Source organism: Drosophila navojoa, chromosome 3 (genome assembly GCF_054131105.1).
Source record: "Drosophila navojoa isolate 15081-1374.11 chromosome 3, UAZ_NAV_1.0, whole genome shotgun sequence".
Classification (NCBI taxonomy): Eukaryota; Metazoa; Arthropoda; class Insecta; order Diptera; family Drosophilidae; genus Drosophila; species Drosophila navojoa.
In genome coordinates, this window is record NC_142891.1 from 19,283,851 (window position 1) to 19,572,208 (window position 288,358).

Genomic DNA, 288,358 nt, shown 5'->3' on the forward strand with positions numbered 1-288,358 from the left:
AATCGTAACGTGTTCGCTGATAAGGTTCAGGGCTGCATTGATTGATCGCTGGCATCGGCGTGTAACTGTCAACTTTTGTTAAATGAAGCTCACAGCAGTTGTCTGAATAAAAGAAGAAGAGGAAGGAGAAAAAAAAAACACAAAAGGTTAAATGAATATCTTAAAAAAGGCGTGGGCTTTGCCATTGTGTCTTATGTCAATGACTAGAGCTCCAAGAGTTTGCATATTAAGTAGATGATTTCAAAAAGAACTTTAGAGTTCCATAGAAAACTCTTCACAATTTATGATAAAACAGGAACAAAACGTGTAATCAATACATCAAGCAGTAAAAAAAGTAAACCATTCTATAGAATGGGTTTAAGAAGCTAAGATGATTTTATGATCAAATATTTAGTGGAAAGTTTCTCGAATCTCATAAACAACAAAAACTTTTCAGTCAACCACTTTAAGTTCTGATAGGAAAACATAACGAAACTCATTTCCATAGTTTTTTTTTTTTTTCTTCAAACGGGCGACTTTAAATTGTTTCAGCATAATTACAATTTTCGGGTGTGCGTGCGAGTGTGTGTGTGTGTGGCACATAATTTATGAGTTTTTTAATGCCGGCTAAACAAAGTCAAATGTCCGTCAGTTGTCAAGCTTAGGGCCCGGAGACGACCATACGCAAATTTAAAGGATTATCAAATGCAAAAGAGCCAAACAAAAGCCGGGGTCGAGGCTGTGCACCACTGCTGCTGTGAGGGTTTCTCGCTCTCTCTCTCTCTCTCTCTCTCTCTCTCTCTCTCTCTCTCTCTCTCTCTCTCTATGTAACCCATAAATCATGGAATCAAAATGCCACTTTGGACTAAGCGTTAAGCTCTCTGGATGAGGCATAACACGTACTAAATATGCAAGGGGCCAAGGGGGGGAGGGGGCGAGCAGCAGTACTGCAAACGTGGCTAGGGCGTTGTCCCAAAAGCACCCAAAGCATAAGACGATGTGCGAACGTATCGCAGACATATGCTAAGACAAGACATTTAACTTCAAACAATTTTCATAAGAAATAAAAGAGAGAAAAAAAAAAAAAAAAAAAACAATTTTGTTGAAGGACATGAATTTGAGTACACTTAAGAAGTGGACAAATTAAAACTTTTTTAGAATAAAATTTTATCAGCACATTTAATCAAATGATTGTTAAGTCTGCATACTTTAAATATTGAAAATAAATTTATTTTTAACAGAGTTAATTAAAAAAAAAAAAAAAGAATTTTTATAAATAGTTGTAAAATTATTTATATTAAACATATTTGAAAAATTTAATAATAAATTTATATTTTAAATTATATAATTATATTTAAATTTAAAAAATATATATAATTGTAAAAATAAATAAAATATGTATTATACTAAAAATAATATTAAAAATTATTTCAAATTAAATTTTAAAAATTTCAATTAGCATAAATTCACTAAAGATCATGAAAAATTCCGAAAAATAAGTTTCCTGCCTTTACTTTACTAGCTTAACAAAAGACCAAGTTTTAAATGACTAATTATGCCTGGGCTTTGTTGCCTGTTTTTTAGTAAACTATTTTTTTGCACTCTGCCAATTTGCGTTTATTCTTATCCTTAAGTAAACCCCGAGGAAAAAAGAACGAGTAAAAGATAATGAATGAACTGTTATTTATTCAGTTGGCTCATTTATCTGCAATACTTTTCAACTCTCGATTTGCGTACGGTGGCAACCAAGCGTTGGCTTAAGATTTAAACCTGACTAACGTTCGGGGATTTACATATTTCTTATGCCATGTCACGTTCGCACTGCAGCAGTCCTTGCCCCGAGCCCAACTCAAGCAGCCCCAAGTCACTCACGCCGCTCTCTAACTAACCCAGCGCTCAGCGTTGAGCAAACTTTGCGCTTTGTTCGCTTAAATTTCTTTTCGTTTTTTTTTTTTATTTTTGCTGTTTTATTTATTTATTTTTTGTTGTGACTTATTTTTAGTAAATAATAGTTAGTTAGTTGGGGCTTTATTTATTTTTATTTGGCATCGTTTGTTGCCGTTGTGGTTGTACTTGTTGGCAGTTTGCTCTGCCGTCCATCTCCCTCTCCCTCCACCTCTCACTCTTGCTCGCTCGTGTTTTCCTTCATAATTATTATTCCTGTTGGCCGTGGTGGCAAATGGCAGCTGCTGCCTGGCAGCCAACGCGCAGCTAATGCTGCCCGCAACAAGGACGCGCCAAAGTCTATTGGTGGGCGGGACGATGCGCGGTAGGGGCGGTAGGTTTGGTCTTTTCTTTGCTTTCGCCATTTTGTTTGGCCTGGATTAGCATAATGCTATTTATTGTTGTGCTTTCGTTGTCATTCCCATTTCTACTGCTGCTGCTGCTGCTGTTGGTTTTCAGTTAATGTTGTTCCCAGCTACTTGTATTTCTTCTTTCTTCTGCGGTTATGTAAATAAATTTTCAACTTCCGCATTGCAACTGCGCCAGTGCCAACTGCTGCTCTGTCTTCTTCCACTTCGACTTCACTTTACGCTGTGCATTTGCTTGTTAGGCTTTTTCTGCACTCGCAACCTTCCTCGCCCATGTTATGATGGCAAAGTTTGTTGCTGATTCTCAATTCATTAATAATTCCGCAGCGCAACTTACAAAAGCTCAAATTTCCAATTTACACTTTATGAACATGTAAATTGAAGACCAAGCCACAGACGCCAGCAACTGTTTCCCCTCGACAAAAAAAAATGTAAAACGGGAAAAAAAGCGAATTGTATGTGGCTGAAGAAGTTCCTCAAGCATCCACTTGTACTTAGAGTTTCATGCAGCAAAAAACCAACTCGCCTTGGCTGCTGACTACAGCATAACCGAAATTGGATAGAAGTACTTCAGCTAAGTGGTCGAGAATCTGCTGCAAATGGCTACAACGCTGCTCGCCCAGCAGCCAACAGCCAGCAGCCAGATACTGGAAATGGTTTTGCAATTGCTTTTCCCGCACAATGCAAATCTGTTTACCCCACTCGCTGCATCTTGGTTTGCTTTAGTTTTAAATTTGTGCGAAAACAAACCGAACTAGCATGTGTTTGCATTGGCTGTTTGACTAGTTGATACCCTGTAAATTGAATTGCCTTTGTTTGCATATGCTGCAGACATGTGAAGCTGAACTTGCGAAATGCATGGCATATTGAATGCATTTTAGGGATATATTTTCTTTCAATATTTTTCTAAAAAAATAAAATAAATAAATGAATAAAGTAAAAATATTTATCAATGCACTTAAATTAAAATTAAATTTAAATTTATTAAGTATATTTTCAACATATTATTTCCATTTCCTAACTGCCACGCAATAGACGATTAAAAGCATATTTTGTCATATAGGGGAAAAAAAAAACAAAATAAAGTTGACTTTCTTTGGTACATAAATTCCAATTAAGGTTTGCAGTTCATATAAAATGTTTTGATAAAACCGCATAACTCATTGTTAACCCTTAGGCAGCCGACCGAAACGGGACCCACACACACACACGCACACATACATACGTATGTGTGCACAGGTTACATGTTAAATTGTCATAAGCCTTAAAAATTCCATTATGATTATTTACTCAAGTACCAGAGCCCGTTCACGAGCTAGCTTCCAGCTTCGCCTAAAATGAGACATAAAACACAAACAAAGACACGAGCATAGATAAGGAAACAAAGTTTTCTAAACGAATAAATCTGTTTGTTCGGGTGCCAGGAAAACGCACACACACACACGTACACACTCACACATATGTGCTTATAAAAATTGCAAAATATTTTTACACACACACAAATGAACGAACGAAAGCTAATAAATGAGAAGTTTACGCGACGGCCCAGGCAACAAATCCCATTTACAAGGATATATATATTTCTATATATGTATGTACATGAAAGTCGCTCTTCGTCGACGTTGAGTGCTGCAGCCAAAACAAAGCACAACAAGAAAATACGGGAAAAAAATGGAATCGCTGCAGGATATGCAGACAAGACAAACAAGTCACGAAACACTGAGAAACGAGAACTAAATACAAAAATAAAAATAACGTCGAGCCGCAAAGATTTGCAACATAAATATTTTCGTTTTGCCGACAGACACTGAACAAACGTTATAAACAGACAACATTATATACATATATACATACACACATATGTATATACATATACATATGTGTCTGTGCACATGTATGGAAATGCGGCATTTATTTGTGTATTAAGAGCTGATTTCTGCAGTGAGCTCTCGAAATAGCCGTAACGGTTGTGCGGCCATTTTGCCAGCTGCAACAAAATGGCGGCCGCAATATAAATGGCGCCGTTGATGAGTGTTAACAGTGGGCGGCCATGTGTGTGTGTGTGCGTATGTGTATGCTGTGGCTCCAAAAGAATAAAAAAAAAAACAAAAAGAAAGAAATGAATAACCTAAAATCACAAACTGCCGTCAGCAACGTTTGCTGCTCTTTTTCATTATTTTTGAGTAATATGCGCAATGCATCAGGCTCAGACTGAGGTCTGAGGACACACAATGAGCCTCAGTCGGGCTCGGTTGGAACGTTGTTTGTTGTGGTTGCCGTTGTTGTTGTTGTTGTTTGGCATTACCGCACTTGACATATTCCTGCTGCATTTATTTTGGGTTACCATTTGCTGAACTGGCCCTAAGTTCACACACACACACACACACACACACACACGTTAACCAAATTGCAACGAGTGCAGCCCAAAAATGCAATTGTCCATGTGGAGTGGGTGTGGAGGGGGGAGGATGCAGTGCAGCATCGTTGTTGCAGTGCAGCGGCACTCTATCCGGTTTGGTTGTTTGTTTGCAGTTGCATTTTAAATGCCTGGCTCTCGCCATTTTTAATGTCGTCTCCGAATTGTTTGCCAAAGTGTTATTTTTCCAGCTGAGAGGCAGAGACAGAGAGGGATTTTTTTTTTTGCCAGCTTTGCTGAAACTGGCAATGTGCAAACAAGTGCATGTGTTGCTTCACATAAAGGGTAAGGGGAGTAAAAAAAAAAATAAAAATAATATTCATATATGTATATGTAAAAAATGCTTTTAATTAATAACAATTTTAAGCAAAAGTGTTATGGGCCATAAGAGCCAAGCTATTTATTACAAAAAATTACTCATATTTTTTATAGTTCAGTTGAAATATTCGTTTTTATTATTGCTGTTAATAAATGTTAAGCAATATTGAAGAGGAGAAAAAAAAAAATGAAAATATATTTCTTTAATGTCAAGCATTTTTTTATGGAAAATTTTAGCAAACTATTTTTGTTATAGTATATATTTCAGCACACTTCTAATTATTCGTTAGTCTATACATTAAGTTAATTAATGTTGCCTGTGGTTTGGCTCTTGATTATATTTTAATTAATTTTATTGCATTTCACATTTCGCGTTTCCTTCTCATGTGCTTGGCATAATATTTATGCTCGATTGAAGTAGGAGACCATTCTCAAATCGGCTTATTGTGCAATCATGTATGTGCACACCCACAAAAGCACACACATGCACACACACACACACACAGCCTCACATAGAGTGAGAATGCCTAGAAATGTCTGCCATGCAGATAAGTTGTCGACCTTCGCCCACAAATGGGGGCTCGACCTGCCTGCTGTAATAAAAAACAAGAGAGAAAGAAAACTGTGAAAGAGAGACAAAAAGATAAAGAGAAAGAGAAAGAGAGAGAGAGAGAGAGAGAGAGAGAGAGAGAGAGAGAGAGAGAGAGAGGTAGACAGCATAATGTCTAAAAAGAACGCGCACAAAGCGAGCGAATGAGGCAAGTGAGAACAAATTGTAAGCCAAAAAGAAAAAATAAAAAAAGAACGGCAAAAAGAAAAACTTGCGAAAAAAAGGTGCCAAGTAGCGTGCACAGTTAATGAGTTTTTCAACATTCGCCCGCAACCAGCGAATTAAAATGTAGCACGAAATGTGGAAATGTGGCACATGAGCGACTGAAAGGGGTGCTGCGAATTGTGGGATGTCTAAGGCGTCGGAACAGTTGGGGCGAAATGGACAAGGGGAAATGGGGCGGACGAGGCGGTGTCATAAATCTGAGTAGGACGGTGCAAAAGTGCAGCGCAATTTGTTTTTAAGTCAACTGTGAGAATGCGTGTGTGCGTGTGTGCATGAGTGTGTGTGCGCTCTAATTATGATGTCAACAATGCGAGTGTGTGTGTGTGTGTGTAGGTTTGCCTGGTGCAAGTCAGAGGTTGGGGGTCTAGCAAGTGGGGCGCAAGTGTTAAAGTCGAGTGTCCACTTGGAGCAGCACTTGCCACATTCAGCTGCTGTTGCTTTGGCCGATTGTTAGTTTTGCACAAAGTGCCTGAAAGTAGGCATGCCAAATTTAACAGAATAATGGCAAAGGCTAAGCTGGAGTAAATTATATTTTCATTTTTTTAAGCACTGTAAGAGAGCTAAAGCATCAAGAGTTACGTAAAAATATAAAAAAAAAATCATTTATTGTGTCTGCAATTTTAATATTTGCAGCTTATAAAAACTATTAAATGTTTCTCTTTTAATCTACATTTTTTATTGCAAATTTATGCACAATTAATTCAAATAATTAGTTTACATTATTATTTCATTCATAATTTATGTATACAAAATATATATATATATATATAAATGTTATATAAATCAAAGCTTGCAAACAACAGTCGACTCTTTGATTTTGTACTTTTATATAAAGCACAATATTTATATTACTTATACATACGTAAAATTCATTTATAAATAAATACACATAATTTCATGCATATTTTAATTCAATTTATTTCTATTTATCTCATTACAGAATGACTACAGAACTCTACAACTAGTTGTTCCGATTAAAAAAAATAAATAAATACAAAATAAAATCGTAAATAAAATAAATATACAAAATTAAAACGCTCAGTTTTTATTAACTTTGTTGAGAAATTTGTTAAAATAAAGTGCAGAGCAAAATAAAAAAAAAAAATAAAAAAATACAAAATTATATTTGCCATATATATAGCATAGCATTTAAATAGTAAGTAAATCAGAATCAGTAAATGAAATCAATTTAATATAAAATCTATGAACACGCACTCAACTCAGTAAATAAAATAAATTTCATACAAATTCAACTAAAACGCACACACACTCTCTCACACACACCGTCGTGCTGACCGCAACAAATAAAATATTTACAGCAAGGAAAATTAAGTAAATTTATGCAAAATACAAAATACAAAATGTTAAATTTCCACAACTCGGTTAATAAAACAATGCAGCAAAACAATAACAAAAGCCACAAAATGCATCTGCAAAGTGCAAAAACACTAGCCCCAAACTCTGGATGGATGCAAGTCTTCCTACTACTGACACTCTTCGTGATTGGTAATCAAAGTGCCTGGCAGGAGAATATACGACCAAAACTATATGTGGAACTAGGTAAGTGATGAAAATGAATTAATATATATATGTATGTATGGATGTATGCATGTGACTTTTATTTACACTGGAAATTGAGAATTTGACAGTGACAACTATTGGGAAAATGTGGAGGAAAGTAAGTCAATATTGAGTAGAGAAAAGTTGATGAGCTCTCGCTTCTCTCTCTCCTCTCTCTTTCTTCTCTTTGGGCATTCGCATAAGCTAATAGAAATGTCAATTTAAATTATGAGCATGTAGTTGCAAGGGATGGGTCATGCTAGTCTGAATCAACTCATATCAAATTCAACTGCCAAAAACTTTAATAGCTATTTTTTTATGAGCTCCGAAATGTAATTTGACTGCGAGACAAACTATAAGCACAGAGACACACTTACATGCATATGTATGTATATATATTATCATAGATATATGTATATATGTACATGCATAGGGAAACTAACCTTAGATAGTTGAACTTGTGCTATCGCCTCTCACTGCTGCTACAGCGCCCAGCTGGCTAAGGTGAAAAACTTGGCTGAGGCAATGAAGCTATAACTTGTTAGGAAGTGCAACGCACACACACAAACACAGAGACACATACATATGTATGTATATGCAGCTACATACATAGCTACTAATGCACACTTTTAGATATGAGGCATCCACACGTTTGGTATCTTAACTATAAATAACAAAAATTCCTGGAAGACATTATTTGCATAAAAGTGGCGTAGCTTTTTATACACACACACACATATATACACTCAGAAGTGGTAGGGAATATTGCAGACAGAGTTAGTGACTGGGAGACGGGCAGTCAGACAGTCGCAGGACTAGAGCCAGCAGCTACTTCTAGTGCCATCCAGTTGGTAATTCCTGCCGCTTCAGGCTACGTCATCATCGTCAGTTGCATATGCAAATTTGGCTAAAAAGTTGTGCGACATCCTCACGTCGAGGCGACACACTCACACAGCCATATATATACACATGCATATATGTCACGTATACATGTATAAGTGAGACTTTGTTTGTAGCCTGCAAGATGAAGCAGAAAGTTGAAAGCTGAAGAAAGAAACTAAATTCCAAAAATATCTTCTGCACGCTTCAGAAATTACGTTATTAAATGTGCATTTGGCACACACTAAATGTGAACAGTGCCACGCCCATAGCAAGACAGCGCCCACTGCACTGCACTGCACTGTGCTGACTCCGGGGATAATGGCAACTGAGCCTTTCTAGACATATCACATCAGGCGCACATGTGCTGCTTATAAATGAGCAAACGAAATGGCTTCAAGCTTCTATTTATATATGAGGAAGTTTTCTTTTTTTTTTTTTGGGCATCTGGGTGGACCAGTTTGAGGGTGGCACTCATTGCTGGCAGGAAGTAATTCAAATGAATGTGTCACTGCTCAAGAAATGAACATAAAGAATATGCAAAAGATACTGGAAATGAATGAGTGCATAGCAGGACAACAAATGGCCAAAAAAACGGCACAAGAAAATGCATTTCAGCTGCAGTTAGCTGCCTTGCGATGCACGTGTGTGTTTGTGTGTGTGTATGTGTGCCAGGCTCTAGTTTTTAGATAAGAAAATGTTTGCCACACAATGGAAAACATTTTGTGTACGGGCATTGAGAAAGCTATTGTGGTGAAAGTATTTGTTCGGCCATGCAAATTGTGAGAGATGACAAGGCATGATGTACTCATAGATGCGCTGTAATAGGAAAAGTGAGTAGAATTAACTGAAGACATATATAAGATTTTAATATAAGCGGAATCAGATAAGAAATAATATATAAATAAATAAATAAAATTAACCTTTTTTCTCTGATATTTATGATTAATATATCTGGGCTTAACTTGTTTTCTTCGAGATTCTAGGGTATTTATTCATTATGATTTAACGCTTAGCCATTTATATCCAACTTTCATTGTTCTCAGCATGCCGTATTTAGTATATTCGTCTACTTAAGAGCAAAGTGCTGTTTGAGTAAGAGAAATGTGTTTCCTGTATACACATATTTTCTCACACAAATTGTTGTCTCTGAAATAGCTTTTAAGCCATTTTAGTTTAACTCTTCTCCATTTGAGTTTGGTTTAAAGTTTGCTACAAATTGATCGCAGTAATTTATTTTAGTTTTTAGTGCTTGGCAAGAAATTCATAAGTCTGTGCGCCCCTGCATCAGAACTGCTGGCGCAATATCTCATTAGAGTGCCCCAGAATTTACAAGTTTGCAAAGGAACTTTGCTGATTAGCCTCATTTGCTTAGTGGAAACATGCTGCTGTTGCTGTTTTTCTTTATCAGTGCCAACTGAAGGTAATCTCTGTGAGTACTGCCCTAGTCAAAACCAATTACTTAGCCAACGCCCATGTTTTGGGGCAGCGGCAGGAGTCGGTCGGGCGCATGGCATGTGTTAAAGTTCATTTAAAATCCATCAGAGGCGAGTCGTAAAACCCATCTCGGGCTGGTGACAATTTTTTCGCACTCATGCATAACTGGAAAATAAGGTTAATGTGGAAATTATGAATGCGACGAGTGGCAGCAGGAGAATGAGAATAGTTGAGAGCGTGTCGCCACAACCTCCAGCGCTGCCAAATGAGCAGAAGCAGCAGTCGTCAGGGCCATGGAAAAGCCAAAGACGACGACGACGACGACGACGACGAGGACATTTGTGACCAAGTAAAATGAAAGTGCTGGCTGGGAGGCTGGGTAAAGGACTGCGTGTGTGTGCGAGTGTGTGTGTGTGTGTGTGTGTGCACTGGTAATGCATTCATATGCCATTGTTGGGGCGAAAACAAAAAGCTTGCAGCTGCAGCGAGCAACATCCTCCTGCTCCGGCAACCGCACACGCATAAAATATTACAGCGCTGCGTGGCACGCCCCAGAGTTGCATTTGACAGCCGCAAGTGGTTGTCATTAGGCGAAGCTTTCCTGCCAGCCAACAACAAAACGAACATTTAAATGCACAGCACTTGGCCAGCAGAGTCGGACGGGTTTGGGTTGGCTGTGAAACGTGGGGCTTACTTACTTACTTGTCCCCAAAATTACGTCTATCAAGTGGGCGGTTAGCGTTGATCGTTTTGTGGCACTTTGGCGATGCATTTACTTCGCTTAACACACACACACACACACACACACAGAGAGATAGAGAGAAACCACCCACAGAATGCAGTCCAATCTCTTTGGGCTACTTCATTTTGAAGACATTTTGTTAAGAGCTTTTTATGCTGATTTTTTTTTTCCTCTTTGGTACGTGCCAAAAATGCAAACAATTTCGATTAGGGCAACACTGCGACAGTGTTGCATAACGCGCAAAGTTTAAATACGAAGACAACGATGAGCCAAGGCAGTTGAGTTGAGGCTTGAGTTGAGTCTAAGCTATAAAGATGAACTGTTGATATAATAAATTTCAAGATTACGAGATGATGATGATTAGATACAATTATGAAATAATTAGGTCTGTTTTGTAAATAAAAAAAAAAGAAATGAACAGTTAATATAAGGTTTTGGATATGAAAAGCTTGAAGATATAGAGAAAATATGAGAAAGTAGAGCATATGTAAATATGATATTTGACTGTATCCTTGGTTATCTTGAAAAGTTATCCTTGAGGAAAGTTAAATGTTAAATGTTGCTAAGGCTTACATAATATTAATTTCCCTTATGGTTATCTTTTTTGGCTCACTCTAAGCACTCATTTCCTTCCTTCGCCCAATTCCCTACGGTTTTCCAAAGTATGTGGAAATGAGCAGCAATAATAATTTTTAGATTAAAGGCATAGTCGAAATAATGAATGCTCACCAAGAAGCTATATATATATATATTCATTATATACACTTTTGACATGCCATCAGGCATTCAGGACATGTAAGCACTATAAATACCATATATGGAGTGGGCTCCTCCTCCCACTGCCCCCACTATCTCCACTGCCCCCACTCTTCAGTTGGCTTACAAATCCCAAAGTAGTTGAAGGCACAGCGCTTAAGAAATTATGAATTCTGACTTTTGTCAAGATTCCATGCCATAACTGTCGACTGTGTGCCTACTTAATATAATTTGAATAAAAGTAATATGCAAATAGCAAGAGGGAATGACAGAGGCCTGAAGAGGAACGAAGAGAAGAGAGGGGGAGAGAAGAGGGGAATGAAATGCTGAGTAGAGGAAATAAACAGCAAAAGAACCGATGTCAGACGTAATATTTTTAGTTGTCGCATTTCCGACAGCAACGACGACGGCGACGTTGACGTCGGCAGCGTTACGACTACCCAAAAATGCATATGCAAATCTTTTGAGAGGCTATGAGGGGTAGAGAGTGGGGCAAGTGCTTATAAGTAACTAAAATTGTATGTGTGCCACATAATACGAGACTCGCTGTCTGTGTATGGTGTGTGTGTGTGTGTGTGTGTGTGTGGAAATTATGTGAGGCGCGTGTCAAGTGTCGACAACACACAAAACTTCGGCTCGGTCTTCTTTCTCGCTTCTGCTCAGCTGCAATTACATTGTGAATTAAATTGTAATGAGGCGCATGCGGCGAAAAATGAAAATGAGTAGCAGAAGGAAACATGTATGTGCACACATACATACACATACATACATATTCAACTATATATATGTATGTATGTTTGGGCATTTTGTTGTACTTGTGCTGAAATGGCAATTAACAGTTATGTTTGCTGTTCCGACACGTTGCAGACAGTCTTAACGACGCCAAAATATTTTTAGACGTCTTTCGTATGAATTTCTAGAATAAAGCAAATACAAATAGAGAAAAGAAAACGGCCCGTCGAGGCCATGGCCAACATCTAGGCGGCAGCAGGAAGCGACTGACATTGGCTGTGTGTTGGTGGTGTTGGCCCACGTTTTTGCTCGCCTAATTGGCTGCAGCGGAAGTTCACGTAATTTGCAGTCAATGCGAACCACTGTGCAGCACAAATTCAAAGTTAAATTGCTCGAAAGATCATCGATAGCAGCGCAGCCAGCGCCAATGTCGCAGCTTGGGCAAATACATTTACATATTGAGTCTAGTTAGGGAGTTGGACGTGAAATAGGTGATATGAGTGCGAAATAAATGGACTGGATAATATTTAGTGGGGCGAGAGCTGAGCCGTTGGAGGAGAGAAGCTTCAGACTCTGACTGAGAATGAGCTGGGGTATAAATGTTTTCTTTCATAGTAGCAAATAGTAAATGAGAATAAGAAAGTAGTAAATAAGTATAAGAAAGTATAATATATGGAATTAAGGAAAGCCTTCGTAATACTATGGATGAAATCTTGCATCGATCAATTTAATAGATCTTTTCCTTATAGCAAAGACTTCTTTTCTACTTTTAAATACATATATTATACAGTCAAAATATAAGTCTAAATCATTAGGTTTGACTTTATACTAATGAGACACAAAAATTTATTTGAATCATGATCGATTAAATAAAATATACATATTTCCAGAAGTCGATAAGTAATTTCAGTAATTTCATGAATAATCAATGTTTCATAATGAAGAGTGTCGTAAATTAATTTTAAGTACACTCACTAATTCGATAAATCAACATCGAAGAAGGCTTATCGATCTATGGCAGAAATTAATTTCTATCGATTGTATACGTAGCGCCATTAATGGTTTGTATGACTCTACCCTGAACCTATTGGAACTGCGATCTCATATATAACAAAATCATATAAATCATTCGAATATTACAGCTTCGCAGGTTTCAGGGTATCTGCCAATCGGTGTGTGCCTCTACAAGAGCACCGTCACTTACCACTCTCACCTTATCACAAGTTACGCCTTTGCAATTTAAAAGAGATATTTCCAAGTTTACTCCTGGTTGACTGCTTTGGTTCACAAGAAAGACTCCGCATCAAATTGTATTTAAAAGATTTAAATAATTTGAGGCATTTCGTATATAATTGGTGTTGGGAATTTGAAATCACAGGCATGTGCTTTAAATAAATCGAAAGGCAGACTCGGCCCTATCAATTACGACTACACACCGACAGATAGAGAGGGAGCGAGGGCGAGAGAGACAAAGAGCGAGCGCTGCAGCTATAGAGCTAAAGGGAGACAAGAATCGTAGAGGCTTTGGGCATTCTGCACTCGTGTGCAATTGAAGCAGCTTCATGGATTAAACGGCTTTCTTAATTGAGTGCTCATTTTCCGGTTAGGAAGTTTTTATGCCGAGAAAATAAATTACACACATGAGTGCAATTTGGTCCTCGTCGCAGCCAAAGGACACTCAAAGTTGGCTGTGTAAGCAGCAGCAGCAGCAGCAGGAGCAGCAGCAGCAGGAGGCAGATGGCCAGTGAGGCAGTCAGGCAGGCACTGGAGCATTAACCTGGGTCAACTGAACAATCAGCTCATAATAGCGTTAATCAAAAAGTTGCTCACAGCTGCACAACTGCAACTGTTGTTGGTCCGAGTGCAATGTTGCTGATGCAGCAGCAGCAGCAGTAGCCTGCCGCCTGCAGCCCGGTAGATTGAACGTTTAACGATGATGCCAAAGATGCTGCTGCCTGACGTGGAGTTCAATGGCTCTGCATTGGGCTGCTGCTGCTATCTCCTGCTGCTGCTGCTGCTGCTGCTGCTGTCTCTGGCCAACGGCTCGTGGCCATGGCCACCAGGGAAATTAGTAATACGACAAGTGCAGCGACTGCCCGCCGTGCTGGGCTCTGCTAGCCAGTCAGCCAGCCAGCCTCTTACTCCTTTCTGGACAAATGAGTTGCATGTTGCCATCGATGTCGTTCGACGCAGACACACACACACACACACATACACAGACACACAGGTTTTGCCATTTTACTTATTCTCTTTGTTCTGGCCACGCCGTCTTCCAGCCCAGCCCAACCGAACCCAGTCCCGCTTCTCTTTGTCTCCATAAATTTCGCCTGGTGATCGTCCTGGCTTGGCGCCTGGCCGGTAATTGAAATGGCGTAACGACAAAAATTGAAGCGAATTTTCTACAGTTTTTTACACTTTTCAGCCACGCGCTCAAGCTCTAATGAAAAAGTTAAAGAGCCAGCTTACAAAATACGCACACACACACAGCTTATATAAAAAAAGTTGTGTGTGCACTAGAAAACTTTTTTTTTTATCGCGCGCACAAGTAAAAAGTTAATATTGATAAATTGATTAAAAGTTTAATAATTGTACATTTTGTTTTTGGCCTTTTACGTGCGCCGCACTCTGTGCCTGATTAGTTTTACTTTTTTCGTCGTTTTTTTTTGTTTTTTTGTTTTTTTTTTTTTTTGTGTGTTTTCTTTTACAGCATCTGAAGTTATTGTCTCGCCACGCAAAAGTTAGTTTAGCTGGCTAATTTGAAAAATTAATTGCCAGACTGTTAGTTATGCCTCTTGTTGTTGTTGCGTGCGGCTTTCAGCTTCGTGTTTGCCAATTGGCCAAATTAGATACTGCCTGGGTTGAGCTATGTATATAGAGATGTATATAGAGATATATAAGCATAAATACATATTAATTAACGTGATTGAGCATGATATTGACAGAGGTTAAATCAGCAAACTTTTTGTCAAATTGATTAAAATTGTTATGTTATTTGATTAAAATCTAAGCAAATTTGGATTTAGTAGAAGTACTCGATTTTTATTAGCCACCTCTCTTCTTCTTATAAATATTTTTACTGGGATCCTTAAGATATATTCTAGCTAAAATATGTTTTTTATTATGCTGTTCTCTGTTAAACCGAAAGAGATTCTGAGCAGATAAAAGTTTTTTTTGTGTATTATTCAAAGGATTTTGTCTGTCAAATTACTTATCAAAAATTAAGAAATTATCTAGCTAAATAAATTTCAACTTAGAGATATCTGAGTCCTATCTTTATTTCTCTGAATTCCAAGAGATACAAATTATAATTTAGATTATAATTATTAGAACTTATAATTATTATATTCCGCAATCCCTTCGATTAACGTCTAATATTTTTCTTAGATTAAAAGACTCCTACTATACGATAATATTTTCTTCACTTCTCTTCCGTAGATTTGTTTACTTACTTCCTAATTCTCACATAATTAATCACCGCCTTTAGTACTTTCCAAGTCAAATAACTATCTCTCGAGTTTCCCTACCATTTGTACGGTAAATTTAAAGTGTTAAAGTGCGTGGTTCAACGCTCCGGTGTGCAGCACTCGAGAGCTATTAACCATTGAGATGTAATTATGCATGTCATTCGTACATCAACTTACGAATTCCGCAGCGCTTTATTGCTTACACTGCGGCAGCATTGCATAGGCGCTCATTAAAAATGAAGTCACGCCCGAGGCATGCTCGGTGCCAATGCCACGTGTAGAGCGGATTCCAAACTTCGATGTGGTGGCTGCTGGGCAGGAGCGCGCCATTGTGATGGAAGGAAAAGCTCACACAAATCACACACAATACAAAAGATGTTTTGGGGGTAAAAGTTTGCAAACAGTGGAGCAGGCAGGGAAACAGAGCTATATGAGAAGACATGTTGGCAAATAGTTTTGCGGGGAGTGGGCCAACAAAATAGCGCGAAAAATCAGCATGACAATTATAATGATAATGAGAGTGGTACCAGAATGATGGCTTTGTGAGCGAGTCTGTGTGTGTGTGGGTAGGAGATCTTGATGAAAACGTCATTAAATGACAGCATGGAATGCAGCAGCAGCAGCAGAGCACTCACAGTTCGCCTTTTCACTCAGCTCCAAGTTGGCAACGTCATCATCGTGCCCAACTATCTCGCTCGCGTAAAAGTTCTGCTGCTCAACGATGGCAGCTACATTGAATGCAATTAAAAAAGTTTGACTCGCTCGTTGTTATACACTGAACATAGGGTATTCTAATTACGCTGCGGAATATGTTACGCGTTGTAAAGGCAACTTTAAGGAGTGCATAACGTGTGGCTTGCAGCGGGATTGGCTTATGGTTGGAGTTGGTATAAGAATTTATGAGAATTCATTAAATGAATTTAAATATATATGTATGTATATGGCAAACCTTGTAATATGTATTGGCGAGGGTATTTGATGTTTGTCAACTAGCTAACATATCATGTTGTTCTTATATACATACATACATACTTTCTGTTGAATGAATATTTTATTTTGGCCGTGGGTTAAGTGGTTTCTCTTTGCGCAACATATTTCATTTTTTCATACCAACATATATATGTATGTATATTCTGTGATGTGGGGTAAAATGTTCTAATTAAATTAATTAACAGGAAAATGAGTTGCTCAACAGTTGTCGTAATTAATGTTATTGTTGATGCTGCAGGTGCAGATTTGCATGTATCTGTGTGAGTGTGTGTGTGTGTGTGTGTGTGTGTGTGCGCTCTGCTCAACTATCTGGCATCAACTGCCAACTTAATGAATGTAAGTTTGTCGCACAGCCAATTTATAATATGATGTAAACTACCCATAAATTCTGATTCTGGTTTCGCCAGCAGGCAAAATTTTGCTCTGCTCAGCTCTGGCAAGTTGCTTTGTCTATAAGCGCATCTATAAGTAATTGGTCTGAAAATTATAAACATGCAATTAGCAATACGATATAATTGCATTCAACAATGTTGAAGTTAATCGGATTATGTAGATGCATGTAAAATTTTATATATATATATACATATATGTATATGCCATTATATTCCAGTTAAGTATTACTAGAGCATTATTGAATTCTATAGAATTTAGCGCTTACATGATCTGCCCTTATTAGTTCCATCTATTGAAATCACCTTAAATTCTTAATCAACATTCTATGCCAGACTGCTTTAGCTTCTATCCAACTAATACGAACTGTTTTGGGTCATTTGTAATGGTCGAACAAATTGAAGCGCATAAATTCCACAGAAATGCAGTTATATTATACACACATTTGGTCATCTATTTTATTGGGCAGTCAATTGAGCCCATTAATATCGCCGCGTTGCGACTATCCGATGTCATATAGTAGGCAGAGCGACGGAATCGCTTTCAATTGCTGCAGTCAAGCGCTTGTGTTTTGGGCCCACGCTGCTCTCTGCGCTTTATGGCCCAAACGCGTGTATCTCGTTGGCCGTGTCTCATTTGGCCTAGTTAAGAGCCAAGAGCTGGCTAGTTAATGGATCTGCGGTGCTGGCTTGGCTCGAGGCGTTTACAGTGCTCACATTAAAATAATAAACACTTGGCGACAGCTCTAACTTTTCGTTTTTCGTTGCGTTTCGTTTTATGTTGGGCATAAAACATAAATCAGCCCGTGTCTTGGCCAAAGGCAACAAGAGTTTTCACTCAAGCCACTACTTTTGGCCACTTTTGCTACCAACTGCCAGCTGCCATGTGTCAGGAGGCAAAGCCTTAAGCTATGCCCACCTTCTCTGATGCCTGTCTGGCTTGCCATCGGCTCAGTTGCTCGCTGCTAATGATCCGCACCAATGGCGCCCACGTCTTGGGCGCTTCCTCTTACAGGCTGCTTGATTTGTGTACAGTTGGGCATTGAGCAAAATCTTTTGCTGATTATCTGAGGCTTATTGCAATTCTCCGTTGTGGCTGCCAGTGGTGTGCTTCAAGTGTGGCTACAAAGCTGTAAACAAAACTGAAGATCAGGAGAAACATGTTTAAAAGGGGTTTGTTGAACGAAATTATAGGTCGAGAAGAGCTTGAACTTTTAAGTAACGAATTGAGTTGCATAGAAGTCTCCATTGAGGGAATATCTTGGTTTATTATTTTATATATGTATATACATATATAGAATTTAAATTTATATTTAATAGAATGTTTGAAAATATTATGAAAAATATGACATTGAACTTCATGAAATTTAACTTTGTCCTAATGCTCATTCCAAAATTCCAAATAAAATTCCAAAAATCTGGTTTTTTATTAGACATTTATTTAGACAAATGGGTTTAAAACTCTGATTTATTTAAAATATTTTATTTAAAATAATCTTTATTACATAGATATATTTTTATAAATATTTCATGTTTTAAAAACTCTTATATATTTAAAATATTTTATTTATTTTATTTAAAATATTCTTTATTATATAGACATATTTATATAAATATTTCTTGCTTTTAGTTTCTTTTCCCACGTCATATTTTCATATTTCCACCCTATTAAACCTCCCCTTTATATTAATACTCTTAGATGCCATAATTGATACATCAGCTGTGGCATCATTCATCATTCATTCGGCCCCACTACATCGTAACCCATTACAATGAAGACTTTGTTTCAATAACTGTTGGGCCAACCCTCGATGTCAAAGTCGTCATTTTCAGCGCAACCATCAGCCGCAGCAGCGTCTGACAGCAGCCCACGCATGCCATGCCGTTCACTTTGTACAAATCAGCGCCAAACCATCTTCTCATCGGCTTGCTCCCCCAGCCTAAACGAAGTGCTATACCACAACATATCGCTAGCTCGGCTTGAAACAAATGTCTTCCGTCTTGCCAACTTCCGTCGCGGCGAGCCCCCTTCCTCTGTCCGTTCTAACCGGGCCGTTGCCTAGATGGTACCTTGTGTTTTCTTCACTTCTTTATTTTGCTTGGCGCAAATCCGTCGCTCAGTTTTCTGTAGTCTTCCTTTTTCAGTTCAGTTTTTTCTGCTCTGAGCCTTTTATTTCTTCAGTATACCCTATAAATGTAAATTGTACGGCGTTAAGTTTGATTAGATGAAACAATATCTGATTTGCCAGAGGAAGAAACTTAGAGAGTAAGTTATACTGGAGGAAAGAATTTGAGAAATGGAAGGATAAAGGATATACAATAATTCCACAAAAATTTATATTACTCTTAAATATATCTACTATAACTACTTAGCTCGAGTAAGTGCTCAGATTCCCTAGCACAACATGATTAGATATCACCAACATATTACAGAGTATCTCTCAACTAAACATTCCCAGCAACTAGTTTAGGTTCGTGATTTTGGATGTGCGTGTGTATGTATTTTTGTATTTTTTTTTTTTTTCTGCTGCCCAGATTTATCGCCTTTTATTCATCATTGTCAGTTAGGCGTTGTTTTTGCGGCGACGACGTGCAACCGCGCCAAAAGCCCAGCCACTGTCAACGGGGGCCACGGATAAGGCGTGGCCGCGCTGGCAACGCAATTTGCCGCCACGTCGAAGGCCTTCAAATGTGTCCCGGAACATGGTAACGTTAACGCGTTGCGAAATCTTTCACTTGAGCCCAGAAGGCGCCTTCTGTTTTGATGAATTATTGGTACGCATGTCGCACTGACAATCGGCAAATCAGCTAAGCTTTTCAATATGGCCGCCCCAACTGTCTCTCTCTCTCTTTTTCACTATGTGTGTGATTGTGTGTGTGTGTGTGACTGATGACTTCTGAAAGGGACTTCAGTTGATGCCGTAAACAGTTGTGAAATGCTATGACTATCTACCGCCCGGTAGAATCTCACTTTAAAGCAGATTAGATTTAAAAGTCATTTACGAGTTTTGACCTAAGCCGCTTAGAATGTTGTACGGTCCAAGTGTTTGTCAGCTAAGTATGTATGTATTACGAAGACTATGCTTTGTGTGTTTGTCTGTGTGTGTGTTTGTGTGTATGGGTGGGTGGGTGTTTGGGCGCCGTATGGATGTGTCATTACATTAATTTGCGGGCTTATGTCCTGGACCGCTGTTAATGAAATGCTCTTAGTCCCTGGGCAAGCACTTCATGAATACGTTTTACAATTTGCTCGTCGGAAATGAGAGAGGATGCCATTTGCACTGCTTAAAGCTTAGTGGGTGGCATTATAAAAGAATAGTTGTTCTAGTAATTGAGTTTGTTTGTTTGCGGCCAGAAGTGGGTCGACAGCGAGCCACTATAAAGCCACATTGATGCAACACAACATTCTCGAATCAACTCAACTCCACTCAACTCAACTCATTTGACCAGTTGCAATTCAATTTAAATTGTTTTCTATTGTTATTATATTAAGTGGTTTAAGCTCAAATTACTCATAGTAAATTAAATTTGCAATACATAAAATATATTTTGTCTGTGCCTAACGTTAATGTTTATAAAATCCATATGCGGCTTGGAGTTTTGCTCATAAATATTTTAATAGATTGTATAATTTTCCATAAAAAATTTCAATTTATTTAAAGTCAAATCTAGAGAATATTTTAATATTGTTTTTTCTTAATTTTTATTTTTATTTTTAAATTTAATTTTGTATTTTTTTTTTTAATTTAATTTTCATTTTTTTTTATAAATATGTATTTCAAAATAATTTAGTTAATGAGTAAAAAATTCGTTTTTATCTTGATCAATATTTAAATTTCAGTGTTAAAACGAAAACCAAGAAAAAAAAAATATAATTAATTATTTAATTATGAGATTTATTCACCTTTATAAAACTGAAATTCCCTAATACATTTTTCCAATTAGAATTATTTGTAGAAAAAAAAGAAACAAAGTAAAAATGACTTTAGAACATTATTAAACATTATTATCAAATAAATATACATTTAGCTCAATCAATTTTGTAGTTTTAATTTTATTATTATTATTTTTTTTATTGGTTTACCTAATTGATTTCTACTCAGAAAATTAAATTTTATTTCACAGTTTTTGCTCGTGCTTTTTTTCAGTTCATTCATTATGTGAATTATATGAGCTGCACAATCGGTTTAATTTAAAAATAAAACACGAAAAAAAAATGCGCCATTAGTTTTGTTTTTTTTTTGGTATAGCTACGAAAATAAAGTCGTTTGTTCACTTTTAGCTGGAGCCGTTAGCAGCTGAACAAAAAAGCGTTAAGAGCTTCGACGGCAAATGAAATGAAGGAATTGCTTTGCTTGTACTGGAGGCAACGAGTGCTTTCATAATTTACAGCTCGTTAAGTTTTATGGATGAATGCTTTTCATATATTTGACAGCCAGCGCTGATGACATCTTTTCACTTTTCACCTCTTTGGGGGCGGTCAAGGCTGCTCTCGCTATTGTTGTTGTTGTTGTTTCTTTGACGATGCAGCTGCACAGAAATGCTGTCGCCTGGTCGGGGCCAAAACTGAAAGCATGGCCAAACCCTATTATCGTGGGCATCGTTATGGCCTTCGGCCACTTTGAAGTTGCCCATCGTTGTCTCAATGGCCAAAAAAGCGCTGACATTTTGTCTGTCTGTGCCGTATGGACCCTACCGTTTATGGTGCGGTAGGCAGGCAAAGGCATTTTAGAATTTTAATGTGCCGCCTTCTGCCTTTTATAGCAGCACAATTGACAACAACGGCAGCAACGGCAGCAGCAGCACTGGCAGCTGCCAACTGTCCAAGCTCAGCCAGACTTGACCATGGCGAACCACAACGGCAACGGCAACGGCAACGGCAATGGCAACGGTTCACATCCAAAAGATACTTTGCTGTGGCCAAGGACCATCCATGTGCTACTGTTAACATGCACATGACGTTTGTCTTTGGACGTTAATCTCATTAAATAAGCAATGTGGTGCAGAACGAAGCGCCTCCATGTATGTGAGTGTGCGTGTGAGTCTGCACAATTTCAGATTCTTGCCAGTACAGTGGGCCAGAGAAGCACAAATGTAAGCATATTAAATATAATAAATATAGAAAAGGCGGATATATTATAAGAAGACCTTATAGTAGTTACTACTTTATATAAGCTCTGGTTTATATTAATGTTTCTTTTTCTTCCAAACCCTAAGCATTTTTGACCGTGGGTTTTGTATAAAAAACTCATTGAATAAATATTATATTCATTCAAAGAATATATAAATTAAATAATTTAATTATTTCTTCAGCAATCAAAATATGTGAGAATACTTTTTTTAAATTTTGTTTTTATAAACCACAAATTAATTGATTTAAACAAATGAGAATATTTGTTTCTTATTTTTATTCAGCAAAGAGTTTTCATTTTAAATATTAAATAGTTATGCTATACATAAATATTTGGTAAATTGATATATTGTAATAATAAAACATAATTTTTTTTTAAATAAATATATAAATAAAAATATAAATAAAAAATATAAAATTATTATGTATAATTATACTAATTTTATCAAATATATACGATTTATTTCATATTGTCTTATTTATTGCAATACAACTTGCATTGCTTTCGCTTGTATTCAATAATTCTCAATTATTGCCCATTGTACATCATTTTAGGCCTTACACTCTAGGTTGTGGTTCCGCTTTTAATGCAAATGCAAATGCAAAAGCGCATTAAGAGCGGCACAAACGAACACAGGCCAGGCCGCAAAGTAAGCTGCCGTCTACTGTCGGCTGTCGGCTGTCGGCTGTCTGCCGTCCGCTGTCCGCTGTCTGCAGCCTGTCCAGAGAGCAGAGCGTGGAAGTTGTAGCAGCAGCAAACGTAGCTAAAGGCGTTGCCAGTTAGTTAGAGCACAGCACACACACCATGAGCAGCAATGTGCATCATTTATGACATGCGTGCATGCAGTATGTTGTATGCAAAATGCAGCATGCAGCATGCAGTATACAGTATGTAGTTAGCAGTTGATATCGTTGGGCTTTGCTCGCTTTGTGTCTGGGTAAATGTTGAGCCATCGATTAGTTTGCTGCTAAATTGCCAAAGCCGCACATTTGCACAGTTGCAGCTGCCGGCAGATGCTTGACGTGGCTCGAGCAGCTAAAACAGCAGCTAAAAGCCTCATCTGACCTCGAAAGCACATACATAAATAGACGTACATCATACGTCTATGCTGCAGCCGCATGGCACATTTGGTAATACTATAAAGGCTGAGTTTAATTGATGAATTATTGTTGCATTTTGGGTTTTGGCCGTACGTGTGCAGTGGCTGCCACTAAAATGTATCTGCAAGATACAACTGTCTGTGCTGCTGTGTATCTGTATCTGCTGCTGACATACCAGCGACTTTTGCGGTCTCGCTTCAGCCCGACTGTATGCACATAATGCCACTCTGCCGGGATAATACGGCAACAGCTGACGGCGCAGTCAGCCGTGTGCACCTGAATCATCACATTTCAATTATACAACATAAGCTGTCAAATTGTAGCTCTCTCTCTCTCTCTCTCTCTCTCGCTCTCTCTTTCACTCTTTGCATGAGCTTGTTGACTCGTTTTACAGCTATTATTAAGCAAATATCGGTTAAGCCCAAATGAGGAATTGTTGGTTACCACTGAAATACATTTTGTTCATTACGAGGCGTACTCAGGCAGCTGCATAATGAAGATGAAATATCGAAAGCATGAATGATGATTGAATGCTCATATTAATATGCTAGGCTACTTTAATTATTTATTGATTTATTTTTGCGAATTTAACGTACGAATATAATAGAAGCTAGTAGGAATTAATAGCTCAGGAATATGAATGAACTGTAAATAAATATTTACGAATTAAATTCTTACTGAGACTGAGATTGCCTTTGAAGCTATCTAGATGAATGAGCATTTAATATATGAAAAATGCCTTTTGGAGGATATGTTTAATCTCTGTCAATGTGTCTTAAATATATACATACATATAAATATAAATCAAGTTAATCTCAGACTGTATGTGATTTTCGAATGAAATGCGTATTAATATTCACGAGCAAAATAACCAAGTCAGACTATTAAAATTGAATATATATAGTACATAAATATAATAATAATACTTAAAATAAGCTACAAGTTCTTAATATATAATCGACGGATTAAAATGCAAAGTTGAATACGAAATTTAAGTTTTGTTTTTCTCATTTTTGTATTAAAATCCCATTATCTATCTATACAAATGTATTTTTCTAAATTTCTGTGGAGTATCCCACAGTCTACTGTCCACATTCTTTATCATTCTCAGTTGTTAAACATGTGTATAGAATTAGTTATTGTTAGCAAGTTTGGCTCCAGTCCGTCTCTAACCCAATCAGCCATCAGCTGAAGTGTGAGGGGTTCGCGCAACTAAATCGCACACGTCATCGCCAGCGGACAGCGTGCAGCAGCCCAGACACAATCATACCAGAGCAGAGTGGAGCAGAGCTGCAGCCCAGACACAGACCCACAGACCAATTCGCAAACGTCCGCTATGTGTTCTTTCTCGACACCCGCGCAGCCAACTCTTCTCCTGGGGCAAGACGCCACAGAGGCCATCGACAATGAAATACACATACAGTTGCATTTGCTATCCGTCTTCACTGTTGACTTATTTGCTTAGAGATAAACGCCAAGTTGATTTATACAACCCACCGACAATTCATTCAGCCATTTGCACCAACAGCCAGTCATTCACACGCACACACCCATTCACACATACAAACAGACAAACAAACGAACGAACATTCACTCATTCATTCATTCGCTCGTTCGCTCGCTCGCTCGCTCGCTCGTTCATTCGTTCATTCATGCAAACATGCAGTCAAGCGTACAAAATTCTTGTTTGTTTGTTTGTTTCTTTATGCATTGAGGCAGCAGACGCTGGCAGGGCTGGCTGGACGACGGACTGACGTTTGGCGATGCGCGAGGTCCAGACCTTCAGTGGCAGCTCCTACGGTAGCTGCAGATACTTATCGCTCAGCCAACTAACAAACTAACAAACAATTGAAGCCAAGCCGGGCGAGAAACTGGCCGTATGGTCTGGGCCAGGCCCAGTCCAGTCAGTCAGTCGAGTCAGGCAGTCCGTCAGTCTGTAATCAATCCGCATCGATAAAGAGCGAGTCGGGAATTATTCAGGCGTTGCCTCAAGTTGCATTTGAATGTGGCCTTTTGATATCTCGAGTCTCGAATGCAGGCCAACCGCCCTGGCCCAGGCCAAACACTCTGAAGATGGCGCCGACAGACAACTTGTCGACGGCGCCGGTTGCTCCCCACCAAAACTATCGACGACTGGAGGTCAGAGGGCTCAAATTAGACCCTGATAATAGGGTGGTCGCTGTCTACTACAGCTACTTCGACTTCGATCCACAGACGACCAAACGCCCCAACAAGTCATCGCTGCTCGATATTCAATTCAAGCAATTTGATTTCTGATTAAAACGCTGACGAAATGAGCTCACTTATTTTTCCAATGTACGCCAACTGATTTATACCCAACTAGCACATATCTGATTATTTTGTTGTTTCCCTTTCGGCTTTGCCAGCTGTTTGATTTTTTTTTTTTTTTTTTTTGGTTCATTTGTATTACCTTTGTGTGTCGATTCCTGATTGATCGATTATGATAAATGTGTGTGATACAGCAACTGACAGCTTATTATACATATATGAAATGCTATTGTCTAATACGCATATACATATATAAGTGGGCAACACCACAGGCTACGGCTACCCTTATTAACTGCCTTTTATCCAGAGATCTAGTGGACTTATATTTAGTAGCTGAATTTCTCTTATGACTTCAACGAGCACGATTGCTAATTGGACGCACTTTATGTAAATAACATGCTCTTGCTATACTATAACATGTATTCAATTGAATTCAATAGTTATACACGCGTAAGTAGAACTAGTAAGAGCATTGTAGTTGGGCGTTACCGACTGTAGAATACTCATTCGGTATCAGAAAGATACAGATACAAAGATACAGAATAATTGAACAGATAACATTTTAAATATAAATAGAGTCAATTTTGTATATTTGCTTTCAAATTTGTGTAAAATTTTTGGAGATGAACAATGGACAAATTCATATAAACTTTAGACAATACTTAGAAAGCAGCTGGGTAAAGGTAGAGGTAAAATTCTTCGCTTTCGCTGATATTACAGGATATTCTCCAGTAGAAGAAAGACAAAACTTCGGTTCAGTTTACGGAACGACTGACGAATATCGAGCTTATATACCCATTTCACACGTGTGAATGCGTATGAGAATGTATATCTATAAATTTCATTTCTGTATATCGTATATACATATGTATGCTTCAGTGTATTTTACATACGCATGTTTATGTAACGCAACGTGTGGGACAACGGGACAGTGGCTGAATAATGTCGGCTTGGCTTGTGTGCTTAATGGCAATTAATCAGCGGAACTGTCCGCGCCCGAACATGCGTAAACATTAACAGACACACACACGCACACTAGCACGCACAGCACACACATCTGTACACACACACACACACACACGCACAGCCATAAAGTGGTAGAGACGGACCCTTGAAAACAACAGGCTTTTCAGTTGCACACAGCTGCATGCTGCTCGACCCTAAAAATGTTTTGCTGTAATTAACTTAGATAAACATAGAGCCGGCCATGGGACATTAGCCTTTGTCGCGCATAAGGCAAAGGCAAAGGCAAAGGCAGAGGCAGAGGCAGAGGCCAGGCCTCTTTTGGCCGAAAGACGTGCGCCAAGCGTGCGCTTGAACCACCCACAGAACGTACGAGTGGAAATGGTGAGTGGAGAAATGTTTTCCCATTTCCCATTTTCCATTTCCCAGCTGCCTGCTGGCTACACTTGCCAGATGCAGTTCAGAAAAAGCTTGCGCAAATAAATCATAATTAGGCATGTAAACATGCAGCAAGTGTGATAGTGTGTGTGTGTTTGTGTATAAATGTGTAAAGGCTTACGCGTGTGAGTAAAGGCGATTACATTAATCGTGCGTTCAGTTCGCTTATGACAGATTATTAGAGAGATACGGCTACACTATATCCGCTTATTAATAATTTTCTGAAGCTAAAGAGCATTAAAAAGCATAGGATATTTATTATTAAAAAATTAAACTAGTAAGTTTTATCAGTTTTATCAGCATATTAATAAAATAAAATTATATTTTGTGTTATTTATTTTTATTTATTAAACAAATAATTCTACTGAATTTATATGATATATATATAGTTTTATAAAATTATCTTATTTATTATTATTTTATTTATTATTATTATTATTTTTTTTTTTTTTTGTAATTTTATGCTATTTATTTTTATTCATTAAATAAATATTCCTTTAAAATGTATTTTTTTTTTTTTTTTTAGTTTAAATTATTTATATTAAATTTTTGTTGTTTATGTCCGAGTCCTTGATGTAGATTTTTATTACCTGCTGTATTTATTTTCTGCACAATTCCTTTGCATTTTCACGCCAGATAAACTAAATATTTTATTTCCCTTTTAAAGACCTTTTCGATTAGTTTTATAGCACACACTGGCTGTCTGGTCATTATTCCCTGAATACGATTCCATTGACTCTGTCTAAATTGCTGACATTCTGTTATTGGAATAGCTCTAATTACAGTAGCCATGATTTGCACGCTGCCAGAGCGGGTATAATAACTTAGGCAGAAATAATGTGACGAACGGAAATGAAAGAGATCTTAGATATGAGAAACATCGAGTTTGCAAAAGAATAGAGAATTAGTGTCCATAAAAATATATCAATCATTATATAATAATATTTGTTTTCCCTTTGAGCCATATACCATATTGCTCAATTTGGCAAGGGTATTCAAATTTCGGCATACCCTATTATATTTTCAGCTTTCTTTTACTGTTGCCATTATTGTTTTATTATTGGTCGTATTGCTGTGGCAAGCGTGTGTGTGCTCCTCTTTTAATTTGTCTTGCTTAATGATGCGTAAATTGCTAGACAGCTCAGCGTTCTAGGCGTAGGCGTTGCTATATGCGTTATAGGGTCATTCCCTAGCTGCAAGGGTCGAGGTCAACGTTGCGCCGTCTCATTGCGGTCGGCCGTTGACTGTTCAGAGTTGTTTTGTTTTTCTCCTTCCGTTCCCTCAAGCATTCAATTTATGCAAACAGGCCGTTCAGTCAATGTGCATAATTGATTTCGTCTTACCTCTTTCTGAAGTATGCTTACTTACCCGTAATTACGGCTCACAATTGATGTTAGCATTTACCTAGCCGGGCGACTGTTGTGGCTCTTTTTATTGTGCGTCCCCCGTTGTGTGTGGAAAATTATAGGGTTTACGCACCGGCCCCGGGTAGAGCTCAATCTCGGCGAGTGTCGGTAAAAGGGGGCGTGCGACTTGACGCTCGGAATCTTTTAATTGGCCTATCGCAGTGATTCTCTATACCAGGGTTTTTTTTGACAGCCTTTAATGATGTTTCTGATTCTATGCAGTGCTTGTTTAATTGTATATTAAGTGTGCTTTGACCTTTTCTAATGCGTTATTTTTATGTTCTATTTGCAGGTATGTACAAGAGTGACTGAAGAAGTTTCAACAGACTAAGTATGATTAAGGATAGGCAAGATATTTTGTTGTTTGTTTAATAAGCATTGAGTTTCTATAATGCAAATGTGATATCGTAAGTATCTACTAGCGATATCAATCGATTAGTCGATTAATCTTTAGATATCATTTCACATTTATTCATCTGATAAGCTATATATCTATACTTAGACTTAAGTCTGACACCTGGCATCATTATAAATAAGATCAGAAATGCTTGCTCTGTCAGTAAAGTTGCAGCTGTTGAGTTTTGGTTGTTGGCTCGCATGCCATAGACGAGATGTTAAATCCCCTAAATCGCAACGGTCCATTGCAGCGCGTCGCGAGTCAGGTGCAAGAAACTTCCACCTCCTGCTGCAATTTATTTCAAGAGCTTATCAAGTTAAAGTTTGGCGGGATCTTTCATTTCAGTGCACGTAGCGCACGAGCTTTTTTTGCGGCAGCTTAACCTTTTTGGACGTCATGAAAAGTTGACTGCAGCAGCAGTGGCAGCGCTTAGTGCGAGAGGGCGAGTGCTTTTTTGCAGTGACTGTTGTCGCCATTTGCGTTAAATGTGGCAACAACAGCGATGCGTAATAGAGTCGGTTAGTTGAGCTGGGGTGCTTGGACATTTTTGTTGTTGTTGTTGTATCTTCTTTTTTGTATCTTTCCTCTTTTTTGTTTTTTTGGAAAGGGTTCGGGCTACTTTACCAGCGCCCACAATTGGCTGTGGCCCACATTGTGTGTGTGTGAGTGTGTGTGTGTGAGTGTGTGTGTGTGTGTATGCTAGCGCTGAATTAAGTCTTTCAAGCAGCCAGCAGTAACAATGCTCTGCCCTGCCCTGCCCTGCCCTGCCCTGCCCTGCCCTCTGCTATCGCCGGCCGCACAATGTTAGAGTTGCACTTAACTTCAGACACAGGAAAGCCGAGCTGTGTGCATCGTGCCACAATAAGTACAAGGACAACGACAATGACAGCGGCAACAACAGCAACAATAGCAACAGCAGCAGCGAGAGCAACGACAACGGTTAAGCATTGGCAATGGTGTGTGGCTGACAAAAACAAAAGTTGCATGCAACTAGCATGAAATAGCTGCTGCAATTGTTGTTGTTGTTGTCGTTGCCGTTGCCATTGCCGTTGTTGTTGTTGTTGCCAGCAAAGTCAAGTACCAGGCGATTTTTCTTACACAATAATACACTTTTCCTATTTCGTTGACAGGTTTTCGTTCTTCTTCTTTGGCTTTTTCCTCCTCCTCTTCTTCGGTTTTTCTCTGTACTGCATCGCCCATTTTCTTTTTTTTAGTCACTCGCTCCATTTCGTTGCCGCATGCCGCATGACGTCACTTAGCGCAGACAACTGTGATAATGATTAAATTAGATTATGGATGCTTTCCATTTTTCACACCAACTTCACATCACAAATACACTAAAGTCCCAGACCCAGCCCCCAGCTCCACTAACCAGCCCCCAGTCTCAGTTTCAGAGAGCCGAGCAACGCCAGTCCGTCACAGTGTATTTCAATTTATGGCGCATCCCATGTGGGAATTCTATGCGGGTGTCTCTGTGTGTCTGGGCTGTATAAATAATTACCAGCAAAGTTTTATGTTGCGCATATGCATTGTGGGTGCATTTTGATAGAAGCTTCCATATATGTAGGTATATGTATATGTGGTCGTATCTTGTAGCTAACCAAGTCGGGCACAAGTGCAATGAAGCGTAAATTAAAGTTTATTGACAGTTTTCTTAAGCGCATTTGTTGTCTTTGGCATTGCCATTTGACTTCTGAGCTGCATTGTGCGAACGCATCTGATAGATACGACAACGGCAACGGCAATGGTCTTCCTTCAGCCTTTGTCTTTGCTCAGTGCGCCGCTTGACAGCGTCTTGTGACAGTTTCAACTTCTAACATATGTGACGATTATAGAAATCATCTGCCAGTGCGAAAAAAGAAAATGCATATTGATGTGCGCATTGAATGCAATTCCAATTGAAGGGAAGTAACAAATTGCCACTGGCAAAGCCAAGGACTGACGGAGTGTGCCTTATAGAGAGTGTGTGAGCATAAAGTATATACGTATGTAGTGTAAATGCTGTTAGCAGGTGCGAGAGCATGTGAGAAATGTCATATTACAGATGTAGGTTATAATATACTTATATACATACATTTGCCTGCAAGCAAAGAGAGCAGGAATATTTGATAGAGTATATAAATTTATATAGATAACTTTTATTTTCATAAGAAATATGCCTTTGCTTTCCCTTATCCATTGATTCGTATATAGTTTAGTTATGTATATAATACATGTTACTAGCCGATCAAGCGAGATTATCTGAAAAGTTTCATAAGACAAATGTTGGTTATATTGTAAATATAGTTGCATTAAAGTAAAGAGAAAGCTGCAGAATATTTTATTTAATAAAATTGTTCATAATATATATTGTTTATAATATATTGTATACATAAAAACATTTTTATGAAGACATTTTTTTTCTACAACACAGTTATCAGTCTTGTATACCCTATTTAATATTTATCAGTCATGTCTAGCTGCCCATCTGAATAAATGCAATGATTTGTCAAACCATTAGCACTATAAATGGTCTATAAATCTTACACAATATATTCCCATATACCTTAATTAATAAAAATTATCTGTTACTCATTCATATTATAAAATTATTTGATTGAATTAAATAAAATTGGAGTCTTTAAATTAAATATATATTTGAGCGTAGACCTCTTTTCTCTGTAACTCGACAAATATGAAGGCTACGTGAGGTAATTGAATTCAATTAGAGTCGCATTTGTAGTCACAAGTGCTCTAGATAAATATTTCAGAGTAAACGTATATTTAAATGAGTGTGAATTTCGAGTAAAATGTGAAATGGATACTCGGAAAAAGCAATAACACAAGTCAAAGTCAGTCCAGCATCAAATGGAGATATTCGTGAGCGATATGGACTTTAATTGGTTTATGGGATGTGTAATTCGATTAACCCAACTAACTTGAGTTTGATGTTTGTTTTATTGCCCTTCGGGACTGGCTCACTGATAGATAAATAATTTAGGTTGAATCTGAAACCATGTAGAAGTTTTAATTAGATTCATGTCGAATGCGCTTGAATTTTTCTCAAACCATTTAAATAAGTGAGTGAGTGTGTGGCTAGCGCAAAGGATTTACAAGCTATACGGAGCTATAAAAAAGTGTATCTAACACGCCATATAAAAGACTAATTACACTTTACTAAAAACTTTAACGATGAGTGCCCGCAATCTTGATGCGTGATGCATGAGGGCGGTAGAGGCGGCAAGCTGGAAGCTGGAAGCGAGAGCAACCGCATTGCTATGAAACGAGATGTTTGAGTGTAAACATGCTCGTGCACAGTGCTGCCTGGCTGGCTGACTGAGCCGGTTGAGCTGGTGTGCAGCGGGAGGCGCCAGCAAAGTGTTTTGGGGCGTTGCATGGCACACACACACACACACACACGCACACAAACATTTGTATATGCATTTGTATCCGGTGGCAGCAGCTAGCTGGTGCAGTACATCTGTTCTTTGGGGCTGGGCACATGTAAATGCGACTGTCGCACACCGCCCAAATGGTAGATCCCAGCCTCAGCCTCAGCTGGGCCCATTTAAAAGAGATACAAAGCGTTGTGCGTGCACTAAGACGTTGCAAATGCAACCGACGTCTGTCTGCGTGGTAGTGACAAAATCGCGCTACGTACATGTGTACGTGTGCCGGCTTTTGTCAGCCCAGATAGCAGAGCTCCTTTAGCTTGTGCCCCCAACAGCAACAACAACAACAACAACAATTGCTACATATGTTCGGAAATTCGCCAGTCAGCCCCGGCTTCACAGCTTGGCAGGCAGACAGACTATTTGTCATAGCATTCCTTCAACACTGGGATTAAGTTCTCACTTGGCTCCTGGAGGCAACCAAAATATTCTGCTGCACTGCGTCTCTGATTTACAATTGCAAAATGAAAGCAACAAAGCAATGGCTTGCCAAAAATGAGAAAAAATAAGACAAAAAAAGTCTATGTATTTATATATATTCAGGTATTGCTAGTACCGACTGCTGGATACTCTATTCTGAGCATGGAAAGACACAAAGATTAAAAATGGCTTGGAGACATTTTGATGGTGCCTCGTTTAGTTTTTGGCAAAACTTAAGCTGATTTTCTCTTTAACTAATTGCATTAAATATAGGAAGTAAATCGAATGATGGGAAATCGAATATTTATCACTTGCATCTATTCTTTTATACCCTGAACCCATTGAATATGGAAAATCGTAGTTCGGCTTTTCTATTGCAACAAAAATTGAACACAGCACCTGAGAGAGATTTCCTCACTTATATGGCAGAATATGTACCTCACAAAAACTCTTCAGCTATACATATACATACATTTAATAAATTCCTGATTTTTAATAATTTTTTAAAATTTACATTATCACAGAATAATTTATCGAATTCTCGAAAACATACTTAAGTTAAAGCTTCAATTGTAAAAAATAATGTTGGGACAAACAATATAAATAATTTTTAATTTAATGTGAATAAATAAGTTAAAGCAAAAATAATAAATAAATATAGAATTATAAAAACATATGTATATACTTCAGCTAATCTTTTTGTTGAGAGTGAGACTATATTTGTAAAGTGATTTAAGGCATTTTGTTATCTCTATATTTTTCTGACGAGAGAGCTTGAGGTGAGAGTGCCCTCTGAGCATGATCAAGACGATGCTTCGTGATTTCGAGCTGCGTAAGAAACTAATCAGCATTTGATTACAGCAGATGCTCGCGCCTCGAGAGCTCTTCGAATTTCTCAACATTGACTATATGACATATACATATGTATGTATATGTATTTATACAATCAATATTTTTCGTACCATACTTGCTTAAAATTTCAACTTAACTTCAAGCTTTTCCTAAGCTCTCCAGCCCATATTAAATATGCGCTGATTCCGCTTAAGCATTTCCACGCTGTTTGCTTTATTTACTGCGCAAACATTTCTATTATTTTCATCATTTTCATCTGCTAGTTTATTTTGTCTTTTTATTTATTTTTTCTTTGCTGCAGTTTGTTTTAATTTGTAGACAAGACACAGATATGGTAAGGAAAACAAGGAAGTTGAATTGGTATGAAACTAGTTTACATGAATAGTACACAGCGGAGCGAGCTCTCGCAATGTTGACGTTTGATATGTGGAGCACGCCCCTCGCCCCACGCCCACGCGCCTCGCCTACCGCCAGCAAAATTGGGGAGGAGGAGATGCGAGAAACATGTGTCTAAATTCGCATTGGCAAAGGCAACTTCAGCTCTTGAGCAACTCGCGTACATTAAAAATCTACGCTTCCTTCCTACCAAGCTTTTGTATGCCACACATTCAGCTTCAATTCCAGCTCCGCCTGGCATAGAGTAGAAGTATTTTTGGAATGGGGCAAATGCATTTGGAGTGTTTGCGGCAATGCCAAAATGAAATACATAATACTTAGCAACAAAAAGTTGTATTTTGTTGCTGAGTTGCATTTTTCTTGTTTTTATTTTTTTTTTCTGTGTGTGTGTGTGAGTGGTTGGGGGCGTGGGGTGTGGTATAGAGTACACTTTTCATATAAACATGATTTCGCTCTCGCTCTCCACATGCTTAGCCCACATGGTTTGGCTTGATTTGCTTGGGGGGGTGGCTTTCGCTTTATTTTTTAATTCAATATTGCTGGGAGGTATTTTTATGTTTTTTAGAAACGACAGGCCCGACGGGCAATCGCATAGGGACGCTCACTCCAAAAGCACACACACACATACACAGGCACATATAGAAAATGTTTTGTAATCCGCTTTTAAAATAATGAAAAAAAAAAAGAAAGAGAAATAAATGCATTTAGACTTATGTGGGTGAATCGCCAAAATAAAAATATTTCTGTCTGTCATTTCTCTGTATGGGAAAATTTCGCAAATTATGCATGAATGCCTCAGAGCCGATTTAATAATCAATCGGAGTGCGTTTCCATACTCTGCCAACTATTCCAATTTACGTGCTTTATAACTCGCTAGCTCTTTCACTTCCACTCTCTCTCACTCGCTCTCCCCCTCTCTTTCTGGCTGAAGTTTAAGCCACGCCAAAAGTTGAAGCGAAAAACTTTTCACTTACTTCTGCTTCTGGCCGCCTCAATTCTTAACTAAAGCAAACTGCTCATGTTGCGTGCTCTGGCTGAAACAATAAATTTTCCACAGTGAGTCAATAAAATTGCTAATTTCACGCTCCAATTAACCGATTATTGTGCCCGCAAGCAAAATGTGAAATTGTTAAAGCGTTTCCAGAAGGAAAATCAAACTGAAATTTTTATTTATTTCTATATATTTCTGTGTATAGAGAAAGGAACAGATTTACTTTATATCAATTAATATACGTGCAGATTTATACCTTTATTTTATATTTATTTAAATATATAAATACTTTTGCTTACATCTTCTTGCATAAATAAATTGTATTATTATACTTATATAAATAATTTATAATTTATATAACTTCTTGTCAGTTTCAATTATTCATATAAAAAATAAATATATAGTTTTTTTTTTTTTTTCAATAAAAATAAAATTGAATCGCTTTGCTTTGAAATAATTGGATTTATTGAAAGCCTCCACTTAATAGCAAAATTTATTTTTAATTTATTTAATGCACTCAAATTTCAAATGCCATGCAGACAAAGCTCAATGCGCTTAGCTTTAATTGTCTATAAATAATTGATATGATTATCAAAGGCCTAAACTAACATGATATTCTGTTGAAATAAATATTCTAAATTTGCTAGAGAACTCCTCTACGTTTCCACCTATGCAACGAAGCTGAAGCATCCCTTGAATTGTTCTCCCTTAAGTATTTTAATGCAATTGAAATCTTAAATTTTGCATTTGTTCCATGGTTGCATTTAGTGCATTGCAAACGCTTTGCGGCAATTGTAATGGGAAGTTTGTAGCTGATTTGTTGCATGCAGCTGGCAATAATTCAATGCCCTATGAAGCCACTGTCCCAGTGGTGGTTGGGTGGTGCAGTGCGGCGCGGTGCGGTAAGGGCGCCGTCCATACAGCACATTACTGAAAATCCAAACACCTTCAACGTCGCCGTTGTCAGTTGCTGTTTGCCTAGCAAATGGGGAGACGGCGTGTTCGCTGTGTCGATGTTGCGCCTGGCGCCGGGGCTGACTGCAACTGCAATCTGCTGTCTGCAGTCTGGCCGTTTCTGTCCAGGGTGCGGTGCGGCGCGGTGCGGTACGGGCACGTATGGCATTTGCGCCCGGTTGACGCCTTGAGTGCAATCGCTTGCACCTTTGAAGCGTGTCCGTGTCGCACCACCAACAGCGTCGCTTTTGTTCGGGCACAAGGCCCATTGGATATGGTTGATGGAACCAACACACAGTTGCCTTTTCCCTATATACATACATATGTATGCATTCTCATCTGTAGATGTTGCTGTATCTCTGTGTATTTATACTGCATAAGCCGAAAGGCAAATGATCTAACCCATACTCGCTCTATATATTTATATTTGTTTGCCTTTGCATGTGCACAATCGCTGAATACCCTGTAGGTGAAGTTGGTACAAATGGTGGATCAAGGTAGATGAAAAATGAAATGATATAGAATTTAATCTGAGATATAGATGATAGATAGATTACCATTCTACCAAAAACCATTTCAGTTAACATAAGTGCTTAACATACAAATGTTAGAGCCCCAACATTAATGTTATAATACAAATGCTCAAGTACGTTCATGCTAGTTCATTTGACTTCATTTGTACAGGGTATCCCTTCAGTTATTTCGCCCTTTTCTCTTCCCAATTTGTGTGGATTTTCGCAAACACATGCGCGCATTTTCAATGCAACATGCAATTTGTCTGAGTTGCAGCCATTCCCACTGGGGGCACTCCCCAAGACCCCGTTGATGGCCACGCTCCTCTAGATGCCCTCGGGCAGCATCTGCAACTCTTCATCTTCACCTTGTGTGTGTTGCCTTTGCTTTTTGTCATTGCCATTATAATTGATAGCGTATAATTTCGTTGCTTTCCACCAATTCCATTTCCCAATTCGGTTTGTTTCCCTCTATCCGTATCTTGCTCTCTCTCTTTCTCTTGGCAGCTGTCTCGCTCGTCAGCGTTTACTTTTATGCAAATTTTCGTGCAAATTGCTTTTAATGCATTTTGAATGCAATTTGTGTTTTATACGTTGGAATTGAAGTGGTACAAAAACTCGTAATTGAAACTGAAAGATTTTAATTTAATTTGAGTTTCTGTTTCTCTTATCTCCTGCTGTATCTCAGTCTGTCTACCACGTTTCTCTCCATCTCTCCCTCTCGCTCGCTCTCTCTCTCTCTCTCTCTCTCTTCGCGCTCTGTCTGCTGATGTTTGCTTTTGAGGGGAGTTTGTGTATATTTTTAGCTTCTGGGACTGCTGGGTGTTTGACTGCACATGCGGGATGGATTTTGTAGCGCCTGCATTTCGGTGTAGGCCATGGGCATTCATTAAATTGATTTAGATAAAATCGTGTTTTTGTTGACAATAATTACAAGCGAAATGCTGGCCATTGTCGCATACGAATGCAGCTTAATTATGACAAAACGGTTCAAATTGCCGGCTTTCAACCTGTAAATCGTATGTTAAAAATCGCTGATAAATCAAGGGCGGCGTAAATCATTAAAATGGAATGCGCAATGCGATAACAAAGAGATTGTGGCTAATTAGATTAGCGCCGAGTGCTAAGAGTAGATCTGTGTTGCAATTTGCTGGCATTTGAAGCAAGGAAAATATTATAAAAATACACATTTTATTTTATACACTTAACTTTATGCTTCAGTATATATTTGTTAACTCGGAAAAATGAAAAAAAAAAAATAAATAAAAAATAAATAAATAAAATTGTTTAATTCATAATATAGTCTGAACTGTTTAATTGAACTATTTTTTACAGTTTTTATATGTTGTTTATAGATTATTTAATTTAAGATTTAATCATGATATAATTTTTTAAAGATTTGTTCACGTTTTGACTCTCAAATAACCAGAACTGCGATCAAAAAATATGCTATATATATAAAATAAAATCAACTTCATCTAGATATAAATTAACTATTATAAATTAACTATTCTCTTAAGCATCTCCGACTGCACAATTAACTGCTCAATAGCTCCAAGTGGAATACACATTTGTTATAGCTTATCAAATACACTCAAAAAAAAACCGCAAACTACTTAACGCATCTCTTTAATAAACCCTATTTAAAGCACATTTCACCAAACCGCACTGCTTCAATAAATATTGGACTAGTGAGGCCTGCTTTCTCTCTCTCTCTTTCTCTCGCTCTCCCCCTTATTTGATATTTGCAAACCTTATCAAAGAATGCTAAAATGTGGCACTAAAATAAATTGTTACCGAAATTGTGTGGGGGCGAAAATATAAAATAATGCTAGGCCTCTCAAAGCACGATCCCAGCGGCAAATGCATATTTGGCTAATTTTGATTATTTTACTGCCGCTTTTGGGGATTTTTGTTAATTACCTCAAACATGGCCAGCACACACACACACACACACACACACGCACACCCACACTCTCTTTGTGTGCGTGTGTATTGTGCACTCTATTAAAATGGTATGTGAGTGTTTTGGGTCCCCGGGCTGCTGGCACTGCTGTGCTCTGATAGAATTTAGGGCTCACTTTATGCTTTTTACGGGCTTGCCATGAATGTGACATTAATGAGCTCTTAGCTTATCCCACAGGCGCAGACTGGATACGCCACATGGCTGGGATGGGGCTAGCATAAAGTTGATGCCATAATTTGTCCTTGAATTTGACTGGCGTATTGTCGACACACACACAAACACACACACACACACACGCACACACACAGACACACTGTGAATATTCATAATTAAATTGTTATTTCGAGTGAATGCCAAACTGCGTGCTCATTTAAAGGTTATGAAAGGTCGCCTTCGTATTCTTGTTCCATTACGATACGTTGGCCAGCAAAAGGTCCATGGCATGCCCTCAAATACCCTTGTCAAACCAAAGTCTGTTGTTTTGGATTAAAAAATTACTTTATGCGCCAATGAAATGCCTCTTTTGCATATATGTATGTGTGAGTATGTGACTATTTCGTAACATTTTTAGTGGCTAACGTGAAGTGGCTTCTTCTCAAAGGAGTGCATAAAAAACCGTAAAGTCCCGGCTCTCAAGTCGCATTTGCCTGAGGGGCAATAAAAGTTGCGATTCTCCAACAAAAGTTAAACATAATCCGCAAGGTAAGTCAGCTGCTCAAAAGTTGACTATAACTTGGCATTAATTTCATTAACATCATTTCTCGGACTGTGTGGGAGAGAAGAGTAAGAAGAAGAGAGCGAGAGATACACATAGACAGAGACAGAGAGGGACAAAGGCAAGTGCACATTTAATTTGATTGTTTATTGTTTCGTGGAATAAACTTTGAGATGAGGCAAGGTAGATGTCATAACACTCCACAGCTGCTGGTCATTATAGCGAGGGCTGCTCCAAAACTTAAAGTACATTAAAAAGTTAGACAAATTATATGAAATCAAGTTAGCTAAAGTTTGTGTTGCAAATTTTAATGGATTAGGATTTTGTATTTATTTTCTACTTTTCTTTTTGCATATATAAGTAGATGGATTTGATTAGCGTAGCCTGAGTGATACGAGAATAGAATAGAATCTATTAGATATATATTTATATGAATGCAATAGACCCTTTTCAACTTATCTAGTCCCTTGAATCATTTCATTGGACAGCTAACCACGCTGCTGATCTCATTAAATGAACATATTTATTAAATGAGAATCATAATTTTTGGCAGTCCGCTCGTAAAGTAGGCTTCAAATATGCTTCTTGTATTTTTTGATAGACACTCATAACTTTTTAACCTAAAATAACCCATTTCAGGTCCAGTTGAACACTTCAGCCACTGCGAGCCAAAGGACGAAATTGCTTTTGGTTCACAAAAAAAGAAGAAGGAGAAGAAGCAGAAGAGTAGAAGGAAGCAGAACGCAAGCAGTTGCCTGGTAAAATGAAAAGGTGCCAGACGCTGCTGCTGCTGCTGCTGCTGCTGCTGCTCCTGCTGCTCCTGCTGCTCCTGCTGCTCCTGCTGCTGTTGGTCTCTTAATACCTCAGTGTAGTTGTTGTTGCTTTGTCCATTGCATTGCTGGCTGCTGAACGTCAAGCGTTGTACTCCAGTGCCTGAATTTATGTTTACCGTCGCTCTAATTAAATTTAATATGCATATTGCCAAGCATTTGAAGTGGCCAGCTGTTCAGCTGTCCAGTCTGTCCAGCTGTCCAGCTTGGCCGTTGGCAATAGCGGACTGAGCATGTCCGTCCGTCCGTCTGGCTCTAGAGCGGTACAGCTCTGGCTGTACGGGTTTAGCTTGCCCAGCAGGAGAAATTGCGCTTGTGGTCGCTTGCCAAGTGTGTGTGTGTGTGAGAGAGTGTGCTCAAGTGTGTGTGTGTGTGTGGGTAATAAATTTGATTAGTAGGATTTACGGGGCATACGGCAACGTAAACGTCAAATGTTCGTGGTGCAGTAAATTTTATGCTAAACAGGGACAGGCAAGGGCCAAGCGAGGGGTTTGAGTTGGGGTTAGGGTTTTTTCTTTTTGTATGAGTGGCTTTATGCCTTGACTGCCTGTCGGCGTGTTCTTTTTTGCTCAGTTTACTGCTGGCTGGCCCATACTTCACATCTCTTGCCCCCTTTCGTTTCGTTGCGTTTCTTTTGCTTTGTTTTGTTACGTTTAACGAGTTGTTACAATAAAATGTTATTGCATACTTTATAGCGCTATATACACAGTCAGTGTGTGTGTGTGTGTGTGCTAGTGTGCGGAAGTGCACAGAACAGACAACGCGGCAATGGGGAATAAGGCAAGAGCAGCGGCATATGCAGGACACAGAGCGTCTGCTGCGTCAACGTCAAAGCTGCCGCAAAACGCTTTCGCGTGCGCCATTGTATTTCTAAATACAAAATGGCGACGGGACGCCATTTAAAAACGACTGGGCGCGGTAGTCAAAAGGAGACAGTGAGAGTGCTAGTGAGAGAGAGAGAGAGAGAGAGAGAGAGACAGTTAGCATGGAGTGCGCCAGTAAAGTGCTTTTGTCTGGATGCCTTTGGCAGCATTTCCGCATCCTTTTGACTGAGGCGAAGGCCGCATTTAAAACATTTCGGCACAGCCGTAATTAGTGCAACCGAAAATTGCTTACAAAATACGCGCTGGCCGGCTAAAAAGCACGGCCTTTGACGTTGACCAACACATAAACAATTGCAGCGCAAATTGCTTGCACCATCAAAGTCAGTTGCTGCCGCTGCTGCTGCTGCCGCTGCTGCTGCTGCTGCATCAGCATCAGCACGCTCATCATTAACATCATCATCAGGCCATAAAAAATGGGCAGCAGTTGCCAGGGCGCTGTCGAGATTACGCGATAAAGCACAACGTGAAATGCAGCAAAGGAATGGATAAGCGACGTGGCTTAAATAAAATTTATGCTTTGCTTCATGGTGTTCCACTCTCAACACCTCTCACACTCGCCCTCTCTCTCTCTCTCTTTCTCTCTCGCTCGCTCTCTTCTTCTGTCTTGGTTTTTTCGCCGATTTCCCTCTGAATTTCTGACATTTTGGCACATTTCTGGCCTGGCAGCGCCTGCTGTGCCGCCGCCATTTTGTTTGCAGCCACCTCCTCTTATTTTCCTTCTTTTTTTCTCTTTCTGGCCGTTGTTGCTGTTGGCCCTATCCTAATACGAAATGCAATCCTGAAACTACAGTTCCTGACTGTTCGTTTCCCCTCTGCCTTGCATCCGCACTGAAATTATGCGCATTGGGCTTCTTTTGCTATTGAAATTTTAGGATTTTCGTTGTTGGCTTTTGCAATTGCTGAAATAGATGGCTAGAGCCAAGCTCAGTTCACTTGTTCCTTTTGTTGTTGTTGTTGTTGTTGTTGGCAAGCCTTTTGCGGTCCTGTTTGTGGCAAACTGAAAAGAAAATTTGGTTGTTTATGTTGGTCAATTGAAATGCATTTGCTGCTTCATGCTGTGGAGACATAAGTCTGCATTTTCAGCTTGGCTTCATGTGAGTGCAGGATTTGAGGAATTTTGAAATGAAAGCTGGAAATAAATAGATATGAGTTGTCAAATATGTAGGAGACACGGTGAAGGGGTGATGCATTCAATAAGATATCAATATCTGTTTAATATATTTCGAAAATTCTTTGTATTTGTTTTCCTACTGTGCTCAGTAATAGAAGTGCAGATATGTAATGTATTACACAGTCTTTCTCAATTTAAACTTTTATTATTATTTTTTTTTTTAATGTCAAAGAATTGTTATGTAAATATTTCCCTTTTTTTTATTTTTTTTTATATAACGCGTAGGCATTGCCATTTGCAATTTTAAATAATAATCTAGCTAAATAAATAAACAAAAGCTTGGGAGCTTCCAACAATCTATTTATGTATTATATATTATTTATTTAAGTCGAAAAAAATATATAAACTAAAATTCGTGTATTTCTTTTATTTCAGGTAAATATCTCTTACATTACGAAATTCAATGGGAGGAACAATATTCAAGGCTTCTATTAAAGGTTTTAAGTATATATATAGTTGAAAATTTACTATTTAATCAATATGGTAATTCAATGAGTGGCGGCTAGGTTTCTAGACAAAATTGTTTGCAAATCCAAAAACTAGTTTATGTCGACGTGGAACAAGACTATAAAATGTTTATAGCCAGAGAGCTGTCTCGTTAAGCAATTGATGACAATTTTATAATACTCGACTTGTGGCATTAAATTGAAGTGAATATTTGCATTAATTTTTATCATATTGGTTTCTGGCTTATGATGCCGCAACATTTTGCAAAGCAATGGGAAATTGCGTTTGCCCCGGCACTTGATGTTATTATACATTTTTAATCAGAGAATGGATGCGTCGTCGCCGCAAAAAGAAAAAAAAAAACAAATTAAGATTTATGTGCACTTAAATAAGTTTCGTTTCAGCGGGCAAATTGTCAAGCCGGCAATAATGAAATTATAATTTCATTTATATAATTAATATTATTTAAACGGAATATTTAAAACATATAGTATTAATTACGCACATCTCAGCGAGGCGCCCTGTATGTGTGGGTGTTGGACCACTGCACTGTCGGTACGCGAGACATTAAAAAAGGCTAATAAATCAGCTGAAATTAATTATATATAAGAAGGCGGGAAGGCGGGGCAGTCGAGAGTTCCATAAATGACAGCAACACTTACGGAAACGTGCTTTACACGTGCCCGGGCAGGTGGGTGGTGGGGGTTGACTGCGTATTGACATTACAGTTATGTGCATAATAAGTGCGCATTATGCTGCTTAATCCAGACAATAAAACACAATTACAACAGCCGCCAGCAACTATGTGGCAAGAGCCGCAGGCTGTTTGATATGAAATTATTGGCACTGAGTGTAAAATGCAGCGACAAATCAATGCGGGAATATTGCGAGAGGGGGGGGGGGGGGGGGGGGGGGGGGGTGGGGAAGGGGGCAGCATTACGGGTCGGCCATGAAAATATGTTGGTGGCATTAAGCAGCGTATATTGCGAATATTGTCTTGTCAATAATGCCCTGACACTGCATTTCCAATTAAACTTGTTCATATTAATTTCATGGCGGAGAGCTTAATGCATTTGTAAAGAGCGCAGCTTTGCACTTTAATATATATATATGTGTGTGTGTGTGTTTATGAATGGAAATGCCTTGAAATGTCAATTTCCATTTCGTATTGTGAATTTATTCGAATGACTTTTTTATTGGGGTCAAATGTTGTAGAAAAACGGAAAAGATTAAATTGAAAATGAAAAAAAAAAAAACGGTAAAATGCTGAATAACCTGTATAACTACTTAATACCCCTTTCTCATATAAGTAGGGAGAATATTTGAATACAAAATTTATAAAAAGGACTTGAAAGATGAATGAAAAAACGTCTTAGATTGTCAAAGAAGAAAATATTTGAATTTCCTAGCAGTTAAAGACCTAGAAATGAATGAAATTCCATGGATTACATCATAGAACTGGTATACCCTATTCGAAGTGTAAAAGAGTATATAAAAAAGAAAAAAAATAAATAAATAGAAATTGTTATCAGTTGACATGAGTCAAAGTAAAGCACATCGAGTATATTCGAATGCATTCTGATCTATTTTAAGTAATTATATTTATTTGATTTGCTATATATCAAATATTTATTGTTCATATTTATTGTTGTTAATGCGCATATAGTTGACTGTAATCCATATAAACGAGATATTCCAGTTAAAGTTCGAACAGTTTCTCATTTGCCACCGCGCACATTGCAGACTCGGCAATCACCATTGATGATCACATTGCCAGGATTAAGAGGCGTGGCTGTTGAATATAAAATTGATTAGTTTTTCTCTTGCAGTTAATTTTGTAGTACTTGTAGTACTTACCACTAGCCAGAGCCAGCAGACCGAGCAGAAAGGCAACTGATAGGAATTTCATTTTGTTTAGTTAGTTAATTAGCTTGCTGCTTGTGGAAGTGAAGCTGAACTGATGCTGTTTAGCCCAGTGCCGTGAGCTTTTATACGCAGATCATCGGAAGCGCATTTGCTGCTACGGCAACAGTGGGGGAAAACGCAGCGATTATCAGACGGGATTACCCCCTCTTTCAGTTGACGGTGTCCAGAACGTGAATTCCCCAGTTCATTTGAGACGTTGGGCAAATACGGCGATAAGCTCATTTGTCTAGTAACAGCGTGTTAAAATCATATTATATGGAAGCCGAGTCTCGAAGTGTTGTTATTGTTGTTGTTGTTACTGATTGAAAACTGGCTTTTACGTACTCGGCGCATAAGGCAATAAACTTTGATTCGCCGGCTTTTCTTTAGAAATACAGAATGCAAAAAAAAAAAAACTCGCTTTATGACATTTTCAATTAACTAACCGGCGCACGTTGCAGCGTAATTGACATTTGCATAAGTTCCAACTAAGTTTGTTGTTATCAAATTAGCATTGCAAATTGCGAATTGTAACGAGGAATTCAATAAATGCGTTTCAATTCATATTGATTGTAATCAATCTTCAGCTATGCTATGCTTAGCTATTTATCACCTTGTCTAGAGTTGGTTAATCAATTACAATTCTCTGAATGTTGTGGTAAAATAAGTAGTTGAATGTTTTGATTTATTTAATCGTGGAAAGCCCTAAAAAACATTTAAAAATAAAAAAAAAAAAAATTCTATTGAATTCACATGTCGTTAGTTCATACCATTTTCACGCCCATTTGATTGCATGTAAATAGTCGTAGCATGCCACTGCGTGCATATGGAGCTTATGCGGCACAATTGCCACTAATGAAAAACCTTATATGCACTGTGAGGAATGGCGTCCATATTTGAATAAACCCAACATGAATTTGAAATAAAAAGTTTCGTGCAGATATCTCATTTGTATGCACATAAATTGCATTACGAATTGACGCTTTATGGACGAAAAAAAGACAAAAAAAAAAAAAGTGTTGGGGAAAAGCAGTGGAAAACCTGACTGAGGAGAGCGAACAAGACACAGCGGAAAGTAAAATAAATTAAAAACTCTCCAAGAATGCTTCGCTGCTGCTGGCAAAGAAGACACAATGGAATTGCAGCAGCAGCAGCAGCGGCAGCAGCGCGAATGTAAAAAATTGCTGAGCTACGCGTGTCCTTGCCGCGGCTCCTGTCGCACCAAATAATAACAAAAGGTGCAAAGCAAAGCAGTGAAAACGAAGACAAAAAAAAAGAAAAACGAAAGAAAATGAAATACAACAAAAAATTAAACAAAAATGCACTGGCAGAGTGCAGGCAGACCACGCCCACATTCGCGGCAGTGGAACTCTTGCTGATTCTGAAGTTGGTAAATTTTTGTGCATTTATCATTCGGCCACCTGCCATGGCAGCGCCTCTGTCCTCTGTTCACCTGCATCCATTCCGCTGTACTCTATATTTTCTTCATTTTTTTGCTGTTGTACATTTCCCGCTTGATTTTCACGAATTACGTTTATTGCTGCATAGTCAGGAGAAGAGAGCGAAAGGGAGGAGAGTTCGCAAAATTGAAAAATGCTCCAAGTTCACTTGGCATTCGCTTTGCAAACAACAGAACAAGGAATTGTCGATACGTTTTGGAAATAAAATGAAAGAGGGAGAGAGAAAGAGAGAGAGAGAAAGCGAGAGAGAGAGAGAGAGAGAGAGGAAAAAAAAACACAAAACTTCGAATTGATGATGAATTGATTTATGTTTGCGTATTCACCTCTTGTGCATTCCCAAAACACTCTTTCCCATTTCCATTTTCATTTTGATTTCTATTTCGTTTTGTTTAGCATTACATAGCCTTAAAGAGCGCTGCACTGATTGTGTTTGGCATTGCTCAGAGAATTATTTGAAATCGGATGCTTTCGATAAGCTAAATTCGTTTACGCTTGAACTGCATAGAGCAGGATGTGGCGCCTGCCGGAAAGATGTTGATAGGGGAAGTCAGGAAAACCTAAAACGAATATGTTTACTAATGATGATATTTTGTTAATGTCCAACAATGTGCAGAGAGAAAGAGAGAGAGAGAGAGAAACAGAGAGTATTAAAAGTAGATTCTAGATTGTGCAAGGTGACATTTGGGGTGCGTCGAGCAGACATATATGTATCTGATCAGCCCAAAAAATCTAGCCTTAACACATGTATGTATGCAGTCCATATATATGTGAGTAGTTCATTAGTTATATAGTCTTATCATATTTATATTCAATGTCAACGTTAAAGACAAGTCTTAAAGCTGAAAGTTACTTCTATTCAAGGAAATTCATGTCAGCTCAGAGAAAAAGCAAGTTGGAATGATTTAAGTAATTGCTAAACAAAAATTTCACGTTAAATTTCAGTATGAAACTTGTTTATGTTTTAGAGAATTCTATTTTGCAGCTTCTTGTCTTAGACTCGACATATATATATTGTATATTATCAACTTAATATTTAATTTACTAATAATTCTTTGCCCATATGCATTCCTTAAACAGTTTTGAAGCACACACAATAATCTGTAAGAAATAAAAACTTAGCCTGTACTTAAATCTTATATTAATATGCATAAATAACTCAATGAACTTATCTTGGATATTTTGCCATCCATTAGCTTAAGACGATTGGATAATAAATCTGAGATTTGATTTGAGAAATTGTGAGAAGTGAACGATGATAAATGCTTCTATCGGATTGATGGTGAAATTTATGAAATGCTGTTAGCCCTTTGATCAAATTATGCTGTGAACCAATCCAATATCCTGCCAGTGTAGGCGGACAATGAAGTAAATTAATTTACTTGCTGTGAGACGGTTAAATGTGTTTGGTTTTGCAGTAAATTAAATTCAAGAAACGTTGCAAGCTCTGACAATATGCAGTTAATAACACTCACACACACACACACACAGCAGCAGGAGATTGTTGAAATAACTGCTCATCAATTTCTGCACAACTTGATATGCAAATCACGTTTGTAGACCGTAACACAAGTCGATTATAAAATATTAATAAATTAATTGAAATTCAAATTGTTATCACAGTGCAGCCATGTCCAGGCCACGCCTCCTTAAACCAAGCGTAAATCAAAGCCGGCGACAGTTAATGGCTCAATTTGAGGTGCTCGTAAAAGGCTTATGAGCGCCCTTACCCCACACAACTCCGCGTGCCCTTTGGTAAATTTATATATATATATATATATATATATATATATATATATATATATATATATATATATACATGCATATACACACAAATCTAAATCCAAAATGCACTGTTGTCAATTTTCACGGCACAATTTATGTTAATTCAGTTGTAACCTTTGATACCATGAGGCAAGGTGGAAAGGTAACGCCCGCTTTTAAGCGCATCAATGATCCCAAAAGCATCCATTATACACACACACACACACACTAATTCACATGCAGACACACAATGACTGGCAACAATCCATTAGTGGGTTACTAACGGTTCTCTTGCCGGCGCCATTTTGTGTAACAACTGCAAATCAATGCCCTGACATGTGAAAAATGGCAATGGCGCTTTTGTATGCCATGTCTATTATAATATTCCTATATTATTTTATGCATGCAACTGTGTTGGCCCATCTATGTACGTGTGTGTGTGTGTGTCTGTGTGTGTGTGTTTCTGTCTGCATTTTCGTAATCAACCTCATGATAAATCGTTTGCGCAAAATTTATTGAGTTTTTGCATGACATTCAACTCAAGCGACAGCAGCTGCAGCGACCAATCATATTTGGAAACGGTATTACAAAGTACATTTTTTTTTTTGGGAACTTATTCAAGCTCTAGTTTTATGTAAAATTATATTTTAGATAGATTTAGAAAGAGGTTCTTTGTCATAAAGATGTACATTGTGGTATATTAATGAAAACTATGTAAATTACTAGAGTTTTGCGATAATAGTATTACAATAATCATTAGATAACTAATCTCTAAGCAATCGAATTTCTTAAATGCATCCACAATCCAAACAGTAGTAAAACAGTTTCAAACTGCAATTGAATTTTTTAATGAATTACAAATACCGTACACTAGCAAACAGTGTATCAAATGGGAAAACTTAACGAAATATGCATTTGAAAGTTTTTATTCAAAGTGCAAATCCAAACAGTTTATGTTTATTGCCTAACGACAGCCGATAAGAGTTCATTCCTATGCCAAACACTTTCATTTAATTGCCAGATATTCGAATAGAAGTATATGTATATGTGTATATATATGCAACAGTTTTTATTGTTTGATCAGCTGTTGAGCATCTATAGTTAAATGTGGCAAAACATAAAAGTATTCAATTGTGCAATGCTTGCCAGAGTGTGCCTCGAATATCAAAGCTTTCAGAGCAATTCACCTGCTGAGAGTCATTTGAGCTCACATTGAAATTATGTTTTTCTATATTTGCTTTTCAAAAATGCTGGCATAGACAAAAATGTAGAGCAAGAGAGTAGGATATCCACTCACAGATACAGATACAGATACAGATACAGATACAGATACAGATACAGATACAGATACAGATACAGATACAGATACAGATACAGATACAGATACAGATACAGATACAGATACAGATACAGATACAGATACAGATACAGATACAGATACAGATACAGATACAGATACAGATACAGATACAGATACAGATACAGATACAGATACAGATACAGATACAGATACAGATACAGATACAGATACAGATACAGATACAGATACAGATACAGATACAGATACAGATACAGATACAGATACAGATACAGATACAGATACAGATACAGATACAGATACAGATACAGATACAGATACAGATACAGATACAGATACAGATACAGATACAGATACAGATACAGATACAGATACAGATACAAATACAGATACAGATACAGATACAGATACAGAACTGTAAATCAATAAGATTTTCTTTTTGCATGTCAGTTTAGTACATACATTCCACACTGCTGCATGCATTCGTACATACGTATATATCTATATATGTTTATCTGTCTGTGTATTCTACCTATAATTGATGACTGCCTAGATGTGGCTCTGGTTCAATGCCTTTTGTCTGTGCGCCAACCTCAAAAATGTTGCAGTGAACTAAATTTCATTTCCTTGAATTTTTGCTGTTTTCGCATTTGGCATTTGGCACTTGGCATTTGTTCTATGTTTTCCGGTGGGCTTCGTCCCCTGATGACCCCTGCCTAGATGCCTAGATGATTGATGAACTATTGAAAGCAAGTAAATGTTTTAATTGAGATACAAAAAATAGCTCAGCTATTAAAATGTTTGGGAAAAATGCAGAAAGAGGTTGACCAGCTGTTGAAACGAGCTGAATATTTGTTTGGTTTAATGCATTTAGTGTGTGCTGCATTTCAAATAAGATAAATGTAAATGTGTCAATGCTTGCATTGTTTATTTAACCATTAAAAGAAAAATATGTTGACAATGCTTCAACGCTTCGGGTTTTCGCCCTTTTCGAGAAAAGTTGAATATTTACAAGTATGCCAACAATTTATATTTGTTGTGCATTGCATTCAAATGACTATTTGCTCTCCATTGGGACATTAAAACTCGTTTTTACATTTATTTATTTGCTATAAATTTAAATGAAATAAATAAAAGTTTTGTAGCAAACACTGTATCATATTATCATATGTTGTTTATGCTCTATTGAGCCCATCTCCCACAGCCAGATTAACACATTCCACAGCCCTTTCCTGACTCTACAAGAAGGGAACAACAAATACCAGTATTTCCGCACAAGAGAAGAACAATTGCAGCTCAGCAAACATAAGGCCACCGTAATAGAAGAGCGATATCCTCTCCTCAACAGCTGGCCAGCCACAACTCAGCCACTGATGGTCGTCGTCAATAAAGTTGAAAATTATGAGTAGTGCCTAGAGAGAGTGCCGAGAGATAGGGATTATAATGGGTGATGTAGCAACTGCTTTATGTCCACTCTAAACACTCGGACTGACCATGTTCTTCCAGCTGTTGTTGTTGTCGTTGTTATTGCTATTGTTTTTCGAGTTGTACTAGTTGTTGCTTTTGTGGCTACTGGCTGCTGGCTGCTGGCTCGGCTAGCATTTCCGTTTTGTGCAATTTATGGCACATAGAACAGAGAGTTGGCAGAAATTATTTTGAAATATTGCAGACAAAAGCTGCCTGGGCGAAAGACAAATGTGCTAGCGAGTATAGAGTGTGGAGAGCAAGGAGGGCGGAGTAGGATAAATATGAATGAAAAACTATTAAGTGTATGTCCGACTGTGTGTGCAGAATGTATTTTGATTTTGTCAAAAAGCTTGATACACACTGCGAAGCATATTTCTTGGAGCATAAAACATTTATATGATTTCTGACAATTAAAAATAAAAGAGGAAGATACAAATATAAATATATGTATATACATATATTTATGTATATGAAATCGATAGGCTTAATATTTAGGAACCTGCTGTTGCAATTGGAGGTCGTAATAGCTTATGCCTTATTGTTGGCAAGTTATATTGAATATATAGCAGAATTAAATGGGATTCGCGAGACTATGAATAAGTTGTGTTGTTATACCCTGAACCCATTGAAAATGGGAAATCAGGGTATAATGTTTTTTTACTATATAGCTTAAGTCATAAAAATAAGGAAAAGATGGGAAAAGCTATTTGTGTAAATGTGATAAATATTTTATGTTATTTTTCAATATGTTTAATAAACCATTTAAAATTTTTTTTTTAAGTTTATTATTATTTATTTATTTATTTAATATGTTGGATACTTTAAACTATGTTTCATGGCACTTCGAGAGTATTCACACTTCTCTATACTGTATATAATTTCTCTCTTTTGGGCCAAAAATTCTCTGATGACATGAGAAGTGCTTGTAATGTCAGTGGAAACCACAGAATTGGACATAAGTGCGAGCTTAGTGGCGGTCACTAAGCAAGGTGATTCAGTTGCCACTCACACACACACACACAAGCACAAAAACACACATGCAAACAGAAGAGATGCAGCACATACATAGATAATATGTGCACATAGATGCCAGAACTGGTATAACATTTTGCTCTTCTCTTTTTTTCTGAGCTTTTGTGAGCTCAGGACGTTTGCTATTTTGTAGTTGAGCGAACCCGTGACTGTTGACCGGCCTGGCCGGAAATGGAACAAAGGCCGTGTAGAAGATACATGAGCTCTATGCGCAGCAAATAACTATAGATAACTCCCAGTAGCAGCTCAGTTCTGTGTTTTGTGTCGCGTTTTGTTGTCTGTTTCTGCAGATTACAACAACAGCAAAAACAGTAAAATACATTTGACATTCGTGATGCACGGCCCAAAAATATTTTTGCCGACTGACAACAAAAAAAAAGTCTCTTGGCCAACGGCCATTGTCAACGCTTTATGCCGGCCCACAATCCACATAAACCCCCAATTTCCCCCTGTCTCTCTCTCTCTCTCACAAATACAATAGTCAAGTACAATGGGCGAATATTTGTTCAGTTGACGCTGACGATGTTTTCCAATTTTTTTAATCAGTTGAGTTTCGTTGGTTTTTTGTTTTTTCCTCACTTCCTCACTTTTTCGGCCTTTTGTTCTACGGCTTTTGTTTCTGCACAGAAATATGACGCAAATACCTTAAAGCCTTGCATATTTTTGGGCTTACTTTATTGTGATGCATGTGCCTAACTGTGCATGTGTTTGTGTGTGTGTGTGCTAACCATAAATGTGCCATAAATTAGCATCAAGTGCCGCACTTTAAACGTTGCTGATTTACTAGCTACTTCATTTCGAGTTAGTTGCCTTGACTTGATGCTGGCCTTCAGTTTGTCAGCTCTGTGTGGCATTACGCTTAGTTTTATCATCTTGTAAAGTCGCACTTGTGCTTAATTTACGAGCACTATGAAAGACTTTGTATGCGCTTGAGCAGCTCTTGGCTGAAGCGGTCTCTGGGCTATCTTTTATAGCACTTTAAAAATAAATGTGAACTGTCAACTAAGCTATGTTTTACTTTATATCTGTGTCTTTTTATTTGTTTTTATTTTTTTTATTATAATTGCCTCAAATATTAGTTTGTCACTGTGCGCCAGCGTAGGCCAATTCGGAAATACTTATCTTTCAGCATGAGCGACTAAATTTCTTTGATTGTCTATGGCACGGCCTGTCATCAGTATTCATCTCTCTGCGTTGTTGTTGGTGTTAGTATTATTGTTATTCCCAGTCACATCAGATGTACGCAAGTCGACTCTGAATAAAATAGAAAAAAGACGCTGTGAATAGAAAAATAAAAATATTACAAAGTGAATTCTCAGATTTTGCTGAAGACGATCAAATGCTCTGCTGATAAAATGGAAAATAAATTGAAATAATAGAAAAATCGTTGATTTATAAATAAAACAATATATAAATAAATAAAATAAAATTTATAAATTTCAGCAACGTATGACAATCGAGTTCCCTACAAATATTTTATTATAATTAAAATATAGTTCATGAAATAAATTTTAAAACTGGAGTTTTGAAATGGACACACAACCAAATAATTATTTTAAAGTATTTCATGACTAAAAATTTAACTATAATTTTATTTGCAGTAAAAATGTTGAATTTATATCATTTGAAGCTTTAATAAATTTTTGAATAAGAATTTATTTTTAATATTAATTCCATTACACTTGAGGTAAAATTTCCATTTCATGGCAATATTATACCGCCAGGAAATTGCTTATTTCTTATTACTAAAAGGCTGCCGCTTCTGGCCTCGATTACATAACGTAATTGTTCACAGAATGCGAATACCCTTTGGCAGAGAGTATCTTACGAAAATACTAAATGTATATATGTATGTGTGTGTGTATATATATTTGCCTTATTAAAATTCCATGCAAATGCGCTTATATGGCCCAACCAGCCAAGTGGGCGTGCCCGCACAGCCCTCCACCCACATCACCCAGGCACAGCTCCCTTGGCTCCTTGGCGCACGTCTCGGCTGGCTGCTCTTAACGTTGGCCACTTGGAGGCGAGACACGCGCACGCCCAAAATCCTCATCAGCCTGGCCATACAATTTCGAAATACTTTGAGCCATTTGTATGGATCGTATGTGTGAGTGTGTGTGTGTGTGTGTGTGTATGCGTCAACAATTGTTTCGCTGCTGGAAAATGCGCAAAAAGTAAAATCCTAACCAAAAGTTATTTCATATGCGAGTGTGCAGACGCCGACGCGAGTCAACAAAATAGCGCAAACAGATGAAAGCAGAGGGGAGCTAAGGGCAGGACGCTGTAGAAATGTGTGTGGAACCGTGGTAGCTGCCCGCCCAAGGACAACAATTGCAGTGAGCGGCTCATGGTGGCTGGCAAGTGCGCGCGTGTTAAGCATATTTAGTTCATTTATTTCAAATTAGATTTTTAAGCGACGACGAGTGCTCGAGGGACGAAAATATTCTGCAAGGCGAGTGTCATGGCTGATAAGAAGAAGAGCTGCCGACTAGCCCAGTTGGGTTGCTGGGGGCAGCAATGGGCAATGCCCACAGATCGTTCCCTTTTCCCTTTTTTTTTTGGCTGGGCTTTGCATTCATTTCGAAATTATGCGGCATTTATTTTGGTACATTTTTCGCTTTTTCGTGCCCGTTACGCGGCATATATTTTTCCATTTGCTGATTAAAGCGCCCATGACAAGGGCTGTTTATGTTGTTCCTCTGGTTATTCACTTAAAAAAGGGTTAAAATAACAACAACTGTTTGATGTGGGCTTGCTCTAGTGGACCACGAAAGCGGGCGAATCTCATCTGTAGCTGAATGGTTCATTAAGTTATTTGTGTATGAGCATAAAGAAGTTTTGTGCCTGTGCTCGATCCGCCACTCGAATTCAAATATGTATTATGCATGCTGTGGGTCGGTGGTCAATGTAGAGAAAGTTTATGTTATGTGTGGTTGGAATGGTTGGGATACAAGTTTAGCTATAAGAATGAAGTTTCTATGTTGCGAATCACTGAATCGGAAATTGTGTTTCATAATTGAAATGATTCGAAGGCGTTCAGCATGTGTTTGTTTTATGTTTTGGTTTATTATTTTATATTTAATAATAAACAAAGCTTAGAGAATTCTATGGAATGAGATTTTTAAGTAAAAAATCTTTTGTCTATGCAAATTTAAGTCTTTAACAGCTTAGACTGAACTGCTCTACCAGAAATTCACTGTAATCACTCTTAATGTCCAGATATGATGTGAATAAACATGTCTAACTTTACTCAGCCTTGCCCCCTTTTAACCTCACAATGTTTAAATGTTGTCTATAGTTAGGTTCCCAGTTATTGGCAGTGTCAAGCGACCAGTCGGGGCCTATCATAATGCGTCCATCTAACTACAGCAAACACGCCACGTTGTTCAATCTAGTAAAGTGAATATTGGTTGGCAGGGTCTGGCGGTAAGTACCGCAAGCCAAATGCCAAAGATGTTCAGCAAAAGAGCTTCAGGACAAGCACGCCGAGAGTCCAGAGTGGGGTGCCATAGAAGAGAGCTGGGAATGTAAAGTAGAGAGAAGAATGTCGCTGAACAAGCAAAAATTTTATAACATTGCGAACAAGTGATGAGAGCGCTGGAAAAAAGAGGGCGGAGGGGGAAGTGGGAGCGTGGGGCGGTATAGCGAGCAGACAAGAAACTGAAAAACGCAAACACAATTATAACAAGTGCGGGCAAGACTAAAAAAATGAAACGAAAAAAAAAAAAATTACAACACAGTCGACAGGGTGAGGGCATATAACGGCATGAATGAACATGAGGCATGGTCAGGGCAACAAAGGGCAGTGGAGGCAGTGTGTTGACCAACAATGTTGGTCACAACACACACAAGCAGAAAGAGAGAGAGAGAGAGAGAGATAGGGAAAGGGAGCGAGACAGAGAGAGAGAGACCAGTGCAGCTATACACTGGGAAAGGAAGGCAGCAAGTGGCCCCACAACCACTAACAAGAACTAATATTTGACAGCTGCCTCTGCCCTGTGCTGTCCTGTCCTGTTCTGATGCTCTCGTCCTGGCACTGCTGTCATTGCAGGGTATGGATTTTTACTTTTTAGTTTTCAATTATTCTATACCCTGTATATTTTCTAGGCTAATGGTCGGCTTAAAATTAGCCAGATATATATACATATATTTCAAATCTTTGTACTCACGTTGCTTTGACTTTGCCTAGCAACAGTAAGCTAGAATACTTCGAATTTTCTAACAAGTATTTTACAGGATATCTAGCTAGTTCATGCCTTTTCGATAACAGTTCTCGTACATGTTTTGCCATGTTGTCAGAGTCGCTGCGTCGCATAAATGTCGACGGGCCTGCGCCATTTTGGCCAACTTTGCTCGGCGTTCAACGACTTTTGGCTGATTTCGTAAAAGGCCAACAGAGCGAAAGAAGAAAGGGCAACAACAAATATAAAACAACAACAAAATAAATGTATAAAAAACAAGCAGAGAGAAGTTCAAACTTTACCGGCAACAAAAGTCAAGTAGCCGTGCCAGCGAACAGCAACAAAAACAAAAACAAAACAAAAAAAATAAAATAAAAGGGAAATAAAAAAAGTTATATACATATACGAAATTGTTAACAAAAAAAAAGTAAATATATATAAATATATAGGTATATATGTATGTATGTATATACCATGCACAACACATGCTGCTCATTTCGGTGGAAAATTTTTCTGATTTTTTTTCATTCTTTTACGAAAACAAAGCTGGCCCATGCAGCAGCAGCAGCAGGGGCGTGGCATGGCACAACACTTCAGCTGATGCCGTGCGAGGTGATGCGTTGCGCAAAAACCAAACACACACATTTAAGCACTTGAAGCACGCAGCGAATAAGTGAGCCAAAGTGGGGCTGAGCGGGACTAAGAGCTGCGTCAAGGAAAATAAATGCTAGTCAGGTAGACAGTGAGACAGACACATATATACATACATACATACATAGATATTCCCAATATGCGGCGCAGCACACAAAAATGTTGCAGACTTTTAGGCGCATGTGGATGCTAAAATGTAAACAAAATTTGCACTTGTTTGAAGAGCGCATATGGCATGGCATATAGAACGAAATCTTCTAGGTAAATATAAATAAGAAGACATAAATCTATGGAAATATATACATAGTATTGAAATTAAATTATGTGTACATACATATATAAATAAATATAAATAGGTATATTCAATTAAATGTGGTAGAGATTAATGAGAAATAGATGCAGTCATATTTGAATTATCATTGACTGTATCAAGAGTGAAAATCGAATGAAAGAAATCGAGATTCTACTGTTTAATCATAAAATTGTTGACAATAATGTTATGAAAACTTTGATTTTATTGTGATTTACTATACTACGTCAGTAATGACCGATATTACTTAAAGCCCATCCTGAGGTAATAAAGTATAAATAGGTATAATTTCTGTAATTTAGCTCTTATAGTATCTGATATCAGTAAGTTTAATCTTGAGGATAGGATGTAGTTTACTCTTTTAGCTGTTTCTATAAAGGTAAATAAAATTTGGTCCGTAGTTTAGTTTCCAAACATGAACTATAAAGATTTTTTGTTGGTATTATGGTCTATGAAGATGAATAAACTTCAAGTTTAAATTGGATAACTCTCAAGAGATTATAATGTCTGTTGTACAGCTGCTTAATTGCTTTAAATGTTAACTAAATGTTAGCTAATAAAACTGTTAAAATGTTAACTAATCCCCAATTCTTTAGCCAAACTCATTGTACTATAATCACTTATTAACGTCAGCGAACTTCAATCGATAGTTATCAATAGTTGGCATTGCTGAGCTCGCCAAAAAGCGCTCCTTCAATTGGCTGATGACTGACGCTAATCGCTGAAATGACTTGAGAACTTGTCGATTTGATTAAATGTCGCAAGTGCACAGTGGCAAATAATAATGAGCTACTCAGCAGTTACTTTGGCTCATATTTAATCAAGGCTCATTGTTTGATTCCGAGTAATAAAGGCCTGACGCTTCAATTAAATGGCAAAAGTTTCGTTCGCTGATTCTGATTACATGCAAAAAACTTAATTAAGTCAGGGGCGCAGAGCAGCGCAGTCGGCCGGGTTTGTCAAACGGCAAACTGCTGAGTAACTTTAATAGTTTTACACGCTAACCCACTTTGCACGGCGCGACTGAGAGTGTCGAGGAATGAGATTAACGGGGGCGTTGAGCTGCATAGTGGGGGAGTGAAATGCATTTTTGAAAAATTGCAAAACTTGATTAGCGATTTGTGTGCGCCTCGCACATGCCACACTCAGGCCTGAGTATGACGAGGGCAGGAGCGCAAATTTGCAGCACTCGGAAAAGTTTTTTGGCCAACAGCCGAGGCAGCGCCAGTGGCAGAGACAGAGGCAGAGGCAGTGGCAGCGGCAGTGGCAGCGGCAGCGCAGCTCACTCGCTTGAAAGTGTGCTATGAAAAAGCAAAGCTAATCTGACTCTAACCCCAACTTCGACCTATGACTGTGACTCGTGGGCCACCTGGGCAACGGGCACAGCCTTTGCGCATTCATCACGGAATGCAACAGCCGGAGAGCGACCGACCGACCGAGCGAGCGAGCGAGCGAGCGAATAAGCGAGAACTTTGCCATAGCTCCCAGAGTCCCAGTTCACTTATCCATTTTGCAGCGCAGCGAATGATGTTGCGCCTGGCCAAGGCGCCTGCAATCCAATTCCCAATGAGTGCTGTGCAGATATGAAAGCAGAAGTTGTGGCTGCTGCCAAAAAGGGGGAAGATGTGCTGCTGCTGCTCCTGCTGCTACTGCTTCTGCTGCTGTTGGTGTGTGGCGTTCGCATTGAAAATCCCCATACGTATTTGCAATTTGTCGGTGGCGCAAACGCCGGGGCGCGATAGCGTGATTGAATGGGTCGCCAGACTGGCCACGTGCTCAGCTTGTGTGCAGCATAATGAGAGTTATGGCTAATGCTTACCCAGTGGCAGTAGCTTGGATCCCGCTGACCCAGCTTGATGGATGGCCAGACCCTCTGACCAGGCCAGACACTAGACCCGCACTCCCCACCCCCAAGAAAAAAAAGAGCCAAACCCCCAAACAAACCAAATTGTGACCGTGTCTGCAATGGCATCCAAGCGTAAAGCTTCTAATGAAATTCTAAAACGTACCGTAAAACTTCCGATTGGGCACTGCAGATGCGTTGCCCGTAAAGATTTGCATACACTTCAATACCTGGCTAAAACTGTGTGCCTGTGTGCGCGTGTGTGTGTGTGTGAGTTACGTATTTGGCTCTCTGCATGCTGGCTCTTGGCTACTTTGTCTGCTCTGCAGTCGATTCGTGTCCTTGGCAGGTGAAAGTTGAATCAATGGCAACTCAATTCTAGTTCGATATATGCTTGTGTGCTGCCTTTTAATTTATTTAATGGCTGGCAAAGGGGCTCAACTCTTTTCTTTTATATTGAATAAGCATAAAGGTTAGCCACTATGCCATATATCATTGTCCATTCTGATTAGATTGAGGCTGCCATCGACCCTTTTGCCTTTATCCCTGCTCAAAGTTGACTGTGTGAACAGGTTTCGGGGTTTGCTTTTTGTTTGCATGCACAATTGCACAATATTGGATATCCCATTAAAGCAAAAGGCTATTATGCTTAGCTTTGGTGAAATAGTATATAGAGAGTCGCTCCGCTCTTCCTCTCTCTCTCTCTTCTCTTGCTTTCTCTATCTGCACATGTGCTCATTATTTAAATGAAAAAGTTTCTTCGTGTATGGAAACTGAATTATAGACGTCATTATAATTTTTATCTTAACTTCTGCGGTTTAAAATATCCGACTTGTAATTTCATGCACCTGCTCGCCATCCGCTTGAATTTCAGAGAAGCAGAAGCAAGCAAAATAAGTGAAAGCAAGGAGAGAGCGAGCACGGCGAGAGCAAGCGAAGTAAGGGAAACCTTCCAGCAATTTCAAGTGCTACTCTACAGATCCAACTTTAAACTCTTTATGAACATTAAATAATGTGATTTAGCATCATTTATTCCTATTCCTTTCAAATATACAAGACCAGAGAAACGCAAGAATATCTCACTCGGGGCTTAAGCCTACTACTATTATATTTTGTTAGTCTTAACCAATTTGAAATCATTCCATTCTATAATACAAAAATTTATTGCTCAGTATTCAATTCGACAATTTAAAGTTCAATATTATTTGTTTACCATGAAAACGTGAGAAATAAAATAGGATTGCTTGAAACAGGCTCATCATATCATAGCGAAATCTATTGAAAACGAATACGTAAAGCTATTTTAAGAATTTGATCCACTCTCTCCAGTTGTGGCTGTAAAATTGCCAACTGTAGCTGACAAGTATTTTTTGTTATGCTAACTTAACTAAGGCTGGGATTTTTCTGCTATTTTGTATACGCTTCTTCTTCTTCTTCTTCTTCCGTTTTCATGCTGCCTCTATAAATGGCGTTGCGATTGTGGGCATTATTTTTTATTGGCTCAAGTTGCCTAACGATGTATATTGGATATTTTATATGCTGCAGCTTAGCTGGTACACACACACACATATACTCAAACAAATAACCCGACAGACACGCACATAAGACATCTCTCTTTCGCTCGGCGATAGACTGAGACGCATTTATCGGGGCTGGGTCCAGGGGTGTCCAGGCGCTGGCACACTTCAACTGGCTGCTGAATTCACACAACATCATTTATATTCCAACTTGTTTTCGAGGCGTCTGCAAAAAGTTTCTGGATGGCGACCGCATCACACAAATACTTGTATAAATACAATTTATGTGTGTGCCAGGGTATTTTGTGTGGCAGCCATTTTGCGTGTTTTTACAGCATACTCTACGTGCGTGTGTGTGTGTGTGTGTGTGTGTGTGTGTGTGTGTGTGTGTGTGTGTGTGTGTGTGTGTGTGGGGAAGTGAGGTACGTTGCACGCTTCAGTTGAACGCACAAGCAAATGTTGTTGCTCAATCGAAAGTATCAAATTGCCCACAATAACACTTAAATCCGACATCTAAGCTGAAGTCAACTGGAGCAAGGGGCAGACGCTGGGCGGAACAGCCCGCTGAGCTAGAGAGTTCGTAGAGGTAACAGAGGCAGCAGCAGCAGCAGCAGCACACCAGCTATGAGGCTGTCAAGCGGCACGGAAATGAGCAGCAATAATAAAAATGTTAAATCTAAGCAAATGAAAAAAAAAGAGAAAAAATTGAAATTTTTATGCTCTCAAGCTAGTGAAAATAACTTGAAAGCGCTGGCAAAATAAAAGAAAATGTTTGATTGATGGATAAAAATGTGCATTTTATTGACAGATTTTCGCTCTTTGCCTGGAAATTGCATAATCAAGGAAAGACTTTGCACAGAAATGGAACTTGAAAGTGTGTGTGTGTGTGTATGCTTTAAAGATTTTGTAGGTGTGCTTGAATGCTTAAAGAAAGTTTTTGAAAGAAAGAAACTGAAATTATTTTGGATTTCAGAGTGTGATTTAGATAAGATTGAATTTTACAATAATGCTTCTAATGGCGGATCCTAGATAGAAAAAAACTGGCTTAATTTAGGTTTTATTTATCACTTGAATCAAATATTTAATATTTTAAATACCTTAATTAAATATTTTAATTTCGATGACTACAATAAAAGAATTAAAAAAAAAATATATACATTTTTTATTTTATAGATTATATAAAACTAATTAAAAAATATATTTTTCATTTAATATTTGTAATATATTTTGAATTTAATTAATGAATTCTTTTATTTAATTTATTGAAATATTTATTTAATTAACTCTTTTTATTTTTTTACACATGACGCAAAATATTCTTAAAACTCAATGATTATACTCTGCTTCATATTAAACAATATTTTTCCTTCTGTAGAAAGTACTTCCTAACTAGTTAAATAAATATTATTGAATCGTTCTCTATAATTGCTAATTCAATGAACTAATTTTCCTTTGGCATTCGATGAACAACCTTTTGCAATAAGTGTCGTTCGCTTGACTGGCAGCCAACTTTTTCGTTGTTGTTGTTGTTGTATTTACGCTATTGTCATGTCCTGGCAACTTATTCAATATCAAATGGCGAGCAAAAAGTTTCTAATGGCGGCAACAATTGCCCAGAAAAACTGTGTGAAACGGGCGGGGCGCCGCAAATGCTGGCGCAACTGTTGTGCAATCGTGTCAAATATTAAAACATGAAATAAATATTAAACGTGCAGCAGTCGCAGTCGCAGTCACAGTCGCAGTCGCTGAACGAGCAAGAAATAAACAAGAAACTTGCGCACAATAAGTTGCAAAATATTTACAATATTTCTGCTGTGCCAGCAGAGGAGAGAGCAGAGAGAAAAAAGAAAAAAGAAATGTATAGAGCAGGCAAAGCAAAAATCAGGCAACAATAAACCCAAGCACACACATGCACACACACACACACACACACACATAGACCACATAAAGATGAAGCCAAGTGCAACAGAGTGTGAGAAATGAGCGTAGCGAAAACTTTTTCTAATAGCCAAAATACAAAGTGGCTAACGAAGAGCACCACAGAGGTGTGAGATTGTGGCTAAAATCAGTTGGCAATAGCAAAAGCAATAAAAAAATAAATAAATAAAAAAATACAAGAAACGATGGATAAAGTGTCGGACGTTTCTTAAATCAAAGCTGCCTTTAAAATTAATTTAACCAACTACGATTTTGCTTCATATATAAATATGATTTATTTTTTCTCGTAATTTTTTTTAGTAAGTCAGTGTAAAAACAAAAATTTCTAGCAAATTTTAAGTTAATTAATATTTAATAAATATTTGCACATATCTTTAAAGGGTTTCCTAAATTATACAGAGCTGTTTATACTTGTATATATCTAAAAATTGGTAAGAGTATGCTCATATAAAAAATATCTGAAGCAAGCTACTATCCTGGATATGAAGGATATCATAAAAAATCTATTCAATTTATAAGTTTGTTCAAGAAAAAATTACCGCAAGCTGAATATAATCTAGGAAAACTTCTTTCTTCTGCCAACATTTTTGCTGTGGGTCTTCAGCTGCTTTTTGTGCGCTTCAATCAGGCGAAAAACAAAAATTTAATGCAACGGCAGATGCTGGCCATCAAATCAGCGTGCCACGCCGCAAAGTATGCAATTTAAAAATTTCGTTGAAATATATATTTTTCTCGCTTTCTTTTTTTTTTTTGGCAACGCATCGTTGCGGATGCTGCTGGCACTTGGAAATCCTAAATTCAACAGAGAAGTTGCTGCTGTTGCTGCTGCTGCTGCTGGTTGAGCAGGCTTCAGCTTCGACACGAACTGATTTATAAAGTTTACAAATGCGTGGCAAAAACCCCGTGACTTGACTTGACTTGACTTGACTCACTGACGAACTGCCGGGCGGGCAGACTGATGGACTGGTGGGATTCACTCACTGAGTGAGCGGAGGAGCGGACTGGGGGAAGCGAGGCTGCTTGCTGAAAAACGTTTGCCACTTAACACGTACGCCGCATATTTTTGCCACGCCCAATTCAAAGCCCAGCTGCTGATGTTTGTTGCAAGGGGGGCGTGGCGCGAATGTGTTTTTCTTTTCTGTGTTGCTTTTCATTTTTGTTTTACACTACAAAATTTTTGCTGATTTGGCAGTTGTTCGCTGTGTGTGTGCGCGCGAGAGAGAGGGAGGGAGAGAGAGGGGGAGACATGAGATGCCGCATAGCAAAATTTATACGCCACACAGATGCCATGCCATGTGCTTTGTTTGGCTGATCCTTGAATAATCAACAACAGCAGCAGCAGCAGCAGCCAGCAACTGGAAAACAGACAAACGGCCAAAGAGCTGTGGGCCTGGCTTAAAAAACGACAAACAAAAAAAAAATAGAAGAAGAAGAAGCAGAAAAAAATGAGTCGAGCGTGGCCAGCGTACGTTGTTCAAATATTAATGTTGACCCTCGACTGCTCGTTAGCCAGGCTAACTAGCTGCCTGGCTTCCTGGCTGACTGGCTGCCTGATTCTGTGGCTTTCTGATGTGCCAAAAATGTTAAAGGGACTTGGAACACAGCTGTGGCTGAGTGACTCTATATGTGTGCGTGTGTGTTTGTCTGCTGTGGCAGCAGTTACTCATCAGGATCAGCAAAATATGAGCGTTGCAGTTGTCCAGAGTTGTGGCTGCTCTCTGCTAGCTGAAACAAATTTTACTTGATGTTTTAAAAACCTTTATTAAATTTTGTTTGCCAACGCAGGGCTCAAAAACAACATCGAAATTTGGTTGCTCACATTTTTCGTTGACCTACTTTCGGAAATTGTCAAACGAAAATAGAATTTTGCATTCGCAATGAAAACATGAAACTAACTAGAAATCGGCTATCTTTGCTCACATCTAGAAATCTGTGTAATATGGTTTTTCTGTTTAAAATTACCAAAGTGGATATTATACAATATAAAAATAAAAAAAATGAAGAGGGAAAATTTAAATGATTGCCATGGAAACAGGAATTACATTTTTATAGTGTTTAAAAATAGAATGGAAAATTCGAAGTTTGTTCTACAGAATTTAATTTGGCACTTTATTTATTTAATTTTAATTTTAAAAAGATATTTTTAAATACTTCTCCGTTAAATATATTTAGATATATATAATTTATTTAGAAATATTATTAAAAGTGAAGAATCGGTCTGTTAATAAATTTTTACTTACAAAATCGTGTTTAAAATATTAATTTATAATATAATTGATGATAAACATTTCAAATCGAGCAAATCAAGCTCAACCCAATTCACATTAAATGAATAGACAATATGTGAAACTGCAATTCAATCAAAATTAAATAAATAATTGCATTATGATAGTTCAACTATGTGATTTGATAGCACAAAAAAATATTTTGTTTCAATCTACTTAGTAGAAACACATTTTCTGCTCAAACGGGGGAAAATGGAAATTATAATTGCTGCATCTGGTATTGGAAACGTTATGTTAATTTGTAATCACCCGCAGGTCGAAGTTCAGGCCCTTTAATTTATTAACAATTGTGATTGTAATCAAATTTATGCTTTGCTCTTATCGTTGCAGGTATGTGTGTGTAAATATGCCAGAAATGTGAAATGCACAATCAATTGCGAGTCCAGCATGAAATTGAGTAAGAAATTAAATTAGAAACACAATGGGCCCACTGTGGGTGGGTGGCTGGTCGTTTGGGTGGTGCGAGTGGTTTATTTGGCCAAGACTTCAATGCGCTGGCCAATACGAAATGCCATTGTTACAACTTTAATTAATGGCTATTAGGCAGGAAAATGCCATGCCATTTTATACGTCTGCAGACAAGCTGGCTCCGGACACGGACATGGACTCGAACCCCGGAACCGCAGTCGGGCAAATTATACGGCACACACAAACACACGTAGAGAGAGAGAGAGAGAAGGCCAGACAAAGCCAATTGTTGGCTATTTACGAGCTCAGCTTGGGGGTAAATGCTGCTGCGGGTGTTTTTCTGCTTTAATAAGCAATTTTTAATTTGCAATTACTCCAGCATTACCCATACACATAAACAAACACACACACGCACATGCTCTAGAGTGGTATACTGAAATTATTTTTAATGAAAATGCGCATGCAAACACATTACGCATACGAGGCGTTGCACAAACATCCTGCTGCCGATTGCGAGCCGCCACAAACGTCAATCAATGCACACACACACACACACACACAGTGAGATGTATATAAACCAAGTATATATATGTAAATGGGTTTGTATATAAGTTTAATAACTTTGCTTATTGCTTGCCCCAGGCATTTTGTGCGCCGCAATAGTTGCATGCAACTTACCAGCAGCAGCAGCAGGAGCGGTAGCGGCAGCGCCTCCATTGACTTCCTGCAACATTGGCGATTCAGTTAAGTCGACTAGGCGGTCATTAGGGAGCTTTGGCGAATGTTAATCACATTACCGCAAAGCGTTATAATGTTTGGAGGATGCGGTCCTTTGCTCATCATCGGCGCGTTTGCATCCACTGCTCAAGTAACAATAACAATTATTTTCACCACATGCCCGAGCGCGTGTGTCTCTCACTGTGCGTGTGTGTGTATCTCCCACTGTAATAGTAAACCGCAATTTGGCTGCCTTCCGAGCCGAACTAGTTGCGAATGCAAACAGCAACCGAGCTCGGGGTTTAAGTTTTCAAGTCCGCTGCCTGCATTTAGAGGCATATATACGCTGCAAACGTTGCGTATACGCATAATTTTCGTGCGCACTGTAAGCCTGCTGCAGCACAATAACAACAATGGCTGACAAAACGCGCAGCAGCAGCCAAAAGCAACAGCAACACCAAGAACAACAACAACAACGACGCTGACTTAGCTGGCTCTCGCATTTACGAACGGCATCTCCCAAAGGCAAAAAGTTTGATCAGAAATACACACACACGCACACACATGTAACTTCTACACACGAATATGTGGAGGCAGTCGCATAATTGTCGACAAGTTACATTTTCCTGTGACTGTGCCGTGCACTGAGCGAATTTTATGGCTATAATGTGCTGATGTGTGATTGAAATGAATGGGAGCAGGTTGATTGATTGTAAAATATGTGGTTGTCATTATAATTTAAATTGTGAATATATTTTATTTTTACTTAAATTAACTCTTTTATGCAATTGTGAAATCTTTGCGGTGTAAACTTAGCAATATTTATTTATTTATAATATAATATTTATTTGTTTATATATTTTCTTCAAACTACTCAAACTATATAATGTGCTGAAATAAAAAGTTTTTGGTTTCAATTAAAAATATATTTAAATGCAAGTAATGGAAATATAACCAAATTTTATTATACATGGTCCAAAAATATTTAGATATAAAGTCATAAACAAAATTCTATTTTTCTCAGCAATTTAAAGTGAATATTCTTTGATTATTGTATAGTCAAAAATGGTTATAGGTTAGCAAAATAAATAAAAATTTAAGACATTTAAAATTTTAAAAATACATTTCCTTCATTCATAGTTAGCTTAGAAATATTAGAATGAAATAATAGCTGCACATTCAGCTGTATTTTAGGTATAAATTTAACCAAATATACTCTTAGTATTATTAGATATTTGAGCTCTTCTATTAACATTACTAAGATATTTGAGAATTTGCCATTTTTAGTTTGGAAATAGTAGTGGAAAATATTATTGAGCTTACAAATAGTAGAAGAGTCATAGTTTCTGTTCTTTTCCCTTAAATACCTCAGATAGCGCCTACTTCACTTGGCCACCAATTGCCTTTGTTTTTAACCTGTCCATTGCTTATCATCGTACAGGCTTAAGTTTTCTTAACGTGTATTCACGTACGCTGGGTAAATGCGATGGGCTCTCATTGAAGTAGCACAACATCAAAATCGATCGATACAAATTACAAAACCAACGTCAGCAGCTTTCTCGTTTAGGGATGCTATGGGTTATCCTTGTAGTGGTGGTGGTGATGTCGATGCTGCTGGTGCTGTTGGTGGTGGTGGTAGTGTTGCTGCTACTGCTTCTGCTGTGCCTGTTGGTGGAGTTTTATCCCACAATTCCAGTCACAGAGGCACGGAGCCAACCCCCTGGTGCATAGTTCCGCATTGACGACGACGACGACGACTATGAAGGCTGGCACTTTGTGCTGCTGCTGCTGCTGCTGCTGCTCGTCTGATGTTCTGTGTTCTGTGCTGTGTCTCCTTTGTGCCGTTTGTGTTTTACTTCCACTTCAATCATAACTGTGTTCAATTGTTGTTTTTATTACCGCATTCCTTTCACCTTTGCCCGCACTGACGACCAACTTGCTCTGTGGCTGGGAAAATTGGTTGGCTTTTCCGCACTCACTCTGCAGTTGTTGTTGCTGCTGCTGCCGCGGCTGCTACTCCAATGTATTTTATACTCTAGCACAGGGTATTTTGCTTTGATGATCGAATATAGAGAATGACATATCATAGTAATCATAATAATCCTGATTCATAAAGAATTTTTACTACACATTTTCTATAGATTATTATAGTTAGAATAATAGAGCATAAAGAGTAGGAAAGAGTTTTATCCCTGAATTTTTGTTGAAGATGTTTGAGTATAGCAATATGTGATATACTATTATTAATATAGAAATTCAATATCCTGCTGATTTAGATATAATATACATATATATAATAAGATATAACTCCACATATTAACTTTCGCAGAGCATATCCCATTCGTTGTCTTCATAATTATGGTTTCTGCTTCTCCTGCCGCCATTTTTTTTATGATTTCATGCAACCGACAACCGTTACATGTGCTTATCTGGCGGCAGAGTTCTGCTGCTCACCTCAGCACACATTTTCCATTCATTTCCTTCCCATTTTTCCGCATGAGCGGCGGCAGGCGAAAGGGGCGGCTGCCTCATGTGTCCGTGTGTGTGTGTGTGTGTGTGTGCGTCCGAGTTCAACAATTGCGCATAATACAAATTAATAATGCAACAATTGCATTTGTTGTTGTTGTAGCTGCTGTTGTTGCTCGTCGTGGCATCCTTGATTTCATTAAATATTTGTAGCCGCTCGCTGTTATCAGTTTTTGAAATTGTTTTGCATCAGTCAGCAGCAAAGGCAGCAGCAGCAGCAGCAGCAGCTTCGTGGTTCGTGCCAGGCACATTTCATGCTTTTATTGCGCTTGTCCCTTGCTTTTATGGCAGCAACAAATAGAAATCGCAGACATAGTCACACAGCGAGCAACGACTTGGCCTGAATCACATTTGGCCCGCTCTAGCCGTTCAGCAATCCCATCAAATGCATTTGGCATACCGAACACGCATCCTGCCACATATTTGCTTCAACATTTTACGAGCGTGTTACAATCGATTCAAAGCTCTTTTCTCCTCCTCCTTCTTCTTCTAGTTCTGTGTTTTGTTGCGTACGTGTTGGGCTTTTTAATTTGCCACACACAGATTTTGCAACACTGGCCAATCATAATAATCTAATTATGACAGTCTGACGCAGATAACTTCCACACGCAGCTGTCATTCTGGGCCAGTTAAGGGAATTGGCCACGGCCAAGACAGGCCATGAGTTATGCTTCGACTTGTCAAACCTTGTCTTATAGAGCACATTGTTATTCACATAATATTACGTAAGTTAGCCAAACACCTTCAATTGCTTTCATTTAGCTCATTAAAAGTTCATCTTGGCCCAGTTCAACGCTGCAATTCAGGCATTTCAATTAACGCCTCGTTATGAAACTCAACCAAACAAATGGCAATAGGAATTTTTGGATGGGCGGCAAAACTGTCTTTCATGCTGATTTTCGGTATTTACTGGCTGACTTTATCTATCAAAAACTCATTACTAAGCAGAAAAATGGGGAAAATATCAATATTAATTAGTATGTATTACGTGACAACTTGCGTATGGGCTTGGCGGGTTGGCTCCACTCGGCCGGAGCGTCGCCTTTGATTTGCTGGCCGGTAATTTAGCGATTCATCAGCACGCGAAATGCCGTGGAAAGCTGCGCTTAATTGTTTGTCGATTTTCTACTACAGCTTCAGATAGAGGCAAATGGAGCAGATGTGTGTGTGTGTGTGTGTGTGCAGGGAGTGGGGTAAATCGGGTAAATCAACTAACCCACACCGGATGGATTAACAAAGTGATTGGCAACGACATTAACATTTTCATCAGGCGCACAATGAATGAGTCAGAGAATTTGCCACAGCCAGGAGGTAATAGTCAGTGAGTGAAAGGGAGAGAGAGAGGGAGAGTGAGAGAGACCGAGAGAGGTTGAGGCAGAGTGAGCGGGGGAGCTGGTTAGTTGACAGCCGTAATCCATCATCATTGTCCGAATGGAAAGCCTTTGAATTTTTATGATTATTATTATTATTATTATTATGTAGTTGCGCGTGTGGGCGGCTACAATGGCGCCAAGGCAGGAAATGCTATATATAGATTGTATTGTATATATGTATGTATATGTATACTGCGGATACTATCTATATCAGCGATTTTGCAGCTGTGTTAGCCATTTATCGGAATTCATGGCGCACGCTTCTCATTAGTCTCTGTTCTGCACTCATCAACTGTCTGTCGTTATGTCGTTCCGGTTCGTTTGGCCGCACGGTGGGGCGGATATAGTCGAGTTGACATGCTTTGACAGCTTACAAATTATCGATACCATTTATATGTCTACTGGCGCACTTTATACCAAAACATGCCCACAAAGCCGGAACTTTGTCGAAAAGCGACCACAATTGCTATCAATTGAATAACTTATCTGTAGGACGATTGAGTGTTTTGGCAGTGCTCAAGGTGGTCGAGATATAATATACCTAATTGAAGTGGTTAATTTGAAGAAGTGGAGAAATATTTGCAAGTACTTGTTAAGCACTTAATACTAAGAGAGAACGAAAGTAATTAAGTTAAGTTGATTAGCAGAAAAATTTAATTATTATTTTCTTATTATTATTATTAAGTGTTAAATACATAAAAATTAGGCATCTTAAAAGCAGAATTGAAGACGTAAATAAGAATAAAATAAAATCTAAAGCGTTTCGAGTTTGGAATATAATTATGCTCATATATAATATCCAATTTAATATGTTTTATGAGGTAGATAAAAACTTTCCGAGCATTTGAAATATATTATTATTACTATTATTAGCTGAAAATTTAAAAATTAAAAAAAAAATAGTAATATTATCTGTGTTTTATTTTTTTAAAATATAAAGAGTCGAGACTCGATAATTTAGAACCCACTAAATCAAAAATGGTAATAAATCGCAAAAATTGTTACCTTTAAAAAAGTCGTTCTCGATCATTCTCAATAATTTACCATTACCGTTACCATTCGAACTATCGGGACTCGACTGTATAAAGCGTTGATTAAAAGTCAGGCTAAAAAAAAAATTTTTTGAACAGTTTTCTGATTTTTCGCTAATAAATAATATCTACGAAATCGAAAGTATTTTTCTCCAATTTTTTAGGATACCAACTGATCAAACTTTAATTTCAATTAATTCCCAAATATTACCCAAATACCTTGAATTCATTTTCAAAGATTTTAACGACTCGCATTAAGTGCTTAGTCCATTGTGTATGTGTGTTTGGGATGGGATGGGATGGAGGTCGTGCTGCTTAGCGGGTGGCTAAGTGGCGATAATCATGACTGACTTTTACAACGGCCGTATGCCAGCGACAAATACTGTTCTATGCTCCAACTGATTTTACCCCGCTCAGCCGCTAAAGCAGTTTCTGCTGTCGGCGAACACGTTTAATCTGCTTGCCACAGATTTCTATCACTGTCATGGATGTTGTCGTTGCTGCCTCTACCGCCGTCGCCGTCGCCGGTGGCGTTGCCATTGTCAGCGTCAGCGTCAGGCTGTGCCACATCGTTCGCTGCGAGCTGAGCCTGTTTTTGCCTTTGGATTAACATCGGCGCTGCTGCGCCCTGTCGCGTCGCCCTTTTTCCTTTTTTTTTTTTTTAATGATACACAATTAGTGCGATGATAAATGGTCTGTCAAATGCAGCATCAATGCCTGACACAACAACAATATCAACCACAACAACAAGGAATCGTCTTTCGTTTTTCTTTTTTTCTTCATTTTTCTCGCTTTTTTTTTTTTTGTTTCGCTCTTTTAGCATGGGTGACTCCTTGCCTACTTAGTCCTGGATGTTGCCTTTGTTATAGCTCGTTCATTGATATCATCAGTTTTTGTAGTTCTCAGCGAGTGAGATATCCACCGAGCAGACAGTGGGCCATGGGGCTGGCAAAAACTAATGATGGCAGCGCTCAGATATTGGATATTAATTGTTACAAATAACAAGAAGCTGCACTTCAGCCAACAGCAGCACCATCAAAAGAAGAAGAAGCAGGAGCAGCAGCAGCAGCAGCAGCAGTAGCAGCAACGGGACAGTATCAATTAAAATGACTGAAATAAATTGTAGACACAAAGTACATGGGCAACAAGACAGCATCAGCATTAGACAGACATGCCCAGCTGGATAAGCTCGACTAAGTCGACCGGGTGCTTGTCTGACCAGGGCGCCAGGGAAAATGGGAACTATTTCTGATTAGCCACGTTGCCAGGGCCGCACAGCGCTCAGCATTCATTGAGGAAAAAGGGCGAATGAAACGGGCCATAAAATATGGCATGCTGTGCACAGCCTCAAGCGTTCCGTTCAAGTAATTGTAATAGATACGTGTATATACATATATACATACATATATATGTATATACATATATTTATGTTTCTCATATTGTCTGGCTAAAAGTCGCACCAAAGTCGAGGCGAGCCAACAACTCGCGTCAGGCACTTGCACAAAAGTCATTTAGCTGAAATTTGATGCCTTTAACAATGAACGACATCAGCGGGATGAACTTTAATGGATGATGACACAGAGTATCAACGTTGATATGATATTGACGGATAGTTCGCTGGAGTTCAATTAAGTTGAAATGCGAAACTCTTTGCTTCAATATTTGTTTGTACTTGAGTGGCTTGAGGTAACGGAATTACCAGTCGGACGGTGGAAAAGAACTGTAGCTATTTTGTTGCTCCTGATTTTAAAGATTACCGATTTTATAAAGCGATCTTTGCATTTCAATATTTTGGTTTAATAATCGCTTTAAATTGTAGTTCAATTTCCTCTATCACTCAAAATGCCTTTCGCTGTGCTAGCCTTAATTTCCAGATAGATGGACCGCAATCAATTGAACCACGCTACTCACTCCACTCTCTCTTTGTCTCGCACCCACACACAGCAAACAACATTAGGCTCATAACCAAAGAACGATCCAGCTCAGACCCGAAACCCAAACCGAAAATACAAATGTGCAATCTGTAATCAGCTGCTGTTTCCAACCAAAAATGCAAATGCGAATGCGAATTGCGATGGCGAATGCGAATGCGGATGCGAATGCGAATGCGAATGCGAATACGAATTTGACTGCGTATGCAGATGCGATAGATGGCAATAATCGCGTGCTGGCATTGGGTTGGCATAACTGTAAATTATCGTTACCGAATCAGGTTGCCACATCGGCTCAGATAACGCACTGGCAATGGGGCATACTTGTGTCTTGCATGATTCAATTGCGAAATGGGCGGCAATTGGGCGCCACATCAAAGCCGCCGAGCATAACTTCATTTACATTACAATCGGAATGGGCAATCACAAGTCTCTCTGTTCGTGTGTGTGTATATCGAGTAACTCACCCGCATTGTTATCGAATTGTCATTGGGGGTGGTGCTAGTTGTATTGGCGGTGCACCAGCCTCTCGTTGTGCCACATTTAACATTTGAACTTTATTATTAGTTTTTGCGGTTGATTTCGATTCGAATGCAATCAGAGAGCAACGACGTTGCAACAGTTTGCGGTACGAATGACACATTAACCAGCATTGCCTCCACAGGCAATCAGAACGAGCGCAACAGAGACAGCAATTGCCGAGGATAGCCACAGGATCGAGTGGTCGCGCAGTTTGTCCGTCATTCGACGAAAATGGTTTTACCCCAAATTATTGTTGTGTGCAATAAGGCGGCTACGACGAATCCAATTTAATGTCTCTGCTCTTGCCTGAAGTCCTCTGTATTTAACTTGTGCATATTAAAGATATGTAATTTATTATAGATGTATAAATTTTCCTTTTTTATTCCCAATTTTTGGACATTGGAAGCTTTTGTTTATAATATATATTTCAGTTTGGATTATACTTACTCAACAGCAGATGCTCCATTCCTTAAAAAATTCTTCGATACTCAAAAGGTTTGGTTCCTTTTCTTAACTACTTTTCTCTGATACTATTCATCAAATAAACAGACAAAAACTTGTTTATATTCTTGACATACTTTTATTGAAAGCTTGGTGTTTATCATTTCGGTCTTGTTCTTAGATTTGAGTTTTGTTTCATTTTTTTGGTTTGATTTTTTTGGTGTTGCATTACAATGTACTTATGAGCTAAATCGATTGGCATCTTCTAGTACACAATGGAGTAGTCAAACGTACCGTAGTTGTCATACTTCTGTTCGAAGTACTTGGCGAACTGATCGACATAGTAGATCTTGACATCCTTGAAGAAAGCGTTGGGCACAAAGTAGCTGTACTCTTCGGCAGAGCGATCGAAGGGATAGCCGAAGGGCTTGCTGTCAACAAAGCGGGTGCCGGAGCCAACGCCGGACTGGTAGGTGTAGTCGAAGTTGGAGAACTGCTCGTAGTTCTCGGTGTAGGGCGAGACAAAGAAGTAGAACTGCATGGGCATGCCCTCCTCCCAGCCACGTGGCAAGACCAGGCGATCGGGGAAGGCGTTGTGTGGCTCGCTCAGATCCAATGGGAAGTCGTAGGTGCCCTCGCTGGCCAGCATGACGTACTTGTAGAGCTCGGTGTAGGTGATACGGTCCTCAGCGGTCCAGGTGAACTCCTTGGAGCTGCGCTTGATGGTGTTCTGGCCGGCAACGAAGGGATAGACAAAGCTGTCGATCTGCACAAAGTTCTGAGTGTTGTACTTCAGCGGGATGACGCGACCGTACTCGTCGAACTTGGGTCCCAGGAAGACGCGAACAACACCCTTCTGCACCTTGTCGGATACGATGTTGAACTCAAAGTTGAAGGGCTTGTGGTTAAGGCGGGCCTGGCGGGCGAGGAGAGTCTTGTCCCAGACGAACTTGCCATCGACAAAGGTCATCTTGTCGTTGAGCAGGTTGGTGACGTCAAAGTCCACAAAGTCGAAGTAGGTTTCCAGTTTGCTGACGGACACATCCATGAATTTGAAGCCTTCATAGGTAAGATCAGTCTTGGTGTAGGGTGCCAGATAGAACTTGAATTTGTAGAAGACATCAGTGAACTTCTTGTAGAACGAGTAGAAGAAGGGATCGCGCAACATGGTCTCGAAGTTGAGGAACACGTTGGGGAAGACCTCGAAGTCGAAGTAGTCAACATCAGCGAAGTACATATGCGACAGCACATAGTAGTAGTTGAAGAAGTATTTGTCGTAGGTATCAACGTTACCCTGCAGATAGTTGCCAATGAATTGGATGGCCTCGGGCTTGCGGAAATCGATGACAACACCATCGGCGGTCTTGTAGTAGCCGGTCTCAATCACATCGTTGATGCGATTGAAGAAGTTCTGGATCTGGTAGAGCATATCGAATTTGCCGTAGGTCTGGTACTCGAAGTAGTTCTTGCGGTAGCTGTAGCCAATGCCATTGTAGTAGATCAACTGAGGATCATAGCCATACTCGACCTGTTTGTACCAGAAGTACTCTGGGATTTCGCCGAAACCGTTAGCCAAACGCTCCTGGTAGTAGCGGGCCAGAATCTGTTGAACATTGTAGATCCACCATTCTCCGCGACGATCCTTGTCCAAACCGAACTGCTTGCCATCAAGGAAGAAAGCGTAGTCCATGTTCAGGTAGTACCAGTAGGCGTTCCAGCCCAAATCTTCGGTGAAGTAGCTCAGTTTGCTTTCAGCGTTGAAGAAGTCAATGTCGCGGGTATAGTCGACGGGCATGTAGAACTTGTAGAGGCCGTTCATGATTTGAGCATACTTGGGATCCTTGTTGTACTGTGCAACGTTTTCACGGAGGAAGAACTTATCCTCAACGTAGAAGTGCTCGCCCAGACCCATCATCTTCCACCACTGCCAGGTCTTCCAGTCCTTGGTGTAGAAGTAGAAGTTGTCGCTGAACTCGCTAACATCCTTGTACAGGATATCCTTGTACTCCTTCTCGTACATGATCAGCTTGCTCCACACATCATAGTCGAACTTCTCGGCATCGTACACGAACTTGCTGTTGAAGAAGTACTGCGGGAAGATCTCATAGATCTGGGGCAGAATGAATCCTTCCAATTCTGGCTTGTGGATGACAGCCAGGGTCAGAGCGTAGACAAACATGCCCTCGTTCACATGGATGCGAGCCCATGCAACGTTGTTAACGAAGGTTGCCCAGTCCTTGGCGTAGTAGAAGAAGTTGAACAAGCCATAAGCCTGCTTGTAATGGGTCTTGACCAGGGCACCGAAGAATTCACCCTTGGGCAGCAAGGCACCCAGTTTGTAGGACTCGTAGAATTTCTCCATATAGAAGTCATACTCCTGCAGGCAGACCAAAATATGTTATAACAATGGATTCCATTCCATTGCTCGAACTCGATGTGTTTAACTTACCTTGTATTGTGCCTTGTCAACCACCAGTTTTTGTCCCATCTTGATCCACTCCTCGAACATCAACGGATCCTCTACGCGGTAGAGAATTTCAAAGAAGAACTGTTGTTTCTTCAAGAACTCAGCATCGGCAATCTTCACCTTTGTTGAGGTGGGCACGCTGAATGCGGCCACACAGCCCACGAGGGCAAGAAGGACTAGTGTCAGTTTCATTCTCGTTGCGTTCAATTCTACTGCTCCGGCTTTGGTATGCTTCAGCTCCAAACACCTAAAGACTGTTGCTCTAACCGTGCTGCAGCTGGGCCTTTTATACCCGATCAAGTCCGGCACTGCACCATATCAGCATCAGACAATTGTCATGACGAAGCCAAAAATAGCAAACATCATAATTTAATTACCAATTATGTGCAGTCCGATTCGCACTTATCACCTACCCCGGCCCTGAATTGCACGCTGGATCAGATGCGATAAGCCCAAGCCGGCAACCCCAAGTGCATAGCTCCTACGTAGTCGCTGCCAATATCAAAGTTGTGTAATCGCTATACGGACTGCAGCATGTCGTGAATAATAATTATTATAAATTTGACACTCGTCGACTCTCAGACGCTATGCGGCGATAATCACAATATATACATATATTTCGACTCTGATATGATTCTTGTGGCATTCAGTTGTTGTATTTGATTTTGAGATGTCATTTCTACGCAAATATTCTAGAACTGTTTCTATGCTGTTTAGAAAGTTGTTTACTGCACATTCTTAATTAGCTGATAGCTTGATAGCTAATGTTTTGAATATAACTATTTACTGTACTTTTTATATCATATATATATACATATACATATATATTATTGCTCAAATAAGTGCAAGTACTAAAACTTGACGCACATTAACTTTAGAAGCTGTGCCTAAGTAGAAAATTGTACAGTGAAATGAATGAGGACTAGAGTAAAATCCGGTTATAAAGTCCGTGCGGTTATAGCAACAAAAATTCTGGTCGACAGCCAAACTTATATGAGCAAACTTATACGGCTAGTGTCTCAAGAGAACGTCGTTATATCCGGATTCCTCTGTAATTTGTTTATACCGATCTCATTTGATCATTGCCTTAGACATTATTATTGAGCTGCAATAGTTATGTATGTGAAATATATTTAATGTTTGTATACATAAGGCTGCCATGCCTGAACAACCTATAAGAATGCTTCTTCGTCTATTCTACAAAAGTTTTTATTATGTATAAATATATTGCTCAAATGCCCTTTATCATATTTTTGGTTCAGCATTCACAATTAGAAATAATATTTATTTTTACAACTGAACATTGTTTAAAATAATATTAATTTAATAATATATTAGCCTAGGTTTGCCCCTCAATGCAAATACACAAAAGTTCGCTGCCATCTAAACATACATACGTACATACATGTATGTATATACATATACATATATATTCCATTGTTTGAGCATTCTCGTTTGCCTCAAACACCTTCTTCCTCTCAGCAACTGCTGTCATTGCAATGTTCAAGGTAGAGAGGTACGTAAGGTAAGCGCTGAGCAATAACAAAGCGTGAAACAAAACTCAGCCAGTTGTAAGGAAGTCTTCCGGTAAAGACCAAAACTCACTCAAATAAATGCGCAATTAATTTTCATGGCGAGGCTCAAGAGGAATTTTCATTTCGTGGGAATACGCTGCAAATTGTTGCCAACTATAGCTTGTACAATAAAATAATAACAAGTTTTTCTGGAGAGAGCGGGGGCGGGGGCGGGGTGTGGCGTTAACTTCGGGTGTAAAAAACACTACAAAAAATGAAGGAGAAGAAAAACATATTTTTTCTCGCTTTTATAACAAGCGTGTGAAATATTTATATATATTTTTAACAAAAACGAAATTGTATAAAGTATTTGGTATACCCAGTGTTGAGAGTCTAGTCAGCTGGGTATTTTGTTTTATGCAGCTTATACGTAGGCTGAGATAACTTGATTGATAATAAAAAATTTGTTTATTATGGTATTTTTCAAATTTAGTTCATTTAACTTTTTTAACTTAATTATAAACCTTTTGTATTTATAGCAAAAATGCCTTTAAATTCATTATGAAATTCCAATCACGCATTTAATTTAAAATATATATATTTTTTTATATCATTAATTCTTTAAATATAATTATAAAATTCCATTTATATAAGGTATTTTATAATCGACTTTCAGTGAATACGCCTCCAGCCGGCTTTTTCTATAGTATGCGCGATATTTTGCTAAAAAGTTTCTTTTTTATTAAAATATTGAATGTTTTTACTTGGGTGTTAACGCTTACCCCAGCAATGAAAAGTTTGCCATACTTTGAATTTGTTGTTTTGTGTGCTATTCCTTAATTTATTTTTGCTAGTTGAGGCAGCAGCAGAACAAGAACAAAAAAATAGCTGAAACAAAAAAATCAAAATCGCGCAAATGAGCAAAGTTTTCTTCGCCAATTTCTATGCTTCGTTTTTTTTTTTTTTTTTTTTTTTTGCCGAGCAGAACTGCAGAATTTTATGCTTTTGAAATGTGGTTGCGCATAAATGTGCAACAAAATGGTGCAAACAGCCAGCAGGCAACAGGCAACAATGCCAAAAAAAAAGAGGAAAAAAGTAGAAGAAAAATAAAAACATATATAAATTCTTTTATAGGAAAAGGTTGCTGTTGGCTATGTAACCAACTGTGGTCTCTCGTTCGGGTCGAAAGCCGCGAGGCCGCAACGTAAATGAAATGAAATGAAGAAATGAAATGAAATGAAAAATCCGCACATAATTGCAAATGCGTGAGATATTTTCCAAATGGCAAAATTATGAAAATGCTATCACATTTCAGCATTCTGGGGCTCCTCATTTCGCTTTTGGGGCCGGCCTCGACCAAGTTTTTACGTATTCCACTCAGGTTTGGGCCTCAGAGACATTTTGACGCCTCAATGTTGTTGGGCAGCTTTTGCCTTGATGGGGGCTCGCAGTGTTTTATATTTTTATTTCGAAATATTGAAACAGCTCAAAACGTGAACACGTCACTAAATTAGTTCTAATCTAACCATTGACCTTCCACAGTCGCCAGACAGTTGATCACAAAACTTTTTGAGGGCTGATAAGCCAACGAGTATATAGTTTCGATATTTGGTTTATAATTCTTGTTGCTTTATATATATTTTTTTAATTCCAATGGATTAAACATAAAAGTATGTAAAGTACTCATGGGGTATGTTAAGTGAAGTATTTAAGTATTTAAAGTATATAAGGTTTAAAGAGTATGAAAAGTAGAGAACGTGTATAAACATGACATATATATAGATTATTGTGAGTGTGAGTAATATATCAACAAGCATTATTTTTAATAATTATGCATTCATAAAATACACAATATAAATTACAAAAATTTCTTTACAATGAAATCTTTTCATCATGGACTTTAATGCCGCATTACATACAACTCCATTAAGAGTAAATACACAGAAAATAATTAAAGTTTGATTTGTGCTTAAAGTGCCTTCAATTGACCGATAAAAATCGGCTTAAATAAAACAGAATTCTTATTGTTATTTAGTCTCATATGCGCGCATGTAAACACACAAATACATATGAAACATGCATGAGCTTTTGCACTTTGCACAGTGGGCCATATAGTGGCGCGACCCACATATTTAATTGAGTGCTGCTCTTTTATTTAAAATGCAAAATTAATGGCCAGCTACTATATAAATAATACAATAAAACTATTAATCAATGCTTGTAAACTCTCATATTCCAAAGGGGCGAAAAAAAAGAAAAACAAAACAGGAATAAGGGAAAAGAGAAAATATGAAAAAACAAAAAACTTTGCCCACTTTATAAATTTAATGGAGTTTACAATAGCAGCAGCAATTATATTTCAAAACTTTTTTACAGCCTTTCATTTTTCTGCATGTGCTCCACATATACATATACATATATATGTACGTATTTATAAATATACATTTTTATGTGCATATATATGTGTATACGTATCACTCTATATGAGGGCTTTGTATTGTGGGCGTAGCTAGCAGAACTGCTGCCTAGCCAAGATTCACTGAGCCCGAAACATAAAAAGTCTACAGAGAAGCTGCAGTTAGTAGTAGTATGAAAAAAAAAAAATGCACTACATGACGCTTGGGGGCACAATAGCGCAAAAGTTTCAAGTGGACTCTCCAGTGGGGTAACTAGGAGTGGGAGGGTGCGAGTATGGACTGGGGTTGTTTGGGCTCTGTTATATGTGTGCTGGTCGTTGGCATCTGTTCAGCGTTGTGGCACATATTCCACTTTTGCCTTTTATTGCATGCTGTGTGTTGGTTAGCTCTCGGGCTCAGTTGGGCTCTGGCTCTGGGCCCTGGGCTCCTATTTTACCATGTATTTTCATTGTTTTAGAACAATGTTTCCCATTTGGTTGCGCGACTGACTTTGATTTGCCGTCTCACTTACATACACCCGGGCCGGGTGCCAAGGCCCCCCCGCAGCCTCAGCGCCACCTCCTCAACCACTTCTATTGTAGTTTTATTTATGCTAGTAAAAGGCATTCTTAAATTTGTAGTCATAGTGCTAGATTTCTACCCACATTGATTAAGACTTTAAAATGCTGTGAGTTAATATTAAAGCTAAGAGCTTTTAAATATAAACATTTTTCTACAAAAAAAATATATATATATGATAATTTTTATTTCTTTAGCTATTTTATTAATTATAACAAACATTTATTTTTAGATATAATTTCCTTAAATGTTTATTTATAGCAATTCAAAATAAGTTCGAAATGTGCATTCAATATCATTCTTTAACAAACAATTGGTTCACTCTAAAAAGTTTTGTGAAGCTTTAAGCTTTCCGCTGATCGTTTCAGTGAGTCAGCAGATGTGTTCATTCTTGTCACATGCGTATTTGTTGTTGCTTCTCATTGTGTGGCGCATTGGTCAGCGATCGGTCAGCAGTCAGGATGGCCGAGTGGTCTAAGGCGCTGCGTTCAGGTCGCAGTCTACTCTGTAGGCGTGGGTTCGAATCCCACTTCTGACAAGATTTTTTTTTTTTTAATTTATAAAATTAGTTTGCTTTATTTAATTAACAGCGGACAACTAAATCAAAAATATTTCAACTTGCACAGGAAAAGCAGTCAGAAACATAGAAAAAACTAATTCTCAATCCAGTGCAAACATCAACTGTCAGAGCCACCATTCGTCGTTATGTTGTTTATTATTGTTGCTTGGCATGGTTGGGTCGGGTATTTGGCCGCTGGCTCTTGAAAATGTCTGTGAGGCACTTTTTTTTGTTGCTCTTTGGAGCACATGGCGAGCATTAACAAAGTTTCACTTGAAAATTAAGTTGCTTTTCTGGCTGCTGTTGCTGAGCGAGAATTCAATAAATTTGCTGCAGGGCATGTTTGTAGCAGTTTTGCACCACAGAGACAAGGCGCGGGGCAAACGAGAGGGACAGAGACAGAGAGATAGGGAGTAGCAGTGGAAGAGGGCGACGTACAAGCAGCAATAACACAGGCAGAGCAAACAGCAACAGAAAATTTTTGTGCAGGTTTTGTTTTTGCTTGAAATTTTGTTTTTTTTTTCGCAACATGACCACCATGAAACGGAGCCCACACACAAACACGGAGAGATAGAGAGTTGGAGAGAGAGAGCGAGGGGGACAAACGAAAGCTCATAAAATATTTAACTGCAGATACACACACCTACACGCACGCACATGTCCAACGGGTCGTTTGAAATCGTAGCATTGCAAAAAAGTGCGTTCAAAAATGTTTCTTTATTCTTGATTCTTTCTTTTTTGTGTCTTTTGCTGCTGCTAACAATAAAAGTTCTCTGAGCGCCAATTTTGTTGCCGCTGTCGTTGTTGTTGTTGTTGCTGCCGTTCGTTTCCTTTGGCTTCTCATTTTCCGCCATTTGCAGCTGTGCCGAAATGCAAACGACGCACACACACATGTACACACATACACGCACACACATGCACGCACACCTGCCGTTTCAGGAACAGCAAAATATCGAACACCAAAAAGTGTGCTGGCAGCATTTCAGGCAGAGGCAAGTAGAATGGTTTCTGTGTGCGTGTATGTGTGTGTGTATGCGCTCACATGTGGAACGCGCCCATCCTTTGGCGAACCAAAAAACTGGGTTACAAAGTTTTATTTCCAAATGTTGTTTTGTGGGTGTGAATGTGGGTTTTGGGTGTGTCGGTTCGGGGGCGTGGTATTGGTCCATAGAGGCTATCATGCCCCAGCCAAAGTGAATTTATGCCAAACGCGAATATTTCCATTGATTTTGGCTTCTTTATTGCCATTTTTCGTCCTCGTCGCTGGCATCCTTAAATGTTGTAACAATTGTTTTTTCCCTCAGTCGCATTTTGTTTGCCCGTTCTTTGCCAGCAACTAGCAAATAAATTGTTACCATGTCTAAAGAAAGAAAAAACCCAGCTGCAACTACAACTGCAAAAGTTACCAAACAAAAAGAGAAAAGATTAAAAAAAAAAAAAACAAAGCAACGACAAAATAAATACAAATCAACGCAGCAACAACAACAAAACCAGAAAACTGGGTGCACAAAATTTATTTTGTTTCTATTCGTAAAGACCTTTCAGCTCGATTATTTAAAGCTTCGCTCGACAATGCTCGCATTGCAATTTATTCTGGCAACTAACACGAAATATCGACCATAAATTGAGTTCGAACCAAATTGAATAATAATCAGAGAAAAGCATTAAGGAAAAGAACATGAATATCATATATGTATATGGTATTGAAATATTTTATTTTCTCGCAAGACAAATTCATATATTTTATATTAACAAATTAATTTTTAAATATTGTAGTTAAGTAATTTTTCTGGCATAAACTCCAATATATAAAATGCCCAAATTGAGGCTTCTTCGATAAAAATTTTTAATAATTTGAAAGATGACAGTGCTAAAAATATGATATGGGCACTAGATTTCCAGGATTGGGAAAATATATGTAATTCGCTGAAGTTGTCATACGCTCATAAGCTAATTGAAAAAGTAGCCTTAAATATAATCGTAGTATTCAGGTTATCCCTTAGTCCAGCACTCCTTGCTGCAGCACGCTTACTTGATTTCTGTATGAGATATCAATATTTCTTCTTCTATTTATACTCATGCTGATTTTCATTTCTCATCTCTTTGCAGGTGTGTATCATTGGCCAGCAATTATTTGCAAATAATCCCTATTGACTAACGATAACGTCTCTGATAAGTATAGCAAAAATGAGCATCTCTACTTATTGAATAGTTATAATGCAGATTTATATATAAATTATATGTATGTGAATATGGGTATATTAGATTGCTCTGCCGTTAAGAGATTTCGTTTTCTCTGAAGTAGCACTTAGTATGTAAATAACGGGCCGTAACTTTTCCGTTCCGTTTGTCCGAGCAGAGCTTTGCAGTGATAAATAACCGCGCCTGCTGATAGTCTCTATGCCACATGCCCCATGCCACACCACCTCATTCCACTCTCTTGGCCAGGTTGTCATCTACGTTGGCTTCATCATTGTCTTTGTGCTCGTCTCATTGCCGCGAGCACTTTTATCTTTACGTTCAGTTCAGTTTACTTTATTTCTTTTGCTGTACTAATGCCCCACCACGCCCCGCACGCACGCCTGGCCAACATCTTGAATATAACAGTTACGTGTGCCGTTAACTGTGTGCGTGTGTATGTGAGTGTGTGTGTGTGTAGTCAGCCCCCCAGCCAAAGGCCTTTATCATAATATGAAAAGCTTCTTCATGCCGCCCCATACTTCAATATTAAAATGGCGGCACCAACACACACACACACACACACACACACACACCCATACACAGAAATTATGAAAGGGCCGTGAATGCCGGTACGAACTCAAAGCGAATGCTTTTTCACCACTTAAGACTTTGGGCTTCATCGGTTTTTGGCCTTTAAATAAATAAAACCAAAGTCGTTGAGCAGAGGCAAAGCTTTTGCATTCAGGGCAGTCAGTAAATGAGGGAAAGGTGAACGGAGAGAAGGAGCGGGGGCCAAGGGTTGCCTGCTTTGACGATGGCCTGAAAATCCGGCAGCCACAAGTAGCTCAAAGCATTCAGCAACCGCAGAATAATGACAATAATAATAATAATGACATTGATGACTTCAATGGAAAATAAAACAAACGTTTTGGCAAATCGAAATCTTTTCGCGGCGCAGCTGCTGACAAGTTAATTCTTAGAAAACCCCCCCACAAACAATTCGCAATGAAAATGTTTTTATTTAACTTTTTATAAAGATTTGTTGGGGAATTTTCCAAGAATATGTCGGATTAATAATGATGTCCTCAGGTCATTATTTGTTTGTGCGAATTTCTTCAGATTTCTATTCTACCTCTCAATAATCTTCCCATTCACTGGAACTTGTATGCTGCGCATGGATTAGATTTCTCGTGATAAGAAATAAATCTGTACTTTAATATCATTCGCTTTAATCTACTTAAGTTTCCATTCAGTTAGCCAAGAGCTTTAGCCATTCGATGCCTATTTGTATAAGCGTCAGATTATAGCTATAAGGACTCCTTAGTGAGAGCTGTTTCCTGTTTGACTAATCTGTAGCTGGAGTTCCATATCTGATGGGTTTCGTGCAGATGCAACGCGCTCAATTTCATTCGGGCCAATCGCAGCAGCTAAGCTGCATCGATGCCAATTGGCACCGTGCAGCACCTGCAGGAGCTCCGGCTCCGGCTCCGGCTCCGGCTCAGGCTTAGGACCAGGTACACTCGCTCGATTTGACATGACCCGCTTTACTTTTGAGCGCGTGCCATGTGAGCCACAAAAGCGAACGCGAGCTGGCTGGCTGGCTGACTGCTTGACTGCCTTGCAGCTTGTTGGAATGGATTTCAGGTCCTGGTGGGGACTGGTGTGGTCTGGGCTGGGCCGGCGTCCGTTTTATGGGTCATTGGAGCAGCATCAGTGGCAGCCACTGACGTGCTTCTGGCTGTCATACAGGCAATCATTGGGTTCGAGCTGATGAAAAGCCAGAGAGCGTGCTGCGACATAACCTACATGATAATGTCAGCTGACGATGGCACGGGACAGGTTAGTAAATAAGGGCAGAGCACCACCGGCAGTTCAACTCAGCCACAGCTAAGGCGATGCTGTTGCCACTGCCGTTGCTGGAGCTGCTGCTGTAGCTGCAGCTGGTTGACAGGCAAACGGCATCATTAAACACGAACAAAGTATCATCGTCGTACTCATCATCAGCAGCCATCAGATGATATACATAAACTTTAGCACGTGCCAGCCACTCGCACACTGAGCGAAATTACCCAGAAACATATAAAGCGGAATGCCAAAGAATTGTTAAATAGTTGAATTAATAGTTAATCAAGTGTAGAAGTTGAAGAAGGTGAACAGAATGAAGAAGCTGAAAACAAGAATGAAACTATATTCACTCTGGTCATATGTATACGAGATTGATACTCTATGCAAAGATATTGTTTAGCTACTATAGCTCAAAGGCAATCTCACATGGAAAGAGTCCTCCATGAAAATCCTCTCCAATTATTTATATTATATATTATTATATTGATTTTGTATTTGTTTCTGTTATAGTATTTAATAAAGTCCTCTATAGTAAGAGCTTTGGTTTCTATTTGATACATGATCTTAGCAATATATTATAATGATAAAAAAAAAAAATAAATAAATAAATAAAAAATAATAATAAATTTAAATATAAAAAATAATATTTTATTTATTTATTTTTGGATTTATTTATATATTTTTAATTCGTTTTTATTATAATATATTCAAGCATAATTTACATGAACTAAATATACGAATAATAATAATTTGTGAATATTTTTAATACTTTTTTTTTAAATTGTCACCCAAAAAAAAAAAAAAATAACTAAATAAATAAATAATAATATAATCAATAAATTGAGAAACAGAAAAATAGAGAAGCAAATCAAGAAAAGCTTAAAAAACATATTGCTAGGCTTATAAACCTTTCTCCATGTTTAATTAAATACTTAAATATCTACAAATTCGCAACAAGGACATGTTTATTCAACTCCCAAAGAAATCAGTTGAAAATGATCTCTATTTGACCTTTAATACATACATACACAGGTGTTTATTAAACCGCAAGTTAAAATGACATGCAAAAAGAGCCACTTCAATCAAACTCTCAAAAAGAAAACACGTGTATAAGTGTGCGGATATATACACACATATACAGATATACACACATACACACATTTATGCGTATGCTTGTGTGCATGGGAAAAGTCTCAGTGTATTGCAATTCATTTCGTACATATGCTCAGTTTCGTGCTGTGCATATCATAAAGCGCACACATGGCTCAGCAACGGCCTTATGGACCGCCCCGTCAGCCCCACGGCCACGTCTGGCCGTGCTCGAAAGTAGCGTCAATTTATAACGCAATGCAAGTCATTGTTTGATTGTGTGTGTCTATATATGTGTGTGTGTGTGTGTGTAAGTGCCCAGCTACGGCGGGGCTCAAGTGCCTGAGCCTGATCAATTACACCCACTGACATTGTTAACCCGGTACGAGGACCAAACCCATGCTGGAATTCATATTTGTGTGTGTGTGTGCTCAGGAGGGGGGGTGGCATATCATTGTCATTGTAATAAGTGACGCGTGTGCTTAGTGCACACACACGCACGCACACACACACGCACACACATGTAGACCTGTCTGTCTGTCACTGTTTTTGTCTCCATCTCAGCTGGCATCTCTACCTGTTTGCGATTCATTCATGCATGCCTCACTGGCCCAGTTGCGACTGGGTGCGTGCACCTGACATCGCTGGCTGTGGGCTCCTCTGGCCATGTGTTTGTTTAGGCACATGTAAAGCATCTTATCTGCGTCGTGTAAATGCTACCCATTTGGCAAAGCCAGGCCTGGATTATGCACACACACACACACACACACCCAAAGAGTCGGAGAGAGAGAGAGAGGTATATACAACGGGCAAATGCTTTGGCACACATTCAGATGAGTTTTCAGCCAGCTCATGCCGAAAATATCATTTAGTTTCTGTTTGAAGAGCAAGTCATACAGGCGTGAGCTCCTAATGATGCACACAACTTGAATGCAAAAGAAAACGTAGAATGAATACGAAAACAAGAACGAGGAGCGCAAAAAACGGTGAAATGAAAATGCATTACGCAAGCTATCAGCAGGCAAACACTTGAAGAATACACAAACAGAAACACACACACACATGCACAATATATGTATGTATATAACTTTTACCTACAGCTGAAGGTCAGCAGAGAGGCTCCAGGTGGAAATTCTTGATCGGTAAACGAAATTTAATTATCTCTGTGCCTCTCTTCGCAACGGCAATACAATAGCTTTTAATTTACTGCCGAACTTACCCCCAACACATGCTGACGCTGTAAAAAGTAATTAAATTTATATATTTTAACATCAGGCATTCCCTTTGTCAGCGCAGTGCGCATGGCCAATTTCTCAGCAGTTACTTGGTTCCTTTCAATTGGGAAGCACACAAATGATGTAGGAGCAGAGACTGCTTGACTGTCATTCACCCTGGAAGATGGTGGAATGGCAATGCTATGCTTCTTTAAGGCATATAATATTATAGTAGAATTATTATGATTTTTGAATGTTCAGTATACGAACTCAAACAGTAAATCTGAAATTTCCTGCTCATACGTTATACATGTTTTTCTTGATAGATTTTTATCGATAATAACAAATGGGCTGACTATCGAAGAACAGATAAAAGATAAGCTTCCACAACAAAGGGTACGAAAAGACAGATAGACATCTCTAGTGCGACTCAGCTCATTTACTTTATAGAGTTTTCCATCTCTTCTTCTGCCTATTACATATACTTTGACAAAATCAATACGCCCTGATATTCCATTTTCAATGGGCTCAGAGTGTTCGAAGAAGAAGAAGAGGGACACCTGCCAATTGGTTGCGACAATTTGTTGTCATTAAAGGCTCTGGAGCCGATGGTCTTTGCTGGCAGTTCGCTGCGCGGCTAAAAGACTCCACGACTCTGTCATCAGTCTGTCTCTCTCTCTCTCTCTCTCTCTCTGGAGTGGACGCCGCATGCGTTGAGCGTAAATAAATGCAAAATAATACAATAATAATTAAAAGTGCATAAACTACGTAACAGAATCGTGGCACAGCTGGACACCGGAATCGCGGAAAACGCAAAGTGGATCGTGCCGGGTCCTTGGGGCGGCGAACATGTGCCGGCCTTGCGTTTCCACTTGACGTAAGTTGCGTTAATTGCTGCATAAATGGCGTGTAGTCCATATCCTGTCACATTTTGTGGCGACCGCAGGACATGCGGCAGACACCGAACCGAACCGAACCAGCCCGCACTGAGCCAACCGACTCAACCTTGTTTTCCGCTTGGCCTCGTCTTCACTCACGTCCGTCTCGTTCACTTACGGCCTAAATGAATTTAAAGGCTTTTATGACTTTTCCTTAACGTCTGTCGATTAATTTCATTTCACATGAAGCACGTCTGAAATGAGGTTATGTTGCGCCCAAATGGACGCCAGGTGGCGCCAGCGCAATCAGCTCTGTCAGTCAGCTTGATATTTCAATAATTGTGAAATATCTGTGCGCAGTTTTTGCTTTAAATATATGTAATATAAAAATACAAATTAAAAAAAAAAAAATATGTTATTTGTTTTTTTTTATTTTTTTTTTAATATATGAACTCAAAATTAAGTTGAATGTAAAAAGCACTTAACACTTAAATGTTTAAAAAATAAATTAAATGCTCAGTTCAGATCAGATTTTAGTTACATAAAAAAGCAAAAAATTCTATTAATGCCCTCTTTTATATTCTTTTTTCTGCCAATTTATTCAATTTACTGTTTGTATTATATAAAAATGTCGTCGATGAGGGAATTCCGTAAATGTAAATATCCAATTACTGGCATCACGCATTTGGCATTAAGTAGCGACAACCGCAAATTCAATGCAATTATGTAAATAATTGGGCACTCGTCAGAGAGTTCTATGTAGACATACACACAAGTTTACATATATACATAAATACAGATATATTTGATCCCTTTCTTTTTTTTGGCTCTCATCGAATCGAATTGTAATGCACAAAGTGTAGATGAATTAAATTTAATTGTCAACGATTTGAAATATTAACGAAGCTTCGATTTCAACGCCAATCTCTGGCCCTCTACTGGGAGATTGGCTGCTTTGGAGCCCTTGGGGGGCGTGTTCATTAGCACACAATACGAGTAAATTCGATTTGTTTCAATTGTTTGCAATCAAAAACACAACAACAACAACGCATATGGCGTAAAAATGATTTGTAATTGAGTTTGTTATTGGATTACGTGAGACAGAAAAAAAAATAATAATAATAATAAAAATAAACAGAAAATATTTAATATACCAATTTTATGTGTTATGTGATTAAGTTATGACAATGATTATTGTTGTAGATAAGGTCTTGATTGTAGGATTTTACTGGACTATCTAGCTGATATAGCTATATAAACTGTGTCTACATATTTTGTTGGAAAAGTGCTGAAGAAATTGTTTGAAGAAGAAATATTTGATGAGGACAAGCTGGAGAAGAAAGAAATCCTAGTGAATTTTTATAATGAAAGTAAGGTAATATTCTAGTGCATAGAGGGCCCAGAGATACGGCCTATAACTACACCCCAATTAGTTTGTTGTGAGTATCCCAAAAGAACTTTGTGGGCTTCTCAATCTCACCACATTAATAATTCATAATAGTTTAATGAGCAATGAAGCCTTTCAATATCAGAGTTATAAACATAAATTATAATTAAGTTATTGACAGGCTTCAACCTCTCCTCAAAAGAGACTTCATTCTCTATATAAAGTACACATGAATTTGCGAAATGATTTTCCCTGTGGTCTTTCCAATTCCTATCTATATAAATAGTAAATTATTGTTATACAGGGCTTACCTATGGCCTCTTCATTTAAGCTTTTTTGTTCCCAATTACCGTAAACGTAATGCCTGTCTTTATTATTCATGGACATCGTGTATGTCACCTGAAGCACAGCAATTACCGGTTGACAGCGTCCGAAAGGTGTTTCAGTCGATTCGGTTATAGTTTAGGCCAAAGCCAATAGCCCCAAAGCATGGCAGTCGACAGCAAAACGAAAGCTGCTATCAAGATGCAAGCAGCAGCGGCGGCAGCAGCAGCTGAAAAAAGAAATGAAAAGTTCTTGGACTGTGACTGAGACGAAGATTGGCACATCAATTCGAAAAGGCAACAATACACAATGAGAAAATAGCAAAGCTAAAATCCAAAGCAAGAGCCAAAGCAAATCAAACAAAGAGAGGAGGCGCGTGAAGGTGGGGCGGATTGGGAGGGGCTAACGATAAGCCTGTGGCCTATGTTGCCTCAGAGATAAGACACTGTACCCCAGCATCGGGTGGGACGACGGCGTCGATTTCTGATTTCATTTCGTTTACTGGGGGCTCTCTGTCTAAGTGAATCTCTTTTGCATTTTGCTCGTTTTTCTTTTTTTTTTTTTTGGAGTTTGTTTGGATTCTACATATTTTTGTTTTTTTCATTTTGTTTCTGATGTTTGGCTTGTGCTCTGCATTTCTTGCTGGTGCTTCTGTATGTGTGTGTGTGTGTGTGTCGGCGTTCATTTCAATTAAATGCAAATCTCGGCTGGGATTTTTCCCATTGAACGCCGCCTGACCAAGGGATAGAGCAGCAGCAGCCACGGAACATGGACAGGAAGTTGGTCTGGTTGGCTCCGTGCATGGCGCGCTGCAGAAATCGTGGAATGTTTTTCACGCATCGCCGCATTTTGTTTTCCGGCAGAAGCTCTGCCCCAGCTGAACCCCAGTCACAGCCTCAGCCAGTGCCACTGCCACTGCCATTGCCATTGCCATCGTCATTTTTTTCTCGTTCTCGGTTTCGACTATATAATTTTTATGTGACGCCGCCGCCATTGTGTATGCCGTTGATTTCTCATGGCCAGCAGCCAAAAACGAGCCATATCGCATTTCGAAAGCCGCTTATAATAAATGAATACTTACCATGGCATCGCTCACCGCTGCTGCTGCTGCTGCTGCGTGTATAATTTCAACAAATAATTTATAGTTTATTTATTGCGAAATTGTTATCAATGCTCGGCCAATGCGGCTCTGAAATTCTTTTTTTCTTTTCTTGATCATAAATATATAATTGTATCAATTTTTAAATATTCACACAACAGTTCTTTAATGGCAACACGAAAATTTCCGTCGAATTCTAAATAGAACCATTCAATTAGCTCGCTTTGGTCGCAGTTCTCTCTAACTTATCTGCTCAACTTCTCTGTTAACTTTTTGTAGTTTACTGGCAAGTTGCAGTTGCGTCCATTAAGGTAATTTTCATTATTTAGTATTTTGTTGCAGTTGCCTCCTCTTCTTCCTCTTCTCTTTTTTGGGCGGGACTCTAGCTGGAGTGCAACGTTTTGCCTGCACTTATAAAGTATTTGCATTTTTAATACTCCACTGTCTTTTTGCAGCTTCCACGACTTGGTCAACTCGCTCGCATCAAGATGTGGCCGACGTCCCGGGACCCACCTGAATGCGCATATTTATGATACGCAGTCGGTGCACTGTCCGGACGCTGCACTTGAGTAAATATTTCCTTTTCCGCTCGTGAATGTTGCGGTTGCGGCCCAACGCACGCCCGCCATAAAAATAAAAAATTCATTACGAAATTTTTAATAATCAGCTTATCTAGCACTGAGTAATTTGTATAAAATCTCTGTGCTCCTAGTAGGAGTGCGTGTGCTCTGCTCTACATCCGTTTGAAAGGCCAAACCCATTCAATGCTCGATTCTTTCATACATCATAAGGCGTGCGATCTTTGCGTTGCCACGATTTGGCTCTCCGCTTTCCACTGGCATGAGAAAGTCAAACATGGACACGTTGTCGCCATTGTTGCCGCAATGTAAAATCCTCACAGCGCAGTCAACACACACGCACACACACACACATAGAGAGAGAGAGAGAGGGTCCTAGAGCTGCGGCTGGGCTGTCCGGCATTTGTAGATTCCGAATGCCAGAATTCACGTTTATTTTCGTTGAATTTGCATAATTTGGAGCGGCAGGCCCGACTGTCAGCCAGTTGATTAAAGTGATAGACTCTGTCAGGTCCTTGCCTTCGTTCACTCTATACATATACCATTTTTTTATATACATATATATTTTTTTATTATTATTTTTTTCTGTTGGCTTTCGCTTCGCTGCTTGCTGAATCGTCTGGCGGATTCGGTTCGGTCTGCTGCGTCTTTGTTCAAATACAACTGAATGCCGAGCAGGAGCCAGGGCGGCTGTGAACTGGGGCCACAGGCTCTGGGCACTGGCACTGAGTTTGGGGTTTGGGCACGTGTTGAGCTGCAGTTTACTTTGGCGTTGCATACATTTTGAAAGTCAAGGTAAATATTAGATTTTTGGCTGTTTGCTGGCCGAAATGTGTGTGTGTGTGTGTGTGTGCGTGTGTGTGAATGTGTGGATGTGGGTGTGCCGTGTTGTGTATGTAGGTAAAACAAATATTAGCTTACAATTTGGGGGCTTACATAGTTAGCTGGGTCGACGAAAAGGCCCGCGGTGGCATTAAACATAACTTATGTGCGATGGCGACTCTATATGTAAAATAACATTCGTGTGTGTGTGTGTATTTGGAACGCTTCAGGGTTTACAATCAGAAAGTTTGCAGAGAATTGAGAACGGGAAAGTCTGTAAAGCATGAAAGATTTAACAATTAACAGAATGAAAGGGAATAATACATTGATTGTGTCGAGGGAGCAAAGTTTTGAAGAGAGCAGTTTGACGAGAGCTTATAGATATTAGATGAGACATTACGAAATCTTTGTAAGACTTGTATATAACAACTAGAGTTGTATATGTATATGTATATCTCTAACTCTCATGTTCTCCCATCAATTTATCTCTTTCTCTCACTCCTTCTCTCTCTCTCTCTCTCTTTCTCTCTTTAGCTATATGCCAATGTATCTCTCTCTCTTTCTCCCTCTTCTTTTCACATCTATATTCCCCTATCTATCTCTCTCTGTCTCTCCCCATCCCTCTATCTATCTCTCTCTCTCTCTCTCCACTCCTCTATCTATCTATATCTTAATCCATCAACTTATCCATCTCTTGACTATCTCTCTCCCGCTCTATCTATGTATCACTCTCACTTACTCTCTCTCTCTCTCTCTCTCTCTCTCTCTCTCTCTCTCTCTCTCTCTCCCCCTCTCTTTTTCACTCACTCCCATTACAAATCATAGATATTCTTTGCTCCAACTGTTCAACTTTGCTGACAGATCTGCATATTTCATTACCATTGCAGATGTGAATAAATTTTATTTTTATTTTTTTTTTTTTTTAGGAAAACTCTTCAAACTCTTTCACATCGTTACGTCGTTTTTTGTTTCAAAGCTTTGTTGCTTTTAATTAAAGCGCCAAATTAAAAATGTCGCATATGCCGAGCCGCGAGTGTGTGCGTGCGTTGAAACTTTTCTCGTAGTTACGCGTCAACCCCAACAGTCCAAACTCTAACCCCCCCCCCCCCCCCCCCCCCCCCTCTGCCCTTAAAAAAAAGTCGGGCTCACTCTGCCCCTTATCATGCAGTCAGACGCGCACATGTCCCACGTGTCACGTTAAATGTCAAGCAAACAAAAGGCCTGTCCCATATGAAAAGCTCGTGCACAAAAAGCTTTTTTACGCCCATTAATTTTTGGCTGTTTTTTTTTTTTTTTTGTTTTTTGTTTTTTTGTTAGTCGTTTGGCTAGCGAGTACGGCAAAGTGCAAAGTGTGAAACGCGCATCCAAATGCGCTTTCAATAACCAGGTTGCAACCAGTTGGCCAACTGCTTCCCGTATGTCTGCTACAGCTGCTGTTGCTGCTGCTGCAGCCCGCAGAATGCGCAGCCAGGAATCAGAAATACATAAAAAAGGACACTGGGAGAAAAAAAGACGCTGAAAAGTTGTTCGCTCTTTGTGGTTGACCGCTTGCAGTCAAAGTTAAAAGCCGGCTGCAAAAAGTTCACCCTGACATCATTGATCAAACGAAGCGACTGACAAAAGGCGTGTTACGTTATCCGTAATGATGCGCCAGCGAGCGCGCTAGCGAGGGCGTGGCCATTATGGAGGAATATAGTACATGTATATATTCAGTGGGCAGCCCACTGAAATGGAGTCATGTTTATCGAGTGCAAAAGAATTTAATTCAAACTGCCGCACAAACGAAGCTGCCAAGGGCATTTCACGTAATGAGCAAAAAGCAAATGAAAGGCAAAGAAATCTTTGTTGGATCTCTATTAGTGACAAAGAGGAGCTTAAGTAAACCTCATTTCAAGTTGTGCTCTCATACTGGGAAATGCTTCTTAACCATGAATAACATAAAACTTGCAGCTATTTATTGCTGTCACAAAATCAAGCGGAAGAAAATAAAAATTCAAGGAAAATTCAAGCAGCTCACTAGAGAATTTGTTATATATATATTATTTTAAATTGGCTTAAGATTTCATGGAAAACTTAGTTCCACAATTCAAGAACTGCAATAACAATCAGTTGGTTGGTATCGACTGCTTAATACTCATTCGCAGCTCACAAACAGCTGAATTTTGTTCTGTTCAAGATATAGTTAATTTTTCTATTTGCCACGCCCCCTAACAGGTATATATATGCGATTTGAGCATATGAATACAGCTTTAAAACTATAACAAATAGATAAATATCCATTCTACATTCTACTAAGATTTTCTTACCAACCCAAGCACTTGACACATTCTGTGAATTGTTTACTCAGCGCTCGAGAGATTTGTGTGACAGCTAAGAATTAAAGTTTAGCTTGGAAGATATAGTCGCGACACCTTTGCCGTTAAGTTTGGCTCAGTCTCATTGCCATTAGCAACTGCAACTGCAACTCCAAGTGCAGCGGAGCCATAACATTACACCTCGCCATCGTAATTACCGAGTACTAGTCCCTGGGAGATTTAAGTACCTGATGGCTCCTAGCTAGTTTATCAGCCGGCAGTAGCTCAGTTTGTGGCAGCTGACAACTATCAGTGGTCGCTGGTACTCGTTCTCCCAGACGACGCGGCGAGGACCAACTTGAATGCGAACAGCTAAGTAAACAAATGACAAAAAACTTTGCTGCTGTTGTTGTCCTGTTTTTGCTGCTAAACGGGCAATCCTTTGTGCCCGCATTGGCTGCCTTTTGTAGCTCCGGGTCCCTGCTTGGGCGCCATTTGCATATCAGCTAAAGAACAGGCGAACCACCACTACAACTAAAAATACGACTATAGACCTTCAGGCCCCCGTCCCCTGCTCTGGGCAGCTGCATTGTTTTTCCGTGCCTTGGCGACGCCATTTTCAGCTCTTTAGCATTTCGCTTTAGTTTCAGCCCTGGCCAACCCTTAGCCTGGTTTTTTTTTTTGTCGACTTTAACGACGCCTAATTGCCTAATTAGGCATTTGCAGCCAGACCCACCGACCCACCTCTCTCCCTGTCCGTCTCGTGCTTTGACCAACTTAAGCCAAGTGCAAATATTAATATTTTTCTCTTCTTGTCAACTATTTTGCAGGTCCCGAAGATATACTGAAATTTCTGGGCAACGAGAGCGTCGTGGATCACTTCAAGCTCGTCACCAAGGACGGCAACAGCCTGCTCATCGGTGCCAGGTGAGTTTCTCTTAGATTATTTACCATTTTCACGCCAGCTGGAAATCCAAGACGCGCTGCTGCTGCACAAACGAGCGCCAATCCTGCAGAGGGTAGTGCCGGTCGCGTCCAGGGTGCGGCACTCCAGTCCACTCAACCCCAATCGCAATCGCATGAGCCGCCTCAAGAGGCCTTTGCAGCTGGCCGCCTACTTTTTCACTTTTAATTCAGCTTTGTGTTGAATTCCCACCATTGTTGTTGCATTCGGGGTGTGGCGCAGAGCAAGGGAAACTTTCCTTTCTGCTTTGCTCCATTTTTCATTTGAAAAGCGCTCAGCGAGCAGGAGTCAAACGGTGCTGCGTACTCCTGCTGCGGCTGTGCACTTTATGAGTTTTATGCGGCGTGCTTTTGTTGCCTTTCGAAATTGGTTTAGCGGCTGATTAAAGTTTTATAATTGCATTGTCGGAGTCAGAGTGAGAGTGTGAGCATTTACGGTTAGTATTTCAGGGGTGCTATGGGAATTGATTAATAATCCGTGGCAAATTAAATGGGTTACAGACATCTGAACTGAAAAGTTGAGGGTAGTTATTGTATGGAATAAATTGGAAACCATTATATTGTATACGTATATATTACGTATACGTAAGTAAGATTTGGGCTAACGTATTTGAATATGCAAGCCATACCTATTCTGTAATATAAAAATTTTATTGTTATTATTTTTAAATAAAAAATTAATATTTACATTAAAAAATTTTAAAATATTTATAAATAAATATATACATATAAGGAACACCAATAAACTTTTCCCAGGCTTTTACCCTAATTTTTGGATGCTTTCTTCTCAACATTTTCATGAACAAATACTTGAACATTTAAACAAATTTCAATGAGAGTTTTCGATTTTAGAGCCACAACTAAATATTCTAAAAATATACAATTTACAAATTTAGACCTTCAATCCGCTTTGCCAAGCAAAATGCCGAGTTAACATTAATTTCTATGCCATCCCAAACCAAAGTAAGCAATGTAGAGCCATAATCATAGTGCGAAACACACAAATAAATGTTCATGCAGCACTTTCGTCTCTAGTTCAAGCTACAGATTTTCAAATACATCAACATGCTGCCAGTAAATATGCTAATGACCTGCAGGCAAGATGCTTTGCTTATATCCCCATCAGTTGAGCTGCGGTGCCCCAAATGCTCGACACATACAAGAAGTATTCACGCTATTATGTGCTTATGCGTGTGGCATTCAAAATCAATTACTTTAACAATTTAAAGTTTTCCATAATGTGTTTTAGCTGTTACCTAGACGCTCGTTGCCAGCGGCAACACTTCGAAATATATCTATAGATATATATGTACATATATATAAGTTTCTACTCAGAGCGGGCAGAGTGTGCGAGGCAGTCAGCCGAGACTTGACAGGCAACAGTTGAAAGTTCAAAGTTGAAGCCTTTAACAAGTTGCCCCCAAAAAGCTGTCTTCCCTGCCTGCCTTCTTCTACCTAACCCCTCCCCCCGCCTCGAGCCCTTTTAGCAGACTTTCTGTAATGTCAACTTTTTCGTTGTGGGCTGATGTAAGCCTCGTTCTCAGCATTTGTTTAACATGTTTTAAATGAAACTCCGTAAATGCAGCGCAGAGTGCAAAATCCACATAAAGCAAACTTCAATTTACTTTTCGCACACATTGTATTTAATTTAAGTAGAAAATGCTGACTATATGAAAAGTTCGCAAGGGCACAAAGGACAGCACTAGACGACAGACTGGCTGGGCGAGCCGGGGCTGGGCTGGCTGTTGGAGTTGAAGTAGCTCTATAAGTAAAAGTGGCATCGAGCCAGTTGGACCTGAGACATAGTCGCTGGCAGCAGCTAACGTGCGTGCTAAGTTTGATTTTGCCAGGGCCAAGAGAAGCAAGGCAAAACAAAGACAAAAAGAAAGGAAAACCCAAACGCAAAACTTTGCAGCAGCAGGTGCCACGCAGATCTGAACGGGTTGACAGTGTGGTAGGGGGCGTGGCGAGCTGCTGCTCAAGTTGAGGCTCGAGTGGCGAACGTAAAGGGTCCGTCGCCACAAGCAGCCAGATACAAACGATGTGAAGCGGGTGGTGCGAGTGCTGGTGAGTGGCGGTGCGAGTGGTGCTGCTGCTGGCGGTACACAGTAAATTCTGACGTTGTGGCAAAAACCGCAAAGATGCTTACTGCGAATGTTGCTCTGCCAGGTTTATTAGATGTGCGTCTCAGAGACAATAGATGGGGCGTCGCCCCCTCTGCTATCGCTGCCAAATGCAAATGGGCGCCAGCTGACACACATATTAAAATGTTGCATACTTGCTGGCGCTCGCCTGGCCTGCCCAGCCCCAGCAGACATAATAAACTTGTGTGTAGAGAGCTCTGTGTGTGTGTGAGTGTGTGTGTGTGAGTGTGTGTGTGTGAGTGTGTGTTATGGCAAAAGGAGCCAAGGAATTTGTGCCGAAAGGAATGCGTGCAACTTGTAAGACAAGACGTCGACACCCTCTGCTGCGACCCCGCCGCCAACCGCACTTGCCCGGCCAGCCCAGACAGTGCAAAACTTTCAAAAATTGCAAAGAGTTTTTGGTAATTTAATATTAACACGAGTTGGCAGTCCACTCGGGTTATGTACGATTCAGCTAACGCTATCGCATTTGCTCTAACTTTCTGCCGCTCTCTCGCTCTCTTTTCCACACGCTCCACTGCACTCTCTCTCTCTCTCTTTCTCTCTCGCTCTAATTTCCTGTGTCCCTGTGGGTTTGTGTTTGTTGCGGCTTTTAGGAACCACACGCACAGATAGCTAGACATACACACACACACAGACACACGTACACACACACACGCAACAAACTGCCAAAAAATGAATTTCCAAAGGCGCTGTGGGAAAATGTTTGGTTTTTGCAATTAGTGCGGTTTGTGCCATCGTTTCATTAAATATTTTATGTGAACTTGGCCCAAACGGAATTACAGCAGCCGAGCTGCATATGGCCACAGCTTGTGGTTGAAACTCTTAGTGCAATATTTTGCCAAGGATATTACATATTATTAAGGCCAAATACTTTGACACAATTAATGAAACGTGTTGGGTTCGTTATTGATTGAACCGCGCTTAAAAGCGTTTTGTAAATTGACAAGGCTTATGGGTTATTAGGGGTTTTACCTCGAAATTGAACGTTTAAATAGATTTTCATTTGGACTATGTGGATAGAGGCAATTAAATTATTAGATATTAGTCGTATTTAGGTTGAATACTTGAACTTGAACTAACACTGATTTTATGTTGTAGTGCCTCAAAGCGATTTATTTTATATGAGCTTCCAGTATGTAATATAATATATAATAAAGTAACTTTTAATCTTTTCTGTAAAGCCAGATTTTTTATTAAAATTTTAGGTCTGGTACTCTTAACTGAAAAATGTTAAGCTTAACTCTTTTGTATATGATATTATATATTAATAAAGTACAAATATAATGCATATACAGAAAATATAACTAAAATAATATATGTATATACCACAATCTAGTTGCCAAACGTATGCAAATAATATTCATATATTTTTAATGAAGACAGAAAAGTTCTTTCATTGAGGTTCCAGGCTTTACTTTTGATATTCAGAAGAATATCTAAAAGAACCATGACTTTGCTATTCATTCAATTTACAGCTATTTCTAAAAAACATTAGGTATATACATATATGTATATTCAATTAGATGCCCATATTTATCTCAACCATTTATTTCAATTGGGAAGCAAAAATGAAATACATAAATTTCACATTGAAATTCTCGTTTCTAATTAACTTTTTTAAGCTAGCACACATGAGTCAGATGCGAATAAATTCTACATTTTTGCCATGCTGCCTAATATGTGTTTTATGCTAAACTTCTATGATACGTTTTTTTCCATTAATTTAATTACTTTTATTTGCAATTCTGCCAGAGCAACAAAAAAGGTAATTCGAGCAAAGACAATTTATGACGTCCAAGTAAAACATTTCTGTTCTTTTTTGTAAATTTAATTACATGCATAATTTCCGGCCAGTTCTTTCGCCGGAAATGTGAAAAAACTAACAAAATATGAAAATGAGAGAAGGAGTGAGAGAGAGAGAGAGAGAGAGGGGGAGGCAAATATTATGAGTAATGCTACAGCTAAAGGTTGAGCCTGGAAGCATAATGAGCTAGCAAAATGCAAACAGTACAGAAACGCAAGCCAGGCACAAAAATTAAGTGAGCGCCAAATATACATGCACGCAAACACACACATACACACACACACACTCAGCGACACACACGCATACAAATTAGTGTTGTAAAAAGCGCAAGTTTTGTTAGATGGAAAGGGCTGGGCAGCAGCTGAAGCAGTCAGAGCTTGTCGGCTTTTTGCTGGCTGAGTTTTTGCACGCATGAACGCATTTGTATGCTGGCTTTGTCGTTGCCAGAGTTGCCACTTACGTGATTAATGGATTTTTAACAAGTTACACATTCCAAAAAGGAGCCCAACTAAACCCACACTCGCGCACACACGCACACACACGCATGCCCACTTATCCAGAGAGAACGTCAAAGTAACCAAAGAACGGCAACTGCTACTGAAAGCCAAAAAGCGCTGTGTGCGCGAGTGTGTGTGTGTTGAGGGTAAGTGTTGCCACATGTGTGCGTAGGAGCTGTATTTTTGTGTTGGGTCCCTACTAAACTAGCATGACAGGGCGGAAATGCGAATGTGACACGCGTTTTGCATGTGAAACGTCATGAACAATGTAGAAAGCGAAAACAACAACAACAACAACAACACAAATAGAGTAAAGAAATAAAAATGAAACCGAGCGAACGAACAATTTACCCTCAAACAGAGGCCAACAGAACTGGCACGTACACACACACACACACACGCACACACAGTCATAGGTAACAGGTATATACACACATATATATATAGCTACCTGCCAATGGCAGGCCCAAGCCTAGCATCCATATGCAAAGTCAAAGTGAATTCGTTAAGTTGCCAAAAGCAGGCAACTAACTGCAAATGGATGAAGCAAAAAAAAAAAAATAAATAAATAAAGAAGCAGAGCCAGGCCACAAGATTCTCGAGGTAGTCGAAAATACACCGTACGACGACATCACAGCAGCCAGAATCAGGGCTCACATTTTTTTTCTGGGCTTTGAGTTCAATTTAATTATGCTCAAATTGATTGAACGCTTGACACACAATTGATGCAACCCTTTGCCGGAGGATGTGACCGAAAGAAACCTTTAAATTGAATATGAATTCATAGTTATCTAAATTATGAAATTAGTGAATAAATTCAGATATTCAGTTTGATAAAATAAAGCATTAAGCTTTAAAACTCTAGCAAAAGTTGTTTTCTATTTATGCAAAGTGTGCGAGGAGTGCGAAAGTTATTAAAACTTTTCCTACAACATTCTGAAGAGCGAAGCAAGAAAGGTATTAGCAATATAAATATAAAGTAGAACTATTAATATTAAAATTTGAAAAAAATGCATAATTCAAATGCGTTTTGCAGGAGAAAACAAGTCGATGAAATAAGCAAAAATTTAATAAACACGTGAGCTATAGAAGAGATATAATTATAGTTTCAACTTAAGCCAGAAAAGTTTTTCAATATCATGAGAAAAATTACTATTGACAAGAAAAAAGTAGAAATGAAAGAAATATACATATATAAAAATATAATTATATAAATATAAATATATGCGAAAAAAAAATTCTATCCCCTTGAAAGAAATTTGTTAATTTATGCAAAGTAATTGCTATGCCTAAATACCTAACGATGGCAACATTAGGGTCTATGCATTCCACTTATTAAGTAACATTTGGATAAGGATTCAACGTTTCCTTGTGCCAGCCGCCCAACTGTCACTTATGCAAATGAGTTTGAGGCAGTTTCGCAGCTATTTCCCATTTCGCCCACTTGACTATTCAGCTCGCTACGTTTTCTTTCTCTCGTTTCATCTGCCTTTTTTTTGTTCATTTGTTGACTGCCGAAATTGCATATGTGGCACGAGTTGGGCTCAAAGTCGTCTCGTTAATTTTCTGGCACTGGCAAATAATCGTAATTCAGCGCTAAATTTGTTATACACGGAATTTGCCGTTTGTGTTTATCGGATCCGTATTTGGGGCCTGTCTCTGTGCCCGCCAGCCGAACGAGCGCTCAACATGAAAATTGGGTTAACACATTAGGTCGGGATATGTGCAGCGATGTCCTCGCTCTCATGTCCGTCGCGCTGTGTGTCCTTGTCACAGTCGCCTGACATCAGTTTCGCAATCGAATGAATGGCGACAAAGGCGGAAATAAAATTGCTAAACGAGAGAGGCAGAGAGAGAGAGAGAGAGAGAGAGTAGGAAGAGACAGAGAAATAAAAAAACCATTCCACGTTTGCCTAACGTGCCTTGCTTTCCTCCTGCCTCTCCTCTGAAATGCTTTTACCTCCCCCCGCTCTTTCTATTGGCATATGTCGGCCTATCTGTTTGCCTTTCTAACATCTTCCTCACAATACAAGAGCAATAGCAACAGACAGTGGTAAACCAAATGGAAAATAAACAACAAAATGTTTTAAAAATATAATATACAACAATTATATCAAATTGATTAAAAATATGAAAATTTGTTTAATATAAAAAATAAATTTAGTTTTATATGTATATTTTATATTTTTTTAGAATACAAACTATTCGAAACTTAATGCATATTAAATAAATAATATTAAAAGTTTCAAAGAATATTTTAACTCTTGAAAAGCTTTTCGAAAGTCTTTTCGCCCACTGTGCAATATTTTGGCAATTCAATTTTTGTATGCAATTCTGCTTTGGGGCTTTTCAGGCGCAGCGCAAATTCGTTTACACACACACACACATGCACACACACACACATACTTCCTCTCGAGGGTGTTGCGTCGTGTCCATCTTTTATTTCATTTCGTTCTTTGCCTTTGTGCAACAATCATTTTTGCACCGAAAATTCATTTCCGTTTGCGCTCGTTTCGCTATGTGGATGTGAGTGTATATATATATATGTATGTGTGTGTATGTGTGCGTGTACAACAATCGCCAGCTAATTTCGTGCGATTTATACGCACACGAGCGGTGGGTGCAACAGCGTTGCATACTTTTTGGGTCTAGCGGCTTGCCCCAAATGAATTTTCATGGCAATTTTATCAAGGCGCAACGCGTCGCCGCCTCTTTACCTATTTCCCTGCGGCTGGCCGTGTTGCGCATAGCGCTGATTTTAATCTGCGGCACAGCGCAGCGCCAAGCAGCGCACACAGCGCTTGATTGAAGATTGTAGATTGAATTGTGAAACAAATGTCCTTGCATGCGCTGCCCCACTCGTACTTGGGCTGGCCAACAATGCCCCGTCGTGCAAGAGGCTGCCATTGTTGGCTGCTCGACTGTGCATTGTTTGGCCGCTATTCAGGCTGATACTCTGAGTGCAGTGGGTGTGGGTGTGGGGGGGTGCCGTGAGAGAATGCTGCAATCTGAGTCGCAAAAAAAGATGAGGACAAGTGCGCTGATTCTTAGGCACAAAGGAGCTCGGCAATGATGTCAGCGGGTAATTGGAAATACATATATAGGACTGCGAAAAGGATCTACTAGCAGTTCTAATATGAAGCAGAGATCAGAGTGAAATACTTACATATACATCTCTTCATGCATAAATATGTATTTCATTAAGACCCTCAGCGATTGCCAGCAATATGGAAATTGGCCCAGCCTACGCTAACCTAATTATATCTAACGATAAATAATTCTAGCCCAGAGCCAAAGACAAAGCACAATTTCCTTTGTCCTTTTATGCAAAATAGATTTTTTTTTCGGTTTTTGTCATTTCCAAAACGACGTCTATAAATTGGGCTTGCATCTTGAGGCGCTGGAATCAGAGACGGAGAGCCTTGGCCTAGGCTTCATTGCCATAATTAATATTGCATTCATTAGTGAAATTGAATTTGCTCGTCGAACGGGCGTTGTTTGGAGCTGGAGCCAATGTCTGCTTAGAATATGCAAGCAGCTCGTAACCGAGAAAATCAAACTGCAAATATGTTGGAGCCCCTTTGATGCGACTAAAAGCTCTCAAATGCTGACAAATTGGAAATGAGTGACCTGTTGGTAATATTTTATGTGGCTGCTGCATCTGGGGCCCCATTCGGAGAGCGGATGCGGAATGGGTAATTGGCCTCACTCAGTGGAGTGCGCTACACTTGGACTTTAATCATGCTTATGACTTGCTAGCTGTAGCTGGGTGGGAGGCTCCAACCAAATGCAATTCGCTTTGTCATGTTGTCCGTGTGATTGTGTGTGTGTCTGTGTGTGGAAGAGTTCCTACCGAATTGAGCCAATGGTGACATGGCCAGAGGTTAGCCCAGGCATGTTTGCAATGGCAAATGTCTGATATGTAGCTCCAACTGCTATTGCTAGCATTGCACCTGCATCTATATCTGCATCCTGTATGGCTTCGACTGGACCTGCTGACCTCCTTCCTCTTGCTGTGGCTCGTACTCATCCTCTGCCTCTGCCACTGCCTCTGCCTCATCTCTCAATGCCATTCACATTTTGCTTTTTTGGCATTTGACAGTTTGGACATTTTCTGCTTGCTTTGAGTGCTGACTGGGGAGCAGCCGGGCAGCGCTAAATCAAATGGTCTGAGGCGAGGAGTCACAAAAGAAAAACGTCGGTCAATAACATGAAACTCGAACCGTCAATTCGATGCATGCCAAAACACAAGAACCGACAAACGAGGGATGCACTGCCCAGCGCCAATGTCTGCCAATGGGAATGCCAATGAATGCAAGAGAGAGCTGGCTCTTTGCTCGACTAATAAATGCCCTCTAAGAGCTTTTCAATCCGTCTGCAAAACATGCAAATTTAAAACAGTTTATTTAGCTTAATATCTTAGCAAAATAATCGGCTCTTGAGCATTTCAGAGAGTTTAGCAAAAATATTTTGTTGTGCATGCAAAGCTTTGTCCAAGTGTCCCAATACACCAGAGATAGACAGCCTGAAAGCTGTGATGGTAAAAGGAAATGAAAGGAATTGTGGAGCTGGAAAATGGGAATTGCTAACGCAGGAGCCTGCCTGCCATGCTTCGATAATTTTTGCATGGGCTGCAATTGCACACACATGTAATTCAATATGGGAAACGCACATAAGCTGAGAAAAAGAAGGCAGACAGAGTGAGAGAGAGAGAGAGAGAGAGAGAGAGAGGGAGAGAGAGACTGGAAGGAGGGGGAAGGGTTGGGAAACTAGATAGCGAATGGCGGCGACAGCATCAAATTTTAACTTTGTCCAGCTGCCAAGCAACGTTCACACACACACACACACATACACAAGCACATACATATATAAATAGAATGGGAAAACTTATGAGGCGTTGCCAAATTTGCTTGATTTGCTTAGCTTTTGGCTATACAGTAAAGCCATTTACCGTTATGTCACAAGAATACCGCCTCGACAGCACGTCGACGGCGCTGCTGCAGCGGCTGTCATGAATGCAACTCAAACGTGGCTGTTGGCAGGAGTCGAAGGGAATTTGGCTGGGCAAACTTCCTCCAGCAACAAAAGCTGTCAAATGCCCGACCAAAGTCAACTTCTTTTCATGCCTCAAGTGTGCAAGCAATGGATATCGAGCCGGCTGCATGAATGCAGAATGCACGATCTGCAGAAGGCAAAATCGGAATATGCCTTGCAGGCATCCACATCTCACTGCAGCTGCTGCTGCTGTGCCAATTGCAACTGCTGCCAAAGTAGCGCAAAGTTTGATGACGTGTGACATTGAAAGTTGACTGGCAATGACAGAGTAGGCAAGCAGGTTGGCTGAATAAGGCCCGGCGGCTGCAATTGGCACTGAAAGGGCTGCGAACAATTCGCTAAGCAGCCCACCCATGAATCGCATTTGTAAAGCATCGCAATTTATTCAATACGTATAGCTGTGATACAGGGTTGAAGGTGAATAATGTTGAGAGTAGTGCTAATTAGAGATAATAGCAATGATAATGATAATGACAATGACAATGACAATGACAATGACAATGACAATGACAATGACAATGACAATGACAATGACAATGACAATAATAACAATAATAACAATGGCAATGAAAATGAAAATGAAAATGGCAATGATAATGACAATAGCAATGACAATGACAATGAAAATGAAAATGACAATGACAATGACCTATAACGATAATAAAATCTATACAAATATACTATATACTATATAATAAACTAAACTAAACCTTGCCTTGCAAATGATATAAAATCTTCTCTTAAAAGATTCTAATCATTTCCTCTAGCTTTAAGAGGCTTTCATTGCAGACTGTATTCTGATTAAAATGACGCATTCTATTAATTTATATTCAATGTATTCAAAATACGTGGAACTGACATTATTGAATAAATCACTTGTATTTATTTACTCTCAAACTTAGACAATTCCCATTCGGGTCTGCCCCTGATGGGGGGTATAATTTATACACAATCAAGTATTACGCTGCTGCATAACAAATAAATTATGAGCATTATTCAAAGAGCGCTAATGATGCTTAAATTTCGCAGCAAAACTGTCAACAAACAAATAATATGCCATTTTTTCATTGGCTAAAAATATGACAATCGCAGTGGGACAAGTAGCAAAAAAAAATAGAAAAATAAAAATAAAAAAACAGGAAAAAACGGTTTGATAAATACGCATATCAAAATTAATCAGATCGGATGGTTATGCATAAAAAAGTATACGTTAATTTATATTCATCATATTTACATGCCATGTACAGCAAGGAGCAGCAGGAGTCGGGGCCGCCTTCGAGGGTAATAAATATGTGGACCTATGTTAAAATCTCTGGCTGGCATTGCGTAATAAATTTCACATTTTATTGGCCACACGCGAGAGGTTAGCGAGAACTTGGCATAAAGATGGGTGCGAGCTGGTAATGATGAGAAAATGCGTTGCTACGCAACGACTGGATACATTTTGGGTTCGTCTATCTATACATAACCAAGGTCACTTCGCTGTGCGTGTATGTGTGTTTGTGTGGGTGTGGATGTGTTTTGGTCTTTTTCTTTCCATTCAATTGCCGTTCGCCTAAGGGCAGCTCTGCGTCAACGCGTCGTATGAGCAATTTGCATGTTTCAGTGGAGTCTAGACGGCAAAAGCAAAAGTCTGGGGCTGGGGCTGGGACTGGGGCTGGGGCATGAATGCGGGCGGCTGCTGCTTTGGGTGGCTCGGATTTGTCTATTTTATGCTTTTTGTGGGTCAAGCCACAAAATGAAGGCAACGAACGGCAGCAGCGATGGCGGCGATGATTTTATTTCTTTTTCGTGTTTTGTTTCGACGTTGCCAGGGTTTCTCAATCTATTTTATGGCAGCGTCACATTCTCATTGTCATGCTAGATGCTGTTGTTGCTCTTGTTGTTGTTTTTGCAATTTTAACGTCTTTGAAAGGCCGTCAACCACAATGCCGTTATTTATGTGCATGCGGCTTTTGTTTTGTTGCTTTTAGAAATATTTGAAAAGGGTTCTCGATGCTCGGCCCTCGTTTTCTCACCCGGTCATCATTTTCTCACTGACTCAAAACGTGTGCGTGGAAAAAATGGCATTTCCCCATCGAAAAACGCAAAGAAAAACGAAATGAAAACGTCAACTTGTTACATAATTTCAAAATTATGGCGAAATCATGCGAATGGGTTCGTGTCTGTGCGACAGCTGCAGTCAGAAATGTGCTCAGCCAACACTTAACATGGATGTGTTGAGTGTCTAAGAGAATGTGAATAAAATATGTCGAGCGGAATAAAAAAGCCATTTTGATTTAAAAACTTGAAGCTGTCTCAAAAGATTTATCATAAAGATACATATATATATTTTTATATTAGGCTTACATTACAATTGTATATAAATTGGTATTAACTAAAACATATTTAATCACATTATCAAATTAAAAAGGAAATAAAATCAACTAAGCCCTAAATATTTAAATATATCTCCACCAAATAGGGAGACAGAGAGAGAGGGAAACAGACATCAATGCGCTTCAATTAAATATACAACTCCACATAATAGAGACAGTGATAGAGAGGGAAAGAGAGAGAGAGAGAGAGAGAGAGAGAGCGACAGACTAAAATGCGCTTCAATTAAGTCGAGTGCTGTGTATGTGTTAGCGATAACTAGGCAAATCAGGCAAATGCATTGATCAAATATGCAGTCAGGCATTTGATACCCCATAGCCGCCATGGCCATAGTTTGAAATATCTGCGGTCTGGGATGCTGTCAGGCTCGAAATGATTCGTGGTCGCGATTCGTGTGCGGCTCGTTGCATTCATGAATAAATCGCAAAACAAATTCCAAACCCAATTCATTGTGAATTGTTTTAATTTTTAATTTTTTATTTGCCCAACATTTGCATGGGACAAAGAATATTTATAAACTGTGATAAAGCCGCTAAAATTGCTGATATTTATTTGCATACAAACCTCAAATACCCGACATTTATGGTCTTATTGACAAATAGAATAATTATAGTTTCCATTATTCTGTTCATAGCGCTCGTAAGCACTTCAAAATCGAATGTGCATTTAGTTGGTCCACACGACAATTACGCATTTAAGCTGAATACGCTCCCTAGCTCCTATGAAATGTTATAAAAGCTTTCAAATGGTCTTTAACATGTTTCCGTCATCTGTATAAAAGTATAAAATAGTATGAGGTCTTGCACTTAAAACGCTTTGTAGAAATAAACTGAGCGTAACAGCTGAGCGCAACATAAATAAAAATAATTACAACAGCAGCAACAACAACAACAACAGCAGCAATAACAGCAACAACACAGGCAAGATAACATGCGCAAAGCAGTGTAAATCCAGCATAATCGTTGCATACGCTGACTGCACTGCTTGCAGGCAGTGCAACAACAGCAACACCAACACGAACACGTCGCCGTGTGGAAAATATTTATGAGCGTGGCTTTTATGCCAAATGCATTCTATAAAATGTTAACCCCACCCTGTGCCGCGCCATACCCACTCTGTCTCTCTCTCTCTCCCTCTTTCGCGTTCTGCTGTGCTGCTGACTCTGCTCTGCGCTGTCGCATTTTAACTTAACGTTTTCGTAAGCGCGTAAATATCATTGGCGCTTGTGCATTAGTGTGTGCGCCAGTGTGAGTGTTAAGCAGTGCGTTAAAGTGTTTATGTGTTTGTTTACGTGCGTGCATCCGCGTCTGCATCTCTCGCTGCGCGTATGCAAGTGTGTGTGTGTGTGTGTACAGGCCAGTTATTTATGTGTGTGTGTGTGTGTTTTTTTCCTTTTGCACTTTACGTTTTTTGGCACTCAACGCTGTCGCCGTCGCAGTCGCAATCATAGCCACCTGCAGCGCTATCGCGTAACTCCTTTCTCACTATCTCTTTCTCCCTCCATCTCTGCCTCCTTGTATGCTAATTTCGCTCAGCACATTTTATATTTATACGTTGCTGACAACAACAGGCGACAAAATTGCAGCCAACTTAACTGGGAAAACCGCAGGGTTGCCAACGCTCGTTTCGTTTGAAGTTGTTGCTGCTGCCGCTGCTGCTGTTGTCATAATTAAAACGCGCTACATAATTGCCAAACAATGGCACCGTGACTGTGTGTGTGTGTGTGTGTGTGTGTGTGCCCCCGGTCCTGTCCTACTGTAACTTGTAGTGCTCGCAGCCTGGACCTGGGCCCATGGCAATCACGACGCATTTATTCGACTGTCTAACAAAGTGGACAATGTGCACTTTTTCCAGGCCCTGTTTGCATTGGCCAGGCCAACAACCAGCATACACTCAGTCGCACAAAGACCGACTCGTGTGCAGTTTGCGGATGCGCTGCAAAATGCTTCCACAATTCGGGGGTAATTGGATAACGGTGCATGACGGAGCACCGATGAAAAACCCTCCACAATGTTGCACAAATTGTCTCCACACATGGGCCGTTAGAGCGACATCATAGTAAATAAAAAAAAACAGAAAAGAAATGCTAACGAGCAAAATGAAAAGAAAATCCATTATTAATATGGAAAGAATATATTGTTAAATTGAGAAATACAAAGATCTCAAAAGAGATTTTCAACTTACATCAAATAGTTTAAGAAATAAAACAAACTAGTCGAAATATGGATACTCGGTTGAAACGTATCTCTACTTGCAGCCGATAGAGAGCTATATTATACAAATGTTACACCCATGTTAAGTAAACTATGTTAGATATATTGCAAACATACCTCGGCTTATTTCAGCTGTAATTCAATTGTAATTCCTTGTACTCTACGAGGTCTGCTCGCAAAGTACCGTGAATTTTGAGTTGATTTCAGAAGCAATTACTCAAGTGGAATTCGCGTTACGTTTCGCACAGACCTCGTACAACACACAAATCTGCAAAATTCCTCTTATGAGTTTATATTAAAAATAGTTTTGCCAAGAATTTATTTATTTGAATTAGGTAAATATGCAACTAACTGTACACTCGCTATCTCGCTCTTTCGCTCTTGGCACTCCTGCCACTCGCTTTATACATGCACATATCTAATATATGATTGCATGTATATAAAATATGTATGCAAATTGCATAATTTGCATTCTCATGCAGAAAGTTGGAGCGAGCATTGAGCTAAAAAGGTTCTTTTAATATTATGACAACAATTGCCTGGCATTGCCGGAACTTTGCAAGAGCAAAGTTCACTTTTAACCGCATCATTTGGCCCCAACTTGGGCCACTCCGTGCCACTTTTTCGCCTAGCAGCTGCACCTGCATCGATTCTTGGATCTACCTTGTGCCAATTCGCCTTACCCAGTGCAAAAGTTGGCTACATATTTATTTTAAATTTTCCGCTCACTTTTTGCTGCATTCAACCCGAAAACACCGGAAGTCTCGATAAGGTTCCCACTGCTGCATATTGTGGGTGGCTGTGGGTGGCTGTGTGTGGCTGGTTGTGGTTTGACTTGGCTTCAATTGCCTCATTCGCATTTTGCCTCATGACACGCCAGCCATAAAATATTCGGCCAAAGTGCACTCACACATGCATGCCATATATACACCCACTCACCCACGCACACGCACACACACACACACACACACATTCACATGGCCACACTCACGTAGTTGTGGTTTCAATAATCAATGAGTTGATTTTATGAAATTTCTGTTTACCTCACTCGCCTAGCCCTAAAAGCCCACAGCAGCGCCATATATTTGGCTTAAAGCATACACACACACACACACACACATACACACGCACATACATGTATAAAGTCTCACACACATACTCAGGCCATACATATATAATTTTATTAACGCGAATTTTGAAATATTTTGCATAAATTTTCGTATTACGGCATTTTTGCAGCAACCAAAAGCATTGCCACGTAACCCTGGATAAAGCGTGTTGATTGCGGGCGCATAGGTCAAATGAATTTTAATTAATATTTTAATTAATAAAATCAGCAGCTTGCTTATCGCATTGTCGCTGCGCCCTTCTGCTGCCTCAGTTGAATTTACCAAGATTGTGTGTGTGTGTTTTTTTTTTTTTTTGCCAGGCTAACCCGTTCGATTTCTCATCTCTAATCCATTTTCTTTGTTCTCTTTGTATTTGCAGAAATACCGTATTTAATTTAAGCATACATGATCTCACGGAACAGCAAAGTCTCGTGTGGTCGTCGCCGGAGGAAGATACCAAAATGTGTCTGATGAAGGGCAAAGATGAGGTAAGTTGGACTTTTGATTTTGCTAGTTGTGGTAGTAGAATGATAAGATGAGGGAGGAGTTTTAACAAAAATGTGAGAAAAAAGTCTAAGAATAAATTCCAACTAGGCTAGGAGCAACCGACTTGCTGTTATTCGCAGTAAGTAGAACAATCTTAGTTCGTTTGCTTCTGATTTGAACAGCGTTATAAATGAATACTTCATTTGATTTTATAGATAGTATGATGGAAAATATCCTCCTCTAATAAAATAGAATTAAATCGAAACGCTTATACTGCACTTTGGCTTCCTTTCGAAAGGGCTTAGACTAGAATAAAGCATAGAAGTACTTCTTTATGAAATTATCATGCAGGAATCTAACCATTCATTATACTTGGCTTAGCTATATCGCTTAAACATAGTCTTAAATTTCGCTTTTTTTCGACATCCATCTTCATTAGCTTGCTCATACACTTTAACCTACATTTATCCAACCACAAATCTTAAGCCTTGCCTCGAATAGATTATCATCTTGGCATCCACTGCCATTGCTTCTTTCGATTAAGTTTTGTAAGCCTTTTTTTGGTAATTTCCATTTCATTGCAAATGCGGGCCAATGCTTCCGCTGCAGCAGCAATTTGGCGGTAACAAGGCAAAAGCAATAAAATCTTGTCCGCCTCCCACGAATCTGAGTCAGATCTGCGATGAATACGGCCAGTTTTCTTTTGTTTGCTTGACCCAGCTGAGATTCCGAATCAAATTTATTGTGAGCATATTACTAATTAATCCACTCACAAAAATGTAGCAATAGAATGGCCCAAAAAAAAAGGAAAATAAAACATGAAGGTAAACACTTTTGAATTAAATTTGGTATTGGCGAAGCGCAACTTTTTTTGTTGCTATTTCTGCTGCTGTTTCGCCCTCCGTTTCCGGTCAAGTAAACAAAAGGGAGCACACCGCAAGGAGAAATGAAGGACATGCCGGCACCCCAAACCCGTCGTTGCATGCTCAAGTGCACTTCTGGCATTGCTGACGCTGACGTAATTAAGCAACACTTGTTAGGGGCCTGCCCGGTGCACAGTTGTTACCTGCGCTGGGAGCAGGTGTAATTTGTTGAACTCAATTTGCTTCACTTGACTTGCCCCCAACTAGGTATTTATAGCTTCAAGTTGTTGGCCAAAAGGAAAGAATTAACCTTTTGTTTCGTTGGCCAATATCTGCAAAAAGGGTTGCAATGCGACTGCCAAACCCCCTTTTCGTATGCCTGCTGCACTGTGTCCCAGTGTATTTGTGTGTGTGTGTGTGTGTGCATAGCGTGCATGGCCGCCATTTTACAAAGGTTGCGCCCTTTGACTGCAGCGCAGCCAAAAATAAAATAAACCAAAATGTTGAAAAGAAAAATGAGAAACTAAATTGCAATTGTTAGCATATTATATGCACTAATGAAAAGTTCAAATTTACAATTTTAATTAGCTGACATTTCGCTAATGTGCTCTGCCCCCCATCGCAGATAATAGTCGCCTGAGCAGCGCCTAAAAGCCGACTGCACTCTATGGCCCGCAATGCAATTAGGAAGCCGAAAAAAGAAAAACACAAAAAAATTCAAACAAATCACGCGATTTTCCTTTTATCTAGCCCAATTAAATCGCTGGCATAGGCTTAACGGAAATAAACTAGTGGAAGTAATGCACAAAGGGTATTTAAGCTGAGGGGATTTTCGATAAGATATCTTGGGAATAAATAGGTTGCGCTGGCTTAGTATAAAAGGATCTTGAATGGCTATTTGAAGAGAGTTGAAGATTATTTCCTCACATTTAAAAAAATTTTGGGAGTAAAGTTCAACAGTTTTGACATATTTCAAACAGCTTCAGCTTGAAAATTCATGCGAACTTTGACTCAAAAAAATGAAGGCATTTAATCAACTCGAACAATCACATTCATATTCATATATGTTTCCTGAACAATATTTTGGGCGAATCGAAACTTTAAGCTTGCATCAGCTTTAGCTTTGTGTTATGCTAAAAATAAGCGCTTGGAAACTTTTCTCATTTGCGCTGAATATTTTCAGGCCAATTGTGTCAGCAACAACAATTACAACAAAAGCAACAATAGAGGCACAAAATCATGGCTGATAAATTTGTTGAGCGCAGCAAATTTATTTTTATTTTTGCCTCTTTCTGCGAAAGCTTGAAAAAATTTCATTTTAATAACGCGCCCAAAATGGCGGCTTTGTGTGTTTTCTTTTTTTGTGTGTTGCTTTTCCTATTTTATAAAAAAGAAAATGAAGTAAAACTGCGAGCCGGAAGCGGCAAAAATGGAGCTTAAAAATGGGTTGCTTTCGGTTGGGGTTACAAGCACGCACACAGCCAAACAAATATGATTATAACTGCAGCGATAAGGGCATATAAATATATGTATATGTATGCATGTATATAGAAAAGTTTGTTGTACATTTTTAATTGATTTATTATTCGGCACAATGTTTTATTAAAGCTGCGTAAACAGCCGCGCAGCAGAGCAGCAGCAGCGACGGCCGGCCTACAACGAACTGACGCCCCCGGCCAGGCTCCACTCTGGGTGCCAAAAGAGCAATTGGCCGGCCAAAAGTGCTGAGCAGCTGCAAAAATGGGCAAACAAAAAAATACTGAAAATAAATATATAATAATAAAAAAAAAAAAAAGAAAAAAGAGAGAAGAGACGACCAACAAAATGAACATTAAAAGCGGTCAGCCGAATATAAAAATCTGGGTTGGGCGGCGGGTTGCCGAATGGCTGGATGGATGTGTGCATATGCCGTGAATTAATTAATAAAAGCAAGTTAAAATATTTGATTAAATTGTTTAAGCCCAATATTAACGCGAACCGTTCACGCAAAAATATTTGCACGCAAACTTTGCCAGCGATCAAATATTTGCTTCCCACGAAATTCCATGTGGCTTTGTGTTCAAGTTGTCGAGGATTAAATAGGTGTCGAAAGTGGCAGAAGAGATGAGCTTGTATATGACCAAGAGAGCGAAAGAGGTAGCACGACTTGAAGCGAGCTTTTAAAGTGGAGAAGCGAAAGTCTTCGCTTTGACTTTTAATGGCATTATGCAGTAAACCAATTGAAAACTCAGAATGAGGCTATAATAGCTTCAAATGTGTGTGGAAGTTCCCATAAGGTACGACCAGTAGAGTCTATCTATCCCTGTACATCTGTTTGCCCATCCATTACTTTGATATACGCTTCTATCTCAGAGCCTACGAGAGCTAAGGACTTTAAATTATTCATAAGTTGCATTTAATTTAATATTTATTTAATACAAAATTTTAATTTTTGCAATTTCGTAGATAGTGTAGATATTATAAACATATATAATGCATATTAAATTCATAAATATTCAGTAGAGTATGTAGATAAAATTCTTGTGAATATTTATGAATTTCATATGCATTTTATATGCATTTAATATACATATATTTAATTTAATTAGACTTAGTTCAATGCATTTTCTCACATTTTGCATCCCAAAATAAAAGAGTTGTACTTTATAATCATTAATGAAAAATATATGAAAAGAAGTCAATTGAGTGTTACGAAAAACAAAATTCCATGCCCTTTAATGATTTTTTGGGCTTTGTTCTTCGCCCAAATAAAATGCAAACAGACGATTAATTTTGAATGGCAGCTGAAATTTTGTCAAGCCTAAAGGAATGCGAAAAAAAGAGAAAACGAAAAGGTAAATAAACAACACTAAAGTGGGCGTGGCGAGAGGTCAACAGATTATGTGAATCGCTCTGCAGGAGGCGGCGTTTGTGGGCGTGGCATTGGCAGGACTTTAGCAGAATTAATGAAATTCCGAATGCCAGAGCAAAATGTCAAAACGAAATGAGTGATTTGAATGGATGTACGCATTTGAATGGACAACAACTGACACGCCCATGCCCCTGGCCCCCATTGCTGCTGCTGCTGCTGCTGCTGCTTGTCAAACAACAAGTGAGATAAATGAGCGTGCGATAGTTGCCGTGGAGCTGGACGCATAGTTGCATGGATATATTGAAACAGGCAGCGACACCGAAATGCCAAGGCACTCTTGCGGTCTCGGGTTCTCGCCCCCCTCTCCCCCAAAACAGAAGGCCGTTGACTATGTCTATATTGATGTGGGTGTGCCCCTGTAGCCTGTGGGTGTAACTGTGGCGTTGGCGGTGGCGGTGGCGGTGGCGGTGTCTGTGGATGTTGAAAGTGTTGGCCACCTGTGCATAAATTAAAAGCACTTCCGCACTCCAAATGAACAATAGCCGTCCGGTCAGGGCTGAGAGCTTCAACACAAATGAATTTCAAATGCCATTTCGCAGACACAGAGAAACAGAAAGAGAGATGAGCGTGAGGGGTAGACGAGGCAGAGAGTGTGAGCGAGCCTGACACCCATATGCCATTCTATGCTTCTTCAATAACAGCAATTCAGCATTTGGTCAGCCATTGAATGGACCGGAACATGGCCCATCCAAAAGAATTCCCGGCATTGTTCAGCGTCATTTCCCTTTACTTTATGTCAAGAGCCGAGCCGCAGCTCGTTTTTAAATGAATATTTAAATTATTTTAAATAGTGCATACTAGACATCAATCTATTTGAGTTTTTGTTTATTAACACAGATTTTGGAAATATTAAAAATATATTATAGGTTTTTAATTTTTTATAAATATTTTAATTATTTTTTTTTCTTTATTTATTATTAATATGATTTTTTTTAAATTTTTTTCCCCTTTTTTTTTTGCTGTTGTTGAAAAAATAAAAATAAATAAATTAGTTTCAAGAGCATAATTGGTATACGTATACTATATATTATAAATAAATGGAAATGAATTTTTGTCTTTCTATTGATAATAATAAATATTCAGCTGTAGCTCTCTAATTTGATTCAATATTCAGTAATATTCCACGGCATAAAACACCAACATTTCATTACCTCAGCAAATGAGTTTTGCTCGCGTTTGCTGCTGGCTTTAAGGAGACCAACGACGCTTACGCAAGTCCAATTAAAGTCAAGTAAATTGTTGCTGGCCGTTCGTCTTGTGGCAGCTGGTCTTATTTTTCTTGCTGGCTGACTTTCATTTTTCAGCTTGCCGTAAAATTATTTAATGAAATGCTATTGTGAGCTATGCTCAACTCATTTGCAACGATGGAGCAGTCCGTCACAGGCCTCAGCTCCTCTTGCTCTCACCCTCTCACTCTCTCTCTCACTCTGTTTGCGTATCATTAACAGTACTGTTGCCTACCTGCAGGCGCTTTGCCGGGTTGAGCTTAACTCGAACGTTGCTGGTAAGCCTTGAAATTGATGGCCTTTCGTTCTGAAATTTCTGAAATTTTCCAAAACGTTTGTTTGTCAAATTGCAAAGACTACGCACAGTTCTGGCCCCCGACCGTCCGCCCTGGCCCACCATTTGGCTGTGGCCAACGAATTTGCACTGTCCACGTGATTAACGACAAATTTACTTTATTTGATTTCCCAGCCAGATGCTGTTATGTCTCTCTTTAGCAAATTTCTGAACGCATTTCTCATGAAATCTTTGCTTAAAGATTGCCTCGAATATTTAGAGTGATAATATGCGAAAGCTGCAAAACTAATAAACACTCGCTTATGCTGCTAATTTTCGCCATTAGAAGCATGAGCCCATTCTCAATTTTTGAATGAATTTCGCTAATTTGCTTTTAGTCCAAAATAACTTGACCATATGAAACAAATATGCATAAAATTATGCGTTGAACATTAAAAACAGAACAGAAAACAAATAAATATGAAAGCGGCATGAATGAGGCAGAATAAAATGGTCGATTTCTGCATACCCTGTAGACAAATTGATGGAGGAATATACATAAATAAATAAGTTAAAATATTATCTAAGTACATACTATTGGCTCATTGAAATATATGAGATTTCTGTTTACTTATAAATTAATATAAATAATTATTCAAATTTCACTTCAAAGTATTTAAAAAATCAATAATAAATTATGTTTAACATTCTGCGTCAACTATGCCCATCTGATTTGAAAAAAAAAAAAGACAATTTAGCAGGGGAAAAAAAGAGTAAAAACAATAAACGGCAGCCATAACTCGCAAAGCAGAAAATTCATAAATTTTCCGCTTAATTGCGTTCAACTCGTATGGCAAGCATTGAAATAGTCTCTTTTGTGTATAGTATGTGTTGTCTCCTGTATGTTCGTGTTAATTACAACGGCAATAATGTAAAGTACAACAAAAGTAGAAGTGACAAAGCCCGCCGACAGAGCCACCCATAAAAACCTCCGACCCAGCCCCGATTAGACCCGCCCCGCGCAGCTCAGCTGTCCCGCATTCTATCCGCATGCCTGTGTAATTGTTGTAAAATGTGTTTTGTTAATTTATTTAAATTTATGCTCAAATGCGGCAGGCAGGCAGGCAAGAGCAACAGCAACAACTAAGCACATAACTAACAGCCAGGCAACAGCAGACCGCAAACTAAGCAGCAACAACAACAACAACTACAAAGGCAACCACAACCATAGCAGCAACACCAACACCAACACCAACAACTTCCCAAAGCAGCAATGCAAACAGTTTAAATATTTAAAACAATAAACAAAATGAAATGGAATATGCTGTCCATTTTACCCATTGCCAACAATTTCCCAAGGCGCTGCGAAATTTATGAAACTAGTTGAGAGAATTTCACAAAATTAGATAATAAAATGCACAGTTGGGCACGCGTTCACATGAAAGGCAGTATGAATTGCACAAAAAACCAAAGATAAATCGATGAAATAGAAATAAGGAAAATATTTTCATTTTATATGTGAGATAACCAATTTTTAAAATAATATAGCTGAAACTGAAACTAAAACTTCAAATTTATTTCAAATTAATGAAAAACCATAAATTGCTGTGGCATTTATATTGAGCATGATAATATGTTTATATTAGTGATATAAACAAAGTTTTATTAAATAAATTATTTCTAAAAATTTTAAATAAATGCGGTCGAAACAAACAATTTCATAAACCATTTTCAACTAAAATTTGTGAATTTATTATTTATTGAGAAGTAAATTTTTGTATTGAAAAATGCGAGAATAGCTAAAAGCTGAAGCTGAAAGTCCTCGAGTCCTTGAAGTACTATGAAGTATTATGTGTATATATAAACACATACATACTCACACTATATATGTGTATACATATGTACACATTCATGATCTCTTTCAATTTCTACATGATCTTGCAGCGCAATTTTATATTCTATTTATTTATTCTATTTACTATATATATTTATCAATATTTAAGCAGTTCTTTAACCCCCACCTCCAAAAGTATTTAATCATAGTGGCTCAATTTGTTATTTGTCATAATATAAAATGCTATTGGGTCATTTGAAATAGCAGCGAGGTGTAATTTCCGTTAGCATTTTCATTTCCATGCGCAATTCTTCGCATTATTGGCCTCAATTTTCCAGGTAAAAGCCAAAACGGAAAATGCGGTTAGCTCTATGCAATAGTGGATAGTTCGGCGGTGCCGAGATACAATCAGAACAATGCAAATGTTGCGGCGGTGCGTGTGGGCAACATAAATTGCAAGAACTAAAACCAACAGAGACAGAGGGAGAGAGAAAGGGGCAACTCCAAATATATTTAGATATACGGCAAAAGCGACATGTGCACTGGAAAATTGTGAAAATTAGTAGGCAAACAAACAAAATGCTTAAATATTTTAACAGAGCCTGAAAGAGACAGGCGAGGGCAAATGGAAAATGTCGGCCTTGTTGCGCTTGTTGAGTGGCTGCAACGGGGGAAAATTGCAAATGATTTGTCATGTTACAGTGCAGTGCACTTCCGGTGCTGCGCCAGAGTGAGGAGTGGCGGAGGAGGCGGGGCGTGGCGCTTTTCGACAGCTGTGCAAAAGTTTAGCATAGTTTTGCGGGCCAGGCCCTAGCCCGAACCCACGCCGGGCACACGCTGCGTATGCGTATTTTGCAGGTGCTCGGCAAACGCTGGCGTTGCCTTTTAATATTTATTGAGTTGCAAGTTAGTTAGTTCGCCTGCCCCACGGCCCCGGCAGTCGTTTAAATGTATTTGTTACGCATTAAATATTTCAATTTGCAAAACATTTATGCAAAACAAGCACACTCAACACACACACACATACACACACATCGACGGGTGCTGCTGCCGGATCTGCTCTGGCCTCGTTAGGCTAAAAGTGCCGAGCTGATGTGAGACTCGTCCTGCATATTCAGGCCAAATGGCAAGCGGAAATGCAAGTTTTTGATGAACATGTGCATATGCTAGTGCCTAATGCACATCTTCTTCATTTGGCATTTTCACTGCAGTTTTCCATTTGCCTTTTGCCATACACCATTTTCCATTTCCCATTTGAAATTAGTGCAGCTCGTCCGCCTGCGTATTTACTGCATAATAAATACTTTCTGGCTTTTCTTTTGCCACTCTCGAGCTTAACAAATTACTGCAGGCAAATGCTTGGCGAAAACATGCAATTTTCATTGTGAAAATTTTGGAAATCAATGTTTAACTCTTACAAGTGCAAATATAAGTCATTAGTTAACGCAGCTAAAATAAATTGCAGCTTTTCTCCAAGTGGCAAGTGAATGTTCTGCCAAGAAGCTGGGTTTCATTTCGTTTGCATTCAAGCCTAATATGCATTCTAATGAATTATATTTATATTCTCATATTCTCATGTGAAACTTTAGATTTCTAGCTGCGAATGAGGCGCATTCCGAGTTCGTTTTGCAGCTGGGTTTTCTTCAATTGTTGTGAGTTCCTTACCAAAAAAGTTTAGGGAAACAAACAGCATCCAATGTTTGTTCAACATTTCAATTGTTTGGTTATTGTTCTACCCAGAGCTCATATGGGAATGTTCTTATGCATATGCTTATAGCAAGTGAAAGGAGTCCTCACTAAGACCACATTGACATACATATATATTATTGAACAGGACTATGAAAACGCTGGAAATCTGAATTTTGCATTGAACCATATACATATATATATGTACATAGTTTTTATCCCGGACGAGTTTTTAATTTATATTCATTATAATTAAAGAAAGAAGAAGAAAACACAAAATGTGCTGCTATATAATATATATGTATATTTAAATTTAAACAAATATAATACAAATATTTATTTAATATAAAAATTTAATTAATATAACTAAATAATATATACATATACACATACAAGATGTTAAATAAATAGTATATGTATATACACTCTAAATATATTTTTCAATAATCAAAATTCCAATCAGAAATTTCTTAGGTATTTAATTGCTATAAATAGCGATTTTTTATTAAAAAATTTATTGAATAGCAATTCAACCATATTTATAATTGATTTACCATTCTTTTTTTACGTTTTCCAGGAGGCCTGCCAGAACTACATACGAATCATGGTGGTGCCCTCGCCAGGTCGCCTGTTCGTCTGCGGCACCAACTCGTTTCGGCCCATGTGCAACACGTACGTGATCAACGAGAGCAACTATACGCTGGAGGCGACCAAGAACGGTCAGGCGGTGTGCCCCTACGATCCGCGTCACAACTCCACCTCCGTGCTGGCGGGTAAGTGGCCATTTTACAGTTAGCATTCCATCTATTGATGGAATACATAGTATGTATGCATAAATCGTTATAGACATTCAGGCAAAAAAAGAAATGCAATTACCCCGGGCGGCAAAATACCACGAATATGAATGTGAATACACACACATACACACACACACACACGTTTATATTTGAATATATCTAGAAATATATACATGTATATATAACTGTTTTTTGTCAATTGCAAATCGGATATAAATTGTCATTCCACATGCGATGCGGCGCAAGAGCATTTGAATGACCCCGCATACCTCTGGCCCATTTAAAGAGTTGACTTCTTTGAGTAGGTTGTGCGTGTTAAATTTTGCATTTCACAATGTTATTGTTTGACGGCAATGCTCTGAATAATGTGTTGATGGGATGTGAAATATATTGCGGGCCAAAAATAATATATATATACATATATTTTTTTCCATCATTTTCATCATTTTTTTACGGCTATTATAATGCATTTTGTTTTGGGGCATTTCGTTTTGTTGGCTGGCGCTTCGACTCTCGTTGTGTTTTATTGGATATTTATGATTGCGTTTTTGCACATTCTTGTGGGCGTGGCATCATTTTGGCATTATTCATACACAGTCACCGAAAATTGATGAATTTCCAATTGAGGGTATTAAGCATATGGGTTTTCCTTTTTTAAATATATTTATCAAAAGTTTTTAAATTGAAAAAAAAAAAAAATTGTAGAAAATATTTATTGAATTTACAGTAGTTGAAGGAAAATTATTTTGCATTTCATTTTGCTTTATTTATTTTTTATATTTATATTCGCTTGATAATTCGAAATTGTTAGCAAATATGTGAATTATTTCTATAAATATTCATAAAAATGTTTCCTCAAATAAGTAGTAAATATAAATATGATGTATGTATTTTTTTAGTACATGCAATTACTAACGCCCACTTTCGAGTGTCGCAAGTCTTCTAATATATCATGGAATTTAAATTGCTGTGCCAAATTGTCAAGGAAGCAGGCAATAAACATGCAATTTTGACACCTAACTGCCGCACAGTAAACGCAGCCGCAGCTCTCGAGGAGCATACCTCGGCCCCAACGTAGCCTGTGATAGTATTTCCACTTGACACCCATAAATCGACGCGTTTTTCGCGAGCTGTTGCTGAAGTTTCACAACGTGATTTGTTTGCATTTCATTGTCTGCACACGCGAAATTTCGTTAGGGTGTGGTATACATACATGTGAGTGTGTGCGTGTGTGTGTAGATGCTGCCAAAAACTTTGAAGCTAGGGCAAGCCAAACTGCGCCAAACACAAGCTGGCGACGCTTGTGCCATAATATCGATAAACGTTTATAACTAACTTCAAAGTGTTTGTGGTCATGTGTTTGTATGCGTGGTAAATATGTATTTATATCCGTGTGTGTGTGTGTTTTGAGGAGACGGCTAAGTGTTGCGGCAAACTTCCGGCGGATGCAACCAACATCTGGGCCACATCCATGGAGGCTGCTGCCGCTGACTATGTGGGTCATAAGAGTTTATCATCAACAAGCTGCCACATCCGGCGTCCTGGGCAACCTGAAGGCAGCCAAACAGTCAGGCAGCAGCCGCAGCAGCAGCCATCGTCAGCTGCCATTTTTGCTTATGGGTCCAACTTCACTTTAGATACTCTTGGAAATTCGCTAAATGGGGTATTATGGTTAGTGCTGGAGCATGATAGCCGAGTCGATTAGGTTCCGTTTGCTCGCTGTTGTTTTCCCTAGAAGTTAATGATTCTTATACATATGCTCATTAGCCGCACTCAGTTTAGCTCTATCATTGCTTTCGCTATATGATTCCAAAAATTTCGCTTAATCTTAATCTTAATCTTAATCTGACAAACTCAAGTCGGAGTATCTGCCAGTCGTTCACAGCCAACTAGTTTTGTTTTTGTTCTCATTTCGCATTGATTGCGCTTTATGGTGCTAATATTAAAACGACATTTTTACATATTGCTGGCGTTGCTTTTGCCATTTTGCTGCCGTCGATTTATCGACAGGATTTGGATATTTAACGGGCGGGCCATGCTGTTGTTTAGATTACAAATTGGCCCGAGCAGGGCCAAAATAAAAGCCAAAAAAAAAGTAACGAAAAAATAATGTAAAAAGCAGCTAAACTGAAAATGTTATCAATTCAGTTTGGCACTTGATGAACTTCTTCTATTCTCAAACCCAATTTTTTTCTAGATTTTTTAGTAGCAACTTTGTTCACAGGTTTAGTTGTATTTTTTTTCATTGTTGTTGTTGTTGTTGCTGCTGTTGTTGTTGTTGTTGTTGTTGTTGTTGTTGTTGTTGTTGTCGTGGTTGTGGCCATTTTCCTAACGCTGAGCGAAAAGTTCGTGGACAACATTTTTGTGCCAATTTCGTTGTAAAAATATTGTTGTACCCATGATGAAGTTTTCAATTGCTTTGGCCACCAATACTAGAGCGATAGAGAGTAAAACTCTTTCCTCTCTCTCTCTCTCTCTCTCTCTCTCTCTCTCTCTCTCTCTCTCTCTCTCTCTCTCTCTCTCTCTCTCTCTCTCTCTCTCTCTCTCTCTCTCTCTCCCCTCGCCCGTTCGTTTGGTATTCGAGCAATCGGCCATTCAACCATTCCGTCACGCTTTCAATATGACGGAAGGAATCTATTTTTGTTCGATTTAAAAGTGCATGCGAAATAAATTTCAATCGCAGGACGCATTACGAAACTTTGGCAATAAAAAAATTAAGCCAAACTTCAGTTGTTTTCCTTTTAGCAGCTGCAAGGCAAATCGAGATTGGAATGCTGATTGGGTAGAAAATGAATTGACAATTTGTCCGCCTTTGTCACTTAATTGACTAAATGCTTTTAGTGCACGACTTCAAATAGAGCTATATTGCATTCTTAATAGAGAGAAGGAATAAATAATTGTCCTCTGAGCAACTCAAAGCCAATTCAGCAATGCCCGCAGCATATCTGCGTATCAATATTGGAAATCATTTCTTGGACCACTTCCTAGTTTGCATGGAACATCTTCAGAAATATATAAACTCTACTTCTCATACTCAAAACAGGGAATGGAATTAAAACTTCTAAGATAGGGCTTTATATACTTGATATTTATATATTTTGTGAGCTGAATATTAAGTATACGTATTTATGAAAACATAAATGCACGACACTTGGCCATTTCGTGGAGTGGCTCGTTGGGGAGCACTTCAAAAATATGGCTTAAATGCTTTACCGATTCGCGCATCACGCCTCGGCAAACAATGCGAACAATAGTAATAAATAATTTATGAGTGCGCATTTGCCACATTAATCACGAGCCGACACTGAAGCATGAAGCTTGAAGCCTGAAGCCTGAAGCCAGAAGTCTGCCAATGGCAATGGGCGAGGCAGCGGCAGGGAACGAGCGATAGGTTAAATCCCTGGGTAAAAAGTTTGCCCGTTCCAAAGCCGACGCATATTAATTTCGGCACAACCTTTCCCTCTAACCGCGCCCATTCCAGCGAAAAAAGGCGCCAGCGGGTGGGGCCAGTGGGCGCTGGCATCGGCGAAGCGTACAAATTGCCATCACTTGCGTTCAATTTTAGACTTTTCCAAGCAAATGCACAGACGCGATTAAAACGCTGACGAATGGCGACATGAACGATGGGCGCCGGGTCGGTGAAGGCGCAAAATGTCAAGGACCAGTAACAGAGCGTCCGGGCAAGGACAACGCAGATTGAACGTCCGTTTACCCTGTTTGCAAACCTATTTGCATTTTGGGCGCCTACAACAACAGCCACAGCACCCAGAATGGGGAAAAAATGAAACGAGGAAAAACTCGAAGCTGGGCCAATTTTGGTGGCGTCGACAATTTCGGCGCTTTAAAGCTCGAATCGCTTACCGAGGCTGACGGCAGAATTTCGCGTATTTACCCATTTGCATATAACCGGAAATAGAGCTCTCGCGTGCATATGTGCGTGGGCGTGTGTGTGCGTGTGTATGCGCAAGTTGACCTTTTCATGAAATGCGCCTTAAGCTACAGTTGAATCACGCATGCATCGAGAGGCTCGCGACTTTTGAATTAAATATGATGGTTATCCTTTAAAGATCACAGAGGGGTTACTACTCCAGTATGGCTTTAATAAACATTATTAAAATTGCTTTTCTCTTTTTAAGAAATACAAATATATTATTTATTTTGACAACAAACTGTAGCTAAGCAGTGCAAATACCTCACTATTTAATGGTGCAGCCCAAAAGTATGCAACAATTTTTCAATTGCGAATATGCCTCTTTTATATATTTTGCTTCCGTTTAAAAGTATGCAATAGTTTTTCCCATTGGTAATCGAATTTCGTACATCCGCCTTTGCCAGCTCTTAGTTAATAGATTAGATAATTAATTAATTAAAACTCAATCGAAACACGTGATGAACATTTGCAGAATACTGAAATGCAAATATACGCTTGAGTTCAGCACATGTTTAAGTAAATCGGATTAAGTTTGTTTTATTATTTTCCAATTAATTGCATTGCAATCGAGTGTATTCAAGAACAAAAACAATCAACGAAGCAAAGTTTAAAGCGGGGGCATTAAAAGCAACAACAACAACAGCAGCAGCAGCAACAACAGAGTCGTATATGTATGTATATACGAGGACAAGTTCCATGCAAATGCTTGCATAAGGGCAACATATGGGTGTCGTTGGCATGGGGCGTGGCCTGAGAGACATACAAAATGAATATCAATGAACTGCGAGAACGACGCAAACAAAAACAAGAGCACAATAAAAATGAGGCAACAGCAGCAGTAAATAAAAACAGCAACAACAACAAAGAGCGAAATGCAAAATGTGACCCGGTATGAGTTGAGCTGGCTGGGTCGCGGGGTTGGTGGCATGTTTGTGAAAACTGGGCCAACGCTCGCAGCAGTTAAATAAATGATATCTCACTGCTTGTAAGAGTGCGCATGTGTGTGAGTATACTTCTGTGTATGTGTGTGTTGCTGCAGAACTCATTAACTGTTGGTAAATGAGCACGGAAAACAGATGTTCTATTTGATGAGATCGGCATTAGAAACAGAACTGCTTGATTACATGTAAGCAATTTGCCGAACTGTGGCCAACATCCTCGATAGTATAGTGGTTAGTATCCCCGCCTGTCACGCGGGAGACCGGGGTTCAATTCCCCGTCGGGGAGAACGATAGAGTTTTTTTTTAATTCTGAAGGATATTTTTCTTTTACACTTTTGAAAGCTTCAATGAAAAACATATGAACATTAGTATATAATATTTACATGATCAGTCCGATAATTTGTGTCAGTCTGTACTGCTTCACTTTCTACATGTTTATGTTAGAATAAGAACAGCGAATAAATTAGAATTTACAATTTGTCAGATCGGAAACAAGGTCCTCGGTAGTATAGTGGTTAGTATCCCCGCCTGTCACGCGGGAGACCGGGGTTCAATTCCCCGCCGGGGAGGATAGTGGAATGATTTTTTGTTAACTTTTACAACATATATTTTTTTTAGCTATTTATTTATAAACAAATCGGAATAATATTCTTGTAAACATCACATAGGCTTCAACCCTGTTCTATTCGTTGTGATCGCAAAGAAAAATCACTTGAGTACAAGTACACTATTTGGCAAACCGGTTGCATCGTCCTCGATAGTATAGTGGTTAGTATCCCCGCCTGTCACGCGGGAGACCGGGGTTCAATTCCCCGTCGGGGAGATAAATATATCTAATAATATACTTTTTTTTATATTTTTTTTTATTTAAGAGTGATACAAATTTTACTGTGTTTTGAAAACCTTATTTAATAAAAAATCTATTTGATAATGATAAAATGCTTTATATTTTACTATACTTATATTTTACTATACTATCCCAAAAAGTATGCTATAGGAGAAGAAGTGCAAATAGAATTTTTTTTCTTTATAATAATTAAAATATAAAAACATTTTAAATTTTAGTTGGAATCATTTTAGTTGCAAATCCAGTGCTAATATTTTTTACTTAAAAATTATCGAGGAATAAAAAACAAAAGCTCTCCCCGACGGGGAATTGAACCCCGGTCTCCCGCGTGACAGGCGGGGATACTAACCACTATACTATCGAGGACGATGCACACCAAGTTTTCCATTTCCGTACTCAATTTTGGGCAATTAGAATAGCAATAGCCATAATATTAACTAAGAAAATCCCTAGGGTCATGATTATTTATTAATTAAGCGTAATTTGTTCTTAGCATTTGGCCTAAATCCTACGTTTTTATTTGTGCTTGTATTTGCACTCGTTAAAAGTAAAACACAGCTAATTTATTTTAGCCAACTTAAATTGGCTTAAGCGAATGACCAGAAGAAAATAAATGGCGCGTTATCTACAAACCAGAGACAAGGCGCACATATACACATACACCCACACACCCATAGACGAAAGGACAATGCGGGTGCAATGCAAAACGAGCGGAAAAATAAGCAACAACAACAACAAGAGCAGTGACTACTGTCAGTTTCATTAAAAACAATGAAATCTGCTAAGAGCCAAGAGTTTTAATGAGCGTCTAACTGTGCACAGTAAAAGACATAAAAAAAATACACACACACGCGCTGGAAGAGTGGGAGAGACAATGAGAGAGTGAGAGAATTACCACTGGAAACTGGTAGAAAAAGCCAAAAGCGGCTGCAGTAAAATATATATACTCGAAAACAAAGTCTAAACACAATAAACAAAATGCCAGCAACAAAACAACATAAAAACGGAAAGAAAATAAACAAACAAAACATACACACAAAGCGAAATAAGTGCAAAGAAGAATGAACAAAAATAAGCACAGCTTTTGACCCTTTTTGCGGACAATGCACGAATGTCTCTGTCCCTCCACCGATTCACCTCCTGCTGGTTGTTTCAATTCTTTATACGATTTCTTTATTTTATTTTTTTTAATTTCAACCAAAAACATTAACAAGAACAATTAGCTCTTGAAATGAGCACAACAACAAGAACTAGAGCAACAATAAGAACGAAAACAATTGCATTAGACAAGTTCAACCTTAGACCCAGCCGCTGCTTATGAGTCAGTCGAATAACAATAGAAATCGGACCTTGAATGACTTACTCCAAATGGCAGACCCAAATAAACTGTAAGAACCCCAACAAGGTGAAACGCTTAAGTAATTATCAACTCAGCATTGTATTTTAATTACATTCCATACGAAAGCTTAACATTACGAGTGGAGCAGTGATTAAATTAAAGTTCTCTTTGCTTGAAGAATTTTGAGAATAACGAATAGAGTCAAGTACGAGATGTTCTATTCATTTCCATAGGATAGTGTTCGGAATTCCTTTATAGTAGAGACCCACTTGGTGGGTTTCTCTAAGGCTCTTTAGCAGGCAGAGTTTGCTTTGTAATGCTGCAGCTAATTACGTGGGCTTAAGACGTGGGCAAACATTTGTGACTGTGGCCAAAGGCAAGTGCAGTGCCATTCCCATACACATATTGAGTCGCAATGCCTCAAAGACGGAGGCGAGAGCCTCAGATGAGCAGTCAAAAGGCACATTCACAGCCGAAGAAAGGAACGTTTTGAGCAATGGCCTCTGCACGCTTTACATATGTCGAAGAAACGGGCATTAAAAGCGTAAGCTGTAAAGCAAACAGGAGCCAGGAGACGAACGAGGAGCGAGGAGCGGGAGCGGGAGTGATGTTGGGTTTGGGCAACGGATTAACAAGCAGGCTGCTGCTGCTGCTGCTGCTACTGCTGGTCCTCGTGTCGGAGCAGTTCCTGGTTCCCTCTGTGCATACAGGAAGGAAGGACGCACGGAAGGAAGCAACACGCAGAAGCCTCAAGAAACGTGTCTACTGTTTCCATGCGCCTCGGCTACCTACCCCCAGCCCTTGTCATTGTTTCAACAGGATGTATGTTCGAGTGTGTGTGCTCAACTGTACGGGCGTATACGTGTGTGTCTCCCTGTGCATGTGTGTGTATGTTTATGGCAGCCCGCTTGTAATTTATAGTATGTTTAGGTAGGCGACGCAGCAGGCAGCCCTGCTTTATGTTTGCTTTGGCTCATATTTTTAACACTAAACTTGAGTAAATAACAACAACAGGCAACAATGCGGCGAAGGATTCACCCGAAAAACCTGGCCGTCTGTTATCCTGTTTGTGCCATATGAATTATGTTATGTCTCGCCGTAACCGTAAAAAGCAGAAGAGGAAAAAAAAATTGAAAGAAAACACAGCGCCACAGTTGAAGCAGAAATAACAAAGTCTAAAGCGAAAGGATGTTCCAGCTAAAAGGATTTTCGAATGTGTCACGATTCATCTGCTTGTTGGGCTAATTGGCACTACAATGAATGCCAGCAGCTATGAGCTGGAAAGACGTCTGGGTTGTCAGGGATGTCTGGACATCGAACGTAACGAGCAAGACTGAAAACTTCTTAAATTTCGTATGTTTTTCTTCTCGTTGATCCGATGATTCACGTTTCAATTTGGGTCAATTTGCCATGCTAATCGAGCGTGGCAGTATCTGTGGGTTTACTTATGGCTCTCCTTGTGGGTACACGGCCAAGGAAGTCTTTAGCTTTTATGGTGTGCAGCGCTGCTGGAGAATGTGAGATGGGATTTGTATTATTTATGGGATTTCCCATCAATTCAACAATGACAATGTTTTGTTAATTTTTTCGGAAAGGAAGCTATAGAAAGTAGTCTCCTTGGATAATTCATAAGAAATGATAATACCTCAGCAATGGCTGTTAATACTAAAAATCAGTTCCGATTCAAACTTACTTTGTAGCTCTCACTGCTCACATTCTTGAATGTCCTTCGGATACTCGGTTTACTCTTATTAAAGATTGAATTAGCTGATAGCATTTTTTGTTTTCATTCTCCCATTTATTATGGCTTGACAAACATTTCTATGCCGAGCAACACAAGTCAACCAAATAGAAGCGAAAGCCAAAAATGAACCGACAAAGTTGCTCAATTACGGCACAGATTAAAAGTATTCACCATTCTCCTGCGAGAATTTCGTTTAATTGAAAATGTCGTAATTCATGCAGCTTATTTGTATGATATTTCATTTCGTATTGCCTCAGCGCACACTTCGCTGCTTATCGCATTAATCTAAGCTGTTTGTAAGCACCCGACTGTGAGACAACAGAAACATAGAAATTATCTAACACAATAACCTTCAGCATCGCAGCTGATTGGGCAAAGTTTCTTTTGGGTCCTATGACCCGTAGGCAGCAAAAGGTTAACCCAATATCAAGAAAGCTAAAAAGTTTTGTCGGCCCAAGCTTCAATATCGATGACGACAAATGCGCCATGAATTGGGCTGTGGCTGGGGCCAGGAACCACATAGCACAAAGCTGTGAAAGGGCATAATTCATAATTTATGAAAGAGCACAGCAAAAGGCAAAAGCAGCTAAGGAAAACAGCTAAGGCATACAGCTTAACGAGTCAGACAGGCGCCGCGACGCTGCCAGGAACAAAACGAGCCACTCATTTCGTAGACTATAAATGCCGCAATGTATGCTACAAATTTTCGTGTGTGTTTAGAATGGGAGCGAGAGAAACAGAGAGAATGAGTAAGGGTTGGGTTTTCCTCGAGATGGAACGAGGGAATGAAACACAGCCACAACTGTCGCGTAAACAAGTTGCTCAACTTTTAATGTTGCACATTTTTCCAGCTTTTTATTATTTTTCGGCGTTGCCTGATTTTCGTTTTCGTTTTTCCCTGGTATTTTCGGGTGGTTCTTTGACGTCGAGTGGGTGCCAAAGCTGGCTCCAAGTGGTGGCCGCTTCAAGGGTTGTTTCGCTCCGACTTAACCTTAATGAGCATCAAACTGTGCGCCATAAACCAGTTGATGCTACATGGAGCACACAGCATCCCATGGCAGGCGGAAGGTAAAAAGTGTTGCCTTTTCACTGGGCCGGCTCAGGGTTGTTCTCTTGGGTCTAGACCCGCAATTGGGGCCCCGTCTAATGATAAACAAACACAATGATTTCAAAATAAATGAGTGGCATAAGCTCTGCTTTGGGTAAGTGGAGTCATTTGTTTGTGGGACCGCAGACTGTTGGGCTGCCTGAGACTCCATATCATTTGTCTGTCCCGGCCTGGCCTTGCCTGCACTGGTCTGAGTATGGGCGCAGGATTTGCGGTCTTTTATCTTATGGCTACTTATACTTTTAATTTTCCTGCTTTAATTATATGGTCGAAAAAGTTGTTGAGTGGCTTTTCACGTGTTGCAAATTACAATTCAAAGAAATTTTAAAATAAACATGGTTTTTAGTCAACAATTTTGAGAAGTGCATCGCAATTGATGGGGCCCGGTTGCCAAATGGCCGTAGAAAGAGCGAAAGCCGAAAGCCAAAATCCATTTTCATTGCTTAAGCTACATAACATTGGCCATTAGATGGAAATCCAAAAGCATTTGTGTTATGCTCCGCAATAGCCAGCCAAGACATTAAATTTTAATTTGATCATTTCTAAGCAAAGCGCACGAGCAGCACAGATGCAGATACACAGATATATGCTGAGACACTGAGACGGATACAAGGCTGCTGGCTGCATTGCAGACCGTTTGGTCTCTGGGGCAGAGCTTTTGCTCTCTCTCTCTCTCTCTTTCTGTCTCTGTGGTGTGGTGCGTGTGTGTGTGTGTGTGCGGGCGTGTCGCAAAAACTGGAACAGATTTTGCACAAAAAGCCAACAGCTGATAATTGTGGTGCGCCAATAAAAAGCAAATTAAGCTAATTGCAAAATTTGCAAAATCCCAGCAAACGACCAAGAACTAAGCAGCAGCAGCAGTGGCAGCAGAAGAAAATCCCAAGGAACAATAAGCCAATGAAGGCAGCATAATAAAAGCTGGGAGTATTATATTCAAGCTTGCCCTCCACACTCCCCCCTCGACCAGACGGAAGTCGGGTAATTATGCGGCACACAAGACATGTTGCCAAAGTTGGACTCGAGCCTCGACCTCGTCCCCAACAGTTCTGGCAGCTGCTGCTCCTGCTTCTCCTGCTCCTGCTGATTGTTCCATTTTGGGCAAGCTTGGCCAACTTGGCTGCACATTTTTATCGGCGCTAAAGTGAAATGTAATTAGAGCCAAGCGCAGAAAAAGAAAATATGATGGCACAAATATGGGGCCCTGGACTTGTGCCAGTGCCTGTCAAATTCTTAAAGCCATCATCGAGCTCATAAAGCAAGCTCAAAGTCTTGCGGGTCCCTTCCCGAAAACTAGGCCAGCCACATGGCCACAATTATCGTAATTAATAGGCGCGCAACCAGACAGGCACATCCCACGCACATGTGTGAGTTTATTTGAGATTAATTAGACAGGTTTAAGCCGGAGAAACCCAAGCCCAAACCCAGACCCGAACCCAAAACAGAGCAAGTCGTGCGTGCTCAAGCGCAATAGAAATTGCCTTGAAATATTTACGGAAAGACAACAAATCTCTGTGCAAACGGATTATGGCGTCGGCTGTGACAGAAGGTGGATGCTGGCTTAAATAGAAATATTAATTGTATATATGTATGTTTCTGGATATTATGTTGAATGCTTTCAATTTTCAATAGAGTCAAATGAAGATGTACAAGCAAGGTAGGACAGATATGAAATATAGATAAAGAGAGAAATAGTGAGGGAAACAGAGAGAGACCGAATGAGAGGAACCCAGAAGGAAGGTTAAATAACTAAAAGTAGATCAACAGCTTGACACCAGCTGACAACGAGAAAGATAAAGAAAGAATCAAGAAACATATGAATAAATAAAGCAGGAACAGAAACAGAGATAGATAGATCGCATCTCCCATTCCGTCAGGACTTATTCTAAGGCATTTCGTCTGCCTACCTTCAATGGTTAGATCTATACTTAGATCTAAGTCTTTATGCAATATTTTCTTTAGTATGTCACACGCAAATCAGTAAAAATAAACTACCCAAGATATCGTCTACTCCTTTGACTGTAAATACATTTAGATGTCAAATGAAATCCCTCGAGCACTTCACAGCGACAGCCCCAGGGCTGTGACTGAAATGAAGTAATTTGCAGTACATTGAGCTCGCTGACGGACTGAGTTGGGGAGGCCAATTTAAAGTGGGCATTGTAAAGGGTATTGCACTAGTGCCAACAGACCAGACCAGACCAGACCAGACCAGAGTCGTATATGTGCACATAATTATTCCTAAACGAGCTATTTAACTAACGGCCTAACACTCGACACGCACGGCGCTCGTAATTAAAGTGGCATAAAGCCGCCCCAAAAAAAGGCAGCCCAAACCGAGGCCGAGACCTGTCCAAAAAATATGTTTACATAAAATATTTAAAACGCGACTGCGCTACAAACGCCAAACAAGCCCAGCCATATCCTGGGTAAACCTCTGGTGGTTCTGGTTCTCGGTTCGGGCAAAGGTTTTTGGTTCCGTTCGACGTCGAGCGGCCGCCGCGGCATGTGGCATGTAATAAAGTTACGCGTGCTTAAACACTCGCTTGACTGTCATTGAAAATGAGTGTAATTTATGTATTAGCGTGTGTGTCTCTGTGTGTGTGAGCGTGTCTGTGTGTCTACTGCATAGTAAAACATGCAAAAATATGCAAATTACCGCAGTCAACGCGATGAACTTCGTTGCGCCATCTACTCGTCTCGCTTAAAGAGTCAGTTCCGCTGTTGTTATTGTTGTCCTTGTAGCTATCGTTGTTATTATGAAAATCGATTAAATCACTTAAAGAGTTTATCGAACCTGCCAGCCAGAGACTGTGCGGCAGCGAGCCCAGGCCCAGACAATGTCGGTCAAATATTTGCACAGAAAAACGCTGCTCACAAAGCGCAAAAGTAACTTTATGAGAAGCGCCCAGAGAGGCGGCTGTTTGAAGTAGGAAGAGAGAAAGAGAGAGAGAGAGGGGGAGAGAGGGATGGGGACGCTTGTATGCCAGCCTTTGCTGCATAATTTCTGCACGCTAGATTGTCATTTAAAATGAGTTAAGCGCTGCAATTGCTGCAATGCGGACAAGCTGGCAACGCTGACAGTTGTTGCGGGTACGAATAACGAGTGCGGAGTCCGAGTTGGAGTCCCAGGCACGGCCGTGCTCCAGGTCCCGGACAGCGTTTGGTCCGCTCCTTGTGCTCGTCGCCAGGTAATGAGCAAACAATAAAAGCAAATGTCGCTGCACGAAACAATGGCGACAAGAAAGAGTGTTGTGAAACGAGAGAGCACGAATAGTAGATGCCCTGTAGAGAGAGAGAGAGAGAGAGAGAGAGAGAGAGAGGTGAAGTGGAATTGAAAGGAAAGGCGGAAATGTAAGACTTTTATATTGAGATTATATAACTCGACTATCACAAAAGATAATTTCGAGAGTTCTTTCTAAAACAAATTTGCCATATACCAATTATCCGCTTTCTTCGATATGGCAAGAAAAGATAGCAAATACTGGGTATATAAAAAATGAGCTGAACTAAAAAAACCAATTAGATGCCAGCAGAGTCCCAAAGAGAACAAACGATATAGCCAAAGACGAAACGGCGAAACCAAGCGGAATGGGAAAGTGTGGAGTGTGAAGGAGTGTGAACGTTGAAAACTTTTCGTGTTCTGTCGATGTTGTGACAGGCAGCAGCAAGGGGATGAGAGGGGGAGGGGGCGAATACGGCCGGAGTGATGGGTGGAGCATTTGGGGGGTCGGTGCCGTGTTTATTGAGCGCCTCGTTAGCTGGCAATGGCGACCAACAACGGCGACAATGGCAACTCTGGTCGCGATGTAAATTGCATTTCCATTGTTAATTACCAGCGATTCATAAATTTTACATTTGCCCTTTGACCTCAACGCCCTGTGGCACAGCCCGTTTATATGGGCGGGCTGCCAAAGGCTGTGATTACTCAAGCATCATGCTTGGCTGGGTAATCTTATATGTATGCAAATTTCATGGTATGAAATACCCGCCAAACCTCATCTCAAACGCCCTAGTATGTATTCTAAATTCTTATTTAACAAAAAGCTAAATCTCCTGTAAATGGACTGTGCTTAGGAGCACAATTGACTGCTCAGATTTGTTGTTCTGTCTATAATGCTTGGCTAATTTATCATAGCAGAGAAGGAATTTGATGGAAATCTTTAAGTTCATTCATAGACCTCATTTTAAGCAACTCAGCCGTGAGAATTGGATTTTTTTACCTTTTTTTTTGGGAGCATTATTATGCCTCGTTTCGTATTTCAATTTGGGAAATTTGCATTTTCTAGCAATTTCCTAGGAAAAAAGTTTAATGACAAAACTTTAAGTTCTGGTTGTAGCTTAAAGCGGTTACTTGCCGACAAAGCTGACACGCCCATTTCCGGCTTCACGCCCATTCTCGCTTCCCCTGTGCGCATATTTAGCAAATGTTTTTATTGGCCGTTAGCTTCACCTGGCCCATGCTGGCGCCCGCAGCCAGTGCACTCCAGTTGCCTGCCGCTCTGCGCCCCTTCCCCGTCCCCTGGCGCGCTCATGATAGAAAATTAGCATTCGTTATTTATCACCACCACGAATGGGAAACTCGCTGCCAGCAGATTCTATGAAGAGCGAACGAACGAACGCTTTTACTTTTCACTCACCGCGTGACTTTTACAGCCTCTTAATTTAAACAGCCGCCCGTTAAGGGGCGGCTCCGGGCATGTTATGGGCGCCTGGGGGCGCCAGCGGGGCGAGGCGACCGGCGAGTGGCAAAATTAATTTGTACCAGACGACATTTTTAATGTATGCCCGTTCTGCTTTCTGCTGCTCCTGCTGCTGCTGCTGCTGCTGCTGCTGCTGCTAACTGCTGCTGCTGTCGACTCGCATTTGGATTTTGGTGTTGCGTTTCTTTTTAGTTTGCTTTCGACATTTTCATTCTGTTGCGCTCTTGTCACGTAATTCAAATTTTATATTCACTTTTGAGAGCTGCCCCCCAAAGGCAGCCCCTCCCGGCGCCCATGTGGCGTGTGTACACGTGTCTGTTTGCGTGCGTGAGCCGCTGTGGCATTGTAAATTTTATCGATTTACCGCACAGATTTCACACCCTCCATAATCCACAAAAGTCCACAAATCCCGTCCGCTCGCTCGCCTGGCTGCGTGTGTACACGAATTAACATGAAATTATAATGCATGCATCAAATTCATGTAAGCTTTTTTTTATAATTATGCAATTTTCACAGTTTTGCATAAATTGTTGGACAGTTTGCGGCATTTGTGTGTCCAAACTGCCAGCTAACCCCATACGCTGAGCCGCTGGCTTAGGCCCCATCACAATATGTTGTCAATTTGGTGGGACTTTTAGCCATATTTGATGAGTTCAGGCGCTTGGAAAATTGTTCGATTATCCGATAATAGCCAGCAAACACAAATACCACCAGATTTGCAGCCTTATTTCACGTGAAAAATTAATGAATATGTATGGGTATTCAGAATTTGTATATGAACATTTGAACCAAAAAAAAAAAGTACTTATCAGCTGTGGCTACTGCGCTAAAAATATGCTTAGATTAGATTTGATGCTATCTTTATCAAATTTATTTATAGCTCTTAATAAATGCATATTATTTAATTATATTATGTTCTATGGCAATTAAAACGTGTTTTCAGAATGTTAGATAGATTCAGACAACAACTCACAGCGTCCTCGATAGTATAGTGGTTAGTATCCCCGCCTGTCACGCGGGAGACCGGGGTTCAATTCCCAGTCGGGGAGAGGCGAATGAATCGCTTTTTTTTGTTATTTTATTTATATTAATTCTATCAGTTAAAATTACAATATATATAAAATATAAATTTAAAAGTATAGAAAATAGAGTTATCTATTTAAATTATTATGAATATAAACTAAACTCAGTCAATTCAAATATGTATATATTTCTTTAATTATAAAAAAAAATTTGCACTTTCCTCCCCGACGGGGAATTGAACCCCGGTCTCCCGCGTGACAGGCGGGGATACTAACCACTATACTATCGAGGATGTTGACCGACCGTGGCGTAAATAGCCAACTTGTGTTTGCCTTAGCCCTGCCACGTCAAGAATTTCTATTTAAATTGAGGAAATGTGTTCTTAGTTTCGAATGTTGGTATCGTTTACAATAGATTTGATAAATTAAAAAGATAATTTATTGTCAAAGTTTCATTATTTTCCTTCGGCTGTTGCTGAATATTACTCTCTGTTTATATATATTTGTGTGGGTAATTAAAGAGATCAAAATAACTTTAGCTTTTTTGGAATAAGGCAAAACGTCTAGCGGTTGCCTTGTCAGATGCCTGACAAACCCAAACATTATGCAAAAATTTCAACAGACTGTTGGAAGATTTGTTTCAACGTCCAGCCGAGCACGCTCTGCCGCCGCCCTCCTTCGCCGTCTCCTTTCGCTGGCCCTGTGCTACTTGTAGATGCAACGATAATGTGGCGTTTGGCTTGCTCGACTCGCCGCTGTTGCTCTCGAACTTTTGGCCAAAGCGCCTGCGGGCACAGCGCACAAAGCCAACATAGCAATCGATTCTGTCATTGAGCCGTCGGCTGGCAATGAGCTCCATTGGACACTCGCAGTGCTGGGGGTGCGGCTGCTGTATTGGGCCGAAGGCAAAACCATTTCCGGCCAGACAATAAACGGGCAACGTAGCCAGCTTGCTGGGCATTTCCGGTTGCCCGATCCACTTGTTGTTGTTGTTGCTGTAGTTGTTGTTGTTAATGTTGTTACTGCTGCTGTTGCTATTGCTGCTCTGTGTATTTCTTTCTTTTTCTTTTTCTTTTCGTTTTTGTTGTTGTTGTTATTGTTGTGTTTTTTCATATTTCTTTTGCTCTTGGAATTGAAGTTTGACAATGCCAAAGCCAGCAGGCAGGCTCAGGCTCAGGCACAGGCACAGGCAGTCGGGCAATTCCGCAAGTAAAAAGTTGAGGCAGAAAAAACTCATTTATCTTGCGCTGAGGCAGAGAGAGGGACACTTCACTGCTCCCTTCTGGCCGCAGGGCAATTCAATGTCGCCGAAGACATGTCAAAAGTTTTGCTGCCGCTTCTGTTGTATTGTGTGTTGTGTTTTCTCGTTTAACTTAATTAAATTTTCCTCGCGAATTCGCATTTTCATTTTGGTCCGCATGTACACAGCGTTGCGTATGTGTAATGAGCGCAAGTGCCGCAGAGAATAAAGCAACAATTGATTAAAATTTTATTATTTTCATTCGCTTGACTCGACTCGACTCGACTTGGCACTGGCCTCGCCCGTCGACCTAAACCAATTTCTTAGTAATACGTAATTTGTGTCTCTGGCTCTCTCTCAAGTCTTAAGTCTTTTGCATATTTTAGTTACGCAAATTGGCCCAAGCTAACAGTTTGCCACGCCTTCCTACGCCTGTCCTGGTCCTCCGTCCATGCGACACGCAAAATAAAAGTTTATTGCATTGCAAATGTGAGCTAAAATTTGCACATAAAAAATATCATTTACACTTAATAAAATGCGACGTGTAATTGACATTTATTAGCGCCATTTTTGGTCGCATTTTTCTTGTATAATGCGCCTAAAATTTTTACAAGCAGATAATAACGATACTTTGGATTATGCACAACAAATTTCCAGGCGCGATTTATGCGCGGCTATAAAAGTGCGCGGAATGAGCCGAAATTTGATGAGCTAAACATTTACCGTAACTGATTTTTAATTGACTTAAGAGCTTGATTGAAGAGGTGAATTAATATGTCAAATAAGTTCAATTAGACACGAGTTGGCTACGTTTGCATATAAGTTTCAGCAGCTTATCAACTTTAATAAGCCGCTCTCTCACATTTTATAAATATTTTATTTATTTCACACAATAATAATACAATTTCTCTCCTTCTGCTTTTTCCAGACAACGAATTATACTCTGGCACTGTGGCAGATTTCAGCGGCAGTGATCCGATTATCTATCGTGAGCCTCTCCAAACGGAACAATACGATAGCCTCAGTCTCAATGGTAAGTTGTTTACAACATTTCCAGCTCCCATCTGCAGCACGCCTTCTCTTTAAGCGCCCCCCCACTGGCACTCGTCGTAATTGAAATGTCGGCTCTGTTATGATTATTATTGTGCAGTGTGCTCTCTCTTTATATTAGCGAAATGCTCGCCACTTGAATTGAATTAAGTCCGACTGTGCGTGTGTGTGTATGTGTCTGGTTCACATCACGGTGGTCTCTCTCAATGCTCGGGCAGCCAATGATTCGAAGTCACACTGCGTGCTGTTGCCTTTTGCATATTTCAGGCGCTCGACGCTACGATTTTCATATGGTCAACTTCCATTAACTGAATAGACATGACAGCTTTGACTGCCTGCCAGTTGGTTGTCCTTTACTGTTTTGAGATACATCAAGCTCATCCATTGCCCGTTTTGCTTTATGCGCATCATGAATAGTTTATGCTGCCCCGCGTTGCAGGTGACTCACTGACCAACGGCTCTTAAAGTTATGTTTGCCAACTGGAAAACGGTCCATGAAAGAGTACAATATGCATAAAGACTTTAAAGAATATTATCTGCAATTTTCAAAAGGAAATTTCATTCATATAAATCAAAGAACATTCGTTTTACTATAAACTAACTCTAATCTAGCTTGGCATTCACATCTTAGCCTTGAGTTATATATATATATGTATGTACATATATATATTTGCTATCATTTTGCAAATCTATGTCAAATTCTGTATGCATTTGAGCTGGCGTAAAACTTTATGCCTCATGCGCTACGCATTAAATTTAATGTCTAAGACTGACACTCGATATGGATTCGTTATGGATTCGATTCGTCCGCACGACTTTCATATAAATTCTATGAGAATCCTGTGAGACTGGTGACCATAAAAATTGTTTACAGCCAAAACTATAAATGGAATTTATGACTTAACTTTTTAACGCATATTCGTTCATTTCTGAGTTTTATTCTATAATTTCATATATTTTTCTCAATTTGCAGCGCCAAATTTTGTGAGCTCATTTACCCAGGGGGATTTTGTCTACTTCTTCTTCCGGGAAACGGCTGTGGAATTCATCAACTGTGGCAAGGTGAGTAACGCGAATCGATCGGAATATGCTGGCAATAGACCAAAATAAATTCGTATCTACAACAAATGTAATTGGTTAGATTGAAAGAGTGAGAGAGTATGAGAGAGAGAGAGAGGGAGAGAGAGAGAGAGAGAGCGATAGCGAGCGGATATAGCTCTATCGCCGCCATATTGGGCGGCCATTTTGCTTGTGTTTGCTTTATGCGTACACACTTCCGGCTCGTGCTCTGGCTCTGGCTCTGGCTTTGGCTTTGGCTTTGGTCCAATGGCCAAATACAGTTATCGGTTTTGGATTTTACCGGCTATTTGTTTATGGGCCGCGTTTGTTGGTTTTCTATTGGGATGCGACCACATCAATGGACCGATTAGCTGCATTTGCCGCCCATTTCGACTCCCCCTGCTCGTTCTCCTCGTTCGCCTGCACACTATTAATATTTATCTTTTTTGGCATTTTAGGCGATTTATTCGCGCGTCGCACGCGTCTGCAAATGGGATAAGGGCGGCCCGCATCGCTTTCGCAATCGCTGGACCTCGTTCCTCAAGTCCCGCCTGAACTGCTCCATACCGGGCGACTATCCGTTCTACTTTAATGAGATACGTAAGTGACTGAGCATAGCTTTGAATTTGATTCAAATAATATTTTATATATACATATATATATATATATATATTTTGCTGCCCACAGAATCGGCTAGCAATCTCGTCGAGGGACAGTACGGCTCCATGAGCTCCAAATTGATTTATGGCGTTTTTAATACGCCAACAAATTCAATTCCCGGCTCAGCGGTTTGTGCTTTCGCCTTGCAGGTGAGTGCACAATTACGATTTACCTGAACTGCGGCCCAGACCTTAACTTGTGTACATTTCTCCCTTTCACTCTCTTCCTTCTGCTGTTGCTAACCACAGGACATTGCCGACACGTTCGAGGGACAGTTCAAGGAGCAGAGCGGCATCAACTCCAACTGGCTGCCAGTAAATAATGCCAAGGTGCGTACCACTATTTCATCTATCAATATATACTACACTCATACATACAAATACGTCTGCATATATAATATTGGGTGTGGTTCGGTTAATGCTCACTTTCACATCGCAAGCGGAAAAGCAGTTAAGCGCAGCTGCTTCACAATTTATGACCACAAGAAAGCAGCAAAAAATAAAAAATACAAATAATAGAAAATGTACTTTTCTTTTGCCAAAAATTTGCATTTGAATTACGAATGTATTTGCCGAAATGGCAGCCAGCTCTGACTGCATATGCTGCTAACGGCTGGCATTTTGGTTTTTGGCCAACGGAATTTGCGGTTCATGGAGAGCCAAATTAGAAATTGAAGATGTTTGAAATTCGAAACAATGGCCGTACTCTGAAATGCGTAAAACTTTTAATATAACACAGCAGCCGCTGCCCTCCTGCCTCGCTGGAGAGCTTCAGTTATGCACAGAAGCTATAACAAACGGAAAGGATAAAGTGCAATTCAACTCCTTACCAGAATTATGATAGAAAAACCCTAATTATGCGTAAAACCAGCAAAAATGTTGAGCTGCAAAAGAATTTCATTAATTCAGTTAAGAAAGTTGAGTCATATTTAGATATAGATCTGCTTCTGTTATAAAAGAAATATATATAAATAATTTTAAATGAATTATGTAAAAGGCAGGTGTCTCTTCTGTGAATTACGAACTGATATCATTGTTATGGTATTGTGCACGAGCAGGCAATAAGCCAACATTGTAATCAGTCTACCCACAAGAGTCACATAACATTTCACATCAGGCAGCAGCTTTGACTTGTTGTGCTGTACTGTCAACCATATGACCAATACATCCTGTATGGCTATAAAAGGAGTTGCCTGAATGCCTGATGCTTAATAATTTCCACACGACACACACGAATCAGCGAAGTCACCATGGGAGCGGGCATTTTCCGCTGGCGATTCATAAACCAAATCATTGCCAAAACAGAAAGCTCACAGACAGTGAGCACACACACACACACTCATACACACCCAGTCAGACACACTCGCACAAAGGACACTTTCCGGCGCTGCTTTGTCCGTCTGCACTTGGCCGTACTGAGCAATTTCCGGAACGTTGTGTACGGGTATTTGTTACGAGCAACGCGAGCGCCGCAAATGCAATTTATACGCTCCCTTCTGTGGCCAGAAATGAGGAGCAGATAGAGCGGGCAGCAGGCAGGAGGCAGCAGGCCAAGGAGCAGCTATAACTGACCGAGCATAACCATAACCATAACCACATTGCAGTCATATACTGAAGGATACTAATAATTTATATTAAATCTCTCTTTCTCTTCACTCTCTTTCTCTGTCCTCGTCATGGACTTCTTTTTTTTTGTAGGTGCCCGAACCGCGTCCTGGCGCCTGTCACAATGATTCACGAACGCTTCCGGATCCCACATTAAATTTCATCAAAACACATTCGCTAATGGACGAGAATGTTCCGGCATTTTTCGGTCAACCGATTTTAGTGCGGACGAGCACAATGTAAGTACTTCTTTCTCTCTCTCTCTCTCTCTAACACACACATACAATCTCGTTATAAATATATGTATATGCAACGCTTTCTTCTGCTGCTTATGCTGCACGGGCGGCACGTTGCCCCGCATAGTGTTGCGGCAATGTAAATATTATTGCCAAAAACTATGCGCTCATAACTTAGTTGAGGACGTGGGCGTGTTCCGGGCTGGCCCTGCATTCCATGTGTGAATTGCAAAAAACTTTAACTGCAGCTGCAGCTGGCATTGCTGTCGCTGTCGCTGCCTCTGCTGCTGCTGCTGCTGCTGCTGCGGATGTGGCCAAGTGAATACGTGACGAACCAATTTCAGTGCCCCACAATTCAACTAATTTCATTTAAATAACAAATTCCTCGCCATCTGATATGCTACAACTTTTCGCATGCAGCTGTCGTAATCGCTGCTGCTGCAGCTCTGAATTGGCTAAAACTTCTAGCCATATCCAGCTAAGAGCTAAGGAAAAGTGTGAAGTTTCTCACTGAAAAGATTTGATATATTTAGCTAATCAGAGCTTTTCTTTCTTTCTTCGAATTTAATATGTAATAATTGTATAAAAAAATACTTTTTAAATTTAAGCTACAGAAAATATACATGAATAAGTTAAGGTCTTAATATATTTATATAAAATCCGAGTCTTATTCTAGGTTTTCTTTTTGGGTATACATATTTCGACTAGCAAAGTCAATATTTTTCATATATGCGACAATTTACATTTTGGTCTTCAAGTGAATTTCGTTTCGTTTCTCAGAATATTGTATTTTAAATTCACACATTTTCCCCGAATTTTGATTGAATTTCCGTTAAGTAATGTAATTGTAAATCAATACTAAATCAAAATATTAATTTCCATTTATACCGAAGGACTTCAAAGGCTTTCCTCTAATTTCTTGAAAAAGCTTTAAGAGTCAGCATATGACATACGCTGTGCACTCAAAATGCTTGCGCCACAATGGAATCATTTTGCTCAAAAAGAAAGCATACTCTATGTATGTATGTATGTATTCAAACACACACACACACACACACACATGCACCCACACGCCCACATTTACTCTTTATAGAGAAATTGGCTTTTGAAGCATCAAGAAATGTTTCGGGCCGTCTCTACAGCTGGTCCAGCTGGGTCGGAGCTAGTGTCTGGGCCTTTTCTGCATGCTCATAAATTATTTTCAAGACTCGCTCGCAGACATGTGGAAATTTAAAAATTCAATTTGGCAACTTTTCCATGTAATTGAGCCACAATTACGGGCTGTTGAGACGGGGCGGTGGTGAACTTTAAAGAGTAAATCATATGCAAGCCACTGAGCAGAGCAGAGCCAAGCAGAGCGGTGCCGAATGGCAGCGTGGTGGTGCGGCGGTGTGATAGTGGTGCCGTCGGCACCTGCTGCGGCTACTGCTGCTGCTGCTACGGCTGCCGTTGCTGCTGCAGTCAAGCGATAGTTTGAGCCAAACGAACCGAGCCAGCCAGAAGGAAATGCATGGATGCGCTGAGGCAACCCGTAACGAAAATATGTATGCACAACTGAATAAATTAGAATGAAATATGGAACACGTAGGACCGGAACCAACTGCCAGCCAAGCAGCCACTCAACCACCCAAAACCAAAGCACAAACCCCAACCCGCACACTCACACACACATGGCGAGACCACAACAAATGCTGTGTGCGGGCGAGTGGCATTAGCGAAGTGGTTGCGTGTCCTTCCGTTGGATGCTGGGCGAAGGACTTGTTCCTTTTTAGCCATTTCAGTGCAACTGCAGCTGACTTATTGTGGTTTTGGCCAGATCTGCTCACAATAAGCGCGATTCGAGAGTGCATGCATCAGAATTTAATCATGCCCAGCGCAATTGAAAAGCTTAAAAGTTACGCTGAAAGTTATTTGGCAACCCAATTGATACTTTTTCTAGTCTTTTTTTCTTTTGGCTTGTCCCAGCGCGTAAGTCGGTCATGCACAAGTGCACAGTAGCTTCAATTGCAGTTACAGTTGCATTTGTCACACACACACACACACACACACACACAGTTGATAAACTCGACAACTTCTTTGGCCTGGCACGAACCGCAGTTAAAGATGATGAAAGTCACAGCTGAGCGAATGTGCTAGATGTGGTGTAATGCTACAGCTGCCAGGCAGCATCCGATACAAGATTTGTGTGTTTATCTCACATTTATTGAGCTTATTTTCCAGAGCTGACAAGCTTAGCTGCCAAAATTTGTTATCATTGAATCAAGTCACAGACGAGAATGAGAATGAGCACGAGAGTGGAGTAAAGTGAGAGCAGATTGCAATGGACTTACTTAAAGGCAAACTCAGCTGTCATTCGTGAATCTAGAAATTCAATCAATTTTATATAATAGAAATAGTTATTGATATATCATAGGAATAATAATTTTTGGCAGATTTATAACAAAACTGATGAATTATTACTATATCAAAAGTTTTTAAAAATGGAAAAATATTCATATATTATATGCATTGATAGACATTTGTTTAGCTTCTGTCTTTAAACGTAGTTTAGCTGCCTCTATATATGGACCTGTCTAAAGATGTGATAAGCTGCATATTTATGCTGTCTGTTTTAGTGGATATAAATTAGTTTACGGTTTCCATTTACGGAGCCGGCTAAAATGCTCTTAAAGTTTCAAATTTGATCAAATTCAAAATTTGACGCAAACGCGAGTGAGGGAGAAGCTGATTTTCGTGCCAAATAATTTGATAGGTTTTCGATTTTTGTTTGGTGTTTCTGTGGCATTATTGAACACAAAAGCCAAAATCAAATCAAAAATGACATTCGACTAGAGCATAAATTTATTATAATTTTATTTGAGCCAAAACATTTTTCAAGGGGGGCATTGTGTGTGAATAAATAAATCAGCAATCGAGCTATGAAAGCGCATGTAGCCAAAAGTAGCACACTCTCACACACACACTCACACACACACACACCCAAACGAATGCACACACTCAAACCCCGCAGGATACTCATTTGCATATGCCAGGGGAGGCTGGACTCTGGTTGGGCCCGGACTCTGCCCGGGGTTGGGCCGAGTTGGCAGCGTCAAGAAAGTTTCCTATATAACGGAAAAGTTTTAGAAGCTTCACAAAAGTTAAATGCTTCAAGTTGCAAGTCGCTGGGGTCAGCGTCTCTGTAACAAATTGTTTCCTGGTCGGCCCGGAAGTATCCATACTCGACAGATTTCTGCCAGCTGGTTGACCATATCCTGGCCAGCCTCTTTTGCTTGACAGGCGCACTACTATTGCCAGATCCAGTGCCAGTGCCAGGGCCAGTGCCAGTGCCATTGCCAAGGTGCCAGCCACAATGCTGTTGTGTGCGCTTATCTTATCGGTCAAGTTTTTATACCTCTGCCACTTTTACTGTCATGGCCTTTATCATGCATGTCCTTGCCCTCCGGCTGCTGCTCAGCCACAGACTCGCAACGAGACCGTGAGCTTTGGCTCTGGCTTTGCCCACACTAATTTCATTCCATTGCGAATAGAGTTGACTTCCACTTGTGACCCTCATCGCTGTTGCTGTTACTTTTGTTGCTGTTGTTGTTGTTGTTGTTGTCAGCAGTGCCGAGTCTAAGCTCATCGGAGCGACACAAAAGTTGGCTAAAATTGTGCAAGTTTCAATTGCCAGCTGCTAGCAGAAGAACTCAAACCCTAACCTGCCCCTCTAAAACTGTCCTTTTCTTTGTTTTTCTTTGCTCTTCTTCTATTTTTTCCATGTATCTTTATTCTATTTTATTTCGCTGCTGTTGTTGCTGCCTTTCGTACTGGCATGGCCTTTTCCCATTTTATAATTTTCGGCCAGCAAAGTTGCTGTTTTTTTCCTTTTTGGCAGCACTTTTGCATTGCCATTCATGGGACTTTTGTCCCCATCAGCCATTGCTGCTTGTTTCATTCTTGTTTGGACTTATTTCATATCATTCTGTAGCTTTTGTTGCTCTGGGAATTAATTTATAAGCCGCCTCAACTTTGCTTTCAGCGTACATTCCATTAAATTTTATATATGAATATGTATATATGTATATATTTATTGTTGTTTCTTTAATTGAAAACTTTCATTGAACAATGAACGATGAATATGACACAAAATGGGACTAAACCTAATTTAAATTTATTTTATATTATAAGAAAATATTCTAATTATATAATGTCTCAACTAAAATAAAAACTAATATGCATTTATGTATCATGATAAAATATATAAGAGAATTTTATAATCTAAAAGAGAAAAAATCAATAAATTTATTCATTGACTTTGTTTATCTCTTCGCCATATCATCTCTATCTTGCCTTCAAAATATTCACTTGCTACCCAGATATTGTCTCCATTTATGGTTTATCAAATTTAGAACTGATATTTCGAATAGATCGACTTACTAGACTAACAGAATGGGAAATGCTGCAGCAGTTCGAAACGAGTTTGGATTCTCAAATAGATTCGCTTGCCATCATTATTTTACAATCAAGGCCTATGGGATCTGTTGGCAAACTTTTTCAATTTGAGTTTAAGCTCTGGCCCTATCTGGGCCCGGCACACACGCATTAGTTTATTCCCAGCTCTCGGCACACATAGCCAGCGAGACAGCGAGACAGACCGCAACAGTCAACACAAAATGGAGGCCATTTAAGCCAGATGGCTGGCCAGACCAAAAAAGCGATGCAATTCTTTGGCCATTTAGAAAATTGGGAAACATAACTAAAGCTCAAAAAACTAGATTTGTTAATTAACAATAAAACAATGCACAATGCCTGCCATACAGGCTTCGTCCAGTTGGGCCCATTTGATGTTGCTGCTGTAGCTGTTGCTGCTTTAGCTGTTGCTGCTGCTAAAGTTGTCCATGGCGAGCATTTGCATTTAAATCGAGGCAACAACTGACACACAGCTCAGATACATAAACCGTTGCACGAAAAAACAACAATAGACAAGGCAGCCAAGCGCACAGCCACAAATGTTGCTTGCAACAAGGACAAGACAATAGCAACAACAACAGCAACAACAACAGCAAAGCTAACGTTCAACATTTTTGTGGTGAAATCAGAGAGAAATTTCCGTTTTTATTTTCATGTCCTTTGTTGCTGTTCGCTCGAATATGTTTTTACATATAAATACAAATGCACAAACACACAAACACATACACAGCAAGCAGCAGCAATTGTTGGTGCTGTTGCTGTTGCTGCTGCTGTTGCAGTTGTTGCTACCGCTGTTGTGGTTTTCTGCCATTCTGTTTGTCATTCTCACCATTGCTACAGCGACCAGCTATACCTCTATCCCTCTCTCTCTCTCTCTCTCTCTCCATCTGTGTCCTCTCCCCCCTCTCCTGTCTTCCCTTTATTAATGGTGTCTAACCGAAAAACCAACCGCCTATCCAAAAAGTGTCCTGTTGTGTCATTCAGCGCTGGCAGCATTGACATGTTGTTTGCGGTTCCAATTTGTGCATAGAACTAAAAAACTTTGATAAGTATGCTATTAGATAGAGAGGACGGGGCAGATAAGATTGGCCTTGCTTGCTGCATATTGCAGAATGCCATAAGTGTGATCAGAGAACGAGCTCTTTAAGCTTCAATGTGACTCCACCATTTATTAATGCTGATACAGAAAGAAGTAGTATTTCAACAGGTTATAGACTATAAAGGTTGAAAAGATATACATATGTATTATTGCGACTTATTCATAGATTTGTTAACAAATAAAATTTATATTGAATCTAAATTAAAGGATTTCATAAATTGAATATTGATTTCATAAATTTAAGTATTTATTACTGAGAGCAGGAGAGTTATAATTGCTCTCTATCTTCTACATCATCTCTCCATCTTGGCTCATCTGCAGCGGAGACCACAGGTTGCTTTGTAGGGCTCCAACATACAGATCCCTTTTCACAGCATAATATCTGCCCTTAAAGCTTACACTAACTTCAAGAATTTAATATTCATTTTGTGTTATTTCTCTCCTTATTTACAGTTATCGCTTCACACAAATCGCAGTTGACGCACAGATCAAAACGCCCGGCGGCAAGACGTATGATGTGATTTTCGTTGGCACAGGTGAGTCGCATTCGACATGGCCAATTGTCGTGGTCCCCGGGGTCAATTTACGCTTGACATCGCTTGTCGTTATGGTTGCTATCAGTGTCTGAATGTGCTCCCAAAGGATATTGGTGTCTGTGCGCTGATGCCGGGCGGGCATATACATATGGGATATACATATGTATATACATAGACATCTGAATATTATTATGCAGTGAACTTTATCAAGCTATCAACATGAAACATATTTAGCTGCAAATGTCTTTTTACAATTTAATTTCAACATCTGTTATTTATGGAATATATTTCGACTTTAAAGGCATTTTTCCTGAATATTCAATAAATATTCCTGTATATATAAATATTCCAAATTAAACAGAATTTCTTAAATATATTCTGTTTTTCTAGTGACCTATCTAAGCATCAAATTTAGTCCTGTACAAGCATTACAAGTAATTCATCTAGGATATATGTACTAATAAAGCATTTGGTAATAATTCTTGATAATGGGACTCTTATTAGTTTATCGCTTGAGAATATTACATTAAGGAAATGGCTTTCATTAAATGGCTTTCAATAAATAACATGTCTTTTTCTTTTTTCTCCATCCAGACCATGGAAAGATTATAAAGTCCGTGAATGCCGAATCAGCTGACTCGGCCGAAAAGGTGACATCGGTGGTCATTGAGGAGATCGATGTGCTGCCCAAGAGTGAGCCCATACGCAATTTGGAAATTGTGCGAACTATGCAATACGGTGAGTGGAACGGGGCAGCAGACCCATCCAATAAGAGTCAATTAAAAATGGAATGTGTAACGAGCTCCCATTGTATCAAATACGATTCGCAGATCAACCGAAAGATGGCAGCTACGACGATGGTAAATTAATCATTGTCACCGATAGTCAGGTGATAGCCATACAACTGCATCGATGTCACAATGACAAAATCACCAGCTGCAGGTAAGCGTCATGCACGGAGAAAAAAGAAATATACCAAATACATACATATGTATATGAAACAGATTGAAGCGACGCGTCGCGACAGCTGCAGCGGCAATTGCGACAGCAGCAGCAGCAGCAACAGCAGCAACAGCAACAGCAAGAACAATGACATTTTTATTTCATGTAACAATTTGCGTGACTTTCAAGCGAAGTCTGCCAGACAGAGCACGAGTTAGTGACAGACTGAGAGAGAGAGAGAGAAAGGCAGAGCAAGAGAGAAAAACAGTATCTCCAGCCATTTGTCTGTCTGCAGCTGTTGCTGCTGCTGCTGTTGCTGTTGCTGTTGCTGCTGCAATATGCTAGCACTTTATGCGCATTTATGGCGTTTTACATTTCACAATTTGCAATATGTTTACACCATTGCCATTTGAGCATTCCTCTCAAGAGCCCACCATCTCCGTACCCTTTGCAGTGAATGCGTCGCATTGCAGGATCCGTATTGTGCCTGGGACAAAATTGCTGGCAAGTGTCGCTCCCATGGTGCGCCGCGTTGGCTGGAGGAGAACTATTTCTATCAGAATGTGGCGACCGGTCAGCATGCAGCCTGTCCCTCAGGTGAGTCACACACACACACACACACGCACACATAGATTCAAATTAAAGCTCTAACTGTTCCGTATTTGGCTTCAGGCAAAATCAATTCAAAGGATGCCAACGTGGGTGAGCAGAAGGGCTTCCGCAATGACATGGATTTACTGGATTCGCGTCGCCAGAGCAAGGATCAGGAAATCATAGACAATATTGATAAGAACTTTGAAGGTAAGACATCTATATATATACATATATATATGTTTTGCTTTACGTTCTGCCCTGCATGTTGGTATCACACAGATTTTGTTTGTAGCACACAATGTAAATATGTTTTATTTGCCCGTCGTTTGTCATTTTTTAAATCACATTTTCATATCACTCCGGTCTTTCCCTGTTGCACGCCAGGTGCTTGCCAGCCAGCTAGCCAGCCAGCAAAGGCATGCCCATTCGCCTCGCCCTTATGCTGACATCTGTCCTTTGCTTATTGCCACTTCATGCTTTTCAATTTCAATCAACATTTACCCAGCACTTTATTCTAGTTGCTTTATTATGATCATCAACTTGAATGCAGCTTAGCAGTAAACGTATTTTCATTTTATTTTCTCTCCACGCTTTTTCACATTTTTTATTTTATCATAACTTAAATATCTATGCCATGTTGTTATATGAGCAGAAGCTTGTAGTATATGAAAGTGTGAGCAGTGGGTAGTTAGGGTTAAGTTGTATAGGTTAGATGCATCATTATTCTTAATTATATAGATATCTCAATCGAATAACAAATTTATATATGAAAGATTATAAATATACGTATTTTGGATACATTTTCCATATTTCTAATATGGGAAGACAATATAAAAAGAAAGTTGTTCTATCATACATTCCTAAACTAGGGATATAATATAGCAGAAACCTAGGCAGAATGCTCAACTCAGGGTATTTCTTAGTCGGGTAATACTGACTAGACCACTTTATATATATAAATTTATTTTATTGCATGCAATTTCAATTTCATTTTCAGTTGATTATATTTAAAACCTTGCTTGCATTTTCATATTGTATAATAATGCCATACACACATACATATATCAATCATATCATGTATCATATATTTAATCAGTTTACAAATGCCTGTAACACACATGAAAAGTATTACATTATAAATTAATTAATCTCACATCACTTTCGATTTAATTAATTCAACTTCAACTACACTTTTGTATATTATACTCCAAAAACTATTTGAATCAATCATTGCTGTTGTTCCTTGTATTAACTCGTTTTTGTCTTCTTCTTGTTCTTGTTTCATTTCATTTATTGATGTTTCAACGTTAAAAACATGCGCTATTTTGGGCATTGTTCATTGTATTTTCGATGTTTGGATGTTTATTGCTGTGGTTACATAAAAAAAAAACAAAACAAAAACAACTTTAAATGGATTCTGTGTACACGTAATCCTACTTGCAAACATGACCCTGCCAAATATCTCTTATATACATATGTACTCGTTGTGATGTTCGATGTGCCAATTGGATACACTCTCTCAAAATCGTATCGTAATATAATATTATTAAATTGGAACGTATTCCAAAATGTATTCACCGCATTTACTAATCAAAGGACCACAAATTTCTGCAGATATTATCAATGCGCAGTACACGGTCGAGACTCTGGTCATGGCCGTGTTGGCCGGCTCGATATTCTCGCTGCTGGTTGGCTTCTTTACGGGCTACTTCTGTGGCCGTCGCTGCCACAAGGATGAGGATGACAATCTGCCGTATCCGGATACGGAATACGAATACTTCGAGCAACGTCAAAATGTGAACAGGTGAGTGGGCATTGTCGTAATATTTGATTATGGCCAGCTAAACTGCTCTTTTCGAATAGTTTCCCGTCGTCGTGCCGCATACAGCAGGAGCCGAAGCTGCTGCCACAGGTGGAGGAGGTGACGTATGCGGAGCCGGTGCTACTACCGCAGCCACCACCGCAGAACAAGATGCACTCGCCAAAGAATACGCTGCGCAAGCCACCCATGCACCAGATGCACCAGGGCCCCAACTCGGAGACGCTCTTCCAGTTCCAACCAGACGGCTATAACACCCAGCAATCATATCGCGGACGAGACAACTTTGGCACACTGCGTTCGCATCAGGTGATGGTGAGTCCCAGCATCCAATGCGATGAAAGTCAGCTTCCATTTTAGAGCAACATTAACTAATTCCTTTTTTCAATTGCAGGGCGACAACTATAGACGCGGCGATGGCTTTTCGACCACGCGCAGCGTCAAGAAGGTGAGTTCCACATTTCGTAGTGCCTGTTGTAAGCGTTTGACTACGTTTCATCTATATTTATATAAATTTTGATTTGATTTTGATTTTCATTGTATACTGATCTCTAATATCTCTAATCGTATCCATTGAGCTCTATTTGATGTTGTTGACATTTTGACATTTAGTATATATACTTAAACGAATCCTTGTGGTGCGCTTGTATTTGATTGAACTCTCACTCAATCGTCGATTGGTGTATTTCTTAGACTCACTTTTCAACTTGTTGTGCGTGTCTCCATCTTTCTCTCTCTCTCTCTCTCTGTCTGTAACTATCTATCTTTCTATCTAACTGTGTGTATGGGTGTGTGGGTGAATGTGTATCTATATATGTATATTGTATCTACATGTATGTATGTATGTCATTTTGTGTGTACTCTAGTACTTAAATCGTATTCACTCTTTGGATAAAAAGCTGTTCACATCACCAGCAGCCATTTCTCATTCTATTCGGTTGATTTTCATTTTCAAGTCTTGCAATATATTTTATTACTCACATCCTAGCTGCATGCTTATGTACTTTAAATGTTTCCTCTATTGAATGTCTATTATCATCTTCATGCCTTTACTTACATATGTAAAATATATTTTCTTGATAAAATTGTGGAAAATTGGTAATATGCCTAATATGCTTTCAGTTCAAATATATTTATTGTGTATTATTTTTAATTTTTCTTTAAAGTCCAAACCTTTAATGTAACTTCATATAAATCATTATAGAATGATGTTTGAAGAATGATGTTTTGTTATTTTTATTAATTTATTTTCTTTGTTTACGTCGTTTCACTTAATTTAGCTTTATACAAATTTAAGCAAAAACAAATATCCTAAACATCATAATAAACAAGCATAACTCAAATCTATGTATATCGAACACAAACATCCCATTTTTTAGATAATTATATACATATATGTATCTAGTTGTGCATATCTAACTTGGTTCGAGTCCATCAGCCCATTTGCATGCCCATGAATATCAAACGTATTTTCATATTCTCTCTCCATATACCATATATTTATACATATATATATATATATAAATCATGTACATTGTTCCATAATTCTGATTCTCAGCTTAAAGTTGTCTGGGGTTTGTTTATTGTACGAATTATTGTTTGATTTCGCTGACGTTATAGAAATACACCAATCTATCGACATGGGCGATTGCGATACTTTTGCAGGCGTCTCTCTAAGCATTTTGTATAGTTGAATCTTTTCTGCTCTAAGACATATTCTACTCTAAGCTCTAAACTCTATTGCTGAACTACTTTTCCACATACAAAACATACTTAACACGCTGAGGCTATCTATCGATGATGGCTGATGGCCGAACAACTGTCAAATGTGGACAACACCAAGCAACCAAAATACCAAAACTCTATCTATCTTTTCTTCTTCTTCCCTTTTTCATTAGGTTTACCTTTGAGACGGGAGTGGGGCGGCTGAAACCAGTCAGGGACTAATTACCCAAAATATGGTAAATACTCACGTATAACTAAAGAAAATTTTAGTTAACTTTTGCTTTGTTTTCAATTATTGGAAATTGTTGAATTTATCGTATTGTTTATTGTCTTTGGTTATAAATTTTAATTTAATATATGTTTTATTTGTTTATTGATACGGCTGACAAAATTTACTCAATAGCTGCAGTGTGGATACCCTCGATTGCGAGATCAACTGAAATTCGAAACTCAAAAGTAATTTGCGAAAACAGATTTTGCTCCAAATTTTGTTGAATGATTTTCTCTGCAATTCGGTTTGATCACCTCTAAGTCTTCTCTCTTTCTCTATTTCAACTTATGTATATCTTATACACCCAGCACAGTTTGATCGAAATTTGATTCTTTCTCACGAGTAAACTGTAAATTACGTTATGGAATGCAAAGTTTTCTTTTTTTGATTTTTAAAACAGACCGCGAAACATTACATTGAACTTGTCTCAGACAACAACAAGAAATTCTGAAGCAGCTTAAAGACCTCGCCCAGTCAGTCAGCCAGCCCGCGCCCAACTCGACGCTTCGTTGCCATTTGCCAGCGGAAGGGTTACAATTTCTGTGTAATCGATAATCGATCGACCATATATGTATATCGATGCACGATTATCGATCTTTCGTATGCCTGCGTCTTTGCGTGTATGAGCTGTGTATGCCTGTTGCGCTCTCTCTGTCTCTCGCTCTCTCTCTCTCTCTCTTGCTCTGTAACCCGACCCCTATCCACACTTGCCTAGACTGGCAATCCTCGAACTCCTCTTCTGCATGGGCGTTCCAGCACTTTGCGTATTAGCGATAAACTACACTCGATCCAAAACGATAAACCAATTAGCCAAAGAATGTGTGTGCATTTGAACCTAGATACTTACATATTCACAATATGATAATGATAAATGTATTTGTAATACTTCTAATATACCATCTAATACAGTTACCCACACAGAAACATAGAACTACTCGTAATACTCACTTAATGTAATGCTATTCAATTTTTCAGTTTATTGCTTGCAAATTACAATTAAATAAGAACTTTTATTTAGGTTATACGTCCAGTAAATCAAAGATCAGAAACCTTAAAAACACTCCAAAATTGATTGAATTCTTATAAGTTGTGGCATTTGACCTGATATAAGAACTAAGCATTGGATCTTAAGTGCTTGATGCGCATTTGATTTCGATCTTTGAAGCATTTTATTTTATTTTCGTTAGCCAAATCAGAGATAACACGATTTCTTTAAGTTTTAGTTTCGATTTCACTTAAAGTAAAGTACAAGTTACTCGAGTTTTCTTTTCTAAGAAATACAATTTACAATACAAAAGGAACAAATATAAAAAGATTGTATATCACCACTCCTAGGCTGTAAACAACACAAACACACGAAACAGAAGTCTTGGTCGCCCAAGAAGACAGCCGCCCCGTCATGGTATTGGTAAGTTTTTCTGTTCCTTTTCAATGTTTTCAGTTTCGAATTGTGTACTACACATCCACACACACACAAACACACGCACACATAATTAAGTCGAACGAATTTGAATTAAATTGTCCATTTCAATATCCTTCATAACTTCTAAACTCTGTCTATATATGTATCTCTCTCTCTCTCTCTGACTCTCTTTCACTTCTTCTGTCTGTTTTGCTGTGTTTCTCTATGTATTCGATGAACAAAATTAATTCTTGATTTAAATAATAGTTTTTTTTTTTTTTTACAAATTTTAAATGGTACTAAAAAAACAAAATTTTGATAAATTATAGTTGACATATATTTTTAAGTAAATTAATTTTTGAAAATATAATATTAGGTATATTTATTTGTAAATTGAAAATTCAAATAATTTGATTTAAAAATTTTTCCTATAAAAATTAAATACACAAAAGTTTTCAAAAATTTATATATTAAATAAATATTAAGTGATTGTTATATACTAATTTAATTTTCTTTTATTTCTATGCTTTCATATACATATATTCTTATTATAGATTTATTATCTAAGTGTGTATGTGTGAGCGTGTCTGTATATTTGTGCATGTTGCAACAGACTCAATGTTATGTAAAAAGTATTTCAAATAGTTTTGAGAAAAAAGAGAATATGAAAATAGTAATTGCAGTAAATATGTATTTTTCTATGTATTTATGTATACGTATTTGCTTTGAATATAACTCTATTTGTGTTGTTGCAACATGTACTTGCTCGTGTGTCTGACTATATATATATATGTGTGTGTGCGTGTGTGAGCGTGTGTGTGCGTGTGTAGTATCTTTGCATAAGCACTCTCAACAGCTGACCACTGAACTCAATTGACCTGCTGTGCGTTTCTATTTCTTGTTTTTTTTTCGTTTTGTTCTCTTCTGACATTGCAGTAACTCAGCACCGTTCAAATAGCCCGCAGCAGCAGCAGCAACAACAACAGCAGCCGCACTCCAGCTCCGGCTCATCGCCCGTAATGTCGAACAGCAGTTCCAGTCCAGCTCCGCCATCGAGCAGTCCCAGTCCGCAGGAGAGCCCCAAGAACTGCAGCTACATTTACCGTGATTGATTGATATGTAACACCAAATCGATGCCACTCATCCAGGCGTTGCCCACGCCCACGCCTACGCCCACACCAACGCCAACGCCCACACAACCAATGCACCATCAACAACAACAACAACAGGAGCATCAGCAGCAGCAGCAACAACAACAACGTCAGCTGTCCAGCAGCAAACAGTTAGCCAAGTCTATGCCCGTCACGCCCATACAGCCGCAGTCGCCCACAGATCCAACGTCCGCCCATTTCATGCTGATGCCACGTTCGCCCTCGTACGAGCTGTACGAGCCGCGACCCGCACACTTTCGGCATGCCCACTCGGATGCCACATTCCATATGCAACCCTATGATGACGATGAAGGCGGCGACGACGGCGACGAGGACGAGGACGAGGACGAGGATGACTTGGATGACGGCGATGTGGACACCTCATCGCTGGCCATGATTACGCCGCCGCCGCCCTATGACACGCCTCAGCTAGCGCTAGCTACCGCCTCTGCACCACCATTGCCACCGCCGCGCCGATTTCGGTTTGGGAATCGCGAGCTGTTCAGCATGAGCCCCGGCACGCCCAAGTCCAATGCCATTACGCCCACAAAGCTCAGCGCCGCTGCGGCGGCCATGTTTGCGACGCCGCAGATGGCGCAGCTGAACCGCAAGTGGGCCCATCTGCAGCGCAAGCGTCGGCGGCGCAACAGCAGCAACGGCGACTCCAAGGAACTGGACAAGCTTGTTCTGCAGTCCGTCGACTGGGATGAGAATGAGATGTATTAGCGGCGAGAGCGTCAATCGATTCCAATGCCCAACTCCAAACTGTACTTGTAGCAATCTTAACATATATAAATATAAATATATACATATATATATGTATATACATATATACAACTTGCATATATAGCTCACAAATCGTATCGATAGTATGTGAAATTTGTACTTTCTGTAAATTATATTAGCCTGCGATACACACACACACACATTTATATACATAGACAAAAGCCAACACACACACACACATACACACTCACTCACACATTTTATAGCCGTAGAAAGTTTGGAGTTTATACATATATAATTTTTGCCAATTTTAGATGCGACTTTACATTAAGATTACCAAATGCAAAAGCATTCTTATAAAAAAAAAAAACCAAGAAATAATAGTAAAGCCAATCGATGAATCGATTCGTGTGGGCAATTATACATAGATGAGGATTGTCCTTGGGGTATATAGTCATCGATTTCCATGTCAATATGCCAACTGATGTGCATTGATATTGGATTCTGTTGTGAATAATTTAAATTCTGTTTAATAATTAAAAAAAAAAATAACAAAAATTATAAATATATATTTTCTAATTTAGCAAATTTATTCGAATTATTTATTTCATAAATTATTAAAATATCTTTTATCAATTTTTTTATTCTAATAATTCCATATTAATGAATTCAAAAACTATCTTGATCTTGAGTTTAATAATTATATACATTTTTAATGGATCTTCTGGGACAATCCTCTGGGCGAATGATATGAAATTGCTTACTAAATAAACGGGCAAGGCTTAGTTATATATATATATATATTTGCATACGTATATAGTGCAGTTACAGTTGAGAATGTTTTTTTTTATTATTTTGCTATAAGACATATGTATGTATGTACATAGGTGCATACCTATAATATATGGGATATTCGCGCATTCACTCAACTAAACTTAGTCGCAATAAAGTGAATAGTTTGCATTTTTTGAAATTATTACAAATTTATGATACATATATATATACACAAGCAGCAGCAAAAAACAACATTGAGGATTATACACTGTATTTATAAATAGTTATATATACATATATGCATGCGTACACGAAGAGCTGCTAATTATACGACTATGGATAAGTGTGAGTAGGCATCAGCAGGAAGAGCTACGAAGACAAGTAAAATTATTGTTAATTGATACACACTCACACACATACACACAAACAGAAACACGTAAATTAGTGAACTTGTAAATTTTTGAATGATATAGATCGCGAAAAAGCTAGGAAATTTTCAATACAATTTGTAAATAATATTGAAATACGTGAAGAAAACAAAACTCACCCATATTCAAGTCTTACAAAATTCTTATACAGTACATAACATTTTTTGCATTTAAAACAAGAACAAACAAACAGAAAAAAAAAATAGTAAAAATATACAAAAAAATGAAAAGAAAAAAAAACACGAAACGCTTATTACCGATTTATAAATAAGAAACATACCAAAATAGTAAATGAGAAGCAGAAAACGTAAAAGTGAAAACAAACAAGAATTAGTTTTACATATATAAGATATACTCAGTGCATACATACATACATACAAGTATTTAATCAAAATTGTTGCTCCTGTTTTTGCTTTGTCACGTTGATTTACCTTGACTCTTGATAACGATTACAATCTACATATGTACATAGAAACTGAGTTGTGCATTTCTCATTCAATCAAGATATGCACAAGCTTTAAAGGAACTGCCAACAGCTTAAATTTCACAACAGACAACGGAGCGTTGCTTATAACTTTATTAAGAAACGTATATAAACACAGATATATAGTTATATATAGAGATATATATAAGGCTAACAGTAGTTGACTTTCTAAACACGCGATACCTACTATCAAATAGCAAAGCGAAATACCTTGGCAGAAACCAACTTTGTTTGTCCTATGTAATCTCAGAAACTCGATTTACGTGCTATCGGTCAATTTGATTTGCAGCCTTACGCTATTCGCTCTCTCAGTTGCAGTGCTTACCAGCAATTGAGCTAACCATAATGAAACTTGTATAAAATGTATAGCCATTAAACGCAATACGATTAGTGAAATGTATAACTGTACATATGTGCGATATATGTGCCATAAATAGGGAAGGAAGAGGAATGAAACGATGAGATCCCATTTTGCTAACGAATAATGCATTATTCTATTCCAGATTTATACACTTGCTTTTGATCTGATTTTACTTTACAAAGTCAAAGAAAACCCCCGTTTTTGACGAAACTATACACAGTATTTGTTCTTTATAACAAATTTGACAGAGAACCAATTCTATCTCTATCTACTTTTCTTTCTGATTTGCATTTCTGTTATAATACAGTTTTTAATAAAGTGATCGATCAAAAGATATTGAAAAGCATAACGTAACATTAGCTATAGAGACTTTACAACTATACTAGAATATGAAATCGAAATTTTTGCAAATCTTCAAGAGTAGGTCGTTGGCTGAATTGCTAAGTGAAACACGTTTCTCTTTCTTAGTATAAGCCAAACGAATAAGAAAAGATATTTTGTATAAAGCTTAAAAAAAAAAACCTTCAAGACAACACAAAAAGAAAAAAAAAAAAAGCAAAAATAAAAACAAACCTAAAAGTAAATATTAACATAACGTTCTGTATTGCATATATGATGAACGGAAATAAAGCGTAGTAATATCTAAATCAAAGCGAATGTATAAAGAATGGAAAAACAAAACCACATAAATATATACGATATACAAGTTAAATTAGAGTAAACAGAATAGAAAGTATGTAATTCTAAATGAGAATAAAACATTTATTTATTTGGCGCAATTTACACATTTCTAGAGCCAAAGACAAATTTTTAAGTTATAAAAAATAAATATATAATATTATTAGAGTGCATTTATTATTTGTTTAAGCTTCATTTTTTATGTATATACAACAATTTATTAATATAAATTTGATATATTTGGTTACAATAAATAATTTTATGAGATTAAATATTTTCGGTTTTCTTTTTCTTATTTTTGTTTGCAGTTTGTTTGATATCAAGTGTCGACTACATCAAAAGCAATACAAAACACGTAAAATACGAAATAAGTAAAAATTATTTATTAAATAACAACAGACACAAACAACTAAACAACAACAAGAACAACAGAAATCATATAATAGCAGATCATAGAATTGAAGGAAACGTAGAATACACAACATGCTAATAGAGAACTCAACTAAAAATCTAGAACTACATTTATATGGCATTGCATACGAGTAAATACTACATTCAAGTATATATACATCTATATATATACTGAAAAATTAAATCAGATCATTAACTTTTATACACTTTACATTTACATACCACTTACAAATAGTTATATACTGGCTTATAGAGTATGACGAGTATTGTAATTAAGATTCAAGCTACAATTAAAAAGGTTTTACAGAGTATGCCTGCAGAACAGCGAGAGCAGTCAAAATTATTGATTCTACACAGACACACATAGATGATGCATAAAATTTACCTATAAGTACATGCATAAATTAAAATTACAAAAATACTTTAGAAGACAAATTGTCTCCAAATGCTTTTAAACAAAACGAAACAAAAACAAAAAAATGAATAAAAAATATTTTACTAGCGACACTAATTAATTTGTGAAGAATTTCAGAAAATGCAAAACTTGTGAGACAAATGCCATGAAGTACTAATCGTATAAAGATCGTATAACAGTTATTAGATAAACATGCAACATGGATAGCAGAACGTAACTCAAGCAACTTTTTAGGTATGCAGCAAATGCTAATTATGATATTTAATAACAATGATAATGATAATGATAATGATTACGATTATGATAATGAGGCATACGTTAATGTTAAGCAAAGATTTTTAACTTTCTCCAGATAAGATAAAAATTGATATTTGCCATGTATGTTATGTATGAAACAACAGCAAGAAATACTACGTATAGCAACTTAGCGAGAGAAAACAAAAGGAAAAATGATAGAGATTAACATTATTATTAACAAACCACAAAACATACACACTCAAGTTTTCATTTAACATTAAAAACGATATATATTCAAGTGCTTCTTACATAAAATAACACATTTATATATATAAATGTATATATATATGCATATACATTTAACAGTATAGTATATTATTAACAGGCATTATTAACAAAACAAAAGACATTTAAAAATCAAGAGAGAATTAACAACTAATTAGATTTAAGCATTACATTTACCTTATATTATTTATGAGCATGAAAGCGAACTAATGTAGATTCAAATGCCTAAATCGTTTTAAAATTAGTCTATGCCGAACTGTGGTTCCGGTTCCGGTTCCGTTCCGGTTCAGTGTTCGGTGTTCGGTTCGCGTGTCTTGCATTTAGCTGCGACACGAAGCGTTTGGTTTTTTAATTTGTAAGTAGCCCGCTATTAACTTGCAGCGTAATCGTTGCATTTTACTCAAAACACTTGCGAGAAATCAATTTATATAATTATGTTAAGATTTTATAACGCAATAAATCTGAACTATATATAAACACAATATACACTCAAAAACACGCATATTTATATATGTAAATATATATACATATATGAGACTCTGTAAATAATTGAAACATAATACATTGAAAATGATCAAATAAATAATCTTTCATTCGAAGAAAAGAAAAACACAACACAAAATCGATTTTCTCTATAAACATAAATACATATACATATGTATGTGTATGTATATGTATATATTGGCCAAAACATACTCACCCCGTCACACACACACACACACACTCACACACACTGCAGAAATAGTTAAAAGTATGTTATGCGTTCTTTGGCGTTTACAAATATGTAAAATACATTTCAATTTGAAATTGAATTTGAATTTAAATTTAAATTGTTGAAAATGTAGCGCAAAACAAAATAAAGAAGAAAAACATAATAATAATAAAAGCGAATGAGTAAGCCATAATAACAATACGAGTATATATAGCATATACCTAAAACCAAATAAATATTTAATCAAATAAGTTATGATACGTAGTTTGAACAGAACTCACAGAACGGTACTTCCAAGCAACTATAGAGCTACACAAACACACACTTACTTTCTCGATACCCTCTCTGCCGCATACCTATCATACAGATATATAACGCATAGTAGGTATGTCAACGACGATATTTGGATTTTCAATCTTCTTGTTTTTAGTTTGGTTAACCCTGAAAGGTTTTTTTTTTTGTTTTGCTTTTGAGCCCGCCAGAAATATTGAGCAGCACTTACTTAGTTCAACCAAACGCTTCAAAAGACATAAGCATAAAAAATACTTTTCAAAACAATTTCTTATAATTATTACATAACATATTTAAAGAAAAAAAGAAAAAACAAATGTTAGTAAAAGACTGAGCTACAAATAAAAAATAAAAAAAATCTTATCAATAATTAAAAAAAAAAAAAAAAAATCAATTATTAACACGAGGTAAATTTGAGAGAAGCAAACGGTTGAAAAACAGAAAATTTTCCCAATTCTTGTTTATTTATTTATTTAATTTGTTTTAATTTTGAAGGACATATATGTATCTATCTCTATTGTAAGATTTGTTAAAATGCAATTATTTGTTAAGAAGTTCCTAAACGTATTGCATTTAAGTGAAATCAATATTTATCAAGTTTTATAGATCTAATGAATTACAAAATAAAGGGACTTCTGCATTTCTTTATTGACAATTTATTTGAATAATTATGTGTATTTATAACATATATGTAAATGTATGTCGAATTACGCACAAGTTTCGTCAGAAAAGAAAACGCATTTAAGGCTTAGAGATCATTGACGACGATCAGAACATGAAAACTTTGTACCCCAATATACGTAATGCAGTTGAAGTTTACAAATATTTTACATATATCATTTTCAGATTCTTATCGATATTATTATTATTATATTACTTTCGATCTACCGTCTGCGCGCACTTAGGGCATATACAAGATCTATATAAAGCAAATACCTAAATACAAACATATATGTATATGTATATATATACACACATATATATACATATATACATATAGATGAACAAATATATACATACATACTACATACAAATGCTTTTAGCTTTCCTAGTCCTCTGATTTAAAAAAAAAGAAAGTAATACATACTCGTACATAAGTGCGATTACCTACATTAGTACATCCATACATAGTTGTCGAGAGAGCGATTGTTCAAGCTTAATCGCAAAACCAAATGCAATCTGACCCAAAAAGTAACAATGTCAAAGTAAAAAATAAAAAATGATTTGATTAAATCATCGAATCAGCATAAAATGAAAAAGCGAAAGAACAAATTGAAAATGAGGAAGGGAATCAGAACGAATATTTGACTTGGCAGAGGAACGATTAAGCGCGTGAATGAAACATTTACAATTAACAGCATCTAAATATAAAGCAAGAAATAAATAATAAAGAAGAAGCAGAAGCAGAAGAGCAGCGCATTCAAGTGTTAAATTCAAAAGCGAAACACAAAACAAATTTAACACAATATTATTAAAAAATTATTATATTGTACTATTATAACTGAAATATTTAGATGAAATGACGATTCTTAATTATAACATATTATTATAGAAACATACTGAAACAACAACAACAACAAAAAATGAAAAATGAACCGAAAACGATTATTAAATGAAAATATAGAGAATATTATATTATGAAACCAATTACGATTTATATATTTATTATTTGTTTAGGTTCCGGAAGTAAGTATGAAAACTAAATAAACATCAATTTGAAGATAAATAAATCCTATGGTTACACATATTTATGTGAAATTGATCTTAACTAATAGATCATCATAGGTATACACAATACAGGAATATGTATATGCTCTTCTTGGCATTTTATTCGAATCAAAACAGAACTATATATATATGGAACATATATGTATATAGTTTATACATATATGCCCAATGTCAATTTTCTGGGACTACCAAGCTATCAGAAATCTGCCTTGAGATTAGCTTTGTAAACAGTAATGAGCCTTGGAACTTGATTTATAGCTTCGTTTCATTCAAAGTCTTTTGAGTATGTTTAGAAATCATTATTAAAAAATAATTAATAAAAATGCCGGCCAGGGGCATCTGCAGCATACTTTGAGGTATCATGGATTGAATACAAATTTCTTAGTAAATTATTATTAGTAAATTGTGCAAGATGAATACAAGGAATAGAGAATCATTTAGTTGAGTTGCGATAACCCCGGATCAACTGTAGACTCTATAGTCTCTGGCATTTCCAGATAATCGACTGCGGCGAATCTGGCGCACTGTAGCAACAACAATAACAACAACAGCAACTACACAATAAACTGTCATCAAGACGAGATTAAGGCTGGCGACATCAAGAACGAGAACTAAAACTACTTAGAACTATGCCTCTATTTGTATCTCCCCATTCATTATGTGTGTGTGTGTGTGTGTGTTTGTTTGTATTGATGAGTCGAGTAAGTTGCGATTAGGTTTGAACTTTTGATTTCCGACTGTCTGCCATTATATTGAAAATCAGTATCAACTTGGTCACCAGGGAGTTCAGAACATGGAGCTGCCTACTGGGAGGAGTCGACTGCTCTGGCAGCTACTGCTGCTGCTGCTATCGGGCGCTTGCCACGCCCAGTTCGATGAGGTGCATGACGAGAGTGAAGCTTGGCTCCAGGGTGTGTACACGCCGCAGCCTTTGCGGGCGGCACCTTGGCAGCTGAAGCCGGTTACACCACCGCCGCCGCCACCGCCGCCAAGTGGCGGAGTGCTTGTGCCCGGCGTGGGTCAGGTGATTGGTCAGCAAGGCTATAAGTTCATTAAGAACCGACCCATCGATGCGTTCTTGGGCATACGCTACGCCCTGGTGAACAGCGGCCTCGGACGTTTCCAGGCCGCCACAGCGGCGCCCTACCAGCCGATCATCAATGCAACCCAATCGAGCCCCAACTGTGCCCAGTTCCCGGAAGTGCAGCGCCTGCAGGCGGCCGAATCGCGCGGCGAGAACGTCGACGATTGCCTTACTCTGGATATCTATGCGCCCGCCGGCGGACGCGAGCTGCCCGTCCTGGTCTTTGTGCACGGCGAGATGCTGTTCGACGGCGGCGCGGAGGAGGCGCAGCCCGACTACTTGCTCGAGCACGACGTGATCCTGGTCTCCGTCAACTACCGACTGGCGCCCTTCGGCTTTCTGGCCGCCCTCACCGATGAGCTGCCCGGCAATGTGGCTTTGTCGGATCTGCATCAGGCCCTCGAATGGGTGCAGCGCAACATTCGTTACTTCGGCGGCGCCAGCGGCCAAATTACGGTCGTTGGACAGGCCGGCGGCGCCACGCTGGCCCACGCACTCAGCCTGAGCCCCAAGACGCAGCACTTGTTCCAACAGCTCATTCTGCAGTCGGGCACTGCCCTGAATCCCTATCTGATCGACGAAAGGCCACTGGACACGCTGGCCACCTTCGCTCAGCTCGCTCGCTGCCCCAGCGCTGGCCGCAACCTCAGCCCGCTCTACGAATGCCTGAGACGCCTGCGCACATCCCAGCTGGCCAGCATCTTTCAGCAGTTGCTGCAACAGAACGAGCCGCGCGGCCTCAGCTTCTTGGGCGGCTTCAAGCTGGTGGTGGGCGACGCCCTGGGCTACCTACCTGAGCATCCGGCGGCTCTTGTCGCCAGCAACAGTGCCAACAATACGCTAAAGCCCGCTATTATCGGTGCCACCAAGGATGCCAGCGCTTTTATAGTGTCCCGTAAGTGGATCAGATCAGACTAAAGGCTCTTTGCCTAAGCTCCGAGTGCAAGTCCTTTATAGAAGTCCTTTCTACTCTCTTTAAATTTATTCAATAATTTCCTTTCCTTTTCTTCAACAGGCTTCTACGACCAAATTCAGCGCTTGCAGTCGCAAAATATCAGCGATTACATCAACGTGGTGCTGCGACACACGGCCCCGCCCCAGCAGCATAAGATATGGCATGACTTGGCTGTTCGCGAGATCTTTACGCCAGAGCAGTTGCGTTACGTCACCGCCCGCAGCGTGTCGCAGGGCTTGGTGGAGCTGAGCAATCTCATATTGTATCGGGCGCCCGTTGTCTACTCGATTCGTTCGTCCTATAAGAAGAATCCCACCTATCTGTACACCTTCGACTATCGCGGCGAGTATCATCGCTTTGCCCACTTTGGCAATCCGCTGCCCTTCGGCGTGGATGCCTCGCTGAGTGACGACTCCGTCTATCTGTTCCCCTATCCGAAGGATGCTAGCAATTTGAATCCCGAGGATAAGTCGCTAGCCCGCGCCCTAGTTGCCATGTGGGTGAGCTTTGCACAGACTGGCATTCCGAATCCGAACCCTAACGTATGGCCCAAGGCGTCATCGGAGTATGGCCCATTCTTGCGCTTCACCAATTCGCGGCAAAGCATTTTGGAGCTGGACCAGCACTTTGGCGAGAGCATCAATGTGCCTAACATATATGCTCAGTACTTCAACACCACCAGCACCAGCACCAGCACCACCACAACAACCACAACAACAACCAGGCGTCCGTATTACCCCCAGCAACCTTACAGACCGCCTCAGCAGCCCGAGTACAGACCACCTCCACTGCCCGAGTACAGACCACCTCCACTGCCCGAGTATAGACCACCTCAGCAGCCCGAGTACAGACCACCTCCACTTCCCGAGTATAGACCACCTCAGCAGCCCGAGTATAGACCACCCCAGGTGCCCGAGTACAGACCACCAGCCTTCAACGATTACTACGCCAGGCAACAGGAGGTGCGCAGGCAACAGTTGCTGCGGGAGCAGGAGGAGCGGGAGCTGAAGCTACGCGAGCAACAGGAACGAGAACAGCAACAGCAGGAGGCGCTCCTGCGCGAGGAGGAGGAACGTCAACGCGAAGAGCTGCAACGCCAAGCAGAGCTGCAGCGAGAAAAACTGCTGCGGGAACAATTTGAGCGAGAACAGCGACAACGTGAGGAGCTGGAGCGCGAGAATGCGGCTAGGCAAGATGTGGACGAAGACAATGAGGATGAACCAGAGCTGCAGCAGAGTGAATATGAACTAAGGCAACAGCAAGAGCGAGAGCAGGAACGCGAGCAACAGCCACAGCTGGCGGACTCGGAAGAGCAACGTCTGCAGCAGGAGCGCGAGGAGCAGGAGCGGGCGCAGGAGGAACGCGATCAGGAATCCCGAGAGCAACATGAACGTGAGCAGCAGCAACGCGAGCAACTGGAGCGAGAACAGCTGGAGCGAGAACAACAGGAGCGAGCGCAGCAAGGGCGAGGCGAACAGGCATTCCCTGCGGATGATGAAAATCCGCCAGACCCAAGCGCCTATCCGACCTACGAGGATTATGTCAAAGCCTACACGAGCTGGGTAGAAGAACTCAACAATCGCGACAACCCAGAGAACTTTGCAAGTGCTGAGCAAGAGGGTTCGCCTGACGACGCGCCATTCAACGATCTTTATGCCCAGCCTGACGAAGATCCTCTGTACTCCGATAACACACCACGACGAATTAAGCTCATGCGCAGATATCGGCGACCTAGCATCTAAATATAAACATAGAAAGTAAACACTGCCCTTATTTCATTTCGATTTGTTAGCGTGTATAATCAACAGATATTTTCAATTATGTAAAGCATATTTCGTTTCAATAAATAAATTTAATTGATGTTTCCTTAATTGGTAAACTTGGGTAATTTATTGTTGAGCTGCAGCATCGCGGACGAGAAACGTTATGAATTACCAGGCGAATAGAAATGTCAAGTAGGTTTAACATAGTTAAGTTAGATAACAGCTAACTAACAGCTATGTCAACTGATTATTGGTTAAAATTTTTCACTCTTCTACTCGTTTCTGTTCGTTTGGTACTTTTGACTAGAGGTTATCAAATTTTGACCCTTACGGCCACAGCGACAGACCCTAAAGTTATGCAACAATATTTGGCATAGTGCATTTTTTAACCGTTGCCTTTTGAGCATTATTTCCCAGTATAGAAACCTTTTTAAATGATTATAATCTTTTCTCTCATATAATCCTTTCTCTTATATTAAGGACTTCAGGAACAATATTTCATATTATACAGGAACATTTATGTTTCACGCGTCTTATCTTCGCTTATTAACATGCCATGCATAATAATGATGTTATTGGACGCTTTGTTAACTGAAAGTATAAAAGAAAGAAAAAATATTACAATGTCTTAATATTAAATTTCAAGTCCGCCTTGATAGAATAATTTTAAACTGCTCGAAGTAAGTAAGTCTGATTTCAGCTCTAAAAGGAAAATTTAAGCATAATTTATTATTTAAGTGGATGTACATATATATAATCTATGATTTCCCTTAGAGAATTTAAATTTTGTATTTTTCCTATCTCTTGTATTCGATAATATTCTATAGGGCTTAGCTCCTGCATAATCAACCGTGACGTACGCTAAAATGATGGCTTTGGTTATTAAGCTATAACCTTCGCCTATAATTAATTAATTTATGCAAATTATTTTATATGTTATAACAACGTTGGTTCAGATAAACTCTCTGCCAGATGGGTATATGTATATACATATATATTATTACAAATGTCATTGAACCCGAGTCTGAGCCGTTTAATGAGAGCGTCCAGGCCAGATCATTTCTATTTGCAAAGGCAGAAAGCAAAGTAAATACTTTCACCCACCGCAACGAATGAATAAGTTTAAAATGAAAACCAGTAGCATCAAACTCATCGAACTCAGCAAAATTTTCAAATTAAAATATCTGAAATTTAAATGGGAATTACCTCTGGCCCGCAGCTCTGAAAGTATAATTGAACCTAATCAATCCGATGCGAGGCGCCGACTTTCATTGTGCGTAAAACAAACAAACTGCCAATGCCCTAATGGCGATCCCCGACTCTGTCTGCTGTTTGCTTTTAGCTCTTGGCCAGCTGGTATTGATTGTCTGTTCGCCGCAATTATATTGGGCCGCAGGGCCTCGAGATCGATCTGCCAAGATGGGGGGAAAATTTAATCGATCTGCGGCTTAACAGATTAGTTCAGTTTTTAATTAGAAGTGAACTTCGGAGAGAACCCAAAGACCATTAGCAAATTGCTGTCAAATTTCCCTTTTACTTTTGTTTGGATTCAATCAACGCCGCTGCAAGAAACCAGAGCAAACAAAGTCAGCAACGAATTAGTTGGTAGCTGAAATGCAAAACAGCGCAACGTAGATGGGCATTGCTTCATTTCTATTTTTTATTTATTAATTCTTATTTTACTTTTTTTTTTTTTGTTTTTGATTTATTTTAATCTTTCGTTTTCTATTTCGCATTCTGCTTTTCGCATTCTCCTTCTTAATAGTATTCGCGCACCGGAGTGAAACTTTTACTGTGATCAGGCAAAGCGATCGGACTAAAATCTAATCGCCCACTGCTGTCCAAGATCAGTTGAGTTTCGTACTTAGGCGAGCGCTGTCGCATCTTGGCCAGCTTCACAATATCCAAGATGCAGTTTTTGGTTCTGTGCGCGCTGATCGCAGTCGGCGCAGTTCTCGAGGCAGAGGCACGAGTGCGCGGCCGGCTGTACGATGAGGAGAAGGATACTATTCTGGAGCTGCCCAAGCTGGGCGCCATTCAGGGCAAAATTGTGGAGACGGCGTGGAGCAAGCGTGAGGTGTTGCAGTTCGTGGATGTCCGATATGCTGAACCGCCGACGGGACAGCATCGCTTCAAGGTAGGCCAAATGAAAGAGATGAAAAGAGAGGAAGAGAGATGAAAGGAGCTAAGCGAGTAATTTAGAATAGAATATTTGCATTGAAAATGAGAAATCGAGGTATCATGGTGTTGTTAAATGTATATAACGGGCAGAAGGAGGCGTAGCCGACCCGACTAAGTATATATACTCTTGATCCAGGCGACGAACTGGGTCGATTTATAACTGTCCGTCTGTCTGTCGGCTTACCCGTTTATATGAACGCGTCGATCTCAAAAGATACGTACATTTAAGAGCTAGAGTAGCGAAGAGAGTATCTCGTAGTCGAGCAGTACATCTGTCTTATTATAATATTATATTTTGTATGATTTAAATTAATTTCTATTTAGAAATATTTTATAGATCGTTTGCCATAAAGTGATTCCTACACAAGTTTCATTGCTAAATGCTTTAAAGCATCTACGAGTCAGCTGATTTATATCAAGTTTCTCTAGTGATCATAAATAATGCAAGACGTTCGGTACTACATATTTCGTTGTCTCAGCTCCATCCGCTCGACGAACATTTCACCCGAAGCTTTAAGCCATTTATAAGCAGAGATAGACCAAACGAAAACATTCACCCAGCTCATTAATATGTATTGAAGCCCAGACCTAATCAGGGCTAAGAGCTGCTGGTAACACCTAAAAGGGGCAAGAATCGTTAAGATAGGAATTTTCGCTTGATTGGTCGACAATAAATTCCGTACACTAATTAGGGCAACGTTTATTGGTCGTGTAGTAATCCCATCAATCATCGGAGTCTAATTGTTGCGCTTCTTCCAGCCGCCACGTCCCATTGAGCCCTGGGAAGATGTTATGGATGCGACAGCTGAGAAAATTGGCTGTCCGTCTGTCGTTTCGATGGACGCCCTGCAAAAGCTGGACGATGTGCTGGACGTGGAGGACTGCCTGACCATGACCATAACCACGCCGAACGTGACGGCCAACCTGCCGGTGCTGGTCTACATCCACGGCGAGTACCTCTACGAGGGCAGCAACTCGGAGGCGCCACCCCACTATCTGCTGGAAAAGGATATAGTGCTGGTGACGCCACAGTATAGACTGGGCCCGTTCGGCTTCCTCTCGACCAAGACCGACGAGATACCCGGCAATGCCGGCGTGCTCGACATCTTCTTGGCCCTGCAATTCGTGAAGCACTTCATTAAGTATTTTGGCGGTGATCCGAGCCGCATCACGGTGGCCGGTCAGGTGGGTGGTGCGGCCATAGCCCACCTGCTCACCCTGTCGCCGATGGTGCAGCGCGGCCTGTTCAGTCAGGTGATCTATCACTCGGGCTCGGCCATCATGCCCATTTTCCTGGAGGACAATCCGCGCAAGCACGCCCAGGAGATCGCCCAGAAGGCCGACTGCCAGATGGTAACTGTGCGCGACCTCAACAAATGCCTCATGGAGCTGAGCGCCTTGGAGCTATTGAATGCCTTCATGGAGCATGCGGTAGGTGAAATCGTTCTTATTCATGTCTTCTGCTCTACATATTCATTTATTGGCAGCTCGAGAAATCTGATCTGGGCATTGGTCATACGGGCGGCATACAGTTCACAATTGGCGGTCCCAGCGGGGTGCTGCCCAAGCATCCATATGATCTCATGCTGGAGTCGAACTTCTCCTACCCCGCCATGGGGGGCTGTCCCAAGAATGCGGGCACACGTGTGCTCAATGAGATCGTGGAGAACGACTTTGAGGGCAAGATACCCGATGACGAATACAATACGTACGACTATATCGATCACGTCATCCGCCAGGTGGTGGGCACCGACAAGACCATGCTGCTGACCAGCTTTGTCACCCACGACTTTTTCAACCGCCAGCTGCTTGAGAACGGAACCTTCGACACTCTGATTCCACGGCTAATTGATGTGAGTAGGCGTCTTTTAATACAATAATTGGTCTATTCTAAATGGATATATCTTCCAGGTGGCGGGCACCTTAAACCATAAGCTGCCCGTGCTGCTGGCTATGAACATGAACAACAAACACAATCCGGAGAACACGTTTCTCTATTCGTTCGATTATGCGGGCGAGTTCAATCGATATCGCGACATGGACGAGGAGACGAACATGCAGAGCCCCTTCAAAGCTGGCGTCTCACTCACCGACGAGGCGCTCTATCTGTTCCCCTATCCCGATCATGTGAAGCGCCTGAGCCCACCCGATATGACAATGGCCCATCGCATGGTCGAGCTCTGGACAAACTTTATAATAACCGGCAATCCCCTGGGCTCCTATCGGTCCGGCTATTGGCCGCCCATGACCACGCTCTATGGGCCCTATATGAAGATCGACGAGACCTTGACCATCGGCGGCAACTACTTCACTGAGTTCTCTGCCACGCTGAAGGACGAGGAGCAGGGCCACAGTCTCATACGCGAGATATACTATTTACGCAATCGAGCACGCCGCAAGGTCCTCGGCCAGGCGCAGCGCAAGAAGCAAGCGGCGAGCCAACTCAAAAAGCTGGAGGTGCGAAAGAGTCTTGTCAAGCGTCCCAATCGCAACAAAATACGGTTCTAGGGCTCAGGCAACTAGACCAATTAGCTTAACAGTATTTCTAATGAGAATCCGTATTTAATTTATAATTTAATTGAATTTAATTTAAATTAAAGAAGTCGCGCTAGCTGTCCTATAATTCAACAATAATTAACTTGATTGTAGTACACATCAAATATATGTGTTCATATATGTATATAGTAGATACATATTCGCAACTCGCCAATGGATGGGAGTATATTAAGTATGTCAATTTGCAAGGAAGGAACTTGGCAAGATCTTTAGAGCTTAGAGCTTTTGTAAGGAAGGTAACCGCGCAATCATGCCAGCAAGATTGGAAGTGGAGTTAGATTAATTGGAATATGAGATATACAGAACAGAAAAGAAGGTAACACAGAATATTGTTACTTCACTAAAAAAAAAAATCTTAAAATTTAAAATAAATTCCCACAAAAATTGTGCGTCTATTGACAGCGATCGGTAATCCTTCTCCTCGACAAGGTCATTAAATTAATCACACATACATATATAGTTTACTTCCTTCTGCATTTTTACATTTAAGCAACCCCACTTCATCTTCCATTTTCAATGAGTTTAGGGTATCAAAATTAAAGTCTTCGGCAGAGTTATTGAAGTGTTTTAGTTAACGGCCAAACACTGAAAAAACAAAGGAATATTTTCAGCATAAATTCAGATTAGTCATAATGAAAGAAAGCTTTATTGATAATTAAAGCATCTCTGAAATTAATATTCGGAGCAATAAGCTATTCAATTTATTAGATTTTGTGAATAAATTAACTTATTTACATATTTCTATCGGATTCGTGCAAATTAATTGTGTATGCGAGCCGATTTTCTAGCTATGAAAACCAGGTTCTGGCCACGCGCCTCATTGGCTTCGGTTTCCTCGTTGCTTTCCTCCTGCTCCGCGTCCTCTTCTTCGTTTGTCTCTTCGGCTGCGTCTGCTTCTTCTTCCTTGTTGAGAACATCACGCAGCACTGCCTCCAGTTCGTAGTAATCCTCATTGACGAGATTGTAGCCCTGCTTCACCTCCTGCACCCCAATGCTGTACTCGTCCAGGTAATTGTCCCCGAAGCTAACTGTACGTCCGATATGCATATATGGACCAGTTTCGTCATTCATGGCTGGCCAGGCCGGAACACCCGCCGCCTCGGGCACGCCGTTGGCCGCAAACGAGGTCCAGAGGGCAACCATGCGCTTGGCAATCTTGACATCGCTGTTGGCGTTAATCACATTGATGCGCGGCCAAGGGAACAGATAGAGATTCTCATCGGTCAAGCTGACGCCCATGTCGAAGGGCACGTCGATGGCCTCATCCTCGCCTGTGGCGTAGCGATTCAATTCGCCCTCATAGTCAAAGGTATAGAGGTAGGTGCTGTTGGGCATCTTCTTTGCGTTGGCCTGGAGCACCAGCAGCACGGGATTCTTCAGCGCAATCGTGCTGCACAGCTGATAAGAGAAGAAGTAAATTGATGAGTTCCACTTGAGATAATTGAATAGAATGGCAGCTCACATCAATGAGACCCGGCGTAAGGCGCTTGAAGCTGCCATTCCGGATCTCCTCTGCACTGAAAATATACTCCTCGGCAAACTCCCGCCAAGAGCTCGTGGGATCGGCGCCATTAATCTGCTGAATGATTGTCTCAATGTACTTCTCGCCGGTCATCTTGGCATCGGAAGTGGTCTCATTGAAGCTGTCCACGAATAGATCTATGGAGAGGTAGGGTTAAACTTTGTTGTTTTTTTTTTACAGGGACTCCTTAATCCTCACGGAAGTACTTACCCCTCATCAGGAAAGTGCCGCCATGCTTGACACTGCCACCCAAAGTGGGATAGGCCGTGAACTTCTCGGCGGCAAGCAGTCGACCCGGATGCTGTGGCAGAATGCCCGACGGTCCGCCAATGACCAGCTGGACACCACCGTAGGCGCCGGCGGCGACTAGGGGCTTCTGTTCGCCATACACACTGAAGGCAGCCAGCAGCATGGTGGCATTCATGCGATTGAAGCACTTGTGCAGGGAGTCCATCTTGGCTAGCTGCTTGCAGCCGGCTATGCGTCCGATTTCCTTGGTCGTCGCCAGCGGGGAGTCCGTGATGAAGGCCGGCGATAGCGCTGTGCCGGACATATAGATGACGCGATGGAAGAGGTCCTTTGGCACAGCCGGACTCAAGGTGAGCACATTAATGAGCGCCGCTCCGCCCACCTGGCCGAACAGAGTCACTCGCTCCGGATCGCCGCCAAAGTCCGCAATGTGCTCATTGATCCACTTCAGTGCCAAGATCAGATCAGTCACCGCCGCATTGCCGGGCATTTCGTCGCTCAGCGTGGAGAGGAAGCCGAAGGGACCCAGACGATAGCGCACCGACACTAAAACCACATCCTGCTCCAACAGATAGCCAGGTGCCGCCTCCACAGTGTCGCCGTCATAGAAGAAGTCACCGTGAACATAGACCATGACTGGAGCTAGTTTACCCGTTAGCTAAAGACAGCTTCATTATATATATGACATTCAAGTGGATGAACTCAAGGTAAACCCACCGATTTGGTATTGACTGTCAGGCGCAGACAGTCCTCCACATCAACGCCGTTCTCCTCCATTTTGGCGAACTTCACCAAATCCTGGATAGAGGGGCAGCCGGCATGATTACGATGTGCTTGCAGAATGCCCTTCCAAGGTGCCGCCATTTCCGCTGGCTTTTGGGGCGAATGGAAAATTTAATGTATAATTTTGTATGATAACATCATCTACATATATGTACATATATCTATAGACAAGCTAAAAACTCTTAAAAATTTCAGTGAAAAATTAGATAAATGTTTGACTCCAGATATTGGAAATTGCTATCCGTTACTTTTAAAGAATATTTTTATGAACATTCTGATGATTTAAGGACTACGCTATTTTTCAATATGTGTACAAAAATAATATACTAGTTGATTATAGATTTTTTATATTCCTCCTCTATATTATTATTATATTCCTCTGTTTTTTTCACACTCTCCAATTTTTTGTTTAGGCTTTAAATATTTTCTATGGTCTTTAAATAAGTTTTCTTTCTTGTGAGGGATATACATATATAAGATTTGTACATTGACCTAAATTGAGATAATTAAATCGAATTAAAATTCTCCCTTCTTAAAATAAACATACATATGTATACATATACTGACCCAAATTGCCCAAATACGAATTTCAAATGTTAAGTCGAAAATCGAATATAAATCTTACCTTAAAGCGTTCCGCCTTGCCGTATGGGATGTCTAGGAACTGCATCACCTTCTGGCCAGTCCATTCCGTGAGCAAAGTGCGGCCACGAATCTTGCCCAGATCCGGCACCGTTGTGGTAAACACCTTGGAACTGGGCTTGTTCGGCTGCTTTTTGTTTGGTCTTTGATTTACTGGTCTTTGCGCCAGGTGCGGCTTGGGGCGCCTGTTGGGATTTGCCGGCTTGGGCCGCTGTTGCTGTTGCTGCTGTTTCTTATTCTTATTCTGAGCCGAGGCACCGCTGATGGCAGCCAGAGCAAGAAGCGCCACCAGAAGCAGCAAGACAATCTTCCGTAGATTTGCCATGATTTGACCCGTTGCCGTTACGTGTTCAAAGGCAACTGTTGACCAGATTGGTTGGCTACTCAAAACGAAGACTTTCGCAACGGGTCTCGAGGCGGCGCCGTCATAATTAAGTATCTCTTAACCGGGCACCTGGCGGCGGTTCTATTTTAGATGAGAGTTCGAGCGAAATGGGGTCAAGTCGCTGTTAACAGTTCGATTGAACTCAACTTGAGTTCCCCTTGCCTGTCACAAAGATTCATAATCCAATTCGATATTCGCAAATGCAGATTATGAATATTTATCAAGTTGATTGCCAAAGCCGAAACCCGTTTTCCCCAAGGGGCGCACGCCAAGAGTCTCCGAGTCTCTTCTACAGATTATGCTTGATTTTGAAAGTAAAAAGCTGAGCCCCAACTAATTCTTGACCCATTTTAGGCAAATATGGTCAAAGTGTATGCAAATATATTTAACGCTGACTAAGTAGCTATTCAATTATATATGAACTTTGATTGGCTGTCAACGCACGGTATTTCGCCGTTTTTCTATAACGGAACTGACAGTTCCAAAGAATTCATAATTATGAATGAGTTGATTAAACATTTTTTCAATTTAATCTACGTATATTTGTATTACATTCGTTAATACTTTATTAATATGTTAAACAATAATGTTAAATAATAAATAATAAAATATTAAAATGCATTAGTCTAGATGTCTGTAAGATGGCATTCACTAGCCTAAAAAACGCACAAGAACAATTGCATTGAAATGCGTTAAGATTGTGCCTGCTTCTTGTTCCGCAGCGAGGGCAAGCTATAAAAGTATATTTGAGAAACAATTTAACATTATATCAGTTTTTTCTTTTTTTTTATGTTATTGAGTCAAATGCAGAAGAATGAACAAACCGGCAGAAGCAGCAGCAGATCAATATATGTATGCTTGTATGAGGAACACCTGACAGTGGGGTATTTTCTGAGTGTAGTGTATGTGTGTGTGTGTGTGTGTGTGTGTGTTTATGTGTGTGTGTGTGTGTGTGTGTGTGTGTTTATGTGAGTGTGCGTTGGTGTATCGCCCACACACAATACACATATTTATATGTAATATAAGCGCACAACCGATTTTGTGATGAGTGTTTCGTTGTCATAGAAACTGGTTTGAATTGTCACATTGCCATTTAAGACTTTAGCGGGCATCATTTGGGACTCGGGGGCTGCCTCAATGGTGCTCTGCCATGTGTTGGTGGTGTTGGCGCCCACGAAACCCATCTCGAAGAACCACTCCTCCATGATGCGACCCTTGAAGAGCACCTTCTGGTCGAGCCGAAAGTTTTCCATTGACTCAATCGTGCTGAAGTTGATCTCACGCGATACGGCGCGCATATCCAGAATTTTGACTGGCACCCGCGCCTCGTGCTCCACGTCCGGTGCCGAAAAGTCTTTATTCTCCTGCCAGATAACTTTGCCGGTGTCCGCATCGCGCAGTATCATGTAGTTGATCTGAAATCCCTTTTGAATTCTGTCGCCTGCGCTGAGGTCATCGGATCCCATATTAAAGCCACTATATGTATCACAACCAGGAGGTTATTATTTTCTTCGTTAAATTTTCTTTTAGCAAACCAGATTATATTTTTGGAAATAATCAATGTTTATTTTTAATGCTAATTATGTGCGTAGCCGTGTATTTAGATTGAAGAATACATATGTACGTGCATTCGTATTCGCTAGCAGCTGTTTCAGCTGCGAGACAATCGATTATTTATGTCAGCAAGGGACTAGTGCTGTTAAACAGATTCAGATCTATCGATAGGTGTCACGAAATAATCAAATAAATTAAATTCGTACTAGAAACTCAACTTGGCTCTTAGTAAACAGTTATAAGTTAATCTAGAATTTAAACGAAAATAACTACAGTTAAAGCAGTTTAGATCGAATTGTTTCTCGCGTATCTATCCATGTACTGATTCGTCCAACGGTTTTGAAGTTTTAGAGCCATCCAACCGCTGTTAATTTCAAATTCAATCTAATAGTATCAGCGCGCTGTTATGCTAATATTCTACCGCTGTTACGCTGTTAGAGTACTGTTGAAAAAATACTAGTTGCAAGAGTCAATAGAAAAAGGTAAATTTTGCGTTTGTGTGTGGTTAGCGTTACGTGGACTGCTTGGCTTTCAATTTCATTTCCGTTGTTCAATTGCGCACAATCAACTAATAACAGCGCCTCGATAAGAGCCGGCATAATTGCTTTACACACACTTGTCACTCAAGCACATACGTACAAAGTGATAAATTACCAAAAATGGTCGATGTTATCAAAAAGGGCGCACTGCTTCTCATGAATCAGAAGTGCTATGATAACTACTTTCTCGAATACAATTTCCTCGATGGTGAGTACTACGAGCTGCGCTTGTCTCTGTCAAAGATGAGTTATCAATTATATTTCCTTTTACAGTTCCGTGCTTTAAGGCGCTATTGAGCAAAGGTCTCGGCATCGGCATCATCGCCGGCTCGGTGCTGGTGAAGGTGCCGCAGGTGCTGAAGATTCTAAGCAATAAATCTGGTGAAGGCATTAATTTGATGGGCGTTATGCTGGATCTGCTGGCCATCACATTCCACATGTCGTACAACTTCATGAACGGCTATCCATTCAGCTCCTGGGGCGACAACACTTTCCTCGCCATCCAAACGGTAGCCATTGCAGCGCTAGTCCTCTACTTTGGCGGACGGAAGCCACATGCATTCATATTCGTAGTGGCCTATGCCATACTGCTGTATATTCTCAATTCCGGACTGACGCCCATGAAGGTTCTGTTCGCTATACAGAGTTGTAACATACCCATCCTGCTGGTGGGTAAACTATCTCAGGCAGTGACCAACTATAGGGCCGGCTCCACGGGCCAGTTGTCGGCGGCCACCGTCATCATGATGTTCGCCGGCTCCGTGGCGCGCATATTCACATCCATTCAAGAGACGGGTGACACAATGATCATCATCACATTTGTCGCCTCGACCTTTGCCAATGGCGTTATATTCAGTCAGCTGTTATACTACTGGAACAAGCCCGTGGGTGGAGCTGTTAAGCGGGACGCTCCAAAGGTCAAGAAGGTCAAGACCAAGAAGGATGACTAAGTTGTAAGAGCGTAGCATTAAGAATGAACAGTTTCTCGACATGATTGAACAAAGATCAAAACTAAATTAATTTATTAATTTAGCAATTGTAATTAGATGTCATCCCAGTTTTTATTGTTTTTCGTTTTCGAAGTGCTTTCGCAACAGATCCAACGCCCTGAATCGATGGGAAATTGTGTTCTTCTCCGATTTGGGCAGCTCCGCATAGGTTTTGTCGTAGCCTTTGGGCTGAAAGACTGGATCCCTGTGGGCAAAAGAATATTAACATCATATTTGACAAATTTTACTGCAATGCGTACCAGCCAAAGTCGCGCGGGCCACGTGGCTCCACAATGACGCCTTCGGTGATGCCCTGAAAGATTTGCGGCTCGGCCGCGCAGCTCTCGCAATATGCAAATGTGCAAATAGCACGTGCGGATTTGTCCTCCCAGCCACTCAGCATGCGATGCAGGCCCTCGGGTCGCAATTTCTCGAGAAACCACTTAATGTACGGACCAGGCAAGCCCTCAAGCGCATTGAAGCACAGGCTGGTATCTTCTATCAGCACTGGTCCATCCACTTGCCGGGCTGCTTCTTTGCATTTCTTCACCGCAATCTCATCAATCTCACCCTGTAGCTCCGGCAAATCAACCTTCTTCGAGATGATCGTGCGGGGAAAATTGGGCCCAAGTATGGCGACCAGTTCCTCCAATTTTTTTGCATTTCCCGTCACAAAAGTAATTGGTTTCGACATGCTCATCTATTGTTGTCGCCAATTTAAATATGTAATTTGTATGCATCGTCTGTTACGCCGGCACATTCCAGAGATGAGCCGATAGTTGTGACATCAGCTGATCTAGGAATGGCAGAAGCACAGGGTCGTTATGCATTTGAATGCGCCGATTGAGGCAAACATTTATTTGAGAATTCTATTAAAAACAAAAATATAAATAGTGCCACGTTTCATTAAAGTTTATCTTTTTTTGCGCTGCTGGCTATTTTTACTGCTCTATTTGGGCGAGATACATTTTATTGGGTCCGATGTCTCTTAATGTCAATAGACTCGTTTAACTGGAAATTTACCGGAACGCACACTCTCCTATTTCGCATTTATGAGGTTGACTTATAGCACTTATACTGAATATAAGATCAAATTATATAATTGCCACAAAAGTCTCAAACATATATAACTCCACTACTAGTTGAAATATGTTACTAGGCAGAATGCACTAATACTATAAACAAATTTTAATTGGCGCAATTCCACAGTCAATTAACAGTTTCCGTTAAATTGATATCGGATAAGACCTATGCTATTTTATATATTAACTTGAGAACAAAGTTGACATAAACTTAGTTAAATATATAAATTAAATTTTAGTTTTTATTATTGATTGGTTTTTTTAGTGTATCATATAATATAACAATTTCAACATTACATGTAGTACAAAACTAATCAAAGTGTAATATACACATCGAAACTGCCTAAGGCGCTATAGAAAAGCACCCCAGCCTATATACATGGCAGCTAGATTATCCACTTTAGTTGCCTCATTAATCAGGAAGTTAACTTGCCCCTCTGTGGACAAGGGAATGCTGTTCGCCTGCTGCCGCTTGACCTGTGAAGAGCAATGATTCAATTTGAGTAATTGACCTATTTTGGAATCTTCTGTAATTGCAACTCACGTGTCCCTGCAGACGTTCCGCAATGCGCTGCACATCGTTCGTGACCTTTGGATCAGTCAGCTCGGCGCCGTTTTTGTTCCGGTTGCTGGTCGAGGCCGTCAGACGGCTCTGGACACCCAAATCGTAGACGAACGGCCGCAGCATGGACATAAGCGTTTTGGTCTCCTGCTTAAGCAGTCGCAGCGTTATCTCACAGCACTTGCGGAAGCTGCCCTCCACGCCCAAGGGACCCATGGCTGTGATCATGTTTTGGGTGAGGCGGAAGGGAACCACCTCGGGGTAGGCAAACGCCTCGCCCTGATTGAATAGGCAATTGAAGTCCACGTGCACCGCGTCGCCATTGCGCTCGTCGAAGAGTATATTCTCACCATGGCGATCGCCCAGGCCCAGGATGTAGCCCACCATTGACATGACGGCCACGGTGCGTATATACGAGTTGCGTGCCTCATACCAGCTGTGGGGCGTGGTAAAGCGCTGCAGCAGCCACTCCTGGAACACGGGCGGATGGGCAGGCAGCAGCTGGTTAAGGAACACGGCACGCTTGCGCTCTATTGACTCCGTTTGCGGCAAGGCCAGCTGCTGCAGCTGGCGGCCACTCATCACCTGACCACGCTGCATGTACAAGGCGATGCAAATGCTGCGATACGAATTCAGATTCGGCAGCCACTCGAGCAGGCCGCACTCCTCATTGAACGGCAGCACGGCATAGGTGCGTATGTGCAGCCGCCGCTGCCGGGCTCTCGCATCCTGATGCAGATAGCGCTTCATCAGTCCATTGAACTCCATGAGACGTGCATCCTTCCGCAAGTCGTCTTTGGGCTTAACCATGATGTCATAATCCTGCCCATCGCTGCAGCGTATGGTCAGCTTTTTGGGCCGTGCCGCCGAGCGCAGCACGAGCACCTTCTCCTGGAATCCAGTTATATAGATATGCTTGTAGGGGAACCAATTGCTCGTCGATAGCTTGCTGGAACCCGGACTGGTCGAGGGTGTACTATCCTGCGCCGAGGATATGTTGAATGTCGGCTGCATATACTTTTCGAAGGGCAGCATTATGTTGGAGAAGTTCGCCTGGCCGCACAGCTGCGTCAGTCGCTTGTCCAGGTCGCTCAGCTTGTAGCTGCGATCGAGGGTGACCTCCTTGTTGGTCACGCAAATCAAACGATCCGTCAGAGTATTGAAGTCGCTCAGCAAGCGCTGAAACTCGGCATTCTGCAGACGCTCATCGGTGAGTATCGAATTGCAGCGCTTCACGCGATTCACCGCGGCGGACTTGAAGTGGGGCAAGAGCATCCAGAGCGACTGCTGCGGATACTCCCGGATCAGCATGATGATCACAGTGCGCAGCACAGCAAACACCTCGACCGAGGGATGGCACAGTCGGCTCAGCATTTGCGAATACGCCGTATAGAACATGCCCGTGGACAGCGCCGTGCAGCAGTTGTTGAGCAGATCATTCATTTTGCGCACCAGCTCCGCATGAGTCGAGCTGGCTGCGGCCGGCGCTATGGCCGCTGTGTCCAGCCAGAGGCTGATCAGGCGCGGCATGGATTGGTAGACATGGTCGCTGCCATAGCGCAAGGACTTCGCATAGTTGACCATAATCTGCAGGAGCAGCTCCTCATCCTCGCGCGTCGGCGTATTGGCCGTGCCGGTGGCTCGCGCCTCACGCATCTTCTCCAGAAACTGGGCCAGCTGCACGAAGCAGCGCTCCGATTTGTGATGCACAGCGATGGCCTCCTGGAAGTACTTGAGTATGGCGTCGGCGCACAGATTCATCGAGTCCGCATTGTACGTGGCCTGCAGATACTTTCCCTCAAAGTAGAGCTGACGCTGCTCGCCGCTGAGCTGCTTGACGTTGCCCTCGCATTGCTGGCCAATCGCCGACAGCTGCTCCTCGAGGAAGTTCATGGCCTGCACCTGATCGCCCTTCTGCCACAGCAGCTTGGCGCGCTCCAGGAAGAGACGGCTCGGCTTGTACTCCGCCGCCTTCATCAGATAGAGATGCGCGCGCTGCAGCTGGCCCGCATTACGATTGATTTGGGCGCTGTTCAGCCAGAGCTGCGCCAGCTGTGTCCGGAGTTGTGCCTGCAGCGGCGCGCGATCGCTCAGCCGGCGCTTGAGCTCGGCGAGCAGATTGCGTCGAAAGCTGTAGATGGGCTCCAGCACGCGCAGCTGCGGCTGCAGTATCTGCAATCGAGACTGCCAATCGGCAAAGTAGTTGCGCATCAGCTCCGCCTGCTGCTGCTCCGTCTCCTCCTGCTGCAGTGCCGACAGCTGCTCGACCAGCTGCTGGCTGCACTGCAGCTCGTGCAGCATATGCAGCTTCAGTACATCGTCATAGGCATGTGCATACGAGTGCTGCTGCAGGGCGGAGCAGCTGCGCAGCTGGTCCAGCACCGAGCAGCGCATGGAGTCCAGCAGCGAATCGAACTCCACTTTGGTGGTCATCGGCTGCCTTAGGGCGAGGCATGCCTGGGCGCACTGAGCATGCCAGTTGGGCTTGCAGCGGCTCTGCTGCTGCCGTTGGAGCTGCAGTTCCTCGAGTTCATCGTAGCTGCCCAGACGCCAGAGCAGCTCCGCCTTACACTCGCTGAAATAGTGTTCCGTTTGCTGATCCGCCAGCCGTTGGGAGAGGCCGTCGGCAATGAGCAGCGCCGTCTTGGGCGTGTCCATGCGCAAGTAGGCATCGATAATGGCGCGTATGTGCTCCGGCTGCAGCTGCTCCGTGCTGGACAGCAGTTGCTCATAGCATGTGATCATATCCTGTTGGCGTTCCACCAAACGATTCACCAGAATCTCCTGGGTGACGCTCATGTCACAGCTGCGCGTCTGAACCGCACCCTCCACCGAATCGGTGTCCATCAGCCGCCCATAGAGCTCGACGAGAAACGTGAACTGCTCCAGCAAACGCGCCGTCTTGTCGCCATCTATATATGCCTCCAGGTAGCGCAGAGCCCGCGCGTACTCTCCACAGTTATAGCTGGCCCGTGCCACGCGCAGCTTGTCGATGCGCTGCACGAACTCGTAGATGGCACCGTAGTTGGAGTCCACGTCCTGGGGCGGCTTGCCGGCCATGCTCAGGCCGTGTTGCCGCTGCCATTCGCGTAGCCAGCGCTGAAGGAAGTCCAGCAGCTCGGCGCACAGTTTGCCGGCCAAGCGGGACTGATCCTCAGCACTGGACCCATCCAGGGGATCATCATTAGTCGGTTTAGAGGAGGCTCTATACTTCATCGACTGGAAGAGCTTGTAGCCACCAGCATTGCGGTTTGTGGCAGTTGGGTCGAAGGCAGTTTTTGCTGGTATTGCCACTTGCTTGGAGAGCTCTTCATTTGCCTGCAGGACCGTCTGGAACTCCTCCTCGATGCGGACACGCTGCTCCGCTTTGCACTCGAGCAACGCGTGCAACAGTATATAGGGATAAAATGTGCTCAGCATGTTGGAGTCGCTTCGAATGCAGGGCTTGTAGGAGCTGAGCAGGTGACGCGTGTCCGCCGACTGCACGTAGTCAATGAGCCGCGAGGCCCAGAGGAATGCCCACAGCTCGTAAGAGTTGTGTGTGTAATGGCTGCCAAAGAGCGGATGCTGGGTCAGCGTGTTGGGCCGCTGCGAGCAGGTGTAGCAGGAGTTGAGCAAGGGTTCCATGATTTCACGCATGCGTACCGGCAGTGACTGCCACAACTGCAACTTCTTCTGCTCTTTGGGCACAATGCCGCAGACGGCCAGTGTTTCCTGAATGGCCAGCGAGAAGCTGTCCACGTGCTTCGTCTTCTGCTGGAACTGATAGCCGCGACAGAGCGCCGTCAGAGCCAGCACCGTGAAGTCATCCGTTAGGACGCTCAGCGGGAGCTGCTGCGAGCTGGCGTAGTTGTAGTTGGAGGGCAAGTAGCTCGCATCGATAGCACCCAATACACCCAGACACTTGGCAGAGGCCAGCTGCAGGGAGCGATCGTCGTGCTGGCTGCCAGACATCAGAATATTGACAATCTGCTCCATGAGCGGTTCCATGGGTAGTTTGTGCAGTATTATATGATTTAGTTGGGCACGACGGCGACCGAACAGCTCGGCCAGATGCTCCAGTCCATAGACGCGCACCTGCAGGCACTCGTTGGTGATTTGCTTATGTAGAAAGCGCAGCTGATCCAGCAGCGGAGCCTCCTCCTCGTCCGCCTCAGGGCCGCCCAGGCACAGATGCGCCGTGTGACGCTTGATGCACTCTCTTATAGGCGTCGATACATGTTCCAGGCGCTCGAGAAAATATAAATCTACCATAAGAGTATAAGTTATTGAAATAAAAAGAGAATTCAGGGAATCATTTAGCTACCTTGGATATAGCTGCCCAGCATGGAAGCGTTGCGTAGAATGACAAATTCGTAGAGCTCATTGACCTGCTCCACGCTGTAGGCAAGCAGCGGCTGCAGGTTGGCCACAATGCGACCCAGCGAAGGGCCCAGCTCCTGGATGTTCACCACATGCAGAAATATGTGCCAAATCTTCAAGCAAATGCGCTGCAGATTTGGCTCTTTCAGCGTGTGCACAAAACTCAACATGGCGATGATCTTAAAGCGAAATTGCGTCACATGCTGAGGGCCGACAAAGCGAAGAATCTGTCCCAGGCTGTAGAGTGTCTCCTCCTTCAGGCTCTTCTCGAACGACGGCTCAGACAGACAGCTTTCGAAATAGGTAATGACGCCGAGTATGCGCTCCGCAATGAACGTCGAGAATTGGGCATTGGTCGCCTGCGTGGACAGATTCTCGCTGCCTCCGCTCAGCTGCAGCAGGCTTTGAAACGAGTGCATCACGAAAGTTGGATTTCGATTGAAGTAGATTAGCAGCTCGGCTACAGTTTGCTAGGGAAATTCATAAGGATCAGTTTCATTGAAATAAAACAGAAGCAGTTCAAGGACACCTTTACATCCGCATTCATCAGCTCCTGCACTGTTGATTGCGTGCAGCTGGTCACCAGCTCGATGCAACGATTGGCCAGCTCTGGCGGCTCGCTGAGATGGACGTGAGCATAGAGACGCAGAAAGGACGTCGAGAAGAGTGCAGCAATTGGCTTATGCACTTGTTTGGCTATGAGCACAAAGACGCCCTTGCAGCGCGGCTCCTTGATACAGTAGGGCAGTATCAGGGCGGTCATCAGGCGGTGGTACTTGCAGGTGAACTCCTGCACACAGGAGTAGCCCAGCATTCTGGTCAGCTAGAAGACAGATGATCGATTAAATGAGCTCTGCGAAGCGTACGAAAGACTCACCGCTCGCAGGGAGTGGGTTAAGCGTACTCCCTGCATCAAATAGGCTTGCAGTGCCAGATGAACGACCAAGCCGAGCGCATCTCGCTTGTACCAGTTCCACAAAGTCAGCGGCTGCAGATCGTGGCGTGCGCACAGTTGGCACGCGGCGAGCACAGCTTCCTGGGCGACCAGCGAACGCGTGTGCATTAGGAAAAAGAAGGTCATCTTGAACCAGTGGAACAGCCAGAGCTCATCGATCTTCGGATGAGCTGCGCACACGATCAGACGCAACAGTTTTTGCTGCTGAGCCTCGCTCTGCGCCTCCAGAGGCTTCGCTAACATATTCACAATCCAGCCGAGCACAAGGCTTGCCAGCTCCTGCATGAAGTCCGGGGATTGAGCTGCCAGCACGGGCACAAGGCGTTCGAAGCTGCGCTCATTGAGTGCCTGCAAATCGGGGGCATTCCTAAGCAAGCTCAGACAGACCGAGGGCTCCAGATGGATCAAATCCAAGTGATGGGTAATATAAGCGCACTTCGACTTGAATAGCATAGCCTCTCCAAACACATTCAAGCTAGAGCTGCTGAAGGACTTGGCAACTGCGGTGCTCGGCTTGCACATGCCCAAATATAAACCAGGTAATGTGGCAGGCAGCTCCTCGCACTTGGAGCAGCATAGTATGATCTTCCCATTCTCCGCCTTGAAGACATGCGCCGTCTCTGGCTGCTGGGTGCACAGCAACAGACGCAGCACAGCGGCCAGCGTGTTGCCGTCTTCGGTGGGCTTCAGCTTGGGCAACATTTGCTGCAGGTGACCGGATTTGATGTAGCCTGCCACATACAGCTGAGGCAGGTGCTCGCAGAGGAGCTGCACTATGTCCGCTTGCTCGGCGTTGAGCAGCGTCAGACACTTCTGTGCAAAGAAGCTCTGCAGCTGGGTGTGAGCACTGGATGGGATCTCAAGGCGGAGCGTGGCCAAAGCAAGCAAGGACTGAGTTTTCTTCTCCTGATCCGATGACTGCAGTGCCCGCTGCAGCACGCATAGCAGCTGCTGCTGCGTATGTGGCTTCAATTGCAGACGCAGGCAGGTGCAGTGCAGCAGCAGAGCGCAGATCTCCATGAACTCCGGACAGGCCACGCACATAGAATCCTCCAAGAGCTGTGCACTCATTACATTCCAATTGCAGTTTCCTTCGGTGTGTAGCGCGAGCTCGTGATGCTGCGGCAGTTGGGCGAGCAGCTCAGCGTTAAGTGCCTCATCACTGGCAGCCACGAGCTCCTGCTGATTGGCGATCAGCAGCAGCTGCTCCATATGCTTGAGCCCTCGCAGCACACCCAACAGTTCGGGCAGCTTCTCGGTCGTCGGCGGGGCCAGCAGTCGAGCAAGACTCTGGCTGAGCATCAACGACATTTTATCTCTAATTGCGGGCTGCTTGGCAGCAACTGCAGCGAGTAAGGACAGTAGAGGTTCAGGATTGCCACGCCACTGACGAAACAAGAGTTGGCAGGTGTGCGGAGGCAGCACTGAGCTTGCCTCCTTCAGCTGCTCTTGCATATAATCGCAGAGAGCCTGGAGCAGGCGGCAACGCCAACTGCTGGCCGGCTGAAACAGCACTTCATGCAGCATTTGGCAACTTAACTCAAGGCAATCAGGATTTGACATCTTTTGCCTTGAAAACACTAGCAGCAGTTGCTCGGTGTGCGTGACCAGCCGCTCCAGTTGCGCGTGCGTCATGCAGTTGTCTTTCCAGCGGTCGACAAGGGACCACATTAGAACCAGAGCGCGCAGCGTGAGGGCTGCATAATGAGCCACAGCTGCGCTGTTCGCCCAACTGATTGTGGTGTGTGCTTTGAGCACAGAATGACAGTAGCTCAGACATGTCAGCTTGGTGTCCATGTTGCACTCTTTGAGCGTCAGCAGAGCCTGATGCAGGCTTTCGTCGAACTGGTCAGTGTGCGTGGCATGTCCGATATGATGTGCCTGTTGCAGAACTAGCAGCAGATACTTGGCATAAGCGTCCGATTTGTCCAGTTGCATCTTAATCACTTGGAATGCACACTGATCATCGAACTCCTGCAGGACACTGGAGTCGCAGCGAAAAATGTGCAAATGCAAAGTGCGCAATTCTTTACAGTTCTTGTCGGGACTAGTGTAGTCGAAGGCGCTCATCTTGTCATAGAGCTGCTGTAGCGCCTCCCCGTAGGCCTCCACGAGACGCCCGAAGAGTTTCGGATGGTTGCGCCAGCAGGATAACAAAAGCTTCTGCTGCAGCTGCACATTTTTCAGACACTGTCTGAATTGATCAATTAATACATATATAGAGAAAAGGGTTCTATGCACTTACCCCTCATCCGTACACTCGCTTAAGCAAACCGACAGTTTGTTTAGTAGCCATAGCAGAAAAACATCCTGAAACTCGTTTTTTAATTCGATCCCAGATGAGCAGCTGATGAGACTTGGATCCTGACAGAGAATGTCGTCAACAACATTATATACAGCGGACAAATTGTTTTGGTTGCGATTCACCAAATTGTACAACAATTTCCACATATCCTTACGCCGGCCCGACATATTGATGAATCTATTATTTGAAATATCAAAATGCGAGGGTCGACATTTCCATGCAACATATCAGCGTTGCCACACCACCATAATAAACAAATTCCTACAGTTTGAAAATACCAAAGAAATATACTAACTATCATATGGCACCTAAAGGAAAAGCAGCTGTTACTTTTTGAAAATCTGACACAGCTCAATTATTTTTACAAGACATCATTTACTAATTCATACCAAATTTAATATAAGCTCATTAAAAAATACTGAAGATCGAATGATCAAAACCAGGAAGACTTTACCTGAGATAATGAATTTAGCTTTAGTCGAGAAGTAAATGATATATGTATAGCTTATCATTAGTTTGCGTCATATAATTTGTGTTTTTGCACTTAGAACTGTAGGATCAGTTTGTTGACCGATTTTGAGCTATGATCTCTTAACCTATTTACACATTTTAATAAATATTTTTCCCCAAATGGAAGTCGTCATGAGAACGTTATGGAATCGTTACTAAACAATCGCCTCAGCGGATCCAAAGATCAGGAATATGATCCAGCCGATCAAGTTAATGCCAGCCGCCGCACTAAAGACCATTGGCCAGCTCTGTGTCAGCTCCAAGATGTGTCCAGCCAGGTACACGCCAAGGAATCCAGGTATGGCACCCACTGTGTTCATCAGGCCAAAGACGCTGCCGGAATGCAAGGGCGCTAAATCTTGAGGATTCACAGTCACCGCGTTGTTGTGGAAGCCTGTGCCGCCAATAATAATGGTCATACAGATTAGAGCCGTATGGAAGTCCGTAGTGCGGCTCATCACAAACAGAGCTACGTTTTGCGAGGCAAAGCAACAGCTTTGAATTAACTTCCGCACTGTTGTCGTAGACCACTCCCGGGCTATGAGCCGTGTGGTCAAGTACTTGGCGAAGAAGGTGCACGGCGGCAAAGCCAGCCAAGGTATCATGTTGACCACCCATCCCTTGGCATGGGGGAACCCATCGTGGAAATATGTTGGCAGCCATGAGAGCAGCACAAAAAAACAGTTCATCTCGCAGGCGTGCGTCAGCACACAGGCCCAGAACGACAACCGGCTGAAGAAACGCAGCCAGGGCACAGACGCCTCCGTGAGCGCCTTATTGCCGCAGAGGCGCGCCGGTGTCGAGATATTGATGATTCGATTGCGTTCCCCAGCCATGGCATAATATCGCAATACCAGAGCCCAGGCGAACCCCATTAAGCCGATCACACGAAACACATACGACCAGCCAAAGTAGTCCAGCACAAAGGAGCCCAAGATGCCGGTTAAGAGCGTGCCCATGGCCGATCCAGAGGTGAGCAGACCAAAGAAGCTGCTGCGCTCACTTTGACAAAGATTCTGCAAACAGAAACCATATCAAATATATATAAAGATAAAGCTTTCAAGTGTAAACTTTTACCTGACTAGTCAAGCTGATCATGCTTGGAAAGTGCACGCCCTGCAGCGCACCGTTAAGAATTCGTATGGTCACAATTATTGGTATCGTATAGCTCTTGACCGACGCCGCCGACCAGATAATCGTGGGCATTAGAAATGTGATGATGGACCATCCAATGGCAGCAAACAATATAACACGCTGCCCACCGTAACGATCGCTGAAGTAGCCGCCCATTACCTGGGTCAGCGTGTAGCCCCAGAAGAAGGAGCTGAGCACTGTGCCGGAATCGGTTTTGCTCCACTTTTGTGCGGCTGCCACGGCAGGCACCAGCAGCGGCATCGTCGTGCGGGTCGAATACAGCATGCAAGTGCCCGTGAGAAGCGTAATGAACCAGACGCGCTTTTCATTCCTGCAAATAAGTATTTTAATAAGGAAACTCGATAATATGACCTAGTACTTGCCTGCTCCAAATACTTTGTGTGTCCACAAGTTCGCCGCGCAGCAGCGAATACTTTAGTTTCTCGTCCATAACGGAGCTGTCGAAGATGGATTATAGTGTTTACTGCTGATATTGAACGCCCCTCACGCCATGCATTTCAATTTCCGCAGTTGTGGCGCTTGTCGCTTGAGCATTTCTATTATCACAGCAGTACAAAACTTTAATTCGGTTCCTTTTTATTTACAATCAGCTTTGTATTCCTTTACTTGCGTACGTTGGCGTTGTCGTTGGCGTTTAGTTTTTACGTGGCCGATTTGCTGTTTGGGATTACACGGTATTTAATGAGTTGAAATTGCTAAACTATAGAGTTCGTGCGCTCTATCTATGCGCTACTGTCAGAGATGAGCTGCCAATTTAGGTATTATATTTAGCGATCCGTTGGGTTACACTAGCATCAGAATATAATTTTAAATTAAAATAATAATAAATTAATGTATTGTATACAAGATCTATTTATGTATATTGAATTAGCTTAAATGCCTTGCGTAGCGCACACCTGCCCTTGCCACATATTTTGTCCGAAATCAGCTGTTTTCGCGCTGCCATTTACAAATCGCAGAATCCATGCAGTGTTACCAAACTTTTTTTTGCTGGCGCGTAATTTGAATTCTTATATCTTTATTATCGTAGTATATAATTTGATTAGTTTCATTGGCTGAGGGCAAGCCAACTTAGGTTTTATTTAAATTAAATCTCGCTCTTCTACAGCGATCTAGCGAATAATAATTAAATGAAAGAGAGGAGTGCGCATTTGAGAAAGACAAAACAGAAAGAATGATAGTTAAAGTTTGTTTTTTGTTTTGTTTTTATTATGTATATAGATATTTAATTCATGTGTAGAGTAGAAGGATAAGACAAATAACGTGAAATAAATACTCTAGCAATGCGCTGATATAAACAGTTACTCGTCCAGCGTGAGATGTACATTAGCGGAGGGATGCAGGCCAAGCTCTTTCAATGTGGCCTCATTGTGCTCCGCTTCGAGAGACTTGCGCGGAAAGGCACAGATCAGCTTGTAGCCCTCCAATGGTATGTGCTTGTGCGTTTGTCGTATATAGAGACGTAGTGTCTTTAACTTGGTATCGGAGGGCCATCTCAGTTGGATGACCTCTTCGCCGCCGGCGGCGTCGAGTAGACGCAACTTCAATGCAGTTAGTTCTTCTGTCTGAGAGCCCAGTTGAGCATCGTAAGAGATTGCGGCGCCCTTGAGTTCATCCTCGTCAAACTCCTCCAAGCTCTCACAGTCACTGGCATTGGCGTTGTTGTTGTTATTGGTCGCATTTGTAGTAGTTTCAGCAGCTCCACCGTTTTCATTCATGGAGTTCTTGATGGCCAGGGCCAGTTGCTCCTCCTCGGTTAGCTCCAGCAGCTTGGCTCGTTTCTTGGGTATGCTACCGGTTGAGGAAGAGCACGAGGCAATGTCTTCTTGATCATCATCATCATCGATTTGTATGGATGTGCGTTTTGAGGAGCTTGCTTCCTCGAGAGAAAAGCCACGATGATCACGCAGAAATTGACGCAAGTCCGGTAGAACATTATCTTGATTAGGCTCTGGACTGCGCCAGACCTCCTCACCCGTGCGTGGATCTATGATACACAAATAGGGCAGCTTGGCACAGTGATAGAAGGCCACGAACCGTCGTCCCTCCGAGCTATCGTTGTCCACCTGCCAGAGCACGAATTGTCGTCGTACCAGTTGTTTTAGCTCCTTGCTGCTCCACACATCACGATTCATTGTTTGTGATTGAAAATTGTCGCCCTGCACGTTGACAAGCAGCCAGCGCTCGCGCTTGCTGGCAAATTCACGGGCCGCTGCCAGGGAGCCCGAGTATAGAATATCTGTGGGCGGGCGGAAGAGATCACCAAGGCGGGATGAAGTGCTGCCACCTGAGCGGCCCTGTAACGACATGGCTTGCCCGGCTACAACCATTTGGGCCGAGCGCTCGCGGCGTCGACGATGTGTACTCGGATCGGAGTAAACGCCAGTGGCTTGAAGCTGTTCCTCCATTAAGGCGCCCTCCCGTGCAAAGTCACGCAGTGGGCAAACTTTAACTCGCTGTGAGACGCGAGACATACGACTGTTATTACTGCTGCCAGACGCAAAAAAATTATCATCTTCCGGTAGAATCAGTTGCTCCCGCACTGGTGCAATGGGCGCGCGCACTTCGTCCTCATCTGCAGCGCCCGCCGTGGATGAAGATGTGGAAGCGCCATTGGTGGCACTGTTGCCGTTGCCACCTTGTTCGAAAAACAAGGCAACGGCTGCCGCCACATCGTTGGCACAGGCGCCAAGATAGTGTTTGGCCTCCTCCGGAGTGCAAGCAGTCACTTCCACCACGCGCTCGATTAGCTCGTCTGTTGTTGCTGCATTGCCACTCGACATTGCGGTGCAGCGAATCAAATGGACCTTAGCGATTTCTTAAATTTAGAAGCTTGTAGATTTTACGTATAATGCTCTAAGCAGACACTTCAAACAAAAACTTAAACTTTTATTAGATGTCAAATGCAAATGTATGCAAGCTTGTAGTGCTGTAAGGCGTTCGAAAATAGGTAAGGTATTGTTTGAGACTAAACAGCACAGAGTAATCGATGCTATCGATATATAAATATAATATAGAGAAGAGAGTATGTTGTAACTGCTATTTCTGGTTATATATATATTCGTATATCGTATTCATCCCTAAATTTGCACGGGTTCTCTCTCTCCATCGAAGATTGTAAATAAGGCAGCAACAGTTAAATTCCCAGTCACAGAGAACAAGTCACAGGTACATAGGCTGTGCGCATCTCTAGTCAACAGTATCTCTCTGCGTCGGGTGCACGCAAAAAAAGGTTCGCGATAAGACTTGTTAATTATAAAAATAATATTCTCAAAATAATGACTAATTCGCGCGTAGTCTAAATTCACCAATGCCGAAAACTCTTGTGTATGCGTAACGCCCGGTAACGGCTTGCAACGAAGCCATTGCGCCAATAGGGAATACCAATTCCAATACAAAGCAAAAAGTACAAGTTCTCACTTTGTGCCTCTATAGTATAACGAAAGAATGTGTTAAGTGTGCATTAAATAGCTGCGAGATTTATTGAAAGCGTTATCATTGGCTGCTGCTGCTGCTGCTGCTGGCTGAGTGCATTCGATCTGTTAATCGCATCTCGCCCGCCGCCTCTCCGCTGACGTCACAAAATGGTCTCGTTGATAAAAAACCAATTGCTCAAGCATTTGTCCATGTAAGTGTCATCATAAACGAGTTAGCATGAAATTGAATTATAAACTCTATGCTAATTATGGCCTTGCAATGGTTGGTCGCTTGCTCGGTTGCTCCGGCGCCAGTTGCTGTGGGAAATTAAATTGATTTTTCCAAGTTCTGCTGCTGCTGCTGCTGTTGCTGTGTTTTAGTTGCTGTTCTTGTTGTTGCTTTAATGTCGTTTTCCCTGCGTGTATTGGTCTGCCGTTCTGCTGAGTGTGTGTGTGTGTGTAGATTTTTGCAGCCTCTCAGCACATGCACAAGGGGACGCTTGTTAATCGGCTGCCCCCTCTGCCTTCTAAGAGTAACAAGTGAATGACTGCGTTTCCCAGTCTCTCTCTCTCTCTCCCGCATCTCCACTTCGTGCTCACAGCTGTTATCAACAAATATAAGCTTTTAATTAATAAACATTTTTAACTCACTCCCCGTATAGGCAGGCGATTCAATATGTTTATGTGTGAGCATATTGCAAATATATTTCTGTATATATGTATGTATATATTTGAAATAAATATGTTATAAATATTGTCAGCTTGGTAAATAAGAGTTATACAGTAGCGAAAATTTCATTGATTTTTAGATGGAAATCATTGTTTAGTTATCATTGGAATATGCATGTAAAAGTTTACAATGTAAAAAATGCTAGACCTTATCAGTTATGTAGTTTGTTTTAATGATAAGGTTTGTAGATTAAGGGCGTCTTAGAGCCCTCTTCCAGCTTCTCATTTACATATAACCTATTCGGATTTCTCTTTCTGTTCATTCTATCTTATAAATACTTACACTATATAAAGATATATACATATACATATGCCTGTCTAAATCAACATTTACTTATTTCTGAGTGTGTGTATTCACGCGATAAAAGGCTCACTTTCGTTTTCGCCCTGGTGGCTCAGTTTATTGTTGTCCTAAAACTTATTTTACTTTTTTATTTACACACAATTAAGCTGCAAACAAACTAACTTTATGGTGGGACTTAAATGTTAATGCAATGCAAACTTGTTGCCTTTTATCTCTTATCTCCCTCACATATCATCCCCGCCCCCGCCCATTTGACAAAAATATAAGCAGCAGCTCCTTTAAGTAAAAAGTTTCTGCTGTACCTCAAATAAACTTTTCAGCATTACAAACTTTTAAGCTGGCACTTTCAAAGCATTTCATTGGAATACTTGAGTAAATATATATTACTTATAAATAGATAATAAATACATGGGTATTAACTTAAGGAGCAGCTTATAAAATTTGACTGAAATTAGTTGTGGCATTCAACGGCGCTTAATTTAAAATTAACGACATTCAAATCCAAAAGAGAGAGAGAGAGAGAGAGAGAGAGAGAGAGAGAGAGAGAGAGAGAGAGAGAGAGAGAGAGAGAGAGAGAGAGAGAGAGAGAGAGAGAGAGAGAGAAATAGATATCGTTGCTAAGTAACTTGGCTGATATAAAAGTATATATAGTAAATAACTTTTTATGCAATCTTATCTGATTGCTTTCCATATAACACCAAGAGTTTATCAATCATTCTGCTGGCATATCTATTAAATAACAGCTAATACATATCTATAGCTCATGAGAAATTAGGAATATTTAAGACATACAGTTGAGTTCAAGAATATAGTATGAATAAAATCCAACTTTTTACAATTTTACAATCAATTTAAAGTGTTAAAACATAAATTTGCATTTAAGTACTCTTTATTCATTTGATACTCAAACAGACATCTCCTTTGTTGAGCTTGAGCAGGCAAATCAGCGTCGATTCAATCAATATTTAGTTTTCAATTATGCATGCGAGGCATTTACTTGAAAGACGTTTACTTGAAATGGGTCAATTGATGGCAACCGACGGGTCACTGGCGCCACTTGTTGGTGACAGCTCTGATAACTGAAATAAACGGCTTTTAATATAGTCTATTACATTACCCCATTCTAATAGCTACACGAAGAACCTATCATCGGACAAAATCAATTTGAGCACATTTCGAGGCGAGGGTGAGCTCTACAATCTGGAATTGGATGAGCGCGTGCTGACAGAGCTGTTGGAGCTGCCCAGTTGGCTGCGCCTGACGTCAGCCTGGTGCAATCATGTCTCGTTTCGCATTAGCTGGACCAAGCTGAAAAGCGTGCCCATAACGCTGGTAAGTGCAGCATCTTTTCCATTTATTATCTAATATAGTTATGGTAATTGGATTCTGCTTTCCATAGACGCTGGACGAGGTACGCATCACCATCGAGACCTGCAACCCCATGACGCGCGATGCTGGCGCTACCGCCGCAGCGCTGCCACAAGTGCCTCAGGGTAAATACAGCTTCATACACAAGGTCGTCGACGGCATCACCATTGTGGTGAACACGGTCAATGTGAATTTTGTGAGCGCCGCCTTTACGGCCTCGGTGCAAATGTCGCGCATTCGCGTCGAGTCCAAGACGCCAAAGTGGGCCAATGCCGATTTGCGTCTGACACGGCTAAAGGATGGCCAGAAGGGCATTATACTGATCTTCAAAGAGCTCTCCTGGCAAACGGTGCGCATCGAGGCCAGTTCCACTCAGGATAAATCATTGACCCCGCTGCGTTTGCTCACAAACCATGCGCGCTGTCGCATCACGATACGCAAACGCTTGGCGGATTGCACGTTGCTGGCATCGCGTCTGGTCCTCATACTGGACGATCTGCTGTGGGTGCTGACCGATTCACAGCTGAAGGCAGCGCTGCATTTTGTTGACTCACTTTCCGGATTGATAAAGGCCGCCACGCATGCCACTCAGAAGACGAAAGCTGCGCGCAAGCTTCAGGTGAGTCGAACGTCCACTTAAGAGTATTCGAATTCAATTAACTTTCTCCTTTATTCAGACCCTGCCCGAATACCAGGCGCAGGTGGCGCAGCAGCAGAATCGTCTCTCGGAATCGGTGCATCTGACGACGGCACAGCGGACGTTCAATGCATTTGATGTGCGCGAGACCTCGTATCATTTCTTCAGTCAGCGCATCGATCTGCACTTGTGCGACGATGAGGGCGATGGGCGCTCGAGTTACCCGGAGCTGGACAAAGGTGGTGCTCTGCAGGTGTCTGTGACGGCGTTTCAGGTGGACTATTATCCCTATCATTTGGCCAAATCGGACCGCTCGCACTGGGCCAAGTACAAGGAGGCGTCGGTGGCACCGGCGCTCTGGCTCAAAGAATCGCTGAATGCATTCCGGGAGGCAGTGCTGAATCTTAGCCAGCCCAATAGACCGGCCACGCATGCACCGCTGGAACGCAGCGCGCCTGCTTCGCCCATTATGTTGAATGCATCGCTGCTGAATTCTCAATTCGCTAGCGCTGGTCCCGGCCCTGGTACTGGCACTGGCTCGAATGGCAGCAGCACGCCCACTGCAGCAGCGGCTGCCGGCAGCTCAAGCTCGGCCGGTGGCTCCGGCAATGCCTCGGCCAGCAGTCAATATACTCAGGCAGCCCAGCAGCGCAACACATTGGAGAACTTGGCCAAATTAATGAGCGCTTGTGTCATACTGCGAATCGAGGACTTTACACTCTATCGAGTCACTACGTCGGGCAAAAAGCAAATGCCCAAAGAGTTTGTCTCAGGTAAGAACTAATTGCAAGACTCTGAACACCTGCACAAAACACAAACAAATTGTAGACACTTCACACCTGATGTACAAAGTCGCTTAACAGAACTGTTAAAGTGTTGACATAATTACAGTAACAGTTCTTAGCAGTCCCAGACTAATGAGAAAATAACATTATTTTACGAAATACTCCTTTAGACAAGTTTTATTTTGGATTTAATTCATCTCTGGGCACTTATTTATTAATTATTTTTAACAAACTATCAAGCTATTATCATATAGTGATATAGTAAAGTAAAACAGTAAAAGTTCAGCTTTAACAGATTTTCCTGTAAACACAAAAAAGCAAATTTTGTAACAATGAAATATTCTCGTCAACGGTATATAGACGTACATCAGAGTTTATGCAATTGCATTACAGCATAAAATACACACATCCACAGACACGCCCACACACTCCCACACCTAACAGCCATACGTAACCACAGACACTCCCCTATTGCGCTTACACAGCATTTTCTTTTAAACTAATTTATCTTTCTCTTGTTCTCTCTGCTTGTTCCTTTTGTTACGTTACTTTTCACACAATTCACATGATTCTCATTTGCCGTCATGACATCTCATCTCATCTCATTGCGTCGTTTGCAAAACGCTTTTGTTGTTTGTTATTGTTGTTATTGTTGTTAATGTAGCACAACATAAGAGGAAAACCAAATCTTCAGGTGAATATCACGCAAGCATTGCGCCTTAAGACAGGGACCGAATTGAACAGATCGACACTGCATTAGCCTCTTCATTAACTCTAACTAAACTAAACGAAACTTTAGCAGTTGGGACAGTGTATGATCTTTTGATTGGGTCCCTTGAAAAACAGTTCGTGTGTATTATTTGTAATTTGAGTTGGAATAAACAAATGGTTCTAAGCTAAACTAACAAACACCTCTGTTTACAGGTGATAAGGATCGTTACTCGTTTCCCGCCGAGATGCCCATAGTGCATGCCGAGTACACGTATTTCTATTATCCCGGCGATTTTGTATTTCCGCGTGAGTGCTTGACTAAACTAAAATGATTTGTTTGAGTGCAATTAATGAGCATTGTTATTTTGCAGTGCCGCCTTCAAAGATGTTCGTGCACATTAATCCGCTGCAGGTGCACTTTGATCTGAGCTCGATATTGTGGCTGAATTCGTTTGGTTTGAATCTGCACGAGAGTTTGCTGCGCACCAGCGTCGGCTCCCAGACCACGCTGCAGCAACAGCCGCAGAGCACGCGCGGCTCCATTGCCTCCAATACCTCGTATGGCTCCAATGGCACACAGATGGCCGCTGCGCTGAGCTTGGAACAGGAGCCAAATCTGATGTACATGGATGTCAAGGTGGAGGCTATAATGCCGCGCGTGGTCATGGAAGCGGCGCTGGATGCGCCCAATCAAAAGGATCGCCCCAAGACGATGCTAATCCAGATTTCTCGCTTTGCCCTGACCAACATACGCGAGATGGGCAGCTCGCGTGCTGATTTGGCCCAGGCACTGCATTCCCTGCAGGAGGGCTCGCTGGTATTCGGCTCCGGCTTTCCCTCCGTCGAGGGTGACATGTGCATCGTCACGGATCGCATTCTGTCGCATGTGGCCGCCTCGGATGTTAGCATGATGTCGGCGCCGATGTCACCAACGCAGGCGCAGATGCCGCGATCCGCATCCACACAGTATCTATCGCGCTACGCAATGTGGTCGGAGCCCCGCGATGTTTGGTGCATAAAATTGGATCCCATTTGGGTGGACTTTCTTGGTGCCCGATCGCTAGGCCCGAATAAAGCCATACCGTTTGTGGATGCGGTGCCCATCACGCTCTGGCTGCACTCTGGAAGCGCCACACAGGCACAGGCACAGTTGGACGTGGGCAAATGTCAGAGCACAACCAGCTCACAGATGGAGAGCATGGGACTGACGCCATTGCCTACGCTGCCACCATTGCCGCGCAATCCCTTCCTGAGCGAAGAGGATGTGCGCGTTGTGCCGCCACCGGCTGAAGAGGCTGCCACGCCCGTCGAACGTTGCGCCGATATACATGCGATAGCTCACATATCGAACTTGGTCAGCTTGCAAATAGATCACTTTCAATTGCTGTTCCTGCTGCGTCTGGCTGAAGAGTTTAACGAAATGTCCACGTTCCTTAATCTCGATGCGGAGCGCATCTTGCAAAAGGTAGGTCAGCGGCCATTAAGAAGGAATAATTTATATTAAACTTGTATTTTTTCATTAATCTACAGCAAAACCAACAAAAGTCCATCATATTTGGATGTGTTGTGCCACAGATTGAGGTGACGCTGGTGATGCCATCGCCAACACCTGGTAAGGAATCGAGTGGTGGTGATGCTGAAAGTGTCTTACCCGATTCAGCTAGTTTGGGTGATGATTTACACATGAATAGTAAGAATTATATATCTTTTGTTGTCTCTCTTTCAAAAACTCTTTAGTTTTAAATCTATCGACTAAGCGCTAGCGTTAACCAAACTAACCACAGAACTGTCTCTGATCTGTTCGATCTCTAACATAATCACGAAACAAAGCATACTACTAACAAAATCTCACAAGTAGTTCTCACTGATTAGAGCTTCTTAATAAGTCTAACACACCGCCCCTCTCAAATCCCCATTTAGGAACTGTTTTCATTTGGTTTTCATTTGATTATTTGCATCTGATGCTGTACTTTTGCTTATCTATTCTTAAGAAACTCTTTAATTACCAAATTGTAGGATCTTACACGTAGGATTCCAAGTCACTTATTGTTAACCTTCAAATAATGGGCAAGTTTTTCTGAAGGCCTAATGGAACTTATTTTTCAAACATGAGAATTGTTTTTAGATCTTATCACAATTCGCTTTGTGGTAATGTGATAAATCATTTCTTATCGATAATAAATTCTATGCGGCTTGCTAGAATACTCAACCCATAAATAATCTCGCATGTTTTGTACTAAACTAACGCAACAGCTTATTAGTGACTAACTATCAATTATTGTAAAAGATAAACGATATGCTAAAACTCTCAGCACGATTTGTATAAACCAGTCACCGATTTCACAGGCGGCAACATAACGTGGCCCACGCCACCGCCGTTGGATCAACTGAAGAGCAATACGTTTGGCAGCGTCGAGACTCCATCGCCCGTAACCAATGATCCGCCCTTTGATAGTGGCATTCATATATCCAATCCAAATACACATGGGTTAGTTCTTATCCAATTGAAAGCTATTTGCCCTTGGTCTAATTTATTTTATATTTCTAGTTACAACGTACAAATTCAGAGCACCCCAACGTTGGCTTCCTCTACGCCAAGTCAGGGCTCACGGCCTGACACTGGCATCTCCATGCAATCGCAATCAATATCGTCTGCCTCGAAGAGCTTGAAGAGCACAGTGCGCCCTGGCACGGGTAGCGACGCTGTGCCTAGCATTACCAAGGAAATTAATTCCAGTCTTATGTCCATGAAGAAGGGCTTCTCTAGTTTCATGACTTCCATTGACTCGGCCATCAAGTCCGGAACGCCCAATGATGATGCCAGTGATACCTTTTCCGTACAGAGCGACATTAGCTCCGATTCGGAGAATTTCGCAATCGTAATGGGTGATGACAAGACAATGGACTGCATGGACGTTATGTTCCGACTCAATCCATTCACGAACGACAACAACATGAAGGCCTCTCCCGTCGAGGTGGCCAGCGAGGTTTACGAGGAGCCGAGCAGCTACAAGACAAACATGTCCTCCCCATCAGAGCCCTCAGAAGCTAGCACTTGGCGGCGACGGGATCTAGTCTCCATGGCCACCTTTAGGTTGCAATTGCATTCGAGTTGGTTTTTAATTCAGCGACTCATGCAATTCATTTCTGTTTTATTCTTATTTTAATGTAGATTAACCACAGTGGAGCTCATACGCCAGCAGGAGGGTCCCAAGTCCTCGGTGCGTTTGCAGGTGTCGGCTGTGTCCTGTGATGAATGCGGCGCAATACCCTGGGATGAGTTGCAGGTTCGTAAGATTTTGACCTTTAATTGTTTATCTATTTTGAACATTTTTTTTTTTATTATTATGTCTACACAATTCTTTTCTCTCTTTTATACGATTTGAGTTTTGTATATAAGCAAATCATTTCGTTGTGTTTTCAATTCTAAGATGATTTATTTCAAACTTTTGCTGAAACTTTATTAAATGTTTTTTGCCTAAACTTTCATAACGTTTTCTGCATGCTCCGATCAATCTCTACTGAATATCTAACAAAGTTTTTACGCTCAGAGAAACAATTGATTTCAATGATTATTTAGTAATACATTTTACTGTAAGATAAACTTCTCATATATAATCATTTTCTCATTATATTTTCTCTTTTCTCTAAAAACCGTATATATTTTCATAAAAAAAAAAAAAAACAAAAATCAAACAAAAATCGATCTCAATGTGTGCTAATTAAATACGAATATTGTGCTCAACGTTTAATTTACTCTATAAACAACAACGAACACTGTAAATTGAATTACGACAACAACATTTACATGACACATTTTCTAAAACAACAACTACAACTACTACAACAACAACCAACACTCTTCAACAACAACAAAACAGATCGCGCATCAAGCGAACAAGGTATAGAAAAAAGCTCAACTACAAAATTGAAATTCTCTATTAACAGCTAACTTGATTTGTTTATGATTTATGCCGCTTTTGTATATACTTATTAACAAATATTTAAATGCCCTTTTAATTTAATGTTTACATTTTTCAACAAGTTTTATTTGATATTTCTCTGTAGTTAACTTTTGGTGTTGGCTCCTGTTGCCAGCGCTGCTGCAGTTTGAAAGCGTTTTTGGCCACTAGTTACAGTAGTTAAATATTTATTAGTTATACTATACGAATAAGCGCTAGTTTGAACGGGTTATATGTTCTAACATATATATAAATATATATGCAATTACTCAACAAGTTAATATAAGGTCTGAAATAATGTAGGCAGCTTCTTTTGGTTGAAATTGTTTATTATTTAATACGAATGTTTTTTAAGCATGCCTGCTCATGCGCCCCGATGCCTATATCTGCAAGTCTTTGCAGGTACTTAACGATTTAAATAGTGCATAAATTACTGATTAATTAGTCAATTTTTACTTTGTAGTACCCAGTTTTAAGTTTTGTTTATATTTTTAAGTTCTCGTTGCGTTTTCTTTTGCGAATTGGCTTGGTCATAACTACACTTAGGTTTGCAGGCGTTCACATCTCAGCTGGGCGTATACGAAACAAAGATCACCATGAGAAACAACTAAAACAACAATAACAACACTAACTGGAAACGTACCTTTGGTTTAACAATTGGCGGTTTACCAAACTAAAGACCTAAACACTAAATAAACACGCTGCTTAGCCCTAATGACAACTACTAAAACTGAAATTAACTCTGCTTCTTAGTATAAACATAACATCAATCTGTCACCCACACACACTCACACCCACTCACACCCACTCACACCCACTTACACCCACATACGTTCACATCAGGCTGCATGTGCGTAAGTGCTTACTGCTTTGCATGTTTGTAGTGATTCTTATGCATGCGAGTTGAACTACTAATAAAGTATTATGCATGGTATGGGGGCACATTGATTCATTTTGCGGTTCACTTGCAGACAAAGTTTGGAGCACGCTGTAAGGCCTGGAATCTGGCGCCTTACAATCCAGAAGCGCCGCCCTGCATCAAACTGCGCCTCGAAGAGACTCTAAACATGCCCAAGAAAATTGATGGATTGATTGATCGCAAGCGCATACAAAGGTAGGTATTTGTGGTTCATAGATTGCAGATTAACAATGTCTCATTTGCTTTTATTTTATCTTTGATATTCACAGCTGGTTTACGCATCATGCCGAAATACACGTGAAGGACATTAATATGGACTTGTCCATGAGCACAGTGATTGGGCTAGCTGATCTGGCTGAGGACGAGATAATAACGCCGCCTATGCCCGTTTCGGTAAGCTTGTTGTTTTACCTAAAATGCCTATAACTCATTTGTTTAATATTTTAGATATACCTGGAAAACGTGCGAATCAATTTGTTGGAAGATCGTCCGCCTGTCAATATTACTTCGCCGGGTCCAGTGCCCATTAACTTGTGTATTGGACGCATGCACCTGGAGCGCGACAAAACTGGCCAGCTCAACATACAGCCCATAGGTGTGTTTATAACTAACTCGGCATAGCTAAGATTCGTGTACATATTTGCCATATTTGCAGATACAAACATCAGCGCTGACCAGCAGCAGACTTTAAACGGCGCCTTGCGTGGCACAGCACGCGAGCGCGATCGTGAGCTGCTCTCCATGCAACTGGTTATGCAGCAAATGAAGCTTGACAACGAGCAGATGCGTAAGCAGCTTGTCGATTCCAAGGTGAACACAGAGAACTACAGGTAAGTTTGACATTTCGCAGCGTTAAAGGAAATGTTAAATTCTATTCGAATATCCAAATAGGCAAAAGACCAGACAGGAAACGGATGTTCTGCGTTCATATTTGAAGGCAGCACAAGATGATATTAGCATATTGCTAGAAGAGAAGAAGGCCTTGTTAGATACCATACGCTCCATGCAGGTATATTTTCAATTGTCTTCGACAATGCCACATTGCACTGACACAAAGATCCACACTCACTTAACTGTCTATTTGTCTATCTGTACACGTCTAAATGTTGTTCGTACGTTTTTGTCGTTTTACACGTTATGTACTTGTTGTTTTGCGTGAGAAGTTGAAATACGTTAGCCTTAAGAATACCACAAATAATAATGCAAGGACTAAAGGTCAGTCACTAATAGCACGCATGAATCTTTCTAATGACACCTACACACAGATACACCTAACTATTCGATGCATGTATATCCCGTGTCATTCTTGAAGGTCCACGTCTAATTTATATCTTTCGTTTTGTAGATACAATTGACCTCATCGAATATGACCCGGAAGAATGATGGAAATAGGTAGCACAACTGCATGGACTGCATACAATGCTGCGGCGAGAACAATAATGCCTAGGCCTAGTATGCGATTTAGTCAATGCCAATGCCAAACAGAGACGTCCTCGAGTCATTTGTCGCTTTTATCATCGATACATTGCGTTGAGTTTAGCAGAAGACTGAGCCGTACTAAACACGGACACTATTCACGTTGCCGTTCGTCGTCATATACTTACGTACATAGTTCGACTATATACTATTATACTATTACTAACTGTACCATATATTTGTATTGGTTTTATATTTTTAAGCTGATGTTTGCTATCGTTCCAAAGAATGTTTTCCCTTTACAAAAAAGTATCTTGAAATCGATTTTATTGTTTTGATTTTACTTTTACTTTTGTATTATCATTGCTAGGTCTTCAAAAGCAGCAATTTTTAAATATATAGCACATTGTTAATTATTTTACAAGCGAGTAAATCAAATGAGTATATTGCTACCTGTGTAGGTAACCATGTAAATCAAAATTGATATTACATCAAACTAAAAAGAAGAAAAAAAAAACATTGTATATTCAACAGATATTGAGAACATATTGTTGTGATTCATGATCATATCAAAATACTAAATGCTAGTAACTATACGTATTATGTACGACTATTATTATGTATTTATGTATGCATTGCTGTTGTAATCCGTGTGCTAACTATCAAATTAATTGGCCAAACCTATTAACTCATAGTATTTGAGGACTACATAATTGTAGATCTCCCAAATCATAGATTTTTTTTCCAAATTCATTGCATTCCACAATTGATCGTCATTGTTTTTTGTTTATCTAGATAATACTATATATATACTTGCTCCCGCATACACACTATACTAATCAAAATGTTCTACTCTCAAATAAATCAAAAGTACCATAATGTTTAAAGATATAAAGAGAAACTCAAGTAAGCAACGCGTATACAAATTTTGAATTAATAGTTTTCATATTTCAAATTAACAAATCAAATATTTATACAATAGCGAATAGCATATAGCATATGTATAATATATATACATATATGAACATTTCGTTTGCTGCTTACGAATGTAAAAATGGAATAGTGTTTGTAATAAATTATTACATATACATATGTACTTGAAATATACTAGCGAGAGCAAAAAATTATTGATTGTTATACATACATTATATGAAGTTTTCATCTGTAGCTAGGCAAAACAATATTAATTAAATCAATTCCCATTATATAATAAATATATATATATATATATATATATATATATATATATATATATATGTATATATATGAAATCATACAGAAGTGAGTTTTATTGGATTTAAAATAATTTTAAAAACTATCGATTGTGAAAGTAATCGATAAAGAAAAGCTAATAGCACTAATAGCTTCTCTGGTTAGTGCTAATAGCTTTTCTATTTATTTCAATCAGCTCTGCCGAGGTTTAAATGTCACGTTTAGCAAGTCTGAGTTGTGTCATTACAAAAAATATTAAAAGAGCTTAAACTTCGCGAGAAATATATAGCCAAAATGGAGATTGAACAAATTGCTAGAACCGAGATAAATCGTTTGTGGAATCAGATTATCACACAAGCGGGTGTCCACAGATACAGCTCTGACGAATGGCAAAGAATTTACGAGGAACTCATGGAGTGGATGCTAGACGACTTTACCCCACACGTATCGATTTCAAATGTAAGTGCAGATTGCCGTAAATGAAGAATGATGTATATTTTGTGATCCGTATTTAAAGGTCGAAGCTGTGTTCCGAAAGGCTGATATGAATACCCCAATCAAAGCTCCGCCACTGAGGTCGGCGCTGGTGCAGCAGCCTGTTATTTCGGATTCCTTATCGGCTCTACGAATTCCACGCTTGAAGCCCGCCGATTATTCCATAGGGAGCGTGCAGTTGGACCAGATACCAGGCGATAGACCAAATAATTCAGTCTTTTGTGAGCCAGAGCCGCTTCCACGACAGGTTGGTATTTTTGTAGATGCCCTGCTCAGCCGGGATGTAATATTTGAATATTCTATTCTATACCATTTATACTATACTACTTACTGTATGAGTTTCTGTAGAAGCCTAGATTTATGGGTTATATGGAGCAAAAGCCACGCAATGACCAAGAAGACATAAGTCCGTGGCATCTTCAACAGCAGCAAAAGCAACTTGAATGCCAAGATTTAAATAGCCGAGCTGGAGGAATCGGTCAAGTCAAAAGGTCGCCCGAACGTTATCAACATCAACAACAATTTGAACAACAAGATCTACAAGCTGACAGTCAACAGCTAAACTTGGAAAAAGTTCCAAATCCGCAACTAACCGAACCGATACTTGAACAGGATAATCAGGAACAGGATTGTTCATTGCCAGACGAGTTACCGGCGGAACGGAAACGCTCCCGTGACACATCTCCGGACAGCCCATTGTCACCCATAAAAGAAATAGATGGTGTGATGGAATATATCCAAGTAATCGAACTGCTTATAATTATTTTTGAGCTTACTCATTAAGCAACATTTTGTATTTATTTAACAATTGTTTATTTTTATGTTGGGAGTCTATATGTAGGCTCTGTTTCAATATTTCAATATCTAACTTATTTATTTCATAGCAAAAAGAGGGCATTCAGTTTTTCTCCAACGAGGTCGACCGAAAGAAGGATTTGCTCTCAAAGCTCATGTCCGAAGAATTTAGTTTATGGACATCCGCCAGAACTTGCAATACGAAAACCGATGCAGTTGTCGATAAGGAAATGGAGAATAAGTTGATTGAAGATATCTTTCAGCTATATGATAAAAAGCGGAAGATGAATAAACCTTCGCCACCACAAACTCAAGTATCGCCCTATAATCCTGATGAGCACATCGATGTTTGGCTGCAAAATTTCCAAGCCGAGCAAGTACCACCCTTTGAAGTCAACACAACTGCCGTTACAGATTTCTTCAAACACTTACCGAAGCTACCGAAGCTATTTGATCAAAATGAAGAGATCAAATCTGTATCGGGGAATGTGTGTTTTTGTGAGCCAATGGAGGAAGATGAAGAGCCACCAAAACCTGAGCCACTCAAGAAGAAAGTGAAAAAGGATAAGAAAAAACAAAAAGGGAGTAAGTCTCAGGAACATGCCTGAGTCAAGTGAGTTCAAGTAAACCGTGAATCAGACAAACACTAATCTAATTTATTGTATAGGGTATTCAGAAGTCAATTACATACAAACTAAATCTGCTCATCGGGGCAGCCAACAAGCAGTTTACATTCAAATCCTTCTACTGGGAGCTCCATGTCAAGCAGTGCAGATGCTTGAATTTAAATTTCAGACGTTAACTTTAATCAACGGGTAAGCAGTGCAGCTGTTCAAAGAGTTAACAAATACAAATGCAAGTACACCCCCGATTCTCATTTCGCCGTCTGATTTATAGCACAAAAGATCGTTTGCGGCTAGAGGCAAACAAAACATGTAAAACACTTCACATAAATTGCATCAAAGGGACACTACAGCAACACCATCAACAACAACACCATCAACAACAACAACGACAGCAACGACAATATTAACAAAGCGTTTTAAACAAACGTTGTAGCCTGCAAACCAAAATTGAATTTGCGGTTTCGGCGTGTGGGCCAAGTTCCAGTTGTAGTTGGGCGGACAACTCGAACAAGTGCGTATCAGGTATCTATGCGAAGGGCCGTAACACGTAATACCCGATGAGACAATGCGGCAAATAACTGTAAATGAAGCTAAAATGTGGTCAGCAAATGCGGCAACCGCACAATAACAAAAACTGAAGGGGGAGTACTCTGGCGCATGGGTTTTCGACTAGAAGTTATCCTCTAATCAAGGCTGGAGATACTGCACGCTTCCAATTTTTCCACTAATATTCATATACAATGCAAACATAAATGTATGGAACACACACATAAAATTATACACTAAATTACACACAATAAATAATGCACAATAAACTATATATACTAGAAAAATCATGTTAGAATTGGACAGTCTAAAAATACATTTGATAAACGTCTATAAACCTGGGCGAATGATAAATGTTAAATGAAATTAGTGAGTATATAAAATCATCGGGGAATATCAAACCCAATATACTCCTATTGCATTTATTCACAAAGTATCCTATCCTAATAAATTCAACTCTAGTCTTTTCACTTCTATTCTTTGATTATTTATATCTCCTTCGAGGTCATACCACTATGTACAGGGCATTTAGCAACGAAACAAGCATTATTCTAAAATGAGCTGCCAGCCAGAGTTGAGTTTCCGCACATATTAAAAAAAGAAGCCAACACATACATATTATGCCTACCTCATATTTACATGCCTGGATTTGTCGAGACTCGCGGCGGTTGGCAGCCTGGCTGTGATGTGATATGGCATGCGGTTAGTTGTTGACCATGCGATGATGACTGACCGACTGACTGACTGACGTGACAAACTTTTAGCCACTGCCTGGCGGCGGCCGGTGAAAGTTCGTAGTCCAGGCAGTGGATCATCAGCTGGCCATGTTTAAATGTTTTAAACAGTCTTCACAGACGAAGCGTGCCAGCGACATGTACAACGTACGTTCAGCCAGCAGCAGCACTAACTGGAGCAGCACTAGCAGCAGGAGGTGCTGCAGTGGGGCAGGATATGCAATATGGTTTACACGGCACACAGTGGCAGGCCGTCAAGTTGCGGTTGCTGAATGTGTGTCTGTATGGCTGTGTGTGTGTGTGTGTGGGTGTGTGCTTCTCTGGTATCAGACATCAGACATGTTCGCAGCTGAGCTTTAAGCAAATGTTTAATTAATTAATATAATTATTTATTATGACGACTTTAAGCTGCTTTGGCAAAGCCATATTTCTACATTAAATAATTTAAATCAATGGTAAATATGAGATTAAAATTCTTGATTATGAATACATTATCATTTCATTTGCTGTATCATTTAACAGTTGCATTGAATTAAATATGACAGTAAAATTCAGAAAATTATTTGAATTATATTAAATTTAAATGCCTAGTCTAACAATTGCTTTGTAAATTGGAAATATGTACATATAGCAAAATAGAAGTTTCTCTATTTCCTTAAACAAATTTTATTGAAAATGGGAAATCAGGGTGTAATGATTCTGTTTAATATTTGTTTCAGGCAGAAGGAGGCGTGCGCACCTCATAAAGTATATATATAATCTTAATCAGCCTGGCTGTCTGTCCACATTCTTTTTCTTGAAGTATTTCCTCGCAATGTTTCTGCTAAGTATTCTTTCATTTCCTTTAAAAATTCATTCCAAGTATTTCTTCTATTTTCGTCGAAGCATTATAAGATTTCTCCCAACATTTGCTTTAAATATTCCCTTCAATTATTTCCTCCAAGTCTTAGTGAACGATCATTCAATATTTACACACACTTCCCTTCACTTAACTGCACTGCCCGACTGACCTCCAGCAGGCCTGGGTGACTGAAGAAATGCTGCTGCTGCTGCCCTTATATAGGGCGACTTTCACTCATTCACTTAGTGGCTCTCAAATGTCGAGCCCCACGACAGGTAGAGGTCGCTGTAGTCGACCAATGGGAAGGCTCTCTCCAGCTTCAATTACTCTTCGTTTCGCTTCGTTTTAACTAAATATGAATACCAAATGAGTACGGCTGCATACATATAGAGAACTTAAATGATCTGAAGTTCTCTTCTGTTCCTTGCTTTTGATAGGGCATCTTACGAGATCGACTACGGTCGATCAGTGTCGATTATAAGCTTTATTACTTGTTACCTATAAGCTTTATACATTTATTTTTAGACACTCATATATTTAAGTTCTTTCTTTTGCTTAATACAATTTATTTATATTGTTTATTTGTACATTATTTATGTTTATACATTATTATAATTTATTTATTACAGATTAGATTAAATATACATTTACAACTTAATAGTCTTTGGCTTTTTATATACATATAGTTTATATATATTTATATTTGATATATACTTATATATTTTCGAGTATTGCAATGGATGGTTTCTCTCTTTTTAAAAAAATGAATGCAATTATGACAATCAGCAGTGATCGACCAAGCATCATTATTAAATTTGACTTTATCAACGGCCATTACACACACACACACACACACACACACACACACACACAGTTAAACAAGGGCCACATTGTGATGAAGTTGGCCAAGTTTTAATACCCGTTGCTGGCCATGTTGCGCATATGTAATCCCATTAAAATCCAATAAGTTAAATTATTTCCATTATTATTATGTGAGCGCACTTTGTCGCCTGTCGGCTGTCCAAGCTCAACTTTGTGCGTCCAGCGTGTCCTGATGACTGCTCGAATGGGCGTTTATCTCGCATTGCTGGTCGGTCAGCTGCTCTGCTGCTCTGCTGCTCGGCAGCTCAGTCCGTGTGGCTTTTGTTGACCAGTCGGCGGCACTTTTGACCAATATCTGCAGCACTTCAAACTCATCCCGGCCATTCTGTGGTTACGGCCATTGGCTTCTGCTGGCCATTAAATTGCATTACGGCCGACAATCATTGTCATTGTTGTTGCTGTTGCTCATGCTGCTGCTGTTGCTTGTTGTTGTTGTTATTGCTCTTGCGCCATGTAATTTCTGTAATTTCGCTGTCTGTCTTTGTCGTTGGCGTTTTTAATTACTTTGCATTTTGATGCGTGCTAATGTTTAAGCCAGACCAGCCGTAATGCCACTTAAGAAGCGTATTCTCATTATTATTATTATGTTTTGTGTAGACTTACGACATATTGCTTAATGGATTTTTATGGAGTAGGACAAGGTGGAGTCGTTTATTAGAGTTATATACATAGTTGATAATGATTATAAAATTAAATTTAAAATAGAAATTAAAATATATTTAATTTTACTTCATTTACAGCCTAGAAAGCAAAACCAAAATTCCATTATGCTCTTTTCATTTGTCTGGCTAAATAAATCCACAGAAAAGTGTCGAGTTGGCCAAAAATCGAAACGGAAAAAACACGCGCATAAGCAACCAAATAACAGTAAAACTATAGTAAATTTGCTGTACGACCAATTTAGAGTTTTGGTCGCCATTTATCGTTGATATTTTTTCGCTGCCAAATGGCAGAAGAATTGTAGCAACAACTTTTCGATTTTTTGGCACTGTTAAGCGCTTATAACACGCATACGCCGTGTATGCCAAACAGTCAAACAACAAAACCAACAGAAAGTATGTCGACGCTGCCGCGTGGGTGGCCGCTCAACTGGAATGGGCGTGCCTCAATTTGGTCGCTTCATGAACATGCGCCAGAAATTAGAAGCCAAACGATGCGAACCCACAAAACACACGACTGACAACGGAAATTGTGCGAGAGTCCAATAATAAAATTCACACAAATAAAATTCGGCACAAATATCGACAACTAACTGACTGGCGACAATATTGACAATATTTGTATAGTTGGAAGAATCAGCGAATGTTAAAATAATATCAATAGAACTCACGCCGAGTTAGATGTGCTCAAACCTAAAAATTTTAGATGGAAAAATGTTTTGAAATAAAATTTGCAGTTGACCATTTAACGGTAGTTAACTCTCTCAGGCATTCTCTCTCCTATAGAATATGAACATATATAGACTTTCATTTATATTTTCTTCATTTAATCAATTTCCACAAGCCCCCGGAATTTCATTAACTGCATTTTTATTGCCTACAGGGTATAAAATACTTGCCATGCCAACACTTGACTGTACAAAATATAACAAATTGAATATGTATATACATATATTGTATATATGCAAACAAGCTCGTCTGTTGTTGCCTGATTGCCAGCAAAACTACCTCAACATGCTTGGAGTCTGTGCATCGATTCTATTTCAAAAAGACAAAATAAGTAAAGGAAAATTCATAAATTTGCCTGTGGCTGTGTGCTTTACAAATTTTGAACAGTCCAGAGTGCTCACTATGGGTCAATTAGAAATGTTGTTAACAGATATTCACATATTGTAAGCCCAAGCAAATATAGAATCTATAGAACCTGTCTGATAGAGTTAGTGAGTTTATTTTTTACTCAAATAAATCGTAGACATAGCTTAATAGCTTTTAAAGATTTCATTTAACAAATACTAGCAACGAAAGAGAAATTTAAATCATTAAAAATACGAACTTTTATGAGGCTTTGCCGTGATTTGCTGTAATTCTTTAATACTTACATACATCTATTTAATGCCTTAATTACATACATTTAGTAAATTAAATATATATTGTTAAATAACTCTAATTAGTAAAAGTTTTGACCAAATCATAAATTACAGTTGATTCTGAAAATATTTGCCAATGTTATTTTTACCAAAAAATATTTTTCAATTTTAATTATGATATTGCAAATGCAAAGTGCAAATACTGCGCGTGCATTTGTACATTTGTAGTTTGTTGAAATAAAAAACAACATAAAAGCTGAAAATTAAATGAAAAAAAATAAATAAATTTTGTAAAAATTGTTAAGCTGCTTGTAAGCCGCAATGCAAATGTGGCTTTAATCAATTAAAAAATGTTGCGCTCTGCCAAAAGTTTGTTTTGCATGTGTGTTAGGGTGTGTGCGTGTGTTTGTGCGGCGGCTGTGAAAACAACAATAAAGCAAACACAAACACAACAACAACGACAGCAGCAACAACAACAACAACAACAACAACGGGAGCAATCACACTGTGAGGAGCTTACACGGGGCGTATGTGCAACTTTTGTGGCCTGCCTGTCATGGCTAGGCGGCTTTTGCCAAAAATGTTTTCGAGCTGCGCTTGTTGTTGTTGTTGTTGCTGCTATTGTTGTTGTTGCTGTTTCTGCGGTCTGTTGGCTCGACTTGACTTTTGGTTTTCGTAGAGCCTTTTCGAAGCTCTCGTGGCTTTGTTTGTCCTTGCCTAATGTTGCTCATCATCTCATTGTTGTTGTTGTTGTTGTTGTTGACTACGCTGAGTCTTATTTATGTGCCGTTATTATTGTTGTTGTTGTTGTTGCTGTTGTTGCTGTTGCCTGCGCCGCTGTATGCAAAGATAATAAGATAAATGTTCTCAAAGGACTGCACGACACTGTGCCCCATCGTTGCTTATGCAAAAGGACATTTGCGCAAATGTTTTGTGATAATAAATATAACTCTCTGTGGCAGCAGATCTCTCTCTCTCTGCTCTCCCCAACCACCCACCACTATTTTGTAGTAGTGCGAAAATATAAAACATAAAAAACGTAAAAAAAAAATAGTTGTCTTTATGTATGTATATAAATATTCATATATATAATCTAAAAATTTAGCATTTATTTCAGTTTCGTGTCTGCGGCTTGGAAATAGTTTGCGTTGATTGTAATTTATGTTAATTTTGCTCACATTTTATTTTCCGGCTTTCTAATTGAAAAATATATTTGCCTATCGGAATATGGCTCAGATAATATTATAATGAAATTAATTGCATACCCTGTATAAAAGATAAGTATATAACATGCATATATTGGAAGAGGATTGGGCACACAGATCGAACTGATTTTATATTGAAGTCAGACTGCAAAGGAATAATTTATATAAAGGAAAGATCTATTGATTGAACTGGCAATGTTCTTTTAAATATATAAACTCTAACTCTACTTGAAATGCGACATGTCTACACAGTCTTATATAGACTCAAGCAACATGCAGATCGAACTGGTTTCTATACGCGTGCTAGAAGATGATATAAGATCTACATATAAAATTTTATAGAATTCCATATACTCGTACAGTGAGATCGACAGACACACATATCGAGCTGACTTGTAAACACTTTTATGGAATCATCATCTTTAGGGAATCACTTTGATTAGCTAGATTCATCAATCAGCTTTATTTGTCTTCTATAGAGGATGAGTGATCTCAAGTCTGACTTCTATGCAATTCTATATGCAGTCAGATTGACAGAGAGATAGTTGGAGCTGACTTCTATATAATGCTCGATCTGACTTCTTTAGAGACTCAGCTGCTTTGTAATGTCTATCCAGTTGAGCCAGCTCGTTTCATTAAGGGGTATTTATTTGCATATATATTAAGGTATAGCTGCACATATGAGTTCGATCGGATATCTGGAAACAGTAAAGTGCTCGCATTTTATTAGCTTTTCGACACTCTCTGGCATTGGTAGAAAGTTTGAACTTATCATTTTGTAGTTTTGCAGTGCTCTGCATAAATTTACGAAAATCAAATTAAACAAACATTTTTGAGGGGGGGTCTAGTTTTGTAATGAATTTATAACAACATTTCTAAACATTTGCTAGCCATAAGAGCGCAAAACGAATTTGCATAATTGACATTTCGCCCGGCCAGACCCAAAAAGCCGCACAGCCAAAATTTATTTTTACATGGGCAACAACATTTTTCAGTTCCTCTCCTTTTCCCTCATACCCCCCATCTAGTCCCTTATGCCATGCACATCGGCGTGTATCGTTGTTTAAAGTGTGTGGGTAATTTAATTTTGGCAACTGCTACTTTAGTTAGTTCAGCTATTTTACATAAATAACTAGCTGAAGTTTTAAGTTGGACTCGAGCAAAAAAAAACTATGTAGACAATTTGCAATATATTTTATTCTTTTCAAGTAATTCCTAAAATAAATTGAAACTTTCTTTGCCCTGCGTTTCACTTAAATCACGGGCAAACAAAGAATTGAAATTTCCATCATCTTTGCCTTGGCCATGTCATGAAGAGTTGTTGCTCGGCTGGCCAAGATGGAGGCGTAAGCATTTCCATAATTAAACGTACAACGCATAATGGCACCTTAATGGCTAATGAGTTTCATGGCAAGAATGAGAGGTGAGGCGGAGACTGTGGACTGGAGTGAATTCCAACAGCATTTGCATTTCTTTTCATTTCCATCATGACGTGCAATGGAATTGAAAATTAAGTCATTAAGCTGAGCAATGGTCCAGCTAGCCCACTGGCCAACGCCACGTATACGTATTATTAAAATGTAAGACGAACAAAGGGAGGAGCCAGGCAGCCTTGCTAGAAAATACCCTGTACGCAGAATGTGTGGAGTTCGATGAGAAGCTTTTAATGAAATTTATCTAACGCTCGCTCTCTTCCTCTTTCTCTTTCACTCTCTCTTGGTCAACTTCCTGCTTTTTGAGTTATGATCTGAATATAACAGTCTTTTTGCATTCATAATTACAGGGTATATGAAAAACAGCTGCCAGAGACAAATGATTGTTGTTGTCTGGGTGCGCGTCAAGCGCAGCATTCATTCACATTTGCATACAATTATTTTCGCATTAAGTCAAACGCAATGTGAAAATTCGCGCAAGCAATGAAATTGTGATTTGGTCTTGTGACAATTGTAATTTTTCACTCGCTTGATTTCTTGGTGCGGTGTCCAGTGCGACGACAAACTCCCGTCCAAGTCTTCAATTTAAATGATTAAAGATTTTGTTTTCCCGTTGCGTTTCTGTTGTCTTATTTTGTATTTGACCCGCCATCACGTCAGGCATAAATTTTTCATTGTACTCCGCCGTATTGACTTGAGCCTGACTCGGTCGCAGCGTCCCTTTGGTTATATTTTACACTCAATTGCCAGTGGGTCATGGGATGACCAATTGGTTTTATGGCCAAGGCTCTATGCGCCCAGTGCTCTGTGTCTTGTTTGCTTGTTTTCTTTCGTTATTTTGTTTATCTCCTTTCTTTTATGAGGCTTTTCATTTCACTTCATTTTGTTAATCAATTTGTATGGGAGGCGGGCGGGCCTGCTCCCCAAACAACAGTTAGCATATAGGACAGTCGCCAGAGAGCCGATAAGAGCTCCAACTGGGCTCGGCGCTCATAAAAACGGCTCTAAAATCGAGTGAGTAAAATGTTGAACTCGAACTGGCACCGGGTAAATTACAAACGAATGGATTGTTGACAGTTTTCTTGTGGTGCTTGAACAAAAATACTTTTGATTTAAATGTGAGAGAAATAAAATGAAATTCGTTCAATAGATTTTAATGATAACGAGACTTTTGTTTGTTCTAATAAAATTTGTTTTGAACAAGGTTAACTTCACTTTATTTTACTTTATGATTTGATCATTGAAATCTTTGACTACAGATACAGCATACTTATAAGTAAGATATATATTATCTATAAATATATTCTTTTGAATTTTTGCTTTTATGATTGATTGATTCATGATTGATGGTGTTAAGCTTTTTATTTAAAAGATAACTTTTTGCCATATTCAATAAATTCTTTTATATATATTTTTTCTGCCTGGATATTGAGCGAAGTTTTTAAACGGTTTGTGGCCAAAAAAGGAAATGTTATTTTTGCCTCACTTTGTTGCATATATGTATACATATACATACATACATATATTTTCTTGACGCGTAATTGAAAATGCGGTGCACCATTGATAAACTGCCAATGCACGGAACGAGCGAAGGATTCGTGATAAGTTTCTCTGACAGAGCCAATCATTTGGTCGCTCCTCCCCAGCCCTCACTCCATCCTCTCTCGCTCTCTCTCTCTCTCTCTCTCTCTCTCTCTCTCTATCTCTGGATGTCTGCTTCCCTTGTGGCTGGCTGACTACGTGTTTCGCGTTGCAATTTGCAGCTGAGCTCATGTGCAAACGAGCAATTTCGTGGGCCACAGAAACGAGCCGCAACGAGCGCAGTTTCTTTTGCTGAAAATGCAGCAGCAGCAGCTGCTGTAGCCACTGATGCTGCCTCTGCTGCCTCTGCTGCCTCTGCTGCCTCTGCTGCTGCTGCTGCTGCTGCTGTTGCTGCTGCTGTTGCTGCACTCATTCAATCAATATATTTTGAGGTTCAATTGAATCAAATGCGATTTATGCACGCTGCCCGCCGCCCACTGCCCATCCCCGCATCCGTGTTCACTTCCTGGCCAGTTGTTGGTTATTAATTTTCCAATTAGAGCTATGCCAAACCTGCCTAATTGCTATCTTGTAATGCGATCCCTGGCCAGCGGACTACAGCTGTATGTGGTCATCATCGAGGCCCCTGGAATGACGCACTCCACTCGGCTGATACTCCAGGCATCTCGTTGCGGTCAACATGTGCTGCATCTCGCAACTGACCCATGCAGTCCGAGGTTAATTTTGAGGTATTCTATTAAAGACTTGGATAACTCAAATGGGGAATTTAAGGTGAAGCTCATGTTTATATCTAAAGCTTAGTCATCTTCCAGATAAACACCAAATTAATCTCAGCTTAGCCTACTGGCCTTTGCCCTATATACGTTATATTAATATGTAAGACGCAGACCTATGAAAGATTATTCGAATTGCTTAATAAATGCATGCACTTAAAATAAAATCACCTATTACATATAAAGGTTAAAATTCATAAAGAGTATATAAAATTTAATATTGGTATATTCCATCACGTTCAGCTTTACATATTGCGAATATATTGAATATGTCAAGACTCACAGGATTTACGGCAGGCACTGAATTAAATAAACCATGCGTAGCTTAACAGCTTTAATCTTGTCGCATCATTTTGTCCTTAGGCATACCCTGTACTGAAAGAGCGTATGCTGCTCCTGATAAAATATAAATGTAATGCACCAGGAAAGTAGTCTTTGGGTGGCAATGCCAGACTAGAAGATACTGTGATCTGCGTAGCTCAGCACGCAGAGTATGAGAATCTCACTTTGACTTAAAGCTAAATCTATATGGACTCTGATATTTTATGTTTTATTCTTATATTTTATATATTGATATATATTTTTTTTGTACTATTCATTTTTGAGAGATTCCAAATTTCCCAGCGGGCGCTTGGATAGACATATAAATAGGCAGAAGAGCGAGAAATGACAGACGCCGTTGTGCATAAGGACAAACGGAAAATTGAATGGGCAGACGGACGAACACTTCCCCTGTTTTACCATTTTATGCCGTGAGCTGGGATTTTCAATATCTTTCTACATCTGTGTTTAAAGGGTATCTCATAGCTTCATACTGCCTCGGACTGCACTGGCATGCACCTTTGTTTAATGCAACTGCGCGCAACGCATTACGCAAACACCACATGAGACCATGGAGAGAGTGTGGGCGAGTGTGTACTCAAGTATTTGTTCATAATATTATGGCAGGCGTTGCGGTTCATTTGGTTAATGCATGCAGCTCGAGCCTATTATTCACGACTGCATAATGCGTGTGCGTATGTGTGTGCGGGTGTGTGTGTGTGTGTGATGGCGAGTGTATCTACATATGCATGTGTGTATCTGCCTTTTGTTCGGCCTGACTTTTTGTCTAGGCATTCGATAATGGCCTCACAAATTCCACTGCTGTCCAAATATGATGCATTCATCCAAGAGATATATGCATGCATATACATGCATGTATGTGCATTGTCTCTGCTGCCACAGAAATTCATGAGCTGCTGCCGTTTTGCAAGGCGCTGTAAGAGGCTTTCATTAAAGCTCGTTTCGATTACAATGTCTGCCTGCCAAGGAGTATGCTCTATTAATTTGTTGGATTATCAGGGAGCAGCTTATTACTACGAATGTTGATAGCTACAATAGAATAGAGCTGAAATAATATTGTTCATTGTACTAAGTGTGTGTCGAGCTCAAGCAAATACGAGTTCCAGCTGTGACAATGAGGTATCATTGTAGGAGTGACATATTTAATATCAATTAACTAACTAACTAACTAACTAACTATGCCTGACAGAGCTAAGACAATGAAATAAAACATGTTATTATACAGTTATTTTTGAGTTTTCAAAACATTTAAACACTGGCGAGATTACTGGGGCCTTGAGTTAGTCACGAGCTAAATCACATTTATGATTTATGAATTTAAGAAACATTTTTTATGCCACGGACATGTGTTTTAAGTCGCTATGCATTTGCTTCCGCGCATTGATATGAAAAACTGCAAATGTATTTTACTTAAGTAAACAGCATATTTTACTCTCAAGGTACGCGGAGCACTCTCTGCAGGTATACCCTGTAATTGCAATGCAAGGCATACCAAATGTTAGAGTTGAAATTATACCAAGTCAAAGGTCTTTTTAAAGTTGTATTAAGCAAAATATGAAACATCGAATCTGTGAACAAAACTGGATTTGACGTTCATAAAAGAACAGCATCCGATAAAAATTATGAGCTACTGGTACCTCGAATCGTTCTCTTTTCCATGGGCCATCAAAGTCAATCCAATACGTCTGATAATACTGGCAGTTGTTCTAAAGCTTCTTGGAAGGACTATTCAACACTACTTTGCAGTTTTCCACCTACTGAATCAAGAATTTAGTGAAAAGCAGCCTTCTGATCTTCTTCAATGACAGCTGAATCCATTAGACGGAAAACTTATGGATTATTGTCTGTAAGAAAATTAGTTGAATATATTTAAGTTCACATTTGTATATGTGCGTGCACACATAAAATGTTAAAATAGGGTATCTCACAGTCGTGCAGCATGCAGTCCGCACACGCCTGTAAAGGTTTTATTTTCACCTCGGCAGCTGTGCTGGGCGAAAATAGTTACAATAAATAAATGCGGCCATGGCCGAGTGCTTGTGAATAATTACGCATTAAAAAAATTACAATAATTTTTAATTAACAAAACGGGCGCGACGCGCAACAAAGCGAAAAACCTGCCCAGGTAAAAGGAAAACTGCAAGTGCATATTTTTGCTAGCCTAGGCGCACAGGTGCGTGTATGTGTGTGTGTGCGTGTTGCGTGTGTGCAACTCGCTTATAATTGCGCACATTATGCAAATGAAGTTATTTTTTACTTTTTTTTCCCGCAGCAGAGAAAATAAAATGTGCAAATTAAATAAAATATAATGCAAATACATGTGAAGAGTCGCTTTTAAATTGGAAGCAAATGGAATTTGCATAGAGTCAAATCCAATTAGACTTAATACGCACAAAGTGCGGCACAATATTTGATATAAAAGTCAAGAGGTTTTGCATTCGGCATTGCTTGAAGGCGCGCCCAACTGAGCAAGTGCAGCTCCTTCAGGCATTCAGGCAGGTGCGCACTTTGCCGTTTGACGGCAACAAATGCCAGCCAGCTGGGTTTTATCTCAGCTGGTTTCGGCCCACTCTCAAGTGGTCACGCTGGGTGCCGGCGGGAGCCGAGGGGTGCTGGCCCATCACTAATTTTATCTATTTCTTGCACTTTGGCCAAAGCAATTGTCTTAGACATTTTCATCATGCAGCGCAGGGGTGGCCACTGGTGGGCGGAGTTGGCCTTTGAGTGGCGCACAATCCTCAAGTTTTCGTCCTCGCTGGGACTCCTCCTGCTTCGTGCTGCTGCTTGTTGAAAATCAATTTCTTGCATCATTGTTTGCCAAGTGAAGTGCACTGGAAAATTTCTCAGAGCCATCAACTAGCAGACGCCCTGCAACGTCGGGTGGGTGTCTTAAAAATCAACGTCATATTGAATTGACTGTATATGTATATGTGTATGTGTGTGCGTGTGTGTGTGTGGCGATGAGTGTACACTGCAGTTGGATCCAAATGAAAGCAATTAAGCTGCCCAGCTAAAAAGCCAAGCTTCCAGCACAAGAAAATTCATTTTCATTTCTGATTACGCGAGCCACCCAATCGCCCCAACCAACCTACCACCCACCCAGCGAGTTGCCCGCCTCTTGAAAATGGCCAATCACCGAACGCCAATAGCCAATTGTTTGGCAGCTTGAAGCCAGCAGCGTTCCATTGAAACGTAATGAACAGCATTAGCCAAGCCGCCTGACCACATAGCTCGACTACCGTAGGCAACCCCTAATCGAAGCCCTCCCCCCAGAGCCGCCGCCTGTCCCAGTCCGCCACTATCTGGGCTAAGCCGTGCGCGACCCGCTGCCAACATTTTTGTGCACTAATTTTGGGTGCACAACTAGCGAAAATTCTTTAGCCAGACGACGACGACGACGGCGAACAATTTCGTTAGCATCCTTTGGATCCTGGACAAAGTTGTAATTTTATTTTCGAAATTCGTTTAGTTCTCTCTGTTTGCGCAAGAATCCGTTATTTTCTTTGTGCCTGGCACACACATACACAGCAAAATGAAGTTGAAAAGTATTTTTTTTTTTTACTTTTTTATTTTAGTTTGGGGCGCGTTCGTTTAGCTCGGCCATGCGTAGCATGAGATCTGGCTGGGGACGGGATGTGGGCCGTCTAAAGGGGGGAGTGGTCCGGGGCATCGTGTTGTCTCATCCGCCAGCGCTGTCATGTCATCATGTTGATGAAGCAACCGGATGATGAATGGACGTGCGGCACAGTGAAGCTTCAATTGATGCAATCAGCGTAAAGTGACAGTAGCTTCTACAAGTTTCTTTTTTCTTCTTTTCAGTTGCCTCCTCAATTCCCTACAACCAGTATCGAGTGGATGGCAACGTTGCTGCTGTTGTTGTTGTTGTTATTATTGGTGTTGTAATAATTGTTACAGCTTTGTGTTGCTGCTGTCGGCGGTCGTTGTTATTTGTTTTAACAGATACTTGACTGGTTTTGGAAAGTATAAAAAATTAAATGACTAATATGCTATAAGGACTGCAAAGGGTGATAATAATTTAATGCATTTTTATAAATTTTAATGAATGTTTTAATAATCTGATATTTGAGAACTTTTTCTGTTGATTTCGAACGAATAATTATAGTTTTTACATATTGTGTTTGATTTTTTATTTTTCTCTTATTTTATGGTTCTTAGTTTAATGTTTATCAATGCTTTTTCTCTTTGTTTCTTTACAGAGCGTCATTACTATTTCATAAAATTCTTTTCATTATGTTCTTGCTGCTCTAAACAAGAATGACATAAAATATCGTATATAAACCAGTGCCAATCACACACATTTAATTTCATAAGCATTATACTTAACAAGTAAGAAAACTCTAGTCGAGAGCGCTCGACTAGATACTACCCTGAACCAAACTAATAGAAAAGCACATTTAGTATGGTTCAAATTTCAATTTCGATGTATTTAAAAATATAAATGAAATAAAAAACTCATAATTAAATATATAAAAATTTTGAAACAATTAAAAAATAAGAGAATTACGACACGCTCAGGGTTTGAACCCGAGTCCTCGTGATCAAGCGCCGCGCTTTCTACCTTGACGCCACCCTTCTGATATGGTTTTCAATGTCAAAACTGAAATAGATTCACTGCTACAGCGCCATCTACCAAATCTAAGTCAAACTAACTGCTGATGTGACTTTAAGAATGTGCAAGAACAACCAAACTAATAAAAACGTACATATAGTATGGTTAAAATTTCAATTTCGATTTTTGAAAAAATATAAGAGAAATTTAATCAAATATATAAAAGTTTTGAAGCAATTAAAAAGAAAACTACAACACGCCCAGCAGGATTTGAACCATAGACCTCGCGATCAATCGCCGCGCCCTCTACCATGACGCCACTCCTCTGATCTTATTCGCAATGTCAAAACTGAAATAGATTCACTGATGCAACGCCATCTAGCAGAACTAAACGAAACTAACTGCTGATGTGATTCTAAGAATGTGCTAGAAGATGTTTGAATGTATGTGTGCACACGTATTGGAAAACTGCTGTTGCTGCAGCACGTGCGTTTGTTAATTGGCCAAACATTTTGTTATTTTTTAAAGTCGATTGACTAAACCGAATTTAATGAAACTTTCAGCATATGATCTTCATATTCTATTGAATATTTGGCATTTAAAAAAGAACATGTCAAATCATTCACAATTAGCTATACTAGAATCTGACCTTCACTGGGGATTCTGAATTTGGAGCCGGTATCCAAAATATAACAAAAATCGAAATTGTATAAAATGCATTGGAATATATTTTTAAAATTTGGAGACTATAGCTCTAAAAATGTAGGAGATATAAATTTATAACCTATTGCGCTTGGGTTGCGCTGCAGTGTTGGCAATATTATGAGAACTTATTTGTTGAATAATTTAATTTCTAGACGTACGATCCTACTGAAACTTTCAGAAAGTAATCATAATGTTGAAATGTATGTGTATACCGAAGCACAAGTCTCTAGTATTTGATATACGACTTTTACAAAGATGAGGGTGAGGGGGTGGATTTAGGGGTGGGGGGTAAATTTGAACAAAAACCGAAATTGTATAAAATACATCTTTATATACATTTTAAATTTGGAGACTCTAGCTTGAAAGATGTAGGAGATATAATTATTTAAGTGATCTTCGATAAGGTTTTTTATCGATAAAAAAGTATCGGAATGAGTTATCGTTTTTTAGTGATAAACTCGATATCCGCGCTGTATTTACGGACATTTTAAAAAAAAGTTGAGGTCTCTAGCTCTTGTATCTTCTGAAATCGACGCGTTCAAACATACGGACGGACGGACGGACGGACGGACGGACAGACAGACGGACAGGGCTAAATCGACTCAGCTCGTCGCCCTGATCAAGAATATATATACTTTGTGGGGTCTGCCACGCCTCCTTCTGCCTGTTACATACATTTTAACAAAACCATTATACCCTGATTTCCCATTTTCAATGGGTTCAGGGTATAAAAATTAAAACAAATCAATAAAATATTAAATCTCAAGAATATATATGAATATAAAAAAAATCAAACACTGAAAACAACTGCTTTTGTGATCAAAGTTTTTCTAATTCCGTCTTACATTTCAAATAGAGCTTTCTTACTTGTTTGCAATATTTTTGATTGTTTTCTATTTTTTTGTGTCTTGTACATTCGTCGGAAACGTCCACAAGATGTGATCTACCAACGTCAGAGGCTTGACTAACTTTTAGTATTTTTTGGGTATATTTCGGTGTCTTGTGCATTCGTCCGAAACCTTATAACTCCATGACTATTTTTGAATGCAAATTGATTCTACGCATAAATACCCGTCTAACAAGGCATTCCACTCGAAAATTGGCGGAGAATCCACAAGATATGAACTACCAAAGTCAGAGGCTTGACTTTTAGTATTTTTTCGGTATTTTTGGGTATATTTCGGTGTCTTGTGCATTCGTCCGAAACCTTATAACTCCATGATTATTTTTGAACGCAAATTGATTCTACGCATAAATACGCGTCTAACAAGGCATTACACTCGAAAATCGGCGGAAAAGTCCACAAGATATGAACTACCAAGGTCAGAGGCTTGACTTTTAGTATTTTTTCGGTATTTTTGGGTATATTTCGGTGTCTTGTGCATTCGTCCGAAACCCTATAACTCCATGACTATTTTTGAATGCAAATTGATTCTACGCATAAATACGCGTCTAACAAGGCATTACACTCGAAAATCGAATGAAAAGTCCACAAGATATGAACTTCCAAAGTCAGAGGCTTGACTTTTAGTATTTTTTTGGTATTTTTGGGTATATTTCGGTGTTTTGTGAATTCGTCCGAAATCTTATAACTCCATGACTATTTTTGAATGCAAATTGATTCTACGCATAAATACGCGTCTAACAAGGCATTACACTCGAAAATCGGATGAAAAGTCCACAAGATATGAACTACCAAAGTCAGAGGCTTGACTTTTAGTATTTTTTCGGTATTTTTGGGTATATTTCGGTGTCTTGTGCATTCGTCCGAAACCTTAAAACTCCATGACTATTTTTGAATGCAAATTGATTCTACGCATAAATACGCGTCTAACAAGGCATTACACTCGAAAATCGGATGAAAAGCCCACAATATATGAACTACCAAAGTCAGAGGCTTGACTTTTAGTATTTTTTCGGTATTTTTGGGTATATTTCGGTGTCTTGTGCATTCGTCCGAAACCTTATAACTCCATGACTATTTTTGAACGCAAATTGACTCTACGCATAAATACGCGTCTAACAAGGCATTGCACTCGAAAATCTGATGAAAAGTCCACAAGATATGAACTTCCAAAGTCAGAGGCTTGACTTTTAGTATTTTTTCGGTATTTTTGGGTATATTTCGGTGTCTTGTGCATTCGTCCGAAACCTTATAACTCCATGACTATTTTTGAATGCAAATTGATTCTACGCATAAATACGCGTCTAACAAGGCATTACACTCGAAAATCGGATGAAAAGTCCACAAGATATGAACTACCAAAGTCAGAGGCTTGGAATTTTATATTTACTTGGAAAGGAGAATCCAAATCAGGGCTGATTGGCCACTCATCTCATATGAATTATATTTCATTCTCTTCACTTTATCATACTCCATTGGTATGCTTGTGGGGCATACAAATATGATTGCTGTTAAGCTTCAAAACCCATTTGAACTCAACAAATAGAGGATGTGTAGTAGTATTTGCAGGTGCCTGAAATTTTTGTCTAGTTGCAAAATAAACTTTTCAGAGATATGCGCAAATAGAAAATTGGATTTCGGTCAAACAACTTGGACGACACCCATGTCAGCAGCAGGCAACAACAAAAGAGCTAGAAAAATAAAGAAAAAAAAAAAAAAACAAATTGAAATTAAGTTGCCTCAAAGAAGGCCAAGCCGAACTAAAAGATGCGAAGCGGTCGGTCGGCTGTATAAATGCACGAAATCAGCATAATGTAATGGAAACAATTTTTATGACAACCGAACGGCATCAGCAGAACAGCATCTATGCTACGTGGAGGTTTCACGAGGATGCTGTCTGACTGGGACAGCGACTGGGACTGGAAGTGGGACTGCGACTGGGTGACTCGGTGACTTGGTCTGGGACTGGGACTAGGACTGGGACTGGGACTGGTTGGCTGACCAATGTCAGTCCTAAAACTGACAAATTAGCATTTTTTCCATTTTATGCCAACGCTCGTCGCTAGCGTCCAACTAAATATTTGCCCTGGCGACCGCAGCGCAAAAAACATCGCCTGCTAAAGTAGTTGAGTTGAGTCGAGTTATTTTTGCAGCTGACCTAATTTTATAATGGAAAACTTGCGATAAGTTGGCAAAAAAAAAAAGAAAGAAGCAGAAAACCCATTGAATCTGACGACGATGATGGAGACGCGCTTCAGGCAGATAAATAGCTTGCCCTCACTGCTATCTCTTCCCTTGACCCTGGCGAGTATTCATTTTACTTTTTGTACTCTACCCTAACTGAGAGTATTACACTTCTCTCATGGAATAGCGAGCAATCAATATGATATTGTTATCCTCTGGATATAGTTTAATTAATTATATTTAAATTATTATGTATAGAAGTTCTGTTATAAGAAATATTTATGATATGCACATATTTCCCAATTTTTGGATGTTTATTTATTTATAAATATTTATATTTATGCAAGAAAAAAAGAATTGTGTGTCTCCTATATATTTTTCACATGAATGAAAGATAAATCTTGACTTAAGTAAATTGTAATTATTATTAAAATTTAAATTAAGTTGTAAGCAATAATAATTAAAATGAACACTTTAACATCCGCGCAACAAAGCAACAAAGACAAATCAACTGTTGGGCGAAGCTTTTCTTGTCTCTCTTATGTGCCCATACTTTGTAGTTAGAGGAGCGCCTTACATGAAGGGCAACATATGCAGTTATCTCCCACACTTCTCTGAATGATTTTTGTTGTTGTCCAATTGCCGAGAGCGGACAAAGCAGCGCCCTAGAGTTACGATCTGTGCTATTTTTAGCACATATGCGAATGCACTGCTTAAGGTGGAATACAAAATCAACACTGTTCAATTTTGGGTATAATTGCACATTTTTTGTCTCTCTGGGTACGTCAGCTGGTGGCGGTCAATCAACAGCCCAAAGCTCAAGCTCAAGCCGAAGAGTTGAGAGGAGAGAGCGTGAGAGAGTGAGAGAGAGAGAGACAGTGGAATCTTTTCAAAGAGAGATTTAGTTTTGTACTTTATTCTTGCCCTTCCCATTATATTACATATGTTAATTTAACATAACTGAATAAGTTAAAAAAAAATAACACACATATTGTAATTTTATTTAAATATATTTTAAAATAAATATATTTTAAAATAAATATATTTAAACTTTAATGGTTAGTGTATTTAAACTTCGTTAGTTTGTCTGCTCTACAACGTTATCTCTTTATACATACTTTTTTTTCAGCTCGTCCATACATTTCATTTCGTATAGATAGAGATTGAGCGGGTGGTGGCTGACAAATAAATCTCTTTTGTGCGGACCTGAATTTAATTTCCACATGCTCATGAATAATTTTCAAATTTCAAATTCAGTAAAATGTGAAGCGTATTTCCGCCGACGGCCCAATAAGAAGGACACAGACACAGGCTCCAGAACTCTTCACTGTGTGTGCTCTGCCGGGACTCTGCTGGGGCTCTGCCGGGGCTCTGCTGGGCGCGGCTGGTCTCTCTGCTGGCGCAGTCACTTGGCTTCGATTTAGTCGCTCAGCAGGAGCATCAACGTTTTTCGGTCTCTTAGTCCTTTTTAGTCCGTTCGCATAAAAATTTATGTCAGCAAAAGAAATATTGCCCATATTATGGCTACCAGCCCACAAAGTAACAGCTCACCTAGGCTTTGCTGCAATTCTGTCTGTAGCGTTTGCCATGGCCATGGCCTCAGCACAGATTTCCTTTTTAAAGTCCTTTCATGACTTATTTGCCAGGCCGCCGAATGAAATCCAAACATTTCAGCCTTTTAAAAACATAAAATTTGCACATCCATAAATTACACACACACACACACACATGCACTCATGTATATACACAGAGTAATATGATGTGTGCATGTGTATGTATGTATGTATGCATGTGCATACTTTTAACGGCTGCGTAACGAGCTGACTCGGTTCATTTCTATTTAACATGCACTGTCATAAAAACTCATACTGAAATTAATATTTATGTCATAATGTGACGAATTAATGTTAAGAAATATTATAATCTAGTGCTGCCTTTGAGGTACTATAACACTATATATGTATGATAAATATATGTTTATATGTATGTATATGGAAGTAAAAGGAAAGAGAACAAACGAATGAACAAGGCAAGAGAGTAGACAAGAAAGATAAGAAAATAGAGCTGATGAAAATAAAATGAGAATAAAAGAGGGCTGCCTGAATATGAGCTCGCTCTTACAGAATACTTTAAGCAAGATATATAAATATAAAACCTCCCTTAATTTAAAAATGTGAAAATCATTTAATTTACATCTCCATAATTATAAAACATCCAACCGTTAGTCGTCATTTAGTCGTAATATAATATAATACCGTTCAAGGAGTGAGACGATTAACGTTCTCACAGCGAGAGTCAGTAAGTGAGCGAATAACGCATAAAGACAACAAACTTTACATTCACATACTCATACCTGCACACTCAATTCACTTACGCAGCCAATTCATACTCAAAAGACTTTTTGTTTCATTGAACTCAGCCAATCGGTCGGAGAGTAACAGGAGTGAAACAAATTAGCAGAGATGTAATCGGTTAAAGAACCGATGCACTCAGTTGCCCCTTTATTTTTTTCCGTCTGACTGAAAGACACGTATTTGTTGGCATTTGCATTGATGATACATAACAACAGCAAAGTAGGAATAAAAATTTACAATTGAAAATTATAAATAAAGATGAACTTTATTAAACAAAAACCATTGCATTTATATGCACTATATAAGAAGAATAAAACCACATCTATTAAAAGGCCACTTATTCTTTATTTTGCAAAATAAAATCCTCAGAATATTACTTATATATGGTAATTCTCACTTTGGCTGTCTTTGAGCATACAAAAAATAAAGTAGTTTTAATTTACAGTTATCTGAGTAGTAGATACCCTTTAGCATTATTTTTCTGTATGCTGACGACCTCAATTTTCAAGTTTCATAATTGTTTTGCACTCTCTGAATATTCTACCTCTTCAAGTCCTCGCCTCGGTCTGACGAGATAAGCCCAAAGCAGCTTCCGAACTTCTTAGCCTAGACTTAAGCCTGTTCTGGGTTCCTACTTCACGCCATAATTATGTATAGTAGCAGAGCTGTTATTATATAACAATTCCATTCCCGCATTGTTGTTGCCACAACCATATTGATCTGCACTTAATGTCTACATAATCTTGCATGCCCTTTGCTGACGTACATGTACCACGCGGCGTATACGTAATAAGTCCACTGTGCACTGAAGTGAAATATTTATAAACTGCTGTCGTCAACAATCAGATGGGCAAAAAATTAAGTTTATAGGCTGCCGTGGCAGCTAGGGTCGGAGGGGGGCAGACAGAGCGGTTTACTTCAATGCATTTATTTGCGAATTTCATTTATCAGCGAGCACTTCAGAGGATGTCAGAGTGGCGGGCACTTGGGCGGCTGCTGCCACAGCCACTGTCCAAAAGCGAATCAAGGACCACGCTGCAGCTTATCGTGGCAAATCCTATTGTCGTCATATTGACATAACCGCAGCTCCTCTGTTGGGCCCCTCCATCAGCCAGCAGCTCAGCCGCCCACTAGCCACAGAGGAATTACTCTGGCATGTCCTTTGTGCTGCTGTCTTTGCGGTCGCTTGTTCGCAATGGCGCAGCGCTCTTGTTGTTGTTATTGTTATTGTCGCTGTCGCTGTTGTTGCTGCTATTGTTGTGTATCTTTCGCTTCAGTGGCTTAAGTTCGTACTTGGCACGACTTATCTTTTACACCGACTTGTTTGTAAAATGACGAAATGAATGTGCGGTCAGTAGCTCGCCAAATACCATCTGCACAACATCTTCGTCTTCGTCTTTGCCTTCAACGTCTTCCTTGGTTGCTCGCTCCTCGTTCTTCGACTTTCGTCTTTCGGTTTTATGTTCATCATCAGCATTACTTTCTTCATCATCATCTTCGTCATCTTCGTCGTCATCATCGTCAGCACTCATCCTTTCGTCAAGTTTGCTTGCTCCGACAGGCGAGTGACGTTGAGCACTGGGCGCAACCCAAAGCACAATGCAGTCCAATGGATTGTGAGCATCATAACTCAGAGTCAGTCACCAGTTAGCGGTTACAAATGTTCCCAAATGTATTAAATAACAGAGTTGTATGTCCAATACTTAAATGCATCTATCCTTGTTGCACTTTGCTGTCTCTGTGTGTGTGTGTGTGTCCTTTGTTGTTTATTTATGGTAGTGCAATTTAGTTGTTAATGGAATAGAATGAAGTAAATAATGAAATGTGGAGAATTTGCTGTACTTGGTTTTATTTCGTTAATAGCTTTAGTTGATCTGAGTGCAGCAAAACGAAATTGAACTTTCATGATAAGAATTTTGTACTCAAATTTAAAAATTCATTTATTATCGTTGATTAAAATAACTAAAATTATTATTGTAATATACGAATCTGAGCTGCCCTAGTCTTCAGTTGGGTATCATCAATGATATAATACTCGTTGACAGCATAATTTCAGGACTCGACCTTCAAGTAATATTAAAAATATTATTAATCAGGTTAAATCTACTGCTAACACTGTCATATATATATATAATTATCATAATTGATTGACGAAGATCAGCATTTTATTATATACAATATTAATAAAATAATATTTTTAAATAATATTTCTACCAACAAATCCAATAACTGCACCAAAACCCATATTAATGGAAAAGAAATAATAATAAGCATAGCAAACAAAATCCTACAGCGCATTAAGCCTCCTGCTGGCACCTCGGCCTATAGAGTGCACATTTAATTGCCCAACAAGCTCCAGTTTTTTCAGCCCGACCTGCTAATGACCATTTGGCCTGGGGAGGTCCATGTGCAGCATATTATATTTGCGGGCAGCCGCGCACTTTTAAATCGTGGCCAGATATAAAATACGCACCATCATGTTGAGTAACGACAGTGGGCAACAGCCGTTGCAGCCGCACAAGCCTGCCCCTGCCCCTGCCCCTGCCCCGCTTCCTTTGCCGCTGCCAACTGGCTGTGGTGCGTCCTGGCAGGACATGGACGCGTCGTAATTAGCTGTGCACAGCGTTGCTGGCGATAATTAATGACGTTGGTCACGTTGGTTTCATGTCGATTTCATTTCATGACACGGCCGCAGGCAGTTCCTGTGCGCCCTGCCCTGCAGCCCTCTTGCCTGCCCCCTCGTGTGTCCTGTGCGGTGATTTGTCAAGCGTTCGCATTCAATAAAATGAAGAGCAGCAGGAGTAAAAAACAACCCACGCACACACAAATTTGCAATGCCTTTGGCTGCATGTAAATCCACATTAAATTGAATTTCGTTTGCTACACAAAAAAGGAGAAGAGCAAAAATCGAATTTTTTATTTTGATTTTCTTTCACTCTGTATTTTATATAAAGTACTACATCCGCTGTTTCCGCTCCTGCTGCTCCTGCTGCTCTGCTGGTTCGGCTCTGTGAATTTGCTGAGCTTCTGCTCCATTTTGCAGGCAGCAGCTTCATTAAATGCCGCCCATTTTGAAATTCAATTGCAATTTGAACTTTGAGGCCATTGGATAAATTCGAATAATTGAATAATTTATAGCGAAGCCAAAAGGCAACTTTCTCTGCCAGCTACGGACTTTGCGCTCCAATTGGAAACCAATTGGATTATGCAACATTATTATACACCAAAGAAGTTGCAAAGACCAGAATTTGGGGTTTGGCTTTCGGTTATCGACAACTCAACTCGTTTCGATTTGCTAATTGTTGTTTGCGTGCATTTCTGTGCATATTTGCGTATCACTTGATTCTGGCCAAAAACCTAATGACGTTTCCATTTGGACAAGTTTTGCAATTGCTTTGATTAGTGCGCAGCTTGTTAACTAATTGAGTAGCCGCTGCTGCTGCCCGCTCCCACTCCCGCTGCTGCTGTCAGAGTCTCAACGTCAATCCCGAACGCAATGGTGATTGCAGTTTCGGCACCCAAAGGGCATAAAATTAATTAAATTCGTTTTGTTTGACATTTCCGCGCTTGCACATGATTCAAAATTTCCATTCAATAATGCACGAGCTATGCATTAGTGTTTGTACAGTGCCCAGCAAATATTTGCTTGCACATACTATATCTGATTTATGTATGTGTATATACTAAGTAGTAAATATTTAAAGCATTTGGTCAAATTCATTTGGCATTGCATCAATGCCAGCCATATACATGCGAAAGAAATTCTAAGGGCAGGCACTTGGACTGCATTCGAGAGCATTCTGCAGTGCCTTGTGAATTTGAGATAAATACTTATGGAATTTAATCAAACTAAAATTATTGCCAATATATTAGAGCTGAAATATAGTAATGAAATTAAGTTATGATTCCTTTACTTAGAATTAAATCAATTTAGTTAAAATGTAAATGTAAATGTAAATGTAATTAAATTGAATAGTTAAATAAATTTGTATCTGTATCTGTATCTGTATCTGTATCTGTATCTGTATCTGTATCTGTATCTGTATCTGTATCTGTATCTGTATCTGTATCTGTATCTGTATCTGTATCTGTATCTGTATCTGTATCTGTATCTGTATCTGTATATGTATCTGTATCTGTATCTGTATCTGTATCTGTATCTGTATCTGTATCTGTATCTGTATCTGTATCTGTATCTGTATCTGTATCTGTATCTGTATCTGTATCTGTATCTGTATCTGTATCTGTATCTGTATCTGTATCTGTATCTGTATCTGTATCTGTATCTGTATCTGTATCTGTATCTGTATCTGTAACTGTATCTGTATCTGTATCTGTATCTGTATCTGTATCTGTATCTGTATCTGTATCTGTACTTACTCAAGTAAAACCAGGCTCTCATATAAGTTTCTTATAATTTATATTATCTTTTGTTTCACATTGTTGTCATCAACCACTGCTACAGCTGGTTGAAGGGGACCAAATTCTCGAAAAACAGATCTGACCCGATGTCAACCAACTACACACAGCGTTGTGGATGTTTGTTTGAGTACACAGCACAACACAATTTATTTCATGTTTTTTGTATTATTTTTTCATAGTATTAATTGAAATGTATTGAATTTAGCGCATTGTTTGGATTTCATTAAGCACGTTTGCGGCAGCTGTAGCTGCAACAGCCGCAGCAGCGGCTGGTTGCATCAGCTATGATTAATGCAGCTGCAGCGACGCGACAGCCCTCGCATATATCAATGCCCACTAATTACGCGCTATTGTTGTCGCACTAGTTCAGAACAATATTAATTGAATTAAACCACATGAAAAAAGAATTTAAAACAAAAACGAGTTTTATGGGTTTCTAGTTTATGTTGTAGATGTCTTTAAATATTAGGGCATTCATTTTAAATGTTTTTAAATGGAATAAAGCCTAATTAAGCCATAGTTAGGGATAAATATCATACTTACCCGTAGATTTTCAATAATGAAATATTCAATACCTTTGCATAAATTATGCAAGATTAGCAGCTATAAAACTGCACTAAATCGTAGATTATAATGTATATATTTATACATTTTACAAAAATAGCTGATATTTAGAAAAATACTATAAATATAGTTCCATAAAAAAAAAACAAACACTTACTGAATATTAATATAAAATATTACAAATTATAAAACTCAAAATTCTTAAAATTTGCTAATATCACATTTAAATTAAACTTTTTATATTTATCATCAGTATATATTATATATATAAAATATATTATGAAGTATGTTATTTTATATTAAGAAAAAGATTTAAATTTCATCAACATCCATCAAATTTGTTGAGCTTACCACATTTGACGTGTAGTCGTGTATTTTATTTAATTTTAGTGGAATTTTAATTCTAGTCCATTAACTGCATTTCTAACATACAATATCTCTTACACTTAACACCTACGTGCATGCAGTCTGCATTTAAGTGCTGCCCGCATGCCATTTATGTAGGACTTCAACATTTTGTGCCATATTTACAGAATTTTGTATAGTTTAATTTGTTGGCGATTTTAAAGTTTGCCCCGACCAGAGGCAGTCAGAGTTAACGCTTACAGCAACATTTCCGCCCACACAAACACATACACACACACACACACGCTCTCTGTATGTGATGTACATGCAATTGTTGTAGTCGTTGTCGTTGCTGTTGTTGTTGTTGTTGTTTTGCATGAACCACATTAGCTTCATTTGTTCTATTGTTTTGATTATGATTTACAATGCCCAGTGAGTTGCTTTTGTCTGTTGGTGTCTGCCTTTTGCTGAATGAGCTTGCGGTTTGTGTGCGTGTGTGTGTGTGTGTGTGTGCCTGTGTTGGTGTGCAATAAAGGATAATACATTTGCATGTGGGCTGACCACACCAGCTAGACAATAAATTTCATTTAAACTGTGCGCAAAAATGTTTGCTTTTGTTGTTGTTGCTGTTGTTGTTGTTTTGGTAGGCGAATTAGCCAGCTGGTGGTGCAGTATTATTAACGCTCATTAGACCCAGAACAGAGTACTTATGTGTCCCGGTCTGGTAATTAAAAAATAAACATGCTATACCTTTAATGTGAAATAAATTATAATCTGAGGTGTTGGGCTTATGTCCAGCATGCGAACATAATGCTAAATCTCGTTTTCAATTTAGTTAACAGCTATATAACTTTAAGTACTTAAAATCGTATGAGCTCTACATATAAAATCAAAGCTAGAATTTATGAATCGCAATTTTAAGTTATACGTTATATAACGTCTATCTGTCTAGCCAGTCGTGGTATAGACTTTTATCAGCCACTATTATTTCTATGGCATAAATGTGTTTGTTTACTTTCCTGACAAAGCAGAGGGAATTTCCAGGACTCGCATAAATTTGAGAACCGGCTATAGGTAGTTTTAGCTATGGGTAAAAAGTGATTCTTCGAATTCATAACGCGCCCGAATTTAATTTTCATTGTGAATGCTTACAAATTTTTCGATCTAAAAACCATAAAATTTTGACAATGTGTGTTAGATCTCGTGAAAGGCCCTATTTATCCTTGACATCGCAGCATTTGCTCTGCTGCAGCACTTGATGAGTGGAATTGGTGTGCATGCTGACGCTGGACAGGCGTTCCTCTCCACCGTGGAGTGCCCTCTCGCTGGTGTCGCCGGACTCGCTTTTCTTTCGCGTCTGCCGGTTCGCGGGATTGTCGGTGGGAAAGAAATGCGCCTCCAGCTGGCGCACACCGTCGGGCGTGCTCAGATCGTAGGCGAATTTCAGATACTTATCGAAGAAGATTTTGGTATTGTGACTTTGGTTCTTGGTGCGAATCTGACGCTGGGCGTCCGCCCTGTCCGGTGATTTTGACTCCTTCGCATGTTTGTTGGTCGGCAGCGCTGTCTCCGCGGGCGTTGGCCGCAGATTCTTCGTTCTCGATGCGGGTCCATCCAGCTTGGGCTTGCGCGCTTGCTTGCCGTACTGGGCCTGATCGACGTGCCTGGCCAGCACCACAGTGTGCTCGTTGGACGTCGCCTTCGTCACCTTCGTCACCTTAGCGTGGCCAGCCAATTGAACGGATGCACTCGCTGCGGCGGCTGGCGCCTCAGTGCGCTTGCAGTACGACTTTGGATTGCTGCTTTGCTTCGTTACTGCCATCTTTTGTTTTCGATCCTTGTCCTTGTTCTTGTCCTTGTCCTTGTTCGCATCCTTGGCATTCACACTGACAATGGTCGGCGGCTGGTAGGCGCGCGCAAGCTGAGGCATTTCCAATTTCACTGGCTTATAGCCCAGACGGCTGCTGAGCATGTTGCTGGCCTTGTGGGCTGGTGCATTGGTAGCCATCTCTGAGACAGGAGAGAAAACGAAAAGTTGTTAGGAAAACTTGTCGGAATAAAGAAACAGAACACCAACAAACAGCAACGCTTCCAAAATGAAAAACCTGAAGATTATGCTAAATTTTCTAAAATACAACTTTAATTATCGAGACTGACAATATTTTTTGATTTTGTCTATATAAACGGAATACTTGATTTTTTTCGGAATACGAAATACACTTTCATGTGATTTTCCATTTGTGTTCTTTTTGCATATTTACGGAAGTGAGCGCTTCAATAAAATCCGATTACTCCATGGCTCCAATAGTGAACATAAATATTTAGATACTTTTTTTTCCTTTCATCTTTAAATACATGTTCGCAATAAATGTATTTTTTGCTATCTTTGCCATTATCGCACAGTTCTAAATTTATATAGGAATATATCTGATAAATTGTCTGTTGCCTGTCATCCACTCGAGTTTAATTTGCCTGTCATTTCGCATTGCTGCTCTTGGGGAGGGGCAGACCAGAGGCAGCCAAAGCTGACAGTTGCAAGTTGCCAGTGGCCAGGGGCCGACTGCTACGCTGCCAGTGCAGACCCCAACATGGAGCTCGTCCGAGCTGCTCACAATTTGTGAAACATCAGTGGGAAAAAATATCCTCTGGGGCAGTTTAGCATGGGTTGGCAGCCTGGCCACTGGAAAACTAATTACTTTAAGGTCTTTGCACGCAGATAAGACTTGGATCACCTAAGCAAAATGAAATTCCCATTTGCTGACCCAAAAAATGTTTGGCCCGATAAGAAATGTATATGAAAATAGAGTTGTAAATGGCATAGGAATGGCGAGCACATACCCTGTAAAATTTAATTTTAAATATAATATGAGATATATGTATATACATGTATATATATATATACTGCCCACATTTCAAGCACCTTAAATGCGATTCTCTTACGATTCGGCATGAAGTTTATTCAAATCTAGGGTATACAAGTAAGTCGCATGCAAAATGTGTATAACGTCATTAGGCACAAGAAAAGTGTGAAAGTCGAAAAAAAGAGTGTGAGAAAGAGAGAGAGAGAGAGAAAATAAAAATGAAAGAAAAAGGGAACCACGAAGCGGGTTAATTACGCTACAAACAATAAATTACTTGCTGCAGGGAAATTCATAGCAGAAGAAGAAGAAATCCTTAGCAATGCCAAAAGATGTATTTTGGTGAGCAAAATGCGAAAGCGAAAGAGAAAGCGGGCGGTAAATTGGTTAGCGGTTAGAGGGGGCGGGGGCTTTGTCGCATGCGACCCTAATCAGCTTAGTGACCGACAGATGATTAAATTTTTGGCCTTTGAGTCAGAGTCAAAGCGCGTGCGACACCGTTGGCAACCGTTGAAGTCGCGTTACGTATACGCCATGTGTTGCAGCAAGCAACTTGACTGCGTTACAAACCTTTCAACAATTCGTACAAATTTCGCATTTCATGCGCTTGTCCAAAAGTTTTTGCACATTTTCTATCCTTTATCTTGCTCAGCTCTTGTCTAACTCGGTGTGTGTGTGTGTGTGTGTGTGTTGGTGTTGGTGTTGTTCTCTGGCCTGTCAGCTTGGTAAGCTGTTCCCTTGTCGGTTGATTTTCTTTTTCCATCTTCTGCTTCATTTTTTTTTTGCGTTTGTTTTTGCTTAGTTGTTTTCACTTAATTTCATTTGGCTCGCTTTTGTTTTTGTACTGCTTCATCATGTTACAAAGGAATTTTTTAATTAGGAAATGTGTTTATCCGGAATTAATTGTTATTCTTGTGCCCAGCAGCAACGGCCGCAGCAGAGCGCACAACAATCTATCCCAAACAACAGCAGTGAGTAAAAATAAATAAATATAAGGAAAATATTTATATTTATATAATATATATAATGCTTGCCGACTTCATGAAACTTTCTGACAAATTGCGCATGTTTTAAAGTTGAAGCTGGCGTTTTAATTGGGTGGAACGAAACACAGTTATTTCAGCATATAATACTGTTCCTGATGAAGTGTCTGGAGGCGGGGAAAATTGCGATTTGCTTTAGGTTCATTATGAAAGTTATTCTGCTGCAAATATTTCTGTTGCTCCATGCTGAAATTAGTCTTGCTTTAATATATTTTGCAGCAACTTTGATTTAATATTAAGCAAGGCACGCTTGTCTTCTAACTAACATGTTTATTTTCCCCAATAAATTTATAATGCATTCAGACCATAATCTTTATGGCTGACTCTCGCCTCATTCAGCTTACAGACAAGTCCAACTTTCATATGATTTATTTGCCCTGTACCAAAGAAGTTTCGGTAATTTTTCGTTTACTTTGAGCTCTTAAATTCTTGATAAGCGCAGCGAGAAAAATCTCTTAAATAATTGAAAAAGTCACTTAAAGTCAATGCGACCCCGGGCAGCTGCTTCACAGCCTGTTGCCGATTGTTGAGTAAACAGCAACACATATTTACTTCATATTTATATGTGTGTGTGTGTATGTGTGTGTGTGTGTGTGTGTGTGAGTGTGTGAATATATGTGCTGGACTCTACAGCGCAGAGCGTGCATCCAAGTGCTCCACTTCAGTGCCATTGTGAGTGACACTTCTTTGCTTTTATTTTCAGCTGCAGCATCTGTGTAGACCATATTCAAGCACTTGCTTTATGTGCATGAGTGTGTGTGTGTGTGTGTGTGTATGTGTGACGAAATTTGTGCTTATATAAGTGTATACGATTTCAAGCTGGCAGCTGCACTGCTGCGCTTTTCAACGCGAACGAGAGACCCATCGAGCCCTTCTCCAAGGCATTAATGTCAACAAATGTTGTGGCCCCAGCTGCATCAACCTGCTCCGCCCAACGAAAATACTTGACTGCTCTGTTCTGTTCTGTTGCGTTGGCCTTTCAGTTGGTCTTATCGTGAGTGCTCTACAATTTTGTTCAGCACTTTTGGCCAGCTTAACTGGCAGTAAATTTAAATTGACGACTGATGTCCAGAAATATGTATAAATTGCAGCCTCGGCACAAAGGCAATCGGCTTACCTATGTATGTGATTAAGCGCTAATCATGTATATGTATATATACCGAAATGAAATCTACCTAAGCACTAGTCTCCCACACGCACACACACATGCACACTCAACACACACCAATACGCATGCATTATATATAAAATGGCTGCCCTCGGCTGCAGTCAGCAGCGCCGCCATTCGTTGCCGTTAACATTTCCGCTTTATTTGTCTGTCTGCCCTTTGCGCTTTATCTGTCGCTCCTGCTGCATCTCGCTCGCACTCGCTTTGCTGACTATCTGCTTGCCTGTCTGTCTGTCTGTCTGTCTGCCTGTCTGTTGGTTGTTTGTTACCTACATTCAAACTTCGTTTTCCCTTCCATTTTCTGTACTTTTTTGTTTTTGTTGTTTCTCCATTGTGCAGTTTTAGTTTTTATCTGTTCGCTGCGCTCTGCTTTCTGCCCTCTGCCCTCTGCCCTCTGCCCTCTGCCCTGTGCCCTCTGCCTGCGGCGCCGGCATTTTGTTTTTGTTTTCCTAATGCTTTCAATATAAACTCAAATAACGTCGAAAATAATACATAAATCACCGCAAATATCGCGCCGAATTTCTTTTCAATCTACAAAAGCTGAAAATTCTTTGCTTTCCCTAACGCAGTCGTAAACAATTCCGTGTTTGTCGTTCTGATTTACAACTATAAATTATACGAGCCCAAATCCCATACAGCCCACAGCCCACACTCCCACTCCCACACTAGATGGAGGACTTTATCTGTTAATTTGATAGCTGCGAGTTCTTGTTGCAATTGTTGTTTGCGATGTTGCAGCAGAAGATGAACTAAAAAGAGAATAAAGCCAAAGCCACAAGAGACATTGATGCGATTTGTTAGAGCTTATAAGCAACGCAGCGAGCTATTGTACTCGCCGCTCTCTGTGTTTCCGAGTACAACTTGCTGCTGCCAGAGATAAATTACTCAAGAAATGGAACTGTGTGTGTGTGTGTGTATGTGTGCTGAGCAGTGTACGGGTATATCAACTCGTTGCGACTTAAACAAGTTCTGGCAGTTGGCAACGGAAAACTCTTCACAGAAGATTTCTAATCTTGAATTAAAGTTGAACGTATTATATATAAATATGTATGCAAAGAATAATAAAGCAACTCGCTTTCACTCTCTCTCTCTCGCTCTCTCCTCTGAGCTATTACTATTTAAATTTCTTATCACTAGTCTCCAACTAGGCAGCCAAGTTGTATTGCCTTGGGGCCACAACATGTTGCCCGGCCCGAGTGACATTTAAATTTCCCGTTTAGTCGCCGCATGGCGAGGCGATCAATCAAGTGGCATGCAACGTGCGCCACGAAGGAGTCGCAGCTGTGGCTGCTGCTGCTGCTGCTGCATATTGAAATGTGATTTTTCATCATATTTGCGCAAGGGGGAGGCGAGTGCATTGTCTGTGCCACGCTGCTGGCCACCAGGCAATCAACCTGTTCGCACACGCCAGGCAAAACAGTTAATTAAATGATGAAAGCATTGACGTGCCACAGCAGGGGACGACGAGACTGGCACGAGACTGGGCCGCTTGCTGGCCAATGGACAGGCAAACGTGTTAAACTAACCAAGTCAACCTAGTCGAGGCGCACTACAAACTAGCTACTGGAACTTGCCAAGCAGCCGAGTTGCCGAGTTACCGAGCTGCCAAGTCGTCTGCCCTGCACTGACAGCCAGTCCGTCCGGGTGGAGCTGCCTGCCTGCCTGCCTGTCTGTGCACTGACTTCATAATGCATGAAAGGACACGCGTTCGTGGGCACGCACGCTTCAGTTGCATGTCACACGCCGCTTGATTTGTTACCTGATTGGTTGGCTGGCAACGGGTGCGCGCATTGTCCAACTGCCGTTGTGGCCAAAGCTATGCGCCGCCCCGCACCTGTCGCTGTCTCTGTCTGCGTGTGTGTGTGTGTTGAGTTTTCATTTCATTTCCTCGTCCTTGGTTTTGGGCTGCTCGCTGCCAGTTGACAACTTTGTGCAGTCAGTTGGCCATTTGTTGATTTGATTGATGGCCAACGCCTCGAGACTTGCCAATTGTCAACTCAATGCAGCAGCAGCAGCAGAAAATAGATTGTTGCTGTTGTTGTTGTTGGCGTTTGTGTTGCTAATGAACTTACATAAATGAAGCCATTAACAAGTTTAAGCTACACCTTGCCCCACAGCCCCACCTGCATAACACATTTCCATGTTGTAAATGTTGTTCGTTGTGTTTCTTTTTTTTTACATAGCTGACCAGCTGTTAATTAGCAAAGTTAATAAAATTGAAACAGATTTCATGTATCAAGTGCAGAGGAGAGTAGTTTGTGGTCGAGCAATTTACCTGCGGCATAATATGATTTCATGTTTTTAACTTCATGTTACGCATACGTCATGTTGTCCGTGTTCTCCTGTTCGCGATGCCTGCAAATACATGGAAAACATGCAAACATTTAAATTAGTTGCTGTTCATGCAGATAGTTGTAAGCTGATTTGCCTAATTGGATTGGGTTTTATTTTGAATGGCAATTTAGATAATCCAAATTAATAAATCAAAATGTTCAAAATAAGAGAAGAAAGTTACACAAATTACATATATGCATATTTTCACTGAAGTCTCGTAAAAGCAGAGGCAAACAATTTGCTAAAGGAATTCAGAGCATTAGAGACTCAAGTGGAAAAGTACACAAATTTGTTTTCATATATTTTTTAGCACCTTTTTGTGGCCGCAACTGCTCCAAACAATAATCCACTAACAACACTTCAGACAAAGCAAATCAAATTGCAGTTGCTGTGCTGTGGTGGGTCGCAGGGTCCGAGAGACCCGCAAACACTAGACAAAGTTGTTTCAACAAAACGTTTGCTTATCTTGCACTTATCTTTATCAACTTGAGGCTAACACATAAACACACATATGTGTGTGTGTGTGTGCGTGTGTGTGAGGACACATTGTTCATGCAAACTCTCGAGTTGCGAACAAACAGTCGATAATTTTTGCTAACTGAATTGACCAAGTCAAGCAAATTCCTTGGCAACATGCAGGCAAATAACTCATTCAATTTGGAGTGGCCATGAGTTATTTGGGCTATGGATTGATGTCAGAGCCATTAGGTGCACTTAAAGCCCGCAAAGCTGAGGAGGCAAGAGCGAGAGCCGGCCAAACTAGTTTGGCCAAGCAAACACAACAGAAAAGTTGGCTTGTTTCTGGACTTTGCTGCTCGTCTAATATTTTGGAGCCAGTTTCAGTTGATAACGAGCAGCTGAAGCGGCTGACAGACAAGTGCATTTTGTATGCGACTTTCGAGTTGCAAGTCCCATTTAAACTTAAACAAGACTTTGGCTGGCTGGCGAGAGACAACATAAATCATGAACAGACACCGACAAAAGCTCAAAAAAAAAAAAGAAGAAGAGAGAAAAGAAAAGAACTGAACTGAACGGCCAGCGAAATGTGTGAAAAACGTTTAGAGCTGGCACCAAATGTGTTCAGTGAGAGAGAAAGAGAGAGGGGGGAGGGTGAGAGACTGGAGCTCTTTTAGGAACTGACACGGGAAGGAAGTGCTTGCCTGAGCTGCACAGGACGCTCATTTTGGCCACAGCCGCCGCAGAGTTGAAGAAGCAGCGACAAGACCAAAAACGCTCTGTGGCTTTTCTGCTCTGCTTTTCCATTTGTTTTTCTCCATTCTTAGTTTTTCCTTCTGCACTTTTTTTGTTGGCTGCTGCGGTAAGCGCGCTAGCTAAACTTCCGGCGTAAGTGTTCCTGGTATACATATATTTCGCAGCTCTGGCAGCTGGAGCGCATGCTGAAATGACTTTAAAAGGCCATCAAATGAAAGCTAAACGGAAAATCTGCTATTGCCGCTGTTTGGCAACTACAAATGGCGTGTAAAAGTTGAAAGCAACAACAACAACAACGACGACGACGACTAAAACTGTTAAGCTTTGAGCCAAAGTCTAGGCCTGCAGCTGCAGCTGCAGCTGTTGCTGTTGTTGTTGATTCGCAGTTAGTTTGCTGCAAGTCGCAAGTTTGCTGCGGCATCTGCAGTTTGTCTGCACAAATTGCCAGTCACTCTGTGGAGCGATAAGAGCCGATAGCCGAACCAAATTGAAAACTGCTGCGCTGTGGCGCCTCAAAGTAGGCAATACATTTACCACTTACGACCAGACGAGCTGGGAGCTTTGAGCAGCAGCGCAGCGCTCGTTGCCGCAAATGATTTTCAGTTTTTCTTTTTAACGTTTTTAGTGCTTACCCCCCTCCCTCCCGCCACCCTTTCTTTTCTTTTTTCTATTTTCATGTATTTTCACTTTGCCTTGCACATTTCCTGTGCTAGCTTTTGTGTGTGTGTGTGTGTTTGTGCTCAGCTTTTTCGGCCAGCCCGCTCCGATGTCCGCCCCAATTCAGGGCGCAGCCCCATCTTGGCCAGCACAGCACATTAAGCTGTTGCCAGGGCAGACTGTATATACACTTATAATACAGTTCCTGCATTTGTTTCACATTTTCAATTTGGCTTTGTTGGCTTAAAGTGGTGAATTACGGACAGTATTTCTAGTTTGCGTTCATTAGGGATTAGATTAAAGCGGGCATTCAAAGTTCTTGCTGGGAATTTTCGGAATGATTGTTATTATTTTTAAGATTATTGCAAATTTTATAATATCATTTCTCTAAGTACATAAATATATATTTTTTAATTTATTTATTTATTTTTTTTATAATTCCCAATGTTTTATATTGAATAAAAAAGAAGAACATAATACTATATATTTTATAGTATATGTAATTATATATAATATTATTAAGAATTTTAGTATATATGTTTTATATTTATTATTATATTTTATTTATTTCTTTAAATATATTTAATGATTTTATTCTAATATATTTAATATATATATTCTTTATATTTTTTAATAATTAATTAAAAGATTGTAATACTCTTTAACTATATTGAATATTATTTTAATACTTTTTCTGTTATATTTATGTAATAATTTAAGTTAATGCCATTTCACTTTGTAATTTGAATGAATTATAAATATCATGATCGAAGCCTATTACAATAAATCTCTTTTAATTTAATTCATCAATTTGTTGGGGCTTTTGCACTCTATTAAATTCTGTAATCTGCTTTGCTGTCATAAAAAAAATATATATTTCATTCTAACTGCACAGAAATAATTTAAATACTCATATTGACTTTACATTTATATAATATATTCAAAATGTATTCACACAATTTGTCTGGCATTCGGCATTAATTCTTTCACTAATATATATGTATGTGCATATATATAAATGAATTTTTAGGGCTTTGCCAATGCCAATAACAGTTGGAGAATTTGGTAAAAGAGAATTCGTTAGATCTTTTCCTTTGTTGTTGCATTAATGTCAGCTCTGCGTGATTTGGTTCTGTTTCATTTCGCTAAGTCCCTCGTTGCCGAATGCCTTTGACCATTGTAATTATTTTGGCTCGATGCGCTTTGTTGATGTCTCGTTGTGGTTGTATGGGATTGTGGTGTGCTGGTGCGGTGCGGTGCGGTGGTGTGAATTTCAGCAAATGCTTGTTGGCCCGTCCTTTGGCTCTCATTCTTTCACGCTTTCTTTATATGGGTGCCGACACTGTCTGTGTGTGTGTGTGTGGGTGGGTGTGTGTGTGTGAGAACTTTTATTGTGCTCATATTGGCCATGACGAGGACGTGCCACTAACTTGATTGCCATTTCAATTGACCGCAATTTTAGAATGCCTCTCCCTTTAACTCCGGCTCTGCCCTTGGCCCCAATGCTGCCCGTCTGCTGGGCAATGTCGCCCGTCGTTGCCTTTTGTATCGCCACGGCCTTTTGTTAGCTTCCGCATCATTACGGGCTTTGCTCTGGGTCATTTTCGTTGGGATTTCTCTGCTCATCTCTCTCTCTGCTCATCTCTCTCTCTCTGTCTCTCTCTCTTTCTCTTATTTTTTCTTTGGATGCCTCGTTATTTATCACTGGAGGAGTGGCTAATCTGTCCGCACGCTGAATGAGCGTAAGTCGAGTCCTTTTGGCCATTTGTTGAAAGCAGCGGATGCAGCACAGTTGCCGGATGCATCGATAACCATTTCCTAGACACTGCCAGCCGTCCATAAATGGAAACCAATATTTTTTTTAGCTTTGGATCTGGATCTGGCTCTGGCCAAAGCTATTAAAGCAGCTGCTGCTGTGGAATTTCAATTAGGGTTGCGTACAGTTTTTTCGGTTCACTCTAATTGTTATAAAATCAATGAGCTGCTGAGGAAATTCCATTCAAGCATTATATGCGCAATCTGATAAAGCTGTGCCACGCCCCCACGGCCAGCCCGGTCAACATTTGCCACCGCATGAAAACAATAAAACAAAAAGGGTGAAAACCAAATGCAATGGTTGGCTTGCACTTTTTGCCTTCGCCTTTGTGATTTAGTGGACAGCAAACCCCTGGCCGCACCACCGCCCACACACCCACACGCCCACCGCCAACCGCCCATCGTCCTTAGCTGCACTTTAAGTACTTTACGGGAGTTTTTTTAATGTGTTTTTTTTTCAGCTTTTGCATTTAAACCCTTTTTTTTTAATTTTAACGCCTTTTGTTTCGTTTCTCTTTTGCCTTTTGTTTGCCTCTCGCACGTATCACTGCACAAAGGCGCAGCGGCCATTACGTGCCTAGCCAAGTGTGCCAGCCTCTGTGTGTATATATGGGTGTGTCTGTGTGTGTGTGTGTGTGTGTGTGTGTGTGTGTGTGTGTGTGTGTGTGTGAGTGCATGCAATAATGATTGGAAAGTTTCGCTTTGCAGTTGCGTTCAACAATTTAGTGCATGCGGACGTCCCAGCCGTAAATATTTGGCAAGCACCACACCGCCAACACCACCAACACCGCCAACACCACCAACACCACCAGCGCCAATGGCACAGCCACTAACGGCACATTTACATAACAAAACTGCATGCGGAGCAGCCATTAAATAATTAGAAATGTCTCTGTGTGAGTGAGAGGGTGAGCGAGTGTGTGTGTGTGTGTGTGTGTGTGTGTGGAAGAAACTTTGCGCAACGCCTTGGCCATTAAAGCGTAATCAACTCTCAAAATCATTGGCGCCAGGCAGGCAGACCTAAAAAAAAAGTTTAAAAAAAGGCAAGCTAAGGAATACCCTGTAAATCTGCTAAGACTTGATGTGGCTAGCTGCTGTATATGAGAATTTTAAGCCATGATTTGAATGTACTGAATATGGAGCTCTAAGAAAAAATAAGTATTTGAATCTGCATAAATTTTATATTAAATTTAAATGAAAAATTATATATCTCTTTTTTTATAAATATTTTGATAGAATTATATATTATATATAATTTTAAAAAATATATATAACGTTGATTCCTTTTTCTTTTGTTTTTTTTTTAATGTTTTTTTTTTTTTAACAATTTATACATTATACGTACTATATACATTCTGAATATTTATTAAATATTTATATACATAGTGCGATTCAATTTTAATTTGTTTTGTTTTATTTTTTTTGCATTTTTTATTAAATTTAAAAATTTTTATATATATTTATGGAATTATCTGAATGTCAATGATCCTCTCAATTCCCACTTTTTATTCACTATTCTCTTCTCTTATTTTTCTGCAACTAAAGTAAATTAAATTTTCGCTCAGTGTGATTGAACTTCTGATCTCTGGCTAAAGTTGATTGGGGCAACCTTTGGCAGCGAATAGCTAGGCTCTGTGGAGCGTCTGCTTGAATGGCTGAAGGGCGCTTGGGGGCACCTTAACGGAAAACTTTTGCAGCGCAGTGTCGTAAATGAAATGGCTCGCGATTTGGGGTTAGTTGCTGTCATAAATTTTAACTGACTCCTCTGACTGTGCCCATTTGGCCTCGTCTTGCTGCTCTCTCGCTCTAATTGGCAGCATTTGATAAATGCAATTGAGTTGGCATTTGGAATGCGGTTTGCTTCCTCTTTTGTTTGATGGATTACGTTTAATTGCTCGTTAAGTAGCTTTCGTGCCCCACGCTGATTGGCTCAGTATTGCATTGCAGTCGCAGTTGCAGTTGGCTTAAAGCTAGCCAGCGAGTAGCCCAATTCAAGTTACAATGTTGTCAGACACCTTGAGGGGGAGCAAACGCCAAGCAGCAACAGCAGCAGTTGCCAAAAAAAAAAATAAAAAAGTGGAAAAAGCAGGAAAAAATGTCAACGACAACCGCAAGTCAAATTGACTCTGGCTTTGACACGTTGACATACGATAAAGGTATTTGGCGTGTGGGCGTGCCACACACGTATTGCTTACAGCGTTGTCAAATGGCATTTTCATCACAGTCCTGGCACCGAGAGCGCCAGCAAGGCGTGATCCAAGCTTCCTGCTCGCCTGCTTCCTCCACTCACATTCGAGTGCCTCATGTCATTATGTATATTGGAATCTGTGGAAGCCAGAGGCTGGCAGCGAATGGATTGGCATGATGAGCTCACCAAGACGAACGGGCGCAAGGAGGTCTCGGCTCTGGCTGTGCTTACGCTGGTTTCACACTGATTACACAAACGTGAGTTAGCTGCTTTCAGCATTGCGTTCTACATGCAAACATCACTTGCCAAACTTTATTTTCATTTGGCGGGCTCATACATTTATTCATATGTGTGAGGATTACTCTGTGAGTGTGGGCTTCTCTCTCTCTGTGTATGTGTGTGTGTGTGTGTTTATACATTCACTCATGTACTCATTCATTTACATCATTTGTATGTTGTTAAGTCAGCAGAATTTAACGTACTTCACTTTTCTGATTTGCACTTACTCATGCTACTCTCTCTCTCTCTCTTTCTCTCTCTTGGTGATTGCCAAATTGAGTTCAGATTTTGTGCACCTTATCTCTGCGTATGTGTGCGAGAGTGGCTTTCACTGGATTTTCTTTATGTGCGTCATGCTGAAACATTTTTTCTTCATTCTCAGCAGTTGAACTTCGTATTTTTTTTTGCATTTCTGCGGAATTGAGAAAAGTTGTTAGGTAATATTTGTGTGTAAGTTCTCTTAATATTTTGCAGTGATTTGCAAAATGAAGCCAACAGTTTTTAATTGGGTCTCAACTGGGCTGGCTTTGGCTTCCCTCTCTCTCTCTCTCTCTCTCTTTCGCTGTCTCACTCTCTCATTGACTCTAGCAATGATGAGTCAAGTTTGTATTCCATATTTACATTTAATGTAGCGCTTAGTCCAACTTTACTGCTGCGTTGCTATTAATATATACATATTGCAAAAGTTATTCATAATGTGCTTCGTCAGTCTTATAACGAGCTTCTTAAATCGAAAAGTTAGTAATTCCTTTTGATAAAGCTTAAACAAACTCTGTGAAGAGCGAGTTTCACTAATACTTTTGGCTGTAAACTTATTTTGTCATAGAGAAAACTTTGAAGTCAACTTCACTTTAAGCTCGCTGCAGCCTAAGAGCTCTGATGTTTACTAACTGTTCAGTGAATTCACTGTATTTGCGCCTTCTGAAATTTATATATATTTGAGTCTGTCCTTTGTTTAACTAGCATAACTTATGCTGAAATTGAGTCAAGAGACAAATCTATTTTCTCATTGAATTTTAGGTAAATTCAAATTTTTTGTTATTGGTGTATTAATCAGAAAGAATAGACGCGGATATAATGGATTTCTCTTTAATCCATAGTATTTATACTGGAAATGATCGTATATCTCTTAATACTAACATCTTAATGCGTGAATAAAGTTCTAAGTACAAAATTCATTTCAATATGTCTTTAGCATTCTAGGCATTAGCTTCATCTAATTAATTAACTTAACTGTATTGTATTTTATTTTCTTTCTTCTTCACTTGCTTCAGTTCAGAAATGTATCAATTTGCACGGTGTGAAATTAAAGTCAATTGTTTCAGCCAGCTTAAAGTCTATTCGTTCGTCGTTTCATTCTCAATATGCTCAAGCGACTCCGACGTATTCTCTGCTTCACTTTTGATAAGGAAAAGAATGCAAAATAGCTGTAGATGCGCCTTTGGCTTGTTTTCCTGACGTTGGCTGTCATTAACATTTGCCTTTTCTTGGTTCACTTGAGCGCTGGCTGCTTCTCAATCATCAGCGCTGTCTATCTGTTCGTCCGTCTGTCTGTCTGTCAGGCAGTGCAGAGAGCAGTGGCTGCTGCTATGCCTCCAGCATTGGCATGTCTGCAAGAAGCTGTACTACAATACGTACAACTCCCTTGTCAATCAGGCGGGAGCAGGAGTCGTTTTATATGTCTTGCTAGCTGCAGGCTGCACATCGTTGTCGCAGCGTCGACAGAAAACGCGCATTGAGTAGCCACACACACACACACACACACACACAGCACTCACATAAACACAAACACAAACACGCTTTGTTACAACACATTGACATTTACGCAACATGTCCCTGTTGCATGTTTGCAATTTGCATTTGCAAATAGTTGCAAAAACGAACATCAAATGTGGCAAATGCGCCTCGACAGGCGCATGCATTAGTTTTGGACTTGCGGCACAGTTGGCTGTGGCAAGGGCGTCACGTAAGGGGGGTGGGAGTTTTGCATCAGTTTAGTTTCGGGGTTGCGCCAAAAGGCCACCCACAGCTGACTTTGCTCCCCAAAAACTTTGTAAATATGCATGCAAATTTTTGCAGCGCTCGCAATGCTTTCAATTCTGTTGCTTTCCTATTTGCACACACACATGCGAACCCTCGCCCCCATATGCATGTCTGTTTCACAGTTTTAGTTACAGTTTCGGTTTCATGTTTACCATGTTGCGGTTGCCCCTGCAGCTGTTGTTGTTGTTGTTGTTGCGTGCTTTTTTGATAGGTTGTGGCTTGCAGTCGTTGTTGTTGCATAATTAAACTTGGCATTTTCATAAATGCAATGAGAACAGTATCGCAGCTAGCCAATACACTTGACAGCCAATATACCCATATTGTTTTGGCCATGAATGTATTGGCCATCTCAAAGACTGGCAGTCAACAGCTAGTTTGGCAGCTGCTGTCTGCTGTCTGCTGTCTGCAGTCGTCCAGTCAAACAATTTGTAGCCTTCGGCATTTTTCATTTCAATGTCAACTTCACTCCCCCCCTCCTCTCTCTCTCTCTCTCTTGCATAAATTTTTGGAATATTTGTGGCTGCTGGTGTTAATTTGCATGGCCCGCAAATGGCAACTGAATTCGTCAGTCTTTAGCATATTGGCAAATTAGCATATTGAGCTCTGGGAACGAGAGAATCTGTTATAAGCCATGTTATTTTTCTATGCATACATTGTTTGCACTTCAATTAATGCATATGTACATCAGCATACGTACTCCCCAACTGCTACGGCTACTCCAACTCCAACTCCCAGTCCCACTCCTCCAACACAAAAATATACACAACTCTCACAGCTCATAAAAATTGTTTCGTTGCGAGACGAGCATTTGCTATGCCAAACTTGTTTTTCTGCAAGCTCGATAAGAAATGAAATTCCGAATATCTGGAAATGCTATTAGAAAATTGTTTGTCAGACTGCAAAATGTTGCAAAATGGTGTTGGCTGTTTCTTTTTCTGTACAGTTTCTTTTGTTTTTAGGACGAGAATTTTAATTAAAATGAAAGAGGACTGAGCAAAAACTTGAGAGTAGTCAGAAATTTGTTTTTGCTGTAGATATAAAAACTGCCGATATTCTGCTTTATATCTTCTACCTGTACAGGTCTTTTTCCTCAAAAGCGATGTAGGGTAATGCACTAGCATGAGTAACGAGTACCTCGATGCATTAGGATATTTTGTTATCTAAAATGATCTGTATAGGCAAAAGTCTATCCCATTTCAGTATTTTTATTCAGTATTGTTATTCTTTTCTATTTCTAAAATTAAAGTCAAATAGTTACTAACTAAAATTTCCATTCAAATGTAACACGAATACCTTAACAATTTCTGCTTTGCTGGCCCATTGGCTAAGCCGAAAAATAAACAGCCCTCATTTGGATTGTAGCTGATCGAAAAATTTCAAATTAAATACAGCTCTGATCATTTCGGTTGACAGCTACGAAATTAGAGGCCATCTAAGTGAGCTTGTGGTGCTCCTGCTTTGCGCTTTTATCCCCCTCCGCTTACTCCCCTCCTCCAACTCCTGCCGAGCTCTCTCCCGCACCCTGGCAGCCCCCATTTGACAGAGCCAAAAATTCGGAAATTTATGTGCGACATTTTGTCTCTGGGCCTGAGTTCCACACATACGTTTTACGAGTATTTACGACTGTTTCAACCCGCAGCTGTTTTTCGCGTGCCCGTTTCTCGCTTTATCAGCACTTTGTTACGCCCCATACGTGAGTGTGTAAGTGTGTGAGTGTGTGAGTGCGTGAGTTTGTCTGCTGCGTGTGGATTTAATTTTTTTGTTCTGTGATGCCCGCCTCCATATTTTATCGCTCAGTTATATATAAAATGAAATTTTTGTGCAAAAATTGAAATATTTATTGATGTGTGTTTTTTTTCGCTTTATTTTTTTTCTTCTTCTTTTATTTATATATTTTTTGTTGTGCTGTGTTTTCACAGCCTCGGTGTGGAGTCTTTTGCACTCGTCTTCGTCGTTGTCGCCATTGTCCTTACGTTGTCCTTGCGTCAAGTGTCAAACGCTGCTGAGTGGCCAACGCCGTCGCTGCCAGTTTCCGTCCGTCCTCGCACCACCCAGGCACCCCACCCGCCGCACTTATTGAGGTTTATTTGCGTTGGCGGCAAAGTGTCTCGTCGCCTGGTGTCGCCCCCGGTTTGCTGCCTGCCGCCAGCCGTCGGCCCCGCCCCCTTCTTCTTTGGCGCTGCTTTACTTTGTTACGTTTTCTGTTTGTTTTGCATTATTTGCCGTCCCGGCTCCAGCCCTGTGGTTGCCCTGGCCAGCTCTTGCCACATTTTACTTGTATATACACACATATATATTCAGATATTTTGCTTGCTGTTGTTGTTGTTGTGCATATCTTATGAAATTGTTTATTTTTCTGCTGCTGTGCGTGTGTTTGAGTGTGTTTGGCAGTAAAATGTTTTCATACTGCCCAACAACCCAGAGCTCTCTGGATGCCGCAGCTCCTCACACACACATTTTACACTCTCAGCCACGCCCACACTCCATCGTTTTCGTCGAGTGCATAATGGCTGTTTACTTTTAGCCTTCCTTTTTGCCACTTTTGTGTGTGTGTGTGTTTCCTTTCTTGGCCCTCCCCTGGCTGATTCACTTTGAAGTTTTGCCGCCTGCTCTCGACTGATGCTAACTAAACTGAATGATTTTCACTTGTTTTCGTTTGCCTTTTTTGACAAGTCTTTGGCTTGCTTTCCTTTTTTTTCGCATTTGATATCCTGCATTAAGCCATACAAAGGGCATATTGTGTCAGCATCAGATATTTAGCTCTATATAAAATTGACTTTAAGTTGTTGGCGAAACCTGAAATAGCTGAGGATTTTTCCTAGGGTATTCCAGCAGCTCAGCACGCCTTTCTACAACTTATTCCTTTCTTTTCCTTATACGCCTTCATTAAAGGGCTGTTAAAATTGGGCAAATAACAGGTCTTTGCCATAACAATGCCAACTCCTCTGTCTCTAATTTGTATGCACTTCATAAGAGACTTTGAAAAGGTGTTGAATTTTACGCCTGAAACTTTTAGTTACGTGTGTGTGTGTGCATGTGTGTGTATGCTTTAAATTACAGACATTTACTGCTAGCTGTTTGTAGTTGGCTCTAACTGAAAAGATTTGCATAAGGCTTAAGTCTTTAAGTTAAACGTCAAGACACAGCACAGCATACATACATATGTATATGTATGTATGTATGTGTGCCTCTGAGTGTGTGTGTTGTATCTTTAACAAGTCACAGCAGAGCTGGGCAGGCAACACTAATTGGTCGTGTCACCATCACGTAGCCAGTGTCAGAGGCAGAACAGAGGCTGGATGCCTGAGCTAGCAGGCTCTGGGCAGCGAGGGCAGCGAGGCACAGGCCGTTCACAAATATTACGTATACGTATTGTAGTTAGAACATGGCAATCAATGCCCAAGGAGACGTCACTAGCTTAGCCAACTCTGTGGCTCTTGTTTGGTCTGGTGTTTGCCTGAGGCTTTGGGCCAACTTCTGTTTCGCAAGCCTCATGTTTATCCTGTTGGCATATTTGCCTAGCACACACGCACACACGCACACGCACACACACACATGAGCGTGCTTGGCTGCTGTGCGTGCATGTAATTTATTTTATTTGGCATTTATTTTTTATGCTCATGCCAAAGTCAAAAGCTTTCTATGCAAATATGTATCTACGGCATATGCCAAAAAGTGCTTCGGCTTTTGTATCTTTTGTGGGCGTGGTATCTGAGACAGTTCTCAGTCCGTTTGCCGCTTGCCGCTTGCCGCTTGCTTGCCATTTGTTGTTTCTTGTTTGCCGTTTGTCGTTTGTCGTTTGACTGCTGCTCAGCCAGGGCTTATTAGCCTGTTTGTTTTTGTGTTTTGTCCTGTCTCGGTTTGTGCCTGTCGAGCAGCTGCAGCTGACCTCAAGCTCCGACCTGGCAGGGGCTTACGCTTGTCTCTTGGTTTCGCTTAACATGCAGCATATATAAATGTATGCATATACATATATATTTTTATGCAATATGCATGAGACCGTGTGTTTCCCTTTTGCATCTCATCAAAGCTGCAAATTTGATAAATCTTTCGTTTTCTATTTTATTTGCTTAAAATGTAAATGCCACTTGCAACAAAGGCAAAAACTTTTGACATACAAAATATATATTACATCAAATATAAATTACAAAAGTATTTTTTTTTTTTTTTCTTTCTTGATTTAGCGTTGCAGCCTCGAGCATATTTTGAATGTATCAAATATGATATTGGACGGGAAATTCGTTATATTTATGTAGTTTTCAAAGAGTTACAGCTACAAAAATATACGGAAATTCATTTATTAACATACTTTTATATTTACAATATATTTGTATAACATTTGTTATGTTAAATTAAAATGAATTTCGCAAATTAAATTTATTCGACCAGAAACTTGAGTACTTTCAGTACTAAAACAAACTCATATGAAAATATTTCTCATGCAATAAATTCAATCCTTTTTTTAAACATATATTTACATCATATTTGTGATTCATATTATATTAAATGCAATTAAAAATTTTATCTGAACACAAAGTTCTGTATGCTCGCATTAAAAATCTAAGGGAAAACCTGGTTCATGCAATAAATTGTACAAATTTAATTTATTTTTTCTAAGATTTTTATCTGAGTGTTTGCCCTGAGATTTTCGTTTTCCGCTTGCCTTAACTGCAATACAATTAAGACCAGTTTCTTTGAGATGTGGATGCTCTCTATGTTTTTTCCGATTCCTTATATAAAAAAATTCCTTGCATTTTGCCAGATGAAAATGTAGCAAAAATGTCTCATGAATAAATGCATTTGCGGGCAGTCTTTTTACGGTCAACTCCTGGCACACACACACATACACACACACATACGCACAGGGAACTGTGCGCATGTGTGTGCAAATCCTTAGCAAATATGGTAAAAGTCAGGGATTAGAGTGAAGCATTTGAAGCAGATGCAAGCTTTCAGCTTTTGTTAATATTTTACAATGCTTTTAGGTTCGAAAGATATATGAGGTTTCACACGTACCTTGCAGTACGGCTAGAACTAACGTTAAATAAACGCTGGCATATATGGTAGTAGTACCTGCTGCTGCTCATATATTGCAGTAGTTCCTGGAATTTTGTATCTTCAGGTATCCGAGAGCGTACACAAAGTTGGAGAGTTGGCAAAATATTTGCACTACGAAATGACAAATTAATTGTGAAAATGTAGCGCTTGGCGCTTTTAAAGCTGAAGTGCAAACAAATTTTTCGGTGCAAACAAAATTGCAGAGACGCTCGTCCGCCAGCTCCTGGTCCAAGAATTTCAGGGTCTGCCATACCGCCAGCCGTTTTACGGCGGCTGGCAAATTAAATTCCTTGCCGTGGACAACTTGCTGGGCAGGGCAGGGCTGGGTAGGGCATGGCTGGGACGCAACATGAGCGCAAAGTAAACAAAGATGTACGACAAATGCAATAACAACAGCAACAACTGCCGCAGCAGCAGCAGCTACTATCACTATTACAACAAAGAGTGGCTGTTGACTAGGAGCTGAGCGAGGTAAAACATGGACAACAACTACCACAACAACAGCAACAACAACAGCAGCAATAAGAACAACAATTGCCAGTTACATGCCACGTTGAACTCATAAAAAGAGCTTTTACTTCATTTGGACGAAGTGAATACGCTGTTGTCCTGGCTGCGTCCTGATTGAGCACCAGGAAGATAGTTTGTTGCAGCACAGAGGTAAGCTAGAGCTTGACTAGGGTTCGTTTAGCTCATGATGCCAGAGACACACAGCGACAATTTGTATTCCGTTGGCGCGACTGTTTCATACTCTATTTCGAAAGTCGAACTATTCATGAATTCACACTGCGTATACGTAATGCAGGCACTTGAATTCTCTTGTATTACGGAGTTGGCCATTCAGGACAATTCATATAACTGTATTACATGGCTGACCATTGAACCTTGATGATTTTTATATTCGAAAACATTTCACAATTATTTGCTCAGCTCAGCTGCTGCCTGTTTGTTTATTTGTTCAACTCAAACAGGCAGAAGTAACAAATGTTTTTTACAAATAAAACAGAATTAACTACAAAATGTTCAATGCAATGAGAAGGCAGTCAAGTTTCAAATAAATTCTGCTTTTAATCCAGGGGATTTGAAGTGTTTAAGTTAATTCCTCGACTTACCTCGAAATGCTGTAAAATATTGTTATTGGTATTTGCCTGTTTGACAGCTGGATTTTCCACTTTTTGCTGTTGTATTATTGCATTGCCGTCTGCAAATAGATATAAACATAAACAATAATTAAAACCAATTTCAGGCTGTTGAATTGCAAACTCATTAAATCAAAGCCAAGCAAATAGATGTCAATGAGTTAACTTTGAGACCCATTTAAATACAATATTTTGCATGAAATGTAAATCTCCATTACATCTATATTGCCATGTACTTTGTATACCCTGCAGTTGAGTGAGGCGTGGGGTATGCTGCGACAATTTCCATGAATTTGAGAATTTTTGATAATGTAAACATAAAATATTTATTTTATATTTGTAAACTGTTTGCATTTGGCATGCTGTTCCAAGTATAGGATATTGCCAGGCCACGCAGTCAGCCTTTATTTAGCCTATGTTGTGATTATTCTCATTTTGAAAATGCAAAATCAGCTATGCGTAACCAGAGCAAACTGTTCAGATATCAGCTCAGCTTGTTGTTTTTCCTTCCTATTTATAGTTTGTTTTCAGAGCGAACGGGCGCGGGTGGAGCTCCACTTTTTTTGCTGTTGTTGCTGTTGCTGCAGCCCCATGTAAGGAATTCAAATGGAAATGGAGAGTGGAAAAAGTCGTTTTGTATAAATATTAATGAAGTAGGCCATAGAAGTGCGAGGCGTTCTATTGAGTGGGTCGTTGCTCGTTGTTCGATGCCATTGAATGGGGCATTTTGTAACAAGAAATTCTGGCCTATTTACGGGCTACAGCCTCTCAGTCCACTCTCCCTCTCTCTCTCTCTCTCTCTCTCTCTCTCTCTCAGTCTGTCTCTGTCGCCTCCCAGTCTCGGGGTCTCGGTTTGTGAGCTTTGCTGTTATTGGAACTTGACTCTTGTTTGTGCTCGCATATATATTGCTCTGCTGCTGGCTGTTGTTGTTGCTCTCATTGTTGTCGTTGTTTATTTGCATAAGAGCCCAATAAGCAACGCATAATGGAACCAGAAACGAGCTCGAATTTTCTCTTTAGCTCGTTATTAGTGGCTGCCGGGGCCAGCCAGCTCCACGCATCAGCGCTCCAAACATGATGCAGCAAATGGCGTGTGTACTAAATGCGTAATTACTGGACCAGTTCAGACTTGTATCCATGTTCGGGTCTAGCAAATGGCGCTTGTAATGATAATGCCGCCATCAAGCGCTGGCTGGCTGCAGAGTATCGACAACGTAGTATAGTACAGTAAATTCCAGAGCTTATATAGAGCACATATTGTATTCCTAATCAAAGCGAAATCTTATTAGAGCATCCACTACAATTTCTTTGTGCAATTAGAGTTTCTTTTCTCACTCGAGGTCATTTGCAATATTTCTAATTGCAAATGACATTTGGCTGCGAGGGCAGACGCAACCTGATTGCACAGTCAAAGCTCATCAAGAGGAATGCTGCAGCATGCAGTTAACGGCAATACAAATTCGTGTGGCTAAATATCCACTCAACACTAATTCACACACACACACAGATAAGAGCCCCGATTAGAGCGACAAGACACAGCCCGATGTCGTAGTAGTCCATTAAAATCCACTCAAGTGCACTTAAACGCTTCCGAGTGCTTGGCAGCACTGCAATGGCATAAAATACCAAATTCGAGTTGACTAAGACTCGAGTTGTCAAGCCTTTGCTCTCATTCACTCTCTTAATCGGTCGGCCATGCATACGCCGATTAAATCCGATCTAAGTGCTTAAGCATGCTATTATAAAGTTATGCCGGGCAGCCAGCAGGAGAATAAGCCAACTTGCGTCGGGCTGAGTATGCAAGTTGAGGCTGCCAGTGGTATGTGAAGCAATCACGTTGCTTGCCATCTGAAATGACCTGCTACTCAAGGAAACTTGAACTGTAATAGTCCAGAAATGGCATAATATATATCAAACTTGAACTGAATGAGGACCTTAGTCAGCTAATGAGAACTATTTTGGCTTACGAGAGTTGATCACCTTGGCCAGACAAGCATAAATGATGTAAGTTAGCACAGCATAACAGGAATCACATTGTTTTTATATAAACAAGCCTTGACTTTGTTATTCAAGAATATGATATTGATATGTCAAGCAAATCAATTATGGACTCAGTCACAGATGTATAACCAACTCTAGAAAAGCAACTACTTTTATTTATTTTCGCTAAATCTTAATGCAAATCAGCATTAGCATAAATACATTTTCTACTCAAAGAAACTCTCTTATTTGAATAGAATGTCAATGAGAATGAATTTCTGTTGTTCATCTCTTCTTACTTGCGATGCCTCATCATCATCATGGATATGCTATAGATGAGCTTAGTCAACTGCAATGAAGTCAAATATTAAGTTTAGCTAATCGATTACCAAAATAAATCCAACTCGCTTGCCTGCAGTGCCGTTCTCAGGCTGAGCGGCACTAGGCCGAGCAGTACGATGATTTTCATGTTCTGCGCCCGCTGCAGCATCATCCTATATAATTTGCGCTGATCGCAGTTTAGCTCGTGCCAGCTCAGACAGGTAACGGTCTGGTACACCTGGTCGTACTGCAAAATGTCAAATGTCAATTAGCTCGGGCACGGGCAAAGACTCTGTGGAAAACTGACAGCGAATTCGATTTGGGTGCCCACAATGCAGTAGACAGACATCGAATAGGCGCTAACCAGGAAGAAGATGGCCGAGATCAGGTCAAACTCATTCAGGTTCACGCACAGGCAAATCACAATCGAGACCGAGGCGGACAACACCTGAGCGGCGATCAGATTATCATAGATCTTCTCGACCAGCTCGCAGTAGCTGAAACTCATCGTATATAAGCAGAAGTTTCGTAAGTAGCTGAACCATCTGACTCACTCAACGAATAGCTGATGCCAGTCGATCAAGTCCATGAGCAGCGCTTGTATGTTGAAGTCTTCATACTGGCCGACGCTGCAGACATATCTGGACTGCTCCTTGCGCTCGAGTGCGTCGTTCAATGCAGTCGCCTTCAGCTGGAAAATGTCGGCATAGGTCCGGATCTGGATGAGGGCGAGCAGCACCAGCATGTCGCCCAAATAGAAGCCAATGCCACCCACCACCTCCGGTACCGTGTGCTGCAGATACGTGAGCCAGTAGCCGATATTCGAGTCGATGGACAGGCCCGGTATCTGATACGGCATGACGGTGATGCGTATGCCCTTGCAGAGGAGCAGCACCAGGGGCGTCAGCAGCATTATGAGAAACGTGATCGAATAGCCGACGTAAATGATGCGCTTGATTTTGTACACCCGATCGATGCCGAAGTTGAGGGCGTGGATGAAGTCGACGCCGCGCTGCTCGTACTCCTCGCATATCTGGATAATGAAATAGAACAGATCCCTGATGGGCGCATGCCTGAGCAGTGTGGTGAGCAGCTTGGCCGAACCGCTCACGAGGCCGCCGAGCATAATGAAGGACTTGATGCCATCCATCCAGCTCCGGCGCGCCTCCATGAAGCCCCAGTAGACGCCAAAGACGGTATAGGTGAACGGCGCCGATATTGTGACCCAGGTGCGAAAGATGTACTCCTTCTTCGCCGTCAGCATATCCAATCCCAGCTGCTGGGCCACGGCGTTCATGTGCTGCACCAATCCATGCATGCGCAGCGAGGGCTTCATGCTGACTCTTTGCCGGCCGAGCCATCGCCATTGCCTTTTATAGCCCGAGAATGCTAATTGCTGTTGCGCTGGTCTTGCAATAATTACTTAATAATGTTGTCATTGATTTTGTAATTACTGCAAATATGTGTAATTGCAATTTGATTCCCATAAGCCAAGGCTGAGCGACATTATAGTAAATTGCTTTTAAATGCCATCCAAAAGGTTCTTGTATTGATCAATATGTACTGCGAGTTATCAGGATAGAAAAGCCTAAAAGTTCTCGCTTCATGTTCAATGATTTCTATATATATTGAGGTATTTTAGTGTATATAGTGTCTTGCTTATGGTCTTGCCTGATTTGGTCACAGCCAGAGTTACCAAATTTTTAGTATAGGCCACCAAATGTATTCCTTTGCAGAAAAAATGTTTGGTAGAAAAATCTAAGGCTTAAGATCACTTTGATTCTCAACAATGTTTAAAAAAATTCGAATATAAATAGAAATAATATTTATTTTCTTTGCTAAAGCCAATTTGACAGATATCATATTCAAACATGGATCTTAAGATATCTCCTTGAACCAAATTCAATGATTATTATCGTTAATATCAACAAAATTGTATTTTTCTTTAATAAAAAAACAATTATATTGGTTAATGGAATGAAGGCAGTTTAGTAGAGTTTTCATTTGGGTAAGTCGAATATGGACAGCCCTTTATTTGTATATTCAGATATATATTTACTGTTATCATTTGATAATATCTATTTCTTTATTTATATATAGAAAATATATATAATACAATAAACTACGCCATCGAGCCGTAGGCGCCTGCTGCCAATGCTTAGTCTTTAGTTAGAGTTAATTTTATATGAATTGTAACTTGTTGATAAATAAAATATAGAAAATATAATTTCTTTGAAAGCCCTCCAACAAACTCTTAGCAATTGGTATATCGATATACCCAGAATATCTCTCAGAATATCACTGAAGTATCAATTACTACCGCCCATGGCATATATAGCAGAGTATTAACAATTCGAAATGCTTGTAGCCCTCTCTCTCTGGCTGCTAATGTTGCCCCCGGGAATTGTTATATAGATGAGTAATTGCGAGCATTGCGGCATGAAGTGCTGCATTTTTGCAACATTTGCTGGACTGCAAAGGCACGTAAAATGCAATGTCTACGGCCCGTATTTTATGGCCATCCGTGATTTATGTCCTTGAAATGGCCATTAAACTGCAAGAGAACACATTAAGCTGCAAGCTGTGCAACTAGTTGCATGCAACAACAATGTTGACTGTCTGCACTGTGGAGAGCTGCTGTCAGTTTACCTGGGCAGCAGCTCCGTTTTGGCCAGGCTCTAATTAAATTTGAAACGTTTTAGGGCCAACAGCGTAAATGTTTATTTTATTTGTTTTGTTTATCTTTGGTTATTTATTTTATTTTCACTTTCGGGACAGTGCTTAGCAAAAGTTTTCGGGTATCGAAAGAAGTTGCAAAACCATTAAATGGCAGCTGAAACTTGAGAGCCCTCGGCTGTTGGCAGTTTGTTGGCCCAGTTTTTTATTTGATGCCAGCAGCACGTCAGGACATTTGTTTTTATTGCCACCATATAAGTGTGTGTGTGTGTGTGTGTGGGTTGATTGTACTGCGCCCGTTGTGCTATCCCTGAACGGCTGACGGTAAGTCGCAGCTAACGAGGCCATCAACAGGATGCGGCACCAGCACAAAAGCCGATTGCAGCCAGCTATGTGATTAGAGATGGAGATTGGCTGGTTGAAAAAGAGGACGACAGCAGAAAGAGGTAGAGGCAGACTTCCTGGAGGGCTAGAGCAATGCCTTTAACTGTAATTGCCTCAGCCGTGCCTCATCGTGCCATCGTGCCCTACTGCCTGGGTGCACAAATTAGGCTTAAACGCCTTTGACGGCCTAACTCTCTCCCACTTGCTCCAAATACATTTGGTAACTACCTCTATCTCACTCACTCTCTCTCTCTGTCTCTCTTTCGGTGTTGTTCTTTCTCGCTTAGGTTTTAGATTGGATTTAGAGCAAGGCTGTTCTTGTTTTCTTCTTTTTCGGTAGCATCATCCTCTGTTAGGCAGATAAGCAGCTGAATTTAAAGATTAGTTGAGTGAAAGCCATTCGAAGTGGATTACGGCTTAGGGTTTACAAGTGAATCTAATTTAGTTTTATTGCCGCTTGTTGCTTGAGCACACTTTAAAGGAAAATCAAATGAAATACGCAAAGCAGTTTCTAATAAGATATGTTACACAGATAAGACTATCTCGATACATGTTTTAACATGGTTTTCTTTTCTGTTCAACATTTTGTGTCCATTGCCTCGCCCAGGCATTTCAAATATTCCGGACACGCCCATAAACAATCATTTAATGGCCTATGAACAGCAGCTGTTACAGTCTCATCTGTGTGCAAAGCATAGAAAGTGAAATTGATAAAAAAAATGTATACCCTGTATATAAACTAATTCAAAGGGGGGTTGTGTATTTTGACTCTGGGTTATCGTCAGTTTCTTTTGATACAAATATATGCCAGCATCTATGCAAGTCCATCTAAGAGGTATCTGCTAGTCGAGCTGAATTTGATTATGTTTCGCCCACGCCTCTTGTCTTTGGCTGATCATAAAATTAGCATTTTTATGCAGCTCTCTCTCTCTCTCTCTCTCACACACACACAATTAGGTATAGAGGAAGCGGTGCTGGTCCCATTCATTTCTGTTTATTTAGTGGGCGGGGCAGGGCCAGCAAGCGTTTCCACTGTAAAATGGCGCACATAAAGTGAACTTTAATGACTAGGTATGTTGTCTGATAGTTGGGCAATGTGCTCACATTTACATGCACATTAAATGACCAGACAGACAGGTGCTGGCAATGGGCGGGCGTGGCAGACAGCGCCAAGGATGTGGCTCTAGCACCAGAGTCGATACGTTTTTGGCTGCCCCAATGGTCATTACTTGGCAAGCATTTAAGTCGCCTGAGCCGTTGAATTTTAATGGCCAGCATCGAGCGGGAAGCTGAGACCGGGGCCGTCTGGGCCCCGGCACACTTGGAGTGTCGTTAAGAGCAGCAATGAAACTCAGCTGGATCATGTACGCCGGCCAAAAATACCCCGAGTCCCCGAATCCAGCTCACGGCCAAAGGCGAGCCGGACGACCACTGTACGCTTTTCGGTTACGGTTACGTTAACGTTTACGGTCGTGTCTGATGCCAAATGGCGATTCTGACCATTGGCTGCAATTAAACTCACACGCCCAATACACACACACACACACAGACAGACAGCCACACACACACACACACACACACACACACACACACACTCAACTGGCGTGTTAATTGAGGTAAATTACGTCATTTTTTATTGTTATTTTGCTTTCCTTTTTTTTTGTTTTTTTTTTTGTTTGTCTCCGCCAGCGCCAGTTGAATGGGTTCATGTGGAAATTTATTTGTTTAATTGCATTTTTTCACAGCGCCCCAAAAAGTATGCTATAAAAAGTGCACGAGCCGGGTATAAGCCGTAAATTTATTTCTGCTGCCCTTTTTCGAAAGGCTCTGCACTTAATGAAATTTATAAAATATATGCGATGCTCGGTTGCATTGCATATTTATTAGCGAGCACTGTTCGAAATACCCTGTAAATACTGAGGAAATTTATGCGGGCAGAGTATTTGCCAATTTACGCAATAACTTTCTCATGAAATACAAACGCAACATTTTTTTATGAAAAATAGAAAATTTTACCAAAAATTATTTAAAATCGTGTACATAATGTTATTTAATTTTTTTTATTATTATATACTTATATATATATATATATATATATATATATATATATATATATATATATATATATATATATATATATATATTTTTTTTTTTTTTTTTCATTATCTTATTTTTTTATTACATAATATTTTTTATATAAAAAATAATTAATATTGCATGTGCATTAATGTCGGTTTTTTTTTTTTTTAATTAAAATATATGTTGCACTTTATGAAGTAGCTAAATCTATATTTGCAATAAATATAATTAGATTATAAAAAATATTAAACGAAGTTCACTAGGATTTAAATAGAATTGCCTGTGGATCATTCTATATAAAAATTTTCCTAAACTTATTTCCATCATGCCCAATTACAGGGTATATTATAGTAAAAACCAGACACACACACGCACATTCGCTTAGCGCTTCAATTGTCTCACCCTTACTCCGGTGCCAAAAGCGTTGAAAACTTTGTTCTTTATTAAAGCCAAAGCCTTAAGTCATAGACACCGTTATATACCAGACATATGCACTCTATCTGGCTAATGCATGTGTATGTGTGTGTGTGTGTGCGTGTGTTATGCTTGTAGCTGTTATTGCAGAACTAAGCGATTGTCTGCGTTTCTGTTTTGTGTTGTGTTTTGTTTTGTTTTGTGTTGTTTTTTCTGCTATGTTGCTGCAGCTGCTTTTTCCTTTGTTTTTGCTCGGCTCTGCGTGCGCCTTGTGTTTTGCCAGCTTCCGTTTCCGCCTGACTCTACACAGCCTCTCTATTGTGTATGTATGTATGTATGTGTGTGTGTGTGTGTGTGTGTGTGTGTGTGTGTGTGTCTGTGTTTGCCTTCCTGTTTGCGCCTGGAGTCGTCCGTCTCTCTGAACGCTTGCTTCATATTTCGCCCGTTTTCGTTTACTTTATAAAATTGTAAAATATTACACAAATAAATAGAAATTGTGTGGGCCCGCCCAGGCAGCTACTTAGACAATGGCCCGCAGGGAGCGGCCAAACTTTTCGAGCGCCTTTAATTTCTACAGCTCCAGCTCTGCTGTGGTCCGTCCCCAAGGAGCCCATTCTCTGCCGCCACAAGTCACATTAAAGTCAAACGCTGTGACAGCAAAAATGTTTCTTTGCTTTTCATTTTTTAGTTTTTTAGTTCTTTTTTTTTTTTTTTGTGGGTCGCGACGACTTTTTTATTGCATTTTGGGTTGATTTTTGTTGTTGCTTCAGTTGGTGATGCCGCGCTGACGTTGGCTGTGCCGGCTTGCTCAAGGTGGGGCAGCGGGGGCATGCAACAGCAACTTGCAGCTGCTTGACAGCAGTTTTTCGGGTATTTTTTGGGTTTTCTCAGCTCTTTTTTTTCCGAGGGTCTGTTGATGACGTTTTGTCATGTTGTTTTTGCAGCTCACTGCGCTGGCTCTGCACTAAGCCATGTTGCTTTCTCTCTCTCTTTCTCTCTCTGTGTGTGTGTCTGTCTCACTCGCTGCTTATTCGCAGCAGTCTAATATCAACACTTTTGTGCTACGTAATTACTTTGAAATTAGTTTGCGTCACAAACTTTGCACATTATGCGCATCCTTATGCCTGGCCCCGAGCATTGCACACACACACACATATATGTATATGTATATACACATACGCACAACAAGCTTGCCTTAACGGTAGAGTTGCCATTAGCGTTGTTGTTTGTGTTTAGCTCACTCTCTCTCTCTCTCTCTTTCTCTGTCTTCGCCTTACTCTTTTTTCTTTCCACTGTCTCTGTCTTCCTCTTTCCTCTTTTGCTTTTTGCTGTTTTGACGTTGTTTTCTGAACTTGTTTGTTATTTCATTAAATTAAATGTTCTGGGATTTTAGCGCTCATATATATGTATGTATGTGTGTGTGTCTGACTGTGTGTGTGTGTGTGTGTATTTAAGCGCGTGCATGTCACAAATAAAATAAATATCATTTAATTGCTTTCAAAATACACAGAACACAGCGCAACGCATTTGTTTCGCTAATGTCCCAAAACACCGAAAACAACTTATTTGCTCGCTGGGAAAAGAGAGAGAGATAGAGACATACAGAGCGAGAGAGAGGGAGAGAGGGGAGTAGTGAAAAGTTAGTTTTGAAAATCAATTGAAAGCTAGGCAAGACTAAAAGCCATACTTATGCGGATGTACATATAATTATGTGTATATGTATATGTGTATATATATATTTATATATGTGTGTGTGTGCTTGACTAATGCCAAATTGAAATATTCATATCATATTTGATTTATCATGTAGATGTTCAAGTGGAAGAGTTGCTTGCCTAAGTGACTAATTCATTAGGACAAGTGAAAGTCAATCGAGAGGATATGTGTGTTCGCGGTGAAGCTAGGATTGTAAGATTAATGGCTATATAAGTGCAAGGATGAACGTGAAAATGATGATATTCACAAGCATAATACTCAGAAGTGAGTATGGCGATTGTTATGCTTGGCATAGAAGAGTTTTTGAATTTGTCTTACTCGCTGTGAGGCCAAAGTCAAATTTTATAAGGCAAAATACATAAATATTGTACTTATATATGTGAAAAAAAGAGCCGAAAACAAAGCAAACAAAGTGCAATAATAATAAACAAATGCACAGCGGCAGTGGAATGTGAACTTTGTGGCACTAAAATGGCGAACAAAAATATTTAAATTGCGGCAGGGATAGATAATGAGCAAACTAAAGTGTCATAGTGTGTGTGTGTGGGTGTGTTAGTTAATAGAGGCATGGCACACACACACACACACATACACCTACACGCATACAAATTGAAGCACGTTGCGTATGCGCAACATTAAATGCAGCCGCTGCAAATTATGTTGCGCACACGACGCGCTGTACAAACTGCAATTAAAATCATGCAATTTTAATGCGCAGCGTCAACAGTTGCATAAGCAAATAAGCAGCAGCACGAATAGCAACAGCAACGACAACAACAACATCTGGAACAGTGCCCACAGCTAAGCAAACATTTTAAAATATTTAAACAACGCGATGAGCAAGAAAACTTCACTTGTTGTTTTTATTACAGCTGCTGCTGCTGCTGCTGTTGTTGTTGCTGTTGTTGTTGTTGTTGTTGTTGCTGCTGCTGCTGTTCTGGTTGTCGTTGGGTTAAGTGCCAGCCCTGCATTTTTACGCTTGATTGTGTTTTATGGGCGGACATGGTATTTCAACGCCCATTCACCCGCCCAGTGACCCATGTGAGAGCCCCACCAGCGTCGGCTGCCAGCCGCAGCACCATAAATACTGCGGCTTGTTCTCGCATGTCGGTGTCGGCACGCCCCCTTCACAATGCCGGGCCACGTACTAAGAGGTTCTTTGCTTGTCACTGCTTCATGCCAACCGTTACCTTCACACACACACACGCACACATACGTGGCAAGACTCCTTTGCATGCGCTGGTTGACGCTGTTGCCCTTTGCCAGGAGCGTCTGGCGACGGCTGCTCGTGCATTTTTTATGTTGCAACCTGGGCTGCTCAAATAATGCAGCAGCCAATGAAGCATGCGTCCGACCGTTGCAGCACGCGACTATCATCTGCCACGCCCACGCTCAGCCACGCCAACCGCAACAGCGCCAACACGTTCTGATTTGCTGCACTAATGAAAACATAACGGGGCAATGCAATTCTTGCGGACGTGGAAAATCATAACTTGCACAGATTCCGCCTCCTCCCCCGTTCACTTCCTGCACTCAACGCCGATGCATTAAATGATTGGCTGTTTCGCATGCTTGGGCAGAAATTAATTAAAAATTTGTTTTGAGCGGCTGCATAAGGGCATTCGCAAAGCGCATTTCTGGACTTGACTCGCACCAAATAGTCTTTGGCATGCAATGAAGTCGAAATTGATGGCTCAATTGCCAGTAAGTATTTATCAATTATAGTAAATTCCTTTGCAATTCCACTGGGCTTTTGAAAATGTATTACAAATTAATTAATTTCTAATTATATAATAGGCATTGAGATTGCTACTTAGTTGCTTGGACGATAATGAAAGTAGAGTAATTCAAAGAATTTTTGAAAGGAAATTGAATCTGTATAATAGACTGGATTAATCAACCCCTTCTATTTATATAGAAAGGAGCTTTAATATATGTATATACTATATGTATGTTTACTATTTTTATTCATTTATCTGTAAATTTATATTTAGTTAACTAGCGTAAAAAACAAAAGCTTTTACTCTTAAATATTAAGTAGACGTTCAGCCCCCCTCTCAGCTTAGGCAGCACCACAACAAACAATACACGATGCTTGCCATTGACCCGAAGCACTTAAATTTGCACCTCGGACACCTGGCGGCGACTTCATTAATTATTGTCAACAGTTTGGAGTGCGGCCTGGGCGGCTGAACTCTCGCGAAAATCATTTATTATTTTAATTAAGCTCGCACAAATTATTGTTGGCCAGGTGAAAAATTGTGACCGCAGCAAACGAGCGAAAGGCCAGCTGCCAGCAGCGTGGGCTAACAGAGCCGTTGGCCATGGCCGAACAACATGTTGCCGACAGTTGTTCAATTTGCGTTCGCAAAGTTGTGCGCCTTGTGGCAGTTGCCCTTTGCTGGCGTTGATGTTGCTATTGCCATCATTTGCACATTAATTAATTATGAATTTCATTTATTGATGATGTCAGAAAGTGTGCCAAGCCGATTGCCTCGGGGCTGTTAAAAGCTCTGCGCAGGACTTTAAGCGAGTGCAATGCAATTGCCCAGCTTTAGTTTCCAGCAGACTTTATTCTTTCACTTTTATTTTCTTATATATCATATTTTTAGAAAATTGATTAGCTATTACATGTGGCCACAACATTTCATAGATATGCATGAATATACATGTGCTACACCTATCAAATGCCAAGGGCTAAATTGCGCTGACAACTTGACAGGGCAGAAAATGAAAATGGAGGAGATTGAAACTATGTACAGGAATTCAAGCTTATATTTCGCTGCGGCCGTTGCGCTGTATGCATAACAAATTTCTTCTGTAGATGCGTGTCGGCGTTTCATCAGGCTTCGGTGGGTTGCCTAACAAGGTTAACAATTGGGCACGCCCAGCTCTCCCGCACCCAGACATCATCCAACTGCTCCTCCTCGTGCCACGAAACTTTGCGACTGATCAACTTTTGTTTAGCCTTGTTGTTGTTATTGTTGTTGTTATTGTTGTTATTATTGTTGCGCACTTAACACGCCGCTGTCGTGTTTATTATGTATGAAGCGTCAACGAGCCGCACACACACACGCACACACACACACACACACACATACATATATATGTATGTCAAAGTTGCTGAATAAGTTATATTTGCCTGGCGAGCGGCATGTGCATTGTGCGTTGTTGCTTGCGGCCCATTTAAGTTAGATTAGCCGAGAATAATATTAATCAATCACGCCTCAGGATTCTCGTGGCCAAGCATGCGAGCAGCCAGGCAGCCAGGCAGCCATTTTGTTGCTCCATTTGTTGAAGCCTGCCAAGAATTTGCTGCTGGCACTGCTGTTGCTCTTGGCTTTGCTTTTATCTCATCATTGATGCCTGCCCGCCTTTGTCTGCCTGCCAGTGCCTGCCTGTCTATGGCCTGATGCTTTGCTGCTACTCTTCATGATGAGCTTCATCATGTGCGTTCCGGCTACCATCGACTACTGACAGCTGCTGCCGCCTCACAAAAACGTGCTCTGGCTTAGTCAACTTGCTGAGAAAAATTGCCAAAAGTTGAGCAACAACAGCGGAACAGCAAAAAAGAAGAAGAAAAGAGAGAACTCCTGTATATGTATATATGAAATATATGAATGCTCCCTGAGTCCCGCATGCTGTCAGCTTTTTCAGCGCCTCCGTTTCGTGCTTTGTCTGTCTGTTATAACATCATTTATTTAGCACTGCGGGCACAACAATTTTTTGTTTCGCTCTCGCTTTCGCTCACTGTTTCCTTTTTTATTTGAATTTATGCTGATAATGTGAGAATAAAACAAACAAGAGGCGTGCAAAAAAAGCATCCACCCAGCAGTTGACAATGTCAAATGATAGCAGCTGGTCCAGGTACACCAATAGCCGGGCTGAGTGTGTCCATATGCCGACCCACCTCAGTCAGTCAGTCCCTGCGCCCGCGCTCCCCGCTCCCCTCTGGCCCTGGCTGTAGCCGGTATGATTAATCTGCCGCATGAAGACAGCGAAGCTGGCAACGCACTTTATCATCATGTACGGCTGCATAGTTCAGAGCTCTATTAAATATTTATTCCTATGGCAAGCTGCGACGAATACACATTGATATGGAGTCGTAGTCGCGGTGCGTGCCAAAATGTTTGTGACGCAATTGGCGCAGCAATATTTTAAGTAAATATTGATGCCCAGTAACAACAACAAGAGCTACAACAACTTCGTGTTACGTAACGGAACCTGGTTACATTTGCCAGCAATTCATTCGATAGCACATCAAAGCGCGCCCCTTCTACACTCAACAAAAAAAAAAAGTCGTAAAAGACAAAATTTAGAGCCGATATGCGACTTTAAGCTGCACTTGAAATTATTTACTAAAATTAAAAATATTTGCAAATATATTAAAATATTATTTTACTATGGCTTGAGTCCCTATCTGTATATATTTATTAACAAAAATATTATTTTTACATTTAAAAATATATTCAATATATTAAAAAAATTGATAAGTAAATAAATAAAAACATAAATTCAAACGATGTTTTATTTCATTAAAATATATAATTTTAAACGAATTTGGACTTTTACTTCTGCTTAACATAAAATATAAAATATAAATCTAAAGTATAAAATAAATATTATGTATATACAATATATAATTTATTATATCTCATACATATCATCATGTATTCATGTATATACAGCACAGCACCTTGCTCTTGGCAGGATATATAAATTAAGCTAAATTTAATCTTTAGGCAATGAATTAAGTCATAGCTCCAACCGCTGCAGCATTAAAGCACTTTCAACTCGTATTAAAAGTGAGGGTATTAAAAGCGAACTCTATTTAGTTGCCAGTTTGCTTGTTGCATGTTGCATGTGCTGCGCTCTCTCCCCCTCTTTCTCTCTCTCTCTAGAACTGTTGTGTGTCATCATAAATTTATAGACGTGCCCCATCAACAGACGCACCCACATGCCAGCAAATGCCTTATACTACATTCCCTCTGCTTCTCTCTCTCTGTCTCTCTCTCTCTCTCACACTCTAGCTTGCTGCTGTTGGCGCTGCTGTTGCTGTTGCTGTTGCAGCGTCGTCATCAAGTTTTATGCGCATATTTGTTTTACCGTAAAAATATCATGTAAAAAGAGCGCTGGGAGAGCGTATAGAGCTGAGCTGGTGAGCGTTAAACAGATTGCACACAGCTTAATGTCTACTAAAAATCGAATTGTGATCCATCAACTATGCTATATGGCTGCCATATACGAGCACCAGTCAAAGTCAGCTGCAAGTTGGGCGCGTTTTGTGTCTGATGTGATTTTTGTAGCGCATTTATGTATAATTTTATATTTATGAGCATGCCCGTTAAATGGCCAAATGGGGGAAATGGAGCGGGCGTGGCAAAAAATGTGTTTATGCCTTTAATGCTGATTTATGGCGTCAAGGCGAAAGGACGATAACTTTGTGCTTAGACTATCTGTGTGTGTGTGTGTGTGTGTGTGTGTGTGTGAGTGTGCACCGACCAAACATTAATCAAAGCTTAATGTCTGCCTAAACGGCATGAAAAAGGGTTATCAAGCGAGTAGCTGACAGAAGATGAAGAAAAAAGTGTTGCCTACTTTCGAGCGCACTTCATTATCAATGCACACAAAGCGCGTTACGCAGCGGCGCGGCGTTTGCATATTTAAGGCAAAAATAAAAACTACTTTAACAAGTGCCTTAAATAATAAATGAGACTGAGTCGAGCAGTAGGCGTGGCAGGAGGCAGGCGGAGCTGGTTAAATAAAGAGCAGCAAAATGCACTGCCCGCGGCAGCAGAGGCAGCAAAGGCACAAAGCAAAAACGGCAACATCTTGAAACTTGGGCGGCACTTGATGAGTTGCCGGGGGACACAGAGGAGGGGGAGGGGAGCGGCTGGGCAACCGCAAGTCCCAATAAGCCACTTAAAAAGTTTATAATTAACAGCAGCCACAGCAAGAAACATTAAAAGAGAAAAAGCTGCGAACAAAAAAAGAAATATAAATAAGTAAAAGTATTTGTCAAGGCAATGCTCGAACTAAAGATACCCCGTTTGTAAAAGGCAACAGAGGCATTTTAAAAAAATTGGTAATATATTACCAATTAGTAGAGAATAAGGGAGAGTTCCACAGAGTCCATTGAGAAATTTAAGAGATGTTTTAAATATTTTACTTAAATATTTAGCTCACTTTGTCATTTGCCTCGTGTGCTTCACTTGAAAGACAACATTGAAGAATTGTGCCCCAATGAAATTCTAATTAAAATGCGCAGCGTGTGCGCCTCATATTACTTTTAATCAATTAAGTTTTGTCAGTCGCTAAGCCCAAGTGTCCAAAAGGAACTCCAACTAAAACTTAAATGATGAGCCCCACACGTGACATGTCTGTCTAATGGACAAGCGCCACCAACGCCCCACACTCGTCGAGCAGAGAAAGAGATAGAGACAGAGAGAGAGTGGGTGAACCGAGCGAGAGGGATAGGCCGATGGAGTGAACGAGGCACAATGAGCATCGTTATCTTTGGCCATTTGGTCGCCTTTATATTTACTTATATGCAGTTAATAATTATGTCAGTGCCTCGTCTCGTGCGGCGCGCCTCACGCCTCTTGTTATGCGAATGCCCCTATTATATGCTCTGCTGCTTCTAATGATGTGCCCGTTGCTGTCATCTCTCTGCCAGCCTCCTTCATAGACAAAGGCGACAACTGCTAACCCAGCCCAGGCCCAGATGTGCAAACAAAAGCGCAGCGGCACACACGTTCGTGTGAGTGCACGTGTGTGTATATATGTGAGTCTCTCTGTGTGAGTGTGTGTTTGTGTGTGTGACAGCTGTTGTTGTTTTGTAGTCTGGCAAGCGGATGTGCGAGCATTGTGTTGGCACATCCGGTTACATTATGGAACTAACACATATAAACAATACACACACACAGGCATCTAGACAGGCATACACATACAGGCACACGCACACACTCAGGCCTGTTGTGCAGTAAACTTAAATGGTGCGCCCTTATTTTTTTTGTATACCTCCCAGGCTCCCAAGCTCCAGATGGCAATGCTGCTGTGTGCTCTGCATTAAATATACTCGTTTACTCACACACACTCACACACGCACACACACATACATATACACGCCGCACTCTGGCCACTGTTCTTAAGTGTAACTACAGCCCGGGCTACACGTTGCGGCCATAACTCATGGCCCGTTTGTATATGGGCATTAGGATGCTTTTACCAGGCTAGTTATAGCTGTCACTACTCAACACAATCTATGTTTATGATGATGTACTGGGTGGCATACGAGTGTATATAAACATGGATAAAAGAGAGGAACCCAATACATTAATAATTAACATCAAAAATATGTTATTGATATTGTGAATATAGCGCGAAAGTTACTTAATATTTTTGATATATTCATATATAACTTTTTTTATATTAAATTTTATATTAATATATTTAAATATTAAAAAACACAAAAAAAAACATTATTAAAAAAAATATGTTTATAATATTGACAGAAATCAAATACAAATATTTAAAGATATGTTTTATCATTTGTAATTGCATAAAAAATTAACAAAAGTATTTAAACAGATGTTTTATAATCTTTTTAAATATTTTTCTTCATGTCAATACCTTTACTTTCATTTTACAAAGAATTTAAAATAATAATAAAAAAAATAGTGTGTAATATTACTTTGAATTACATACAATTTTTTAAAAATCAGTTTATAAATCAGTTTCATACAAGACGAACATGGTCTAAGACTTCAGATTTAATGTGGTCTAACCGAGAAAAAAAACCTTTTCAATATTTCACTCTCTGTCTCCAATATCTTTGCTGACGAGTGTAATTTAATATAACGATGTGCGCGTGTGTGTGTGCTTCTGTGTGTGTGTGTGTGTGAGTGCTGTTGAGAACACATTAAAGCCATCAGCTCGTAGCAGTTGGCTCAAGCCATCTTCTAGATGGGCAGCAGAGCGGCAGCCTTGAAGCAAACAATTTCGCAGCCCCAAAAACAATTTCACATTTCAGACATGCAGCCGCTCGGGCTTGGCACCACAACCACAAGAGCACCACAACAGCTTCCCAGCGACAAGATGAGGCGAATTTTATGGCTCTCGCTGGACACTTGGGTAAGCAGATAATTACATAAAAATGAATAATAATCTTAAATGATGCGTCGCCGTCTCTGGGGCATTGACAACAGCTTATTGACAAAATGTGTTAATGATTCTGCAAATTGAATTCTCAGTGGGCAGCACAAAGAGGTGTAACTGTGTGTATTGGTGTGCGTGTGTGTGCAGCAGGAAGTGGACGATGGCAATCACCTGCATCATGAAGATGCCGGAAGTAGTAAGAAAATGCTGTTCAAGATGAAACTGTAATCTCTCTCTCCCTCTGGGTGTCTGTATGCTTGTGTGTGTGTGTGTGTGTCGGAAGTTGCGTTTGATAGGGCACGGAAGTGTCTGGCATGACGCACCACAGCGCTCCTGTTGCCCTTCTCCTGTGGCGCATTTAGGTAGCTGAGGGTGGAGTAATTGACCGCTAAGCCAATGGACAATGAGTCGCGTTAAGTGCAGGCAAAGCAAAGACGCTAAAAAAGAGGATACAAAAAGAGAGTGAAAGAGAGGGAGAGGGAGAGAGAGAGAGGGAGAGAGGGGGAGGACAACGTTATTAGTTGGCGAGCACTAAGACAAATAGCGCATATAAATAAGCCACTCGCTGACATGGCGGACGATGCAGCGCCAGTGGAGCAGCTGAGCTGAGCTCGCTCCACGGGCCGGCCTGGCAAAGTAAATAGAAATGTAATAATGAGATAAGAACAATAAGCGCCATGTCTGAGCCGAGATATGGCTAGAGCTGAAGAGCTGCAGAGCCAGAGAGCTGAGGAACAGCTGCAGCTGAGACGGCTTTGGCTCATGTCCAGAGTGTGTGTGCTCGTTGGTCATATTGATGTCTCGCCTGCTGGAGCGTGATTATGAGCAGCCCAAACGTATTAGGGCCAAGCTGATTGGCTCACCCGACTGCCGGACGATAAACCACTAAGAATTTCGCTATTTGTTTGCCTCGAACGGCTATCGACATGAGGGGGGCAGCAGCAGCTGCGTGATGTATTGAACGGACATATGGATAAGCATAAGCTGTGCGGGCCAACAGATGCCCCATTGCCCATTGTTAGATTAATCTACGCCAACAATGGCCTGCCCAGATAAGCGCCAAGCCAATCTTAAGAGCTAAGACAATCACTCCATATGGGCCGAGAAAGTGGATAGAGTGAGTGATGGAGTGAGTGCGTGGCAATATCAACTTAAGCCCCAATAATTGTTCACAATATTGTTTTATGCGTTTGGATTAGTGTAATCTAAATTATTTGCTCTCGAGACTGTTGGATTATCTTAATGCAATTATTTATTTATTTATTTGGCTGTCTGGATGAGCTAATCAGTGAGCTACTCGCTAATCTCATCAGCAATTGCGGTAACATATCTGGATTTGGGTTAATAATCTGTCCGGAATCTCTGGATATATCCTGCTCAGGTTGGATAATAAGTTCTGAAAGTTTTGTGCTTTGCCATCAGGCTGATTAACGTCCGGCAAATGCATTCAGAAAGGAGCAGCTGCTCTTGTCTCAACCACTGCTGATGGGTGGGTGGGCTGTCGTGTGGTAGCAGCGGATACACACAGCGGGTCGCAGACGCAGTTGGGTCCGGCTATGTGGCAGTCAGAAGTAGCCAAGGTTATCCACACCGAGCTGAACGCTTTGCCATTGCCTTATTTCAAGTGATGCATCCTGCGCTGTGTGTGTGTGTGTTTGTGTGGGAGTTGCTCTTTAAGCTTGGCAATCATCGATGCGGCGATTGTCGATGCTTGCTGCGCCAGCTGCCACGCGCAACGCATATCCGGAGTTTGTCTGCGGCAAGCAGCCTGAGCAGGAGGCAAAAGAGTCAGCAGCGTCGTCGTTCCTAATGCGGAATTGCGAATGCAACAGACAGCAGCGGCACACACACACACACAGACATTCTTCACAAGCGTCGTCATTATAAATTGAAAGACATTCGCCGAGTCCAGCCCAAAGCCGAGGGGCGGCAGAGGGCAGCTGCTGCAGCATTCCTGTCTGCGCCCAGCCTGATGCCTTTTACCTAACTGCATCCGGCGCAACGTTTGCTCCGACAGCCAGCTGATGCTGTTGCTGTTGCTGTTGCTGTTGCCGCTGTAACATGTGTCGCTTCAAGGAAATTGAATTTTTATTAAAGGAAAACATTTTTATTGTGGATTATTTTCGTTTTTCCTCTTCGAACCGTGGCAGTGGGCGTCGTCGATCCAGCGCGCGGCTACTGCAGATTGAAATTTCAGCATCCGCTGCTGGTTTAGCTCAATTGAATTATATCGAAGTCAAAAGCAACGAACTTTAACAGTCAAGTATATCTAATTAAATTATTGTAAAAGAGCCAAGTTTAAATTTCCAGCTCAACATTTTTATAGTTTGAAGCGAATTTTATATGGCGGACATGCTTGCTCGTTCGTTTCGATTTTCCACATGCGCGCTTGATTTTGCTTTCGAAATTCTCTTTTCCTGCTGCTTGCTCGTCTTTTTTCCATGCTCTTCCCTTAGCTGTTTACACGGCTTTCAATTGAAAATTCAAGCTCAAGTTGTGCACAATTTGGCTTACGGCCACGCCCCGCTGTCCCATGCATCTGGCCGCTGGATTTGCTGGCTTTAAAATTATAGTTGGTTAGATTGGCGAGGCCATGTATGGCTGGCTGCATAAGACTGCAGCTCAGCTCTGATTTCTGTTCGACTGCTCGTAAAAAGTCTGTAGGTTAAATGTTGAACCCTTGCTGGCGACGACAATGGAACGCATTGAGTCATAAAATTTATAAAAGCATTTGCAATAAGCATTGCCAAAAGTATCCACAATTCTGCACTTAAAATGTTTGCACACACACAAAAAAAAAGAAAATAGTATATATATCAATCTATATATATATATAGAGAGAAAGAGAGAGAGAGAGAGAGGAAGCACTTCTCGTTGCCCCTTGCCCCAGGTTGGGTTAACAGATATACTACATAAAATTTGCTAGCAAGTACTTACCATTTTATTGATTTTTAGTGCTTGCTTCGGTCTGCTGCTGTGGCCTGGACACTGCCTGATTCCTGCTGCTGCCTCTGCTGCTGCTGCTGCTGCTGCTGCTGCTGCTGTGGCATATCTGCAATGGAGCAAAATATTTTACCATTAAATTTGGTTGTATTTTATTTGTAGTTATTTGCATTGTAAGAGTTTCATTTCGGGCAAAACGAATGTTGATTCAGCCATTCGATCCACTCTTGAAATTTAGTAAATATTTATTCAATTGTTGAATACAAGTTTTGTGCTTAGCTGCAGCTAGGATATATCTATAAAATATACAAATTGAAGTAAAGCTTTGATTGAAACGCTAGACTTCACTCAGCTCACAAATCTATAGATGATTGCTGTAATTATATTTATATAATATGACTGTAATTTTCTAGCTTCTGAATTGCAAAGTTGCATATGAGAAAATTAAACAAAGCCTAACTAACTAAGCTAGCTAATCTATAGTTAATTGCTTCACTTCACTTAGAACTCTAAATGCCAAATATAATTTTCTCTAGCGCAAGCTCAATAATTAACTAAATAATAATTACCAGTGCGAATAACTCACTCCCAGCTGATGTCATTTGCAAATTTACACGAAGAATTATGAAAAAAAAGAGTTAAAATAATAAAAAATTGAAAAATGAAAACATGCAAACTGCAAATTTGCAAGTCAAAAGAGGTTTAACCTTTGAGCGCAAAATACTGAAAAGGAAGAGGTAGAAATATGTATATGAAACAATGCATGTAACGGATATGAAAAGAAAAAAGAAAAGGACAGGAGAGAAAGAAAAAAGCGCTGGGCACTATGGGCAGGCTGGAAAGGAGAAAACAAAAGTGAAATACAAGAAAATGCCTGTAGTTGCAGTTGTCGGGCCATGGGGCCCAAGGATGCCAGGACAAAGGACAAAGGCAACTTTGCACTTTTGTTTGTCGTCACGTGCACTCAATAAACTTTGAACAAATTTGCATTTGCTGCTACACACACACGGGCAGGGAGCGAGGGCTAGAACAGAAAAAAAAGCAGACTCTGCGCTGGCAACGCGTCGAGACGCATCGAATTTCAGTTGTCGTCCGCAAGCGGAAACAAAGTTAAGCACACAAGGTCCACTTCCTGTTTTTGTTTGTCGCACAGCTCGAATCAGCTCGATTGAGCTCGCTTTGCAACGGCTTTCTGCCACAGATTGCAACGGGTTTTGTGTTTCACCTGGCATTCGGTTACCTTTTATTTCATTTTTTTGCTTTCAAGATATCTAGCAGCTAGTGCTTAAGTTCTTAAAGCAGACAACTTTTCAATGCAATCAAATTGAAAGCTGTAAATGAGATGCAAATCGAAGCAGCGGCCAATGCGTTCGACAGCGTAATGAAGATGCTGCCAAGCTCAGTTGGCACCAGGCAAGGTCCTGGCCGTTGCCTGCCGAGGAAATAAGTAAACAACAAAGTGTGCAGGTAACCGCACAAATGCTGGCAACAAACCTGGCCCAGCCGGATGCTAGATTGGATGCCGAAGGGGCGTGCATCCCCAGACACAAAACGCATCAACAACCGACACAAACAGCAACAGTGGCAGCAGTGGCTGTGGCAGCCACGCTGGGCGCATAATCAACAATGGGCGTGGCATGCTGCAGCTGCAAACGAAAGCGAGAAAATGACTTTTCTTCTTTTTCCAGCAATTTTGTTGCTACTTGCAATTTATGCAAAAGTCAAATGTTGATTTGTGGGGCCGCAGCTTCCAGCTACTACCAAGACGAAAACCAGAGGGAGGGGGAGGGGAGCAGCAGCAGCAGCAGGAGTAGCAGTCGTAGCAGCCACAGGTCTCCGACCAGCAGCAATATATTGATTTAGTGAGCTCTGTGCTAGGGTGCCAAGGTACATTTGCATTGCCTGCCGTTTCGTCCCATACCCTCTGGTCGCAGCAGAACACATTAAGGACTCCTGCTTGGAGGCCAGCGACTAGCTCTGCAGAATATCTGCTGGCTGAGTATGTTCCATTGTTGGACCTGGCTGCCTGCTGCTATTTAAAACTCGCCTCGATGTTTGCATTTTAGGATTGAAGTCGAAGAACGACTCGTTCGCCATTTGCATAATAATTGGCCTCATGAATGCGAACAACGAAGGCGGGGGGGCAGCAAGTGCTTGGCTGGCAGTTGGTGTAATAGTTGTTGCTGTTGCTGTTGTGGTTGCTGTGGTTGGCTAAAAAGGGCAAACAATTTGTGGAATAGCTATTGATGTATATTGATCAGAGGCATCATCAGCCGAGTGCCAGCCTGATTGCTTATCTAGCTGAAATGCAATTTGCACTTATCCTGAGCAGAGTCGACTTTGGCCTCGTCCTCTGCAGCAATGCCAACTCGATGGGTATCTGCGGCTGGGCGTTTCGCTCGCTAATCTGCCAGTCATGGCAAGTTCTTCAGCTGCTTTATTAGCATTTGGTGTCAGCTATTAATAATGTTGCCACGATGAGAGGACGACAAATCTGCTGAAGCCTGAAATTAGGGCCAGTTATATAATCCCGCCCCCAGGCCTAAGTTCTGGCCTCACACTGTATAGCCTGACGCGCCCACGCCCACGCCCACGCGCACGCCCTAGCCCACCCCACCTGGGGCACAGAATTAAATCGCCACTCTTTGGCAAAATGATGTATTTGCCCATCGCCGTCGCAATTTGAATCCTTGGCTCGCAGCTGCCCAACAGCCGGAGCTGGAACCCGAGGCAGGCCCGACCCGAACCCGGCTCAAGTTGATCGAAAAGTTACTTTTACCTTTGGCTGTTGCCTTTTGCATTTGCCAAGGGTTTCAATTTAATAACAAATACCGCCTGCTGCCAGCTGAGCGCAGCAATGAAACCGGGTTCATGGGCTCCCCGGCAAATGGAGCCGGGCACGTTTTCCACTCTGGCTTCATTTTCTTTACCCTTTTTAAGTTTTGCATACTCATATACATGAATGAATGTGTTGCCTTTTTTTCCAGCGACAAGCAAATATTTGGGCATACTTCATGTATCGGGTATTAAGGGTTTCTGTTTGGAGTGAGTTGGGAACATTTTTAATTGCCAAAACGATATGGGGTACAATAATTTAAATGAACTCGTATAGAGTGTTATTTTTGTTTTGTATATGCTTTTGATCTCTTATAATTTACTGTGGCAAGTGAGAATGAGAAAGGGAGGGAGAGACATTTCTAATAAATCCGGATTCCTATTTTAAAAGGGCTTTTTATTTAAAAGTAAATATAAACAAATTAAAATTTCTCCTCAACAGAATGTAGTCTCTGTATTTTATTAGAATTTTCTCTAAAAACCAAATCAATTATTAAAATACATAATAATAATAAAAATAATAAATATTACTATATTTTCCTATTTAACATAAAAATAATAATAATTGAATATTTGCCTAATCAATAATGAATTTTTCAATATTTATTTATAATTCTAAAATATTATTTCAAATATAATCTACTGATTTTATTTCGTTGTCGCATTTTCAAGTCAAATAATAACTTAATTTTGATAAACAGAAATTACACTATGAGTTTCTTTCAAATTATTTTTTATTGACATAAAATTGTTGCTTAAAACAAATAAATTACCCGAATCAAGCAACCTCAAGAATATTTTGTGTATCTATTTCACATGACAATATCCATTATATAGATAATCTTTACCCTTTATTTATTTATTATTTTCATATTTGTATAGATATTAAATACCCCCAACTCTGTTTCAACTTAGGGTGTACTCGTGTACCGTCAATAACTGCTCGCCTTTTTTTAGTTTCATGATATGTGTGTCTCTCTCTCTCTCTTCTCTTGTGTTGAACACTCGCTCTGGGGCAGGAAATTGTCGGTTGTATGCCATAAATTATGGCACACTCTGCTGCATTTTGCTTCTGCCATTGTCCCCTGCTAATGGCACCTGGAATCAGCTGTAATTTATACCACTTTATAAGCATTTAACATGCTTATATTTACACACACCCACACACACCCACACATACACACGCAATACAATGCATTTTTCAATGCTTTTGCAATTTATTTTCCACCTGGCTAATAAATAACCGTAATTAATGTGCCAAAAAATTGGGATACAATAAAAGTTGAGCGTGCATTTTATATCATTCTATAAATGATTTCGAGATTTAATTAAAATTTATACATATATTTTACATGGATATTTATTCAGAGTTAATTAAAATGCAGGCGACAATATATGTATGCTCCGTGAAAGACAGCTAGTACTAATCTATAGCTTAATTATAATCAAGACAGACATCAAGTGAAAGCTGAGAAGGAAGACGAAACTATTAATTCATATTGCAAAACAATTTTCAATGAAAATAATATGTTTTTTAATACACTTAATACTCTAAACAGAGCTTAAAATCCATTTAAATGAATCTCTGATATGCATGTATTATGTTCTAGTAAAATGTTTGAGCAGCTTAGCTGGCTTTATTAAAATTGACAGCAAATCGGTTTGTTGCCCTGCATTTGCATGAGAATTCATTACGCATACGACGTGTTGTCAATTAAATTCTGGCCTGTCTTGGACTTGTGAAACTTAAGCTGCATTTGATGTTCTGCTAATGCAGACCATTCGCAGCATTGGCCTCTGGCCAAGTGTCAGAGCAGAGATTTGCCCAAAGATGGTTAAATCAGAGCAAAGTAAACATGGCTCGAGTGAAACGCAAAGATAAAACACTGGCAATCGCCGGCAGGGCTCAAACCGAACATTTTCGGTAGTGCAGATAGATAGTCAAGAGACACTTGAGCATGGTCCCTGATTACAGAGCGAGAGAGAGAGAGTTCACAGTTCACAGTTTACAGTTCAGGGTTTGCTCGACAGCCTCGAAGCACACAAATAGACAAAAGTATCTGTGGCACTGACTGTATCAGTATCTGCTATCTGCATCCATATCTGTGAGCCGCACTAAGGCGAGCTAGAAACTCATCGTTGCCAAAGCTCTGTGTGTGCATTGGCAATCAGTGTTAAATAAACGAGCAGATAGACAGCAGCAGACGGCCAGCTGGCAGGAGTAGCAGCTGTGGCAGGCCGGGCCGGGTTGGCCCAGTTGACAGGCATACAAAGTACAACATGTGCTGAGGAGGCTGGCACTCGCTCAGCATTTATAAAATTTGCAACAGTTTTTCGAGCACAGCTCAGCTCAGTGTGGCTGATTGATTTTCAAGTGGAAAACCAAACCAAACCAAACTTCGGCCAGTTCTGGCCACAGCTTGTGGCCGGGCTCTCGAACGGCAAACTTGTTACCAGTTGGCAATTGTCTTGTATTTCTCATTGTTATCATAAACATATGCAGCACAGACTGTCTAATTAGTTTTGCTGACCTTAATTAGTTTTATCGAAGATGTATACATGCGTGTGTGTGTGTGTGTGTGAGCTTTCTCTTATCTACGCTGCACACGCTGAGCCTTATTAACAAAGAGTTTTGCCATTTACATTAATTGCATTAATTTAGTTGTACTCTGATTTTCAATTTGCCCAGATTTTGATCTCTGCATTATGAGATTATGCTAATTTATGTGCAGGCTCAAAATCTGTCTGCTTACGCGTATGCAAATCTCAAAGTAAACTCTGAAATAGAGTTGAAAGCTTGTTCTCTGGTTGTTCGTATAGAGGAAACTGTGCTGCAACTGATTGATTAATAACATTCTGATTGCCTATTAGTACCAAGACGTGCGCTTAAGTAATTGTATTACAACAATTTCTCGTCTTTAAGCCCGAGTGGAATTTTTAATATTATTCTGGATATACTTATATACTTAGCCGTCTCCTGCTCTTCCACTACTTGACAGAAACGAATTTGAAACGCTGTTATTTATGAACAGGTACTTTCAAAGTCGCAGTCTGCGTCGCAGTCTCAGTCACTAGTTAAGTTCGCGTCACGTAATTGACTGTAACAAGCTGAAGGGCGACAGGACTCGTTCGCCTGGCTGGCAGCAAACTTTACAGGCTAATCAGTTGTTTAAGTTGTCGAGCCGAAAGTCTGTCGAAAGTCTACAAGCAAACTTGACACATTATCAAAAGGTTTGAGCCAAACTCCCTCCAGCTGAGCTGCCGCTGCTGCTGCTGCTGCTGCTGCTGCTGGCTTCAGCCTAGCTACTTAAGTTGATAATATTTTACACGTCAACTGCGAAGGCCAACAACAAAAGCGGGCAACAGTTGCCAAAGCCAGGCTGGCAGTCCATCAATGATGGCAGGGAAAAGAAAAATAATGGAAATTCTACTTGTATGCGTCCTGCCCTCCCGCACAGCGCGCACACATTGAAAATGATGTGTCGAAAATATTGCGCAGGAGACTAAGCTAAGGCCAAGCTATTGACAAGATGATGCCACAGCGATATGTATGTAAGTGTGTGTGTGTGTGTGTGTGTGGGAGTGGGAAGGTTAACATGCAACAGACAGCAGCAGCAGCAGCAGCGGGGACGACAGGAAGCGAGTGAAGCGACGAGCTGATTTATTACAAACGCCGATGCGGATGTCGATAAGCAAAGAGATGCAAAGAGCTGCAGATGAATGGGGGAATGAGGGAAGCAGATAAGCCGCCGCCAAGCAAATGCAATTGGCAGGAATTATGGAACCAGACGATGAGATCTAGCTAGAGAGCGCAGCAGCAGCAGCAGCAGCAGCAGCGGCAGCAGCGGCAGCGACTTCATCAAGCTGAGTGGCTGCAGTTTTAATCAAATTTGCCAGCGACATAAATCAGTGAGGAGCAGCAGCAGCCAAGGGCGCAAGCGAACAATTTTGTCGAGCTTTAAAAAATGATATATATTTACATATTCCAAAACTAAAAGTAAGCTAAGGACAAAAATAAAAAATAAAAAATGAAAGAAAGGAATAACGAAAATGTGCAGAAAAAAAAGTGGAAAAAAAAGAATTATAGAACGTGTTGTGCGCCCTGGAGAGAGACTCCATTAATATTGTGCGCTCAGGTGTGCTGACGCTGCCGCTGCCGCTGCTGCCGTTGCTGGTGGTGGTGGTGCTGCAGCTGGTGGCGCCTCCTGATGGATGCTGTTTCCACATCTTGAGCTGTCTTGCCACCTGGCACCTGCCGCTAACACTGCTGCCGTTGATAAGAAGTAAATGCACTCCCAGTGGCAGCTTTTCACAGTGCTTGTCATTTAGCTTTGCTGAGCTGCCATTTTTTTGTTTTTTTTTTTCATATATTTTTTTGCATTTCTCTTTATTTCTTTGCCGTTTGCTGTTGTTGTTGGCATTGCATATTTTAAGGCATTTCGCTGGCTTTTTAAGTTGACATTCGCTTTTTGGCCAGCGCCGCGTTGCGCGCGTCATGAATTATGAGAGATGTTGCTAAACGCTAACTCATGATAAATTTGCAAGACACTCGTTAAAAGTAATAAAAAGCAGAGATATGGATGTAAGCCAGCCATAATTTACAATATTTAATGTGCAGTTGCTCAACGATAACTCACTCGTTCTGAAGAGTCAGGAAATAATATTTAAAATCTAGCAGAAATATGTTAAATTATTCAATGATAATGAGGCCTAGGATTATTATTAAATTTTGAAAATTATAAAATTTGCTTGCTATTAATTTTAAAAATTACAAAATCAGTAGCAGTAAGTAGGAAACGTATATTGAATGCAATTAAGTTTCTTAAAAGTTACATCAACTATTTATTAGAATCAACAGTAGCTGATGCACTCTGATGCACATTCAAGAGCGTAAGGCGCTCTAGATAAACCTTTTTATCAACAATCTAGCAATTGAATCAACTGTCAATTGATTAGATCAATTTTAGATATTGAAACTTATTTAATTGCTGATTTTTATACAGATTGTCATGTGGTTTGGCTTTAAAGCAGAATGTGCTTGGTGCAATATAAACAGCCACAGATGCGAATCACACACACACACACACACACACACAGTCTCTCTCTCACACACATGCAGTCGTGTGTCCACTTTATCTAATTACAAAAGTTGGGGCGCGAACTGCTGCTCCTGCTGCTGCTCCTGCTGCAGCTTTGACAAATGGCTAAAAAGTCGACGCGTTGCCTTTTTCAATATGTTGCGCGTGCATAAACTATGCTAGCAGCAGCCCGTTGGCCACGCCCTTGGCGCCCATAAATGCAGCTGGAACTGACACTGGGAGCTGAGTCGAGTTGGGTTGGTTGTTGTGGTGGCCACCTATGCGAAGTCACATGGCAACTGTCGACAGGCTGGCACATGCAGCTGTGCTCCTAGTTTGGCCAAAGTTTCAAAATTAATAGTGCAAAGTTTCTAATTAAATTACAGAATGCTCGCACACAGATACACACTGTGTATGTGTGTCACGCTTTAATAAAGATGCCCTTCTGTCTCTCTGTGTGTGTGTGTGGGTGTGTATGTGTGTGAATTGAATTGGTTTTGCCTTGCGCTTTGTAGCCATTTCTTTCATTTGATGGCATGTGTGCAGTCATGTGTGTGCATTGTATATGTGCTTGAGCATGTGTGTGTGCGTGCGCGTGTGTGTTTGTATGTTATTATGCGACGCCAGCTGCCGTAACAATATATTAAGCCGTTAAGTGAGGCGAGTCTCTGGCAGAGATTGCGAATCGCATAAATTGCGTATACGTAGCATAGTACACTCCGGCCCGAGCGCTGATCAAGCTGCTGTTGCAACAAAAACAAGTGGAGCACGCTGCCTGGCTGCCTGCCCCACGACGAGTGTGCCGAGTTGACATAATTACAATGTATTAAAGTTATGGCCGTGTGTTGCCGGCTGTGGATTATCGGGGGAGAATCTGAATGCGCATGGGACTGGCTGCGGCGCTGGGCCATAGATATGCCACGGCTGTCTGCGAATGCTGCAAGCCAGTTGACACAGCAGCAACAATTACAGCAATTCGAATGCATTTTTGTTGTGTTGTGTGTGTGGGCGTGCGACAATTATGAATCTTGCGCTGCGGCGCGTTGACAGCTCCGAAGCGTTGCCAGGACGACATTCACATGGCCACGGCAGCCATGCCATGCCATGCATGCGGGCCACACAGCTCTATCATCAGTCAGTCAGTCAGTCGCACAGTCAGTCCGTCAGTCCGTCAGTCCGTCAGTCAGTCAGATATGAAGACATCAACGGAAAGGCACAGCACAGCAGAGCTGAGCGAAGCGAGCCCGCTGGCATTTTACATAAAATCGCTGACAATTTCCATGTGGAACTGCGGCGCAGTCAGAGTAAATGGCGAAACGCGCTCCGAGCACGTTTCATGCACGGCAGTTGAGGATTATTATAGCGTTATTATATACCCTGTAAGCACTCGAGACTGGCATGCATGGTGGGGCTATACCCCTAGTAAGTGTAGAGCGCAGCCAAAAGAGAAGACAACTGGAACTATGAAACCTCTATAGATAACTGAATAGGATAACTAATAAGTTTCGTTAAGTTCATAAATAAATTACTTAATTATGGCGTAGATAGTAGTTATATATAGTTAGTTAAGCAAAACATTCATAAATTATGTATTTTAGAATTTCGCAACTCTTTTATTCGGAATGAACTCGCTTAAATGATACAATAAGACGAAAGTTGTCAATGAGTTCAATTTCCAATCTATTTCCATATGGAGTCTAGTCTTGATAATTTGTAATGCGCTAAATAAAAAATCTCGTTAAATCGAAAGAAATTCTGGTCTCTTCTTCTTATCTTTCTCACTTTGATAAATATCATTGCAAAATAGAATTTAGGACTTTTATTCGCTAGGAAATTCACAGTGAATAACTGTTCAATGACTTGCCGTTCACACACAGACTCACACACACACACACTCACATGCATACAAAAAATTTTCAATTAATGTGCGAAATCGTAGCAGCTGCAAAACGGCAAAATACGTTTGGTCACATGCCCGTAAATAAGGCGCCATTAGAACCATCTATCACTGTGTGCGCGCTGATCACGATAGCCACACAGCCACGCCCCATGCCGTCTGTTCGCCTACTCACACAGATGTACGTAGTCAGCGCTTCACATTTATTTATTTTCGTGTTAAAATCAAATATATTTCTGTGGCGCTGCCAAACCTCTGAAATGTAAATATTGGCATAAACATTTAAAAGGCAATAGCTACAACAACAGCAACAACAACAACAACAACAAGAACAGCCAAACAGAAACAACTGCTGCCCAGTCAGACACGAACATCGTCAATGTAAAAGCAGCCTTAAAGGAGGATTTGCCGTTCGTCCGTGTCGGGCATATTGAACACACCCAAAAGAGAGAAATGGGGATAACAAAAAAAGGAAAAGGAAACAGCCTGAACTGAACTGAAGTGAACCGAATTTATAAGCATTAGAACACGACCGTGGGCTAATAATCAACCAGAGCACCCACCCACGCCCACTCGCCACTCGCCCACAGCCCGAAGGCAGCTGAACCTGGGCCAGATTACCTGGCCATATTCAGCAGGTAGCAGGCAGCAGGCGGAGCTGCGACGTAAACCTAATTTTTGGTATTTCTCTTCATTTTTTTTTTTTTTTGTGGCTGTCTTTGTTTTTAACCTTTGGAAAATGTCGCTGTAGGCCAGAGCTCTGGCTCGGCAGGGGGCAGTTGGCATGGGGCTTAGGGGTCACGGGGCATGGGCGGGCTGTGTGTGGTGGGCGGCCGGGCAGTTCTTCCCATAATAAATCACATAAATATGCAACGCGGTGCCGTTGTGTACGAAAATGGAAAAATATTGGCCGGGCAGCGAGTGACGTGGATTTGTGCCATGGATTTCCAGTTGATGCCACAGGCAAAAACTCCAACAGGAGGCCCCGGCCCAAGCCGAAGCCGAAGCCCAATCCCATGGCCCAAATCCAGATGGAAATCGCTTGGAATGGAACGTGTTCGGCTGCCGGCTGCTGGCTCAAACGGGATTAGCTTTTAATGCTTTTCGGTTATGTAATTTAGAAATGGCTTTTCGAATGCTCTTTCACTGTCGCTCTCTCGCTTTCTCCCTCTCTCGCTCCCCCTTTGTATCTCTGTCTTGGCTTGCAGGTAACTAAAACCTAATATATTTGCAAAGTAGTTGCCATTAATCAAAACTGTTAAATTACTTGCACGCCCATTTGTTGTGGGCGTGACAATTTATGGCACAAGCTCGCCTCTCTCTATCTCTCTCCCTCTCTCTCTCTCTTGTTCGGTGCTTGCTGTTTAATGCTGAGCTGAAATACTTAATTGCCAGCTCGTAACTTGATCTGGGTTTGACAGTTATACGAAGTTATAATTAGTTGAGTTTCGACCTGATAATTTAAGCTCACATAAAGCTGGCAAAGCCATTCAACTTTCGATTCAAGTGTCACACATATATATATATATATAGTTGCCCTTCTTTGACATTACTTGTGACCTTATGGTATATAGACAACTCGAATAGCAAATATTTGCAATAAATATCATCAGCTAATATAATCATTGTTTTCGCTCGACTTGAGAGCCATCTCTAGGCAAGTTAACGTCTACCTCAGTTAATTTATGCCATTCTCTATAAGTCGGCGTTTTCATTAACAAGTCCCTATCTCTGCCTCGCAAGCCCGCGTTCATTACTTTCAATTAGCCGTCGCATAATTAGTCCCATAATTAAGTTGTCAGCCTTCAATTAGGCTCGAACACAAATTCAAATGCAAAACAATTCGTGGCCTTTCGCTGCTGCGTCTTGTCTCTGCCAGCTGCTCCAATCGCTGCCTTAAAGCGGCTTAAATCCGCATCGGCCACCTCGAGATCTTGGACGTCCACAGGGCCTGGGCATTGCTCTATGCTCATCTTGAATATTTTAATTAATTAATTTACTTGCAATTGCTTTGCGTTTGGGCCGGGGCGAGCCGAGCCGCTGCTGAGACAGCACATTGACTGCGGTGCCTTGGCAAGGGATTGCGCAAATCCTTGCCAGCCACATAAATATTTGACTTGGAATGTGCCAAAACGCCTGCACAGCTATAACAACAGCAACTCTTTCAATTTGCAGCCAGTGCAAAATGTAAATGGAATCATTGTCGGTCAGTCAGTCAGTCAGTCAGACAGAGAGTCAATCAGTCAGTCAGTCAGTGAGTCAGTGCCGCATACTAAGTACAATTAGATGTGGTTTCGCAGCGAGCTGCAAGGATTTGACGTCTTATCGCGGCACAGACGCCACTCGCTGTTTGCTCTTGTGGCATGCAACTTGGCAGCAGCATCAGCAGGAGCAGCAGGAGCAGTAGCAGCGGAGGCGAAGGAAAAAGATAGAAAATGACTGGCCTGCAGCAACAATGGCCCGTTGGGCAAAGAGAAAGCAAACTTCTATTCCTCAATCCTCAATCCCTCGGCCCTCGCCACGCCCCCCGCGAGTCGCGCACAAGTTTTGAGTAATGAAACCGCGTCTGCTTTCGCCTCCGTCCGGGACTTGCAATTTATGCGCAAGTTGTGTTTTGTAAATCTTACGGATTAATTATTACAACTTGGCAATGTTTACAATGCATTTCAGTTGTTGCTTAGCTTTTTGTTTATGCTTAAGTATCTTATCTTAAGACGCTCCCTAAGCCATCCTCTGCCACTCCCGCTGCCCGACTAGGGCTTTGGGCGCACAAAGTTGGCCGGAGCTTAGGCCAGATTGTGATCAGGTTGTAAAGTGGGCGAGTCTTGTTTGCCCCATTGCGTAGTAAATTGAACGCACAAGCCCATTAAAGCAATCACACCAAATAGCTGCTGTGGGGCATGTGGCAAACGATGGCTGGTGAGGGAGCAGAAGGGAACTTTGTACAGACTTGCGCATGTGATGGAAATTTTTTAATTAAAAACTAATGTTGCGAAAATATGAGGCAAGACA

The 288,358-nt window shown here is 40.3% G+C and overlaps 16 protein-coding genes and 7 non-coding genes across 37 annotated transcripts; 11 read left to right on the forward strand and 12 right to left on the reverse strand.

Moving 5' to 3' along the window:
- The first annotated feature begins 7,002 nt into the window (after positions 1 to 7,002).
- Positions 7,003 to 155,770, forward strand: Sema1a (semaphorin 1a). 6 transcript variants are annotated; one of them, XR_016196477.1, is made up of 21 exons: positions 7,003 to 7,420; positions 94,780 to 94,876; positions 110,493 to 110,601; positions 119,971 to 120,166; positions 137,991 to 138,095; positions 139,086 to 139,174; positions 139,630 to 139,771; positions 139,859 to 139,980; positions 140,080 to 140,160; positions 141,529 to 141,674; positions 147,676 to 147,758; positions 148,353 to 148,496; positions 148,589 to 148,700; positions 149,155 to 149,297; positions 149,373 to 149,501; positions 150,891 to 151,098; positions 151,158 to 151,428; positions 151,508 to 151,561; positions 153,012 to 153,074; positions 154,445 to 154,517; positions 155,448 to 155,719. XR_016196477.1 is itself a non-coding variant. In XM_089257855.1 (20 exons), the coding sequence occupies exons 1-20, from the start codon at positions 7,201 to 7,203 to the stop codon at positions 155,621 to 155,623; spliced, it is 2,700 nt and encodes an 899-aa protein (XP_089113981.1). In that variant the 5' UTR covers positions 7,003 to 7,200; the 3' UTR covers positions 155,624 to 155,770. The 6 variants fall into 6 exon arrangements, 3 of the variants coding, with proteins under 3 accessions (XP_089113981.1, XP_089113982.1, XP_089113983.1); XR_016196479.1 differs by lacking the exon at positions 155,448 to 155,719 and adding an exon at positions 153,242 to 153,294; XR_016196478.1 differs by lacking the exon at positions 154,445 to 154,517 and having other exon boundaries at positions 155,448 to 155,590.
- LOC115563636 (bomanin Short 3) lies at positions 43,688 to 44,109 on the reverse strand. Its single transcript, XM_030386935.2, has 2 exons — positions 43,961 to 44,109; positions 43,688 to 43,895 (listed from the first exon to the last, which is right to left on the reverse strand). Exons 1-2 carry the CDS (start codon positions 44,010 to 44,012, stop codon positions 43,822 to 43,824), a joined length of 126 nt encoding a protein of 41 aa, XP_030242795.1. The 5' UTR covers positions 44,013 to 44,109; the 3' UTR covers positions 43,688 to 43,821.
- On the reverse strand, positions 72,881 to 75,460 carry Lsp1gamma (Larval serum protein 1 gamma). Its single transcript, XM_030382654.2, has 2 exons — positions 75,173 to 75,460; positions 72,881 to 75,100 (listed from the first exon to the last, which is right to left on the reverse strand). The coding sequence occupies exons 1-2, from the start codon at positions 75,380 to 75,382 to the stop codon at positions 72,989 to 72,991; spliced, it is 2,322 nt and encodes a 773-aa protein (XP_030238514.1). The 5' UTR covers positions 75,383 to 75,460; the 3' UTR covers positions 72,881 to 72,988.
- Positions 80,135 to 80,217, forward strand: TRNAL-CAG (transfer RNA leucine (anticodon CAG)). The gene has a single exon. It is a non-coding gene; the product is annotated as a tRNA-Leu (tRNA).
- Positions 125,277 to 125,348, forward strand: TRNAD-GUC (transfer RNA aspartic acid (anticodon GUC)). The gene has a single exon. It is a non-coding gene; the product is annotated as a tRNA-Asp (tRNA).
- TRNAD-GUC (transfer RNA aspartic acid (anticodon GUC)) lies at positions 125,560 to 125,631 on the forward strand. The gene has a single exon. It is a non-coding gene; the product is annotated as a tRNA-Asp (tRNA).
- TRNAD-GUC (transfer RNA aspartic acid (anticodon GUC)) lies at positions 125,814 to 125,885 on the forward strand. Its single transcript has one exon. It is a non-coding gene; the product is annotated as a tRNA-Asp (tRNA).
- Positions 126,204 to 126,275, reverse strand: TRNAD-GUC (transfer RNA aspartic acid (anticodon GUC)). Its single transcript has one exon. It is a non-coding gene; the product is annotated as a tRNA-Asp (tRNA).
- TRNAD-GUC (transfer RNA aspartic acid (anticodon GUC)) lies at positions 135,778 to 135,849 on the forward strand. Its single transcript has one exon. It is a non-coding gene; the product is annotated as a tRNA-Asp (tRNA).
- Positions 136,044 to 136,115, reverse strand: TRNAD-GUC (transfer RNA aspartic acid (anticodon GUC)). Its single transcript has one exon. It is a non-coding gene; the product is annotated as a tRNA-Asp (tRNA).
- Positions 155,771 to 163,618: 7,848 nt separating the features above from the next.
- On the forward strand, positions 163,619 to 167,102 carry Glt (Glutactin). Of its 2 annotated transcripts, none has more exons than XM_089257370.1 (3): positions 163,619 to 165,171; positions 165,292 to 166,038; positions 166,135 to 167,102. In XM_089257370.1, exons 1-3 carry the CDS (start codon positions 163,986 to 163,988, stop codon positions 166,971 to 166,973), a joined length of 2,772 nt encoding a protein of 923 aa, XP_089113496.1. In that variant the 5' UTR covers positions 163,619 to 163,985; the 3' UTR covers positions 166,974 to 167,102. The 2 variants fall into 2 exon arrangements, with proteins under 2 accessions (XP_089113496.1, XP_089113497.1); XM_089257371.1 differs by having other exon boundaries at positions 163,621 to 165,171; positions 165,292 to 166,014.
- Positions 167,103 to 168,622: 1,520 nt separating this feature from the next.
- Positions 168,623 to 171,807, forward strand: LOC115562036 (glutactin). The gene is made up of 4 exons (XM_030382753.2): positions 168,623 to 169,131; positions 169,935 to 170,606; positions 170,663 to 171,028; positions 171,087 to 171,807. The coding sequence occupies exons 1-4, from the start codon at positions 168,904 to 168,906 to the stop codon at positions 171,681 to 171,683; spliced, it is 1,863 nt and encodes a 620-aa protein (XP_030238613.1). The 5' UTR covers positions 168,623 to 168,903; the 3' UTR covers positions 171,684 to 171,807.
- Positions 171,808 to 172,386: 579 nt separating this feature from the next.
- Positions 172,387 to 175,754, reverse strand: LOC115562035 (glutactin). The gene is made up of 5 exons (XM_030382752.2): positions 174,911 to 175,754; positions 174,220 to 174,375; positions 173,464 to 174,160; positions 173,194 to 173,390; positions 172,387 to 173,129 (listed from the first exon to the last, which is right to left on the reverse strand). The coding sequence occupies exons 1-5, from the start codon at positions 175,250 to 175,252 to the stop codon at positions 172,491 to 172,493; spliced, it is 2,031 nt and encodes a 676-aa protein (XP_030238612.1). The 5' UTR covers positions 175,253 to 175,754; the 3' UTR covers positions 172,387 to 172,490.
- Positions 175,755 to 176,104: 350 nt separating this feature from the next.
- Positions 176,105 to 176,998, reverse strand: PrBP (Prenyl-binding protein). Its single transcript, XM_030382754.2, has one exon. The coding sequence runs from the start codon at positions 176,776 to 176,778 to the stop codon at positions 176,323 to 176,325; it is 456 nt and encodes a 151-aa protein (XP_030238614.1). The 5' UTR covers positions 176,779 to 176,998; the 3' UTR covers positions 176,105 to 176,322.
- A 315-nt stretch (positions 176,999 to 177,313) lies between these two features.
- Positions 177,314 to 178,452, forward strand: LOC108649991 (mannose-P-dolichol utilization defect 1 protein homolog). The gene is made up of 2 exons (XM_018099111.3): positions 177,314 to 177,613; positions 177,679 to 178,452. The coding sequence occupies exons 1-2, from the start codon at positions 177,526 to 177,528 to the stop codon at positions 178,353 to 178,355; spliced, it is 765 nt and encodes a 254-aa protein (XP_017954600.1). The 5' UTR covers positions 177,314 to 177,525; the 3' UTR covers positions 178,356 to 178,452.
- LOC108649992 (inosine triphosphate pyrophosphatase) lies at positions 178,400 to 179,189 on the reverse strand. Its single transcript, XM_018099112.3, has 2 exons — positions 178,655 to 179,189; positions 178,400 to 178,599 (listed from the first exon to the last, which is right to left on the reverse strand). Exons 1-2 carry the CDS (start codon positions 179,092 to 179,094, stop codon positions 178,467 to 178,469), a joined length of 573 nt encoding a protein of 190 aa, XP_017954601.1. The 5' UTR covers positions 179,095 to 179,189; the 3' UTR covers positions 178,400 to 178,466.
- Positions 179,190 to 179,730: 541 nt separating this feature from the next.
- On the reverse strand, positions 179,731 to 188,035 carry mei-41 (ATR serine/threonine kinase meiotic 41). Its single transcript, XM_030382734.2, has 6 exons — positions 187,601 to 188,035; positions 185,278 to 187,549; positions 184,930 to 185,223; positions 184,345 to 184,870; positions 180,021 to 184,285; positions 179,731 to 179,953 (listed from the first exon to the last, which is right to left on the reverse strand). Exons 1-6 carry the CDS (start codon positions 187,825 to 187,827, stop codon positions 179,828 to 179,830), a joined length of 7,710 nt encoding a protein of 2,569 aa, XP_030238594.1. The 5' UTR covers positions 187,828 to 188,035; the 3' UTR covers positions 179,731 to 179,827.
- A 216-nt stretch (positions 188,036 to 188,251) lies between these two features.
- On the reverse strand, positions 188,252 to 190,114 carry MFS18 (major facilitator superfamily transporter 18). The gene is made up of 3 exons (XM_030382744.2): positions 189,688 to 190,114; positions 189,248 to 189,635; positions 188,252 to 189,186 (listed from the first exon to the last, which is right to left on the reverse strand). Exons 1-3 carry the CDS (start codon positions 189,753 to 189,755, stop codon positions 188,326 to 188,328), a joined length of 1,317 nt encoding a protein of 438 aa, XP_030238604.1. The 5' UTR covers positions 189,756 to 190,114; the 3' UTR covers positions 188,252 to 188,325.
- Positions 190,115 to 190,506: 392 nt separating this feature from the next.
- On the reverse strand, positions 190,507 to 192,282 carry LOC115562029 (UBX domain-containing protein 7). The gene has a single exon (XM_030382743.2). The coding sequence runs from the start codon at positions 192,106 to 192,108 to the stop codon at positions 190,627 to 190,629; it is 1,482 nt and encodes a 493-aa protein (XP_030238603.1). The 5' UTR covers positions 192,109 to 192,282; the 3' UTR covers positions 190,507 to 190,626.
- Positions 192,283 to 192,422: 140 nt separating this feature from the next.
- Positions 192,423 to 204,808, forward strand: LOC115562028 (bridge-like lipid transfer protein family member 3B). Of its 9 annotated transcripts, none has more exons than XM_030382735.2 (18): positions 192,423 to 192,953; positions 194,905 to 195,106; positions 195,174 to 195,761; positions 195,820 to 196,552; positions 197,229 to 197,258; positions 197,489 to 197,581; positions 197,647 to 198,740; positions 198,806 to 198,965; positions 199,607 to 199,763; positions 199,824 to 200,369; positions 200,448 to 200,562; positions 201,157 to 201,177; positions 202,209 to 202,351; positions 202,426 to 202,549; positions 202,604 to 202,751; positions 202,812 to 202,986; positions 203,048 to 203,165; positions 203,502 to 204,808. In XM_030382735.2, the coding sequence occupies exons 1-18, from the start codon at positions 192,910 to 192,912 to the stop codon at positions 203,550 to 203,552; spliced, it is 4,542 nt and encodes a 1,513-aa protein (XP_030238595.1). In that variant the 5' UTR covers positions 192,423 to 192,909; the 3' UTR covers positions 203,553 to 204,808. The 9 variants fall into 9 exon arrangements, with proteins under 9 accessions (XP_030238595.1, XP_030238596.1, XP_089114815.1 ...); XM_030382736.2 differs by having other exon boundaries at positions 199,622 to 199,763; XM_089258689.1 differs by having other exon boundaries at positions 198,806 to 198,887.
- A 90-nt stretch (positions 204,809 to 204,898) lies between these two features.
- Positions 204,899 to 207,335, forward strand: LOC115562031 (uncharacterized). The gene is made up of 6 exons (XM_089258691.1): positions 204,899 to 205,243; positions 205,302 to 205,526; positions 205,628 to 206,020; positions 206,164 to 206,687; positions 206,742 to 206,889; positions 206,972 to 207,335. The coding sequence occupies exons 1-4, from the start codon at positions 205,079 to 205,081 to the stop codon at positions 206,680 to 206,682; spliced, it is 1,302 nt and encodes a 433-aa protein (XP_089114817.1). The 5' UTR covers positions 204,899 to 205,078; the 3' UTR covers positions 206,683 to 206,687; positions 206,742 to 206,889; positions 206,972 to 207,335.
- A 26,838-nt stretch (positions 207,336 to 234,173) lies between these two features.
- On the reverse strand, positions 234,174 to 235,268 carry LOC115562019 (uncharacterized). Its single transcript, XM_030382721.2, has one exon. The coding sequence runs from the start codon at positions 235,078 to 235,080 to the stop codon at positions 234,286 to 234,288; it is 795 nt and encodes a 264-aa protein (XP_030238581.1). The 5' UTR covers positions 235,081 to 235,268; the 3' UTR covers positions 234,174 to 234,285.
- Positions 235,269 to 257,105: 21,837 nt separating this feature from the next.
- LOC115562018 (Odorant receptor 83c) lies at positions 257,106 to 258,782 on the reverse strand. The gene is made up of 3 exons (XM_030382720.2): positions 257,722 to 258,782; positions 257,475 to 257,664; positions 257,106 to 257,414 (listed from the first exon to the last, which is right to left on the reverse strand). The coding sequence occupies exons 1-3, from the start codon at positions 258,501 to 258,503 to the stop codon at positions 257,232 to 257,234; spliced, it is 1,155 nt and encodes a 384-aa protein (XP_030238580.1). The 5' UTR covers positions 258,504 to 258,782; the 3' UTR covers positions 257,106 to 257,231.
- Positions 258,783 to 288,358: the final 29,576 nt, after the last annotated feature.

What these genes read in the sequence shown, in the direction of transcription:
- Sema1a (XM_089257855.1), top strand. Translation starts at nt 7,201, where the DNA reads ATGCAAAATACAAAATACAAAATGTTAAATTTCCACAACTCGGTTAAT. An exon ending in TTTGTGCTTTCGCCTTGCAG is followed by an intron (nt 139,981 to 140,079) that starts GTGAGTGCACAA and finishes TGCTAACCACAG; the next exon opens with GACATTGCCGACACGTTCGA. An exon ending in GCATGCAGCCTGTCCCTCAG is followed by an intron (nt 149,298 to 149,372) that starts GTGAGTCACACA and finishes ATTTGGCTTCAG; the next exon opens with GCAAAATCAATTCAAAGGAT.
- LOC115563636 (XM_030386935.2), bottom strand. Translation starts at nt 44,012, where the DNA reads ATGAAATTCCTATCAGTTGCCTTTCTGCTCGGTCTGCTGGCTCTGGCT. An exon ending in TCTGCTGGCTCTGGCTAGTG is followed by an intron (nt 43,896 to 43,960) that starts GTAAGTACTACA and finishes TATATTCAACAG; the next exon opens with CCACGCCTCTTAATCCTGGC.
- Lsp1gamma (XM_030382654.2), bottom strand. Translation starts at nt 75,382, where the DNA reads ATGAAACTGACACTAGTCCTTCTTGCCCTCGTGGGCTGTGTGGCCGCA. An exon ending in TTGACAAGGCACAATACAAG is followed by an intron (nt 75,101 to 75,172) that starts GTAAGTTAAACA and finishes GTCTGCCTGCAG; the next exon opens with GAGTATGACTTCTATATGGA.
- Glt (XM_089257370.1), top strand. Translation starts at nt 163,986, where the DNA reads ATGGAGCTGCCTACTGGGAGGAGTCGACTGCTCTGGCAGCTACTGCTG. An exon ending in CAGCGCTTTTATAGTGTCCC is followed by an intron (nt 165,172 to 165,291) that starts GTAAGTGGATCA and finishes TTTCTTCAACAG; the next exon opens with GCTTCTACGACCAAATTCAG. An exon ending in ACTGCCCGAGTACAGACCAC is followed by an intron (nt 166,039 to 166,134) that starts CTCCACTGCCCG and finishes AGTATAGACCAC; the next exon opens with CCCAGGTGCCCGAGTACAGA.
- LOC115562036 (XM_030382753.2), top strand. Translation starts at nt 168,904, where the DNA reads ATGCAGTTTTTGGTTCTGTGCGCGCTGATCGCAGTCGGCGCAGTTCTC. An exon ending in ATGCCTTCATGGAGCATGCG is followed by an intron (nt 170,607 to 170,662) that starts GTAGGTGAAATC and finishes ATTTATTGGCAG; the next exon opens with CTCGAGAAATCTGATCTGGG. An exon ending in TGATTCCACGGCTAATTGAT is followed by an intron (nt 171,029 to 171,086) that starts GTGAGTAGGCGT and finishes TATATCTTCCAG; the next exon opens with GTGGCGGGCACCTTAAACCA.
- LOC115562035 (XM_030382752.2), bottom strand. Translation starts at nt 175,252, where the DNA reads ATGGCAAATCTACGGAAGATTGTCTTGCTGCTTCTGGTGGCGCTTCTT. An exon ending in CGGCACTTTCCTGATGAGGG is followed by an intron (nt 173,391 to 173,463) that starts GTAAGTACTTCC and finishes ACCTCTCCATAG; the next exon opens with ATCTATTCGTGGACAGCTTC. An exon ending in TTACGCCGGGTCTCATTGAT is followed by an intron (nt 173,130 to 173,193) that starts GTGAGCTGCCAT and finishes TTCTCTTATCAG; the next exon opens with CTGTGCAGCACGATTGCGCT.
- PrBP (XM_030382754.2), bottom strand. Translation starts at nt 176,778, where the DNA reads ATGGGATCCGATGACCTCAGCGCAGGCGACAGAATTCAAAAGGGATTT.
- LOC108649991 (XM_018099111.3), top strand. Translation starts at nt 177,526, where the DNA reads ATGGTCGATGTTATCAAAAAGGGCGCACTGCTTCTCATGAATCAGAAG. An exon ending in CGAATACAATTTCCTCGATG is followed by an intron (nt 177,614 to 177,678) that starts GTGAGTACTACG and finishes TTCCTTTTACAG; the next exon opens with TTCCGTGCTTTAAGGCGCTA.
- LOC108649992 (XM_018099112.3), bottom strand. Translation starts at nt 179,094, where the DNA reads ATGAGCATGTCGAAACCAATTACTTTTGTGACGGGAAATGCAAAAAAA. An exon ending in GGCCCGCGCGACTTTGGCTG is followed by an intron (nt 178,600 to 178,654) that starts GTACGCATTGCA and finishes TTTTGCCCACAG; the next exon opens with GGATCCAGTCTTTCAGCCCA.
- mei-41 (XM_030382734.2), bottom strand. Translation starts at nt 187,827, where the DNA reads ATGTCGGGCCGGCGTAAGGATATGTGGAAATTGTTGTACAATTTGGTG. An exon ending in TGATGAATGCGGATGTAAAG is followed by an intron (nt 184,871 to 184,929) that starts GTGTCCTTGAAC and finishes GAATTTCCCTAG; the next exon opens with CAAACTGTAGCCGAGCTGCT. An exon ending in GCTGGGCAGCTATATCCAAG is followed by an intron (nt 184,286 to 184,344) that starts GTAGCTAAATGA and finishes CTCTTATGGTAG; the next exon opens with ATTTATATTTTCTCGAGCGC.
- MFS18 (XM_030382744.2), bottom strand. Translation starts at nt 189,755, where the DNA reads ATGGACGAGAAACTAAAGTATTCGCTGCTGCGCGGCGAACTTGTGGAC. An exon ending in ACACAAAGTATTTGGAGCAG is followed by an intron (nt 189,636 to 189,687) that starts GCAAGTACTAGG and finishes ACTTATTTGCAG; the next exon opens with GAATGAAAAGCGCGTCTGGT. An exon ending in TGATCAGCTTGACTAGTCAG is followed by an intron (nt 189,187 to 189,247) that starts GTAAAAGTTTAC and finishes TTCTGTTTGCAG; the next exon opens with AATCTTTGTCAAAGTGAGCG.
- LOC115562029 (XM_030382743.2), bottom strand. Translation starts at nt 192,108, where the DNA reads ATGTCGAGTGGCAATGCAGCAACAACAGACGAGCTAATCGAGCGCGTG.
- LOC115562028 (XM_030382735.2), top strand. Translation starts at nt 192,910, where the DNA reads ATGGTCTCGTTGATAAAAAACCAATTGCTCAAGCATTTGTCCAT. An exon ending in AAAGCGTGCCCATAACGCTG is followed by an intron (nt 195,107 to 195,173) that starts GTAAGTGCAGCA and finishes TGCTTTCCATAG; the next exon opens with ACGCTGGACGAGGTACGCAT. An exon ending in GCCCAAAGAGTTTGTCTCAG is followed by an intron (nt 196,553 to 197,228) that starts GTAAGAACTAAT and finishes TTGTTAATGTAG; the next exon opens with CACAACATAAGAGGAAAACC.
- LOC115562031 (XM_089258691.1), top strand. Translation starts at nt 205,079, where the DNA reads ATGGAGATTGAACAAATTGCTAGAACCGAGATAAATCGTTTGTGGAAT. An exon ending in CACACGTATCGATTTCAAAT is followed by an intron (nt 205,244 to 205,301) that starts GTAAGTGCAGAT and finishes CCGTATTTAAAG; the next exon opens with GTCGAAGCTGTGTTCCGAAA. An exon ending in CAGAGCCGCTTCCACGACAG is followed by an intron (nt 205,527 to 205,627) that starts GTTGGTATTTTT and finishes GAGTTTCTGTAG; the next exon opens with AAGCCTAGATTTATGGGTTA.
- LOC115562019 (XM_030382721.2), bottom strand. Translation starts at nt 235,080, where the DNA reads ATGGCTACCAATGCACCAGCCCACAAGGCCAGCAACATGCTCAGCAGC.
- LOC115562018 (XM_030382720.2), bottom strand. Translation starts at nt 258,503, where the DNA reads ATGAAGCCCTCGCTGCGCATGCATGGATTGGTGCAGCACATGAACGCC. An exon ending in TGGCATCAGCTATTCGTTGA is followed by an intron (nt 257,665 to 257,721) that starts GTGAGTCAGATG and finishes GATGAGTTTCAG; the next exon opens with CTACTGCGAGCTGGTCGAGA. An exon ending in GCACCCAAATCGAATTCGCT is followed by an intron (nt 257,415 to 257,474) that starts GTCAGTTTTCCA and finishes GACATTTTGCAG; the next exon opens with TACGACCAGGTGTACCAGAC.